Source organism: Sphaeramia orbicularis, chromosome 1, assembly GCF_902148855.1.
Source record: "Sphaeramia orbicularis chromosome 1, fSphaOr1.1, whole genome shotgun sequence".
Taxonomy (NCBI): domain Eukaryota; kingdom Metazoa; phylum Chordata; class Actinopteri; order Kurtiformes; family Apogonidae; genus Sphaeramia; species Sphaeramia orbicularis.
The window spans coordinates 31990096-32273021 of NC_043957.1; the positions used below are offsets into that span (position 1 = coordinate 31990096).

The 282926-nt window shown below is 38.9% G+C and overlaps 2 protein-coding genes and 1 pseudogene across 10 annotated transcripts; 2 read left to right on the forward strand and 1 right to left on the reverse strand.

The window, feature by feature from the left end:
- Positions 1-9771: 9771 nt before the first annotated feature.
- add3a (adducin 3 (gamma) a) lies at positions 9772-130048 on the forward strand. Of its 7 annotated transcripts, XM_030135759.1 has the most exons (17): positions 9772-9965; positions 33199-33236; positions 87123-87367; positions 99905-100043; positions 101048-101199; positions 101415-101495; positions 109732-109881; positions 110721-110864; positions 111726-111824; positions 113082-113258; positions 118248-118505; positions 119445-119549; positions 119794-119880; positions 120830-120853; positions 121559-121682; positions 124724-124816; positions 128225-128472. In XM_030135759.1, exons 3-17 carry the CDS (start codon positions 87173-87175, stop codon positions 128470-128472), a joined length of 2076 nt encoding a protein of 691 aa, XP_029991619.1. In that variant the 5' UTR covers positions 9772-9965; positions 33199-33236; positions 87123-87172. The 7 variants fall into 7 exon arrangements, with proteins under 7 accessions (XP_029991619.1, XP_029991630.1, XP_029991611.1 ...); XM_030135770.1 differs by lacking the exons at positions 9772-9965; positions 33199-33236 and adding an exon at positions 46959-47274; XM_030135751.1 differs by lacking the exons at positions 9772-9965; positions 33199-33236 and adding an exon at positions 80594-81010 and having other exon boundaries at positions 128225-130048.
- Positions 130049-166706: 36658 nt separating this feature from the next.
- On the reverse strand, positions 166707-166871 carry LOC115430107 (uncharacterized; annotated as a pseudogene).
- A 7640-nt stretch (positions 166872-174511) lies between these two features.
- mxi1 (max interactor 1, dimerization protein) lies at positions 174512-205746 on the forward strand. Of its 3 annotated transcripts, XR_003935554.1 has the most exons (7): positions 174512-174871; positions 177515-177617; positions 181523-181552; positions 199233-199347; positions 200579-200777; positions 201713-202399; positions 202440-205746. XR_003935554.1 is itself a non-coding variant. In XM_030135858.1 (6 exons), exons 1-6 carry the CDS (start codon positions 174643-174645, stop codon positions 201874-201876), a joined length of 840 nt encoding a protein of 279 aa, XP_029991718.1. In that variant the 5' UTR covers positions 174512-174642; the 3' UTR covers positions 201877-205746. The 3 variants fall into 3 exon arrangements, 2 of the variants coding, with proteins under 2 accessions (XP_029991718.1, XP_029991734.1); XM_030135858.1 differs by having other exon boundaries at positions 201713-205746; XM_030135874.1 differs by lacking the exon at positions 174512-174871 and adding an exon at positions 176768-177269 and having other exon boundaries at positions 201713-205746.
- Positions 205747-282926: the final 77180 nt, after the last annotated feature.

Sequence of the window (282926 nt, forward strand, 5' to 3'; positions counted from 1 at the left end):
AAGAAATGTTTAGCATTCACACTGATGGAAATACGTGGGCTAAATAAACAGACATAAATTGTGTCACTTAATATCTATGCTATCCTATTTCTTTCCACTTAGATGTGTAAACCCATGTCTGAGCATGTAATGTGTAATACAATATGCTACAGTAATGTCGTGTCATGTTATTTTGTGAATAATATGATGTAATCTGCAAGATCACAGTTGGCAGGCCACAAAGAACCATATAACTTTATTTCTGCCTTGACATACAAGCAACATATAACAATTAGTTTAATTTTGAGACATTTAGATCAGAAAACAAATGCACTCAAACAAAAACACAGAGTATTATATAACATGTGAGTTAACAGTAGAAACGCTTCTTCATACCATCTCAGAGATATGGTATTCAGGCTTCTGAATGAAAAGAAAATATGTCTTATATCAGGAGTGTCTACCAAGGAATCAGATGTCCTGAAAAGATAACGTGTAAGTGTCCTCAAAACACCAGCAAAACAAGAAACCATGCAATCTAAAATTCTCTATATGCTACACAACACCAAGGTTAGTATTAATGGTTACTTATAATGTTAATTTCATGATTACATACATTGATTGGTTTAGATTGAAAAGTAAATTTTATATTATGGAAAAATACTTTGATATTAGACCTTCAGTTGCTTCATAAAAGATGAGGAGCCTGTCCAGCACCTACCAGGGCACTTTGGCATTTACTGGAAATCTGATGTGACATTGTGTGCACCTTCATTTGGGTGCCACCTGTACTATGTAAAGGGTAAAGAGGACTTCAAGGCCTCCAATTATTTCCGCCTTCATTACCGTTATTGTCTTTTCATGAGACCTGATGAATTCTAGTGAGCTCTTCCTGCAATTAACAACAACATTCTTATTGTTAACCGTAACAGTCCTCAGTTCCTGGTACAACACCCTAACCAAACTATGCTTGACATTTTAAAGATGACAGAAATAACAATGAGAAAATTATTTTTGGCAAAGAATTTTTTCTTGGGTAGTCCCGGTTGGGTGTCGCAATAACGCACGTGGAACTGCTGTTTAACTCATAAAGACCCAAACATTCACCGTCAACCTAAACCATCTACTGATCTAAACTGTTTAATACCTATTGATCCACTAATCCTATCAATACATATAAATAATTGGTGTAAAACACAGTTTTTCATCTTTTCATGGTCATCAGACATGACCCATTTGGACATTCAGAGGCTTTGTAGTTACCGTGGAAACTACAAAGCCCCCCCCAAACAAAAAATAACTAAATAAATAAAATAAAATAATGGGCCAAGATTTAAATAATGTTGTTCAGTGTGTTCCAGTTCACAATTCATGTTCAACATCCTAAATCTCTTATTGATGTACATTCTGAGTGTCTTATTTAGTAAAAACTTGTCAAACTTCAATTCCTGTCCTTGTCATTTTCTGTTATTCCACCTTGTTTTGACTCTAAAACACACAGTAAAACAAAACCATTGAAGAAAAGGGAGACAAGCACATACTCACAGCAGCTTTCATGACACTGAAACAGACGCAAATTCACAGCAGCACATTTACCTGGAATAATGTCTCAAGGGTTAAAGGGTTAAAACATGTCAAAATGTATGCACAGAATCTCAATCTTTCCTGTTAAGGATTTCAGAAATGCTTACATTTATTTTATTTATTTATTTTTTTGATAATGACGTGTCTGTAGTTGCTTCGCAGTGATTTGTTGGTTGATTTATGTGAATAATTGAATATAGCTACAACCATCCATAGCTTCATGTGTGACTGTAATCAGTAAAGAGAGTTTGGATTGCGTAGAGAGTTGAGTACTACACAGGTGTATTAAACCAAAAGTGGCAGTTTGCCAACATGCAACTGAGTGTCAGGTACACTCTGACCTGTTGGCAATATCCCAAAGCATTAATCTGTATCTGTCACCACAACAAGATATAATAAAAGGAAACATAAAAAAGCTGTGTTCTTTCCTGATGAACAAACAATTACAGTATGTTTTACTGACAATTGAATGCGTGCGACCTGTCCAGATTTTGTTCAGATATGGCAATGATGCATGATAAAAACCAAATCTGACGGAAACTTCCGTCTTCTAACAGATGCAAACCTTGTTTTGGCCACATATACCAAAGAAATCACAACCACAACCTTCTACTAAATATAAAAATATAGAATTAGCTATAGAGCACTTTTGTTCTGGCCTCCTGAAAAAGACCATTAAACTGCTGCAGTTCAGTCAGTTCTGCAGCCAGACTTTGAGCAGAGTACATTAATCCAGTTCTTAAATCTTCACATAGGCTTCCCATTTGTTGCAGAATAGATTTTAAAGTGCTTGTACTGGTCTATAAATCACTTAATGGTTTAGTCCATCAGATATGCTTAAAAAATACTGACGGGCGTCTCTTAAATCTATTGACCCAAGTCACGGCATATGGAGCTCATTCATTCATTCTGACCTGATTAATCCTCTGGAGGGTTGTGGTGGGACTGGAGTCTACCCCACCTACCACATGGTGAAGGTACCCCCTGGAATGTTCATTGCAAAGCTGTCATATAAAGACAAACAACCATTCAATCTCATATTCACACCTACTGGTGATTAAGGTGCATGTCTTTGACAAAACGTGTGCTGACACTGGATTCCATCCCAGGGTGTTCTTAATGTGAGGTGACATTTTAAAATCCAGGAAGCATATTCCTAAAACTTCCGAGAATCCTTTCACTGAAGCTAAAACCTCCACACATGGAGTCCTGAGGAAACTGAACAACTGTAAGCAAGCAAAAGACAGCAAATGTAATTTTGGTGAGGAGATAAGTTTGACCTGTTGCTAAGTGTGATATGAAAAAAAGCCCTCAAGTTATGAAAGACACTGAAATACTTCGACTAGTCATAGACAGTGTACTATTTAATGTAATGAACATTTCTGCAATAATTAAAATTATAGCTGATATAGTCATTATAGCAGAATTCTTCATTGTTTTTAATATTTCAGTCTGATTTTGATTTCATTTTGTTTTATTTAGTTTTACAAGTAAATGAGTAGTTTTATTCTTTTATCTATTTTTGTTTGAGTTGAGTCTGGAATTTTTTTTTTTTTTCTTTTTGTAAACTTATTAACAATAGTCTTTGCCATGACACTCAAAATGGAGGTCAGGTGCATGCTGTTTTCATTAACCATGCTTCAGATTTTTCCATAACCTGACAGGAGTCCACTTGTGGTCAATTCCACTGATTAGACATGATTTGGAAAGACACAAACACCTGTCTATACAAGGTCCGATAGTTGACAGTGCATGTCAGAGCACAAACCAAGTCCTGAAGTCCAAGGAAATGACAGGAATGAATTGAGGCACAGATCTGAGGAAGGCCCTTGAAGGTCCCAAAGGCTGCCCAACAATCTGAGAAATGGTGGTGGAAGGGCCTTAGTCAGGGAGGTGACCAAAAACCCGATGGTGACTTTGACGAAGCTCCAGTGTTGCTATGTGGAGAGAGGAGAACCTTCCAGAAGGACAAACATTTCTGCAGAACTCCACCAATCAGAGTGTCCAGATGGAAGCGCCTCCCCAGTAAAAGGCACATGACAGCCCACATACAGAAGGCATTTGAAGGACTCTCAGACCATGAGAAACAAGATTCTTTGGTTAGATGAAACAAAGATTAAACTCTTTGGCCTGAATGCCAAGTTTCATGCCTGGAGGAAACCACTGCCTGCTCAGTACCATCCTTACAGTGAAGCATGGTCGTCCCCAGGCTGAAAAACATGCCAAACACATCAGACTGTGGGGATGTGTTTAACAGCAGGAACTGGGAGACTAGTCAGGGTCAAGGGAAAAATGAATACAGAGACATCCTTGATGATAACCTGCTCTGGACTTCAGACTGGGGAAGACTCATCTATCAACAGGACAACAACCCTAAGCACGCAGCCAAGATAACAAACCAGTGGGTTTCGGTCAGCTCCGCCTATGTCGTTGAGTGACCTGTCCAGAGCCCAGACTGGAACCCGACTGAACATCTCTGGAGAAGTCAGAAAATGGCTGTGCGCCGCTGGTCCCCATCCAACCTGATGGAGCTTGAGAGCTTCTGCAAAAAGAAGAATGGGGAGAAACTGCCCAACAATGGGTGTTGTGAGATTGTAGCATCATACTAAAACAGATTTTTTTCATCTTATATTTTCCAGCTTTTTCAAGTGAAAGCTTTCACCATAATACTTGAAAAACTCAAACCAATACTGAAAGCTAAGTCAGTTTCCCAAAAAAAACAAAACTATAACCACTCACGCTCTTGCAAAATAAACTTGTGTCATAACTCAGGCATGGGGAATGATGTAAAACAGCATCATGTTGAAGTAGAAACTAAATTCTGTGATAAGTCCTTTTGATTTCACTGTCCATTCTCTGCTCTGTATCAAATGAGGGCATTTTGTGACTTTTTAGATTTTAACCAATCACATCTGTCTGAAAATTTAGTATACTTTTTTATACCACATTAATCATTATCTCATTATACGTTGTTATTCTATGTATTTTACACCTTGTTTTAATTATATGCTGTACATGTTTTTATCTCCTTTTATTTGTAAAGCACTTTGGTTTTACTTTCCTTTTGCTTATGTAGCTAACAGCACACTGTATTCCTGTTGAGCCTTAAATGCTCTATATAAATATAGCTACCTTGTCTGTCACTACTTAAATATTTGTGTGTTTAATGCATGTGTCCTTGTGATACCCTGAGATATAATGATAGAATAATCTGTTACTGTCACTGACAATGACAACCTTGCCTATGCTCAAAATTTGTAAGGCCAGGTGTAAAACCCATTTATGTTATCAACTGAAAGAACTAGATTCGAGTTAGCTGATATTTATTGGGGCATCCATGCCTCTAGACGTTTGGAGAAGCAGCTTGTGACAAGTTGTATCCAGCAGTGAAATTGTTGGCTGATGTGCCCTTGAGCAAAGCACTTGCTTGTTCTCCCTAACTTAGCAGCTTACAGTGTGTGGTACACTGTAAGACCGGATAGTTGAGTTTACTTAAAAATCTCAGGTAACTTGTTGCCTTAAAAACTTTAAGTAATGTATAATGAAAACTTGAGTGTATTAAACTTAAAGGCTTGACTTGAATTGAATTGCTATTTTAAGTACAACACACTAAATGCCAAGTTAGTTTAACTTAAAATTTGCTGCAATGGCAATCGCTTTGTATAATCATTAGACTTAATTTCTTCAGTTCATTTTACTCAATTCCGAGTTGATTTAAATTAAAATCTTTAGCGATAAGAAGTGTTTTGTATAAACACTAAATTTAAAATATTGCGGCATAAATGGATAATAACTCATTTTCATTTGTCAACACAGGAATTGCTCTTAATTTGACAAGACTGTAAGAATTTAATTGTATGAAGCCAACAGCAGATGAACAGGAAACCTATTGTTCTTCCTATGGCTCTGACTCATGGTGCAGCTCTACAAAAATACAAAAAACAAACACAAAAAGGCCAATAAACATTGCTAGACACACATTCAGTCAAAATTCACACTAACACCACAACCCTGCTGAACCCCTGCACATAAATATAACACATTTTCAACAACATGCCCAATACCCACAATGCAATGCAGAGATTATAAGGTGTGGTCGTGACTAAAAGTTAGTGATTTAAATCCATTCAACTTAAACTTTTTCGTACTTTCAACTATGTCTACAAATTAATAGAATATACTTAACATTTTATAGTAATGTCATAAAACTTAAATCATTTAAGTACATTGTAATTAAAGCATTTTAGTAAATACAACTTCCGGGCTTACAGTGTATGTTCCTGCATGTTCAGCATATTGATGGGTTAGTTGCAGAGGGTCAATTTAGGTGTGTGTTGTATGTATGCATGTATAATATACTGGTAAATGAAGGTTCATAATGTAACCCATAAAGACCCAGTGCTACTTTTGTGGCACTTCTCAAAAAAATTGTTCTCTCTATTTAACCTTTATCGTTATTTATCACCATTTATTATAATATTATCATCTGTATTTTGTGGTTTTTTTTCAGTGATCATTTATTTTTTTATTTTAAAATTTCCTGATCATGTAGATGTTCATAAAAGCTCAAGTTAAAGTTGAGGTTTGTTATATCAGAAACAGAGAAGACTGAAGAAAAAGTGACTTTTTCAACAAATCTGTCATTAACTGAACATAAACCAAATGTCTCCATCCACTGTCATTTATCAAACTCCGTGGGTTTTACTGGTGAGTCAATGTTGTAGAAGATGACAGTGTTTCTACGGTAACTACGGAGCCTCTGAACATTCAAATGTCATATCTGATGACCATGAAAAGATGAAAAACTGTATTTTACACCAATCATTTACATACATGGATAGGATTAGTGGATCAACAGGTATTGAACTAGGAAGGCCAGAAGACCCACTTTGTGCGGGACAGTCCCACATTTTTATCATTTTTTTACACGTCCCACAAATTGAGTTGCTGTCCTGCATTGTTATTAACAGTCAGGCTACAGTTTGGAAATGCGTGTTTTATTATCTGACATTTATCAGTTGCTTGTGTTGACAGAGCAGCAACAGTGAGAGCTGTCATCAGGGTGCAGGGGGCGGGGCGGACTGTGGGATGGTGTCAATTGAACTGTGACAGGGAATTCCGCAGGTTAAGGGTACAATCACAAAAAACAAACTACCAGTATACAAAACAGCAAAACATGGAGAAAAGGGAGGAAACAGCGAGCTGTATTATGGCCAAGAAAAGGAAATGCAGCTAGAATAAAGACACAGTGCACAATTAATCAAAACTATTAAGCTTATTATTTTGTTTGTTATAGGTTTGTGATCCCTCCAGACCAGTTTGATTTGTATTTCTTGTTTTATTGGTTTAATAGTTTTAGGTAGTGCCTACTTTTATACCCAGTGCTGCTTTTACTACTTCACTGTAGCATTTTCAGTAATTACAGATGCATTTCAAGTGTATTTATTATGTGGAGTTAATGTGATTCTGAGCTGTGTGACATGGGTTTTTATTACAGCTAATGTTTTGTTCAGATAATCAGTCACTTACTACAAGGCATCTACTTCAGTTCTACTCTAATAAGTGGTTCAGTATATGGTTTCTAGTTCAGTTCTACTCTAATAAGTGGTTCAGTATATGGTTTCTACTTCAGTTCTACTCTAATAAGTGGTTCAGTGTATGGTTTCTAGTTCAGTTCTACTCTAATATGTGGTTCAGTATATGGTTTCTACTTCAGTTCTACTCTAATATGTGGTTCAGTATATGGTTTCTAGTTCAGTTCTACTCTAATATGTGGTTCAGTATATGGTTTCTAGTTCAGTTCTACTCTAATATGTACTTCAGTATATGATTACTACTTCAGTTCTACTCTAATATGTGGTTCAGTATATGGTTTGGACTGGAGTTGTGCAAGGGCTGTGTTGTTTCAATCTGTTGTTGGAGAAAATTCAGGTAAGCCATGCTCCTTTAAAGCATTTTAAAGTACTAAGGTTATACTTCAAAGATCAATGGTAGCATTGACTGAATATTAAGGTTGACTGTACACTGTCAAGTATGTTTATAAGAGGAACTGTAAAATAGCATGAAAGCTTCCTGCCACTGTGTTTTCTTATGTGAGCAAACTTAGGAAAAATGCATTTGAATAAAATATATTAAAGTATATTATAGTTTTCATTTTCATAGTCGTTAATGTGCTACTGAATCAACTAGATGTCAAAGCATAATAATGTTATAAGCTAAGGGGCAAAATTTATTATTTATTTTTTCCTTAAGTTACCTTAGACTATTTCCATGCATTGGTGTCCCACATTGTCCCACACGAACATAGTCTTTGTCCCTCATCTGGTGAGTTGGGATCTGGTCACCCCAAATTAAACAGTTTGCATCCATATATTGTTTAGGTCCATGGTGGCTGTTTGGGTCTTTATGGGTTAAGCTCAACTTGTTGTAGGTTTATGATCTGTGATATAGTATATGCACCTTGTCCACATCTGTAGTACTGTAGATTGCTTGTACATTGAGCTTGAGCTGCTTTTTATACATACTAGAGCCAGAGCAGAGTTGGGTAAGACTACATTTCAGTATGCTGCCCCCTCTGCATGGAATGCCCTGCAAAACAACCTACATCTATCTGAACTTGTTACTATAGGTGAATTTAAAGTTATTTTAAAGGAGTGTGAAATCTATGAGCTTGGTCAACGTAACTGTTTTTAAACTTGCACAGATGATTGTTTTGTCACTATAAATTGTAAGTTTTTTATTTATTTATTTATTTATTTTTTATTATGTATTGATTATGTCTTGTCTTGTCAGAAACTGTGTGTTATACTGCTTTTCTTGGCCAGGTCACTGTTGAAAAAGAGATTTGCAGTCTCAATGATACGGTGGCCCAGAGGTGCAACAGCCCAAAAAAATTATCTATATAAGAAAAAAAACAGAGAACAGCCCAAAAAATTATCCACTATTAGAAAAAAAGAAAGCAGCCCAAATAATTATCCATTATAAGAACAAAAAAGAGAACAGCCCAAAAAAGTATCCACTATTTGAAAAAAAAAAAGAAAGCAGCCCAAATAATTATCCTTTTTAAGAAAAAAAAAAAAAAGAGAAGAGCCCAAAAAATTATCCACTGTAAGAAAAAAAGAGAACAGCCCAAAAAATTATCCACTAGTCCAAAAAAATGATCCGCTATAAGAAAAAAAAGAGAACAGCCCAAAAAATGATCCACTATAAGAAAAAAAAAAAAAAAAAACATCATCCACCTTTTCAATTAAGGGCTGAAGGCCTTAAAATTTTTCAGCCTATGCTTTTATTTTTTTTGTAGTGGCCTTAATTTTAAAGCAAGAGCCCTTTTGGGTAAACAGTGCCCCCTGAATTGAAAAGGTGGATGATGGTTTTTCTTGTCTTTTAATGGATGATTTTTTTGGGCTGTTCTCTTTTTTTTCTTATAGTGGATAATTTTTTGGGCTAGTGGATAATTTTTTTGGCTGTTGCACCTCTGGGCCACTGTACAATGAGGCTTTTTTTTTTTTTTTTTTTAATTTTTTAATTAATTAATTTATTTATTGATTTTTTTTTACCTGGTTAAATAAAGGATATATATATCCATTTTCATACATGTTTTTTATCTTGTGTGCTGCGGGATTATTTTACTGTTGGCTGCTGATAGAAAAAACATTTTACTGTGCATTGCACTATGTATAACTGTGCATGTGACAAATAACATATCTTATCTTGTTTATTGCCACTAGATGGAGGCAACCCACCATTTTTAAATGAGTGTTTTTGGACTATGAGTACCTTTGTCGCAGATATAAAACGCACACATTGGACTGTGTTGAATAAATCATACCATATATAAACCCTCTTTTGGGCATAATGATGGGCCTATATGAAATATATTTGCGTATTCGTTGTACGTGATGTGTCCAACAAGCAGCACAACTGCGTTGTTTTTTGTTTGTTTGTTTGTTGTTGTTTTTTTTTTGTTTTGTTTTTTTTTTGTGATCGCGAATCCATTATGTCAGAGATAATATTTTTGTCTGAAATAGGACACACATAAATAATAAATACCGGCTTGAATCACATCACGTGCGCTCCTTCTCAAGCAATGGATCTGCGAAAAAGTGCGTCACCCGTGCACGTGAACGCAGCTTGACTTCCTGCAACATAATGAGCCGGTGTTTCCGCTCGTGAGCCGGCGGAGGGAGCAGAAGTACGGCATGTGAAGTGGCAGGTGGTCCGTGGGGAGTGGGTGAATGAGCGGCCTAAATGAGCGGACAGCGGTGGGACAGCCCGGACACAGGCCCTGGTTATGGTTGGATGAATTTACAGTAACAGGCGAGTCGGAATCAGAAAAGGTCCGAGGATACTTCAGTGTCTGCAGGGCGACTGACAACGTCCAGCCTGGTATCTTCAAACTGCAGGTAAATAAATACACAGTCATTCACGGTTTGACCACAGGTTTACTGCAGTTCACCTGTGTTAGGTATGAGGGCCACTGTTTTGTAACTGCAACACACACATTAAAAGGCTATTTGTGCTCTCATGTCATTTATTAACCCATAAAGACCCAGAACTATTTTTTGTGTTGACTTCTAAAAGAATTTCCCGTACACATTTAACCATTACTGAGACATTTGTCACCATTTATTCTACTATTATCTTTTGCATTTTTTTCCAGTGAAAATCAGTTATTTTCCTATATCGTAATTTCACATAATTTTCTGACAACGTAGGAGTTAATACAAGCTTAGTAAATTCAAAGGTTATTATATCACAACAGAAAAAAAAAATGGACGAAATATCTACTTTTTTTTTTTTTTTAGCAAATATATCAGTAGTTCTACATAATAAGCATGTACAACAACTACTTGGATTTTTATTGGTAAATCAATGTTGCAGAAGATGACAGTGTTTGCATCTTCATACAGCGCCTTTGGCTGCATCTGAAAAAGAAATCTGACTTACAAAAAAAAACCTCACAAACTGTATTTTACCTGAATTATTTCTCTGTATTGATATAATTAGGGATTCAACAGTGATTAAACGTTTTAGATCAGTAGATACCTTTGGATCACTGAGAGTTGGTGAATTTACATGCTGTGTGGTTTATTTCGGTACCATATACACTGTTCTGTTTTATTAATGAGCCAAACAAGTAGTGCAGCTACATAAGTTACATGATAGAGGGAAAACACAGCTATCCCCAGGGTGTGCAGTGGCCTACTTGGCAAAAGAGGTCAAAGGTCAGCACCAGCTTATTCAGTTGACTTCATTTGATTTGTATATGATTTAAATTTTTTTTTTATTCTAGTGATTTATTCCAAACATGCAATGAAGCTTAACATATATGTGAACAAGTAAAACATAGATAACAAAAATTAACAATCAAGACAATCTTAGACAGAAGAACAGCACAATAGTTTCATTTACTTGCCTGAAAAGGGGTGGAAAGAAGTACAACTTATTTAAACCCACCCCCTTCTTCATAAAATATTAATATTTATCTCCCTCATCCTTTTACATTACTCCTTTGTATTTCTATATATTCTCACACACACACACACACACACACGTAATCTTTTACCTATGCATTTCTTAATTGTGCTGGCAAAGCATACATAAACAAGAAAAGCACTCGGAGAGCGCAGACCTCCGCCAAGACAGATCTGTTGCCCCCCCCGATCACCACCAAAATGTAATCATTTCTTCCTTGTGCCAGTATCAACATTTCCTTAAAATTTCCTGAAAATCCATCCATAACTTTTTGAGTTATCCTGCTAACAAACAAACACACAAACACGCAAAGCAAAGCTATCACAATACCTCCTGCCGGAGGTAATGATAAATAACTCAGAGAAAGAAAAAAATGTATACGTAAACAACAGTGAACATATGGGGACAATTAATAACCCTCTTCCCTATATTTTGTGAAAAAACATTTTCTTGTAAGTGTTTTTGAATTGGTTTATGTTTGAACATTTCTTGCACTCCTCCCTCTGTCTATTCCATATTATAACCCCACATACAGATGTACTAAAACATCCTCTAGTAGTGCACACTTATCAAGGCTCCCATTCTCAGATTTAATTAGTAAATTATATAAAATATATTCCACATTATATATTTGTCGGGCTATACAATGCTGATCGTCCTTATTGGGATATATTCATATATTGTGACATTTATATTACATAAATATTCATCTGTTTTCAATGTTCCACTGTTTCAGAATTGTTGTTTTCTGAAATTTTACTCTTGTGTGATATGTTAGATGTTGATCAAACATTTTAGTGTTGTAATAGCTGTGAGTGTTTTAAATTTGTGACGTGTTCTGGTGTTCAAGTGTGTGAGTTTAAAACCACAAATAATGGTCAGCAGTCACATTTTCATCTTGATGAATAAGAAATCAAATTCTGGTTCATTTTATTTAATTTTATGGCATGAAAGCCAGTGTTACGTTAAAAAATAAGGGACTACAGCTGCGTTTTGGACTTAATACATCTTTTACTAGCAATTTAAAACTGCACTTCCTTCATAATATAAGCGAGTTTGTCTCGTTTAATATTATATGATCCATTAGGAGGTACATTAAATTGTCAGGGACACTTTTAGGTTTGGTGTACAGTATATCAATAAAAAAAAAGCAATAAACAAAATGTAGTCATCTTGTTATTATATAGTGCTTGCTATAACAGTAATAATATTGTCATTTGATTCTAATTATATGTTCTTGTATTGAAGTATTATTCCACTTATTTAATCCTTTTTGGACTGTTTCCACTGTTACTACACTTGTTGGCTTTGTTAACTCTTTTATTCAAGGTAACACTGAATCACACTTAATGCAAAGGTGCATGGTACACTGACATCCACTTGGTTACCTACTGCATGCATCTAATCCCCCCCCCCCCCCCCCCCCCCCCCCCCCCCCCCCCCAGGCTGGGTCTTTATTTTCCTTGTGCCGTGCCCTCAGGTTTGACAGATCAAAAGGCAGACAGACTTCTTTTCCCCTCTCAAATCGTATGTTACCAGCAAGTACCCCCTCAGCACCTCTGCCTCTTGGATATTTCTCAACCTGTAATGACTCTCTGAGGATATCCATTTCCACACCAGAGCCGGGCTGTCTGAACTTAAAAAGGACCCAGACAAATATGATAATTGTCTCCAAAAGGCCTGTACTCTGACATGCTTGATTTTTCATTTCTGTTTCTTTTTTCCCCTCCTTTATTTTGTTCTCTTTCAAACTGAGAATGTTCACCATATGGAGCTGAAATCCAAACCTGAATTCCCCTCATTCTCTGATTTACTCGGATGGAGGGCCCCTCATTCACAGCCCTTCAGGGATGTTCTCTGAGAGACACATTTAACCCAGAGCGCAGTGACTGAAGGGATGAAAAATGCAAACACTATTTTTTTTCCTCCATCTCCAAGCATCCTCTGATGAAAACACCATTTTTTTCCTGAGTGATTCGTGTAGACCTTGTGAATATTGCATTTGTTTGGGACTTCAGGGAGATGAGGCTTGTAGCTCCTCTGACCGGAAGGAATATTGACAGATATAACAAGGTTGTGGATTGTAAGATGGTTAAAAAAAAAAGATTTATTTTGAATGACAGAGGGTAAATTAGAATAACAAAATAACACCCCAGCAAATCAGCATTAATTGAAGCATTGTCCAAGGTAATTGTAAGCGGCCTAGTGTTGACCTTTGCAGAATAACCTTTAGCTAATCAGAAGGGATCCTTGCATCTCAACTCATCTCCTGCAGTCTCTCAATCTGAGCGCTGCCCTTTTGTTTATTTTCCCTCCCGTAATGAATGCTTTCTAATAACCATAGGGACAGTGTAGCTCAGCTATTAAACAGATTAATACAGAGGCACAGGAAATGCAGTGTCCACTAATGTAGGACTTCAGAATGATCTTGAAACTGGTGTTAAGACCACTTTTTGAAAGTCTTCATCTCTTTTTGAAGTTGACAGTATTTGTACTTGGCCTCAGTTTTGTCTTACTCATTAAAGGACTTATAGAGGTTTAAGGATTTTATTTCACAACTGGTCAAGCTCCCAACTTTAAGGATATCACTTAAGTGCCAGTGCAGTGTCTGGTGTTATTTTTGAGCATCATTATATCATTGCAACAGCACTGAGTGTAAAACCTTCATTCCCTTCTTATAATAAGTTTTGGGGACAAAGCCACCGTATTAGCCACATTTACTGAATGTTTCAGTTGATTGTCAGCTGTTTGTCACATTGCTACATATGCACACTACTTAATTCAGGTTTTGTATATCAATGGATGCAGCTAACAGGAACTTTGATAGAGATTAAGGGGGCAGGACATGTGGTGACAAATATTTGTTCTTACATTTTTGTTTGTGTCAAACAAATGATGCAGACAGGCCACTGACAGATGTGCAGTATATGCTAGTTATGTATAAAGCTAACTTACATCAACGTTATACATTGCTAATATCAATTATGGCACACTCAGTCATTCCCATACCGCGTGTTAAATGCTCAAAAGAAAAATACATATTTACCCTTTTTTTATGAAGGTTTACTTGCATTCTTATATTTCAGTGTAATGATAAAATTCACTAGATCCATCATTTTCTTGTGAAACTATTCAAAAACTCAGGTGCCCTAAAGTCCTTCTGTTTATTTGGCATGGCCTTGGTCTTGACCTTGTCCTGTTCTTCTTGACTTGGTTTCAGTACACCCTGGTGCTTGTATTGACTTGGTCTCTTGGTGTCAAAGTTGTCCAATGTGATGTAGTTTAGGTATTGACTGAAACTGTAACCATAATATATTGGTGTTGACTGGCTTAGTAGGTGAACTTCTCAGAAGCAGTTCAGTTTATGCTTATTTTGGAATGTTGTGTGGAAAACAGAAGTAAATAAAATATTTGGAACAAATTTTGAACCTTTTTTATCTTTAAACAAAGTGACAAAGAAGAATAAGAGGTTCTTGCAGCTCCTCACTTATTTTCTGGTCTTGACTTGTTGCAAAACTAAATAAAATGTTTTGGTGAAGTCATTCTGTACTGTGTAGGACACCACCAAAATGGAAATGCATGTGTTAGTGAGTCTGAAGCTATTTAAAATGCACACGGCTCAGTGAATTTGAACCTGTCCAGAGGACAGAGATGACTTCATCATTACCTCACCCCGCTCTGCTAGAGGACTTATCAAAAACATGTGGCTTTACTCTCTCTACACACTGCAAATTGATTGAGTTTTGGACTGCAGTGTTTTTCCTTTGTTAGAGGACATGTGTGTCTGTGCACAAGCAGGCTTCATTTTATTATCTTGGATTTTCTTGCCTCTCTCTGGATTTTGAGTTCATGTGTCATTCATTTGGCTTGCTCCAGCCTGCAGCTCTGGGTTTGGTCAAACAGTCCTGAGGCTGGCTGTGTTGGACAGGATTGTACACCGTGCCTGAGTGTTTGAGCCTGTTTCAGTTGCGCCCAATGAAGTCAGATGAAAAACATATTGGGGATAACATTTTGTTTATCTTATTATAACATGACTGCAAGCTGCAGTGCTTTAGAGCACACTGGAATTTCAAGGTTTACAGGCTCCTCTTGGGGCATCGAGTTATTTTTATCAGGAAAGTAGAGCTCATAATAATTAACCTGAAATACTGATCATTTCTGGTTTGAGGAATGAGGCCACGTACAGCTGTGTGAAAAAACCACAGCCATTCATTCATTTGAAGCCAAGGTGCTATGTTGGCCTATCAGATACCAACTCACATTCTTTGTAGATTAATTTGTAACTTGAGCATTGTAGTTCACATCTACAACTTTAAAGCTGCTGTTATTGCATCAAAGGCGAACATTTCTGGATGTGTCAGATGTCAGTGTTGCCTGAAATGTTTCACCCTCACCATCAGACTCAAAACAGGTGAATCAGGTCTGCTCTCCACCAACTTGAGTTGTTTTTTTTTGTTTTTTTGTTTTTTTTGAGTTCTAATAATAGGAGGTAGAGAGTAAAATAACAGGTAAGCCAAATTGGGGAATATTTGTCAACAATGCAGATGTATGGATTCACCCGACTATATATAGTGTTATGAAATAGTATTTTCCATGAAGACTCCCAACAAAGCAGGAAGGGGGCACAACATGTGGACGGGAAAACCCCTGACAACACAGCTCTTCTGTATGTTTAACTTTACTATTCACCTGTTACACACTTATTTGCTTAGTTGAGTATATCTGTTCTGGTTGGGTGGGCACTGATACATTGTCAAAGAATGAATGATCTTGAATAAAGTTGTATTTAGCTGCTGATCTCCAGCTTTAGTGTTTTACTTTTATGTACTGATTCCTCTGACCTAAAAGAAGTCAGGCAAAGCTGAACTGTCTCTTCTCTCATACTATTATCTATCCATGCTCATGGTGCTGTTTGATGTGATACATGTGTGGGCTCACTGTTTAGATTCAGAGTTGTTTGGTTGCCAGAACCAAATGTCCCAGCGGGGTGGGGTTAGAATAACCTTATTATACACTTGTGGGTGGAGAGCATCCGGCCTGAATACAGCTGACTTCTGTCCAACTTGGAGATGTGTGTTCATCCATACCGCCATCCTTATGCTATCATTGAAGATGTTCATCCTGTATGTAAATGTGTTGACATGCGTGAGTACGTTTTTACGGAGTTCATCATATGTTTGTGGTTGCACAGGCTTTTCTCTGTTTGTGTGAGAGGGGGCAGTCCCTGGCAGCCGGTAGTGGGTCTTCCCATGCAAGAGGGAAGGCGTTTGCATAGATATTAGGGTGAAGTTACCATAGAAACGGCGTCTGCCTCTGACCATGGGACAGGGAAAGGTGCCAAGTTTTAGGCCAAATGAGCTTTGGAATCAGACAGGCCTCTTTTGATCCCAGATGCCGTCGCCTTATTAAAATATCTCTGTGGGGGTTAAAAAATAAAAAAAATCAGTCAAAAGATCAGTTTGGGTGTCCCTCTATCACATTTAATCATATGGAGAGCAATGACTTTTGCAATTTTTAATTAATCACTGGTGAACTTTAACTATTGTGATCAAAGTAAAGAGTTCATGTACTTATGTAACCCTTAAAAATGAAGAATTCTATCATGTGGAAATAGTTTTGAAATGATCATTTGACATCAGGTGGTTATGATTATATATAATATATTACAATAAGCTGTCATTTATTAAAAAAAAAAATAATGTGGAGCCGACTGTGCTGTTCTTTTTTGTCTGGGTCGATGGCCAGTAAGAGTGAGTACACAACCTCTGTTTGTGGAGAAGGGGGGTGGCACCTCGTTTCTGTGCCCCGAGAGTCTGCATCAATATGCAGATTAGATTAGAAATCTTCCGGGTCACCTAATCTGTCAAATGAATCTACTGTCATCTTCAGTGTACAAGCAGAGGGAAAAATCCTAGCATGTGATGTACAACCATTGGGACTTGTGTTTATTACCCAATGTCAATCCATTCCTCACAGTGTTCATGTGAGGTTCATTTTGTGCATTTATAGCTTGAAGCGGCGTGTGTGTGTGTGTGTCTGGCCACGTGAGTAGATTCTATGGATGCTTTCATTACTGGTGTTGATCCCTTCGCTGTTTTGGGATAGGGGAAGGATGCACTGTCAAATGACCTGAGAGTGATGGAAAGTTCACATTACGTCGTTCATTTGATGTCTAAATCCATGGAATTCCCCTTGTGTGTTCTCAATGGGTGCAAGAGCTGACAACAGTGTATCTTGAAATGTACTGCAGAATTCTAAAAATGGGCAACAGACTGGGGTGCTTGTAAAATTAAAATTCAGTATTAATTTCAATATTCCCCAATTTCTGTTTGAGATTGTTAAGTTGATATTAAAATAAAGGCTGATATCTAGGTTGATTTTGATAATTGAGGTAACACGTTACTCATTAGTATGGTTGGGATGGCCTATTACACTGTAGTTTATTTCACCACAGTTCCACATATGTTTACACTTCTCATCATAAAATAAAATCTGTCTAATGTGCTTTGGACATTGGTTTGGTAGAGCATCTGTGTAGGCTTACTGTATGGTCGGATGTGTGCAACCACTAGAAGCTGAACACGATCTGAATTTGTTTTCATCATCATGACTGGATTTAATCCGCAGCAGAAACACATATCGTATAATCTCCAGTGTCCTAACCAAACACTTACAAATCCTAAAGAATCATTATTGCAAGCCTTGCAACATTTATGCTAACAAACCACCCATATTAAAACATGCTCTGTAAAATCCTGTAATTACATTGGCAGTCAGCCCGTGTAAAATAAATATTAGTGGAGAAGGAACATTTGGACAATACTCTTGTTTGTTTTCACAGCTCTTCTGAAAAGCCAGTCTGCCAAATTAAGATCATTCATGACATATGACTGTCTGGCTCTTCTATCCTCTGTTGAGACACATTTCTTTGCCTTTTTTGTGTCTGTACCATAAAAGTCCTACAAAAACACAGTGATCTTCAGACACATAAACAATAGATGTGTTTCCATCAACTTATTTAATCTGCATTTTGAAGTGTTGCACCAGAAAATGTTTATGGAAACAACAGAAAAAAAAAACAAAACATAATTGTTATGCTCACTTGAGCTGGATTTTTTATGTGTTTAATAGAATAAACACTTTTTAAAAAAAAAATATTTCTTTCACTTTCACTTCAAAATGAAAATGCACATAATACACATTTTCTTTTTTGCAAACTTTTCAAAACCTCACTGTAAATTTGCCTGTAATAAAAGGATACACAGCTAATGTGATGGTAGCACATGCATTGTAGAGTAGGTTTGCAGTTGTATATAACTTCTTAGAGACAGAGTTTTGTGGCTGAATATTAAAAAAAAAGAATGCCAAACATTGAATTAGTTGAAAACCTCTGAACAAAAGATGGACTTACTGGGGGGACCTCTCCTTCTATCGTTTAGTTACATACAGAGGTAATGAAGTATAAGTACTTTGTTACTGTACTTAAGTAGATTTTTTAGGTATCTGTACTTTACTTCAGTGTTTATTTTTCTGGCAACTTTGTACTTTTACTCCCTACATTTTTGTATAAATATCTGTACTTTATACTCCTTACATCCTCAGAATAGGCTCGTTACTTTTTCAAACTAAATGGATGTGACAGTATAGAAAGTACGACACTTCAGAAGGAAAATCAGTGTGGAGGAGAGAAGGAGCACAGGCTGTGACCAGGGCCAGAACCAGAGTCCTGGACAGGGTCAGTACCAGAGTCCTGCATGGGTCCACTTTTACCAAACTTTTCCACCCGTATCCTCAAAGCTGAGTATCGTGACCCGGCCCCTGATTAAACACATTGTCTACACAGTAACTCACTTTTAAGGGCTTTATTTTTGGCTAAAACGCACACCATCCATAAATCTCTAATATGTGCTGCTCAGTGACGTCTTTAACCAGATATAAACAGAGATGAAGCTCACTTCCAAATAAAACAAACCGGCACTGGATCAACCACTGTGCAATTAGATGATCATCATCATTAAATGTCCTGAAAATTATTTTCATCCATGAATCTTTTTTATATTTTTTCACTTCCATGCCTGCTACCCGCCCTCTCTTTGTGATTTTGACTGGTTAAATAAGTATTATTTCATTCATAGCAAAAAATGCTGTTTTACTTTTTACTATTACTATACTTTTTACTATTGTTTTACTTTTCACTAAGTTGTACTTTTTTACTTTTACTTAAGTAAAGGAGTTGAATCAGTACTTCTACTTTAACGAGAGTATTTTTGTCATACAAGTAGCTGTACTTTTACTTCAGTACAGAATGTGAGCACTTTTGCCACTTCTGGTTACGTACATATGAAGTGAAGAATGAGTCACATTATAACTTAAGATAAAGCTCCTGCAAATTTGCATGTTGTGGAATACTCACATAGTATTATTTTAGTTAAGGATTTTAGTGGAAATGGTAAAAAACAATGAAAATGTTGTGGGTAATGTGTACATTTGTGTGTGTACAAGCTTTCATTGGCCTTTTGCGTCCAGGAAACACACTTTATTGCCTCTCTGACCAAACCTCTACATTTACCACATCATCTGCCACTGTACAGCAGGCACACCCATGCTTCGGTTCCTGTTTGGACACACACACACCGTGCTGTATCACACACCCAGCAACAAATCACTTCTGGCAGCTCTGAGCCTAACTGGCTGCTGAGTCCTGGTCCTGGTGTGGGTATGTACTATGTTGTGTGTCTTTGTTGTCTGGACCAGCTTGTGAACTAAACTCAGCTAAAATGCTGTGTCAGCAATGAAAAGCTTGGCCTTATCCATTTGTATTGTGTGGTAGTAATTAATTGCTCTTACTCAAGCCTTAAATTGATTTTCAGTGTTTAATGTGATTGTATAACATGGATGGCTGTAACAAGATGGGACCTGAAGTGGCATGCCTTCTTATAATACTGTATTGAAATTTAATCTCAGTTGTGGCTTTGTGATATTTCTACGGTTTCCCAGGGTTAATCTTAAATCAGTTTTGTGTTGGTCGTGTGTGTTTGAGCCACATGTAGTGAGGCAGCTACAGTGTATTTAAAGGCTATGGTGGAGTGTGAACTATGTGTATGGTGACATTAGATCCTGAGGACCACCTCTGTGCTAATCCATGGTTCATTTACTTTTCTCCTGTTGGATCACAAACGGTCATGTTGCCCTTGGATGTGTTTACTGAGTTACATTTGCTAAAATGACCCCGTATCCTTTGAAAACTAAAAATACTGCTCTTGACACGAGCTTGGCATGCATCTTGGTATTGCATTCCAGAAGAAGTCATGTCATTTACAAAATATGTTTATGTTAAATGTAAAGTCAAGAGGACTATTGCATATCAAAGCTGCACACTTCAGAAAAAGAGGATTTTGATTTCAGTCTATGTGCTTGATAATTGTTGAAAAAACATTTAAACACATTTCTAGTAGCCTATTTGCAATTTGATTAATTCTACAGACCTATTGGATATTACAAATGTATATTACATGTAGAGTAGTAAATGGTTGTCACGTTCCAAGAACAGCTGATGATTGTGTTTTCACTGCAGTCAGGTTACAGCAGTAATATACAGTAGGAGTGTACACCAGACAGGGCCACTTTTAGATCACTGTTGGGTGTGGTTACAGGTGCAACAGAACAACCAACATCTCATCCATCTGTAACGCTGGGTGTGGTTAGAATCCAACCAGAGAAACTGCTTTTTGACCTTTTACAGTTTTAATGTTTGTTTAGATGCGTCTTGACAGTGAGTATAAGGTTCTCCCTTTGGTTTTCAGAGCTGCTCTCTTGGGTTGGAGCATTTTCCATATGATTGTGAAGTACTTTGTGCCTGGTTGTGACGTCTGGAGTCTCCAGAGAAAATGTGTTTTTCTTGTGACTTAAAAAAAAAAGAAAAAATATTGCACTCTTTAGATACGAGAAAAATGAAGTCAGTTTTCATGTTCTCCATATATCGATTTTACAAGAATTTACTTTGGGTGGTGCTCTAAATAGCTTGGATACTGTGCTTAAGCTTTCTAATTGTAGGGAAAACCATGTGAACGATTAAAAACCATATAGTGTTTGAAACCTTAAGACATTTCTTATGTTGCATAGACAGTTTAACCTAGAGATAAATAACATATAAAACTGTGACCTCACATTAGTGTGTTATTGAGGTCAGCGGTTATGTAACACAACCCTTTCTACTGTCTGCAGTGGAGCAGTTTGTCTTGACACTGCTGTTGCTGATGTTGCTATGTGTCTCCTCTGCTGGTGGGCCTATGGGTGCCGTTAATGACGCATGTTGCTTTGTGCTCAGAAGCCTCCTGGGCAGCAGCCTGTGTGTCTGTGTTTTCTGCAGAATACAACTGTTTTTATGTTCACAGTAAACATATTATATTGTGTGGAATATATAGTCTACATATACTACACTACATACCCTCCATTGCTCAGTTTTATACTGCTGGTGCTTTTTAGAATCAAGAGTTAAGTTTTTAATGCAGTTCTTATAAAGGGATAGAGGAAAATATCAATACAGGAATGTGCTTTGTTGCTTCATTTTAGTGATACTTTATTGACACTGGTGCTATTGATGTTTTTATTACAACATACGGCTGCACTGAACAGATTCACTTGTTAACATGACTTGACAATAGTCTCTGTTTTGGAATAGTACACTGGAACCTGTGACATGGAGGCTGTTCTTGTGTAAACTAAGACTATGTAGTTTTTGTACTTTGTTTTTATCTCAGGTGTCAAAGTTCCTACTCTTTAGTTTTTTTCTCTTTAAAATAATCAGACATTGTGAATGTTTCAAGTACTGCTGATAACAATGGTATCATGGTATTGTCATTACTATGGCCAGTGTGTTGTGATAGTATTGTATTTTATTTAGTTTTATCATTTAAGAACCCCTAACATCTCTCGGTTAATCTATTTTTTCTGCAGGGTGTTTTGTCAAAAGGATAAAAATATCTCATTTAATTAAATGTCTCTTCAAAAATACTTCAGCAAGCAAACATGATGGCGTATGCCTCGCCATCTGCCTGTTTTCCCACTGGCTGTCACTCATGGTCCTCCGCTCGGTCGTCATATTTGTGTCTGGAGGAGAACCTGCTGGGGCTGAACACATGAACAAGCTGCTCGTTAGAGGAAAGCAGATTGCTGAGTGTCACACCCAGTGTTCCCTGTGTGTTACCAGTTTCTGTTACTCAAGGAGCGATGTTGCATTACATCCTGTGCTTTGAGACTGAAAAACAAGCCTTACTTTAAAGGAGCAAAGCACAAGCAATTGTTCAGCATGTTGTATTGCTTGATGTATTTTCTTCTCAACTTTTTCAGTTGTTGGACATATCAGAACCTGCAGTGAATTTCTACTTGAAACTACAGTCAGAGTAAAAGAAGATAAAATGAGGTTAAAACCCTGCATTATTCATTTCAGTGTAGGAACTCACTAACTGGGTATTACAGTTCTTTAAGCTAAAACAAGTGATTCCCATGACAAACACATTGTCTTCCTTATCGTTTTCCCCTTCTGATAGGAGACCCACACACATACGCTCACAGTTTCCACTGAGGATGTATCTGGTCAGAGAAAGAGAGATACCCCGTCAGATGTGTATGTCATGTCAGATGGCTCTGACTCGTGGTGCAGGATGGAGAGTATGGGAAAGATCGATTTCCTTTTCCTCAGTGGAGCTTCTTTTGTTTTGTCCTTCCAGGACAGTCACTGATATGCTGCGGGTGGGAAGTTGGACAAACAGAGACTGTAGCACGTGGCTATGTCGTATCCCTCACACCAGGCTTCTGTGGCCTTTATGAGCTGATGAAGTTTCAAGAACAACTTGGCTGAGTGATGTCATTCATCTTGTGGTCAAAAGGAAATCAGTGGTGTCCCCTAAAGCTGATGTCATCAGTTTCAGCCTCATTTTAATATTTTTGTGTCCTGCAAAAGTCTGTTTCACAGCCTCTGGAACACGAGAACAGAGGGAAAAGATGGCAATTAGGATTGTCATGTTTATTAAAGTACAGTCAATCCAAAATGTCCCCAGCATGGCTCTCAAAGAAGTCATAGAAGAAGTTGTATTAGTCATTAATACTTCGAACTGAACATTTGAAAGGACACACATTTGCCAAAAGAAGAGAGAGATTCTGAATCAACTTCTCTTTTAATTTGTCTGAATTCATTTATTTCATTTGAGTCAGATACAAATAATGTGATTTTGTAAAAATGCTGACTATTGTATCCAGGAGTCTGAATCCTCTTGTTATTCTACAAATTAGAGCAAAGCACTGAACGATTTCACAACCATTTGCAGAAGGAAATCATAATTGCATCTGAATTTCACAGGCCGTTGTAGGGTGTGTGTACATTATTGCATGAGAGGGTGTGTTTGTGCAATAATACTAATCTTTGTGAGGGTATTTGCTTATCTTTAAGAGAACATAAAATTGGTCGACTGATAAGGTTTTAGGACTGAATATGACTATTAGCAAGCCAGGACACAAATTATGATGTCATTATTTGTATTATTTGGAGCAAGAGCTGCTTTGGAGCTGATATTTTATGAGTCCTTCTACGGAATATGAAATGTTACTTACAACCCATAGAATCATAATTTTACCATTTTCATTTTTTTCCTATATGGCTTTTTAAATTACTCTGTATTATGTTCTTTTACTGAGATGATGAATTCAGACCAGCTCTAAAGACCTTGACCCTGACCCTCTGAAGAACAGATTGGCCCTATTGGGATTTAGAGTGTATCACATTGTTCAAGCTGTTATATTTATTAATAAAGCAAATTCAAACAAAGCTGAGCGTTTAATGGGCCTGTATCCTGAGGAGTTGTGTCGTGCACTTTTCCTGAACCCATCTTTCAGCAGGACTCTCTTCCTGTTAGTACAGCTGTCAGGGTGATATGTTCAGAAAGGCTTTGTAGAGCGTGGCGCGCTGCCAGGACTGTACGCACATCAACCTGAGAGAGAAAGTACAGGCTAAGAACATACACGGTGACGAACAATAGACAATATGTAAACAGTTCCACACAGACACGCATCTTTATCTGTATTGAGTAGTATTTCATGCCTGTCTGATTAATTTAAATACATGGCTCAGTAATGGATGTAGTGATTATTCTTCATACATGTGTTTATTTGTAAGGTTTTGATTTATTTTTTTTATTGGGGTTTTTCAAATACAAGTTAATTTCTAACAAGGTACAATGAGATGGATATGTATATACTATAAGTTCCCAAAAGAAGAAATGGATGATGAGTGAATAAATGAATATGCACAAAACATATGCACCAAACAAAACAAGACAAAACCAAGTAACAACAGGAGAGAAAAAAAAAACACACACAGAGGATGTCATATACTCTTTTTTTTTTAACCTATTTATGATGGGTTATTTTTAATATAATAGTCAGTGAACGGTTGCCATGTTGAATAAAAAATGCTTACTTTGTCCTTTAGGGAGTATCATATTTTGAAGTTTTACATTTTTGTGTGTTTTTAGTTCAAATCAAGTATTAAACTAAACTGATGTGGTTTTACAGAGATGCGCATATAAAATCAAAGTAACATCTGTTTTGTCTACGCTGCCTCTATACCAGAGTTTCCCCACAACAGATAGTGATGTTTTTTCCACATTGTTTATCCACAATGGATTATTGTGTGTTTGGTCTGAGATGAACAGACTCCCGCTGGGCTGGGATTTAGTGAGTGTGTGAACTGATGCATATGTCACTTAAAGACCTCGAAATCCCAACGCTCCCAGTAGAAAATCTCTACAACTAAACAGCAAATCTGCTATAATCATTTGAAATTAGTACTCTGATCTCAGGAAATGTGTTTTCTGTTTTTTAATCTAGTTTCTGCTTTTGGTTTATGTTTGACAATATGGGACTGAAAGTTTCCATGTATAAGGCAAATCTCTGAGGCTTTGTATGTGTAAACTCTAATGTTGAACAGTGGAAAATATCTGGTTGTAGTCTGCTGTACTTTAAGAGGCATTATGTGTTTACGGGTGGGGTTCACCTCATAAAAAGTGTTGGGTAGCAGCATGAAGTGAACACAGCTCATTTTGGGATGGAGTAAGGATTAAGGGACCTTTTTGAAGGGGGGTGAATCATTACTTGCACTGCAGTATGAGGAGCTAGTAGGGAAAAGAGGAAGACATTTAAGACGAGAAGTTGCTGTGATTTTATAGTGTGTATTAGTTAGGGCTGGGTATCATGACCAGTTGCCTTAATCGATTCGGTTTTGATTCGTAAGGTTCTGAATCGATTAATCACGATTTGATTCGATTTTGATTTGATTCAGAATTAACTGATTGATTCAGATTCATTTAGTGATACCAAAGTTCAATTTTGAGCTGTAACCTGATTATTTGACTACCGCAGCCATGCAACACAGAATCAATATTGACATCACTGGTCTACAGTTTTTTAGAAATGATTTGCTTCAGAGATTAAATGTGCTAAATGTTACGTATTTTAATAAGAGTAATTGGAAAATAAATGACAAAAGTGCCGGTTTGCTGATGTTTTGAAGGTATATGATTAAGTGTTATTACTCATATATATTGGTTTATGTACATTTATATAATAGTTTTTTTAAATCTTCCACTAAATAGAACCTGTAAAGTGAATGTATTCTAATGTGCAGACAGTGTTTTGAAGTAGATCTTGTAGCTCTGAGACAAATATTCCTTTTGAGTCAAACCCATTCTCTCGTTAATTCTTGAATTTCACATTTTGACCCAAGGCTGTATCTTGGAAAGTTTAGCCAACCAGCATTTTTTACTTGATTTTTCTTTATCAGTGACTCTCATGTGGTAAAATTTCATTACTTTTATTCTGGAAGCATTTTCCTTGTAGACCAGTGCATTGGAAAGGAAATAAATACGACATATCAGCAGTAAATAGCTGAATCTGCTCTTAAATATGAAACATTGCTCAGAACAGATTTCTTCGTCGTCTTTATTCTGTTTTATGGCTGGAGGCTTCTAGTGTTAAGGCACATTACTATCACCCTGGGACACCGCTACCAATTTAGCTCCCCTGAAACAATTATGTTGGACCCCTGGTACAAGAAACTCACGTCAGTGGTATCCGGGTATTTTCTCACAGTTCTGCTCTAAAAAAATCGATCTCATCCACTATTAATCGATTACACAAAATGAAATCGATTCAAAATTGATCAAATCGATTTTTTTTACCCAGCCCTAGTATTAGTAGCATGTGAGTATTAGTGTGGATGCAAGTCCTTTATAAATGTCAGGCTAGTTTAGCCATGGTCAAACACATGTAGTATGAGGCAAAGTTGACAATTGGATTACAGACTAGGACCATAACACAGGTAGTTGTGCTGTTGCTATCAGGTGGAAATTCTGCTTTTTGTTGCAAAGTGCTCTTTAGTATCAGGTCTTGGTCCAGGGCAGGTAACAGGTCTTAGTCTTAAAAAGTGAAGCTAAAAGTAGAGTCAAATTTAATTTAAAATCTAAGTCCTAGTTTTTCCAGGTCAGTCTAAACTTACAGACATTGCAATATAACAGAGACTGAAAATGATCCAGTACAGCTATATTTTAGTATTTTAATATTTATCTTTGCTTCAATATGTATTTTGCTTTTCTTTTGGGTGTTACGTTGATTTTATATTATGTAAAAACACTTAGAGATTTTCCCATGTTTCTGTAGTTTTAGTTGATTTCATTATTTTGATGATAACAAATGGCATAAATTTTTCTTATATTTTGTTAGTTTGAGCAAAATCTTTCTGTAGGCTTTCTTCATCTGACTGTATATTTGAACTGAATTATCTTGAATGTTCTACCTTTAGATTTCTGCACTGTTTCATTGGTAAAATAGTTCACAAAAAAAAATAGAGTTTGGAACCACAAAGAACCACCTTAATTTTCCACCTAGGAGCCTAATCAATCCTAAATGATGACTATTGATATTAACATTTTTAGTCCTATTTAAACTTACTTGTCTACCTATTCATCTTTCCTTAGCTCCAGTTCCTTTCAATATTGAAGGTGATGTCTTGTGATATATTTTATAGTAGAGATAAAATGTGGTGGACTTAAAACAACCAACCAGACTCATTAACCCATAACAGCCACTGGAAACCCAAATCACCTACCGATCTAAAATGTTTAATAACCCCTCATCCCATAAACCTATCAATACATGTGAATAATTAGTGTAAAATGCAGCTTGTCATCTTTTCATGGTCATCAGATATGACCCATTTGGATGTTCAGAAGCTCCATAGTGACTGTGGAAACACTGTCATCTTCTACAACACTGATTCACCAATAAAACCCATGGAGTTGGATCAATGACAGTTGGAATGCAGATGCTTGTTTTATGTTCAGTTAATGATATATTTGCTGAGAAGGTCCATTTTCCTTCAGTATTCTCTCCTTCTGATATAAAAGCCCTCAACTTTAATCTGAGCTTTTATGAACATCTACATGATCAGTAGATTAAATATAGGAAAATACCTAATTTTCACTTAAAAACACAAAATGCAGAGGATAATATATACAGTAAATGAGGATAAAACGCTTAAGAAATATTAAACAGAGACAAAAAATATAAAAGTAACACTGGGTCTTTATCGGTTAATATATCTTAATGTGTTATCACAATTTGCCCATGTGTGGTTTCCATCATAAATGGGTTAATTTTTACAGTTGGATAATGCTAAAAATATGTCAACAGATGTTTTCTGGTGAATGAGCACAGTGTGTGACAGACTGTCTTATCTGCTTTCAGTTCTGAGGCTGATGGTGCAGATAAATAAACTGATGATGCACACGCCCAGTTTTGTGTTCAACCAAATAGTTTTACTTCTCCATCTTAAGTTTGACCTGTTGTCTGATATCTCTTCACCCGTGTGTCTCTAGTCGTCCACTCGTCGCCCACTCAGACACTCACTTACACTTAAATCATGTCAACAAGGGAGTCGGCAATAAGAGCATCACCTGTCAGCTTCTCACTCCTTCAACTGAATTGTCCAGTCAGCAGGCTTTCACAAAATGACCAGGCCACACAGACTGGACACTGCAGCTCTCACAGTCTCACTAAACCATTCTGACTGAATCAGATTAATGAGCTGTTTGGGTTGTTGTATAACTGGGTAAAACTAAACTAACAGGACTGGCCTCTCATCACATCCCCAATGACCCCAAGCTTAGGTCACACACATGGAGTCAAAGGTTCAGCATCTGGATGTGGTCAATTAGAAGCGGCCTTTCCTCTCCATAATAATCCTAATGCAACATTTATTCACAAACACGGCTGCAAATCAGTCTGGATTTTTATGTAATGAGGCTGAAGGGGCCATCACAAAAAAGGGTCTGGACAGTCACATCCATTAAATCAGAGGCCATCCCAGCGGTCAGCAGGAAACATTGTTATGTAACTGTGCTGGTTATTCTTGTCTCTCCTCATGTCACCCAAGAAAAAATGATTAGTATGTGAGGTTTAGTGCCTGGCCTAACCTGTCTCCACTTTGTTTACAATGTGTTAAGCAATCACATACATGCACGCATACATTCCTGGTAGATACTGTAACTTTATAACATGCACAGTGTATTTCTGTGGTTCAGCAACAAAAGATTTGATAAGATAAAATCATTACAATGGTGATGACTTGTTTTTGTACAATGCATTACATTTTTGCATTGACAGGTTGCTTCACTATGCCACAACCAGCATGTAATTGATCCTCGTATAATGAGCTGTCTACTTGCTGATGGCTTTTAATGCACTAATTAATACAGACAGAAAATAATATGCCTTTTAGTTTGAGCTAAATATGCAGATTTGTAGATCAAAGTCATTCCCAGTCTCCAGCTCCATTGTCTTCGAGCTCCAACAGTATTAAACAGTGTCTGCATTTTAGAATCAGAATACCAATGAGGGGGCAAACCTGCCAAAATGGGACAATATAGTGAGTCGTGTTGGGTGAAACAGTTCTGCATGGTATCTCTGACCCAGTACAAACCCAGTTTAATCTATTATATTTAGCGGGAAATAGTGGTCAATATGTCCTTCCTTTTTTTTTTATTATTTTCCCTCAAACTTGCTGCTATTTATCAGGAATGTGTTGAAGTTGTTCCTTTTGCTATTCAGTTGGTTACCCAAACAAATGGTTCTAGTCCATGGAGGGGGATCCTGTTGTTGCTACTTTCAACAAATTTTTCTGACAGTACTCAGATCCTCTGCTGTCAATGTTCTACATCAATGAAACTAAACTACCATCAGTAACTAGTAGGCCTACCACTTTGGGGCCGGGGGCATATTCCATGCTCTTTTGATCCATATGAAACCATCTTCAACATCCCTGGCACCATCCTCAACTGGTTCAGTTCATACCTCTTAGATAGACTCCTGTTCATCTCCATTAATAATTACAAATCCCCTACTCCTGCTGCTCTCCCACAAGGTGCTCCCAAAGGTTCACTACTGGACCCTTTCCTCCTTATACTGCACATATTCACCCTTTATATCGTCATCATTGTCACCATTGTCGCCATCGTCGTCTTTCCATATCAGCTCACTTAGGCCTCCCAGTTCCCAGTAAAAAATTAAGTTCTTTTTTTCTGTAAAATTCATAATTGAGCTGGAATATGTTTTTTTTTGTTTGTTTTTGTTTGTTTTTACAACCATGTAATCCATATAGTGTATAGTTATTTATGTGAAACAAGGGCTTAGTGGAGTTCCTTCAGTTAAATGTTAATTTTAAGAATTAGTGTGTTCAAGATTCAAGAACTTTCGACTGTTAATTCTCCAGATGCACAGGACATACTGAGAATTGAGATGCTGTTTCTCTTTATGAATACAAACTTACTGTCCCGCTTCATAGACTTTTCATTGTCAACACCTGAGAACCTGAAGATGGAAAATTCTTCACTTCACTAACCTGGAAAAAATGGGAAAACCAATTTAGCAGGTGTTTCCAATTCTTCTCCATTCAACCAGCCTGGACCAGAGCGTGTTTCCACAAGTGCAGGATTTTCAGATTTCAGGTGTCTTTCATCCAGCAGTTACAGTTATTGTCTGTTACATAATTTCCAGCTGTTGACCTCTTGCTTCATTCAGACTAATGGCCTCTGTGGATTTATAGTTTCAGACACAAATTCAGAATGTTTTATGGTCTGTTTTGGGGCCAATCCCTAAATTCTCCATAGCCACTTATCATTCCAGAGGTATGCAGGCTCTCAGCAAAAACACATCTCACATGCTATCAATAGCCCCCATGTTCTCCGATGGTGAGCTGTGCTCCCACTGTTGACACAGTTGGCGTTTGTGCAGATGACATAGTTGATGGTTATCAAGGGCAGACCGAGTCCCTTAGGCGGCCTGCAACTTGGTGAAGCCTCAGGTCCGGTACAGAGGAGCAGCCCGCTCTAGATTAGGCAGAAACACTGACCACAGTGACCGGGATCACACATCATGAGGCCTGGAGTCTCATGAGAATTGATATCCTTATGCACACACAAGTACTAATGCGGTCTTTTATATGAGAAATTGTAAAGGTTTCAGAGCAGAATGAAACCTAGAGGAGCACACTGAGAATGCAGATCTGCTCCAAGGCTATTAGTCTGCTCTTGTTCGTGTTCCACAATTTTGTTAAAGCACAAACAAACTGCAAGTTATGATGTTTTCCTCCTTTTTGTCAGTTGGTTTCACTACTTAGTTTGGCTGACTGTTACCCTGTTGACAAAGTTCGAATTCATGTGTTTTTGACACTAAAGGCCATCACACTCTTGGGGTGGGGGGTGTTTTTCATGTGATCAGTTTGCATGTCAATATTTTTTTATGAGTACTTTTGAAGATAACAGGAAGTAATTTCTTTCAGAGATTTTGTACCATGACGAAAGGCATCAAAGAAAACAAACTCAAGTACAAAGTGTGGAACAGCATCACTGAACTTGTAATGAATAACACATTAGTCATATTAATCAACTAGAGAAAGCACTGCACCTAGAACAGAGAACACCAGTGCGGATGTACTGCCTGCACTTTATGTTACAGCTCATCTTTATATGGAATTCATCATTTTTATTGAAAAATTAGTTGCTGTGCATCTATTCAGTCCTTTGATTGAGCACGTATTACAGCTAACCCAATTATAAATAGTGAGTGAGGTGAGTGGTGTTTTCTTCTTGAATCAGTTCATGTGAAATGACACCTCTTTAGTGACCATCTCTGATTGGCTTCATACTTTCATAAAAAAAAAAAAAAAAAAAAAATTCTATATATATTAGTCCCAGTAAACACTACACCAAAAATTCAAACAACATATATATTACTTTCTTATGTTGAACATTTTCTGAAATCTGGTGATTTGGGAGTCTGTTAATGTTTTGTTTATATGTCATGTTCTAAGTTCGACTATGGCCCGTCACTGTTAAAGAAAGTGAAAAACACCTTCAGATTCTACCCCTTACTTGGTACATCCTTGGTTCATACCTTACCCAGTCACTAAGTTTCATGAAAGCTAATGCAGTGCTTTTATTTTTTCCCACAATCCTGCTGACAGACATGTGAACAAATGAGGGTGCACAACCTTTTTGGCAGTGATAGTGGATTTAACACATTTTCATTCATCCCTACTGGGTCTTCTAACAGAGAAATAACTCCTGAGGAAGGAAGAAAAAATTTTTTTTTCCTCAAAATTCTTTTTTTTGCATTTAATAGTTGTAGTGGAGTGAGACAGGAAAGGTGGTGGAGACAAAGGCTGGACATACAGCGTATAGGGCTTTGGGTGGATTTGACCCTGGGCTGCTGTGTGAAGGACACGCCTGCATTAGTATTTTCACTGTAAGGATGGTGTTAAATTTAAGGTCTGCCAGTTAGAGTGGTTTGTGATTTTATTTAATAGAGCATTTGATGCAAGAGTAACATTAGTCTTTGGGAGGAATGTGTTGAGATTACAGGTGTAAAATGACATTTAATCTGTTCTTTTTGATTAGATTAGCACAGTTTTCACATGCACTCTGCTTTCTTTGAGTATTCAGAGATTTAGAGGGTAATCAGAGGTTTCTGGTTTCTCTTTTAAATTGAACAGATAGACTTTGACATCATTGTATCAGCTTTTATCCTTTTGATCTAGTTTATTTGAGTGATTCCTGGCAAAGGTGATTTTAACCCTTTCGTGTATGAATTATGAGAACCTTAGACAATATTTTTTTCCCGATTGTTTTTATTCCTCTTTAGGCATAAAAAAAATGTGATTGAAATTTTTTTAAATTAACCTATTTTTCATGGAGTTACTAAAACATCCGCTCAGCTGGACACCGTGCGTTTCATTTTTGAAGCAAAGAATGTATTTAAAACACATCACCAGAAAGTGATATACTGCGTGACAACTATAAAATAAAAACATTTTTAATCCAGCTAATCTGATGTTTTCTCATATTTTAACATGCTCTAATACTAGCTATAACTCACTTAATGGAGTTAATATGCAAAAAACCCCAAAAAACTTTTTGTTTAAGAAAACTGTTGATTGCAGTCTAATAACGATTGGCTACTGATTTGCACTAAAGCATGTCACTGCAGATCGGGTTTATCAAGAACAGCAAAGTTACATTAATGGTATGAATGTCAGTGTATGTGATGATGCATAAGTGTCCACTGTGTTGGATGATATGGAACGAAAACAACAAAACCCATGAATATACAAGAGAATAGATGTAGAATAGCTGTCCACTGTAGTGACCAGTATGCATTAAATGGTTAAGGCCAGTGTTACAGACTTTAAAAAGCGCACACTCAGTGAAAAATATTCAAAGCTAATGCATGTGCACCTGTTCTTGCCCTTTTAACACTTCTGCAATGTGAACATTTTGTTTCTGTTTTTATATTTTAACTTGTTTTATTTATCTATTTTTATATGATTTTAATGTTTTATTTTAACACTTTTATTAATTTTTATTGTGCTTTGAGTCTTCTGTACAGTACTTTGGTCCACTGTGGTTGTTTTAAAGTGCTTTATAAATAAAGTTGGATGGGATTGGATGTGTCTGCTGCTTGTTGTGAATGGACACACAGGGCTCATGCTTCTACTTTCCCTTCAAGGCCTGGATGCATAAAGTAATAATGTGTTTGTGTCTGTTTTTGTCTTAGTTGGTGAGACATCGTTAACTCAAGTAGACCCCTGAGAGGTAAGAATTTCTCCATCAACATGCACCATTTCCTCCTGCTCAAGCTTTTGAAACACCTGTTGATTACATCAACAGCACAGCGCTGTTATGAGTATTATTTTACACCATAACACTCAAAGCTGATGGGAAAATGAAATGGAAAAAGTCTTAAATGTAGTGTTGAGTGGAGTGGAAAGTTTGGGTCTGTTGTCCAAACGCCTCCACCCTCCTCTGGTTTGCACAAGGACACAGAGAGTAAATGGAGAGTAATACTGAGCACTTTTTGGAGAGCCTTGAAGAAATGACACGGCTTCGGTCAGTGGTAAGCTTATAAACTGCTTCTGGCCAGACGTTTTACTGTGCTGCAAAGGAACCAGGGACAGGCCTCCCTCTTTTTCATCTCTTTTTATGTACTAGCCTATATATTTCTTCTTTTACCGCTTGTGGTCAGGAAAACAAACCATGATCATCTTGTCAAATGATGATTTAAAAGTCATTTATTTAGAGGTTGACTGACTCATTTAATCCTCTGCAATAGTAACCTACTGTGTTTTTCCTTTATGTACCTGATGGTTGTTGATTATCCATGCTACTCATGCGTTTGGAAAGTTTGCCATCTGTCAAAAGTTTGTGGAAAAAACGATTAATAAGATCTGAGCCATGTTATTTGAGAGGGAAAATATAGGAAAGAATTTGTTTTGGTGGATTTAGTGGCTTTGTTATATTATTTTATGGCATTTTGACACAAATTATATTTTGCCCCTGTTTGCCATTTTAGAATTCTGTGTATCTGTGTATTGGCCGTAATCAATTTATATAATCATGATACAGGGATTCTTTATATCTACTGAAGCCACCATAAGATTTGTTTGCTTTTGTTGTTTTGTTTTTTTTGGCAGAAGTTACTTGAGAATTTCTAAGTATTTGCATCAATATATCAACTGGAAGAAATACAATACCTAAACATCCTAAAAGATATTTATGTTATGAGTTATATGGGATCATCCGGACAGAGACAATTTTAAAAGAAAGTGTAAAGAAAAACAAAAAACAAAACTCTGCATGAGTCTTGCTTTAATATACTAACAAATTATTTAAGAAAACTTCCCCACAGTCAACTCAAGAGTTTAACCCATAAAGATCCAGAGCTAATTTTGTGTCAGTTCCTAAATTATTTTTTTTCTCTATTTAGCCTTTCTTAAGTGTTTTATTACCATTTATTCTAATTTTTACCCCTGTATTTTGCATTTTCACTTTAAATCATGTATTTTCCTATATTTAATTTCCCATATTTTATTTAGATATTCATGAAAACTTAGAGTAAATGCAATATTATTACTGGTGAATCAATGTTATACAAGATCACGGTGTTTCAATGTTCACTATGAAGCCTCTGAACGTCCAAATGGGTCATGTCTGATGACCATGAAAAGACGACAAACTGCATTTTACTCCAATTATTTACATGAATTGATAGCATTAGTGGATCAACAGGTATGAAACATTTTACATTAGGAAATATTTTTGGTTGCCAGTGGGTCTTTATGGGTTTAGTAAAATGGAGATCACATTAAATATTGACTTTTACACTGTAGAAGTAATTAAGTTCTGATTTACATAGTGCTTTAATACTGTGCACATATTTCCTACATTATCTTATTATGTCTAAATAAAGGGATAATAAAGGGTAAATGTGCATGTTCATTACAACTCTGCAAAACCAACAATGTCTAGTAGCGGCTGCTCAGTCTTTCCACTGCGCTGTGTTAATCTCATTTGTTACAGCACTACCTGCAACAAATGAGATTATACGGCTGGTGTTTAAATAACATCTGTTTTATTTGCATCTTTCTTATTCTTTCTTTTTCCCATGTTTTTTGTCTCATTGTGTCACTGCAGTGCAATATTCTGTAGACATTTCTCTCTGTGTTTCTGCAATCTGTATTTTATAGATACAACCTTTTCTGTGTCTGTGCAGATTAAAACAATGTATTACTGAATGGAAAAACAGTTACATGGTTGTTACTACTCCTTTCCTTCAGGATGTATGTCAGGCCCAAGAAAACGATATTCATCCATATGAAGAACTTTTAACATGTCCTGTCTCACTGTCTCCATCTGACAGCCATATCTTTTCCTGCCACTCTGTTTAGTTTTTTTTTTTAGTTTTTAAGCACCGCACTTGTTGTTCTGGTCCCAGTTTGGTAGATCCGTCAGGTCCAGGGCTTGTGGGGTCAGCGGAAAAAAAAACCCCATGCAGCTCTGGGAGGTATGTGATGCATTATGAGACATGTCAGCAAGCCCAGTCTTTTACAGTCCATGCGGCAGCTGTCTTCATATCTGGATGCTTTAACCCTGTATGGGGCCATTTGAGGTCGTGTCACATGTCCTTGTTGACGACTGTAGTTGTGTTCCAGATTTACGGTATATTTGAGTACTTATCTGCGTGTATGCCTCTGATTACTGCTGTAGCTCATGCTGGTTGTTATTGCTGTTTCATTCTATTTACCTGCACCTAATTCCAGTGCAAAAATGTGTAAATTATCATTTTACTGAACTTGGCACTGTATAATAATGCAAAGAAAATGTGTTTATTGCAACCATAGTGCACTACAAGCAGCACTACAGCATGAAATATAAGACGTGCTAGTAGGTCTGCCATGAATATCAGCCATTTAATTTTATATTGCAGAACTTAACTTTTTATTAGAGGTTTGTTTTGGTTATATTGTAGGGGTGCAATGGTACATAGGTTACAATCGTACTGCTCGGTACGCCCCTCATGGTTCTGTATGAGCATGTACCATGGTACGGCTCATTTGTCATTTTCAAATGATGTTCCTGACAACTTGCGTTTATATTAGAGCTTTGCAAGATGACTGACTTACAGAATTCTACTGTCATTGGTTGGAGCCAGACGTGCAGCCTGGCTAGAGCATTACATGTGGAGCCGGACACAGTGAGCCCTGGCCCCAGCTGCATGGTGGACCCTGGGCCAGGCCGAAAGCGACACGAGCCAGATGTAGCACGAACCGTGAGCCGGAAGTGGAGGACCCCAGCTCGAGTCAGACGCAGCGCACAGCCCTTCTACTTCCAACTACCCTTCTCAGTATTAACATTAGTATCCACATTAGTAAAACCTCTTCTGTTGTCGCCATGTTTGTTATTTTTGACTTTCTTATTCTTCCTCTTCTCCACAAACTTTACTCTCCTTCATGGTATTCGGCCAGTATGGTAGTTAAGAGTGGCAACCTCTGGTGGATTGATTGAGAAACGCTCATTCCAACGTACAGAACGCATGGAAGTATGAAGGCAGTGATGCGTGACAATGTTAGAAATTCACAAACCTATTTACATACGTAAAGGAACATAAATGAGCCTTAAGGCTCTCCATCAGCTCCCAGTTATGTTTCAGTGCACAGCCGGGCTCTGCGTCTGAACCGTACCAAACTGTGAACCATGACTCAAGAACACAATACATACCGAACCGTGGATAACCTGTATCATTGCATCCCTATTATATTGTCAAATAAAACCCAACATATGTCATTGTTGTGTTATTTTGTTTGGCTAACTTACTTTTCTCCCACATATTCTACAAAAATCTACCCAAATTTAGAGTCACAACAATCTTCAGCTTACATGTAAATCAGCCTGGACACGCACACACGCACGCACACACACATACACACACACACACACACACACACACACACACACACACACACACACACACACAAAGGACACTTAGCATTCATAAAATAGATAACAACTACATTATTTTAGTTTCTTTTTCACCTCACACCCAAAAAAATAACATTTTCATTGTGATGTGGACATGCTCAATAAACACATTGTAAAACACAGCCTGAAATGAATAAGAAAGTTAGTTTTATTTACACACACTCTACATTTACCCTCAGCATGTGCACATTTGGTCTTACAGATCAGGAGACATGGGTCATACAGTCTCACCATTTGTCAAATAATGAAGCTCCTGAGGCTGTTTCTTCAATGCTGCGACAATGATACGACAGTAATAAATAAACAATATTGTCGTAATCAGCATCTACGGAAACGCAATCAAATTAGGAGGCAGGTACTGTGTCATCCCTGCTCAGTGAGAGACATTTTAATCCCATTTAATATTGTTATAGTGTTCTCCAGCAAGTTTTTTCAGTTTAATTATTAGAAGGGACTCCACCACAGGATTCCCACTGTAGGTGACAGCTTTGTGAAGTGGACACGTTTGCCATTTACTGTGCAAACGACAGCTAAGCCATCTGTGTAAGCTCCTAACATTCCATTTATGAATTACAGGACAATAGTAAGTGGATTAACAGATATTGATGTGATCCCTTAATGAGTATCAGAGCACCTTTTATGATGTATTTGGATTACACTGATAGTAGTCTGTTCTAAAATGAATAATTTGTCATTTTCAGGTTCATGCAGTAAGAATCATCACGAAGTCCCATTTGTCTTTTTTTTTTTTTTTTGCTAAAAAAACACACACACACACACACACACACACACACACAAAAAAAAAAACCTCAGACCCACTGTCTTTCTTCTGTCCAGATCACCAACCTATCTCATTCCTGTGAGGCAGTCTAATGTGACTAATGTCTGTGAGGTAGAGCAGTAAATGTAACCAGGTAACAACAACACAACCAGGGATCGGAAAAATGACAGGCATGCATTCCTGGAAGTATTGAGGAAGTTGAAAAGATGAGCTGATGGCACGGCAGAAAAAAAAGAAACAATGAAAGAGAAAAGAGTTATAAAAAAAAAATAAAACCACAGCTGCTCAGTCGTTTAACTGGAGGACAGAAATTTCACTAAAGTCAAAACTTTCCACTGGTCATTTTCTTTCTGAACGTAGTGTTTTTCTGTTCTCCTTTAACCCCTTATTTGTCTTTTGTTTTCAGTCTTAATAAATAAATAAATAAATAAATAAATATACACACACATTTACTTTGTCATCTGTTCTTCTGTTCTCATCTTTCCCATTTCTCTTCTCTCTTGCACCTCCTTCAGTAAGACAAGCTGTCCTCTACACAGCAGACCAATACGGAGACGTCAGCATGTCCCACTGCAGGTCTTAGGGTTTTCACATATTAGCATGCATCCCAGCTCTGGCTTTTTTGTGAGTTTGTGAGCACAGTTTTGCACAGCACATACGAATATTTGAGCTAATGCGATAATTTTTTTCATTCAGCTGTTTAAAATTCCATGTTTTTTCACTATTTCTAAATCTCTTTGCAGAACAGATTTATTGAAAGTCCAAATACACTTTGATACTTGTTAATGATTTTTTTTTTTTAATCTATTTGCGGCATTTCAGTTATGACACAGTGAAATCACACCAACTCCATCAGTTAAAGACAAACTCAACCACGTGATGTTCAGGGTTCCTGCGGGGTCTTAAAAAGTCTTGAATTTACAATTATGCATTTAATACCTTAAAAAAGTCTTTAAAAGGTGTTCAAAAAATTTGTTGTGACGTGCATTGTGGGAAGCAGAGCTCCATGCAGCTGCATTATGGCTGCAGTGGCAACAAACATGGAAATAGCTTCATTGCCTCTTAGTACTGCAGCTGCGTGGAGCTCCGCTCCCCACAAAGCACGTTATGACAAATTTCTGAAAATGCCCGAGTGACCTTCCGGCTTTGTTTGTAAACAAATGGATTGTTTATGGTGGAGTACACTTCAAAATTGTTGACCGTGAGGGAAGAGATTCAGGTCCTTATTCATGGAAAGACTTACGGATTTGTGATACTTAGGCTTTGACTTGGGTTTTACAGATTGGATGAAAAATTGGTAACGAAAGTCATATACAGCTTTAAAAAGTCTTAAATGTAACTTTTCGAAACCTGTAGGAACCCTGGTTATTGGAACCAGTATATTATCCTCTGCAGGACCTGCAGGGCAGCAGAGGTCTTCAGTGGTGCAACAATTTACTGCAGTGATGGGCAGCTGTTGTTGGGCACAGACAGTGATACAGAGCCAATAAAAGACTGTAGGCAGTCATCCAGGCTGATGGATTTCCTACAGGGTGTAAACCATAAAAGGCGTGCACCACTTGGACTGTAAGGGAGTCTCTTTGGTGGAAATCATAAAAGACTGGGCATGTCTGCATCTCACAATGGGGTAATAATGTTCAGCCCAGCCCTACTGCATAACTGGGGTTGAGCTTATGACAAGTATATTCTTGTCATCTGTGTCAAACAATTTTGGTTTTAAATTCTGAACATCTAATGTGTCGATGTCCAAGTAACGTTTTGAGCTGAGATGTTTGTATGAAGAAGTCAGTAACAAGAATCGTTCCTATATCATTCTGAGAAAGGTCAAGTTCACTGACCGACAGACTGAAGGCCCAAGAGACACAGACAGTTGGCTTTGATTTGTGGTCACAGTGCACTTCTATATGAATCAAATGGACTGTTTCCAGGGACAGAACGACCACACTGATTTGTAGTGACACACTGTTTTAATTATAATCAGAATGGGTGTTTCCCTGATAAATAACAGTGAATCACAAGTTTTGACAGCAGCTGGAGGAGGAGTTTGGCTGGTGTGTACTTTGGTGTGTTTGTTACACTCATATGTGTGTGATTTGTTGTTGCTCTGTTTGTAGTTGTGACAAGTTCGTAGAAAGAGTTCTGATCTTGTTACAGCGGTTGTATATCTTTAGCTTTATGGTTGTCTGTCTGTGTGCCATGGTTTTGCGGTTGAGTGTGTGTTTGACTCTGTTCTTGGTCACATGGTGCGTCTTGTAATCATTAGGCGCATCCCAGTGAAATGCAGTGTGGTTGCATTTGGCCACATCTTGACCACATAAACAAACAAACAAACAAACGTGTGCACACATATAGAAAGGCTGCAGTTTTTTTTTTGTTCTTGTTATTTTGTTCTTAAACATATGGAGTATACTGTATGTGCATTCAGTTAAGTGTGTGGAAACACAGGCATATATATGTGCATATACATATGTACGAACAGTCAAAAACTCACACAGATTCACTTTCAGCTCTGGTGGCCTGTGAGGCTTTTGTAGTGCTGAGAGGCCACAAACGATAGCTTTGTGCTCAGGGAGGCTGGGAAAGTTGGACGGCAACGCTCGCACACAGACACACACTTACTTTGGCAGTGTCAAACCAATGCACAGTTCTGCCTAACTCAATGGGCTGATTCATTAGAGCCTCCTCATGACACTAAAGGAGAAAATGGACATGTAGTAATGGGAGGACGGGAAGACTCGGCACTCTGTTGAGCTGTAACACTCCTGACATGTCCTGCCTACTGTCGGGTCACTTTAACAGAAAAAGACACTACAAAATATTTGGATGTTGGATACTAAAAATAGCATATCTTTATCACATTACTTTATGGGTAGAAACATTAGTGAAATTAGTGTAAATTGATTTATTTGGGTCAGGCACACCATCTGCCCAGTCCATTATGGGCTTATAAGACACTATTTAATCAGTAAAGAAAAGCAAAACCAGAACAACATAAACCACATAGAATCCTAAACAAACAGACCTTACTAATTTTTTCTCCAAGCTTTAGAAACACTCCTCATCGCTGCACAGAAAAACTCTGGATTATGGAGAAATATTTCATAAAATAAATATATTCTTAACTTGTCATCTTAAGGGCTATGCAGTGGATAATGGTTTTTACAAAGGTCAACTTGTAAGGCCAGAGGAAGGGGTCCAATCAGCGGCACTGCTACCAATTGTGAGCCCCATAAAAGGTAAATGTTGTGAGCCCTTTCATAAAATTCAGTATCTTGTTGATCTGTGTTAGTGGGGAGGGGGGCGATCCATACATAATGTCACTTACGCTAGCAGGAAAAAAAAACTGAAACTGAACATGCTTTCAACATCCGACTCCCGACTTCTACGCCTCTCTTATACAGCAGATCTTGCACGAAATTTTCAGAACTTCTAACCCGTATCCACTAGACCCCCTCCACTGCTCTATGGGCCCCCCAACAAATGCTGAGCCCCATGAATTTGTCATGTCATGCCGCGTCTTCCATCTTCGGGTTGGTTCTGCTGCCTGTCACTACCAGATCAACTGCCCATTTGCGCATGCGTGACAGGAACTCTACTTGGACAAACTGCTCCAAATGCATTGCCAGAGACATTCAGAGTCATTCTGCGCTCCATATGGGTTAATTGCTTTAAAATTTTTAATCAGATTAATCAGGATGATGGATTAATCTGCGCTAACATGTTAATTTTGACAGCCCTAATATCAATATAAATTCTCATGGATATTGTTGCACTTTATTCAAACACTGTTATTTAAGGAATACAAATACTGTCTCTGTTTATCCTTGTGTCTTTGGTGTCTTTGTCTCTGCTCTTTTGAGTCTTGAAGGTGTGTTGTTGGTTTTTTATTTGTACTGTTAATGCATCCTGTCTGATTGACCCCACTATTGTGAAGTATTGTACATGTATTTGAATAATATTTTCCTGTTAGATACCCAAAACGCTCAGATTTGTTCTCTAAATTAGAACACACACCTCCAGTCTGATGCACAATATTTGCTTTTGTTGTGGATAATTTCTTTACTGTAGTGTCATTATAACTAACATTAAATTGCTTCATCCAGACATCATTCTATCATATTTTAGTAGCTGGTTTATCCAAAACCCCTAATTTAAAGGGTAATGACAACCACTATTCATTATTCACAAAGTAGCAGATGAAAATTAAATTAATTCATTTTCTTTGAGAGGATTTATTTTTTCAAAGGCTGCTTTATCATTACTCTGTCTGGCAGCCAGCAGTGGAAATGAGCTGTGGAGTGGTGTGGGTGTTGTAAGTAACGATACTTGGCAGCGAGCTGTGTTTGTCTGGATCTCTCCCTTTCTGTCTCCGTTGGAGTCAAGCGGACTTAAAGCTTAGGGCTCATGTTGACGAGGGGCCCTCGCAGCACAAACACCCCCCCCCCCCCCCCATACTTTTGATATGTATGAGTGTCAGAGTTTGATTTCTTGTCTTAACCTCTCCCTCTGGACGGCGTGGAAGATTAGGTGGGATCTTTACTTTTACGGCCTTTTGTACATAGATGACTTTTATGACTTTGCCAAATCTGACATCATTATTTCGAGGCTAACAGTGTGTATACTGTTGAGGTTTCAGGCATATACACTACAAACAAAAAGTTAAGGATATTTTTAATTTTTGGGCTATTTTTTTTTCAGTTGGGATTCTTGCACAGCGCTTTTTACTTTTTGTTAGTGAATTGAATTGAAACACATTGTTTTAATGACCAGACAGTTTTATTTACAAATGGCAAAAATGACCAAAAAAAAAGGAAATATCCTTAACTTTTTGTTTGTAGTGTAGTTGCTGTAAAACTAATGTGTCACTCTTTCACACAACAGGCTCTCATTTAAAAAAATTGAGATTATCGAATTTCATGTCTTAAAGCCCTGCAAAACATGCTCTAAATATCACATGGTTGCAATGCATTTTGACCATAATGAGCTCCCCCTGACTTTGTGCCAGACGTGGACTCATTAGCTGAAACACTATGTCTACCTCTGTCATATGGTGTTACAGTCAATATGGGAATTAAGAGACCCCTCCCCCTAACACCAAATGGGTCAAGCATCTCGACGTGCCACAATATGAAGTAAAGGCTGCCTCAGGACATAGTTCAACCCCAAACAAAGAAACATAAATCCTGTTGATTAAAAAAAAAAAAAAATCTTGGGGCAATTTATTTGTGCATTGTCGGGTTCAGTTACTACAGAATATGACATGCTCATGAATAATTATAATGATGATTGCCAGCATCTATAACTATGAAATAAGAAACTTCATAAAGCCAAACCTCATGAACATATACTGATTCACTGTGATACCGGGCTTCCTGCATCACTGCAGCTCTACCACACACACACACACACACACACATACACACACATACACACACACACCCACACCCACACACACACACACACACACACTGCTGGACTAAGGCCAGTATAGGCCACTGCAGGTAAATCCTAACACTTCCTTTTTTTTCCTCTTTCAGGGGATTTTCATTAACATCAGTGGTTAATGTTCCTTGTAGTACTCAGGCCTTTGTAGGGAGAACAATTCTTTCTAAATGGCAAATAAAAACACCCCTCCTTTTATTATTACTGTATTCTCATTGATGTTGCAGTATGTGGGTTTGTCTTTTTCTGCAGCTCTTGGCAGTGACACAGTTTGTTTTTCATCGGAAAAACTCTTCAAATTTTTCCCACAACGAACTGTCAGCAACATTATTGTTCATGCTGACTGTAGATTGGACAAAATTGAATAACATCATAAACATGGCCAAATGAAAATAATAAAATAAAGAGTAATGCGATTAATCAGATCGAATACACAGAATTGCTGGTTTGATGGAGTAAACAGCGTAGCAGAAATTGGCTGTTTTGATATTCTGATTTAGGGCTTTTTCCATATGGAGTGACTAAGACTGGACATATGCCCCTATTATTCTGGTTTTATGAGCATTCGTTGAACATGTATACAGCACATTCAGAATATGCATCTCATACTCTAGGTCGCAACACATGTTCCCTGTTCATTCAGCTGGAATAGAGGCTAAGGTCCCCTATAGTAGAAATGCACAGGGAAAAGTCCTGTTTGGAAGTAGAAACGCATCTACTGTTAAACATATTGTTGGAGGCTATCAACAACTTTATGGATATGAGCAAATATTGAAAATAGTGGCTTGTGATTTTTCAAGAGGGTCAGAGATGGCTGTGTTTGCATAGTGGAATACCTGCCATCAGTGGAGACTTTCTTTGTAAATAGGAATACTGGAAAAATCTCCACTTTCCTGAGCAATTTAAACAACATGTTTAGATTTTGTCCATTTTGTGCAATGTAAACATAGTGATGAAGTGTGTTTTCAGAAATATATTTAATATAAAGTTTATCATTGGAAAATGTGAAATACAAAAAAACAAAAAAACAAAAAAAAAACACGTCCTAAATTAAGTAAAGTAAGTTTTTTCACTAATCTGAGATAGTTTTAGCCTTTCACAAAAATGTATAAATCTATAGTAGGGAAAATGGAAATGCGTTTTTGTAGCATGTAAAGTCATGTGATTGATCAGGTGACCAATTAGCTGTTTGCTGCATATTTTCATATATCGCAATAGGCAAGGCAAGGCAGATTTATTTGTATAGCACAATTCATACACAGGGCAATTCACAGTACTTTGCAAAAATGTGAACTGATGATACAATGAAATTATCCACTTAATTTCTCTAAAACTCTTTATGAAAATGCATATAATTAGCATTTTTCTTTTTATGACTTTTAACCTGAAAATCACTTAATGCTTTGTGGAAAGGCATTCACTGTCTACTTGTTGAGTATCAGAGCTGAATAATATAAAATAAGTTTTTGTGAATGAAGAGACACTGTCAGACAAACATTTTATCATTACATGATTTACAGTAAATTAATGTTACTATCATATGCGTAGATCATATGGATTAGTGCGGTAGGTGTATGCACACATATAATTACATACAGAGCAGATTTATATCCTTCCAGTGAATTTAGAGCTATCTCTACATGAACTATATAATTACCTCCAAATGTGGGTGCTTAGTAAGGTATAGTTTAAAAGCACCATCTGCCATTTTCACTGTGTTCTTCTTCATCCTTGTCTTTCCACACCTTAAAAAAGTTATTGTAGAAAGTTACAACTAGAAATCCATCTCATAAATAATCTAGATGTGCATCCTTTTTTAACCCATCCAAAGTGCTGGGCCCCTGCACATTTCACTCAAATATGTGCTAATGTTAGACCAGGCATCCAGCTACAGCTATGCTGCAGGAGGCCAGAGGGTGAGGTTTATTCTGGGACAGGTATGCACTGTCTGAGAGAGCTGGAAGAAGGACATGGGAGTGGATGTAGTACCACTTCACAAGTGTAATATATGTGTAATATCCTCTATAGGAAATGCATTTGTTTGTGTTTTTATCTGAAGAGTCCAGGAGGAGTTATATTACTGAGGATCATTCTTTTTCATATATTAACTGAGTTTCTCCCGGTTCAGCTGGAATGCACCACTACAAAATATTTTCCATTGTAGGAAGTTTACTGCTTTCAGACCTGATTAACGATTGATCCTCTCTTCACAGATGTAGTGTGACAAACATAAAACAACACACACCAGCCAGATTAGCAAAGTAAGTAGGGAATCCCTGCTATTTACAGACTGACATCTGGGTATACAGTAGCTTAGCTGGACTGTGTCTCTCCTTAACTCCCTCTCTATTTCTCTTCCTACTTGAATAATTGATTCTGAATTGATTTAGGCTCAGCTGGCTTACTCGTTTTTTCTGCAGGGCTTGGAAAGGAGTTGTATTTTTGCTTCCTATAATTATTGTCTGCCTCCTTTCTGTACTAGTCAGCAATAAAGCCTGTTTTACCCTCCAAATGGAAGCTTTTCCAAGGAAACTGCAATTAAAAATTCATTTGAGATTTGTTTGTCGCTCTGTCTGCCCATAAATTACACACACCGACAATTTGCATTTACATGAGGGAGTGTAAATGTCAAAGGGGCTGAGGACCTGTGGAAAATGATTCAAGCTTCTTACAAGCTATTGGAAGTTGAAATGAAGCGTCTAAAAATGTCATCACAGACTTTATTTAGTCTGGTTAGAGGAGAAAAGTTTGGAGAAAAGGGGGAAGAATGTAACCATAACTCCTCAGTTAAACGAAGCATGGACGGTCGGTGTGAAGTCAGTGGGTAAGCCTTTCACACGCTAATTTAATGTCATTCCCGTGTCGTCTTTTTTTATCACCTCAGTTAACAAATTGACCTAACCACAATGACGTGACAAAACTAAAGAGAATGAACAATCCACGTCCTGTGTAAGTTATTTGAAATACAGCTTATATACTTATTTTCTTACAATGACAAGGCACATAGCAGCAATGTTTATTATAATCTAAATGCTTAGTGTATGAAGAATTCTATGAAAATTCACCAGTATCCAAAGAGCAGAGTCACTATGGCTTTCTTTCTTTTATTGTTTTGGTCAAATCCCTCTTCTGTTTTTGTTTTTACACAGGGAGATTCCTTGCTTTTGAAAGTTGTTAAGCTGCAATAAGGTGAAGTGTTGGGTGTCTTTGGAGGAGTGAAAGGGAGGGAAACAGAGGGAGGGAACAGCTCTCTTTCAGACCTGGCTGAAAGCAGCTGTGGCATTTTTGTATGCCGCTCATAGACTTCTGACTATGTAGCTGAGGTGATTGAACACTAAGAAAAGAAATGTGGAGATTGGAGCTGATGAATGACAAGTTTATGGAAGCAAACGGAGGAAGAAAGGAAAGAGAAAGCAGAGAGATGAGGGGAAAATCCGATAAGTGTTTGCATTTTAGAGGACTTTTACTTTTCATTTCAGCCTGATCCTGCCTCTCACATCCCTTAAGTCTAGAACTGGATACTTTATCAGAAATGAAGACGACTGAAGAAAAGGAAGAAGAGATGATGGCAAAAAAACACCCCTGAATGCTTTGAGTTTTTTTCCACAAAGGATCACTGAAGCCCCCTGAGGGGATGGGACCCTGTCACCCTGGATGTTGTGTGCGAATTCAAATCAGGTTTGCCCCTCCCCCTTCCCCCTCTGCAACCCCCGCCACCATCAGTACCCTCTGAATTCCCCTCTGCATACTTGTTAGTCAGATGCAGCCCCTGCAGCAGATAAGTTGTGTTTTCTATCAGTGTTGCAGTCCACACAAAACCAGATAAAGCAGACCGGCTCCTGCTTTAGTGAGGAAGGAAGAGCACTGAATTAAAAAAAAAAAAAAAAAGCAGGTGGGCGGAGCTTTGGGGAAAGAGGGCAGCCGGAGCAACAGTTTTGCACTGCGTTTGGCTACAATGGGAGAGGCGTGTTAGAAAGAGAGAGAGCACAGCAGTTCAGGCACAAGAGTCGCTGCAGTGCAGGTGGATCGCAGCCGACTGCTGAAGAGGAAGATCCGGTGGGAGCAGCATAACTCTAATTGGCTGTCCAGCAGGTTTGTGTTTCAGCTTCTTTGCAGTATTAGCTGATTATTTCGAGGTTTGTGCTTGTAAAGACAGACTTTTGTGTGACTGATATAAAGGATGCAGTGTTCTCCACCATCAGGGCTGCTGTCTCTGCTGTCCACTCTGCAGTTGTTCCAGCACCAAGCAAAATGTCACATGCATTCAGCTTTTCATTACTGAAGCATGGGTGGGTTTTTCTTTTTGCTGAGGTGTAAAAGTTCAAGCTACACAAGAAAGTTTTAAGCGGGCAGGAGAAATGAACCTTTAAGCTCCGGTTGCTTCAGTGGGTCCATTGCAGGATGAAATCACAGAGGCCCTCTTCCCTCCTTTTAGATTGAGAGTCCTTTTACTGTGGAGAAGAATAGAGCTGGAGCTGTGAATGGGCCTGAGATAGCTTTTCTGTGTGTATAAGAGAGGTGCCGCCCTCTCAAGTGTCAGCATGCTTTAGTTGGTGGGTGGTGGGGGGTAGATTCATGTGCTTGTAGTTTGCTGAGGGGGCTGGGGTTTGAGCATTTGGATTCTGTTGATAAAGAGAAGAATCATTACCTGTATCTGGTCCTTCACTTTTACAAAATGACTTATTAGAAAAAAAAAAAAAAGTTCTGAATCTCTGTCCCATTTCTCTCATTTTTGCCTCCTGAGGGAAAAGAGCGATACAGTAACATTCTCTACTCGATCTGTCTTTTCATAGGTGTCTGTTTACTATTGACCGAGCAGTGATAAGTAGCTTGTTTCTATTTTTGGCTGTTGTTTTCCGGGTGCTCCCATGAAAAGCCTTCTTTCATACTGGATAACTGAGCAACTGACGGGAAACTTTGCGGTTCGGTTGATCTTTGTTCATGTTGTTACTTGTTTTGCAGCCCCTGTATTTGCTGCTCACCCTGGCAGCAGTTTATTTCGATTTTACTTTGCTGGAGGTGTTTTGCATGATGGAGGAGCTGCATTCCAAACCTGAAGGTTATAAAACATTTCTTGGAAAATTTCAAAACAAGAAGAGAAAATCTGTGTCGGATTTTGGCTCAATCCACAACATAACACATACAGTAGTTGCTTAAGTTTCCTCCCTGGTGTGTATTTCATCTGACAGCAGGCTGCAGTCGCCCACAGGAACATAGAGTGAATGAAATATGAAGGAGATGTATGGCTGAGATGAATCTTGCTTGTGCTGCATTTGTTTATGAGGTGGAGTAATATTTCAACATGGATTTGTTTTCTATACAACTAGCCCACGCATCCTGGAGTGCAGTAAAACACATCTCTGTATGACTGTATTAAGACAGTAGAAATATTATGCAGTGATGTATAAATATTTATTATGTTAAAGTGAAAGTGTGCTCATAGCAATTCTTGACTTGTGACGCTCACAGCTGAAGTGTTTTCATCCTCTGGCAAATCAACCCTGACGTGCTGTCATGATTTGGCATTTCATTGTTGCAGTAACAAAGTCTGATGGCTTCACATCAGAATCACAGACACCTGCGTCCATCTCCTCACGTGGTGATCACATGCACATACGTTCATTTGTCCTAATTTTCTCACCTATGGTCTTTACAGCTTCAACTAGTGATCCCAGTTTTGTTTTTTAAAAATATAGTGTTTATGTGGAGGATTTTTGATGAGCTGTTTCATGAATAATCTGCCAAAAACTGTTACATTTATACATTTTTATTCCATTAATAACCAAAAGCCTGAACAGATTAAGGATTTTCTTGATGTCATACAGTAAAAATGTAAGTTTTACAGATACTGTAACATGCAAAGTTTTAGCATTAGCTTTAAAAATAGATAAAGCTGATTGATTATCAAAATAGACGACAGTTAATTGACTAATCATTGGATATTAATTTTATCTTCTGTTGGCGGCACAAGTCATATCCCAAACAACAGATGAGAATGGAGATGATCTTCATGATTATGTAAAATAATTGTGGCTCACATAGCCAAGATGCTATGAAGATGTTATGTAATAATTGTGACCAGTGTAAAATTCAGCATGTCTTTTTTTGTTTGCTTCAAATCAGAGTTCTGAGTATACAGTGTTGGTTACAACAGCAACCTAATGTGACAATGTAAGACTAAAAAGTGTAATTACTTAAGTTTAAATGTTTTACTTGAGCTATTACATCATATTGCATCCTATAGTTTGGTGTGGGCCTTCCTGATCCATTCATGAAAGATATGGGAATTTGTTGATAAATTCTTATTTTCCTGAGCATTTTCACAGGTGTTACTTAAAATATTATTTGAAATCGACTCTGTTTGTAGTTATAAAATAAGTCTGCATGCACATCCGGCTTCCATGGCTTTAGCTGCCATGGCGATGGCTTCAAATACTAAAATGTCTCCTCAAATATTTGCCCAGAGAGGCAATAAAACTGGACCGTTGCAGCAGGCTTTGTTCGGTCCTCATCATTTGGCCGTTTTTTGCAAGTTTTCTCATTGTTTTAGGAATGCATTTGTGTGCAGCACCGATGAAGAAAATATTGCTTGCTTCAGGCTGGATGATTTGCAGTCCTGTTGGCCTTGATTTCCTCTCCTGAGGCAAATGTGTATCTATCTGAATTCAACACCACATGCTTGCTCTCTGGTCAAGGTTTGGGAGATTTATCTTCTTGCAAATTAAGACAGGCTTCCCAGAGTTCCAGCTGACTTATTGCACTTTCACCCTAGACATATACTTTGATAAGATTTTAACAGAAGTTACATCTCCCCATGCTGAGGCTGTGTAGGTGAACACACAGCTCTGCCACGGTGAAGTATTGTCCTGGTGTCTAAATCAACCCCGCTGACCCAGCACCTCTCCAGTTTCTCTCCTTATGTTTCCACTCGAGGAGCGACAATAGATCATGATTGTGTGAGTCTGTGCATGCATGTGTGTGTGTGTACTTGTCTGACTATCTTTGTAGGAACCATTGTAAGGTTTTAAACTTTTGAAGTTACATTCTGATCTTCTGATCAAAGTAAGCACATTTTAACTGGTCCTCACTTTGATGTGCATCTATTAAAGGTGTATTCAGACTTTGGTGTTGTGGTTAGGGTTTGGATAAGGCAGTTTTGATTACACGAAGGGATGCATTATGTCAAAGAGTGTCCCCACCAAGCTGTTTTTGTACATTGTGTGTGTAAAATAGCTTGGCTAGCCTGTGTGCAGTTATGTCATACAGCATGGTTTCCAGCTGTCCAAGTCAGCTGCACTTAATTTTGCCTTTAAGAAAGTCATCCAGTCACATTTTGTGTGTGTTGCCATTGTTTACCGAAGGGTTGTGAGTAGATATGTGCACTTTATATTTTAGTACCTTTTTAAATTTGTACTAAATTGTTTGTAAAGAGGTGTACGCTCTGTAAACTCCACTGGGTGTCATCTGTTGGCCTGCTGAGTAAAATAATCGCTGCTGTCAGATTCTGGCCTTTTCTGTTCTTTTTTTTTTCACTGATTGTGATTTGGGTCTGATTGAACATTGTACTCCAGCTCTAAGTTAAACCAAATGTTTCTGGGCAGGGTCCCTCAGAGGGGCTTAGATGTGAGATTTGACAAAAAGGACTGCACATACTTTAACTTTAACACAGGTGTACACATATGGGCCAACTTGTACTTTGATTTGTTCCTTGCAGAAACATGACATGTCTTTAGAATGAGCAGATTTTTTTTTTTTTTTTTTAACTTTTTTATAGTCAGAGTATTTTTTACTGAATACTAAGTTTGGTGGAATTAGATGCCAGCAAACATATCCTCAATTTCTAACTGCTTTCTTTCAGATCAGTATTTTGTTGACATTAGTTTGTTGACTGAATTGTTCTCTCCCACACTTAGTGCAGTCATCAGATTCCAGGAAAGCTCCAAAAAAAAGAAGGAAAAGAGTAATGCAGTTTAATTTACTGAGAACATCCATCCTGGTGCAGTTAATATTAGATTAATGTCAGACGGTGTTAAAACAGGTTGCGTGAAGAAAGAGTAATTGTATTAATTATATGTTCTGTTGGTTAATAATAAATTAGCAAAACAGCTACATGTCAGAGGAAATGTCTCTTTCCTCAGCAGTGGGTAGACCTGGTTTCCGACCTCAGATTCCCTGTTGGCCTTGGCTGCCTTGAACCAGGGCTTGTAGGGTAAAACCAATAAGGTTTTACAGTTTTCTCAACAATATTTATAGACTTGCTCCAGCCGGGTCAGAGTTCATGGGAAAGCACTGCTGAACCTGTCCTCGCTACATGGCTGACAGTGCTGACATGTGTCTCTTGAATTCGGTTCTTATGGTTACATGTTTTTAAAAAAGCATGAACCCTAAAGTCATACACACCTGTTGGACATATAGAAGGTGCTTAACCTTCAAAGACCTAAATGCCCACCAGCAACCACAAGCATCTACTGATATGAAATGTTTAATAATTTCTGAAGCACTAATCCTAGCAATACATGTAAATAATGCAGGTCAAAGGCTCAACTGTTAATGGTCATCACATATGACCCAATTGGAGACTCCGTGGTGAATGTGGAAACACCATCATCTGTGACATTGATTCACCAGTAAAACCCAAATAACAACTGATAGCAAATGATAGTGATTATAGATGCTTGTTTTGATGTTCAGTTAATAAAATGTTTTCTTACAAAGGACACATTCTTGAGTTTCATCTGTTTTGATATAATAGCATTTGAATTTACTCTGAACTTCCACCAACATCTACATGACCAATAAGTTAAATATAGGATAATACCTAATTTTCACTGAAAAATGCAAAGTACAAAAGACAATTTACAAACAGAAGTGGATAAATCACTTGGAAATGGTTAAATGTAGGGAAAAAATAATTTGGAAGTTGCCACAAAAATATTTCTAGGTATTCAAGGGTTAATAAATGGTGACTCACCACTTTTGTAGTCTGGGGTAGAGAAGCTCTATCTGGTCTTAAAGAACTGTGAATAAAAGTCATATTTACAACATGTCACAACAGCTTGTTGCTTTTGTGAGGTCTAATCACAAGATTCTTGACACCCATGCTTCAAATGATGTGCCTCAGTCACAAAAAAGGAAAAAAGACTTAAATAGATATTTATGAGCTACATTAGCTTCATGTCTATTGAAAAAGAGACATAAAATCATCTCTGTGACAAAAAGAGATGGGATTTCCATATCACATAAACTCTCTCCAGCCTTTGATTGTAACTCTCTACAATGCCAGATCTGACATTTTGCTGCACCTCAAAATGTAAAAAAAGAATGCACAAAAAATTTACAAAATATTGAGCCTTCAATGGGAAATATTTAGATAATGATAACTTACAGCATAACCAAAAGACCAACAGCTCAATCAATCCAAACCTGTTGTAAAAACGGGGAATGGATCTAACATATGTAACACGTGAGGGGTTTATGAGGATAAATAGACTTAAACTGGATGCAATTACTAAATGCTCCAAGATGTTATGAGTAAAAGTTTCCACCAAATGAAATATTGGGCAATATTCACCAAACCACCAAATGACTCAGACCTCGGGGACACGATGCAACAGGACATTTCTCCCCAACAGCTATGACCAAATGCAACTTTCCATTATGTTTCCTCAGCTGAGTTCCTTTTGGCCTTCTGTCATTCACTTAACACTTAACATCTGCAAATATGACTAATTTATTGAGCCTGCTCTCTGTCTGTTAGACTTGAATTAATTGTTTACCTTTTAAGATACAAACCTGACACCTACTCATGTTTGCAAATGTGGCAACATGCTATATGTACTATCTAGAGTTTGCAATTGGAGTCCCTTTAGTCAAAAACAGTGCACCCCCATCTCAGCAGTGATAAGACCAGAGACTGCTGCTGTGTCACCAGGACGATCATATGTCTTACGCAGTGTTTCCCATAGACATTTTTGTAGCAGCAGTGCTGTGTTGGTAACCTAGCAACACTAGGGGGGTCTGGAAAATTTTGCAAAATAACCCTTTAAGTAGTGACTTCTGGTGAGTTTTGTGGAAAGAAATTGACAAACTGCCACTTACCAATCACCAGATTCAAGTTATCTTGAACTAGTTACCTCATTTAAGTACAATCAAAACCAGTTACCTCAGAATAAAAGTTGACAGCTAGACGTTCTTTAGCTGTTTTCAGATTGGCCAGCCCAGCATCGGAACCGGTTCCCACACCAGTTACACTGTGAACCAAAATGCTTACCTGTAAATGGCCTGCGTTCATTGCTACTGTTTTGTCCCTTGACGCTTACTGTAGATGGAGTAAGACTGGATATGATGGGATAAGTTGTAGGAGAAAAATTGCATGTCTGGAAGTGAATGAACGAGCAGCAATAAAGATGACACAGAACTCTAAAAAGATGGTTTTTATTTAATGCCACACAGAACATTACAACTCAGTTTCACTTTTCACGGTGAACACGTCGGCCGGTTCAAGATTTGGTGCAGGAACCGGCACCGGCACGGTTCTCTGTTGATCTGAAAGCTCAGCGACAGTATACAATGTTTCTTTTCCATTCTATATGCATTCCAGATTGTTTGCTTCAGTAACATAGGCAGAGAGGGTAGGGAGAGAGGAGGTTGCGTTATGACAACTAAAGCAATAGTCAAGTTGGTTAACTAGGGGCTAACCATTTGTAATAAAATTTAGCACATCACGTTACTTCAAAGTCAGTGTTTTGTTCGTGTTTTTTTGCAGAGGTGCTGAGAATGTATATAGGGGAAACCCTGGTCTTACGCCGGCTCAGCTTTTTTTGTTCTTTTGTTGGTGTAAAACTGGCACCAGTCTTTTATGCGCACTATTTAGCTTTGCCAGTTAAGATAGGTGAGTGAGAAACCACCAGTTTGAGCTGAAGCCAGTCCTGGGCCTGAGTACGACTGATTTGAGAACAGTCTGAAAGGTGTTTTATTAGCTTTTTTATTGTAATTCTTTCAGCCACATTGATTTAACTATAATTGCTGCCCATTTACCAATATGAAGTGCTAATTCATCCCTTGGTATAAACTTTTTTTAAACTAAATGGCAGTACTATAGACCAATAAAGAGTGTTTTCATTGGCTTTTTTTATAGAAACATGCACAACAAATAGATCACAGAGGACTGTTCTCTTTCCACAGATTACTTGATGTGAGTTTGATACCGACTGTGAGGTTTTAGTCAATTTATTGGCAGTCAATTTGCCATTGCACCATTGACCAAAGTTATTGCACATCACAGATTTTCCTCATGTCTTGTATGCCTAGTTTAACTCTGGACAGGAAGTGGGAATTTTTGAACAAAACCTACAGGAGAAAGCTGTTGACTGATAATGTATTTTCTTCCAGAGGTGAGAGTTTGTAGAGTCATGCCAACCAAACATGTGTCCAAGCAAACACGAAGAAGGCAGTATATCCTTGCATACATGAAACAACCCCACACAACCAAAAACAATGACTTCATCATTTAATGTGAAATCTCTTTCATCTGGCAAATGTGGACTCTGGTGTTCGGGAGGCTGAACATAGACCCTTCCAATTTCCCCTTTAAAGCTTTCTCTTCCTTTTTGTCTTTCTCTCCTCCTTTCATTTTTTTCTCCCCTACTAAAACCTGGAAGTAATTTACGAAGGATGGGATTTCTGCCGTCCTAGGGTTGTTATGCGAGTAGACCTCAGCGACTAGGGATTCCAGTTTGACGTCCCACACCTCCCATCAAGGGAATTGCATCAGAGTTGAGCTGAAGACCTCAGATCTGGAACCAGCTGTGGGTCCCGGTTTGGCTTCACCAAATCCAGTTGCTAAAGCAGAGATTGTGTTTATCTCAGTCAGAATCATTTTAGCAATCAGAGACTCCACTGAATTTCAAAGTACACCACAGGTGCTGGAATATGCGTCAGTGTGTTGGCTCAGTGACAGCGCACAAGATTAGACACGATTAAGTCGTAACAGAGCGGAAATTTGGAATTTATTGGCAGTTAGTTTAATGATACTTTTTGTGTAATATAATGAAACTGAATGTGGTACACAAGTGTTTATCTCTAAATGGTGTTGTAAAGTGACTGTGGAAATACATTTTTCTTGTTGGTTTGGAGCATCTGTAGACTTATGTTACACTGAATGTTACATTACATACATCAACTGAAGCTGAGGGATCATTGTTGCATGTTTTACCCCATCCATGTCATTGTTTTGCCATCAAAGTAAGCCACAATATCCATAAACTATATACTTTAAATTCAATATGGTAAATATGGAATTTCTCTGATAAGTCAGTGTGAGCACAAAATGATAGTTTAAGTAATCTATTGACGTATATTGAGAGTTTAGCTTGGTTAGTATTTCGCTACCTTGTGGTGACTGTCACACCAAAAAAAAAAAAAAAAAAAGTGATGAAACAAATATGAAAAATGTATCAAATCAACCCAAAATTTCCAGATCTGTATATCCTTGAGTTTGCGTGTGGTAAATATTATAGTTTTAGGAGAAGTTCATGCTCCTCCTTATTTTATCGTCTGGATAGAGCTCAAAGAAAGAGGTTATTGAGCCTTTTATGTCATTAGGAAATTATTTACAGCAAGGGCAGGAGAATTTCTCAGAACGGCCCAGTTTCAGGTCTATTCTCCACAAATCCAGTTAACCTTGTATTTGTGTCAATTTGTGCATCTTTTTGCCGTACACATGAGATACAACCTAGAAAAAGGCCTTTTTGTTCTGTTTTGCCCACATTCATCCTGGGATTCCTAATTCAATTTTTTGGGAAAAAAACAAAAACAAAAGTTGTCAAAAGTGGATCTGGGTTTGTGCTTCTTTTCCATCACTGTTAGACATTCAGAGCAAATACAGAAAATTTAAATATGAGGGAAAAGAAAAATGTACAGTGAAGAATTTTGATTATGGAGTGAATTGAATGTTAAATGTTCCAGGTGATAAAGGGATGCAGAGAATGTTTATGATGAAGACAGTCTTGAGGTCAGGAAATCTGGCTGATACCGCTCATATATGTCACATGCTAAATTTACACATAAAAAACACAGAGAAGCATCAAATCTTTTGATTGGGAGTTTTCCACATTCCAACTCCACTAATATTGGGAAACACAGCCCAGATTCCTTGTACATGAGAGAAGAAAAAGACCAAAGAGGCAATCATAAGGGAAGAAACTGAATCTACACATGTGCGAATCTCTTGAGTATGTGCGCGACAGGGTGACGTATCAATTTCACGGGTCAAGGGTCACAGCCCTGCAGATGAAAAGACTCGAGGTGCAGATTGAGAAGTGGGGTGGAAGGTCAAAGAAGCCACATGGACAGAAAAAGAGCAGTGTGGGATACATAAAGGTGAAATGAGCAAGTGGGAGAGGGAGCATGGGTAGGTTGGAGGTTGTTATTAATCTCTGTTGTTTTCCCCTTGTATTGTCATTTCCGTGGCAGCTGGTCTCGGGTTGAAACGGAAAGAATAACATTTCTGAGGAGATCAGAAATCTAAACAGTGGTCCTGCCAGTGGGCTGGGTGTTCCCTACTGCTGACACATCTGTAATAAAACACATTGTGTGATTCCATAATGTGCTGCTAATGAAGGTGAAGAGAAAGCCAGGCAGGAGAAAAATGTGCAGATGTAAAGCAGCCCTAATGTTAAGTTGCATCTCCACCCAAAGTACCCAGAACTTTTAGTCCCAGGAACTAAAAGGTTCTCTCAGACTGATGGTTGCATGCATTTCCACAGCAGTCTAAAGAAACATGAACATACAGCAAACCCGTCTGTTGAGGTTTTAAAAAAGTCAGCATTTTTACACATCATTTCCCCACAAAACTATAACAAAGTGTATCAATTCTTAATAAGGCTCGGACTTCATTGTCAGTCCATCTGTTACATGCTTCTATGATGCCATGTTAATATGTTAAAGCACAGTAAAAATCTTGGATATATATATTTATAGCTCAAACTTTTAGAAATGGTGACAAAAAATTATGAGTATAAGTCAACAGTTTTAATAGTGGCATCAATACAGATTACATCAATAAATTCAGTTAATTACATTACACATTATTGAACAGTCTTTTTAAAAATGTTTTCCCTTTTTATAAACTCAAAGCACTTTCACAATTAAGAAAGGAAAAAAAATATAACTCAACTACAAGTTGTTGTATGTTGTAAAAATGTACTGAAACAGTGCATACATAGCACTAATGAGATTTGTCAAATGAATCATCTTTCTATAGTCAATAATGTGAAAGTTTGCTTCCCAGCCTTTGTGCGTACTAACCCGTCAGAAATGTTCAGCACTCTAATCCCAGTCAATCGGAAAGTACTCCACTTCTTCAGATTAAAATCCCAAAACTGAATTGAAATGCTTTCCCACCAAGAAACTCATATTCACCAGATGCTCCTATTTTCTCATCAGAGTTCCAGTGACAGCTTTACAAAATATCTGCCTCGAACCAGGAATTGTTTAATTAATAGTTGGTGAATCAGGAATTTGATGGTATAAAGTATTTCCCTCTGAGGTAACAAAAGCAATATTTCTCTTTTGTTTCTGCTCTCTTAAGTAGGTGTTAGTCTGACAGGAATGGTTTCACAGATTTATTGGTGTGCTATTTGAAAAAGATCTCCATCGGGTCAGGTCATAGTAGTACGACCTGACAGTCTGCGAGGTCATGGCCCCTTTAAAATATACTTCGCAACAAGGTTTGGAGAAGTTTCCCACCGACATTTGGCCTCTCCTGGAACTCAGTCACTGCCGATTGGAGGTTGCACCAGTGGTGGGTCTTAATATTCGTATGGGTAGTTATTAACTGTTTTAATATTGTGTTTTTCATATTTTTGGTAAAACCCATGGTTCAGGTTGTCACAAAAGTTGCAGTCCTTCAACCCAAGCTGAGATTCTACACTCTTATTCATATTGTTTCATCTCATTGGCTTAATTCTAACAAACTGACACCACAATGCAGTTAACAGCCATGCATTTCTTGACTTTTCCCTTTTTTACCCTCCAGTCTCCAGTTACATAGACATCACAGATGGCAGTCACTTAAAACAAACTGCAATATAGGCTTACCACACATTATATTATACATGCAAGAGGTCAGTGTTTGTTTTAGCATTAAGTAGAACCAAACATTTGTATTAGCAATATATAATAATAAGGGCACCAATTACCCCGCAGCTACTGTGCAGAAGAGCAGAAGACAACGTAATCAAAGGGCGACTTCAGTGTTTTCTGTTCACTGTACTGATGCAGCTTCAGAGACAGAGACCGTGACCGTTTGGACATGCTTCCAAGTAGGACTATAGTATCATAAATTTGTGTAATGGCTCTTCAGTTGAGGAAAAGTATCTCCGTCTTTCAAGCTCCTCAGTGCTACAAAGGATGTGACTTGGCTCGGTCACAAAGCATTCGTCATCAGTGCCGCTAAAATTACTCGTCCCGGGCCCTGCGCTCCCCTCATGCTGCCTGGAGTTTGGCAGGTAAAGACGCCAGAATTATGGAAGTCATTAAAATTCCTCGGCAACATGTGGACGCGTGTTTATTTTTCCGCCCAGGCTGCAAGGGTGGAGAGCTGCCAGGACGCCGCACTGTCCTTCAGTCAGTTAAGAAAGAGAGTGGACAGAGAGTGAGTCAAGGTGAACCTGGTGAAGGATATGGGAGATGAAAGTTGTGTGTGTGTGTGGGGGGGGGGTCGATGAGTGGAGCAGAGGATGGAGTAATGAAGGGAGGGTGGAAGTGATTGAAAGAGGGGAAATGGGGGGATGAAGGGATGAATGGAGGGTCAGAGAGAGGAGGTGGAGAGACAGACACCCTTTACTGGACACCAAACAAAGAGTCAGACAAATGAACGCTGAGGTTTCAGCGAGCCGTACATGAAGAGGATTAGAGATGGATGGATTCACACACAGGCTGGAGGCAAGAGAAGAGTGGAGGGAGAAAGGCGCACAGTAGGACAGAGATATATAATAGCGACATTTATTTTATCTGTCAACCCATGACATTTATAAAGTTTTTTGGATGCTAGAATAAATGCCATAGTTATTGCACAAAGTTCAAGCACCTGGCAAGTCTATAGTGTTTTTCAGAAAACCTGTGCAAATATATATTAAAATGAAGTTTGAAAACCAAAGGAGAGACAGAGATACTCAGGCATAAGTCACGAAAAAGAGGGACTATGATCTTGCGTTCGTTACTACAAATGCTATATTCATGCTAAAACTCGCCTACAGTGCAGCCATAAATCTTCCTTCCTTCATATTAAATGTGGAAAGATCCCTTCATACTCCTCTTAAAATACCAGATCCAAGACCTGCCTGCTGTGATAGTGGGTGTTTTTCTGATTGGTTAAACAGGAGGACTTGAAAGGGATAATCGTGCAAAGTCTTACCCAGGGGAACCGATACTATAAAATACTACTGTGCATGTGTGAGTGTGACCGGTCTGTCTGTTCCATCAGACACCTTGTAAACTGAGTCAGGCTTTCCTTTTTCTTGTCCAGTGACAAAAAAACCTTCAGTGAGGCTAACTGCTGCGCTGTACCTCTCATTCATTCAATCCCTTCATCTTCCTGTCTGTTTTTATCTAAGACCCCCGATAATGGATGAGGAGATCATAAGGACAAAAGAAGGAGGAGGGTATAAGCGATGACGAAGGAGGAGGATGAAGAGAGAAAGGGAGTCGTGGAATCTACGGTATCAACTTGCACAGCTGAAAAATGTATTAGTGATATTTCTCACTGCTAATACTCCCCTCACAATGGTGTAGAAGACGAATTTTGCAGCAGCAGGCCCTTAAGGGGGTCACTTTCCTTCTTCATCTCTGTATTTCCCAGTGTTTGATCAGTCTAATCTAAGATGACACTGCTATGTGTAGCCTGCGGGTGATCCTTTACGTCCCTCGACAACAAATCGGTGGCTAATTGAGACGTAATATGAGAACCTGCGTTCCCCTGCTGCCTAAATGTTCACTACCACATGCCAGTGGCCTTTGACATACATGCAAGTATCAGTTACATTACTGCAATGGCAGTTTAAATCATTACTTTGACTGTCATGATAGCAGGGTCTTAGGTCAGCTGTAATCCTCTTGACTCAAGGAATGAATAGAAAGAAGTGGAAATTACAAAATATAGATTATTTATAACTGCACATAATAGTACCATCAGTTTTTTTTCACTAGTAAGACTTTGAAACCTTAAAATCAGCTGTGCATCTTGTTAAATGGCAGAATTGTCTGAAATAAATGAAAGTGCTTACCACTGCAGTAAGCCATGTGTGCACAGGTGTGAAAGAAGGAATGGTTTCAGTTTTTCCCATGAGCACTCATACATTCATCCCAAAGCTCTTGTTACTTTCAAAGGTAAACCACACAGATAACTGTGAGCTGTACATGTGCAGCTGCTTTCAGTTGAAGTTTTGCCCAAGAAAAAAGAATACTTTTGTCACACAACGAGGCTCATAACTTATCACAGTTTTTGGAAATTTGTGGACAAATGAGCTGAGCCAGCTAAGCTGAAGCTGATGCACAGTGACACGCCGTAGTTCTCAGAAACCATTATCCTTTGAAAGTTTTTGTCTTGAATTATCAGTGATCCCTTTCCCCAGAGGGAGAATGATCAGACATTTCAGCTTCAAGGTTGAGAAGATAACCCCTTGTACTTTATGATTCTCCATCAGTTGTGTAATCCTTCCTTTGCTGCTTTGCTCTCTGTCTTTTTGAAGGTCCTCAGTGGTTTTAAGATGTCTGTCATGAGATCCCTTGGTATGTTCCTCCATTTGTCTCATGTTGACAGTGACACATGTGAAGGTGACACAGGCATGATGCTAGCTGACTTGAGAGGATGTAAAACTCCTTCTGTCAAGGTACCACTTATATACACAAGCATTTCAGACAAACATACAAGATGAAAACAGTGAGTAACCACTGATGTTTTTAAACTTTTTGCTGAAAAGTTGGCATTGGACAAGGAAGCAGCAGGCTTGCTTGCTTTGTGAAGCTGAGGTGATACTCAGTCACGCAAACACCAAGCTCTAAAATCTTCAGAATCAAACAATATGTTAACATTACGTAAAATTATTTAAGCGAATGGGTCTTTTTAATGGCAGAACCAACCTTCAGCAGACCATGGGTGGCAGTTTATAGCTGCTTTGAGTCCAGCATCCATCTTTAGTGGTCACTTGGTTCATCCATGCCTCAAAGATTTCCTTCCTGATTGCATCACTGACTTGTGGTCTCCGAGGCAACTGTGAGTCATATAGCACACTGGTTGTCAGGAACAATGAGTTGCCATAATAGTCCACTGCTTCTCTTTGGATGCCCTCATAGCTCTTCCTGTGCGGGAAGGATGGTAGTTTGTGTACGCACTGGTGTGTATAAGTGGGGATTTGTAGGGCGTATGAGGAAACAGCTGGACCCACTTGTGCAAACACATACAGAACCGCTCATTCACATCCAAACATTTAGCAACAAATTGGACATAAACTTTTGGCTTGTTTTTTAAAATGGTACTTTGAGTATAGATTGACGTGTTTCAGTTGTAGCCACTGCTTAATTCTACAGTATTTCTTGACATACAGTAGTTTAATATGTGTTCCTGTCAGGGTACACTTGTTTCTTTTATGTTTAAGAGCAGAAGTGGATGGAAGTGGTGAAGAAGTGATTGGAGAGATGAATGGAGAGATTAAAGAGGGGCATCTGTGAGGCCTATGCTCTGGAGCATTTTCTCCTTCCTGGTGGTCCAATTAAGTAGAATCCATATAGACCCGTAAAGCCTTCTTGTACATTGTGGTGCATGAGAGACAGTGATAACTGGCCTTATTCAGGTTCATGTAGAGCTCTGTTATGTAGGAGTTTATGAATGGAATCTCCGCTGCACTATGAGTGTGAAATGTCTTTGATGTTAGAGAAAAATTTCCCTACAGTTGATGAAATAACTCCTCTGAAATGAAGTATGCACACTCAGTGGTCAGAGCAATCACGACACGGGCAATTGCACTTGAATGCATGCACCAAAAGGACACACACAAACACACACTACTAACACACACACCACACACAACCTTCAATATGCTTGGTTCCAACAGAAAGTTGTGACTTCTGGCATCGTGCCACTGTCCCCCTGCTGGACCCCACATCCTGTCAGGAAGCTTGTCCTTCCTTCACACACACACACATAAGTGTATTTGTGACTGTCAAAGAGAGAGAGAGAATGGCTGTAAAACACCACAGGCTATAAGAAGAAGAAAGAGGATGAATTGAATTAATTTCACTGACCACAACTGGGGGAAATGATGCCCAAATTACACCATTTAACAAGCTTTAACCTCATCAAGTTCAGCGTAAGGGTTTAAAATTAACGTATTTGGCTAATTAAGGTCTTAAGTCAAAGTCTTGACAACTTTATCATAGCACTAAGATTTTTTTGTTTTGATTTTAATTAATAGTTTACATACAAAAGTTTGTCAGAATTTTTTGTTTCGTCTTGTGTTTAATCCTTAACTGAAAATCTACAAGTGTGATCCTCTTTTCGTTAGCCTCGTATCATAATTGCCAAAGTCATATTTTTGGCCAAATTGTGATATCTGTGTACCTTCACTCTCCTTACGCTGCTGATTAATTTTTCATCATTGAGATGATTGAAAAAAATATGACTTAGGTAATAAGGCTCACGATTATTACTCTTCAATTCCAATGTATCAACATAAACTGAGAGAAAAAGGAGGTGGCGGTAGTGGTTGTTTTCCTGAAATTAATTTAACCTAAAATAACTGAATTCCAATATATCACTTTGTTTACTGTATTGCAATATATCGCATCATGCTGGAAGATAAATGCTGTGTCATCGTTGTCATTAATACAGCTCTTTGAATCTAATGATCCTGCTGCATCATTATAAAACACATTTTAATGCAAGCATCAGGCTGTAAATGCTTGTCCTTCATGTTGAGAGCTGAAGTTCTTTGGTCGTTTTTCATCCTCACAGAATGAGGAAGGACCCCGAGGTCTATGTAACAAGATGGCTGACCTTCTGGATGCCATCAGCCCCAGTTGCTGCCACTTTCCTTTCCATGATAGATGCTTTGTATGGATTTGTGTCGCAGCCCCAGAGGCTCGAGCCTGACAGGGCCGGAAACGATGGAGACTCGGCGAAAACGCATACATACACACTGAGAGTGTCTCTTTCCCCTGCGCTCTGACAGCATGGCATTGAACGGTCAGATGGGAGAGACAGGGTCAAAGCACAGTGCAGTGACAGTGACTCACTGTGAAGAACTCTGCTTGTCTCCTTTCCTGTTGTGGTAAGGACATGCTGAGATTTTCTTTCAAATCAAACACGAGCTCATCAAAGGCCCTTGGCCCGGGCCCAGTGTGGTGAGACCACCCATTTGATCCCCTCGCCATGTGGTTGCACAAAGTTTTGCACTGAAAGCAGCTGTTGGGATTTGATCTTTCATTTAACTTTCACAATCTCAAGGTTGGTTTACTACTTTTCTGTCATGAGCTGAGTGACAAGACATATTTATTAGACACTTTAGTGGCAAATTAGCTTTTGGCTAGTGTTCATCATGTCTTCTCTGATACACTTCCCAGCTACAGAAGTATTATTTGAGTGTTTTAATCAATAGGAAATCTCTTTCTATCTGTATTCTGTACACCACCACTGATTGGCCTTGGCAGATGGGGGTAATAATCTGGTTAGATATTTCATCAGTGTATCAAATCCTGCAAGGATTTTGCAATTAACCTTGACGAAGCTTCATGTGCAGCTATGAATGAAACCCTTTAAAAGTCTGTGATCCCTCATAAACAGACAGTATTCCTGTACATGATGGCAGCCTGCCTGAAAGTGATGTTAACCCGCCTACTAACTGAGGGAGGAGTAGACTATAACAAATTGTAAATGTCTGAAGCCATAAACATGTAGTATCTTTACGAGTTATGCAACTGAAAGCTGTTGACCACTTTTGATTTAGAGATGAATCCCTGACTTAATCCTGCTTAAATCATCCAGACTTGGTGATCAGGTTGGGATGGGTATGTCTCATCTGTCATTTCTGCTTTGTTTATTCAGTGAAAACATACATTTTGGCCTAAGCCTAGTTTCCGTAAATTCCTATAATCTTTCACAGATAATATCAGGGTCATACATTTCATCCTAGCAGGATAGACTGTACAAGATGCTATAGATGCCATGTGGTCAGAGGTCTCTTCAACTAACAGAACTTCTAAATGCCAGTGTCCTTTTAATCTGTGGATGTGGGCGTTTTCAACCTTGATCATCCTCAGTAGCTGCTCAACCTCAATGACCAGCCGTCACTTTGATACAAAGCTGCCTGCACATTGTTCCCTTTTCTGAGTCTGCAGTGCTAAGATCAGTGAATAGACCTTTTGGGGGAGCTGATCTATGTAGTCAGTTGTGTTCAGGCTCAACCTGTGTGGTAGAACAGCTGAAGAGGCCTGTGGGACACTGGTGGAATGAGATTATTTCACAATCGCTGTGTCTCCTTTGGAAATCAAGACTCTCCAAATCACAAAACAAAAACTTTTAGGAGTGTTACCAAAGTTTAGACCATTTCAACAAACATATTCAATTCAGCTTGGGATCTTTATGAGAAGTGGTAAATGCTTACATATGGTAAATGTTTTCTGTGATGTTTGTCCATGAATAAGACACGGAGCATATGAAACGGAGCATATGTTGCCACAGAACCCCATGTGATGTCCCATACTCCATCGCTCATCTCTGCTCTCACTTTCTATCGTACTTTTATGTTTGTTTTTGCCTCTCGGTCTCAGTTTCTTCCCTTTTTTCTGTTGGGGTGGGGTCACCACATGCACAGATTGTTTGTTTGAAGTTGCCATGGAGACTCATGTGAGTGTGTGACTGTTGTGTAAGCTCTCTGTGTCTTAACTCCATGCGTGTGTGTGTGTGTGAGTGTGATGGGCTGCAGCCCTTCTTCATGACCTCATCCAGACTCAGACCCCGACATAGCAAATCTGTCTGCTTCCTCGGATTGTGTAATGGATAGTCCCCACATACACAGCCGCTCTCTGACCAACGCCCCCTAACTGTTTTACCTCAGTGCTTGACCGTCCTCCTAGTCATGGGGCCTTTATGCTCAGCAACACATTGCCATTGGACAGGAACAATGCAAGATTGCCTGATAATTTGATTTTTATATTGGGCGTAAATGTGGAATTAGATTTATTTGAATGGAATTCTGGTATGAGACATCTCAAAAAGGGGAAAGAGAGTTCATGAACTGACAATGAACCCTTGTCTTTTAGCACTCCTCATCAGCTATATATGCTGTATATCATGTTGTTACAAAACTGTTCCTACTCCCACCTTATCACCCAAGCTCAAACACTTGACGTTCCTCAGCTGCTAATCTAGGATAGTGTGAAAATGTGGAATACAGCCCATCTGTTGATGTGCATTTATTACAGCCGACAGGAAAGTCAGTGGTTAGAGATCCATTCCGCGTGGAAAATAATGCTTCCTTCTATGCAAGGAAAAATTATTTTTCACTTGACAAGAGTTTCTACAAGATCCATTTCCCCCCAAAGCATAAATGCACATGATTATTAAAGGTCTCATTATTGATTTAACATGTGATCACAGCCTTCCACAATAACATTGTAGTCACTGTATTCAGGAACACTACTGCAGTGCATGCTGAGATGATTGATGTTTGCTGCTGGATTTAATTTGGCCTTGGATGATGCTGAAGCTGTGATTAATAGAGCAGACATCAGTTAGATCTGAATAAGCATTTCCAATTGATCAAATTACTTGCAACTTTATCTCTACATGTCGGATTTTAAAAGAAGATCATCTTGTATTCATACTAAATAAATAAAAATAGGACCAAGGGTCCTGTGGTCCAACGGCATATTTAAAGACATTAATTGACATTCATTTGACCTTTCAAGGTCACTGGTCATGGCACCAAATGAAAGGCCATATGTAACTTCCTGTCTATTGGCAATAGTAGTTACAGTATATAAGTGTCTTCAACTGTTTTGAAGTTAGAGTACACAATTTTCCCCATTACAAACCAATGGGGATTTTGGAAATTTCAAAAACTTTACAAAAAAGTTCAAAAATCAATATTTCTCAATTCTCTGAACAAACTTGGTACACCTTACCTCCAAAGATGTTCAACAACAAATATCAAGTCATTCTTACTGATGGTCTCGGAGAAGAAGATTCTTGAAAAATTGTTTACAGGTGGACGATGACCGACAACTCATACCAATAGTCCATCAAACCTTTGGGCCGTTGGATTAAAAACCAGCCAGACTGGATAGCCGTTCAAATTAGTCCCATATAAAAGGTTATTACAGGGAGTCAGAGATATTAACAGGCATCAACAAAGCACAGAGGGAGCTAAGACGAAAGGTGAAGCTCTTGATTTACCAGTCGATCTACATTCCAACTCTCACCTATGGTCATGAGCTCTGGGTAATGACCATGAGTAGAGTCGCTGCTTCTCCATGTCGAGAGGAGCCAGTTGAGGTGGTTTGGGCATCTAGTGAGGATGCTTCCTGGATGCCTCCCTGGGGAGGTGTTTTGGGCAAGTCTGCCTGGGAGGAGACCTCGGGGCCGGCCCAGGACACATTGGAGTTATTATATCTCACGGCTGTCTGGGAACACCTCGGGATTCTCCCGGAAGAGCTGGTGGAAGTGGCTGGGGAGAGGGCTGTCTGGGCTTCTTTGCTGAGGCTGCTGCCCCCACAACCTGGACCCCGATAAGTGGATGAAGATGGACAGATGGAACATAGCGCAGAAATCTGTTGGAACCTTCTGTTCTGTTAAATAGGTCGTTTGCATATTGATTGCCAGTTCATGCAAAGTGTGTGTTCACCTGCAGCAGTCAGTCTCAGATTGGCATGGAAACCATTTGCCTTGGAAATGAAGCACTGAAGTTGCTGCAGCCTGCCTACCTTGTTTTTAGTTGGCCAACTTTAAAAGCTATTTACCTTTAATTACTCTTTTCTTCTGAAAGGCTAAATTTACACAACAATATAAATGGAAAAAAATGTTTTAACTTTGCAACTTTTGCTTCTGAGACTGTAATGGCAGAAAATAACTAGAGCAGCAGCATGAAAGGCTCTCTTTGGATCCTGTTTATCAAAGTTCCTCCGGATGACATTTGTCCTTTTAGACTGTCCAGGAACACAGTTTTTGTTCATGGACTGGATCTTCATTTCCAAGCATCATGTCACTTGCATTTTGTACTATATTTATTCACCATAAAGTAGTCATACCCTCTGTGCTCATGCATATCAGTTTGGCAAATGTCTGAATGTAAACTCTGTGGGATGAGTGGTGTCAAGTCCGATCTCTTTTATTGGCTGAGTAACATGGGAGAAGGTCAACATGTACTGCTGTCTGTTGTGTGCAGCTGAAATCCTGCAGTGCTTCTAACCAACAGATTTCAGCAGAATAAAGATGAACCATACATTGTTGATCCATGGTTCGTACTGGGGAGAGGGTTTGAAATGTAGTACTGTACTTTCCGGACTATAAGCCGCTACTTTTTTCTCGTTTTGAACCCTGCGGCTTATACAGCGATGCAGCTCGAGTATAGATTTATACGGGCTAACGGCCACCAGAGGGCGCTCTAGCAGGAAGCGCAAAAGTGAGACAGACAGGTAGAAGAGGTGATGCGAATAGGAGAAGTTTTAATCTTAACTTTGAACAATCCTTTTGCGTGTCATGCACAAACCCTCATCATGGAAAATACACGAAGAAATGCATATTTTGCAGCTTTTAAGTTAAAAGCAATTGATGTGTCTGTCCAAGAAGGAAATAGCGCTGCAGCACAGAAGTGCCTTTGAGCAACAACGGAAGAGAGACTAGGAAGGTGAAGGTGTGTGACGGAGCCTTTGAGGCTGTTCAACTCCGACACTGAAGAAGATGACTTCAGTGGTTTCAATGAGCAAAAGGAAGATGAAGATAGTGATCAATGACTTTTCTGGGCTTTTTAATCAGCCGTGTTCCTGCCGTTTTACTGCTGTGTTACAGGCACTGTTTGGAAAAAAGCAGTTAAGGTATGGAAATAAATATTTAAATAATCTTTCTGTTTACCATCTTTCTGTGTAAATATCTCATGTCACAACGTGGACACCTGCGGCTTATAGTCAGGTGTGACTTAAAGTCAGCCGTGGCTTATATTCAGGTGCGCCTTATAGTCCGGAAAGTATGGTAGGTTAGAGATTACTAGTTACCCTGTTAAAATGTCATAAGTCTCCATTTTAGTGACTTCATTAGAATAATGTAATGATTAATAATTTTCTTTTGTAACGTGTTTCAAATTAGATCATAAAGCTTAAAAATCCTAAAACATACCTTTAAACCAACACTTTACATTAACATTAATGTCCTTTTCTGATTTCCAAGGGAAAATATTGTATTCAGTTTCCAGCACTAAAAGACATTCCTCTTCAGTGACATGACCACCGGCTTTACATTAGTTAGTTATATTCTACACAATAAGCTTCAGTGAGAAAAAATATAGAGGTAACCCCTTTATCATCCTAATCTCATATATTAATTAGCACCTGTAGTTTAAGTACATGCTTTTTCTCAGTAACTGAATGTAGACTTGCAGTCTACTTGTCCAGCCTTTTTTAATAACATGACACCATTACATGTAATGTGGAGTTTCAGCTCAGTGTTGGTATTCAATGATGCTGTGATAGAGCTGTGAATGTGTGTTTTACAGACTTACTGACACTATAGTTGTGATTAGAATCTCGAAAAGGTACCATGAAAACCTTTTTTAAGTGTTTTGCTTGCGCACTACATCAGACTGTAATTAAAGAGGAAAGCAGTGGAGTCCACTCAAAAGAATCTCTGTCTCTCACAGCCAGGCATTGATGTCAAAAGGAGTTTTGAGAAAATGTCACGTAATTCACACCAAAGTTAATTCAGCCCCCAGTTCTGCTGTGAAAGTATATTGTGTTATGTAGCCGTGGAGCAGCCTAGGCTGGTCCACTGCTCAACCTCTGTCCGACTATAAAGCCAGTATCTGGTTGTGAGGACATACGGTAGCAGTTAACAACTGCGACACCAGGGGATGGATTGTTTTTGTTTGTGTGGTTAAAACAACTGAGGCCTGTTAAAGTCAGTCTATGGCTCTGTCATTACCGGCAGTAATTACAGTGATTAGAGGTCGGTAATATGTCTATGTCAGAATGTATTTGTTGATGTTCGCTTTGGTTTATTTGTATAATCTTGTTTAAACTGTCCTAAATTGGTCCAGCTATAGAATAATTAAGCCTAATTAACTTAAATGATACAATAATATATTACTTTGTCCTACTGACACTGGATAATATGTCAGTAGCATTTATTATCACAGTACATATTGTTGCTTGGCCCTGCTCAGTATAACTGATATAATATGATTCTTCTATGAAGACTAAACCAATTGCTTAGTAAATTTAATGCTTGTACTAGTAACCTCAGTACCACCACTTGTAGAGATGAACAATTAAAATATCAAAATTGAAGTCAAGGGCCATTTCCGAATTGCAACCAAGCTTTAATTTGTTGATAGAGGAACACAGAGGTACCGCAATATAGCACAAAAAAGGAAGCATTAGTGTTCTGCACAGACGTCCCAGCCTACAAACTATGTTTGCCTGTATTGTGACTCATATTATAGTCACACAATAAACATAAAGTAAAAATCACTATATTTTGTGTTTATTTCTTTTATTGCCCACTCTGAGTATAAATGCACAGAAAAAACGCTGGTTTTGATCTCCTCCTCTTATGGCTGTGTTTTAGATGAAATCATTTGTTGGATGTGAAGCTGCAAAGCTGTGATATCATATAAGAAACTTTTGCTGCCTGAGTGTGGACTTAGTGATAATCTTTGTGAAAATCATCTTGCTTTGCACATCACAGGTTTCAGCAAACAGCCAACAACCCCAGACTAACTGTACAGTAGTAACTCTGGTCCTACTGTATATGCATCCAACTTATTTCTATTTCTTTTATTTCTTTATAATTCTTCATAATAAACTTAGTCCTGTAGACCAAACTGTACAAGAACTGTCATTCTCTGGAGTTATCCCTCTTTTTTTATTTCTTACAAAGGAAATTAAACATATTAATAGATCTTGAACACTGAAATATGAAAACTCTTGCTAGAGGAAGTTTTTTTTTTCTTTTGCAAACTTTTGTCCTGCTTTTGTGTTTAACTAGGGTGTGTGTTGCATTTTGTTCTTAACAGTGAGTATAGAAGGTGTATGTGTGTGGTTATCTGATCCGCGGGCAAACAGGAGGATTGCTCTGTAGCAGTGATTGCATTGACCAGGGACGCTCGATGTTAACAATGGATATATGGCCTCCTTATGTGATGCACAGCACAGATAATGGCGTTGCAAAGCACCTGATTGAAACCTGACCTCTGTACTTCATAACAGGCATTGTTCCAAACCCTGACACCGTATGTCATTGTTGGGTCTGAAAAGATTTGATATGTCAAAAGATAATTAATATTTTGATGTGAATCGTACAGTACCTACTTCCCTTGAGATGTTCTAAGGCATCAAAGTGTATTGCACTTGAAGCAAAGTTGCACACAGTTAGGAGCAAGCAAAGCTAACGCAAATAAAGCACTCACTGATTTATCCTGTCCGTTTTTTGACACAGCTCAATTATCCTTTCATGGGATTATGAACAGAAGCTTGTCTCAGTCCGTTTAATGACACAGTTTAAACAAGAAACACAGAAAAAAGACAAGCTTTATTCATTGGTTGTGTTAGCAGCTCTGTCTCTACACATTCCTAGTTCTTAAAATGTCACATGCAGTTAAGGAACATGATGAATAAAATGTCAGTAGCTGCTTTGCCTTGTGGTTCATCAGAGAAACTTGACCTGAAATAACACATTTGACCGAGGTGAGAATTGGGCGGTGATTTCCTATTGTCCTTTTCAGGCCTCGTTTCATGTGCATCGACAAAGGAAATGAAGGAGTAACAAGGGCTCTCTTAACACACACACAATTACTCGGATGCTCTGTTTCCCTGCTCACTCTACCTGAGCTTTAAAGGAGGAATAGACTTCCCTGTTCACTCCAGAGGGCATGTAATGGTGTGTGTCATCACCATCTATGTGCTTCTTCTCTTTGCTAAATAACACTGCTGCTCAGACAGTGACAGTATTGTTCCCACAGAGCTCTGCAGGAAGTGAATCTGAACGCGTCTCAGTGCGTTAAACATTAGCCCCTCTAAATGACTCTACTCCTCAAACATGGATTAGTGCCTCCTTAGGATCACTCCCATGCAAGTGTAAAACTAGACAGGCCATTAAGAGCAAGATAGCGGAGGAGTGACAGCTTTACATGTCGTCTCTGTGTGGGTGTGCACGTCATTGTGTTTTTAGTGTACACAGCAGGTGACGCAACACTAGACTTTTCAGGCCTGCAAGGTTAAGAAATGATCAGAGAATTCCACTCACAACACCTACTGCCATGATGATCATAATGCTTAAAACTGCTCTGTTTTGCCATCTGGTACCTATGAACTTAGAAGTACTATTTGATCTATTATCTTTTAGTGTGCTTAGGTACCATTGGTTGTCATCAAATATTAGCTGCTGTTGCATTTGCGTTGCTCTAGATACACAGGTAATGCATTTAAAATTAAGCTTAATCCTTCCCATCATACCTTGTACATTTGGAGATTATGTATTAATTGATTAAGGAAAAAGATTGATTGAAATTCCTCATCTTCATTTCCTCATTAATCTATAGGATGAAGATCTTCATCTGTTAGGGTTGGCAATTTGACTTGATTTCAGTCTCAATTTGGATTTACATTTTCTGTTCAGAATCCTCCAATCCAGCAGATGCATTTACAGAAATGGTTTTTATGCACATTTTGATGTTTTGCATTTTAAGTAGGATAAATATAAGTTCAGGCAAAGTGACTGACATAGGTGAGTGTAGTGGGAAGTGTGGGCTGAGAAGATTTTTCCTTGGTCTTATCATGGATATTTGATAAAACATCACAGCCATTTAAGATGGAGACCACTAGCAAAATGTTTTACATCTTTTCTGCCAATAATATCTGATGAGTTTATTTACCTCAGATTCATGTGTGTAATTAGCATTTTCTTTTTTGTTGCATTTTTGTGCAGCTTTTCTCCTTTCCTCAAATTTGCTTCAGATTTTATGGAAACACAGGCAGTGGGCTCCAGCCAATGTCTTTATACAGTGCACGTGATGCTAACACTCCTTCATGACAGTCATTGTCAGAAGAAAACAACATATGTGAATATGCAGCTTTTTTGACGAGTTTATAACAACTATTTCACTTGGAAGGTACTGTTAGTTTGACATTGATGAGGTACAAAGTATTCACATTAGTACCTCATTAAAACCAACAGGTCTAACACTTTCAGAACTCTTAGTTCTGCCAGTTATGTTTTATTTATTTATTTTTTTTTATGGTTTGTAAACTGATGCGCACAAGAATTATGATTCTAACCTAAATCAGTTGTCTACTCTTAGAGACATTGCACTGTGCGGTCCAAATGTAATTGTCCTTCTGATAACTTTCCATGAAACCTTTGCATCTGTTGGTCAAAGGGAAGTTTCTTCCATTGTATTTCTTTTATAGCCTGCCCAGAACCAGACATTGCCCTTTTTTCATTCTACTCTATATCTGTTAATGTGGGTTCAAAGCCCTCTGGTAAAAGGTGAAAAACTACAAACTGCACCAAATGCTCAGTTGTCTTAAATCATTTGTCTTATGCAATCACATTAGGGTCTGACAGGCTATTACCAAGAGTTATTTAAGAAGCTGTTGTGTGGCGTTATACTGTCCTCTGGGGTCCAACTTCCATGAGAGCTAATGTCATTTGAAGTATAAGTAGTCCAAACAAACTCAGTGAAAAAATGCTTTTCTTATGTCAGTGGGGTTGCCCAACAACCATTAGCTAACTGAGTTTTATTTTCTTAAGCATTACCACATCTGTCAGTTTCCCACCATGAGGTCTACACCGGTTGTCCATTTTTCGTTTCTTGGGGGGGGGGGGCTCAGTGGTCTCAGTAATGAGCTCAAGTGTTTGTGCATTCCTGAACAGTTAGCATCAGTGAACGTGCTCCCCCTTACCGCCTGGCGTTTGGTGGGAAACACTGACTGAACGCTGATAGTAGGGCTTTGGCAGTAAATGGATACCAGCATGGGCTTAACCCAGAAGATGTTCATGTCTTTGTTTCGCAATGTTGTTTTTGTGCATAGCTTATCACAGTGGTCAAGGAAGGGATGACTTAAACAGAAATATGGGATTACTTAATAGTGCTGTGGTGTGCAAAGGCCTCATTAATCATCAGACTTGATAACAGTAGCGTAGAGACGACAGAACATCACGCCTGTATTTGATTGTCTGGCTTTACTCAAACCTTGTCTGTAACGTGTCACGTTGAGGCGACCTCAAGCAACAACAGTAATTTAGTTTTCCACACAGTCATGATTAGCAATGATTACGACACAAGCCTATACTTACTGACTAGTGTTTGGACACTCCACTAACACAGTCATCATTTCATGGCCAGATTTGGTTTTAATCTTTGGCAAATAAAATAACAATAACCTTTTGACAGCAGAACCTGGTGAAAACCAGAGGTTGCAATCTCTACGTGTTTAACAACCCCAACGTTTTACTAAATTTAATTTGACATGTATGTCATTGTAGACAGTATAAAGACAAGGTAATGAATGTTTTCTTTGGCCAGCTTTAGTTTTTTTTGTAATTATACACCCATTCCTGGAATCAAGGCTTGCAACATATTCCAAGAAAGGTTGAATTGGCAACAATTCAGGACTAGTAATAAGTTTAACTCTGAATAATGATGTGATTGGATTTGACCGATGTCAGTTGGTGATTGGAATCACGATTTGGTGCTGAAACAGCATCCAGGAAAGGAGCGAAGATGAGCCAAGGTTCGTCAATTTACTCTGTTTGAGGGACACTGATGATGATTTCCTCACATATTTCAAAGGGAGATATTTTCCTCTTTACAATGCAGACCATTATTAAAAGATTCAAGACATTTGGTGTGTGTAGAAAAGGCACAGGCATGAATCTAAACAGAATACCCGTGATCACCGCTCAGTCAGATGGCACTGAATCATTTATCTGAAACTTACAGATAAGTGATTATTCTTGCTTTAACTTGTCAATGGGTACAGTTGCATGATGTTTTTTTAAATCCAATTTATTTTTCCAGAAGAAATTAATCCGGAACTAAAGTACTTTTTCTTCTGTTTACATGGAAATGTTAAACCCGAATAAAGGTTTACACGAGAAATGTTTATTTGGTTCTCGCAGCCCTTCTATTAGCTTAGCTTAGCATAGTCACTGCATTTCCATGGTCACATGTAGCCAGTTTTTTAAAGGTGATTTGTTGTCTTTTGTAAGTGATTTTGTGAAATCCGATTCACCCTAATTATGTCTTTAGATCCACGACTTACTGCACTCATACAGTCTTGGGACTGTTGTGTTGATGGAAGTTGGAAAATCTTTTTGTTGGAAGGGATGCATGCACTAAATTAGCTTTGCTTTACCATTTTAGCTTTGCATTAGTTTTTATTTGCCAAGATTTTATTACAGCAGTAAGTCACACTGCCATGATTTGAGCCTCAATTTGTGATCATATTGACCCCACCGGACTAAAGTAATGATTAGGGAGAATTGAATTTCACAAAATCACTCATAAAATACTACAAATCACCTATAAAAGCCTGGCTACGTCTGACCATAGGAATGAAGCGATTATGCTAAACTAGGCTAAGCTAAGCTAACAGAAGGGCTGCGCGAACAAGGCAATCAGTGCACTGCAGTGCAAACTGATTTGTCCACTTATCAAACTCATTAGTGCATGACGAATGAATTAATAAAAAACAAGTGGTGAACTCATCCTTCAGGGTTTTCGAGGCTGTTAGATCCCATCAGAATAGCCCACTGGAATGGTTTGGTTTGGGTTGACTAGACTGCGTCGCATATTCTTCCGCCAGTGCAGAATGTGTGCGTCATCGCGACAGGACAAGACAGTGAGCATGTGCAGAATGGAAGGAATAAAGTCCAAACGGAATAAAGGGTTTACATGTCCGAGGAATAATTTAGACCGGAGTCAAAAGTGGATTAAACCAGTGACTTTAATTGGGTTTAAATTTAATCCGAACTTTTCCTTTTCAACGGGAATAAGGTGTTTAGATGGGCATCTGAAATAGGATCTAACCTTTAATCAGTTTAAACCAGGAATAAAAGTTGTCATGTAAACGCACGGAATGTCATGTCACGTACTAAATAATATGAAGCCGAACAGTCAAAACATTAACTATCTTGTAAATTCAGAAAACACTGCTTGTTATTTTTATGTGCATCTTCTGTACAATTACAGCTTTTTCTGATTTGGTTTATAGTTTGCAGTCTTGCCTCTTAAAATATCCTGTTTGCGTATTTTTGTGGTCTAACCCCAAACAAACCCTTTTGTAATAATGTAATGCATTTGCAGTGGGCACTTGCACACAGTCCAACACGGTGTCTTCATACAATGACCTGTGTTTGTAATGTGTTTAGAAATGGCATTATTCAGCATTGTGCAGGAGTATGGGCAGCAGTGTTTCCCTGAGTCAGGCCTGGCACTGACAGTAAGGGGCGTGTGTTTGCAGAGAGGAGAGTTGGGCATAAACTGCTGAGTGATGCACCAGCAACCAGACGGAGGGGAGAGGAGGCAGCGCTGTTTCTATGCCTGTCTGTTTAAGTGTGGTCACTGCACTGCAGGAGTAATGTGGGAATACTCTGTACACATAGGATGGAACAATGTGGATCAATCACATTTTACATTTCACAATTATTACATAATTGCCTCATCTGAATTATTTCAGCTAAACAGTATTATTTTACATAATCATGGTAATTACCTCCATTGATTTAAATAAAAACCGTAATAACAAAAACAAAATTAACATTGACATTATTTCTATGTCATGTCAATGCTTCTGCTCTGAGTTCAGTGGAAAAGTAGGTATACTTACTGTACCAGTAGAGTACATTTAATTAAACTGTTATTCAAGTACACTGGTGATAAAGTCAACCAAACAGTCGAAAATACCATTAGTAGCAATAATTTGCATGATATTTAATTGTGGAATGAAGTTGAATGACATCATTGTAGAACTAGTTTTATCAGTATTAAAGAATGTCAACATTTGGTATTTGGTCTCAGTGCTGAATGCAGTTGTTTAACAGTAGGTGTCATGTCAGATCTGTAGTTTTTTAGTAAAACCAATCACTGCTACAGTTTTTTACAAGCTGTTTTATCCTCAGGACACAAAACCATAATTGCTCTGACAGAAACTGGTTGAACCAAAAACATACAAACCTTACTGATTGTGTTTTTGTTCTACAGTGTTCATTTTCTTCTTTGTCACCAAATACTCACAGTTCTATTGAACATATGGAAGATGATTTATTTATAAAAGTTGATTCTCGACCTGACAAGAACAACACCCCAAGCAGTTTCCCATGCAGCACCTGTGGTTTATAATGTGATTTCATAGAAACATTAATGCTAAGAGGGCTTTGTTGTTTACGTGGAGAAAGATATATTTTGTGAAGACAGTCAGTCATATGTTGACTGCAGAATCATAGCTCTTCTTTGTTGGTATAAACAAGCTGCAGCCCCATGAGCAAACCCTCTACTGATGTCTTCCACATGCATGTGATGCCACTTAGAAAAATAGCCTGTTTTACATGGCCAGCAGCAGCCAGCAAATATTTGCAGATGGCAAAACACTGTGTATGTTTGAATGTTAAGTTAAATTATCTTAATACATGCACGACATCAATCAAAAGTAATTAAAAAAAACAAACTGTTGTAGAACCTAGCTTAAAGGAGGGAGGGTTACTTCAGTCATCTTTCAAAATGTCATCATAATCCCTCACAATGATCTGCGTGTAGAGAATAAATCATAATTAATAGTTGGCACAGTTTCCACCTCTTGCCTGAACATGTGTCGCCCCTTGTTAACCTAAAGCAGTATTAACTTTGACAACTTTGGTTTGCTATGTGATTTTATTTCATAGGGATAATCAACAGTGAGCCAGTGCTGCTTATCAAGTCATCATTTGCGCAAATAGTGTTAAAAGATAAACCAATAGTAGACTGGTTTGATATGATAACAGTCATTTTCTCCTTCTCATTCTGGATATCTTTTTATCTGGGGTTTCATCTTGGCAGACTTCCAGATCTGCAGATAGGTTTGGCGTCTATTCCTGTTGTGTTATTACAGTTTCTTTTTGTAGGAGCCTAAACAAAAACCTGTTATCACACACGTTATCAGATGATGCCAGTCAACATGTATTACAGCCTTTTTTATTATCCAGTCTTCCAGCCAAAAACCTTTGGTGTTGGAAGCTGCAACTACTTTTTATGGCAGTGCTCTGTTCCAACTTGAGATAGTGACATACTTTTACAAGACAGTTCAAAGATTAACGGTAAAACAAAGGAAGTCTTGCACTAAAGTCTGACTCACATCTGTTCACACACTGGGACTAGATCTACCTGTGGACCTGTGTTGATCAGTAATAACTGCGGAAGTCATATGTGATTTTAATCCCATGCAAATGACCTGCTCTATTTCAGCAAACACTGTCGTCCTGTGATAATGTTAGTCCTTTGTGAATCAGTATGTCTGTGATTTTGTGTGATTTGCAAAATGTTTTGTTGTTTTGCACAGTTATTCAGTGTCTTTCATTATCAAGGACTGTGGAGAATGTGCTGGTGATGATAAATAAAAGTTTTAGAATTGATGCAATTTTAGGAGGTTTATGCTGCGATTTAACAGAGGTATTCATTGAAAGAGCAAATGTAAATCCTTGATTAGACCAACATCTCAAAAAGATAAAGAAATGATGATATTGATTTCAATGTTTATCATTTAACACCTGCAAATGCATTACACCTTTAAGGAAAAATCTCTACATATCATTACATAAATGGAAACCTGATTTTTAGATGTTGTGTGGAATAGTTCCATATCATACTTGTTGTGAAATTTAAAACTGAAAATGAATCATTATTTATGACTTGGCTGACAGGTTCTTGACATCTCCTCTGGTGACCTGCATTATTTGTTTTTCTTCTGCATGTGTAACTTTTGGGACAGTGCCCAAATAGTACAAAAGAAAATGTGTGCCGCTCTGTGGTGCTTCAGTAATCTGCAACACAGCTTCTTCTCACTGAGTTGGTTCATTGTGGTCTTTGTTTTGTACTCTTAGGGCCTGATTTACTAAAGGTTTGCGCGTGTAAAAACATGCGCAAACTTAACTGTACATGCAAAAACACGTTGAAGCTTGTCTACTAACTGGACGCACCTAGGGTTGTGTCTCAAAAGGGTAGAATAGCTCGCGGAACTGATTTAGCGTGTTTGCTTTGATGAATATGCAATATGGGTGTTTCTGCCAGAACATGCAAAATTATTAGGAGGAGTAGATGCAAATATATAGTTAGCGTGCAAAATGGGATTTACCTAACTTGAAACTGATTGCAGTGGCTGATTTTGCATCTATATTTAGCAGGTCTGAAAGGCAGGTTTTAACTGGCACAGCTTCACGCAAAAATGGCTGCAGTTGTTGTGGCAAGGAGGCGGCATATGCCCAACCAAAGGCAACTCAGAGAACCAATCTGTTCTGCTCATGTCAACATTTTTGGAATGACGGAAGAAAAAATAATTGAAGCATATCACCTACCCAGCAACGCCATTTTAGAACTTCTAGATGAACTAGGGGATGATTTGGGACCAGTCACAAGAAGGAGTCATGTAGTACCTTCTATGACTAAACTCCTTGCCACGCTACATTTCCTTGCGTCTGGATCATTCCAGCACACTGTTGCCATTAGTACTGGTGTATCCCAGAGCAGTTTTTCCAGCGTACTGTCTCCATGACGACAACCAGTAGTGCACACAAAATCATCACTTAAATAGGGCGGTCTCCAAGACTTTGCACCTGTTGTCATTAGCGCAGGCACCCGTGACACCTAAATCAATAGCATGTGCATTTTTTTGTGCGAGCAAACAAATTTGCACCTGTTATTTGCGATCTTAGTAAATAAGGCCTTTACATGGTTGGTTATATTGGTATCTTGGCTCAGAAGATGCGACACCTTTACTTAACCAGAAGGCTCAGGTGCAAATCTTAGTCATCCTGATGACTAGTATGGACCATTAAATCACATGTTCATCATCACTCTTATTAACACACATCATAAACACAATGCAGAGGCTAATTTAATTATGCTGTGTAGTCATACTGCAGACATGCTGTTAAAATCCAGTGATTTTCTGCATTTTTGCTATTACATCCATATCTGCATAACTGAATTTATCAACTAATCGTTTAGTTGTCAACTATGAAATTAATCAATAGCCATTTTGATCATCTATAGTAGGTTTTAGTCTAATATATGGTTTGAGTATTCAGCCTGGATTCATCCAAAAAATAGTGATATTCCCCATTAAAAAAAAAACAAACAAACCTCTAGTGGTATAGAACGTCTGAATTATAGGATGTCAACCTCATGTGGTCAGGTTTAAAATGCTGCTCAACAATGTCACTTAGATTCATTTGTTTTTTGGAGTTTTGGGCAATTTAATGTTCTCTTTCTCTCACTATTAGACTATGAGTGAAACTGAAATAAAACATCGATGTTGAAACTGTTTTAGTTTTGCTTTAGGCAAGACATTAAAGCACTAGCAGCTGTGATGTGGCCAACCCTGACCTTTGACATTGAAGGCAGTGAGGGGTAATTAATTTGTGGTGTCTTTTCTGTCCAATTTTTTAAGCATTTCTTGTTGCATTTCACCCCCGATTCTAATTATATTAATTGTAAGAAGCTGAAGTGACAAAGCAGTCTGGACTTTCCACTGCAGCAGGTTGTGTGGCTGTTAAAATGCTGCTAGACAAACGTATAAACACTGACCTTTAGTACAGTCGCCTGAGGGGGTGGAGGGGCAGCAGGGGGGTGTGAACGAGAGGAATAAAGAGGAGGACAGAGGAAGAGGAATGTGGGAGAGAAACCAGAAAGTGAATGGATCAAAGAAAATAAAAGACACCAAGAAAAAAAAACTAGACTAGACAGTAAGAAAGAGAGAGAGAGAGAGAGAGAGAGAGAGAGACGAGGAGGAGGGGTGATTAGTGTGTGAGACTGAGCTCTGATTGGTCCAGCAGTCTGTATGTGTGTTTGCCTGAATCTGTGTGTGTGCATTTCTAGCCAGTGGGCGGGGGATTAAGCCTGGATCACGTGGTCCCTTTAGCTTCTTTTCCACACAAACACACACCCGCATTCGCAGAGGGCACACAGACGCACACACACACACACACACACACACACACATACACACAGATATCCTCTCACACATACACTCACAGCTGTTGATTCTTCTCTCTCTGATGAACACCGAGGAGCAGAGCCCACAGGAATCTGGGAGAAAGCAAATCTGCTGTCCACCGGCAGCTCCCTCCAAAAAGCATCTTTATGGGAAATCTTGACGGACAAGTGGACTGACTAGTTTTCTGAACACCACCCGGCTTTCCCTGCAGCTCGTATTCTACTATTTCTCTCTCTCTCCCTCGTCAATCCCGGCTTCTCTCAGTGTTGGAATTTGAGCGCGAGCAGCAGAGAAAAATAGAGACATGTGTTTTGCCTCAGCTGCCTACTACTACTGCCTGTTGTCTCCCATTCACTGACCAAGGAGGAAGTACAAGGTTGGTTGGACTTGTTTGTGGACAGGTTTCTTATGTGTCAGCAGTTTGATTTCCCTCAATAGTACTTTTTTTTTATTGTTTAAGGACAGTCAGTCATCTCTAATTAGATCACAGCTTGTTTGCTTTTTTTTTGTCTTCGTACCAACTGCCAGAGTGTGATAAAAAGATCACTGTTCCAAAACCTGGGTTGTAATTTAAGGGGGAATTCCAGAGTAATATGGTTGTTGGACACATGCACACAGAGACACACACACTGCACCATAAACACACTTGGCAGTCGCTGTGCAGTGTATGTGAGCACCAGAGAAGAGATTAGCTCTTGTTATCTCTAATGTGAACAACAAGAGTGCATGTCCTGTATGTTGTATGTGACAGAAGACACAGTTCAGTGTTTTAGGGTCAAAACACCTTTGGGAACAGTACATTGGTCAGGCTTCACCATGTATTTTGCTCAAAAGTACAGTTTTATTATTGAAAAGACATGTCTTTAGAAATATATTTGTTTTTGCACCAAAATCAAACTAAACATCAAAATAAAGTTGCATCAAAAAATGTGAAAAACTATCACTAACAACTGTGATTAGTTATAGAAGATTTACACACTCGCACAAAGTTTCTTTTTTTAAAAAGTGCTGTAGAAGCTGCTCATCTTACTGTCACATACTGTCCTTTTCAATTTGCTAGAGGCTCTTTCAGAAAATGAACACACCCACCCCACTGTTTATACCTCTATGTGTTGCTTTTAATGGGTTCACTCTGTGTGTGTGCAGACTTGCACATGCATGTGTGTGTGTGATCATGGTGCCATTTACAGTGTGTGAGTGTAGATATAATTAGCTAATGTACAGATTCTTTCCTGGTATTGTTGCTGTTGCAGTTGTAACACAACCCAAAAGGCTGTTTGTCTATTTTTAGGGGTGGCAGCTCAAAGGGACACAAGCAGCCACACTTTGAAGCTTCCCCTAGGCATGATAAAGATATGTGGAGTGTGAGTGAGTGAGTGAGTGAGTGAGTGGGTGTGTGAGGTATTCAGTCAGTGGTGTGTGTCGAGTGTGTTTGTTTATGCATGTGTATGTCTTTTCTAGTAATCAGCCCTCTGTAACTGCCCCCTCTGCTCTTTTATTAGGTATTCTAGTTTTTATGTAGGGAAAATAAGAAGGCAACTAAGAAAGAAATAAGACAAAATACAAAGTTAGAAAAAAAAAAAAAGTAATGGATAGACATAAAGAGATGAACTGAACCAGAGAGAGGCCAGACAGAGAGACTGAGCCACAGATACAGAGGTAGACACCCCGGGTTCCAGATTAACTGGCTGTTATCAAATGAAGATGGAGAGTTGTGTGTTGTCCGAGCACTGGCTCTTATCCAGCTCTTAATGTCAGAGGAGGACTGAGGCATTATGGGATGACTGCTGTCTGAAATATATATGTACGGTCCCATTAAGGGATTGCAAGAATGGTCTAATAAATGTAGATAATAGGCTAGAATTATCCAACAAACTAAACAAAAGCAAAAATAGACACATTTTAATGACTTGAGGAACTTATTGATGTTTTTTTTTTTTTTTTTCATTTTCTGCATCTATCCACAGACAGAATGATGAAGAGCATAATCCCGCAGCCCTCTTGTAGTCTTAAAAAGTTAAAATGAGTGTAAATATTGCAACTCTTAAAAACCAGAAACATGTTAAATAGTATGTGGTTTATAGATAGATAGATAGATAGATAGATAGATAGATAGATAGATGGATAGATAGATAGATAGATAGATAGATAGATAGATAGATAGATAGATAGATGGATAGATACAGGGGTTGGACAAAATAATGGAAACACCTTCACCTCAAGATGATAATGCCCCAATCCATACAGCTAGAATTGTTAAAGAATGGCATGAGGAACATTCTAATGAAGTTGAGCATCTCGTATGGCCGGCACAGTCCCCAGACCTCAACATTATTGAGCATTTATGGTCAGTTTTAGAGATTCAAGTAAGACGTCGATTTCCACCGCCATCGTCTCTAAAAGAGTTGGAGGGTATTCTAACTGAAGAATGGCTTAAAATTCCTTTGGAAACAATTCACAAGTTGTATGAATCAATACCTTGGAGAATTGAGGCTGTAATTGCCGCAAAAGGCGGACCTACACCATATTAAATTATATTTTGTTGATTTTTTAAGGTGTTTCCATTATTTTGTCCAACCCCTGTAGATAGATAGATAGATAGATAGATAGATAGATAGATAGACAAACAATTAAAAGACAATAACACAGTGACTTGTAATAAATATCTAAAAACTATTACTTTTTTATACATAGAAAAGTTTTAATAGACTCCTCTCCCCCAGTATAGACAGCTTGTATCTGTGGAGCACCAGAAAAAGAGCCACAGGGTGGGAAGGTCACTAAAGGTCATGGGGTTGGAGGTCATGGTTACCTTGCCTCGGGCCACAGTCACAGTCTAGTGCCCTTTGGTAAACACTGGCTGCCAGTCTATCTGCCACTGACTATTGGAGCTTCAATCTATTAATGTCCTCTGGTGCCATTTCTTTAAAGGGCAAAGGCGCTCCAATTCCAGTCAATCACCCAAATCGGTCCAAACTTTGGTTGTTATTGTATTTCAATGTGTCTAATTCAACAAGTGTTTGGATTAATCACAACAAAGCATCTGCTGCCAGGAATGAAATCTGAATAATAATCATTGTTATAATGGGATTTCATTGTTGATTATTATTTGTGCACTCTCACGCAACCACAGCCACCACTACCCCCCCACTAATCCCACTCTCTCAAACTCAACCGTCGATCTCTCTGGATGCAGCCACAGCAGAGGGTTCGGGATGAGGACAATGATCTATTTACAAAGATAGAGGACACGGGTGGGGGGGGGGGGGGGGGGTCATGCTGGGGACTGCTGGAGTTGTGTGTCTTGTGACAGAGCATGGATAGGATGGTGTACGTGTGTGTGTGTGTGTGTGTGTGTGTGTGTGTGTGCATGGAGGTCAGTGGGAGGTGGGTTTTAGGACTCTGAAGGGGGTGTGTAGCTTTATTTTGGTGAAGCTACAGCTGTTGGATTCAGATGCACAGAATTCCACTCATTCTGCAGATTACAGCTGTCAATCACACCTTCTGAGATCCATTTTTATTTGTTCCTTCTCTACATTTCTTACTTTTGAAGTGTTTGCCACTTTATCTTGGCAGCCTTCACAATACTACGCCCCTCAGGAACTCGTCATTTTGTGGTTTGCCTCTGATTTTTAGTTTAGTCCAGTCTTTCCTCTGCTAAGCACAACAGTACAAGCAGGCAGGAGGATAAATTCAATATCAGGTTACATAACTCTGCTCTGTCCAGCTGCCTTCAATTAAAGAGGATTTTTTTTGGGGGGGGGGTTGACTTTTATCCGTTTTCATAGTATAAATCACAGCTTTAGTCGAGGGATCAGGTGGAGAGCGAAGGATATTTACAGTGACTCTATAGACTTTCCCATTAGCAGATGACACCATATAGGAAACGGCAGTTGCATATGTTAAAAGTATTGTCAGTGTTACCACATTACATGTACAAACTTATTCACCTTAAATTTTTTTTTTGACATTATTCCTTAAAGCTGGTGTGAGAAAAGATGTTGCTCAATTACCCTCCACCACTAAAGTGCCCAAAGCAAAGGGCAAAGGCCTCAGTTCTAAAATGAAGTCAATGTAGCAGTAGTTTTAAGTTGTAAAACCAATGATAGCTGCTAGAGTTGACTCCAAAATGTCCAGGCTCCCATAGACTTGTATTAAACTTTTCTTTAAAAAGAAAAGGCCATTATTGTTTTTTTTTTTCAGCCCTCATTCAGGTTTCCTTCATTTTTTTTTTTTTGGAATCTTGAAAAAGTGATCTGTGAATCCTTAAACTATTCTTCCTTTTAATTAGATCTAAGGGCAAACAGAATGATTTGTTGTCTGCTGTGTTAAGCTTTTGTTGACAAGCTGCAACGCATCTTTTTCTATCAGACAACTCCACTATAGTTGTAGTCACTAAGCTACACTAACAAGCCAAACAGTGCAATATTAAATGTATCCCTTAATAGTAGCTCACCCATGACCTCTTATGCAGCTCCTCCCCTTTTGTCCAATTATGGTCATTTCTGGCTTCAAGAAGTGCAAACTACTATCTTCAAATCAGCAGTTCACAAATGTCACAGTTCCTCCATCCATCAATTCCAGATTTTATGGTCCTTGCACAAGGCAGTCAACACTTAACCAGTATTCCCATTTCCAATTGCCCATACTTCTGATTGCGATTACACTTAATATCACATTTTTCACGGTAGTCTCATAATGAACCAAAAAATATTTTTCTCATAATAAAATTAAAGGTCTGTAACATTGCTTGATTTCATAGCATTGAACGGTAGAGAAATCAACAACAGTCTTTTTTTTTTTTTTTAGGAATTAGCCACATAATATCTCCCACTGTGATATTTCACCATAGAAACATCTAATATGTAAACTGATTTGATTATATCGAATATTTGCAATCAGTGACAGTCATGTGTCTGTCTCATTGTTAATAACTATAGTTTTAATATATAACTCAGTGCAGTAGAGTCAAACTTCAACACAATGGTTTTCTGTAGGTTCATGTGTGAACATATGGTTGCAAAAGAAAATCCCATCAATTCACACCATACCATGGTACACATTCACCCACTATGAAGGGTTTCTCATAAATTCCTGTTTGTTTTGGTCACACTTCAACTGTCACACACTGTGCTGTGTGTTGCTCTACTAATCTCAACCATCATTTTAAGTGGCAACTGACCTTAGTGAGTAGCTTAACGGCATGTGTCAGACCCAATCACCTCTCTGATCTCCTCCCTGCTTCCCATCATTGAGAGTTAACCAAGAGAAAGGTTAAAGCAGGAGAAGGAGTCGTTTCTGGCAGGGGAACCCTAATTTCGACTGGCCTGCTGTCAAATGACCGCTGGGCCTTTAAAGAGGGAACGCAGCAGGGTCCCTTTCTTACAGTCTTTCTCGCTCTCTCTCCCCTTCCTCTACTTTCCAAAGCCAAGACGCCATCTGGAGCTCTCTTAAGCCCCACCCCTCTCTAATGTGACCTCAGCTTATCTTCTGCTACTATAGTTTGGGCTGCAAGAGATCCTGGACAATGCAGTTTTACATGTTTAGTCTCATCCCTGCTTCCCCCTGTGTCACTGTGGGAAAGATATTTGTCTTCCACATTGCATGGCATATTAAACACCATGATGCAGGATTTATTGGACCATTTTGTCATTACTGCTTATTGTTTGTAACATGAATATGATGAGGCATAATTGTCAATATTTGTAACAAAATGACACATTATTTTCACAGTTATTCCTGTTAGCCTTTATTGGCTGTTCATCTTTCACACGTTGGCCTTGAGAAGCTCAATTGTACTTGTTGTGCTTACTGTGGCAATTCCTGTGTTCTATGGAGTGTTTGTTGTCATGCCAACTGACCTAAGTCTGAATGGTAACAGTAAACCACCTTGCCAGTCACGGTCAAACAAACCTGTCCTCATTTTAAAACTTTGGCTGGGTGGTGTGTCAGTGCTTCTTGCTAAATGCAGTTGTACATACACAGTCTGTGTTTATGGAAAACAGTCCAGCTACAGGAACCTAGAACTCGCGTCACAACAGTGAGGAGCTCCACCAAAAACATAACTATCTGTCTTTTTCCTGTTTGACAAACATAGACCATGACACTGTGGGCAGTCACTGTTGAATTTATCTGATCAGTAATTTGATTTCCCCTTATTTTTTGTTATGATAAAGTAATTATGTAATTTATTCCTTCACAAACTTTATAGAACAGTAAAACAATTTAAGACAGAGCATCATGAGTTGTGTATTTATTGGTGATGGTGTTAAGATAAATAAGAATCAGACTATGATACTTCATTTGCCTTCTGCCTCCACACAAATCTTTTTAGTGTCTAAATGATGCATTGGCTATCTGATATTGAATAAATTAAATCTTAACTATGGCATGAGCTTGTCTTTTGTACTTGCAAACACTACTTTTCTTTCAAATGTGACTTGTCTTCTAACTTGTCCACCTCCTTTTTTTCTTCTTCTTCTTCTCAGGTGATAGTCAAACCGGCTGCTATAGAGTGATCGAGTGGGGTGAAGCAGGTATGAGTGCGGACAGCCATCAGGCGGTGGTGACGACCCCGCCCCTGCCAGGTGGAGGAACCAAGGAACGCTACTTTGACCGGGTAAACGTTAACGATCCGGAGTACCTCAGGACCAGGAACATGTCGCCTGACCTCCGCCAGGATTTCAACGTCTTGGAACAAAAGAAGCGGGTTACACAAATCCTACAGAGCCCAGTAAGTTAAAGGAGGGAAATGAGAATATATCATGCAGAGAATATTCATTAGTGCTCATGTCATGAATATGAGGCTGAATTCACATGGTGAGACTTTGTCAAAATCTAGCATAACACGATTTGACAGTTTTTCTTTGAAATCATGCTGCTAGTTTGACACATACACAGCATAAGTCCTCAAACCAGACTGGAAGGTTCCCAGTTTGTTGATTTCACAATTTAAGATGTGAAACTTTAGTAAATTTAGATAAATTAGGTGCATAAAACAAGACAAGGTCAGTTAGATTTCTACTTACTACACCCTGAAGAGCTTAATGCAAGTGTTGAACTTTTCACCCAATTTATTGTGTAATCTGTGTTGTCTTCTTTTGCTGTCATTTCTTAGTCATTCTCTAACAATGTAACTTCAGTGTCTGCATCATTTGAGTGTTTTTGCTTGTCCCCACTGTTGCTGATGTGACTCTGGTCACAGAATTACAACAGTAAGCGACCTTGTAAAACCTTAATATAACCACCAGCTACCACACCCTTTTCTCAGACTTACTGCTGGAGCTCCTCGTGTGCCCTCTAGGCCAGTGGCTCTCATGCTGGGTCAGGTTTTGCTGAAGCAAACAAGCTCAGTAAGCCCAGGGCATATTTCAGCCAAACATATTTTCTATCGCCTGGAGGTCTGGATTCCTCAAAATGAGTGTTTGTTTAAGCAGCCCTGCTTCATTAAAGCATTGGCGGTAGAATAGTCTTATATACAACGTTCAGTCACCTGCAGACAAAGTCATTCTAATAAGTTCATGAAAAAGACCATTGTTGTCTTATCCTTCTGTTGCAGCAGTGCACTTTGAACTGTTACATCAACTTGTGTGTAAATTTTACAACATTACCCCCCTGCTTTTTAGAGCAGCATACGCAGAATTTGGAATATTTGCTTTGCACTGTTGACTCAAGGCTGGTCTCTGACTGAAGTACTCTACACTGTTTACAATGGTGTCTTAAATGTGCAGATATAAGGTGTGTGTGTTTGTATGCACTTTGAAATGTGGACCACATTGTTATTTAAGAGACAGCATGAATAGATTTATGGTGCTGTTGGGTAAGAGTATGTGTTGTTTATAGGTAATAAGTGTCATGAATGAATATCCTTCAGTAGTAGAGTATGTCTTTGTGCATGATTGATACTGGATAGTGCCTGCTGGGTTTGGTCTGGTCTTTTTTAAGCTTTAAATGTGATCTGCATTCTGCACATGCCCAGTGTGGTTTACTTGGCATGCTGCATTTTGTGCCAGATGTCTGGCAGAGCAGTAGCGTGGTGCTGCTGATGTAGGTTTCCACATGATACTTAATGCATGGGTATGTGTGCAACTTAAGACAAGTACAGATGGGAAGAGTAAAGGAGTTAGTGCTCATTAAAGTGTGTTCAGCACTAAGCAGACAGTCGATGCAGTAGTGAGCCACTGGTGCCTCGATCAATTATTATTGGTGGTGATTTCAGTGATTTAGTTTCTATACAATACTTCTTTGATTAGCAACTGTTCCTTTTTTGTTTAATATATAATTACCATCAGATTTTTCTCTCATAACTGTCATTGCAGTTAATAGGGAGTTCAAGCAGACACTGATAAATGTGGTGTGAGTGGCTCAAACAGAGACTTTTACGGTGACACCAAAAAACAGCAGTGAGCTTAGATTACTTAGAACATACAGTTTTGGAAAAAAAGTTTTCGGACACCCTTAATATTTTACACATCTCAAATATTATCATGACGTATCTGCAGAAATTTTTTTTTTGTGTGTTTTCAAAAAGTGTGGCTGCATCACACAAACAAATGTAAATGATTTTTTAATTTTTTTTTTTTTAATTATTATTAAAGGGTACCTGTAGGGAATTTTCATTGCTAGCTATCTCAAAAGATCACGTATCATGCTACCAGTTCCGTCCGGTGACTTAAGTTATAGCCACTTGTCAAGTACGCGCAAGTACCAAGTCACCGCTACGTCAGTCAGACATGGTCAGTGACATGTTCCCTCCACGGGCTGTTCCAGCACCGGCACTGACGAAAGCTCATAATATTGTCTGATTACCTGGGCTGTGATGAACTGGTCACTGAGCCCGTGCAGTAGACACCAGTCTAAGATGACACATTGTCGGCCAGTGCTGGGTCGCGTCTCTAGGACAATGGCAGAATGCTAAGCTTACGGCTGCACAGACATCAAGCGTGAACGCGTACTTACCTCTTAATCTCCTCACTGACTGCTACTTGTTTACTTGCACTCGATCACCCAGAATCAACGACAGGTATGTTACTTACGGCCTGCAATGGCTGCTCCCAGATGTTCTCCCCACACACATAATTCATATTGTAAAAAGATCATATGTGGTGCATTTATGGCGATTTTTTTTTGTTTTGTTACCTCCGCCAAGGAGGTTATGTTTTTGCCAGGGTTTGTTTGTCTGTTTGTTTGTCTGTCCGTTAGTGTGCAACATAACTCAAAAAGTTATGGACAGATTTTGATGAAATTTTCAGGGTTTGTTGGAAATGGGATAAGGAAGAAATGATTAACTTTTGGGGGTGATCGGGGGTGGGGGGGGCCACGGGGGGGCCCACTGATCAGCCTTGGCAGAGGTCTGCGCTCTCCGAGTGCTTCTAGTTTTGTTTTGTTTTTTGTTTTTACTGAATTTTCAACTCTCTTGCTTATAAGTGATGCTCAAAACACAATTAATGCTGTAAACATGACCAGTACAGGTACACTTTAACAAGAAAAAATAGCAAAACTAAATTATTGACAATTTCAACATGTCATGCCCTGGGTGTGTTTCATTACTCTACTGAAATGTCCAGTTTTGACCTCGATGGAACAGAGCATGTGCAGAAGGGAGCAAATGGGTTTGGAGAATGGAACAATACTTGTCTGAGTTCAATGACTTAAGAGGGATTCTTAATGCAACATACTACAAATGCATGGGGCATCCATAAATGTTTTTCTACTATTGTACAAGTATTGCTAAGAGGTTAAAATTTCCCACTAGTAAACAATCTTCTGAATTACCCGACACACCAAGTGATTTAATGACAAAAACATGTGCTCCTGGCCATTACAAAACAATTCATTTACTGATGCTTTTTAAGTATCTTTTAATAGAAGATATGTGTACATCCAACCTCTTCATGTCTGTTGCATTGGAATGAAGATCCTGCTCAGTGTTAACATATGCTAACATTCAACCCCTCAGGTCATTGTCCATAGCACTGGGAAAAATTATCTCATATACACAATGCTCTGCCTTTCTTATGTACAGGTGTGGGACAATTATTAACCCGAGGGAAAACACGGGTAAAAATCATCTTGTGATTAAAGGAAATGGATGTTTTCTGAAGTTGAGCTACAGGGCATGGCAGGTGTTCAAACCAACACATATGCAAAAGAGCCGAGATCTAATTCTAGTCACCATAGTGGTCCTTAAAAACCGCCGCCCCTAACTGCCTAATGGGTAACCGACTGCTGTTATTTACCACGACGTCAAACGGCGTGCTCGTCTGCCTGTGTGTTACACTTCTGGTATGTATATTACTCCTGCTTAATGTGGTTTTGAACGTGAGCCAACCAGCTCTCAGTCACAGCAGTAACAGGTGGCTCCCTGCAGGCCACAGAGGGTTTGTGGCCCTTACATCAGCACAGTTGGTCTCTGGGCTTTACTCATATTCAACTACAACAACAACAATAACAAGTGTGCGTTGCCAGCTGGACGTACGCACATGTGTTGGTTTGTCGATCCCTCTATCCCCAAACTATCATCTCTATTTCCATCTTTCTCAGTCTGTTGCGCTCGCTCTCCTTCAGCTACAACAACATTCATGTCACCATCTGGGTTCCTGTACATGTGCGCCTCTGCCCTCCTGTTTTTGTCCCACTACCTCTTTTTTTTCTTTCCTTCCTTTTCTCCTTCGTCTTTTCATTCTGTTTGTTTTGATTCTAGTGTTATGGGACCGTCAGTGGCTTAAAATTGCATGTTCCAAGTGCTCAGATGGCAGGTTGTATTTAAAGTAAAGACCAATATAGTCCAGGCTGGACTGAATCCACTCAGCTGATTTCATACACCCAGCTCATTCATGCAACCATGTCCAAGTCTTGAACTTTCAGCCCTTTCAATTCCTTTTTATACATCTGGTCACAGTAAGTTCACGAGTTTAAATGTTACGCTTGTATGCAGCTACAACATGCAATACAACCAATAGAGACACAAGAAACCGATGCAGATATAAAACTAGGAAAGCACTTGGAGAGCACAGACCTCCACCAAGGCAGATCAGCCCCCCCCCCCATCACCACCAAATTTTAATAATTTCTTTCTTGTGCCAGTATCAACATTTCCTGAAAATTTCATCAAATCCTTCCTTAACTTGCTAACAGGCAAACAGACAAACCATGATGAAAACATAATGACGTCTCCAGACATTCGAGGCATGTAACATACATATTGTTCACAATTACACAATGCTTTTTATGTAAGAGACACCACTGACACGCTGTAAGCTGATAGTGTGTTTATGTCGTCTGTAGAAAGTATCAACAAAATCAACAGTTTGAACTTGTAAATGTCAGAAAAGTACTGATGTAAATTATTACATTTGTATAAAGGAACAACTTTCTTGAGGCTGTGAAGTAACAGGAGAACATTTTTTCCTCATCACATTTCTTCTGTTTTTTTATGTAACTGATCATTTAAGGTCATATGAGATGGGAAGAAAGAAAAGGCAGCATTTTTCAGTAGCTTTATGGCGGTGATGTCAGATAAAGATAAAGAGTGTTTTGTATGACGTGCTGGGATAGGAACTTGCCTTGAGGTAGTTTATGGGGCACTCAGAGGTGGTTTTGTGTGGATGTTTATGTGCAGCAAAGAGCCTGGATACAGATTTTGGCTGCAAAACCAAGTCTCATGATGTCACGGTTGGTAAATAATGGTATTAATTTGTTCTTAAACTCTGTGGTTATGGCTCTCTCTGATCTCTGTCTTTCTCAGTGGCTGATGGGAACTGGGTTGATGTGAGTGTTTGCAACCCAATGAGTCAAAAGGTCAAAAGACTTCAGATGCACATGATTAAATCAAATGAAACTGAATTTGGCTCATATATCCTCTCCTCTCCTCTCTACCTTATTTGCACTAGTTCTGTGGTTTTTAAAGGAAGTGCACGTTTTCCCCTCTTCCTCCTCCCACTATTCGCCAGAAAACACAAGTGGATAATTTACGGTGCTTCGATGGATTCTGACGAGAACCCCCTCATGTGCAGCAAATGTCATGGCAGCTCTGTATTATGTTTTTCCTTCTTCTTTTTAAGGTCCTGAAGGTCTCATTTGATAGAACATTAGTGGTTGAACTAACTCCAGAGACTCTTTTTAAAAACCACCGCCTTTCCTCCTCTGAGCTCGCCAGCTGGGTTTCACATTGGCATTGCACAGCATCTCTTGAGTGCTTGGAAAAGTCTCCAGCAGTGGCTAACATGTTTAATGTTAAACCCAGTTGCTTTTAAGGATGTTACAGGCGAACGCTGCAGCAGTATGAAATGGTCCTTCTCAGCTCCATCCAGCTGATGATTGGCTGTGCAATGTAATGTTATACAGTGTATATTTACCTCAGTATCTATGGGCTTTCCATTACAGCTTCAAGTCACCTGTTGCCAAGAAATGAGGCATTATTCTGAGCTCTTATGCTGATGAAATCTGAGGTGACGCCTCTAAACAATGAACTGCTTCAAGAATAGATGGGAGAAATTGTTGACTGTCTTGTTTGTGGTCTTTCATCGGCATTAGTAATTGTAAGTGGCTCATTTTCACTATCCTCATCCATATTCTATGACATAAAAAATCATTTCCAGCAACAAAAAGGACTGAAAAGCTGAAGTACAGAAGGTCGTTACTATGGGAACTATAGGTTGTCTTATCTAGTTGTGTTGGTGTAATCTGAAGTTGCAGACTGGCGCACTATGTCAGATGTGAATTTCAACTTGTGTCTTTGTAAATCTTTAGACTGAACAGGTCTTTATGAAATCTATTCAAGCCATGTGTATCCTCAATTCAGTGTAATTACTGTGGTGCTGATGTTTTTCAACCAAAATTGACATTTAATATAAGAGCTAGTTTTGTGTGAATCAAAACAAAATACAGATGAGTGTATCTCTCTAGTTGAAGTTAATGCATAACCACATCCACAGTTGCTTTATTGTATGTACTGGCAAATGATCCACCCTTTTACATTTTCTGACACTTTCTGTTGAAGTGAACAAGTCCAAGGGCACAGAGTTTATTTAGAGAAGCGACACAGTGCAGGCGAGTCAGGGACTAATTTCACTGATGCACACATTTAGGTTAGATGTGGAAATCAATAGAGCTGTACACAGTCACTGTGCTACTTTGGAGCAGTGTTGTGCTAGAGGCTTGAAAGAACAGCTTTGTGCTGACATAACGGCTTGGTTGTCTGAGTGCACGGCTGAAATTACAGGCCTCACCTGGTCTGTAAGCTTTTGCTTGTATTTGCCTTTTAACTATCTTTATGTTGTATTTTTTATCACTGTGACAACTGAAATGCAGGCCACCGTTTTATCCAGATGAACTGTGATGCACAGAGAGGTAACCCTAACCTGCTAAGGGAAATGACCCAAAAACAGAGCATTCACAAGTACAGAAAAGCAGTCAGTGACATTTAATATCCAGCAGTTTAAACCTAGTTTACTTTGTGACCAACAAGCTGCTGGTGAGCTCCTGTGACTGTTGTTTTTAAGGTTTTGTCGTGTGAACCTAAACTACCTGATTTCATGAGTCACATTTGATTAAATTCTGCAGTGAGACAAAACAAGACAGAGGAGTTTTATTTCACAAGGACACACAGTGTGAGACAATGCTGGGACCATTCAGTGTGACATACATCTCCATAATCAGGCCACAAGCACAAACTTGCAAGATCGGCTTTGCTCCAACAAAGTTGTAAAGAGTCCTGCCTTCCTCTCCCACAGGATGACATATAACAGTTATGTGTCACCTGTATCTACAACAATAACAGCAGCTGAAACAAGGGAATCACAACAAAAGGAGACTTCTGTGGATGTTTGACAACATAGACATTTGGGAGGCCAGAAACTTCCTGTAAGAATTCGAAGAAAATTTTCTATTTTTTCTCTTAAGAATCATCCACTAGACCATTAACTGAGCATAAAAAGCTCTTTTCAGGAAGCACCTGCCCTCATATAATGTCCTTGAGTTCATTCTGTTTGACTTAAAGGGTCATTAAAGAGCTTTTTTCTGGTTGGGTTGGTACATATAAAGATATGTTCTTTTTTAATCGCACCAAAATGAAATGGGCCAAGAAAACATATGCTCACCAGCAGTTCATCACAACCATAACATGTTACATTTACAGTCAAAACTACATTTATGTTGGGTTATGTAAGTGGGCATGTTTTACTGGCCTCTTCTCTCTTCCGCTTTGGCTCCTCCTCTGAAAACTTGGAAATGCGCCCATCCATACGCTGACTTAATGCTCTGAAGCCTGCAGCTTCATTCTGACAGATTAGCTTTTGCCATTTTGAAGCAGTCACGGAAACACTTCCTCATTTCTCTGATTGGATCATATATTTTCCTTCAGTAAGTAGAAAGATCCGCTAAGCTAAGGCTGGTTGTTAGTGATTTTAATCTGGCAAGATACAAGATGAATATTTATATTATTTTTGAGTCTAGAGATGGATATGCTGTAACAGTAATGATGTAATGCCATATTGAAAACTTACCTGACTGACTGACTTCCTGTTGGCACACAACAGGAGCACAAAATACACACGTCACTAGTGATATTATTTTTATTGCTGCAGATGTGGGGGTTTTGCCGAAATATTAATGATAGTATCCACTTTAGGCCCCAGGATTAATCTGTTTAGATGATGGGAATCAAATCCCTGTTGTCATAATCTTCTTGGGAATGCACATCCACAAATTGTAGAGCAGATGCCTGGTTGTGTGTATTTTTAAAGGGTTTCATATCAAAATGCTTAGACTCCCCCTGCCAGGAGTCTATTCCAATATTCTGGGACTTTAACCTGTTTTGGGTGTTATCAATATTTCTTATAAATTGTGATTGACCCAGAGATACATATCACTAAAATGTTCTTAATCACTGTGGAGAATGTAGTTTTTTAGTTATATTTGTAGTTTTGACAGGTTGCTTTTCTTAACTCAACAACATTTAAGTCCACTGTAAGTTTGTAATTTCCCTGCATCTGATGGCAGACACACAATAGGGCGTTTCCATAAATGTAGCTAGTTTATGTACATTTTGAAGGTTCTCACTAGACAATGCTAACCTATAAAGACCCAAACATCCACCATCGACCAAAAGTCCTATCAATACATGTAAATAATTGGTGTAAAATGCAGTTTGTCATCTTTTCACGGTCATCAGATATGACCCATTTGGACATTCAGAGGCTCCATAGTTACCATGGAAACACAGTCATCTTCTACAACATTGATTCACCAGTAAAACCCGTGGAGTTGAGTCAATGACAGTGAATGGACACACTGAGTTTATGTTCAGTTTATGATATATTTACTGAAAAAGTCAATTTGTCTTCAGTTTTCTCTTGTTTTGATATAATAACCTTTGAATTTACTCTGAGTTTTCATGAATGTCTACATTTAATATAGGAAATTAAATATAGGAAAATACACAATTTACATTGAAAAATGCAAAATGCAGAGGATAATATAGTAGTAAATTGTGATAAATCACTTAAGAAAGGTTAAACAGAGACAAAAATTCATTTGGGAATTGCGACAAAAGTAGCACTGGGTCTTTATGGGTTAATTGAAATTTTAAAAAAAATGTGTTAAATAAACGCATGTTTTTGCCTTGTTGATGTTAATTACAGTTAATACATCTAATGAGAAATGGTATTACCTTGTTCAATACATTCTGGTGCAACAGACATTTAACTCACATGATCTAAACCTGGCATCTTGCTGGATAAGCAATACTCTTTTTCTTCGTCTACTTACTTATTTAGTCATGTGTGACATAGCCTATATTGCCACCTTCTGAGAACATGCCATAGCCAAATTTAGTGGCTCAAGACCACTTTATGGGAAACAAATGGATAACAGAAATAGCCTTTTCTGTATCACAGCACTCTGAAAGTTAGCTGGGAAATATAGAGAGTTTAGTAGCCAGAACACTGGATGTATGTCTTGGAAGTTGGTGTAGATGAAAAAATATTTATTCAGAAAAAAAAAAAACATGACTTGGGTATTCGCTCCAACATACAGAAAGTTTAAGAAAACTGCTGTTTCCTGTCAGTTTAAAATGTAATAATGTCTCATTGTTCTGTTTACAGTTTCTTCTTATTCTTTTTTATGTTAATTCTCACTCAATACTATCACCTGATTTGTTTTTTGTCATGCGCTTTTTTTCTGTATGAGCAACCATCGGACTGAAAGCTGTGAGAAATCTCCAGCAAACACCCAAAACTTGCATCTTTAGTGGAGTCAAGAAACAGAATGTGAACAGTTGACATGTGTCTGTGTTGTGGCTCCAGTAAACTGTGCCTTCAGCACCGCGGCTTCAATGTCAAACTGATGGCATAACAGTGTCTGAAGCAGAAATACCCAGAACATCAACCACTGAACAACAAAACAAAATCAAAACTAGGGAGGAAAAAAAAATTAAACTCTGACCCACCACTGTCAGACATCCGTAACAGGCCGGTTGCCATGGTTACCCCACCACCAGGGACAGAGGAATGTCTGGCCGGGGTTCAGACCCAGCGGTACTCCGGTCTGTATGTGTCCTAACGGGGAGTTTTTCCACAAACACCCTCACAGTGCCATTAAACCATTGGCCCCAAAATCTATTCACATGACACTAATGGACCGTCCCATGAGGGGGTATGAGGAGACATGGGGAAGTGAAGTGTCTGTTGTGTTAGGGCATAAACACAGCTTTATTGGGATTGTGCTTATTGCTGCATAAGCAGTGAGATGAAAGAAAGGCATGAATATTGAATATTCCCCTGCTGGAGGAGAGTCATCACATGGAAATGGTGTCATGGCCTATTTTCTCTGCACACTGTGCTGATTGTGCCCTGTTTGCTGCTTAAGAAATAAATTCTACCTTTTTTCGATGTCAAGTTAGACTAAAGATCCATCGAAAAAAACAAAATAAAAAACTTACAACCAAAAACACAGTGTATGCATCCATGAAACAAGAAATACATAGACCCAGTGCTATTACAGTCATTAAAGCAAGATTAAAAAAATAAAAATAAAAAATAGGTGTACCAGATGGAGAAAAATATGCAAATGTTCAGAACCATTGGAAAAGTTGAGTCATCACCTAACCATCACAGAGAAAGTGATGGTATTAAATGCTTATACACCAGATTAGATGTTTATTGCTAATGTGCCATATTTTTAAGGCTCCATATGCGCAAAATTCTTGTTTTTGAGTTTTTAAACTTAAAGGTTTTATCCTCCACATGTACTACAGCACAGAGATCTAAGACGGTAAAAGACACAAATGTGTATTTTCAGTTCTGTGACTTTTATTACCGTGTAACTGCTGCATGCATCTCAGCCTGTGAATCTGAAATGTGCACATACATTAGCCGCTCTATAGTCCATATCCTGAAATTCATCTGTGAGATTGATCAAGTGAGTGTAGGTTAACAACCTTATGAAGATTACCAGCAGCTGTACATACAGTATTACCTCCTGTGTTGTGATCCGCTGCAGCCTGGTGTTGACTGGAATTGCTTGTGTTTGCAGTTTACCTGGAATAATCCTATTTACCTGTTTAAAATGACACTTTCTGTTGCAGTTTTCAAGTAAACTGAGGAGACTTGTGATTTTTGTTTCAAAATTTCATTTGTGAGCTGTTGTGAGAATTTGTTTTTAGGAGAAAGTGAAAGCATACAATCATACAGGACATGATGTGATGTAATCAAGCCAGCTGTGTGTGTGTTTGTGTGCGTCTGGTCTTGCATAAGAGCATGTTATCATATACTGTTTTGTGGCCGTGGATTCCACAGAGGGCCATAGTCTGGACGTGAGGATTACCCACAAACACGCTCTCTCTGTCAGTTGCAGCCAATCACAGTGCTGCATGAAAGCTAGTTCATCAGCCAATCCAGATTCAGGATGTTGGGTAGCTAGCCAATCCTAATAAAGATTCATTGAGTTCTTTTAGGCTTATTCGGACTGACACCCAAGCAGTTCATCTAATCTGTGATTAACACATCTCCCTCTTTCCCTGTCCCTCATTCCTTTCCTGTCGGTGTTCCCACAGCGCTTTACCCTTTTATCCCTTTATCGATTCTGTCTCCACTCTACTGTAATCTATGAAACCATCATCTCTAACTGTCTTTTCATCAAGATTTATGGATAAAAAAAACCCAGTGTGAATTTGAGGCTGCATCTGCAAAGTGAAATAAATTAATTTAGGTGCACAGTTTAGATTGGATGGATTAGAGTAAATATGAATCCACATTATGGAACAGGTTTGTCACAGCATTTAAAGGAGTGATATTTTGCTTTTTTAAGTTGAATTATGCATTTTAAAACATTTCCCTGTGGTCTACATAAACTGTAAATGCTATGCTTGAGTCTGAATTCTTCATTAATTCAACTCCACAGGTCCATCTTCAACCCTATTTCTGAGTAATGACCCCAGAAAGGTCGCTTTGAGAGCTTGCCCTTTAGATGCAAATGCCCCACCCCCTCCAGGTTGTTGGCTGTGCTGCTCTGTCCTGTTCAGCCACTTGAGTTCATTACTACAACCAACAACTGAACATTTTAAGTAATCGGCTCAAAATTTGGACATATTTTCAGTATGGACTACAACCACTGCTGCTGATAAACAATTATGTCGTACTCGGACAAATATTCGTTGAAAGTCTTGACCTTATATGTGCAAATGTCGTGACATAACTAGTTATAAAATGTAACAAATTAAGAAGGAATTAAAACGGGTTGTAGAAATCCACTCGAATTTTGCCGGAATGAATATAAAGATAGCTTTGTAGCACCTGGAGGGTTCAAATTCAAACTTTATGAACTGTTAGGGTCCAAATACATGAATAAATGTACCAAAGACTAATAAAAGTGGGTTTAGCAAAATATGACCCCTTTAAGCAAATCTGGTTACATTTCTCTCTCTATCTATCTATTTATGATCTCCATCTCTCTGTCTTTTCATTTATTTTTTATTTTTATTTTTCATCCATTTTTATAGACAGTAGGGAATCAGTGTGAACCTAAAGCTGTGTGAAATTAGTTTTATTACCATCATGGCCAGAAACATTTGTGTATTTTTGTTGCTGAGGTATCAAATAGTTAGATCCCAGTCTGTTTATCTAAGATGTGTACACAAGAGTTGACTTAGATACATAGAATCAAAACTAAGTCTATTGCAAACTATAAAATGTCTTTTTCTGAAAGAAATCTGAAGGAAATATCGTGCACATTCGTTTCATTTACCAACTTTCTGTTGCCTCTTTTCCCTCAGGCCTTCAAAGAGGAGTTGGAGAGTCTAATCCAAGAGCAGCAGCGGAAGGGGAACAACCCCACCGGCCTGCTGGCGCTGCGACAGATCGCTGACTTCTTCATGGCCAGCTCAGTGGCCGGTTTCAGCACCTCCCCCCTCAGTAAGTACTCCGGACGCCGCAGCCTGTTACCCCGGGCAACGACATGCTAGCATTTAGCCGCACATGCCACCTTTGGCCAGAGTGGAACTACATTCAGAAACAAAGCACTGCACCAACATTCGTATTTGAAGACACTAGACCCACAGGTAAACCTGAGCTCTGTGGGCTAAAGGGCATGAATACCCAAAGACGACCCAACCCCAGACTCCGGAAGAGCCGCGCATTTTTCCCCCAGGTTTTGATCATGCATTTCTGTCCATGAGTCCATATGTGAAGTCTGCTTTTAATCACAGTCTTGGAATGCACAACTAATGCTGAATTACACGTCAAAGGCAATACGGCAGTTCTGTCTGGCTTGTACTTAAAATATACATGTAATGAGGAGGTTCAACGAGGCAGCAGCTGTAAACAATGTCTTAAAGGTTGGAATGTTGTTTACATCATCTCAGTGCAAAAATGAGGACTTTGTTTCATGAGCCAGATACATCATTAAATGAAAACACAGGTGTTGGATGGTGATGGTGAAGGTGATGGTGATGTGACGTTGCTGAGGGGATGAAAGTGTTCACATACTAGACTATGACTTCTAACACAGTAGAAGTACAATTAATATTTGTAAAATCTGCACACCTTGAAAAAGTTTAATCTGAATCTTAGGTCTGAAAATGTTTGAGTACAGTTTTACTTGAGCATTGATTGATTTAGTGCTGAGTTTAACCTTTTGGAAACAGCAGGCCTAGCTGAATCCTGTGTAAGAAAATTGGTCATATTAAGAACATAAAACATAAACCTGGCACAAAAACCAACTGCGAATTTCTGCCATCACCAAATATCGTTCTGAGCAAAATCAGCTTCATCAAATGTAACCAAAAGTAATTGCACTGAAACCTTTAGTTCTATTTTAATCCACTTATACCATTAAATTAGCAAACACTCAACAGCAATTTTTGCAAGCAGGGTTTTTTTTTCCTCAACTGAACTTCTTTTCTGTATATTTTCTTTAGGCTTGGGTATGGTCACCCCCATCAATGACATGTACGGAGTGGAATCATCCACAATGGTGAAGGGCGAGAAGCTGACGCGCTGTAAAGTGGCTAGCCTCTACAGACTGGTGGACCTGTTCAGCTGGGCCCATTTCGCCAACTCCTACATCACAGTAAGGCTTAGATGGATTCAGAGCTGCACTGGGAGCTCTCACAACTATTGGCAGCTCTGATTTATAAAGGGTGGATGCAGAATATGCTGAATTGTCCGTTATTGTGGAGGATTTTTACCCTGCATTTGTCTTCACTGACACCTGAGTTTAACCATGTTGTCTTTAGGGTTTTAAGTGTTTATATTTAATTCTTTTTTTTTTCTTCTTTTTTTTAGGGCCGTGTCAGTAAAGAACAAGACCACATCCTCATCATACCTAGAGGACTGTCATTTGCTGAGGCATCTGCATCAAACCTGGTAAGAAACACGAGCTATTGTACAGAAACAACATGGTTATTGAATTATATCAATAATTAAAGCAGGTACTTTGTGTATATATACTCAATTATTCCTTTTGATTTTGAATACATAAAATTTGCCCTGCATGAAAACAGTATAGTTTTTTCTTTGTATTTTATTATTCTAAATTGAGATTTTTAAATATTTGTGTTGACCTTCTCAAAAAACAAATGGATTTTGGCTCAGCTTTGTCTTATGTAATCCTTTATTTGGACTGAAACAACCAACACAGGCTGTGTTTAAGCCAACAGACCTCTGGTTATTACCAAAATGTTTGGCCTCCTCTGGACACGTCTAATGTGTCTCCACTTTGCTTAATCAGCCATTAACTTCCTTCAAATACTTCCTGGAATTGTATAGAGGGAAAAATATTCAAAGCTACATGACAGACGGTGCTGCTTTCATTGTGTTTGTTCACTTGTGTTTTTCATTCTATGTGTCATCCGTTCCTCTAATATTGACTTTGTTCTGACAAATATTGAAGTTGTTGTGCCTGTGCAGGTTTGATGTAAATAGGGGGCATGTTGTTGCAGCATGTTGGCCATGTCGTGTCAATAGAAGTGTAATAATCTGTTGGCAACCCAGTTTCCTCCTGCCTTACATTTTAACTCCCTGTAATTCAGTTTCTATTTCTGTCCATTTCTGTGTGTTTTCCTCGTCAGCCTTCATTTTTATTTCTTTTATCTTTGTGTTTTGTGTCTGTTCAATGTAACATCAAGTTTATAAAACTGTGTAAAAGAGCAAAACACAAACACAATTAAGCTTCATTTATGCTCACTGTGATCCATTCAATGCATGTTAGAAAGGTTTGCAAAAAAGTTATTCTTTACCCAACTTCCTGCTTCATTGGGCTTTTCCCTCACTTTATTTGAACCACCTGTACAAACATGCACACCTGAGTTATGTGAGTGCAGGTGAGGGCTGACAGCTGGATGTTGTAGTCGTACTGCTGACAAGGCAGATTACTTTGTTTGACCTGCCTGGCAGGTAGTGATATGAAGGAAAACCTCAGCTCATGTTCAGCGACTCACTCACTGACTGGGTTTGTTATTACTTAAAAGTACAATGGAAGAGTTCATATGATGGGAAATACCTTTTATTATACTTTTACTTTAGTGTTTTTGCCACGTCATTAATCAAACGTAGTTTAAACTACCCACCCTGTGTTCCACACAGAAATAACACACTTGCATGATACAGTGACAAAGCAGTATTTAGATCTAGTAGAATATTTTAAAGGGGTCATATTTTGCTAAACCCACTTTTATCAATCTTTGGTAGATTTATTTCTGCATTTGGACCCTAATAGTTCAACAAGTTTGAATTTGAACCCTCCAGGTGCTGCACAACTATCTTTATATCTCTGATTTGAATTGATAAAGCACTTTGTGACTCTGTCTGTGAAAAGTGCTCTATAAATAAAATTTACTTTACTTACTTTACTTACTTTATTTTCATTTTGACAAGAATCGAATGGATTTCTACAACCTGTTTAAATTCCTGCTTAATTCGTTACGTCTATAACTAGTTACGCTACAACATTTGCACATATAAGGTCAAGATTTCCAACGAACATTTCTCGGAGTATGACATAATTGTTTGTCAGCAGCAGCGGTTGCAGTAAAAACTGAAAATATGTCCAAACTTCGAGCCCATTACCTAAAATGTTCAGTTGTTGGTTGTATTAATGAACATAAGTGTCTGAACGGGACAGAAAGCACAGCCAACAACCTGGAGGGGGTGGGGCATGAAGTGGCTCATTTGCATTTAAAGGGCCAGTGCTCAAACCGTCCTTTCTCGTGTCATTACTCAGAAATAGGGTTGACGTAATGACCAGCGTCCCCTCCCCATTTCGCCATTTTGAACTTAAAGGCACTAACAGTCCCATAACAGTGCGTTCATTGTTTTTGTAAATTGTCTGTGAAATCCGTCTAAGCGAAGATGCCTGGGAGACACTGCTGCATTTAAAACTGTTCCAGTTACTCCTGTGATTGACACAGCAAATGTAGAGACCCGGAGGTACGTTATTTTGGGTTTCGGACTAGTTTAATTCATGTGCAATTCCCACACACTAACCCACCAACACACTAACCAGACCAAGACTAAACTAGATTCGAACCCCAGTCACTTCACAGATACATGGAACAAGAATGTAGAGAGGAAACAGTAAAAACAAACGATGCTGTTTATTGACTATGAAATAAAGTTGATAGCATTTCACCATTACTGTCCCCTTGATTACAACATGTAAACATTGCATTATCCACGGGCTGACCTTTGACCCCACCACAGTGTTTTCAGTCATCAGGCTTATAGATCTCCAAACCTTGAACCCAGCCACAACAAAAATGTTCATAGCTGTGAAGGGACTTAAGGCTTTTGAATTCATCCGTTGTGTGGTAACTTGTGCTGAAAACAAGATAGTTAACTAACTGCATGTAGGTACAGGGTGGCAGAGTCCAGATCCCTGCACCAGTCAAACACCGGTAGCTCGTAGGGGTCTATATCCTTCATATCTCTGATCCTCTCCAAATACCTTTGCTTAGCAGTCGTGTTGAGCTTCTCCCATAGACACTCCTTGCTTTCGCCGCTGCCTTATTCATTTTTTTTTCTTAAATCTTGATTCATACAGCTCTTTCCTGCACATCTGTGCTATGCTGTTGCCCATAGCAACCGATAGCTTGTCAGTTCAAAATGACGCAGCCTCCGAGATATGTCACATGATATGATGTATGTCCTCATTTCTAATAGGGTTGAAGATGGACCTGAGGAGTTTCATGAATGAAGAATTCAGACCCAAGCATAGCATTTACAGTTTACCGTACTTTCTGGACTATAAGCCACACCTGAATATAAGCCGCACCCACCAAATTTTAAAAGAAAAAAATATTTGTACATTTATAGGCCGCACCTGACTATAAGCTGCAGATGTCCATGTTGTAACATGAGATATTTAAACAGAAAGATGGTAAACAAAAGATTATTTAAATTTTTATTTCCATACCTTAACTGCTTTTTTCCAAACAGTGCCTGTAACACGGCAGTAAAACGGCAGGAACATGGCTGGTTAAAAAACCCAGAAAAGTCATTGATCGCTATCTTCATCTTCCTTCTGCTCATTGAAACCACTGCAGTTGTCTTCTTCAGTGTTGGAGTTGAACAGCCTCAGAAAGGCTCCGTCACACACCTTCTCAGTCTCTCTTCCGTTGTCGCTCTCAATGGCACTTGCATGCAGCAGTTCTATTTCCTTCTTGGACAGACACATCGATTGCTTTTAACTTAAAAGCTGCATCATATGCATTTCTTTGTGTGCTTTCCATGATGAGGGTTTGTGCATGACACACAAAATGATTGTTAAAAGTTAAGATTAAAACTTTTCCTCTTGGCATCACCTCTTGCACCTGTCTGTCTCACTTTTGTGCTTCCTGCTAGAGCGCCCCCTGGAGGCCGGTAGCCCGTAAAAATCTATACTCGAGCCGCATTGTTGTATAAGCCGCAGGGTTCAAAGCGTGAGAAAAAAGTAGCGGCTTATAGTCCGGAAAGTATGGTATGTAGACCACAGGGAAATGTTTTAAAATGCATAATTCCATTTTAAAAAAGCAAAATATCAGTCCTTTAAATCAGAATTTATATTATTCACCAAATACTGTATTATCTAAAATAATAACTGATCATCGTGTGGTCCTGTCTGATGTCTGAGTGACTCAATAATTGACTTAATTACTAAAAACACACTCTGCGTATGTTATCAGAAGCACCATTATGCTATTACCAAGCACACAGAGACATTAAGTTTAATGGTTCATAGTAAAACATTGTGCTGCTTAAAGTACAAACCCTAAGAAGACAGCAGAGTAAAATATAGAGTCAGCCTTAGAAATGAGAGGCAGCATCAGTTAACATGGAGTATTTTTAGTTTGTGTGTCTGGACCACATCCATCTTTGCTGTGGTTATGTGGTGAAGTACGTATGACATCGAACAAAATTATGCAGTCATTATGTAGTCTGCAACTTTCACATGTCTGCATCTGCTTTTGTCTATGTGTGTGTCCATCGCAGCTGTTTTTTTTTTGTTTTTGTTTTTTTTTTTAAATCATCTCCTCCCCTTTGTTTTCAGCTTGTTTTGATCCTGTGATGCCCATACTCATGCAGCTGAGTCAGACTTTAGAGATACAAGAGACTGAGTGAAAGAAATGCACCCAGAATCAGGAGTGTGAGGGGTCATTTTGGGGTCACTGTGTAGAGGATCCAGACAGGCTTCAGTCAGTTTCCATCTGCCACACCTTCTTAGTCTCTGTGTTTGCTCCAAGGTGAGGATAGGCTCTGTTAATCCTTAGGGGTCTGAGCCTGTTTTGGCCATTTTTGAGTACTTTTGATTTTGCCTTTATATACTATATAAAGACATGTTTACTATACCCATGTTTGGTATCTTTTTTTCAGCACAGTTTCATCTATTTCATCTGCCTATTATTTTTTTCACTTTAACCTACTACATGAACACAAAAGGACAAAAAACACACGAAAAATATAAAATCTGATTTGAAAAATGTATATAATTTATTGCATAAATAACACAAAGATGCTTAACGAACTTTTTCAAAGACTTTAAAAGTGAATATTGGTTCCAAATATTAGGTATATAAAATTAAACTTGTAATAAATTAAAACTATATGCAAATATTTGACCTAAAAGCATAGCTTTATATTGGCATTTTGTCACCCCCCACTCCCAGTCCTCCCGGGTTCCGCATCTGGTCCAGGTGGGGTTATACTCACCCTTACACGTAATGCTAATGCAGTCTGTGGACTCGAATCCGCAGATTTGGCCAGTTTCTTCCATTTTGAAAAAGGACAAAAAATGACAAAGATATGGTTAGAAACATATTGCCCACCCTCTTTTTCATACTTTTACTCACGTTAGTTTGCTCCAAGTTCAAGCTGTCATATGTTCGGTTGTATTTGCTGACTGTTTCAATTCCGCACTTTCAAATGCAGTGGTCCCCAGTGGTTTACGTGACTAACTTCCGACGCTATGATGTGTTGAAAATGTCATGTGATTCAATCATGGGGCCGTGACCGTGGACCCCTAAGGGTTAAGATCATAGACACAGTCACATTTCCAAAGGCTTGGAACATGGAAAAGACTGACTTTACATTAGAGGGTTAGCCTAAAGTTAAGCTGTTGTAAATTTCCACTGTCTGATATGTCTTCTCACGCCCCCTCAGTCCTCCAGTGACTCCAGTGGACCTTCCATAAAATCTCTTATCACCTACTTAGTAAAAAGAGTCGTGTTTCAGATTCTTTCTGACACATCTTTGGCATCTTTTTATAATTAGAAGTGCTGTGTTTGTCAGACGGGCCTCTTGGCTGCAGGGTTCTTTGACAGGCAGCTGCAGACTGAAGGGGACAGGGTGAACTGATACTGCACTGGACATGTAACACAATCAATATTCAATCGTCTGACAGCTGTGTGTGTGTGTGTGTGTGTGTGTGTGTGTGTGTGTGTGTGTGTGTGTGTGTGTGTGTGTGTGTGTGTGTGTGTGTGTGTGTGTAGGTGTGCGTGCATGCATGCATCTGTGCGTGTGTGTGTGTGTGTGTGTCGATAAAGATGAGGCCTGTTAGTTACGCCCGGCTGGTGCCATTCATTTTCCTCTGCTGGGTGTCAGATCAATAGACAGCTGTCCATCCAAACCTCTGTGTAGCTCCACTCAGGATTTTCAGACCAAGCTAAACTTCAGCGACTCCACCCTTATGGTTTCTATTTTAATCACTTTTCAGTACTTTCCAATACAGCACATGATTTTCCAAACATGGTATAAATTCACCATCTTATTTTATGTAACCAAAACAAACCAAAAGTGACCACTCCTTGTATTTATCCTGAGATATTTCATGATGTCATAAGATATCACGCTTAAAGTATGGATGATGAAAACCTCATGAAAAATATATGTCAGATCTGGTAATGATAAGAAAAAATTACTTCAGTGTTTCTTTATGCTCTTTATTAGGCAAATAATCACTATTAAATAAACATCAGTAGTGTCATGACTACATGACTGCCCTGATCCAAAATAAAACCAACTGAACAGATTAAAACTATTAAGTAGAAAAACTTTTTTACCATATTTATTCATGAAACTCACTTCTAATATTTTTGATTTCCTGTTCTTAAATTGTAGATCTTTTTCCTTATCCCATAAAGACCCAGTGCTACTTTTGTGGCAGTTCCCAGAAAAATGTTTCTCTCTTTCACCTTTCTTAAGTGATTTATCACCATTTATTATAATATTTTTCTCTATATTTAGCACTTTTCACTGTAAATTATGTATTTTCCTATACTTAATTTTCAATATGTGATTCAGATGGTCATGAAAACTCAGAGTTAATTCAAAGGCTATTATATCAAAACAGAAAAAATTGAAGAAAAAATCATTTTTCAGCAAATCTATCATTAACTGAACATAAACCGTGTGTCTCCAACCACTGTCATTGATCCAACTCCATGGGTTTTACGAATCAATGTTGTAGAAGTTGATGTGTTTCCATGGTAACTACAGAGTCCCTGAACGTCCAAATGGGTCATATCTGATGACCATGAAAAGATGACAAACTGCATTTTACACCAATTATTTACATGTATTGATAGGATTAGTGGATGAACAGGTATTAAACAGTTTATATCAGTAGATGCTGTTGGTCACCTGTGGATGTTTGGGTCTTCATGGGTTAAATGATGCATCTACAGTATTGTGCAATGTGTGCATACCTGTTGAGTGTCATACACATTTTAAGTACTGTTCAGTGCCTCCTTCATTTGTTAATACCTTCTTTATAAAGTTACTTATGTAAGGCACAATTCTCTCAAGACAGAAAGTGAAACAGGAGTGGAGCACATCCATAGAAAATAAAGTTCAGCCATATTCTGCAGGCTCCAGCTGGACTCTGTGTATTTCATTTGCCTCTGTCTGGATGATGGATGCCCCTTCCTGTTGTGATACGCTCTAACTTCATATTGTGAAAGAGAAAATTGCACTCAGGTTCTGGGTTATATCTTAGAACAACATGTGGTTACTGTGACGACAATTTTGTACAAAGTCTGCAGGCAAAGCTGTGTTTTCTGGTTGTTATTAGGCTTTACTGTTAGAACTGACATCTGCACTTCGTTTTGTCACTGTTCTCCTTCAATTTTTATGCCTCTGTCAAGTATTCTGTCTTAATTCTCTCTTTTTCTTTACTTCTTTTCCCTCCACACCTCCTCCTCCACTATTCCCTCCATCGCTCCTCCGTCCGGCCCTGTAATCTAATAACTGCAATCAGCTGGGTAATGAAGATGTCATAGTAAAGGACGTCATGTCCATCCACTGACTATATTATGTTTCCTGGTAACAATCCAATTCATTTCCGGGAGCAGAGCGGTCAGAGCAGAGGAATCATTGTTAATGTGATTTCTGTCATCACACTCATTGATTTTGACTTGTGTTTGTATTGTCTTAGTTAATATTTCAGGGTTATCAGCTGTGTTTGTGTGTGACCGGCAGGATGTGGTTATGTGTTCAGCTCTGGATGTGCTTCAGTGTCTGACCTTATTTAATTTTCCTTATCTTTACATGGATAGTTGTATAGTGAGCCTCCTGTTGCGCTCCGGCTGCCTCGTCGTATTCCCCCGGCTCTCAGGGGAGTCGTCCACATGATGCCGCCGTCAGGGATTAAAGAATATTGTTTGTGTCAAAGTGTATTTGCAAGATTTAGAAGGCAGAGAAAAAGACTAAAACTAAAAGTAGAAGTGAAAAAAATGTTCATTTGACCGAAATACAAATAAAAGAATGGCAGCTTTGTATTAGTTTTATTGTTTTTTTCTTGTAAATTACTGAGCTCTGCTGAAGGTTAAGCAAAGTAGATGCTTTGTGATATTCGAGAATAAAAAGTCTTTGCACAATATTGGACTTTTCTTATTTATTATCATGCATTCTGTCCATCCCACCTCTTCAGATTCTTTCAATCAAACTACATGAGAAATTCAACTCTGCAATAGAATGAGATAAAAACCAAGCAAATGCTAGAATTTAAAGACCTTATGCTGTTACAGCTAAATGAAAACCAAAGTGAAAGACTAAATAATAATAGATACTAATGAAAACTGCAAAGCCAATTCTCAGTTTGATCAACCAGCTCCTCCGTTGTTCTCCACAGGTGAAGGTCAACATCATCGGGGATGTGATCGAGCAGGGCTCCACCAACCTGCGGATCGACCCTGCCGGATTCAGCCCCCATGCCGCCATCTACTCCATGCGTCCAGACATCCGCTGTGTCATACACGTGCACACTCCTGCCACAGCTGCTGTAAGTTCACTTTACAACTGGACACCATTTTCATCACAGACCACCAGAGGTCTCCACTCAGATGAACTTGCTGAACTCTGATTTAAATATTGTTGTAAATAAAACTGGAAGCTGCTATGACATATCCTGTGGAATAGTAATGGTTACCTTTTCAAGAAGCAACAAGCAGTGTCAGGCACAACAAACCCCGCCCCTCATATGTAATGTAGCTTATTTTGGCATCAATCCAGCTGATGTCATCATGTCTATGTGTGTGCTGATGTGACAAGTTTGAAGTAAATTGAAACAAAATTGATGTTTTTATAGACGTGAAGTTTTGTGCATTATAAGTAAATGGGAGAAGAAAAAAGATTTTAAAAATTCCTAAAAAATTTTAATTTTGACCTACTTCTCCCAAAATGTAACCACATCTATTTTGCATCATTGGCAATCTATAAACCGAATTTGGTATAAATTCACCCTATAGTTTTGCTGCTACAGATGTTTGAAATTTCAGCAATAATAAGTAAATGGGGAAGAAAAATGTTTTTAAAATTCCTAAAAAATCTGAACTTTGACCCACTTTACCCAAAATTTAACGAGCTCTATACTGGGTCACTGGCAATCTGTGAACCAAATTTGGTATGAATTCAACCAATAGTTTTGCTGCTAGAGTGTTAACAAACAAACAAACATACAAACTAAACCAAAAACAATACCTCTTGCCTCCCCAATATAGTTAGGTAGAATATTTATGTAAAAAAAAAAAAGATATGAAAAAGTATTCTATACTCAGGAGCATCTACAACAAATGGATGAAATGGTGAAAATAGTTGGTTTACTCCTCTCTCCTCCTATAGGTATCATCAATGAAGTGCGGCATCCTGCCAATTTCCCAGGAGGCTTTGATTTTGGGAGATATTGCCTACTACAACTACCAGGGCAGCCTGGACGACCAGGAGGAGCGCATAGAACTCCAGAAGGCCCTGGGCCCGACTGCAAAGGTATATGAACTTTAACAAAATAGGTTCTCTGTGATGATATCTTTAAAGTTATTTTAAAAATTCTGAAGGAAGGGCGTTTTAAACCTTGTCCTTGTAGTTAACAAAGGGAAATGAGCTGATTATCAGGGTGTGGTGTATCCCTAATAGAAAACAATAGTCTGAGACAGTCGAAGCAGAGCATCCTGTTAAAATGACAGCTGCATCAGGGTTAGCTTTTCCTAGGTTAACTCTTAAATAAGTTGTTTTTTACTTAATTCATGTCGTGCTTTCACGACAGCATGAGCGAAACTGACATCACATCAACACAAAAGAACAAATACACGGATGAAATAATAACCATTCTTACATTGTTCATACAAATATATTTTAATTCCACATTCATTAAGTCATTGTAACTAATATAAATATTATTTTTTGTTCTCTGACACTCAGGAGGTGCTTAAAGATAAACTTCACCATAACAAAAACATCATGAGCGATTTCCAGGCTGTTTCTGTTTTATTTGAGATCAGAGTTTATAAAGGTTTCACTGAATTTAGGGGAATTTCCACTGCTGTTACTCAGTCCCTTCCGTCATCATTTGGGGCCCAGCCCTTGTTGATTCATGGACTTAGAAATATTTTAGTGGTTACTTATTAGCCAACATGTGCTTCAACTAATAATACAGCTGCAACTAAAGGTTACACTTTTCTACTCTTGTAAATATTTAGGAAGGGGTAAGAGTTTAACAACCGATTGGCTTTAAACTCTTTATGCAGCAGTGTTTTCTGCTCTGTTTTGGAACTGTGCTAACCTGCATCATCCATATTAAATACTTGAATTTATATCCTCATTCTTCATTTGTGTCTGTGTGTGTTGCAGCTTCTGGTACTAAGGAATCACGGTGTGGTTGCTCTTGGGGAGACCATCGAAGAGGCCTTTCACTACATCTACAATGCCCATTATGCCTGCGAGATCCAGGTACCCACCAAAATATTCAAGCACTAATCTGGTTTAGACCAACAAACAGGGTGGGAGGTTTTACATAATAAAAACACTCTTTTAGTCAGAAATTCCTGCCTTTTAGAAAACAGACTCAAACACCATAATGATGATGGTGATGGAAGGATTAAGCCAGTGTGTTGTTGTTGATTCTGGTCCAAAAGGGCATTTAGAGAAGGGTGTTTCTTCTTTTTTCCTCCTTTTTTGATGTAGTTTGTGTGAAGGGTATAGTTAGTGTGAAGTAAGATTATCTAAGAACAAAGACTTATTTTTGCCGTTATTTTCTTTATTTACATCAGGACCTCTTGTAGTTGTACTTTCTTAGTTCACTTATTACCCCGCCCCCCCGAAGGGAAGGCAAGGGGTATTGTTTTTGGTTCAGTTTGTTACTTTCTTTGTTTGTTAACACTCTAGCAGCAAAAGTATTGGTTGAATTCATACCAAATATAGTTTATAGATTGCCAGTGACCCAGAATAGATCTGATTACATTTTGGGAAAAGTAACTCGAAGTTTCACTTTTTTATGAATTTCTAAATCTTTTTTTTTTTTTTTTCCCCATTTACTGTTAATGGGCGAAATTTCAAATGTTTGTAGCAGCAAAACTATTGGTTGAATTCATACCAAGCAAGGAAAAGTAGGTCAAAGTTCAAATTTATTTTGAATTTTTAAAATCTTCCCATTTACTTATAATGGGTGAAATGCGTGTGAGGGGCAGGGTTTGTTGTGCCTGGCACCACTTGTTATAAATTGTGTGTCCTGACTTAAGTTGTTTTATGATAACATAAAATTAGAATTAAAGAATTAAAATATGCATGACAACAGAGTTTGTGTGGATTTCCCTGGTGTTTTACTGTTACAATCATGTGTCTTTTACATGACAGATACCTAGTGATATTAGAAAACAAGGGGGTTGCAGGTTCATTTGAGTCTTTGTGGATGTGGGAGGGGGTTTAGAGATGCTGTTGTATCCTCCGCCGTCACAGGCATAGCAAATCTCCTGATTGACTCCCCTTAGTCGAGCAAAAGAAAACATTAATCCACCCTGCAAAGCCCAGCTTAATTTCTATAAATAAATCCTCCATCCGTGTTTGCTTTATGCTTGTATTATATTAAAATATATTTGTTGGTGTTGAAGCGTTAGATTTGGTGGGATCTTATTTTTCTGTCTTTTGTGTGACAGATGTTTAATAGAGGTTTGTGCTAAATGAGGCTCTCATTCTCCTCCCTCACTGTAGGTGAATGCCATCTCATGTGCTGGTGGTGTTGATAACCTGATAGTGCTGGACCAGGAGAAGTATAAGTCACGGGTTCATGACGTCGCATCAGCGGCTGCTGTCAACATGGGCAGTCCATACAAGTGGAAGACTGGCGAGCTGGAGTTTGAATCTGTGATGAGGATGCTTGATAACCTGGTGAGTTCATAGACAGCAAAATGAAAGCAAATATTTGGTGTGACAACAAGAATTCTGCATAATAAACACCGTATAAGCCCATTTTAGCAATATTAATGATTACAATTACATTACAGAATACAACAATTAGTGACTAGTCACTTTCTCTAGATGTTTCTCTAAATGTACATCAAATCCTTATATTCAGGCCTGCAACATATTAAAAAATAGTTGAGATGGGGGCAGCTGAGGAGGACAGAAAGGTGGTTTTCTGTCTGTGCTGTGCTAACACTGGTGATAGGTCTGGCATGCACCACTGTCATCCTGTATAAGTAAAGCATCAGTGGGTTGTCTGGTTAGTTCTTTAAATGAACCACATTTTCCTAAGTAGTGTTGGAAATGAAGTTGTTTTGGTGGATCGTGGAACTAATGCTGGCTTCATGTGCTATGGGAATTATGGTAAATATTATTTACAAACTCAAAAATTGCACATGACCGCCCCCTTGTGTTGTATTTTCCACTGGGGTGCTGGGAAAAAATTTTGATAAACGAGTTGCCGAGGTGAAAATAAGTAACCTTTGAACTGTTCAACATGGCAGACAGCAATGACGGATTAATCGCAAATGATAAACACTGCTTTTATTAACATTTGGCTGCTGTTAACTGATGATTTTGTACATTTATAGTCTACACAATTTGCAAAAAAATTTTTACAAAAAAAAAAAAGCTGTCCATGTGTGTATGGGTTCTCTCTGAGTACTCTGGCTTCTAAAGACGTGCATTAATAGGTGAATTGGTTAAAGTAAATTGCCCTTAGGAGTGAATGTGAGGGTTATTCATCTCTATCCATGTCAGTGTATACATGTCCCTGCGACACGAGACTCGAGAATAAAGATCAGAAGATGAAGGAATGAAAAAAAAAAAAAAATGCTGTTGCAGATGAAATAACACATCCAAAACTGTTTTACCCATGTAGCAGGTCACAATAAATTGCGTGTCAGCCATTTTTCATTTCGCTACGACATCAAAAGCACTTGAACACAACGCACAAGTGGAAAGGTTAATCTTCCCGATAGCATGTGAAGGCAGCATAAATCCCTACAAAAGAAATGGACGAGTATCATCGTCAAAACTTGCTGTTTTCATGAAGTTGTGGCTCAGATTATAGGGACTTTCATGGTAATAACACACAGATAGTGGAAGGAAGGCACAACCTCACAACAGCCAAGTACATTCTGTGATCCTGACCAGTAAAGAGGCACTAAAACTGAATATCGATGTAATCTGAAACAGCTGATGTCAGCAGGTGACGGCAGTCATGGTTTGATACAAATGCAGCAAGCAGGAAATGTCTCTAGCCCCCAGGATCAAGTACAGACTCAGGATTTACAATCAAATACATGAGAAAATCATTAAAAGGTTTAAAAATGCCGGAAGAGGTTTGGATGTTTCACCCTCTATGGTGTGGAACATCATTAAAAGATTCATGGAATCCGCAGGAATTTCTGTGTATGAAGGGAAAGGGCATGAACTGAAACTCAATCTCTGTGATCTCTCTCACTCAGACATTGTTGGATAAAGAGCCATCATTTAGCTATAGCTGATAAAACAACAGGGGCTCAGATTTACTTTGGCAAACCTTTGAAGTACAACAACGTATAGTTACATCCACAAATGCCTATTAGGTTTTCACTGTACAGAAAGGAAACCTCATCTTCTCCAGGCTCAGCGGCATCTAAGGTGGACCACAATACATGTTCAAATTTAGAAATAATTGTCCTATTTATATGTTTTTTCTATAATATTTGAACTTTTGCTGCTTAGGGTTTTTATCAACAGTTCAGTTTTACTTTTAATCTTTTTTTTTTCTTTGTAAAAATAACTTCAAATCCACATTACATTCACATATTTGTCTTTTATCTTTGTTAAGGTCTGGTTCCGTTGAGTAATAATATATGCTGTGTTTAGACGATTAGTTCTTTAAATGTTTTCATGAGCAAATGTAGTAACTATAGCCGAACTGATATGAAAAAGAACAATAAAAAATAATAGTGTGATGTTGCCGAAGAGTCAAACAGTCTTTTGGAAGAACAATGAAGCAAAAAATATTTTGTGAGGGATTAATATTGAAGGACACAATGCTACATTTTTGGAAAACGGTGAGAGAAACGCTTCGTAGGGATGCATGGAGGGATGATTTTTTTTGTTTGTTTGTTTGTTTTTGGGTCACCATGTGCAGCAGTCAGCCTGAGCCCTTCTGCTTTTATTCCATCCTTCTTTTACAGTCTGTTTTTGTTTGTCTTTGCGTAGTTGTTTCTGTCTGACATCCTCCAATCTGTGCTTTAGTCTTTCTCGACGTTGCCCTCTATGTCTTCTCTCTTTTTCCAGTCCCTCGGCTCTTGGTGACTCATCACCTTTCAGCCCATCGTGCAATTGAGCAGCTCATCTCCATCTGTCCTCTCCTCTGTCACATCTCTCTCTCACACCTCATAAACCAAATGTTTGCATCAGATAAGCTATCTGTTTCAGATGTTTTGCAAACCCAAGGAACAGGGATGAGGTTAAGGGGAAGAAAAAGCACACTGAACAAAATATAAATACAACACTTTTGTTTTTGCTCCCATTTTACATGAGCTGAACTCAAAGGTCTAAAACTTTTCTATGGACACAAACGGCCTATTCCTGTCAAATATTGTTCACAAATCTGTCTAAATCTGTGTTAGTGAACACTTCTCCTTTGCCGAGATAATCCATCCACCTCACAGGTGTGGCATATCAAGATGCTGATTAGACAGCATGATTATCACACAGGTGTGCCTTAGGCTGGCCACAATAAAAGGCCACTCTAAAATGTGCAGTTTTAACACACAGTACAATACCACATATGTTGCAAGTTTTGAGGGACCGCGCAATTGGCATGCTGACTGCAGGACTGTCCACCAGAGCTGCTGCCCATGAATTGAATGTTCATTTCTCTACCATAAGCTGTCTTCAAAGGCGTTTCAGAGAATTTGGCAGTACATTCAACCAGCCTCACTACCGCAGACCACGTGTAACCACACCAGCCCAGGACCTCCACATCCAGCATCTTCTCCACCTCGTCTGAGACCACCCACCCAGACAGCTGCTGCAACAATGGGTTTGCATAACCAAAGAATTTCTGCACAAACTGTCAGAAACCATCTCAGGGAGGCTCATCTGCATGCTCGTCGTCCTCATCAGGGTCTTTACTTGACTGCAGTTTGTCATCGTAACCAACTTGAGTGGGCAAATGTTCACATTCGATGGCATCTGGCACGTTGGAGAGGTGTTCTCTGCATGGATGAATCCCAGTTTTCACTGTCCAGGGCAGATGGCAGACAGCATGTATGACATCATGTGGGTGAGTGGTTTGCTGATGTCAGTGCTATGAATCAAGTGGCCCATGGTGGTGGGGTTATGATATGGGCAGGCATGTGTCATGGACAGCAAACACAGGTGCATTTTATTGACGGCATTTTGAATGCACAGAGATATCATGACCAGATCCTGAGGTCCAGTGCTCATCCACCATTCATCCACCACCATCACCTCATGTTAACCATGATAATGCACGGCCCCATGTTGAAGGATCTGGACACAGTTCCTGAAAGCTGAAAACATCCCAGTTTTTGCATGGCCAGCATATTCACCAGACATGTCACCCATTGAGCATGTTTGGGATGCTCTGGATCAGCATATACGACAGCATGTTCCAGTTTTTGCAAATATCCAGCAACAGCCATTGAAGAGGAGTGGACCAACATTCCACAGGCCACAATCAACAACCTGATCAGCTCTATGCCAGGGTGACATGTTGCACTGCGTGACACAAATGGTGGTCACACTAGATACTGACTGGTTTCCTGACCCCCCTGAACCCCCCAATACAGTAAAACTGCACATTTTAAAGTGGCCTTTTATTGTGGCCAGCCTATGGCACACACCTGTGAACTAATCCTGCTGTCTAATCAGCATCTTGATCTGCCGCCTGTGAGGTGGATGGATTATCTCTGCAAAGGAGAAGTGTTCGTTAACACAGATTTAGACAGATTTGTGAACAGTATTTGAGAGAAATAGACCTTCTGTGGATATAGAAAATGTCTTGGATCTTTGAGTTCAGCTCGTGTAAAATGGGAGCAAAAACGAAAGCGTTGCGTTTATGTTTTTGTTCAGTGAAGTTACCCCCTCTTCACTCTGGCAGCTAGAACAGAAATATAAGGAGCTGTCTGTTTTCAACTTCATGTGAAGTGAAAAGCAGCATTTGTGCATTTGACAGTTGCTGCATTTAAAAGAAAAAAGGGAAAAAAGCAGGATCAAGTTAAGTTGAAAGGTCAGCTTTGACCATGGCAAAACAAAAGGACAAAACAGAAAAGAGCGGAACATAACTGTCAAGGGCAGTGTGGAAAAATGTCTGGAAAACAGTGGGACTCTGTGAGAGGACAGCGACAAAAGAAGTGGAAATGAGTGGAGAGGAGGATAAATGAGAGAAGGGAAGAGAGGCATGGAGGGGTGAGGGGACGGGTCAGACAGGAAATCTCTGATTCTGTCCTCAGAGCTGCCAGAAACCCTGCGGTCACATCACTGTTGTCTTTTTTTTCTTTGATTTTTCTCACAAACTGTGAAACTGACTGCTCACATTGCAAAAAGAAAAGATACATAGAGAGATAATATTAAAATATATGCACTGTGGTGTGGTATGTGGTGCCATGTTTAAATGTCTTAATATTTAATTTTAATTCAAATTCTATATTTATATAAATTCCAAATTTGTTATTTTTTGCTTTATATTTCATTTTTCAGTCATTTGTGGTTTTACCTGTCTTTTTCTTGGCACTTGGTTGTTGTATGTCGCTGCTGTTAACAATGAAATATATCTTATCTTATCTTATCTTATCTTATCTTACGTGTTTAAATTATTTATTGTAACAGAAAGACTTTCACCACTTTCCACTGAACAAACTGTTGCTGTCGTCTTGTCTCTTGCTGCAGGGCTACAGGACAGGTTATGCCTACAGGCACCCAATCGTACGGGAGAAGCCGAGGCACAAGAGTGATGTGGAGATCCCCGCCACAGTCACAGCATTCATGTTCGAGGAGGACGGGGACAGCGCCGCCACACGGCTGCCCTTCAAGTTCCTGCAGCAGCGGCAGCAGAGGGAGAAGACACGCTGGCTGAACTCACCGAATAGCTACACCAAGGTCAGCGTGGAGGGAGGAGAGGAGCGCTACAACCACCGGACGACCACGGTAAGAGGAGTCACAGTCACACAGAAGGACTGAGGAGTCCAGCTCTACAAATGTAAAGTTTTTTTATAAGTTATAGTGGGCACACTTTTGCGCCATCTTTTAACTGGTTGAATGTGTTTGTGTAGAAATAAAAATAAATGCAAACATGACATGATGAAGTCTTCATGGTCTGTAATGGGATTCAGATCAAAACCAGTGAGAGCTGAGTGGACATCAGTGTTTAAACCTAATACTACAACGCCATCTGTCGGCTGAACAGAGTATAACATTTATTTACTCTTTATTAATTCATCTTTAACTGACTTTAAAACTTCAGAAAATTATTCCCATTTTCTAAATTTGTAGATGCTGCTTTTTCTCAGAATTTTTTGTACAAACTAAACATGAGACATCTCCATGTTTTTATTATAATAGTTTTTTTTTTTTTTTTTTTTTTTTCGTGGACACAGTACACAGTCCTGATGGGCTTAGAAAACACTAAGAATATAGTTGCATTTCCTTACAAGGTTACGAGCTGTTTTTCTGATTGGTCTTAAAATATTTGCCACGTCTCCATGATGAGCCTGTTTGACCTTCAGTCCAACCCTATTATGTTAGAAATGTAAAATGTCAAGAAAAGCTTTGTACTCAAAAATATTTTGACCAAAAAATAAAGGTCAGTCTTGCTCATTAAATAAAGCTAATGGTAGTTGAACTAAAAAGTCTTTTACAGCGTAGTTAGCCATTAACTGAAAAAAGAGATTATGTTACAAGGGCAGTTGACACATCTGATCAGAGCACAGTACATGTTTACAATCATTTGTCCAAAAAAAACATTTTAGATATGGTATGTGGTTGTTTTCCATCAGTTGGTTTTAACACACATTTCTAGTGCCACTACAGCTGCTGCTCTGATGTTCAAATCAGTTTGATCTCATCTGTTTTCTGTTGCTTTTCTAGTGGATGAAGGCAGATGAGACGGGAACCCCGATCCGCATTGAGGACCCCAATCAGTTTGTCCCCCTCAACACAAACCCCAATGAGGTGCTGGAGAAGAGGAACAAGGTGAATGTTTGTTCTCCATCAGAATGAGGGATTCAGACTTAGAATGTTCATTGCCATTAGTTTTTTTGTTTTATTTTTCTGAGAAATTCTCAGCTGAGTAGTGGAATAATCATCACATGCTGATGTGTGGAATCAGAAATAAACTCAGAGTTGCAAGTTTAATATTTGCATTAAAATGCTGTGAGTTTTTATCATTTAAAATCATGTCCAGTTCAATAACAATGTTATGTGTGTGTTGCTACAGATAAGAGAGCAGAACCGGTTTGATGTGATGACGTCAGGGCCGCGTTCTCAGCACCTTGCAGGCATCCCTGTGGATGAACCCCGACGGGTAAGAATCAGCTTCTGCAATACTCACACCTGTAGAGTAACTCCAAATCCACTCAGCTTTCTGCAGATTCACTTTTTTCCTCAAACACTTGTGCCACATAGTGAATACAGGAAGAGTGTCTGTTTTTAACATTTGTAGAGTTAATTACTATTAAAGAAGAAATGTGAAAAATAAACAACATTAGGAACTCTACAGCTACAGTCAGTATCCTTCCTTTAAAGAGCTCAGAGATTATAACTACATGTGAAGAGTCTTTAGTTTGCACCTGGCACAAACTGTCATACAGGTACTGTTATTCAGTTTTGACCCCAGTACGCGCAAAAAAAAAAATCATGTTTAATGTCATATGAAATCTAAGTTTCTATTAACTCTGTCTCTCTGTGGATGAAAGGATGGCATGGCAGTATCCCAATATGGAAAACTGAGGGTGTTTAAGGATAAAACATATGATGAAATTAACTTTTCAGACTTTTGACTAAGTTCACTAAGTTAGTTACCTGTCTGCAAAAATGCTTTGCACTCAAAATATTGCTCCATCATCAAGGCGCATAATAGGATGGTTGTTATTGGACACATGAAAACACATATCATCTACCTTAATTTAAATGTGTAATTCTGGCTGACTTGACATTTGTTCAGGTTGCATCGCAATTTGGTGGAGCTGTACTGAACTTCATGAACTAGTAAGAAAGATAAAGATGTACGCTGCTGTAAGAACTGCAATGAGGAGACTAATGGGTTAAATAAGTGGAAACACCACTGAGTGTGGATGTCCTCATGGCTTCAGAAATGAAACATTTAATGAGAGGTTTGTCCACTAGGGGGAGACAACTGAACACATTATGCAGAACAAACCAGCATGGTGACAGTTTTCCTGTACAAAATAATTTCCCTCACAATAAAAACATTTTGGTGCTGATTTATTCACGATTGGTGTTTTGTCTTAAAGGATATGGTGCAGATCAAAGTTCTGGTAAATATGCATAAGCGATTTTTTTTTTTCTTTCTGTTTCAGTTTGCAGTGTTTTTTTTTTTTTTTTTCAGTTTAATTCACCACCCTGAATTATGTAGAATTTTGTTTTAGACACTTTTTATGCCCACTCAGAACAGAAAATGGCGCATGTTAAATTGAGTTGTGTAATGAAGTACAGAATTACATTTATTTTTATATTGTTTTCTTCCTTCAGACATTTCACATTTTTAGTGTTTTGTTGGTGCATGACAGCCTTCAGATACATTTCACATAAACCAAAACGGACATTTTGTTGTATTTGTGTCATTTGTGCATGTGTGCTCAACTCAGTTTGTTGGTACAGTGGTGCGCCTGATATAAATTGCATTAACACTTGTCTTGTAGTGTTAATTTTCGACAGTCTGTTATAAAGATGTTGTGGTTTACAATCTAATCAGTTGAGAATTTCTGTGAAGTGTTTATTTGATCAGTTGAGTCTGTGTGATGTGGTTGATGATGTGGTTTTATTAGTTTAAGCTATGCTCCAGTGAGTGTTGTACATGTGTAAGTGGAAGACAGAGTTGTTTTATATGTTTGCATGCACTTATGCATTGGCACGTACATCTGTGTGTGTTTTTATGGACTTTAGCTTTATGCACTTCTGTGTGTATTTGTGCATTTGTGTGTGAGTTACTATGCTCACCCGTGTTCCCGTCTCCTCCCTAGCCATACGTGCCCACAGAGGAGGAGCAGATGGCTCCCCTGCCTCCCAACCCTTTCAGTGAGCTGTCGGAGAAGGAGCTGGAGGAGTACCGTAAGAACATAGAGAGAAGACAACTGGGCCTCAGCGGTACGACACACACCAAAACTAACAAAGACACACACTCCCTAGTTCACGAATTCATGAATGTGCATTCGTTTGTGGATGTGATCTGTGTAAGCTCGAAATGCAAACAGCATCAGAGCCAAATCACACTGAGAGACATATGGACTCAACACGCACACACACACACATGCACACAGGACATGAGCTCTGAGCCACATCCTGTCCTTACTGTCAACCCTTCAGCATTTCGTTTAACAACAAAATTATTAAGCAGGCATGTGTAAGCCACAGATCATCTGTAAACCGCGGTTTGAGATTAGTTTGAGGCAGCGAGAGGAACTGTGTCATTCCATTTGAGTGAGCAGTAGGACTGCTGTCTAAGCTGCACACTGTCAGTTCATAGTTAAAACTAAAAGAACTTGCAGTTCAATAACATTTAGCAGAACATGTTCTGTACATTATTATCAGTAGTTGTATTAGTTGTATTAAGTAAGATTGAAATCATCACTGAAAATTAACAAATATTCAAAGCCTCATATTGAACAGCCAAATCTAATCTGACTGACAAGATTGTGGTTCCAGTACAGCCATACCTAGTATACAAGGTTTACTTTTCTTGTCTTTATTGATATCTATTAATATTTATTTCAGAAATGGTGAATGCCTCTCCTAGTTTATATTCCTCCCATGCTCCGATAGTACAATGAATGGTCAACTGAATTGGAAAATGATTAAATTTCAACTCCTGCTTGCTTCTGTCAGGCTACTGTTAACTGTGCTCCATCAGATCTGACTTTCAGCTATAAGATAGCAATCCAAAAAGACAGATTGTGGGTTCAGGGTCATGCCCTGTTTAACTGTTATTTCAGTACAAGCAGATTTCTATCAGGATTTACCTTATTGTGCAGTTACATTTGTGCTCTTGCTCCTCGTGCAGTCACTTGTTGATGGATGACTGAATTTGTACTGTGATCTCTCTGCAGTTTTGTTGTTACTCGACATCTGCAGTGCACAAACCATTGTCTATATCACTCTCTTGTTAGCACCCGTCCCATTGGACACAGTGATATCCTAACACACTAACTTGGGTATACCATCAAGACACACATATACCTTTTAACATGAGGGTTTGTCCCCATGGGCTCTACTAGTGTCTTTATCTGCGCTAACCTTGTGTCTGCGCAGACACACTCACACAAAGGGTAGTCGATGCTAATCATATTAGCCCTCTGCTCTGCTGCCTTTCAGAGAAACAGGGGAAAATCAATAGTGAACAGACAATAAAGGGGGTTGTCCATCAGTCTCCTTGTGCACAGGCTGAGGCAAATTATTAGCCTGTTTATGCACATGTAGCTATAGATATTAGTATGCACATGTGTTCATGCATGTTTATGAAAATGTTCAACTGTATATGAAGTGGTGTGTGTGTGTGTGTGTGTGTGTGTGTGTGTGTGTGTGTGTGTGTGTGTGTGTGTGTGTGTGCGTGCACATGTGTGAGAAGCCAGAATGACTAAGATGGCAGACTGAACAGACAGCAGGTCTTCACACCCGCCACATGAACGGAGCTTGTTGCTATGACACTGTTGCCCCCACAGCCCCATGAATCCCCGGTGGCCAATCTGGATGCAAGCTGGGGGCTGTCTGGAATGGCCTGATACATGCTGCACGCACGCACACACACACACACACACACATACACACAAACAAAAGACACATACGTAGGTTTTTATCTTGTGTGAATAGCATCCATGGGTTTATAGTAACAATGTAAATCAGATGTAGAAAATGAAACATAAATACAGTTGAAACCCATTTTAACTTTTTTGTTTAATGTAGTTGACTTCCAACTAGACCCCACACTCAACTTTTTGCACGTAACCATTTTTGTGCACTTTCACTACACAGACCAGACTGTTATGCAATCACATCGCATAGACAGCGCATGAATGAGTTGTGAATGGCACGACAGCCAACTGAATGTGTAACCCTGAATGTGCTAATGAACATGCTAATAAATTGATTTGCGAATGTCAATTCATTCACTGTTTAAAACTAATGAAGCTGCTGATGCTGAGCTGAACTGTAACATTTACTGTCCTCAAAAGAGTTGTTTTAAAAGCTGCTGCAGACAGTCACTGTTAAAAAAAAAAAAAAAAAATCACACGCAAGTGAACATTAAAATAATGATGACTGACTGAGAAACTGAAATGCTCGTTCGACTCTGCACAGGCAAGGTCAGTAAGAGTATTAAAAGCCCTTCATTTTGAGCCTGATATCAATACTGTAATGTTAAAAGGGTGGGGTTTTTGCATAATGGTATAGGTTTCAAGTGTTATGCTCCAGACATTTTGTGCAAAATAGTATTGCAATCATATCTGTACTGTGTAGGCTGGTGCACCCTCTCAGACAGCTACATATATGTAATAATATCTAGTGCATCAGTATTCTGTTTAACATTACAACTCTACTGAAAGTTGACATACAATAATATTACCCTGGATTGATGTGATAATCTTTCCCTGCACTACGTAACATACTGTGCATTTCATTCCCTTCCTGCCACCCGACTTTACTATCTATTTGAAAAACTATGAATAAGAGCTTATAAGTTGGCCTCTTTTCAGCAGGTTGGTTTAGTTGGAACAGTATGTTACCCAAGATAAACTGGCTTATCTGGGACTGCAGCCCCCGGCCTTTAAGTTACTGTCCAGTCTGTCACCTTAATATGACGGCACAACTAAATGTTTCAGGGAATGCTCGGCATCCACGAGAAACAGATAACACATGAGTGATCATACTCTGACAACCTGATTTTGGAAATGTTGTGGAAAAGCAGCTGTGCATGGCCTTATTCTAACATGTGTGTGTTACCACTAATCTCTCCCACTTCCTCACCCCCCACCCCCCTTCCGACCCTTCATCCCAAATCCCTTCACCCCCACCCAAACCTCTCATCCCACTCACCCCTGCTGTTGTCCCACTACTTCAATCCCCTACACCACCCCGCAATCCTCTCATCCACCCCCCACCTCCCTTCCCCCGACCTCCTCCCACCCAAACTGCAGATGGCGAGCACGAGCTAACCTCTGATGACGGCTCTACTCTCTCTCAGTCTCTGTCTCTCACCCAGTCCCCGCAAAGCACTCCAGCTAAAGAAGGTATCACTCACACACAGAGAGAGACAGAGATTTTTTTTCTGGATAATAATTCACTGCCTTGCTGTGTGTCTTAAAATGAAATGTTTGTATGTGTGCACGAAAACGCAAAGTTAACTGAGGAATTTAATACGCTGTGCTTAATCTCTGTAAGTTTTTTCTGCACTAATGATGTTTGATGTGAAAACTCACTCAAATTCAATTTCACTACAACATTTTTTGATTTTGATAGCGTTCTGGTGATGAAGCAGAATTTTAAAGCGCTGTGGAGACACAGATTAAAGCTGTACACACTTGACTTTGTCTCATTTCGTAACTTTCATGGTATGGGGTTTTTAACAACGCTGAAATGTATGAGATTTCAAAACTTCCTTCCTGTGACAAAAGAGCTAATTCTTATAACATGTAAACCTTTGCCTTTGGGAAAAGTGCATATTTTGGTTCTTAGCTTACACTAGGTAGCAGCCACCGGGTTGAAGTTCTATATCTAAGGCCATTTTCGTCTAAGCCTCATTTGATATTTGATATTTATTTGTTTGCATGTATGAAAACCAAGCAGCAGAGGCAAAACAGAAAGGAATGCGATGCACAGGTGATATTAAAGTACTTACATAAGGAATCTCACCTCAGTAAGCATAAACAAATGGTATATAATCCTCAAAAGGGAACGAATAGGCAAACATGAGGTAAAACAACATAAATAAAGAGCAAACACGTCTGTGCATAGTGTCTGCTTTTGCTCAAGAGAATGTTTTATTTTAAGTTTGCTGGAAACCTAGACCATCCCTAAAACCTCACAGACCTGCAGAGGTGCTGTCGTATCCTATCATATAAACTTGTGATGTGAAAGTTGCGCCTCTTCCTGATCATTAAAGCTAGTTTCCTATTGCAGCTTTAAACAAGTATCTAGTAACACTGAAATTCTTGTGTGACATCTGAAGGGAGCTGGTGTTCATCCAAGAAAGACAAAGATCATAGTGGCCCCTTTTACAAGTGTGAGTAATGACACACAGGGATTGACTTCCTGTCAGTTTCCCCTCCAGCGCAAACACGCAAAACCACACAATAAGTAACAATTAACCCACGACAGCATATTGGCTCAGGGGACCCATATTTTTCTGACGCCACCACTGTGAGGTCAGCTGGCAGTTATGCACTGAAACCAGGTCGACTGTTATACCAAAACCTTTTTAATGTTGCTGTTTTTTTGTGTGGCGGTGAATATAACCTGAGAAGTCATAAGTGTTTTTTGTGTTGTAGTAGAAGTAACGTGACACCGCTGGCCTACATTCTTTAACCTGTATTTGCAACTGAGGGAAAACGGGATGTGACACCAGCAGGACTGTTACGTGAACTCTCATTAAGGGAGTGGGTGTAGTCCGCTGCTCAAAGCCCTATTTTTAAGGTGAAAGGAGGACACACTCTCTGGGCTATCAGGTCACTGGGGTTTTATGCAGGGATATTATGAAATATGTAGAACACAAGGACAGCATGTCTCTGAGCGAGGAGGGGAAGTTCAACACACAGTTCTGATGTGTGTTCAGATGTGGATACAAGGAATTTGCCAGTAGATGTCATCTCTGTTGTAAATTATAAATACAAGATGTAATAAAAATGTACAGAAAGTAAAATAAGAAAAAAAGAAACTTATATACAGTTCTAGTACAATTTCGTGCAAAGGAATGGTCATTCACATACCTTTTTTATTTTTACTAGGGCTGTCAAAATGAACATGCTAACTCTGATAAATCCAACATCATGATTAACCTGATAAGAAAATATCACGGTTAACCCATCTGCAGTGCAGAATGACTCTGAACGTCTCTGGCAACGCATTAGGGCGTTTGTCCAAGTAGAGCTACTGCCGTGCATGAACAAATGGGCAGTTGATCCGTTAGTGACAGGCAGCAGAACCAGCCCATAAAGATGGAAGACACTAAACAGCATGTTGACTCTCTGGATGGAAACGTGAAAAAAATATAAACAAGATGGAACAGTTGTTTCAAGTTGTTTTGTTTCAAGTTATTTTGTTGAAACTGTTAAAGGTGTTTAACACATTAAAGCTGCGACAGACTTGTCACCAATTTTTCATCAAATCTGTAAAACCCCAGTCATAGCCTAAATATCACAAATCTGTAAGTCTTTCCGTGATTACTCACCTGAATCTCTTCCCTCATGGTGAACAATTTTGAAGTGTACTCCACCATAAACAATCCATTTGTTTACAAACAGAGCTAGTAGGTCAGCCAGGCATTTTTGGAAATTTGTTGCGACGTGCATTGTGGGAAGCGGAACTACGAGCAGCCACAGTAGCAAGAGGCACTGATGCGATTTCAGATGCTGCAGCCATACTGTGCACTATGACCACAGCATCAACAAACACGGAAACAGCTTCATTGCAGCTTTAAGTGCATATATATTCCCTTCTTTCTTGAGTGTTTGCTCATGCAAAATGAAATATGATTAATGCAGATTAAAAATTAATGATATTTAATCGTAATTAATCAATATTGATCCACAGCAACCCTGTGATTAATCTGAGTAAGAATTTTAATCATTTGACAGCACTAATTTTAGCCTTTCATTATTGCAGCAACAACTATTTGCACAAATGCATGTTACAAATTATCCTTCAACCCAGTCCAATGAAATGTAAACAATTTGAGACTTGAAATGCACATCAACAAGCAACAAATTTAGCTCAGAGGGATGAATTACTTTAAAACACATTTGAAGTAGAGCCTTTAGAGATTATACAAACATCAACTTAATCAATGTTTTCACATGATTTATTTGTGGAAGAGTCATGACATAAACTGTGAGAGCTGGGTAACTGGTTTGGACTGACCACAGTAAATTTTATGGATGGGTAAAAATGCAGCTGGAGTTGGTTATATATCAGCAAAAAAAGAAACAAGAAAGACTTATAAGTATTTGTGCACTTAATATTCTGTTAAATTGTTGATGTATTGGGTGTGCGTTATGTGGTTTTATATTAGCTGGTAGTTGGACAAACTATTGATATAGGAATATATTGTGTTACTTCCTCTTGCAATACATTATCAATACAGTGGCGCCAAATATCAATAAGAGTCATGGCAGACAGTGACGTAGAATTTGTATGTTCAAGACACTAAGCTAAGACATGATGCACTCTTTTGTTCACCTTTAGCCTCAACTCTTCTGTACATTATTTCATCTCACATTGAATTCTGAGAAAGTAGCATCACGATGCAGTATCATTCCTGCTTTGTGCCTTTAGGTGGATCTGTTCTTCTCTAGTAACACATGATGATGCTTCATAGACACTTACCGTACAGTGTATCATCTGTGTACTATGATGTTTTTTAGTTTATCTTGGATCATCTTCTCCTCTTCTTCTCCTAACTGGTGTTTCTCCTCCTCCTCCAGAGAACCACACGGGCCTGATGAACGGTAAAGACAACCACGATGTGGACGAGGACTTGTCCAAGCGCGTCAGCCAGCTGACGACCAGCGTGGAGAGTGTGGAGATCACAGTGCGACCTGGTGAGAAAATAGAGGAGGCACTGTCCCCCGAGAGCTCGCCCTCCAAGTCGCCCAACACCAAGAAGAAGAAAAAGTTCCGCACCCCATCCTTCCTCAAGAAGAACAAAAAGAAAGAGAAGACGGAGGCCTGAGAGCAAACATGCCAGCGAGGGGAGGCAAGCAGGAAGACCACCTGCTGAGGAGAAGAAAAGGGCGGCAGCAGTCACCTTTTCTGTTCAGTGTCTGTGTCTCAGTTTTCAATGTCCTTCTGTTTTTAATGTTATTTGATTTTTTTTTTTTTTTTTTTTTTTTTACACAAAAGATTTTATGTGCTAAAAGCAGAAGAAAAAAAGAAAAATTTACAGAAAAAAATGAATTTGGTGTGTTACAAAAAGGTCTCCTGACAAGAGACGGGAATGTTTTGAAAATTTCGGGGTGGGTTCACTGTATGTGGGTTCTCGAATTTAAGCTGCAGTAGATGCAAGGTGACGTGGGTAGTTTTGGGTGTCTACACACCTGAACTGACTTATGCAGTACTCTCAGAGGGCTCGCTGTTAGCCGTAAAGTATCATTTGAGGCCATTTAAATCCTGAGTAACTGGTTCCTCCTGTGTTGTTTCCCAGCCTGTAAACAGACCTTGAAAACAACCACGAGTTTTATGGGTTTTTTTGCTTAAAAATCCAATATTTTGAAATGACTGGATTGCATCGTGAGTCATGTAAAGCTGCACAAATATATATTTTTCCCCTTTTGACACCTGTTTTCTACAGTTTTGTTTTTACGTTCTCATCACCTGCCTGACGCTGCATAGGGAACTGAGAAGCCACAAGAAATTTAAGTCACACTGGAAAACTGTTTTCAGAAAAATAGCCACAGGGTTTGTGTGATTTATTCACTGTGGGAGAAGTTTTCTGTCCATCTCACTGTCTCACGCTCTTCAGGCTGTTGAGACAAATATGTCTTCGGCTGATTGTGGTTAAACTACAGCAGCTCAGATGAGTTCAAGGGTTACTAGACTGGACTGGATAGTGAGGAGAGAAAAGCTGGCGCTCTGTCACGACTTCATTGACATTATCTCAAAGAGCCGCTTAATATTTATGTAGCATTTTCATATCTTCTCCTCTTCATCTCTTTCTTTTTTTTTTTGCCAAACAAAATGGAAGAAATGACAAAACAATCTCATTTTAGTGAAGCATTGCTGTCTCTGTCTAGTTTGTCATCTCATCAAATCAGATTTTTTTTTTTTTATTGAACTGAAATTTGGTATTCGTCCACTCTGTTTTGTACTCAATTCCTAAGGTTTTCCAGAGAATCCAGGTGTTAAGCATGTCTCCTCTTTTTTGCAAGAACTGAATTTATATGGCTGACTATGTTCTGTAGTAATGCCTGATTGCTCAAATTATATTCTAATCCTCAGAGTACACAAATTTACTATATAACACAGATATATGAAAACTGGATATGTTGGCTATAGATTTTTTAACTATATATTTTTATTTTATTGTGCTGCACTTTTCTTGTGGTATATAACACATTTTAGTTGCAGGTGGTTTCACCAGTGAAGGAGATTGTGAAGTATTTGGTAAAAGTTGTGCACGTAGCAAGAAAAGCATGGTGTTGGAAAAAAAAAAGGTCAGAGCATAGAAAGTTAGTTGTATGAAGAAGAAAAAGTCTTTCATTGGTGCCACACATGAGAATAATGTCTACTTCTCAACAAAAGTAAAAAAACTTAGGAAGTGCGGTGGCAAAATACTACATGAAACTAGCTGCAGTCACCAGCTGGAAATGGGAATCATGGGTCTTGAAGTGCGGACATCTTTGTTTGGTGTGTTTGTGTGTGCATTTTTCGAAGCCATATTGTAATTTTTACTCCATTATTTTGATGACGAGACAAGGGTTACGATTCTGCCTGCTCGGGCGTCTACGACCCAAATAAGACCTCTATTAAATCAACCCCAATGACTGCATCAATTCCCCTCAGGCTCCCCAAAACCTGTTATTTTCACTAGACACATGCAAAGCAGCTACACTTCCTTGCTTTATTTGTCAGTAATTTTCTTCCTTAAACTGGAAAATGAGATCGTACGGGCGTTTTATTTTTATTCGATCACGCTGCGAACCCAGTCGCCGTTTCAGTCTCTAAGCTCCCTCGTGTTATTTCTCTTGTAAACAACAATCGTGTTGTAATTGTCAGATGACCCACAGTTGAACTCTGCAAAACCAAAGTGTAATGGGTTGCCACATATCCCCCCCCTCCTCCTCCCCCCAAATCCCCCCTCCTCCCCCTACAGTTTAACCAGATGTACCAATATCCCAGCTAGCAATGTGAAGTATTGGACTGGAGGGAGGGAGGGCTTCGGACACATCTATGGCTGTGTTAAACAATGGAGACGGGAGGTGTGAGATTAAAAATGGAAGTGCATATGTGTAGAGTAGAGAGGACAGGGGGTAAGGACAACACTAACGCACCATGTTTTTATCACTCAGACTGTCTTTTTCTTTCATACCATTTCTCCTACTGGAAAGTTTCTTTTTTTTTTCATCCTCCATTTTTATTGCAGTATGCTTTTTTTCTCTTAGTTTGCAGAGAGCACTAGGCTTTTTTTATTAACCATTTTATGAGCATAAATTGCTCCTGAATGAACTGAATGTGCATTGTATCCTTTTTATTTTCCTCTTCTGTTTCCAACTGTTTGCACCTTGCTTTACTAATGCCTCTTTATCCACCTTTTTTTTTTTTCCTGTTTTTAAAAAGAACAAGTTTTTTTTTGTTTGTTTTTTTTTGCTTTGGCATGCCAGAATGAGCCAAGCTATTTTGTGACCTGTGAAAATCCTATATAAATGGTTATCTAATGGAGTTGCTTTTAGATGTATTGCTAATCAGTGTAAATTCACAAATAAAACTGTATTTTAAGAAATGGAAGCTCATTTTTCATGTTTGTGCATCACATTGCTCATTTATCTATTATCACCTCATACTCTACATCGTTTTTCATTTCAGCATAATCCATACAAATTTATTTTACTTTATACCATTACCATCAGGAAAATCTTCATAGGTTACTGAAGCTAAATGTTTCAAATAGAGAGTCCTACGCTAACGCACTTTATTACTAAATGCACAGCAAAGCATGTAACTGGTGCCTTTGTCATATCTATGTTTATGGTGTTGGAAAATGAGAATATAAGCAGTTTGTCACAATGTGGCACATGATTTAGTATGAGTGATAGTGAATGTGAAAGCTTTATCATCATCATAAAAGCACCCTGTGGACAGTGAGCACACCGACTTGACCTCTGACACAGCACGTAATGCACTGCTCTGAGTTCATACCAATGACCAGAAGAAGAGGCTTATATTTGCAGGATCTTCCTCAAAGTTGCTGTACATTGATGTGCATACGTTTGTCTTTATTCTTTACTGCACAGGTGTCAAACATGTGGCCCGGGGGCCAAATCTGGTCCACCAAAGGTTCCAATCTGGTCTGCGGGATGAAAGTGCAAAAATTAACCTGAACAGTCAAGGTTGTCCAAATCCTTTTGGTTCAGGTTCCACATACAGACCAATGTGATCTACAGTAAAAATAACTACACAATAATCCATAAATAATAACAATGACAAATTTTCTTTGGGAAAAAATATGTGGAAAAAATTTAAGAGAAAAAAATAACATTACACGGTGAAAATATTTACATTTACAAAACTATTCTTTCACAATAAAATGCAAATAAATACATAAATATAAGTAAGTTGAACAACCTGAAATGTGCAATTTGAACAATATTCTGCCTGTTAGTAAATGTTTTGTGCATTTATGGATCCACTGTGATCTGTAGCTGCGCTAATACTAATAAGAGATGTAATATTGTTGAAATTTTTCAAATTTTAGTTCCAAACTCTAAAGTTTAACAATATTCTGCCTGTTACCAAATGTTTATGTAACATTGTGTGTAATTTCCATGTATAAATAATAAGTCGAGGCATAATATTGTTAAAATTGCACTAATTTTTCAAATGAAATTTCTGTTTTTTCAGGTTATTCACATCTTTTTTGTGAAATATAAATATTTTCATAATTTAATTGTTGTTGTTTTTTGGGGGGGGTTTTTTGCACTAAAACAAAAAGAAAAACTTGGATTTGTCATTATTTATAGGTCATTAAGCCATTATTTTACTGGTCTGGCTTGCTTGAGACCAAATTGGGCTAAATATGGTCCCTGAACCAAAATGAGTTTGACACCTGTGCTTTAATGTATTAGATGAGAAAAGTGCTGCTTTTGTCGTATCCATACCTCACAGTATCTGTTAATAAGTTTTTTTTTTAATGTCTTTATATCCAAATCAACTTATGGCCCGTGTTAGTACAAGCCCCTCGTTGCACAGCGAGCACAGTCTGTCCAGCAGAGCATCCAGAAGAGCAGCCAATGTGCCTTGACTGCATTTATATCCTCATGCAAAACAAAAATATGCAAAACCTACATTGTGATATCAATCATCTGCTGACTGTCTCTCTCTGTCTGGACATTCAGGATCTGCCAAATGACTGAATATTTACATCATGATGTAGCAGCAGCATCAGTTTTACACTTGTCTTTTGCAGGGATGGTAAAATAATTTGATTTTCTTTTTTCTTTTTCTTTCAGCTTGATGACGTCATGCTGCTACACACACTTATGATGTCTGTTTGTAGTTAAGGCAGAAAAAATACAACTAGGATGATGCATTTTCATACCTGAGATTTTACATTTTTATCAAAACCTGATTTTTTCCCCCATTCCACCACTAATGTTTAACAATTATGTTTATTAAGCTGAAGATATAACTGCTGCACACATAGAACTTTTAAGGAAAATCATTCTATATCCCAAGCAGGTTAACACTAGGATACCAGGCCCCTCTCAGCTGAGGCCACACGCCCCACACCACATCAGGGCTGAACATTTTGTACGTGCAAATATTTAAAAAAAATCTGAAACTGGAAAAAAAAATGATTTAAAAGTGAAAAAAAAAAAAAGAAAGCAAAATAAAGATCTGAACGTGAAAAAATAAGATTTGAATTTGGAAAGCTTAAACATGTAACTGAAAAAAAAAATCAAATATCAAATATATAAGAAAGTGAAAAATTAAAATAAATAATTTATTCAAAAGAATCACTGAAGTGAATAAAAATTATATTTCATCTGAAAAAACTTTTCATACACTTATTTTTAATTTGATTCCATAGTATTTTTCAAAATTCAAGATCAAAACTTGAGATTTCATTTTCAAATTTTATTATTTCATGTCCACTGAATGAACTTTCGGCCCCAGAATAACTCCACACTAACACTGATCATTCCTACAGATGATACTATTTGAATATGTGTCAGATCAGAGACCTGGTAGGGAGTGTTAGACAGAAACCGGACCAGCCCATCTTCATCTTCACAGTGAATCATTTACGTTCCCATACATAGTATAGCTTCCACATTTACAGCACTATAATCCTGTCCTGGTGTCAGTGAATGTCATATCAGTATACAGTACTTTATTTGGCAACGTTCTTGAAGTGAACAATAAAAGTGTATGAGCGATCTTGTGACTCGTATTGTGTTGTGTCTCGTGACTGTGGAGAGATGAAGGCTGTTTGATCAGGGGGTATATGGATATTTACTGGTCTACTAGTTGAACTGGGGTCATTTAACGATGGTGGTAATTTGATTTAATAATGTTCTTTCTCTAATGTTGCTGTATGTGATGACAAATAATAATAGAAGGGATGAAATTATTGATTCCTTTGGGGAAATTACACTGGAGATCAATAAGGCTTCAACTCTCATTATGTATTACTCCTCGTATGCAGAATATATGGGGGAAAAATTAACACAATATAAGGAGATGCATTCATTAGGTTGGTCCAAAATCTGACTTTATACGATCTATAAAAACAGTAAAAATGTACTAATAATTCAGTCCGCAGACAAACAGATATATTATGTAAACAAGTGGTGCTAGGCACAACATACCCCACCCCTCGCATGTATTGTTGCTTATTTTGGCATCGATCCAGCTGATGTCATCATGTCTATGCATGTGCTGATGTCAGCATATCAGTTGCCTCTATATCTGTGCCAAGTTTAAAGTAAATTGAAACAAAATTTATGTTTTTATAGACATTTGAAATTTTGTCCCATTAAAAGAAAATGGGAGAAAAAAAAAAAAAAGATTTAAAAATTCATAAAAAAAATTTTAACCTTGGCCTTCTTTTCCCAAAATGTAACCAAATCTATCCTGGGTCATTAGCAATCTATAAACCCAATTTGGTATGAATTCAACTGGTTTTGCTGCTAGAGTGTTAACAAACAAACAAACAAACAAACAAACAAACAAACACAAAACCAAACCAAAAACAATACCCCCAGTGTTATAACAAGCAGTAAATTGTAAATGACTGCCAGATTTTGAAAGATCTCAAAAAAAAAAAAAAAAAAAGTGCTCTGGAAAAATGGGCAAACGGATTTACTCATAGCATATTTTGTAACATTTTATTTAGTCAAAATAAGAAAAAAAGTCCAGGCGGACCATTTTAGGCTTAGGGCTTAAAACAGGGGTGCCATTTTAGTTCAGGGGCCATATTGAGCCAAATTTGAACTGAAGTGGGCCGGACCAGTGAAATAATACAGAATAATGTCAATGTCAAACAAACAAACTGAACCAAAAACAATACCCCTTGCCTCACCTTCAGGGGGCGGGATAAATATGTCTTCCAATGACGATGAAGGCATGTGAGAAGAGGGAGCACAGCAGCAGGTCCAGAGGTGATCCAGGGAAAACCTGTGAGGACATAAAGCACAGAGACTCCAGGGAAAAAGGAGAGTCAGTAACATGGATGTGCTTGGGCAAAAATAGAGGAGAAAATTAGGAGAGAGAAGGTCTGAGAAGAGGAGGAGCAGAGGGGAGGTCAGAGAGGAGGAGGAGCAGAGAGGAGGTCACAGAGGAGGAGGAGCAGAGGGGAGGTCAGAGAGGAGGAGGATCAGAGAGGAGGTCACAGAGGAGGAGGAGCAGAGGGGAGGTCAGAGAGGAGGAGGATCAGAGTGGAGGTCACAGAGGAGGAGGAGCAGAGGGGAGGTCAGAGAGGAGGAGGATCAGAGTGGAGGTCACAGAGGAGGAGGAGCAGAGAGGAGGTCAGAGACAAGGAGGAGCAGAGAGGAGGTCACAGAGGAGGAGGAGCAGAGGGGAGGTCAGAGACAAGGAGGAGCAGAGAGGAGGTCAGAGACAAGGAGGAGCAGAGAGGAGGTCACAGAGGAGGAGGAGCAGAGGGGAGGCCAGAGACAAGGAGGAGCAGAGAGGAGGAGCAGAGAGGAGATCAGAGACAAGGAGGAGCAGAGAGGAGGTCACAGAGGAGGAGGAGCAAAGAGGAGGTCAGAGAGAAGGAGGACCAGAGAGAGGAGCAGAGAGGAGATCAGAGACAAGGAGGAGCAGAGAGGAGGTCAGACAGGAGCAGCAGAGAGGAGGTCACAGAGGAGGAGGAGGAGCACAGAGGAGGTCACAGAGAAGGAGGAGGAGCACAGAGGAGGTCAGAGAGGAAAAGGAGCAGAGAGGAGGTCAGAGAGGAGGAGGTGAAAAGCAGAGATCAGACAGGAGGAGGAGCAGAGCAGCTCAGTGGATCATGCTGAGTCTCCCATCAGTTGAAGCCTATAGCAAGTGTCAAAACAATGAACCTACTTGTGTCCAGATGGATGCTCTGCTTGGGGAGGGTAGGAATCATGATAGGCCTTTTTTGGGACAAGTCCCTCCCCCTCCCCCTATGCACACGCACACACACACACACACACACACACACACACACACACACACACACACACACACACACACACACACACACACACACACACATAAACCCCCATCCCACCCCACTGTACCCACCCAGACACCATACCACTCCCATCTTCACAGCTATCATTGACGGCTCTGATGCCCAGATGCCACTGGGATGAATTAGGAACTGATAAACAACATAAGGGGTCAGTTAAGTGTGAGCCTGAATGCACACCCAGTGGGACCACCCACCCACACACACATACACACCCACACACACACACCTACACACACACACACACACACACACACACCTACACACACACACACACACACACACCCACACACAGAGTCATGCAACAAGCTGGCAGTCCGTTTCCCCATCCCAGAGGCCTTCTGTGTGTGACAGAAAACAGAATGAATCCAACAGGGCTGGACCTCACTAGATGACAGGCCTTAAACCTCCCCAGACGCTCATCAAAAACATTAGTCTTCATTCGTTTCAATGCATGTTTCTCCTGATGTTTCCCATATTGAAAGCTGTTTGATATGGATGATTTTATGCAACAAGCATTACAAGATATATGAAACAACCTTGATCCATATTCTAAACTAGATTATCCCTTTGGCTGTGGATGCCTGTCATACCACTAAATTAACAAATAAATGATAGCAGCAGTGTTAATGCTTTCAGTGTCCTGTAGCAGAGTTAGCGAGGCCAAATATTCACAGCACAGGCGAGTTAATTAAAGCTCCAGCAAAAACGTCTTGAGAGTGCAATGTAATTTACTGTGATTGTAATACTGCTGTATAATTGGCTAAGTTGACTCACATAATGTCCTGCTCATAGCGCTGTCTTTCATCAGTGACCAGATGAAAAGTGTAAGTCAGTGGGAGTTTGTAGGGGGTGATTATTTTGTAGTCGCTGTTATTGATAAACTGCTCCATCAAATCCACTGTGATATATTATGTTCATTTTGTTCCATGGAGCTGTAAGGATCTCACTTATTGGCCCTTAATCTTAAATTCACTGAAGGCCGTTAGACTGAGATTATAAATGTTGATTGTGAAACAAAGACAAAGAAATCTGCTGAACTGCAGTATCTTGGTGTTTTATCATTCTTATCCCAACAGCCAACCCAGTGCCCATTTTTTCACTTTGTCACTCAAGGGCAGCGGGCACAATGTGTCCTCAACACTGGCCTGATAGTTAGAGAAACAAGTCTGTGATTGATATGTTCCTGGTCTGCATTAGCTGGCAAAGTGGGACTGTGTTCAGCAAAAAGTTGTGACAGTTTTTTTTTCATGCAAATCATGCATTATAGACAAACACATTGTATATATTTAATGTAAAATATTATTTTCCTAATTAGTGGTATTTAGTTAGTATTCAAAAGAACAATTTTTGCTCTGAAAGACAGCTCGACTGTAGTTATGGCTAATAGCTTCTTCTAACAAATCTGTAAAATGACTTTGTTACATGTTGCTTGATTTGCTAGTCACTTTTCCATTGGAGATATGCACAAAAAACAGAAGCGCAATATCATGTTGATCTACAGATATATTCATTATTATTATATAATACCCCTCTATCCCATACTAAATTAAAAACTGATTCAGTTTCCTGGTGTGTCCACACATACCACGCCATGTTTCTTTTAAAACTCCTCTTCTTTGCTTGTTGTAAAGTCCGTCAGCATGTGTTTTTTTTTTATTCACTTGACTCTAGTTGCAAAAAAAGGCCTTTCCATTGCAGTATTGCATGATGTGCCAATTGTGCTATGCCCAAAAAAACACCTCTTGCCAGAGCAAAAACTTTTAATTGAAAGACCAGAGTTTTGGCTAAGTTGTTGAGGGTCAAAGGAAAACCGACTACTGTTTTGCTAAGTCGGTAAACTATTGCTTAGCATTAGCTCACCTCTGACTCCTCGGGCTTTCTAATATGGTCACCTCTGGCTCCAAAAAGCCAACATGACGGTGCCCAAATCACAAACCACTGGCATTAAAGTGGTAGTTCAGATTCACCAAATATATGCAGACAGAGGTACTGCTCATATTAAACCAACCCATTGTCAATGCGATGCATGGAACCTGTGGAGACCGTTCTTCTTTCTAGGGACACTTAGGTTATATGTATTTTTGAGTGCAAAGATGACACTATTAGTAATGTTAACAAGCTATCTAACCTACCTTTCTGGGATGGGTTTCTGTAGAAGCGCAACTTGAGTTCTTTTTTGTCAGCATACGCAGCTGTCCTACAAATACCTGGAAAAATAAAAAAACTGACATTAAAATAAAGCCTTATTTGACTGTACACATGATATTATTCTGCAGAAAATCAAAATGCTTTATATGACCAAAAACTACAAAGCATTAAAAGTACAAAAAACTGCAATAAACAGAAGTGTACCATCAGTGAGGGTTGTTAGCTATGACTAACCAGGAAGAATGGGTATGATGTACACCACAAAAAAAAAAAAAAAAAACAGGCAGGAGGACGAAGGACTGCAGCTCTGGGACTAGATGGAAACCTAGTTTTTATTGTCTTACAATTAAGAGATCCATGTGACAAATGCCGAAACTGCAGAGAGGAATTGGTACCATGGATTGCCTTTAGCCACAGTATCATTTGTTCTTCTAGGTATTGACTCCCTGCTATGGGATATATATAGGCCACTCTGTCACATACTCCTTCCATTGTACAATGAGACCTGTATCCTATTTTCTATTGGAAATCTAATCCCGCATCATGGATCAATAGCGTCCTATTTCCTCTTCACTTGTCAAGTGTTCAATAGACAACTGAGCTTGACAGGACATTTAAAAGTTCAGGATTTATTCGATTGCAAACTTTATACGACATATATACTGTACTTTTTTTTTTTTTTTTTTTTTTTACAGATTCTTTGTGTATTATGAGAAAATAGCATGTCATACGCAGAACTATATAACCTTAAACAATATTTAAAGGTTATTTATTAATTTAGCTACCCACTGTTTTAAGCATCAGTGTTGTTTTGCAAAGAGAAGGAGTGTTTGTGCATCTTCAGCAGAAAAGACATGAACTATGGCTACTCACTAGTGATCTATAGCCCTGTGTCAGCCCCTTCACACGCATCCGTGCCCTTTAACCTTCTTATCGCTAGTTACCAGAGATCCAGGAAGGAAGACTCGCTGAAGTGTCTGGCTTGTGCTGATCTCAGCTGGGATTGCCGAGGCTTTCCTTGTTTTATCGCATAGGTTAATTTAACGAAATGAAGTAGCATAGGCTAAAGTGTGCCTGGTTTTATTGCCCCTGAGCATGACTCCGCTCCATAAAACTGAGCTGAAGAGGATTTAATTAGACTAGTGGAGTAAAAATGAAACTGAAAAGGGTAGGGTTTTACTGGACATTAATGTTTTAAAGAGTTTATGTGAGATTATTTGTGTTGTAATTCAGACTGGATTCATTTTCTTTCAGCAGAGCAACAGCTGAAGGTCAAGTCCAGAAACTGTTGTGACTGTTGTTCATAGACTTTTTCCAGTTAAAGCGTTACAGGCCCTTCTGTAGTAAACACTGCAGATACACTGAGGTTAGTTCCACAAACGTCCTTCACAGTGTTTTAATTGAGCTGACACTTTTCCCCTAATGTTATTTTTCCTGATGTTATTTCTGACCTCTTCCTTCACTGCATTGTAAAATATCACTTAGAGGATGTAAACCTCAGATCTTCAGTAGCCACTCTGTCCTCAACAAAGTAACTTTGTGTACACACACGAGACCAGAAATGGCACACAGTTATTGTAAGATCAGATGTTCTAACCAGTGGGGTGGCAGGATCTACCAGATTTGACTTATGTGTTGTTTTGGTCTAAGTTTTGTCAGCCATTCCCATTTAAGAATGCTTTGGCCTGGGTCATGATTCCAACCAACACTTGCAAAAAAGCAGGAAGTATTTGCATTTTTAGCTTTGTATTTCATTAACAGACCAGTGCTTGGTGATCGTAATGCAGAACAGATTAATAATCAATCCGTATGCTGTCCATGCAACAATACGTATACCAACAAATAGAAAAAATAAAGTATAGTTAACTCTTTCAAACCAGACGTGTCATCGCTGACACACACTGTGCAGTTTAGATGGCTGTAACTCTTTCACTCTTTGTGCAGTTAGAAAAATTCCAATGGTTTCTGAAACCTGAGACTTTATAGACTTTATTGGGTCATTACTTTAATTTCACTCATGCCTGTATTAGAGGTTGGAGTAGCTATTTTAGCAATGTTATAACATGCAATAAATTGTAAATGACTGCCAGATTTTGAAAGATCTTGAGAAAAAAAGTGCTCTGGAAAAATGAGCAAACTGACTTACTCACAGCATATTTTCTCACTTTTTTATTTAGTCAAAGTAAGAAAAAAAGTCCAGACAGACCATTTAGGCTTAAGGCTTAAAGCAGTGGTGCCATTTTAGTTCAGGGGCCATATTTAGCCAAATTTGAACTGAAGTGGGCCAGACCAGTGAAATAATGACATAATAATATGTAAACAATATCAACTCCAAACTGTCCTCTATGTTTTAGAGTGAAAAAAGTAAAATTATGGAATGAAAATGTTTACATCAACCAACTATCCTTTAAAACAATGTGAATAACATGAACAAACTGAAATTTCTTAACAAAACTAAGTGGAATTTTAACAATATTACGTCTCAGTTTATCATTTACATGTGTAAATTACAACTTATAGATCACAGCAGATCTACAAATACACAAAACATTTAATAACAGGCAGAATATTGGTAAACTTGCACTTCAGACATTTCAAAATGTTCATATTTGTTCGGGTTATTTGCATTTTTGTGAAATTATAGTTTGTCTTTGTGTAAATACAGTAAAATTACATAAAAATGTTTACATTTACAAAGAGAAAAATTTGGAGTTATGAGTATTTATAGGTTATTATGATAGTACTTTACTGATCACTTGAGTTTAAATTGGTCTGTATGTGGAACCTAAACTAAAATGATTAATATCTTCTGTGTAATTTTTGCATTTCACAAATTCATCCCACGGGCCGGGCTGGACCCTTTGGCGGGTTGGATTTGGCCCCCAGGCTGCATGTTTGAGACCTCTGGTTTAATGGGTTAATGCATTGTCAAGCCTGTATCCTGCTTTTTGACTGAATAATTGAACAAAAACACCAACTATTCCACAATAGTCAACCTAATATTAACACGTAGAAAAAAAAATAGAATGGTATCAAGAAGTTTCCTTTGAATGAGCATTTAACTTTTCTCCACATGTTCTGCAGTAAAAGGTCACATCATTTTAGTCCCCACAGAATCGCTTTGTAAATACTGATTACTCTTTTGACATGACATACAATAACAGTATTTTATAGTATTTTAAGTATTTTAGAGTCATTTCAAACTTTATATAAAAACAAAAAACCGTCATCTCAAAGATCAATTTATTTTTTCTTGTTATGGTAAATACTGCTTTGTGGCTGACTATAAAGCCATGGTTCATGTTTTTGGGTCAAAACACAGTAACGTCCCATCAGAGAGCGAACTTTAATTGACTGCCATTCCAACATTTATTTCAATATAAAGTAGCTCCTTGTTTTGGATTTATCCTTTATATCCTTTATGGTCCAACAAAAGGAAAAATTAATTTAACAGTAAAAATGTGGGTCATTTAGCAACACTAATCTGTCATATTGTCTCTAAAATGTCCTGTCAGAGAGATTTCAAATACTGTGTTTTGACCCTTTGGTAAAATCACTATCTGACCCATTCTCCATTCTTATCCTGACCTCCAGGCACCGCCGTAATTCTCCGACCCCTGCTAGATAAATAATGCATGTATGTGGTGTGTGTTTGTGTGTTGCCTGGTCACATATCACCCCAGTGTTACATACCAGAGTCACAAGGCCTCCTGAAAAGAGGGTGATGTACATGTTTGTTCGACAATGCCTTAATAGACACTGCAGCTTCTTCCCCCTCCACCACCCTCGTTCTCCCACTCTTGCTTTCTTGTTTCTTCCTTTTCTGTCTCTCTTTCACTGTCCACCACACCCCATTGTAGTGAGGGGAGTGGGGGAGGAGAGGAAGGCGGCCAAGACAGACGCCTATCTCCTTTACAAAACGGGTGCCTCAGCCATAAAGCGGGTCAATAAGGTACAACCAGGCTACTGTGAGCCGCGTCTCGTGGGCTGATCCTCCTCTTTTGTGTCAGCTACTATCTCTACAATGGAACGCTAATGTGAGGCTTTGCTTTCCTTAAGTGACGCTGATAAATGGCTGAGAATGAAGGCAGATCCTTCTCCTTCTTATCAGGAAGAGGACATACTTATCAAGGCTGGAAGTTGAAAGTGAAGTGTGTCTTAAAGTTTGAACTCTTTGGACCTTGATTTAGATGACTCTCAACTACCGGAGGAATGCCTTTACATTTTAGATGCATTAAGTGGTGTTTGTAATGTTTAGCCCATTAATAAGATAATTTAAAAAAAAAAAAATCATTACATTTACATTTATGCATTTGGCAGACGCTTTTTTCCAAAGTGACTTACTGGGGAAAAACCAAAATAAAAGAATAAAATACAAGAATAGATTAAAGACATAAAGCAGCTGTACAATTAAAAACAGTGTCATACAGAAGGAAAAAAAAGCAAGATGATAGACTAAAGTACAAGAATAGATTAAGATTTAGATTTTGATTAAAATTCATAAGTTGTGTGAATTGATTTTTTGTTTCTCACAGCCACCAAAGATGAAATGTGATTTACTGTATATGTATGACCTCATGACGTTGCAGCAGAAATGTAAAGCTAGATTTTTTACTTAAGGCGACATCTGCTGAACAGTGTACTGACTTACTACACTGTGTTTACATTTTTGCAATGCCAGTAATGAGCAGATCTTCTTTTTCACCAGCAACTTTTGTGACAACAAATTAATCATTCTTATCCTTAAACACAGTAAACACAGTGTGTGAGAAAAACACTGGCACTTTAAACATGCAGCAAACAACCAAGTCAGTTGATGAATTTTCTCTTTTCAGCTCTAATTTGGTCTCCTCCAACAATATACTACCCTTTAGCTTCAAAAAAAATTTGTTTTTCTTTTTAAAATCTGCTATTTGATACAGGCAGTGTACATTATTGTGCAGTGTTAACACCTTAACTCTACAAACCTTTCACCAAACTGCAATTCAAGTGGGCTTCTGCATCTACTCTGCCTGTTTTCAGACTAGAGAAAATCTACCCTGTAACGCCTCGGTTTTGTCTGGTCAGAACTGTTTTCAGACAGGTACATGGGTTGAATACATGACTGACAGCTATAATTTATTACTGAACACTGATCAGATTATGTCAGATGTGACCTGGATGTCACTCTGTTGTGTCTCAATATAGAAGCTTGGAACAGTAGCTTCATTTTCCATAATGGTATGAAACATCAGCTTCATCTATATTTGTATTTAGTCTTTTGATTTGGACCCAGAGGAGAGAGCTGCAGAGGAAATTCTGCCATTTTTCTTCTTGATTCCAGCTCCTGCAGCTTCAAAGTCTGTGAACACAACCCTAGTTTTCCAAAACATGTCCACACTACAACACTGTATTTGATGTTTCATGGGCAGGTTCACCACAGAAAAACAAAAATACACAAGCACATATTGTTAAAAAAAAATAAATAAATAAATAAATAATAATAATAATAATAATAATAATAATAATAATAATAATAATAAAAATGACACATGTAAAATATATTGGTTTGTTTTTACCCTTGGCCACACTGGCCACAGGGTATTGTCATCAGTTGGTTATCCGTCCGTCTGTACAAAATCTTTCCCATGCACTGATAAGTCAGACCACTGGTTGGCAGTAGTGTGCCTTATATGTCAGGCCGAGGGTTTTCAATTGCGTGCATGATATGTTTTTTAATGTCTTCATTTTCCTTGTCCACATGGCTACACAAAGCAGAGATTTTAAAACCTTCATGTCAGTCAGCATTTTGCATGTGGACCAGAGCCCTAACTGCAAATATGAGCATTATTGTGGATGAGGCATTAAATGAAGCTTTTACTACCTGAAAAATGTAGCAGGTTAGGCGTCAGTAGTGTGGAAGAAATAAGTGTATGACATAAAAATAAACTTTTTAATAATTTATATTAAATCAGTGCTCAGCGATCAGTAGAACTCACTTATATATTCACCTCAAGTGTTATTTAACAACAATAACTTCTCTGTCTAATTGTTGTCTCTAGATTCCACTCTCCTTTTAGTCAAATCTATGTATTTTTTATTCATTTTTTCAGCCTTAAAGTGTATTACACAATATGAGTGTAAGCGGTTACTACTATCTAATTAAACAAGTTATTTTGCCAGTTACAGTAGTGGTTTTTCCATTGGACATCTGTGCAAAACTTTACTGATATTTACTAAATGTCGAAAAAACAGAAGTGCTTAATGTCAGTCTTCCCATTAAATCACAAATGCTATGATTTGTTTATTTATTATTGTAAGATGACACAAGAAGTCATTCCATAAACATGGTGATGAACATAAATATCACAGTGATTTTCAGATATATTCATTATTATTATTATATATTATCCCTCTATCCCGTACTAAAGTAAAAAATTATTAGTTTCCTGGTGTGTCCACACATACTGCACCATGTTTCTTTTAAAACTCTTTTTCTTTGCTTGTTGTAACATTCGTCAACATCCAGTTTTTTTTTTGTTCATGTGACTCTAGTTGTGGAAAAAGGTCTTTCCATTGCAGTTTTGCATGATATATCAATTACGCTACACCCAAAAAAAACACCTCTTGCCAGAGCAAAAACTTTTCATCGAAAAATGAGAGTTTTGGCAAAATTGTTCTTTTTTGTTATTAGGTACATTTTTACGTGCAAGTTATATTCGTGCAATTTGAGGGTCAATGGAAAAGTGACTAGTGATGCTCCTGCTCGTCACAGGTTGTGTTACAATGGGTTTTGCAAACTGGATTTTTTCTTAAATCAGTTTTCCTTCAGCTTCCTTCAGCTGTGTGCCAAAACTAAAACAATGAGCTAAAAGGGGCTAAAACGCCCCACAGAGCTGAAGGTGATTGGGTCAAGTGGGTATTCTTCACATCATCTAATTCAACCCAAAAATAGTTCATCTTTGTAATGCTAGTAATACTATAATCACTTTAGTGACTATATATTCCTGCCTCTTGAGGAAAGTCCTCAGTAATTAAAATTGTAAGCTTTCCCCCATAGATTCTTTCAGCTTGTTATAAAATGTCTTTGTACATATTGGAACCAAAGCTTCTATGAAGGAGCTTTCTACATGTAACAATGGGGGGATCTTGGATAAGAGAGAACTTCCATGTTATACGTTTCAGGGCAGCTAAGACGTACTGTGTTAGTTTCATAACGCTATTCATTTCCACCACTTGAGATGTGTGTTATGTACACACAGACACCGTATCGTCCCCCTGGGAGCCGCCAATCGTTTTGTCTGGCCCGGATCCGTCTTTTGTCTCTTTCCTTCTCTCTCTCTCTGCCTGCTCCTGCTTTCTTATCCTCTCCCACCCCCTTGTCCCAAACCTGATATTAAAAACGGATTACTGAAAAACAACATGGGTAATTTCCTGCCGTCCTGAGAACTATCCTCCTGTTGAGAAGACTGGCAGGCCTCTTCCTCTTTAATTCTTACCATCACTATATGATCTGCTTCTATCTTTCTGTAGCCTGATATCAGAGATTTGGAGGGATGACAACAATAACACTAACAAAAACATCGGTGGGGGGATGGTGAGGTGCGTGAGGAGTCTATCTCCCATTCTGCCAACGGTTTGCCGGTCCAGATATGGAGGGCAACAACAACAACAGGAGTGGGGGATTTTGAAGTGGGGGAGACAGAAGTGTGAGTCCCCAGTGACCATCCCTCTGCTGAGGCGAGAAAAGGAGGGAAAGGTGAATGGAGGAGATGAAGGGCACAGGGGAGATAAGGTGTAGAGATAGAGATGAGCACTGTGGGGCAGAACAGGGAGAATGAGGATCAGTAGGAACTTCCCGCTAAGTTACGTCTTAATACTATTGAGGAATTTGAGCTGCTGCCTGTCAGGGGACAAAACATCGGGAGGAGGGAGAAGACAAGTTAAGAAAGAAGGATGAAGTCATGTCACTTTTATTTATGTAGCCCATAATTTAGCCTCCAGAGCTTTGGAAATATACTGTGATGGATTCACACCGCTTGAAAGTTCATATAGCCATGAGCTTTAAATGGAAGGTTCATGTGATATTTCCATCATGAGCAAAATGGGTTAGCAAATGACTGTGACATCAGATCACTTAAATATGAATGTTAAAATAAATATTAATGCAGTGGAGTGAAAATGTGCCCAGTACATTTGCATGAAGGGTGTTACCTGACAGTGAGCATCACGACACTCATAAAGTAAGAAGTATAAAGACGATAAAATTAACATTCATCGTCAATTGCATAAGAATGAAATATGTTAATCCCATTTTCATACTTCCCACAAGGGAAATCATTTTCATCTGATGAGACAAATACCTCTTTCACACAAAAGCACAGTGTTTGATGTGGGATAATGAACAAGCTTTCAGCCCACATCTGCTCCCTCTTCTATACCAGACACAGTTTGCGACCCACATTACTCACACAGGTGTGGAGCAGGGTCAGGAGTCAGTCCACTGTTCAGACAGACTTCAAATATGCTGGGTCACTGCTCCGGCCTCAAACCTGGATCTCAGTTTGGAAGTTTCAGGTCCTTGTTGACACGTGCTGCTCCTGGAATGTCTGTCTTGTGAAAAAAAAAAAAAAAAGAACTTCAGTGAAATTATTACCAGCAAGTTAATGACGGATACTGACCAAGAATGATTAATTTACATATTAGAGGCATTAAGTCAGCGGTTCCCAACCTTTTTTGGCTCATGACTCCATTTTAATATCACAAATTTCTGGCAACCCCAGACATCCAAAATGGAGCATTTTTTTTTTTTTTTTTGTGGCTAAAATGAACTTGTTTTTGATCGTGTAATAGTTACATACTACAATGCTGCAAATAAACATTAATTTTAGATGACATTTAGTCTCTATAATGTATATCATTCTGGACAGAGGCAGAAAAGCCAGGTGTAGATTACTGCACAATGTGACAATGTTATTTTCCTTGGTCAGGATATGTACAGTCAGTCCAGCTTGTAGTTACAAGGCTGACAATTAATACTGAACAAACAAGAACTCAAACTATGAATTATGAAAGAGCTGCAGCATCTGAAACCGACCACAATGAACATTTGACAGATAAACAGTACCACAGTGCTTCAGTTTCAGCTTCACAGTTTGTCATGTCTTTTATGGATATGGATTGTCTCTGTCAACTCACCATATATTTTTTACTGGTAAGTTTTTATTTTTATCAATTACTAGAAATTTCAGGTGACCCCATTTGGATTCTAGGAGACCTCATGTGGGGTTTCAACCTCAAGGTTTTAAAACACTGCATTAAGTGGTGTTTTTGATGACACTGATAAATGACTGAGAGTGAAGACAGATCCTTTTCCCTCTTATCAGAAAGAGAACAAACTTATCAAGGTTTGAAGTTAAAAGTGAAGTGTGTCTTGAAGTTTGGACTGTCTGGACGTTGGTTTAGATGTCTCTCAACTACTGAAGGAATGTCTTTACATGTTGGAAGCGTTAAGTAATATTTTTGATGCTTAACCTGAAAATCATAATCTGCATTAACTGATCCTTAGTGTCTCGCAGCCACTAAAGATGTCGTGTGATTTACTGTGTATGTATCACCTAATGAGGTGTTGCAACAAAAATGTAAAGCTACATCAGAAAGTTAATGACACTGATAATGAAGATATTTTACACTATTTGATTTGCTTCATATTCATAGTTTATTTAAAGGGGTCATATTTTGCTGAACTCACTTTTATTAGTCTTTGGTTCATTTATTTGTGTATTTGGACCCAAATAGTTCATAAAGTTTCAATTTGAACCCTCCAGATGCTGCAAAGCTATCTTTATATTCTTTTTTTTTTCAAAAATTTAGTGGATTTTTACAGCCTATTTCAATTCCTTCTGAATTTGTTACATTTTATAAATAGTTACATCACAACATTTGCACATATAAGGTCAAGACTTCCAACAAACATTTCTCCGAATACGCCATAACTGTTTCTCAGCAGCAGCGGTTGTAGTAAAAACTGAAAATATGTCCAAACTTTGAACCGATTACCTAAAATGTTCAGTTGTTGGTTGTATTGACGAACACAAGTGGCTGAACAAGACAGAGCAGCACAGTCAACAACCTGAAGGGGGTGGGGTGTGAAGTGGCTCATTTGGACTTAAAGGGCCGGCCCTCAAAATGACCTTTCTGGTGTCATTACTGAGAAATATTGTTGAAGATGGACCTGTGGAGTTTAATTTGTAAATTATTGTATGTTGTAACTGTATGATGTAACTGTATGTTGTAACTATGTGTTGTGCTGCCTCTTGGCTAGGACTCCCTTGGAAAAGAGGTTCTTAATCTCAATGGGATTTTCTTCCTGGTTAAATAAAGGTTAGATAAAATTAAAAAAAAAAAAAAAAAAATTAATGAAGAATTCAGACCAAAGCATAACATTTACAGTTCATGTAGACCACAGGGAAATGTTTTAAAATGCATAATTCTATTTAAAAATAAAAAAAAGCAAAATATCACTCCTTCAGGTAGCAAATATTTCATGTAAGTGATCACTAGAATGATATGTCACCATTTGAATGTAATTTATTATCCAAAGATGTGATCATTTTTGCTTTTGTTCAATTGTTCAAGTCACAGGAGGTGGTTGGAGTGGATTGTAGATAAAATCCAGAGAGTGATTGCTATAAATTTTTAGGTTTGAGTAATGAAACTGAAAAACTGAATAGAATAGAATAGAATAGAATAGAATAGAATAGAATAGAATAGAATAGAATAGAATATTTTTTGCCATTGTATATTGTACAACAAATATTGCTGAATATACAGAGTAATTCTTTTTATTACATGCCTGACTATAATAGACCAGGATCTGGTGTGTTTCCCAAATCCCTGTTGAGTGTTACAGGCTCTCAAACCTAACCATGTGAAGCTGGATAATGCTGTTAGTTTGCGAGAGACATGGTTTTTGTTCAGTTCCCTCAAAACGCCATAAATATTATAAAGTTAATGTCTACAAATGTTGATATGAAACGCAGCTGAATGGATTGTAGTTTTACTTTTCAAAACATGATGGTAATTGAGAGAAAAAAAAAGGAGAAGAGAGTAAAAAGGGGGAAGGGAGAGGATAGGGGGATGATGAGTTACAAAGAGAGGGAGGACTAGCTGTTGATTCATCCTCTGTCATGTTTTCCTCCGTCCTCCCTCCTCTATTCAGAAGTCACACTGACCTCCATTCACCGGCTACTAACAAGGGCTCCACCCCTGCTCACTGTAATGCTACACTCTGGAACACTACACACACTCACTCACTCACTGTACAACCACAACACAAAACCTTTTCTTCTGCACTTCTGCTCTCTCATTCCAATTACGCACAATGTTTTCATGCACACAGCATTGGAAACAATCCATCCTCTCTTCTTCTCACACTACCAATCCACATACGCAGGCACACATCCATACACAAGTGTACTTATACTGTATGGTACATACTCTGCATGGTAAGTTGTTTGCATCAGAGAGCACATATGCATCAATGTTTAATATGTATGTGCATGTCCTCTCTTCTCGCCTCAGCAGGAACCGGTTTAAACAAGCTTCAAACACACATGCACACACTTTCCATGTGCACACTTAAGCTTTTAGACATGTTCTCAGAAAATACATGATGCACTCATGTACACTTAAGACTCAAAGCCTTTTTTAGTGATCTATTTTTCCCATATAGACCACACATTTACACAGATGCCCACAGGCACAAAACCTACACTATACATACTACACAAAACATGCCCCCTTTTGACTAACAAACAATGTTTTCTCCTGCCTTTTCTGTCTTTATCACACACACACTTAGACTTGCAAACAGTCCTCCCTCCCTTTCTTGCTCCATGAACAAGACACACACAGCTACTATACTTTCTGTACAGTGCATGGGACAGCTGCCAGAGCGCCTACATACATCCCACTGCCCATTATAATGCACATATTGTGGTCAAATCCCCCTGGATCAGGAGTGGGCTGACAAGCGCCTCACTGTGCCTGAGGTCCCTCTAGATAAGCCATTGTAAGCCTTTCAGTATCACAATATATGCTCCCCCTTCTGCAAGACAGGATATGGGTCATTGGGTCAAAGGGACTAAGTGCTGTGTATTACATAGGAATTATGAATGTTCACCCCTCTCTTCTTTCCTATCTACCACAGATAATCACCTGCAGATTATCCCTCATCGACTGCTGCCCTTAATCAAACTCTGCTTAGGGGAAAGTAGACAATGTATGTTGTCATACGTCGGTGCAGCCTAAACATGTCTGTGATCAGCTCACCGCTAATCAACCATATTGAAGCAGTTTGACCTTGTTATCCAAGCAGACCTGGGAGATCTTCCAAAACAAGAACACACTGTCTGATGTGGGTTAAATTAACCAAAACAAGGCGACTAAGTACTCTGGGTCAAGTTTGGGAGGGATGATAGCACCACAGAGGTTTTACTCTGTGACCACATACAGTCCACCTTCTCTCAGTAAAGCATACTTTCTTCTTCATTATCTTTCTTCAGTGTCTTTGTATACCAGTGGTCACTTCTTCCCTCTGTTTGATTTTGCATGTGGAGTAGATTACCATAATTTATCAGACACTCATCTTGGAAAAATAAATAATTTGCTGTTTCTAAATAGAGCACCTGCAATTTGGTGACAGGGTATTAATTATCTTTGGCACTTCTCTCAGATTTGCAAATTCACATATAACACAAGTGAGCAACTCTTTGATGAGATGAACCTTGCTGTATGTTTTATTCAATGTGTCAGGTTTAAATGTCTCAGCAGTATTTTCAGCCTGTGTTGACACAGTGAATGCAATCTGAACTCTTGCTAGTTCAAAAAACAACTTTTTTTATGATTAGCTTCTCCTCCATGTCTTCATGTCTCTCATTTTCTTGGCATTCCTCCCACCTTCTCAACTGTGCATGTGACCCGGTGAGGACCAAGGGGTCATGGGCCAGTGGTGAGGAGACGTTGGGCTGTTGGGGGTGAGTTCACAGTCTCTAAGCCCTTCTTGTTATAAGCAGGGCCCCCCTGTCTGCCGGCTCTTTCAGTAGGGAACTGAAATGAACTCCATGGGAGGGCACGGCGCTCCCTCGCAGACGTCTGCTTGTACCCCACCCCAAAGCTGAGTAGGGCTGGCCATCTGCGCCCTTTGTCTGAGGAGGGGGATAGCTACCCTTTTCTGCACTACACACAGACATACACAAGCACAAAAACAGCAACACACATGAGAGAAAATGACATATTCTTGAGAATGTAGGTGATCTCTTGAAAGAAAGAAAGAAAGAAAGAAAGAAAGAAAGAAAGAAAGAAAGAAAGAAAGAAAGAAAGAAAGAAAGAAACATTGTTCTGTTTAGCCCTTTCCTATTACTCTCTCAGTATGAAATGTCAACTTTTCCCTTGTCTTTCTTCTTGTCGGTGTCTACTATCTCCTTGGCACACAAAGAGAGGCTGTATTTGGCTGGGAGTTGCCGATTGACTCGCCCAAATTGTTCACATAGCTCATTGTCTCTGCCCAGACTTTTTTTTTTTTTTTGGGGGGGGGGGGGGGGGGGGGGGGGGGAGGCCAGACATCCCCCCTAAAAGATCATGTCTGAATAATTCAACAGAGTAATAACTTCTCACCAAAGTCGTTTTCAACAACCAGTGGATTAAGATTCGGACAACTGCATATTATACATGATTCAAAAAGGGAAAAAAGAAGAGCAGGACGTCCTTCTACATACAGCTGCAGCTTAAGCCATAACTCATTTTAATGTTCAGTGCAAAGCAGAATAGGAGGAGAAGGAGAAAGACTCACATTAGACATGTAATCAACCATGGAAATGCGGTACTAAAGGCCCATTTCACTTTTTTAAAAACCTCCCTGGGAGTAAAATATCACAGAGTAGGGTTCATGACCAGAAGGCTTAACAATACACACCAAATCACCATTCAGGAGCTATAAGAGTGGGAGATGAATAGACGAGAGCTGTTTGCTTTTGATGAAGCACAGATGTTCAATAGGAAGACATATTTGGATTGTGGAGGACCTAGAACCGGGTTGCAATGCTTTACTATAGAGGCTCCTTCTGTCTGTTGTTGCGTATGATTGTGCGTATAAGTCACGTATAGAGGTGTTGCCAGCAGGCGATGAAGTATACACGTGCACACACACACACACACACACACACACACACACACAACTTAAACCTTTGAGCTCGCCTGGCACCAACCACTCAACAGCCTCAAACTCCTCACTCGCTCATTCAAACACTCGTTCACCCCCATTCTACCCCATTGTCTCTGGAGGATGAATGGAAGACCTAGTTTAGGCTGTAGAGGTTGGAGGAGTCTCTCCACCACGTTTTCCCCTTGCGGCTCTAATTGTTTGGCTGAGTCTCCACCTCGCTGGAGGCCCATACCCTGGACCTATTTACCCAGAAACCACTATGGTCATCCAATATGTACTGTAGGTGAAGTGCAGATAAAATAGTATCTGAGGGTATCACTCAGCACTTTGATTTAGTAGTCTATGTTTAATTGGCATGAAATAGCAGTACAGATCAGAAATATACTTCAATTGTGACGCTATTTAATTATTTTATCTAGAACTATGTAGGTTTTGATGTCATTGGGCAAAAACGTTAAAAAAAACTCGCCTGTGATAGACATTTGAAGACCCTGGTGCTAAAAGTACCAAAAAAAAGTCTGTTTAAAATATTTACAGGGTGGACTTAGCTAAATGCTCAACTTCAATTGTCCAAAAATGTGACCAGGGTCTTCAAATATCTATCACAGGTGAGGTTTGTTTTTTTTTTTTTTTTTTTTTTTTTTTTTTTACATTTTTGCCCAGTGACATCAAAACCTACTTAGTTCTGGTTAAGATAACTAAATTTTGACCAATTTTGACCAATCACTTGAATTTTCAGTGAAGAAGAAGATAAAAACAGACAACTGACAGCTGTAATAAATCTCAACTGTGCATACTGTTGCAAAAAAGCCCAACATAGTAGCTCCACCAACCAAGATATATGAACTTTACTTTTACATAACAGCATGAAATAGATTTGTGTGTTCCATAGAGACACAAACTGCAGGAGGAAGGTGTGTGTGAATGTAAGTGTATAAATAGGTCTGTAAATGCAAGACTGATTTATACTTAATTTACACAGCAGCAGAATAGTTTTCATTTAGAACACATGGAGTGTACACTGCTTTAACTTCTAATTTCTTTATTTTGATTCTGAAAATATTTGGAGCTTTACATCTGTATTGTGATTACAGTTTACAGGTCTTTCTATAGCAATGTATGTTTTCCAGGAATGCACTACTAGGCTGAGCAAACCTGATGTGGATGATGTATGGTATTACATGTCATATCAGTACTTGGACTCTTGTATGTTTTGTCTGTCTTGTGTGTCATTTCCTGTTTTATTTTGTTAATCCTCCTCTTGTGTCATGTCTGGTGTCTTTGCTTCCTCTCCCTGATTGTTTCACCTGTGTTGATTACCTGTCTCCGCCCTGATTTGTTCCACCTGTGTCTCATTGTCTTCCCTCCCTTCTGTGTATATAAGCCCTGTGTTTTCCCCTGTCCTGTGCCAGTTCGTATTCCTTCCTTGTGTTGTGTATACTTACCAGCGATTCTCTGAACCTGTTCGTCTGCCTGTCTGTTCGTTCCTGACCCGGTTTGTTCCTCGTCTTCTGAGCCTGCCTGATCCCTGTCTGTACCTCTGCCTGATTCTGCCTCACTGGTTTTCGACTTTTGCCTGGACTCACGGTTAGTGCTTTGCTTTATCCCCATGTACCATTGCCTGTTTTCTGGATCCTCTGTGTATGACCTGGTCTGTCCCCTGACTCTCCTCTGTTTCCTCCTAGTCGGGTTACCCTCGTGTGCTCCCGACCCGGGCAGAGAGTTTCCCTTGCTAGTCTCGGACGCCGTGACGAATTCACACAGTCTGACCTGCGAAGACTCCTTAACGAAACCTTTTTGTGAACTGTTAATTTTGTCCGTGTTTAATAAACACTCTTTAACTTTATTCCTGTCTGTTGGTTGTGCATTTGGGTCCAAGTCTTGTGTCACTGGTTCTAACAGTACGAACTGGCCAAGCATGGACCCAGCCAACCTAGACCAGGTCAGAGAGGCTATCCGTTCGCAGGGGCAACGGTTGGGGGGGCACGAGCAAGTGCTACACTCTCTCATGGACAAAATGAATCAATTATCGGTCCAGATGTCCCAGATTTCTAACACTCGGTCTCCTGAACCTAGTTCCCCTGTCGAACCAGTGGAGGTGGTGTCTAAAGTTCGTTCCGCCGACGAACCTAACATTCCTCCGCCTAACAAGTATGCTGGAGATCCTGACACTTGTAGAAACTTTTTTACCCAGCTCCAGCTGATTTTTGAGGCTCAGCCTCGCCGTTTTTCTGGTGATGCAGCTAAGATTGCTTATGTTGCTAGTTTACTGGAGGGTCCCCCGTTAAGCTATTTTAACGCTCTTTTTGAGAGTGGTTCACCGGTCACACACTCTTTTGACAGTTTATGTTTGGAATTAAAGCGTGTGTACGATCACCCTGTACGGGGGCAGCAGGCGGGGCAACAGCTCATGAGGTTAAGACAAGGGAGTTTGTCTATCCGGCAATACGTAAGCCGGTTCCGTTCGCTGTCTGTCGAGGCAGGTTGGAACGAACTGTCTCTAATTAGTGCTTTTCAGTCTGGTCTCAATTGCACCATCGGTCGGGAGATGGCTCTCCGGCGGGAGCTGCAGACGCTGGAGGAGGTCATCGCGGCGGCCATCCACACCTCGGACCAGATGTCTGTTTGGCAGGCTGAACCAGCAGACGAACGATCGGCTGCCAGTCCCTCACCTTCCCATCTCCCTTCACTGGCGGCCGAGGCCGGTGACGATGTTAAAGGAGAGGACATGCAGTTAGGTCGCACCAGGCTTTCGGCGGAGGAACATCGGCGCCGACTGGCGGCGGGTCTCTGCCTTTACTGTGGTCAGGAGGGCCACCGGGTGAGAACATGCCCTAACAAGAAAGGGTCCTCTCCAGGTGAGGATACATTGCTCAGTCGGACTCTGTGTATGTCAAGTCTGTCCCGTCAGCTTCCCCTGGTCTGCCTCTGTTCTGAATCTCTGTCGTTACAGCACCCGGTTCTGATAGACTCCGGCTCGGACGCCAATCTAATGGACGACCAACTCGCCCTTAAGCTGGGTCTTTCCCTATCTTCTCTCGAGCGACCACTAGAGGCACGAGCGTTGGATGACCACATCATCTGCAGGATTACCCATCAGACCCAGCCTGTGACTGTCCGTTTTGCTGACGGACACACGGAGTCCCTCTCCTTCCATGTTTATCACTCTACGGCTCACCCGCTCATCCTGGGTTTCCCTTGGCTCCAGCGGCACAATCCCCAGCTGGACTGGAGTACGGGGGAGGTCCGGTCCTGGGGTAAAGACTGTTTTTCTTGTGGAATAGTACACAATGACTCTGACTTTTTGTCCCCAGCTGAGTCTGTTTCGGTGGCTCCGGTCCAGGTGGCCTCTGAAGAAATGACGGATTTTCCAGCGCTGAATAAGGTGCCCATACAATATCATGACCTTAAACAGGTTTTCAGTAAGTCCCGAGCCACCTCTTTACCTCCGCACAGGCCATATGATTGTGCTATAGACCTTCGCCCTGGCTCCTGTCCCCCTAGGGGGAGGTTATATTCTCTGTCTGGTCCTGAGACTGCTGCTATGCAGAAATACATAGACGAGTCATTAGCAGCAGGTCTGATTCGGCCCTCCTCGTCCCCGGCGGGGGCGGGGTTCTTTTTTGTGGATAAGAAAGACAAGACCCTGAGACCCTGTATTGACTATAGAGGACTCAATGATATTACTATTCGTAACCGTTATCCACTTCCTCTGATGTCATCAGCATTCAAGCTTTTACATGGCGCTCGAATCTTCACCAAATTAGACCTCAGAAACGCTTATCACCTGGTTAGAATAAGGGAGGGGGATGAGTGGAAGACCGCTTTTAATACTCCTAGTGGTCACTATGAGTATTTGGTGATGCCTTTTGGCCTGACTAACGCTCCAGCTGTTTTTCAGGCTTTGGTCAACGATGTCCTTCGGGACATGTTGAACCAGTTTGTTTTTGTCTATCTGGACGATATTTTGATCTTCTCCCCAGATGAAGAGACACATGTCCTACACGTTCGACAGGTCCTACAAAGACTCCTGCAAAACCAGCTTTATGTCAAAGCTGAGAAGTGCGAGTTCCACCAAGCATCAGTGTCTTTCCTAGGCTTCATTATCAGTGAAGGAAACGTCCAGATGGACCCGGATAAGATCAGTGCGGTGAGGGATTGGCCGACCCCTGCTTCTCGTAAGGAGGTACAAAGATTCCTAGGTTTCGCTAATTTTTACCGCAAGTTTATTCGGGGTTTCAGCAATGTGGCTGCCCCTTTACATGCCCTCACCTCTCCTAAGACTACTTTCAGGTGGAGCTCTGAGGCGGAAGCGGCGTTTGCCCGTCTTAAGAGGGCTTTCACCACGGCTCCCATCCTGTCCGTTCCTGACCCTGCTTTGCAGTTTGTGGTTGAGGTTGATGCTTCTGATGTGGGAGTGGGAGCCGTCATTTCCCAGAGATCCCCGAGTGATGGCAGACTTCATCCTTGTGCCTTCCTGTCGCGGAGGTTATCTAAACCGGAGAGGAATTATGACATCGGTAACCGGGAGTTGCTGGCCATTAAGGTGGCGCTGGAGGAGTGGAGGCATTGGCTGGAGGGTACGGAGATTCCTTTTTTGGTCTGGACCGACCACAAGAACTTGGAGTATCTGCGGTCTGCAAAGCGGCTGAACTCTCGTCAGGCCAGGTGGGCTCTTTTTTTTACCCGGTTTAATTTTTCCCTTTCCTATCGGCCGGGTTCTAAGAACGGTAAACCGGACGCTCTGTCCAGAAGATTTTCCCCCACTAAATCTGTCTCTGAACCTGTCACCATTTTACCTGATTCCTGTGTGGTGGGGGCTTTTCACTGGTCTATCGAGAAGACGGTTATTGAAGCTCTTGAGGACTGTGATGTGCCGGTGGGGGTACCTCCTGGTCGGTTGTTTGTCCCTGTGTGTGTCCGTCCTCAGGTGATTCACTGGGCTCATACCTCCAAGTTGTCGTGCCACCCAGGGGTTCAGCGCACCATGTTTGTCATAAGGCAACGTTTCTGGTGGCCTAATATGGAGAAGGAGGTTTCGGAATACGTGGCAGCATGTCCCACCTGTGCAAGACATCGCATTCGGCACCTGCGGGCCTGTTACGGCCTTTACCGGTCCCCAAGAGACCCTGGTCGGCCATCTCCTTGGACTTTGTAACTGGTCTCCCATCTTCTGATGGTTACAATACGGTACTCACTATTGTAGATAGATTCTCTAAAATGGCCCATTTTGTGGCTATGCCCAAACTCCCCTCCGCTAAAGAGACAGCGGAGGCGGTCCTGTTTAATGTCTGTAGAATCCATGGTTTTCCCAGAGACGTGGTTTCTGATAGGGGACCTCAGTTTGTGGCCCGTTTCTGGCGAGCCTTTTGCGCCCTCATTGGGGCATCTGTTAGTCTGTCTTCTGGTTATCATCCCCAGACCAACAGCCAGACGGAGCGGGTCAACCAGGTGCTGGAGTCCGGCCTGCGGATTTTGGCCACTCACAGCCCAGCGTCCTGGAGTCGTCAGCTCATGTGGGTGGAGGTCGCACACAATTCCCTTCCCTGCGCCTCCTCAGGACTCTCCCCGTTCCATGTGGTCTACGGATATCAGCCACCCCTGTTGTCCGCTTCTGAGAAGGAGGTCAGCGTTCCCTCGGCCCAAGCCCTTATCCGCCGCTGTAGGAGGACCTGGTTACAGGCCAGACGGGCTTTGTTAAAATCAACCGGCTACTACAAGATCATGGCCGACCGTCACAGAACTCCGGCACCGTCCTACCAGCGGGACCAGCGGGTGTGGCTTTCCACGCGCCATCTGCCTCTGAGGGTGGAAAGCCGTAAGCTGGCTCCCAGGTTTGTTGGACCTTTTCCTGTCTCTAAAGTGATTAACCCTGTGTCTGTCCGCCTACGGCTACCTAGGACCATGAAGATCCACCCCACGTTCCACGTCAGCCAGGTCAAGCCTTGTAAGGAGAGCCGACTGGTACCCCCCACCCAGCCCCCACCACCACCCCGGATCGTGGATGGAGGACCAGCATATGCTGTGCGTCGTCTTCTGGCGGCCCGTCGCCGTGGCCGTGGTTTTCAGTATCTGGTGGACTGGGAGGGCTACGGGCCGGAGGAAAGGTCCTGGGTACCGGCGTCCTTCATTCTGGACCCGGACCTCATCAGGGACTTCCATCAGCGCCATCCTGAGGTCCCTGGGCCGTCTGGAGCCGTCCCCTAGGGGGGGGGTACTGTCATATCAGTACTTGGACTCTTGTATGTTTTGTCTGTCTTGTGTGTCATTTCCTGTTTTATTTTGTTAATCCTCCTCTTGTGTCATGTCTGGTGTCTTTGCTTCCTCTCCCTGATTGTTTCACCTGTGTTGATTACCTGTCTCCGCCCTGATTTGTTCCACCTGTGTCTCATTGTCTTCCCTCCCTTCTGTGTATATAAGCCCTGTGTTTTCCCCTGTCCTGTGCCAGTTCGTATTCCTTCCTTGTGTTGTGTCTACTTACCAGCGATTCTCTGAACCTGTTCGTCTGCCTGTCTGTTCGTTCCTGACCCGGTTTGTTCCTTGTCTTCTGAGCCTGCCTGATCCCTGTCTGTACCTCTGCCTGATTCTGCCTCACTGGTTTTCGACTTTTGCCTGGACTCACGGTTAGTGCTTTGCTTTATCCCCATGTACCATTGCCTGTTTTCTGGATCCTCTGTGTATGACCTGGTCTGTCCCCTGACTCTCCTCTGTTTCCTCCTAGTCGGGTTACCCTCGTGTGCTCCCGACCCGGGCAGAGAGTTTCCCTTGCTGGTCTCGGACGCCGTGACGAATTCACACAGTCTGACCTGCGAAGACTCCTTAACGAAACCTTTTTGTGAACAGTTAATTTTGTCCGTGTTTAATAAACACTCTTTAACTTTATTCCTGTCTGTTGGTTGTGCATTTGGGTCCAAGTCTTGTGTCACTGGTTCTAACATTACATTGTTTCTTCAGCTTTGAATAGTTGAGTAGCATCTGTGACAGAACAACGGCAAATCAATTTCTTCCCTGCTATCATGAGAGAATTTCAGTATTTTCAAAGAGCCATCTTTTTAAATTCATTCTAGCTAACTTAGCTCCTTGAGTAAATCTGGATGACCCAAGGACTGTTGGGATCCAACATAATGTGAATCAAAGGTCTTAAAAAAACTAAGAGTGAACATTTACTTAACCTTCTCAACTGTCTGTAAAAGAAGTGACACAAAGAAGTCACTTTTCCATTGACCCTCATATTGCGCAAATATAACTTGCGCATAAAAATTTACCTAATGGAAAAACGCCAATTTCACCAAAAGTCTCATTTATCGAGACTTACAAAAGTTTTTGCACTGGCAAGAGGTGGTTTTTTGGGCGTAGCGCAAATGGTATATCACGCAAAACTGCAATGGAAAGATGTTTTTTCGCAACTAGAGTCAGGTGAATTAAGGAACCGGATGTTGATGTATGTTACAATGAGCAAAGAAAAAGAAGAGATATGTCGCAGTATGTGTGGACACACCAGGAAGCTAAATCATTTTTTCATTTAGTACGAGATAGAGGGCTAATATATTATAATGATGAATATATCTGTAAATCAACACCATATTTACGTTTGTCACCATGTTTATGGAATGACTTCTTGTGTCATCTTGCGATAATAAATAAAGAAATCATTGCAATTGTGATTTAATGCAAAAAACGATATTACGCACTTCTGTTTTTTTGACATTTAGTTAATATCGGTAAAGTTTTGCGCAGATGTCCTATGGAAAAGCAACTAGAGACTGAGGAAAAGCAAGAAAAGCCAAAAATTCAGGATGAGATGCTGTCAATTTTTTTTTGAACAGGGATTTTTATCAGTATTTTGTTGTTTGTATTTCATGTAAAACTATTGCTTATGGTTACGAGGATATAGAAAATGAACGCTGGTCTGCATAAGTATGTGCAGTCTGTTCAATGGTTTGCATGTACGTGCATGTACTGATGAAACTTGATCTTAATCTCTGTATTTACTGGGAGGATAACAAACATTTCATTCAATCTAATTTCACTAAGGCCCTTTCATCCACATGCTACTTCTTCATTCTTCTCTGCACTGTACATATATCAGAACTGGTCAACCCTTGCGTGACCCAGACCCATATAATACCAATTTTTCATGGCTGGGGTCAGTTATATTGCTGACAGCAACACTGAAGCATTAGACTTATGGGATTTAGTCACTGCAGTCATGAGTTTTGGGGGCAGGGTTCTATCTGTGGCAACGTCCAGAATATTATCTGTAAATGTATTTAGATGCTGGTGTGTAGATGGCAGTGTAGGTTTTGTGTCTACATTCACACGCAGGCAAAGGCATCCAAACACTGGGTGCTAAATGGGGCATTGAAGCTGTCAGGGTGATGACTGCGCGACGGGACTTCTGCTCTATATGATGAGGTTGTAAGGAGGCCTGTGAGGTTTACACCCCCTCGGTTTCATGATGATTCATTGGCTGTGATGCTCCTCTGCTTCCCCTGATCTGCCTTGGAGACACAAGTAGCCAAAGTATGAGCCTGTAAATGACAGGGAAGAGTAAGGGAATTGATGTTATTTGTCTGAAAGATGCCATAAACTTTGCCCCATTCCTGCCTTATAAACCAGCTCGGAGAGATTTCCTTTATTTGAATCTTAGATATAAAAACTTTATGATTAAATGTCAAGAGACAACATGCAGCGAGGAAGTACAGGCTGAAACAAAGATAAGGAATGACCTGTAAAACTAAGTACAAAGCACATTTTTATTATTATCAATGACTGTTAGCCTCCATTAGAAGATACATACGAAAGCACATGTCCTTATTAACAGTTCATTTGTAATAGGATTACATATATACGTAAGTTTTCACATATAGTGAGATCACAATCCTTGATTATGAGATGACTAACACTATGACTGAAGAGCTAAGAATGCACACTATAACCATTCATATTATCCAATTAACCTACATTTCTTTCTGCTGAAGATATATGCCCAGATATATGTGAAATGCTTGGGTCTCGTTTTTATTGTCATCTGAGTAAGGTCCATGGCTGAAATATTACATTTTAGCAGCACATTTTCTGTAGAAAAAATGTGCTGTCATCTTTACTACTCTTTCAGTACTTATTTTCTGTGTACCCTATGGAGAGTCTCTGGCAGAGATGAACAAACTGGCGTTGCTGTGATATAGACTGTACCAAACATCAAGTCTTCCTGCCGCCACTGAGACAGACCTGCAGTGATTCATGGACAACCTCTAATGGAAAGCACACTCTACACCGGCTCCTGAAGGGATTTGTCAGAGAAACGGGTTACCCGAGAGGTGGTAGGAGTTAAATAGACTTGCATTCTTGGTATTATCTTTAAAATGATGGAACATTACCCAAAGGTCTAATTTAGCCTATGCTTCTGCAGCCTATGCTTCTCCTCACTTACATCCTGTCTAGGTGGGAGTGTGGACGCTGGTACAAGGTGCTCTGGGTGATATAGGGTTTTAATATATGAGCATGTGTTCCATCTGTAGTCAGTGAAAAAGGACACAGAGTAAGATATAGACTTTATTTAATTTGGACAGTGTGTAATCTCTCTAGCTAAGAGCTGACTTCTTCTTGGTCTTTCCCCCTTTATTCTGTTTTTGTGGCAGTGAAATCCAGCACCAAAGTACAACACCTATGTTCAGCTATTACTCTGCCCGCTGAAGGAGAGGCAAGGGGTTCTGTTTTTGGTGTGGTTTGTTCATTTGTTTATTTGTCTGTCAACACGCTAGCAGCAAAACTATTGCTTGAATTCATACCAAATTGGGTTTATAGATTGCCAGTGACCCAGAATAGATCTGATTATATTTTGGGAAAAGTAGGTCAAAGTTTGAATTTTTTATGAATTTTTAAATCTTTTTTTTCCCCATTTACTTATAATGGATGAAATTTCAAATGTCTGTAGCAGCAAAACTATTGGTTGAATTCATACCAAACTAGAAAAGCACTCGGAGAGCGCAGACCTCCACCAAGGCAGATCAGTACCCCCGATCACTACCAAAATTTAAGCATTTGTTCCTTGTGCCAATATCAACATTTCCTGAAAATTTCATCAAAATCCATCCATAACTTTTTGAGTAATCTTGCTAACAGACAAATAAACTGACAAACCCTAATGAAAACATAATCTCCTTGGTGGAGGTAATTAGGTTTATAGATTTCCAGTGATTACAATTTGGAAAAAGTAGGTCAAAGTAAAATTTTTTAAAATCTTTTTTTAATCATTTTTTTCCCATCCCATTTACTTATAATGGGTGACATTTCACATGTCTATAAAAACATCTTTTTTTTTCAGGTTACTTCAAATTTGGCACATATATGGAGGCAACTGATATGTTGAAATCAGCACAAGTATAGACATATGATATCAGCTGGATTGATGCCAAAATAAACTACAATACGTGCGAGGGGCGGGGTTTGTTGTGCCTGGCACCACTTGTTGTAAATGAGTGTGGACCAGAGGTAATATTCCCTTAACTTAAAACTCCAGAACAGGACAGTCATTGACTCTAATGGGGGACTTCTGTGGATTCTTTTGGGTGCCTTAGAGGAAGTTGCAAAGGGATATGCACTTGATTGCCGACTGTAACTTCACCCCTATCTGACACTAAATATCAAACGCTGAACCTTTAAGTGCGTGTACAGTCAATTTCTCATTTTTACACAAGCTGTCTATTGGTAGCTTTTTCAAAAAAGGTTTGTTCCATATGACTGAACAAAGAAAACATGTTAGCTAACTTCCAAATGAATTTTTCCATACATTTATCCTTTCTTAAGTGATTTATCATCATTTTGTCTAATATTATCCTTTGTATACTGCATTCTTGTATGAAAATTAGGTATTTCCCTATATTCAATTTACTGTTTACACGTAAATGTTCATAAAAGCTCAGAGTAAATTCAAAGGTTCTAATATCAAATCAGAGAAAACTGATAATGCAGAAAACAGCTAATATTTAACATTAAGTGAACATAAAAACAAGCATCCACAACCACTGTCATTTGTCAAGCTACATGGGTTTTATTAATAAATGAGTGTCGCAGAAGATGACAGTATTCCCACGTTCTCTAGGGCGTGTCTGAACATCCAAATGGGTCACATCTGATGCTGAAAAGCTGAGAAATGGCACTTTACATGAATTATTTAGGATTAGTGGTTCAGAAGTTATCAAACATTTTAAACCAGCAGATTATTTTGGTCGCTGGTGGCTGTTTATGTCTATGTGGGTTAATATTTCAGCTTTCTTCAGTCATCTGAAACAATTTAATTGCCGTGTGACAAAGCATGTACGCAGAAAGAGCCAAGAGACAAGGGTTTCAGTGTCAGAGGAGCAGTGCTGGGAGTCTCATTTGCACTGTGTGAGAGTGCTCAAGTAAGACTGAAGATGTAAAGTGATGTGATTTATTTACTTACGTGCAAATGAAAAGGAGACTGTACTTTTCTACCTGTTTGTTATTGAGTGGATGTCAACTGACTTTATACACATGTATCATCCTGTTGCTTAACTCAACTGACACTCAGGTTCATTATTTTAATGAATAATATGAACAGAAAAGTTGTCAAGTTTCAGGCAAGTATCAAAACTGAGATATTTGCGATATAAACATCCAGATAATCTCAGTAAATGCAATCCTGCTTAACTTTGGTCTTTTATCCTGTGGGACACTCATGCACACACCCATCAACCCCAGGCAGCGCGCCCTCTCCTGCTGGGCCCTGTCTTATCCTAATGGGATTGCCACGGTGGAAGTCTCCCAATAATGAAAATAATGAAATCAGCAAGGACCCAAAGAAAGGTTACTGCTCCACTTGCAGGCAGCATCCACCAACCAGACTGCACATCCCCCATCATCCACACCCCAGCTCAAAAAACAGACAGAAACCACAGAGGGACGGTGAGAGGAGGGGGAGGAGGACATTTGTAGACAGGGCCAGGGGGAGGAAGTTGAAGGAGTGTGAAAGGAAGAAGTAACTAGAAAAACAAAGCAGAAAAAGGGTGGGTGGGCGGAGGTATAGGCAGGTGGAGAGAGGATCAGTTAGAGGAAGAGTGAGGGGATGTGTGGGATTCAGTGTGGTGACCTTGTCATTTGTTCCTGAGTGGTCACACCAAGGGCTAGTTCAGATTTTTGAAGTGGGGTTACATGAAGTACTTATCCGCATGCATATTTGCTTCAGTCAGCACAGCACCAGCCAAAAACTCATCATACAGGTTTTATCTGGATGAGACAATTACAACATGCAAATACACACACCTTAACGCGGTCATAACAAAAGTATGTCACTGTGAAACTTATACATGCCTTATAAGCGAAAAATTACAATAAAGTTACTTGTACTTTATTTCTCAGTCAGGCATGATATTATACTCTAGCATTGTTCCAGTGTTTGCACGTTTCAAATATCTAATTTCCCTTCATATAGGCTAACTATATTTGGAATCTAGACTGTAATTAACATGATTTACTGGTTCCACAGTGAGAAGCATTTATCCTAAAATCTCTGCATTGTTTTACCTGCTTTGTGTCCTAGATTACAACCAATTGAGTCCTTTTACCAGTTCAGATATACAGTAGTTAACGCTTTAAAACTGTTTGGAATCTGTCTGTTTTTGGATGAGACTCACCTCTTAGCACAACACCTGTATTTCTGTGTACTTCTCCAAAATGGATACTGACCAGAGCAGTGGTTCCCAACCTTGTTTGGCTTGTGACCCCATTTTAACACCACAAATGACTTTTACAAGAGACTTTTTTTTTTTTTTTTGCTAAAATTAATTTGTTTTGGATCATGTAATAGTTTGCTACATGCAATATGCTATATACATTTGCTATGTTGCAAATAAACATTAATTTTAGACAACATTTAGTCTATAAAATGTATATTATCATGGACGGAGGCAGAAAAGCCAGGTGTAGATTACTGCACAAAGTGAGAATTTTATTTTCCTTGGTCAGGATATGTACAGTCAGTCCAGCTTGGATTTACAAGGCTGACAATTAATACTGAACAAACAATAACTCAAACTATGAATTATGAAAGAGCTGCAGCATCTGAAACCAACCACAATGAACATTTGAAAGATAAACAGTACCACAGTGCTTCAGTTTCAGCTTCACACTTTGTCATGTCTTTTTGGTATTGTGATTGTTTCTCTCAACTCACCATATATTTTTTTATTAGAAAGTTTTAATTTGTATTTTTATCAATTACTAGAAGTTTCAGGTGATCCCATTAGAATTCCAGGTGACCCCACATGGGCTCCCAACCCAAAGGTTGAAAAACACAGGACTAGAGTGTCCAGGGCTAGGTATGTCATACAACTTATCAACTCAACACATCACTTATTAGACTGGTAAACATGGGGGGGGGGGTGTTAAACAAAAGAATGATCTGTTTTGATATGCCTCTTGGGGTCAACATCCCTCAAAACAAAGAAGCACAGATTCACTTATTTCTACGCACCACAACATGATGTAAGATAAATATATTTAAAAGAGCAGGCAGTGATATATTCACAAAGAAAGATATGAATTGTGTTGTGCAAGCAGAAGAACAGAGGGGCTCCTGTGAGACAGGAAACCGGAGCAGTGACAACAGGAAGCAAGTATGAAGACAACGGCGGGAGGGAAGGAGGGAGGGAGGATTCCCACAGCATCTCTCCTCCTGTCTTCTCCTCTCTGCTATTTCCTTGTTGCTATTTCCCTCTACTTAGACATTCTTCTCACCTCCCCTCTTAGCTTCTCCAAGTGCACACAATCATCACACCATGGTGTCTCCAGAGGTCTGAGGCTACTCATCTACAGCTACAAGAAAGATGGAAGCAGAGTGTTGTCTTGTGTGGAAGTCCTGGCGAGCAGAGCATTGTTGTGTGTTGTTTTCTGAGTATCAATTGATGTTGGCTGTTTTTTTAAACCCTCACCTGAGGAAACAATGGTGAAAATGAAGAACAGAATCAGAATCATCTTTATTCACCACATACGTAAACACATATAAGGAATTCTTTGCCGGCAGATGTTGTCTCTCCAGTAAATTACAAATGCAAGATATAATTTAAAAAAGTGTCAGAAAAGTAAAATAAGAAAAAAGAAATTCTACATACTCAACTTCTGTACAGTTTAGTGCACTTTTTTGTGCAATTGTGATCTCGGGGGGTGTACCGTTACTGGAGGTATTGCAATACCAAGCCCTTATACCATCTTCCTGTTCCAAAAGTCAATTCATTATATGGTTCCCAGGTTCGAAACATAGTGGATATTAAACTGATAAGAACACATACTACGCTTGATGTTAGCCAAAACACCAAGAGGGGATGCCACATTATGCTTATACGTACCTTTAAACAAACTATGGTGACTTACTGTCTCACCACCATATTTCCTTCAACATACAACACAGATGAGGTCATGTCTCTTGTTTTGTCCCATTTCTTCATGTCTCTGCTCATTTCCCTTTACACCACTCCTATTACTGCTCTCCTTCTGTGCAGGTCATCAGCTCTTTGAACCTGCAGTCTCTCTCTCCCTCCCTCCCCTGTTCTTCCTCTCTCTGTCCCATGCACACCCTCTCTCTTTGGTCTTCCTCTCCCCTCTCTTCTCTCTAATTTGCAGAGGAGACACACTGCCCCAAGGCCCTCTCGGCTAATTTGGCAGCATCCCACATCAGAGAGGCGCAGGGCAGGGAGGCGGGTGTTTGGAAGTGGGGTTTGTTTTAATGTTTTAGGGGAGTGTGGTGCCACACCTTCAGTGGAGCTCCAGGACATAGAGACAGCAGTCTGAGACCCCCATGGCTAAATGACGGGTTAGCAGGAGACATGAAGCAAACAAAATTCTGTCTGATGTGTTGTTTCGAGCTCCAATGACATTTGAAAAAATGGCATGAACATGTGCCTGTATGACTCTCACATAAACAGGAACACAATGCGTCTGATCACTTGAACTGATTTATGCGATGCTTGTCTTAGTTTGTAAGTTCCCCTGTTTGAGCCATCCTGTTTCTTGCTACTCCCATTCCTAGAGAAGGGTTTGTATAATCATGTGCAAATGCAAGTGTGTTTATTTGCATTATCCTTCTGTTTTGGTTCAACTTTTGCCTTTGAGTCCATCTCTGTGTTCTTATTTAGGTATCCTCCTGATGTACGTGCCTGTATTTGGCATGTGTGCTATTACTTAGTTTTTACCCTTTGTTTCTGCTCTGTATGCACCCAAGTTTGCTTTTTCCTGTGTGACTATGATTGTATGCATCCATGTGTGCACTCGCAAGCTCTCTTTCCTCTTTCCCGCCGTGGCCATTGTCACCAGATGACAGCGCCTGGGAACAGAGGCAAACAATGGTCCCTATGAGCCAAAGGGCAAACGCCCGGGGAGGGGTGTCATCAGTCTGTCGTCTAACAGGTTTATGTTTCGCCCACCCTGTCATCTCATCAGTGAGTTTGTAATTCTGTGACTGAGTGGGTGCTGTGAATGTTTTTTTTTTTTTTTTTGGTGTTTAAGTGTGCGACACACCAAAGAGAATTGAAAAAAATGTTGCAAATAACAAGTAGGGACAGTGCTATGACAGGAAGTGAGAATTGAGATTGAGAGGTGCAGTAGTAGTCGCATCAGCAGTGGTGATTTGAGGAACAAGGCGTGGCGTAGCTGTATAATGTGTTGTTTTGATACTGTATCACAAGGAAGGGCTGTGAATATCCTGAAATGGAGATAATACCCAGGAAGCCTTTCCCCAGTGGCTGCACAGTTCAAGCCAAACAAAAGAAAAGCCTGACTGCAATCTTGATGGAAGACAGATTAGTATCTTGGTTGAAAAACCCTGACAAAGCAGAGAACTGAGCAGCTCAGGGCCCTTGGGAAAATAAGCACACTCACAGTAGCATAGTCGGTGGTGTCAACACGAGGTCAGTTGAAGAGGCTCCCATGAAAAAACGCTTTGTCACTCTCACCCTGCAATTACGCACAGACACCTGTACTAGCATGCATAGGATCCTTTGTAAATAAGATATAACTAAAACACAGTCAGCGCTATTTGTTGTGTAGATAGGACTGCTAAACCTAGGATTTGCAAATCTGCGTTCAAATATAAGCTTAGGAGTTACAGGAATTGATCAAGTGGAGAAGGAAAAACAGCAGGTGGACATGCATTCAGTGTTTGTGTGATTAGGTCTGACCTCCCATGGAGAACAAATACCTATTGTAACAGATGAGGATGAGGACATAAAGGTTAAGGATGAGCTTCTTTTACATAGGCCTTGTTAAACACAGCAACAGACAGGGGTCCAAAACAAAAGAAGACGGTTGATTTAGGGTTGTGCAACTCTGCAGCCGACACTCACATATTCTTTCACTCTTTGGTAATAATGTTTTTTTTTTTTTTTTGGTCAATATTCCTAATTCAATGCATCTATTCATGTGAGATGCTAAAACTATTTTACTTTTTTAGGGATTTTTAGGCAGGTGGGTTTTTAAACCTCTAATTCACTTTGTTACAATTAAGGGCTGATACTTTGTGGAAACAGCATACACAAGGTCAAAAGGCCAGCTGGGTGAATGGGAAACAGAAGGGTGCTTTTGGTGGTTTGGGAAGCTAAACAGTCAGAAATACAAAGCTATAAAAGGTCAGCTGAATGAATGGTCACTCTTCAAATCCCAATGCCGAGCTGCCAGAACAAAGGTGTCACTCTGAAAGGCTGTTCATGTTTATTGTAAAGAGAATTCATGATATTCTCTCTCATTCCATTTCTCCATCTTTATATCACTTCCATTTGTTTTTTTCTCTGCTGTCCACCTGCTCTATCTCCCTAAGTGCGGAACTGCACGTGGTGAGCATTGCCTAATTACCCAAGAACACCACCAGTTGAAGTGTTCCTCTGAGAAATAATGTAAATCGGTGACATTTACAAAAATGTCAGTGAGTTTTCACAGGAAGCAATAACCGAACAGAAAGACCTATTATAGCTGAGAGTTTTTATTGCGTCAATGTGTCTCCCGTCTGTATGCTGTTGCTTTCAGAAGATTTGAGAGTTTCATTATGCTGGGTTGTCTAACATATCCTCAATCCACTGAGGCTGAAGAGCAGATTCAGGGATGATGCAGAATGTGTCATGGAAAAACAAACTCTGCAATCTCCCAGGCATAATATAATTACATAAGGTGAATTAAAAGCTTTAAGTAGTATCGTCATCATTGCCACATTTTCTTTATTAGCAGTAACATAGCTGTATCTGTTTCTAGCTGTCTCAATACTCAAAAAAAGCTTTTAGTTGTGCTAAATGTATGAAATTTGTGAGAATAAAGTAGCCATTGCAGTAACTTAAAACTAAATGCTCATAAACTGTTGCTCATAAAATTTGAATATAATATTTTTTACCTCTTCGCATGAAATGATTGTGACAATGTGATTTATTGTTGATGTATGTATTATGTGTTGTTATATGTTGTATGTATATGTATGTATATGTATATATTTGTTTATATGTTGATTATTGTAACTGGGACTCAGTACGTAATCATTGCATCGGGTCAAAGGAAATAACGGATGTGTATAAATGGGAATAAAAAGAGGAATGTGTCTGAAAACAAAATTATTCCAACGTTATGGGTTGTAGTTTCAGATGAAATAAAAAAAAAAAAAGAAAGAAAGAAAAGAAAAGCCAGAGTGGGTATTCAGGGATAAAAACAATAAATGCAATAGTGACAGTGGGCTCAGATTATTAACTGATTCTTAAAGATGAATGAATAAAATGGAATTCATAGTTACAGGCCATCACTTCATTTCCATTGGATAGATTGCAGCATTAGTTCTGCAGTTTAGAGTCTTTCTCCCCTTGCACTTATGGATGAATCTGTGGTTTTTGTAATCGCGCTTAAGGCTTGGAAAATGAGCTTGTCTTTTGGAAAATATTTGAACTCTGCCCCCTTCTCTTCTCTGGAAGTCTACATGTCTTTCTTTGGCTTAAGCTTGTACCCTCGTTTTGACATGGGTGTTCCCGTTGAATTAAAAGAGCACCAGGTCTCCTTTAATCATTGTTATAGTGTAAAGAGGGATGACTTGATCTGTCTGTGCAGGGTGAGGTTACGAACACTGTGTCTGTAGGACGTCCATACCCCTGAGCTCTAAGTGGTCCTTAAGTCTTTACTTTTATACAGTTGCCTGCTGTGAAGCAAGACTCCCTCTTCCTTTGCAGGATTTATTTATTTCTTATTTTTTTAATTTTACCTTTATCTAACCAGGTAAGTTAGTTGAGAACTGATTCTCATTTTCAATAATGACCTGGACATATATAGAGACGAACAACCAATCACTCACACATTCACACCTAAGAGCAATTTAGATCAACTAATTAACCTGCTAGTGCATGTCTTTGGATGGTGGCAGAATAGAATAGAATAGAATAGAATAGAATAGAATAGAATAGAATAGAATAGAATAGAATAGGCTTTATTGTCATTACATCAGTTGTGCAACTAAGTTGCAGGTGGTCTCTGCCAGCAACAGTGCACTTACATCTGAATAACAACACAATAAGACAATATAAAGAATACAGACATATCTTTAAAAAGCATAAAATACAGAAAGTGTGCAACTGAAAAATATGGCTAAGATTTAAAAATGTTAAAAAAAAAAGTAGTATAAAAACGTGCAAATGTAAAGAATATAAACACACATGTAACAGTGAAGACAATATAACATATGTGAACAGACATGTACCAATGTAAGCAGTTGTAAATAGTGCCGGGGGGGTGGAGGACCCACACAAACATGCAAACTCCACACAGAAAGGTTTCTAGCATTTGAATCAAACTCAGGATCTTCTTGCTGTGAGGCGACAGTGCTAACCACAGCCCCACCACACTGCCATGGATTCCATGATTTCCTCGGTGGAACATGAGACCAGACTGGTGCAGTAATGACTTCTACACTGTTGTGTATTGGACCCCTGGTGACCCCTCCTGAAGTTAGAAACACTTTGAGTTAAGTCCCTACATGACACACACACAGAGAGAGAGAGAGAGAGAGAGAGTTTCACAGAGCAAAATTTGCCGTCAGGCTTTGCACAGCAAGAGGTGAATGTACCTAGAAAGTGCAGTCTACAAACACCCACTAACCTAAAATGGGACGACCGGCCTAAAAATCTAAATCCAACCAAAGCACTCACACTCATTGTGTCAGTGCACTGGCGGTGGCACCTTTGAAACTCCCAAACATGACCGCGCTCAAATGGGTTTCCTTCCTCTATAGCAGCTCCTCACTGGGGCTGGAGAGGTGGAGCGGGGACCTTCACAGATTCCCCTGTGTGTTGGACTTGAAAGTTTGTGTCTCTGTGAACTTTACATCAAACAGCCATGGGCTGCTGCTGGCTCTTTGAAGTGGCAGAGGAGAATATCACAGCCGAGTACAGGCCTGTGCCTTGACATGTTCCGGTTCAGAACAAACTCTGCTGCAGTTTAAACACAGCACTGCTAAAGGTCTACTGAAAATGGCATGTGCTAGAGATCTGCGCCAAATCCACAATGATTGAGCAACATGCATCTCATCTATACAAAACCTAGAGCACAAGTGTCAAACATGCAGCCCGGGGGCCAAATCCAGCCCGCGGGATGAATTTGTGAAAAACTAAAAAATTACACTGAAGATATTAATAATCAGTGGTGTCAAAATCATTTTCATTCCAGTTCTACATACAGTTCAATTAGAGTTTAAGTGGGTCAGACCAGTAAAATATTATCATAATAACCTATGAATAATGACAACCCCAAAATTTTCTCTTTGTTTTTTGGTGTAAAAAAGTAAAATTACATGAAAATGTTTACATTACCAAAATATACAGGGTGGGGAAGCAAAATTTACAATATTTTGAGGCAGGGATTGAAAGACAGTGTATGACCAATTAGTTTATTGAAAGTCATGAGAATTTATTTGCCAGAAGAAAATTGACGTAATAGAAAATGTTTTTATTCTATGTGTCCTCCTTCTTTCTCAATAACTGCCTTCACACGCTTCCTGAAACTTGTGCAAGTGTTCCTCAAATATTCGGGTGACAACTTCTCCCATTCTTCTTTAATAGTATCTTCCAGACTTTCTCGTAATAGTTTTGCTCATAGTCATTCTCTTCTTTACATTATAAACAGTCTTTATGGACACTCCAACTATTTTTGAAATCTCCTTTGGTGTGACGAGTGCATTCAGCAAATCACACACTCTTTGACGTTTGCTTTCCTGATTACTCATATGGGCAAAAGTTTCTGAAAAGGTATGGATAATAGTGTTAGGTATGATTATGACATCAATATATGTTTGGTTTCAAAACAATTGACGTAGTGCCTGCTGAGAAAAAACAACTAAATGTTCATTGTAAGTTTTGCTTCCCCACCCTGTATGTTTACAAAAATGTGAATAACCTGAACAAATATGAACAAACAGAAATGTCTTAAGAAAAGTAAATGCAATTTAACCAGTATTCTGCCTGTTACTAAATGTTTTGTGCAATTGTAATGCACACATGTAAATGATAAACTGATAAACCGAGGCAGAATATTGTTAAAATTGCACTTGTTTTTCTTAAGACAATTCAAGTTGTTTATGTTATTCAGATTTTTATGGAAACTTTGAAGATGTAAACCTGATTATAATATAATTTTACTTTTTTTACTGTTATCATTTTACTGGTCCGGCCCACTGGAGATCAAATCGGGCTGAATGTGGCCCCTGAACTAAAATGAGTTTGACACCCCTGACCTAGAGCGTGCAAAAAGTATGCCATGTACAAAATTGAAACGTTGTCCATTGCCGTGCCAGTTTACCTCTGGGCTGATGACTTGGTAGCTCACTGTTGACTATTACTATGGTCTTTCACAGTGTAAGTCAACAAGCTGAAAGGGTGCATATCACCACCCATCGTAGCAGAGGTGATATGATTTCAATAATAAATCGATTACACTCTTGTGCATGTGGACTGGGACAAACACAACAATCCAAATAAAACCTGGGCCATTTGTTTTCAGTGGGAATCATGCCAATGCAAGCAATGGATTAGCCAATAGCAGAAGTGTCATTCATGTAAACCAAGTTATGATCAGAAAACAGCAAAGGTAAAAAGTAATTTATGGTCACTGCTTCAAAACCTTTATTTTTGCTCTTCTTTGTCTCATTCTGTGAGTTTTAGCAGAAGAGAAATAATACTTGTACTGTTGGATCTGCTTAGTGTTAGCTTAGCGCAGCAAAGTTTGTTTCAGTTTGTCTGTTATTTAATGTAATTATTAATGATGTGCTGGTCTCAGATTGTTAGCATCTTGAATTTTTTCTTTCTGTCTTTTTTTTTTTTTTTTGTCTATTTAAATGCATGTTATTAGGACTCTGACAATTAGTTTTGTTGACTTTTTTGCAGATGTTCTTCTATTCATGAGGATGTATAGAATGTGTGTATTTCTACAAGCATTGCATAGCAACACCATGGCAACACAGATGCAACAGTGGTTGGTACCGGGGGTAACCCAGTTTTAGAGGGTCCACACACACAACCTGAATGATTCGACTGAGATGTGCATGTAAATATACTGACAGAAATATAATTATTTGGCTGGCAAGCTGTCACCTCTGTAAAGTTCCATACCTCTGAAACTCTTATCTGAATTCTGCACAGTCATCCTGAAGTCATTAAAACTTTATTATACTTGTTATTTATTACAGTGTTATCACAGTCTTGCCAACAAGGAAGTGAAGTCTGAAAAGAGCATATCATTCCTGACATCAGAAAAGAACAGCCTTATTTATTGTTAGTATTCACTGTAATTAGGATGTAAATTTGCCATATAAAAACGCGTGTTTATTTGCTCTCCTCCAGTCTAAAGTGCTGAACAGACAGGCATAGGGACCATGCGGAGCTCCTCAGACACAGAGGGGCCGGACTCATTTTCCCATGCACCACCATCTACTGACATTGGCCGGCGCTCCACATTAGGCACTCCGCATTCATAAAAAAAAGGAAAAAAGAAAAGGGGAACCATCTGACAAGAGCAGCGTCCACTGGTAGCTGCTTCACTGCTATTGCGCTCAGCATTCTCACCAGAAGCCACACAAACTAAGAGGAAAAATGGCCAAAAGTGAAAGGCAAAGAAGAAGTTTGAAGAGTGAGGAATTCTTTTTTGATTCCGATGCGTCTCTGTTGGATCAGCAAGATTTCGAGATGTCTAGTTGCCCTTTCAGTGACGTCTTCAACTCCAAAGACTCCCACATGGAGCAGATCAACACTTTTCTGAAAAATGTACAAGTTTTGCTGGAAGCTGCGAGGTTTCTTGAAAGCGCCGAGAGGAAGGACGGAAGTGAGTTTATTTTGCGCTGCATTTGACCCTTTTCATTTGCCTCTGAATTTCAGGAAAACAAGACTTCATTGTCAACAGACTCAGACAACAAAGGGCTGAGTTCATTCAACTAAGCACCAGTGCCTTCTATAATCACAGCCTAGGCCTGCACACAAGAATAACATATTCTTCTACTCAATGCAATTATAGGAGTGCGAAAAACATACACGCTTTCATTATGTCTTGCACTATTTTTATCTGCATTAAATGTACGTTGGATACTGTGCATCGCCTTGCACTTGTGCAACTCTCAAGCAGAAATCTGTTATTTTTTTCTACCTAGATACTGATGTAAAGCATATCTTTGTGTTTGGATTTGTGTGTGCATCCTGGCTACTGCTCCGATATGATAAATTTATCCACATTGCAGCGCCCTCCAACTCCGTTTAGGATGATGTCATTGTGCCCCCGCAGACTCGAGCGAAAAAAAACTCAAACTTGATACATTGCTGTGCACAGAAGTGGAGGATTTTCGGATATTTAACACAAAATATGTTTATTTGATGTTATATTATTTGTAGTCTGTACATCCGAAAGAGTATTCGATTATGTTGATCCTGGAAAGAAAGATGTCTCAGATTGCATGCCCCGTCCTTCGTCTTATCGCTACTGGTAGATATTTTTAATGTAAGAAATATAACATTTATAATTAACTTATAATGGTACTGATTATTTCTTTAAACAAGACTATTTTCCTCTTTTTTTTTTAATTATGTAATTTCGCATGTGCCTCTCTGTTTTGCGCTAAAAAAGGGGCAAGTAGTCCTATTAAGGCCACACGTTGCAAAATGTTCTTTCAGTAATATCACCAATTATAATGCAACGTGGGAATTTTTGCAGCAGTGCATCGCATCGGCTTCATCGCTCTCCTCCCGATTGTTTGCTTCCTGCTATTTGTGGGCGTGGCGCAATGATTTCCACATGGCGCAGACCTCCGGCCCGATTGGTCAGATGCGTGCTCAACCCCCGACGCATGTCAAACCCCTCAGCCAAGCAGAGGCCTGCTTGGTTGTGACGTCACGTGTTGCTGGGCCTGGCTTCAGCCGGCATGTACACCCCCACAGCCCTAGTGAACCATGGGATTTGTAGGTCTTTATCAGGAGAGGCGACGGTTGCGGCAAGTCTAACTGTAATGTGCAATGAGCAGACGCGTTCTAAGACTAAATTATGCATGTTTTTGGCAAATAACAAATATATTAAATAGTTTCATCCCTGCAGCCTCTACTGGTTTAAATGCCACCGTTGTTTTGCTCGTTTTAGATATAAAAACAAGTACTCTACATAGTTGACCATACATTGGCTGTAGGAATATATTAAATAATGTTAAAAACATCTTGATTTTGAACCTTTTGAGTTCCCCATGGTTAGAAGCACAAACACATAGGATTGAATGAAAATGAAATGCAACCTACAGTAGCTTTCAATTCAATTCAGTTCCTGTTAAAGCTAATGTAAATCATATATGGACAAAGAAGCATCAGAATACTTTATTATCTTTCATGATGGAAAATCATCTTCAGCAGTATAACTATAAAAACAGTAAAATATTGATTTATGAATTAAACTATTAATTAGCATAAAACCAGCATCAACTACAAAACAAATGATTGAGTAGATAATTAAAATAAAACACGAAATTACATAAATTTTACAAAGTACTTGTCGTTTTCTTCAAAAATCCCAGACACTCGTGCTTGTTAATCTGAGTTAAAACAACCAGAGTCGTTAAAATAGTGAAGAGTGCGCGTGAGATGTTATTTTGAAATGGATCGGAGGACTCTGTCTCCCAGAATGCACCGCGTTCAGACCGGCCTCTCCTCCTCCACGGCCCGCCTCTCAGCTGGGCAGCTAGGTAAACAAACTGGAGAGGAGAGGATACGAGCAGCAGCAGGCACTTTGATGGCTCTGCGCTCCCTCGGGGAAATTTTATAGTATTTATATAAATTTTTATAAAATTATTTACTATCACGTTTCCTAAAAACTTTTAATATTTTGATACTCCGGTTTTAAGGTTTTCTAACAACGAAACCTAGCACGGACTGGCTGTAGCTAGTTAGCTCAGAGCTGTTTTTTTTCTCCTGTCGACAAAGGCTGTTGAAGAGCCAGCGTAGATTCTGAACGGCGTTACAATTTGACGTTTCCTAAGTGTAATTTAATGTAGTCATTCATCGATGCACTGTCCTCCCCGTGTTTAAAAGCGACGATTCGTTGCTGCCATTTGCAACGGTAACGTCAAACGCTGAATAAAGCGTAGGTAGCGTTGACGGAAGCCAAAGCTCAAAGAGAATGACGGCTGTCCAGCTGATAAACATCCAAATGTTATTGGAAGCTGCGGAATATCTAGAGAGGAGAGAAAGAGGTACTGCTTTTTCTTGAAACTGGTCAAACTGGGAAATTTGACCTTGTGTGTGGACTGGTTAACAAATATATTCTTTGTTAAATGCTGGTCTAAGTATAAGAACAGACCACAGAAGTAGACTTCAGACACATGACAGTGTTTTCTGAATGTGTTTCCTTTATGTTCACGTTAAGTGTTTATGTCAGTGTGGTTCAACAATAACTCGCCCATTGCTAAATGTTAATCTCTAATTCTTCTTTCAACAGAGTGTGAACACGGTTATGCCTCGACATTTCCATCAAATCAGAACACAAACTTCCAGAGGCAACGAAAATTCCGAAATAAGAAGTTCAGCAGTAACCATAATAGGTAAGAAATGATGTGTTAAGGCTATTGTTAACATTCTGCATGCTAGTGTTAATACTACACAGCGGCAGTTGAGTTGTATCGTTCCATGCAGAGGACTGAGATGATGAATGTGTTGCATGCAGATTGATTGTTCGCTTGCTGTAAATGCTGTTCCATCAAACACCTGGTTAAAAAGAACAGACTTTTAAGCATGACTGTACATGCTGGCAATGTTTAAAGGTTCGAGACAAAAAGACGATTCTGGGCTTAAGAAAAAAAGATACTAGTCAGATACTACTACTACTACTAGTACTACTACTACTACTACTACTACTACTACTACTAATAATAATAATAATAATTTCATACACAGGTGGACGCATGACACATGACGTCCACACTCTTGTGTTGCTGGCTTGGGGGAGGGGGAGCACCAACGGCCTGTTTAGCTCTTCATCAGCTGATTGTCAAAGGACTGCAGTGGCTGAGGTTAGGGATCATGGTGAAAGTGACAGCTTTACAACGAAAACTGCCTTTGAGATATTGTGTAGATTTGGTTGTATTGGAGATCAGTTTATTCCACTTTGCTGATTTTAATTTTTTTATTTAGTATTTTTTTGATAGTGTAGAGCAGGATAGCTTGTTATGTGAATATTCTTTGCACAAATGCATTGACTGTGCTCCTTGTTTTCCTAGTATTTTATTATGCATCAGTTTAGTTATGTTGATCTGTGTTACACATGCTCAACAATATCTTCTACTGTGTTGAGTGATGTAACTCAACATCATCTCATAGTTTGCTACAACAAAGACTAAGATCCTTGGTGACCAAAATGCTTTCTATAAAGACAGAAATGTGCATAAAGTGATAGAAGGAGGAGGTGAAAATCTGCCAAGTTAAGCACCATTGACATTGTGTTTTCTCTTGACAATAGACTGCTTACATTAATCTGTCCATTGACAGTTGTAGATCAAATGCATGCTTCACACTCTGAGCCTTTTAATATTAATGTAAGCACAGGCCACAAACAGGAACTGTGCATTACTCATCATGAGCGCGGAATGCTGCCTAGATCTGCATGGCAACAGTCATGATCAGATATAGGTTTGTGGATGTGTTCATAAAAAGCCAGTCCTAAAAGGGAAATCTGATTAATGACACAATAGTGTTGTTTTAAGTGAATGCTCTCTATACATGTCAAGGGTTTTTCAAAAGTGTGTTTGACTTTAACAGAGATTCTAACGTGAACCACTGTGTGAGCAGGGGACTTTTGGAAATAATTTCATATGCAAGGGAGGAAATGGTAGCAAAAGTGCAGCAACATGCAATACTACTGATAAGATTGTGCAGGAGGTGCATTAGGTGTCTTGTCTTGCTCAGAAAAACTGCCAAATTGTATTTAGCACCATTTCTCAGCCTCATACTGTGATGCAATTTATTTCCTCCCCTCTGGACTTGCACAGACCACAAACCAGCAAATCTGTATTATTTGGACATCCCCAGAGCTGTCAGTCAGGGTCACTCATGGGTCACGAGTTATTGGTAGTCTACTTTGATTTTACACCCCTATTTATTTCCTGTCCAGCTTTATCAGTGTTTCCTGTATGGCAAAAGAGACAAAGTGAGAATTTGTTATTGAGTGATTGTTCCTCCATTGGTTCACATGCAAACACACTCACACACACTAAACTTTGTTCTTTTATTTAATTTAAAGATTCAGTACATTTTATTTTACCGTAGATTGTTTTTGCTTTCTGGCGCTAGCTTGCTGCATCCCCTTTCTGTGTAGCATGTTGAGGCTTAAAGTGATGGGCTTATCTTACTTTGTCCTGTCTTGCTTGCTGTTTATAGGAAGGTTGCTTTATCTCATTGACCCACTCTGTGTGCATGTATGCATACACACACATAGGCCTGTAGACCCAAGGGAGCATGCTGCTGTTTTGTGTGGCCTTGAGCCAGTTTCTATTCTGTATCACATTGTTGTTGAGCTCCAGACGTGCAGATATCTGATTCAGAAGGCTCGGATGTTATAAGCAGTAGATGATGAAAGCCTATAGGCTGATGCAGATTGGTCTCTGTGAATAGGTGGCTTTATAGTGCACGACTATATGTGTTACTTGATTGTAGAGGAATTGGACCATGGTTGAACTGTGGCCTCTTTCATCTTCAGAGTGCCAGGAAAACTCTGCACAGAAAAGACATCAATTCTAAAGTTATTTATGGAAAATAAACTGTTTTCAAATTCCCTGTCTGTGTTTTCACTTCAATCATTTGGTTATCCAAAATGCAATCATTTTGAAGTTAAAGCTGTTATTACAGCCTCAGGCAAAACATACTTCTCATCATTCTTAAAGAGTTCTAAATAATCAGCCAAGAGAAGTGACATAATTATACATTATAGCACGCAACACAATCAGATTGTGATAACACGTACATAGTTTGGAAAACATTAGAAATTTGGATGAGGGTTACTAAGCAACAGGACTACTAGGTGTTATAGTAGATGATGCACATTAAACAAACACATAATCATTGCTATTGTTAGTTTTGTAAATGGTTTTAAAGTGTTTGTCCATATGTTGATAACACCATTTATGATGATAGTAGTAACTAAACAGCAGGGAGTAAAGGTAGGAGTGTTCTCCTTAAAGTAATGCTGGATGAGATTGATCTGGGCATTTTATGCATGTGGCTGGATTGCTGATGCAAGCCACAGTCATACATGATGGCCTGCATGGTTGTAGAATATGTAAGTTAAAACCATCATAACCACATGTGTGGACACTTAGCTCTGACTCTTGTATGTTTTCATGAAATGGCCCAAGCCAAGTTACATTTGAACTATGTTTGCTGTGGTAACGGGTACATGTCCTAGCCATGGACCTTTCATGTTAAATCAAATATACTGCCTCAGCTGACTTGACATTTAGTCTTGCATAGTAAACTACTTGAGCAGTAATGTATTTTACTGGATCTCTGTGGTGTTTAATGGGTCTAAATAATTCCATTTTTCCATAAAAAAATAAAAGGAAAAATAAACCTCTTATCGTGCAGTGTGAATTCTTTTGACCTGATTGTATCCTTGGGAAAACAGTGATTTTTCTCACTTTTCCCCATTGTTACTTGTTTATATTCCTCCTTTTAAACCATTAAAATGGCTTTAAACCAGTTTACCAGTTGAGCTAAATATTTCCATAATTACAAGAGGGACAAAAAATTGCAGTATTGATGACCCACAAACTAGAAGATTGCTGACTCCATGACTCAAGACAGGTCATGTCTGTCATCCTCCCCTAAAACTTGTGCCCCCTGAGGTTTGGTGGAGTGCAGTGTGTGTGTAGAAGAACTTGGCCATTTAAGCATCAGGAGGAGGGCTTGTCTCCTTTCAGTTTGTTGCCATACAAAGGCACTCTTAGAGACCAGCTGATTCACTTTACATTATTAACAGAGCACTGAACTCTAGCTTCTACATGCTGTGTGTGTGTATGTGTGTGTGTGTGTGCGCACGCACGCTCTCATACTTACCAAGTAGCCATTACTCACTCTCCTTCATCCACAATGTGAACTTTCATGAGTGTGCATGACTGCATTTTCACATGCATCTTCCTAGAGCTCTGCTGTGTATTATCGAGGAAGGGAATATAAAATGCTGTCCTATCTGCCGGTGGTTGTTGGTGTGAGTGGTCCACCACACCAAACCTTGCTTTGGTCTTAATTAATGATCTTGTAATTGTTCCTACAGTGATTTTAATTAATAAAGCCACAAAACATGTTCTTGTTGCATGTTCTTATTATGTTCATTTTAAACGTGTTCCTTGTATGTAATTTGACATTTGTACCTTTTCGATAGTATGCCTCTACCCTGTAAAGCAGAATTCTTCCTTTACTTTTTAGATGATGACTTGTGTTTTTTCTGTGTTTGCAGGTCAACACATAATGAGCTGGAGAAGAATAGGTGAGTTGGCACTGGATTTTAAAAACATTTCAGCTTTAAATTATAGAGTATAGCCTGCAGGGGTATGCATGCCCTGCCTTGATATGTGAATAAATCCATCATGTCCTACTTTTATTTAGCCCTGCAAGGCTTTCTCCCTTTGTCGAGCAAGCATTTCCTCTTCAACAGGTCCTCGAAACCTATATCAAGAGATGACCCAGTTGTGTTAAGGACATCCCCTCCTCTCTATTCCACCTGTTTACCCCCCTCCGATACACACCCGTTTAGAGTTATGCAACCGTTTGGTTGCTAAGGGCTTTGAGTTACACGGGCAGACAAGAATGTATGCAGGTAGAACTGCAGCTGAAGTCAAAAGTTCAGTGTTTTGTTTTTGATGCAAAATGTTTTGTAGTTTGTGTTGAAGCAGGATGAAAGTCAATTGTATGGCTGCACACAGAGTTCTATCAGTTGTTTTGTAGCCTGACTAGCATCATACAGTGAAGTTATATCAGTACATTCAAGATAGTATCTACAGTGGAAGAAATGTGGAGTATTCAGGGAGACCTTAGTGTGTGATGGTGTACCACACATCTTCTTAAGAGACCGAACACTGGTTTCTTGGAAGCCCTTATCTGATTGAGTTCACCACCCACATGTGGTGCTTGCTGGTGTTTATGCTCTGTGACTTTGCGGTCTTCACGAGTCAAGCTTTAAAGGGTTTTCTTCAACACCATAAATAAGAGTGGCTAGACTTACAGGATTTATGGTAAATAGAAAAAAGCTTGCTTTCCATTTCATTATCTCTGAGGGTGTGGGTACAATGAAAGGATGTGGGAGGTTGGATCCGTTCAGTGTAATTACATATCACCTCGGCCTGTTTTTCTCACCATTCTCCCTGGCAGCCTATTCTAAAAGGATAGGAACATTGGAAGGAGAGACATCCATTGAGTTAAATATAGACAAGAGTTGATGTGTCATCTTAGTGTTCGTACGTGATGCCACACAAGGCCAGCCGGTCAGCTGATTGGTCTCGGCAGATTGTGGCACCCATAAAGGCTTGTTAGTTATCCACCCACACAAATATATTTTTAAAAAACCTACTCAGTTGTTTATTCCTACAGCATAGTGTGAAGCTGGTTCTCGTCACTTCTTTTTCATCCAAGCAGCATTTCCCTGCAGCTTTGGGTTTTCCTATGGCCATTTATGGGCTAAAATCATCTCTGTTCAACCAGTCAATTGTAAAGCCAGCGGTTGGCATAAGAGAGGAAATCTGTTCCAACGTGTTTCTAGATGGTACATTAGTAAGAACTTTAGATGGATAAATGAAGCAATGAAATTAAACTGTATGTGTTGATTGATATTGATATAGCCAAAAAAACCCAACTTCTATTGAAACCTGCATCATCTGCTTCCTTTTTTTCCTGTCTCCACTTTCCTGTTCCTTATTGCCATGCAAACTCAGAAATAGACAGACATAACAGGCTGTCCACTGACAATACTGTACCAAAGCCCCATGCACTGACATCGTGTTTTTCTCCACTTTTGTCTTTTTTTCACTGGATGTAGGGAGCTTGGTGCTGTTGCTTTGCACTTGAAAAGTACGTGACTAATTTTTTATTCCATTTGAAAAGAACGAGGGTGAAAATTGAAATGGTAATCCATCTTTTTAGAAGTACACTTAAAGTCAGAATCATTTTTAATCCTCTGTTTTTTTTTTGCCAGTAGTTAATCCAATTCCATTTAAGCGCATGCCCCACTGTAAGCTATATGTATCAGGCATAGTTGTTCACCCAAGTGTGCCAGGCTTATACCATGATTCTACAAAAGCAGCAGCAGCTTTTGTTCCATTTCAACACACTTCCAGGTCTGTAAATTGGAGGCAGCTCCTTTCTAGCCCAGCCTGACTGGGGTCTTTTTTAAACACTTATCAAGCCTGTATATCTGATGCCGCCGAGATGTTTTGCCTTGCATGACTAGAACAGGTCTTGATAACCCCAATGACAAGTAGACTCATTGTGACAGTGGAGACCACAGGATGTGGATAAAAGGCCCCAGAAAACCCACATTCCAGAAGCTCACACAGTGCAGCAGGACCAGATAATGTGCTGGCTGTGCTGCTTTGATCATGTACCTTCTAATAGCCCTGTTTCACATCCACACGTCACCACTGAATTACACTGACTTAGTGGCGTTTAACATTTAAAAGCTTGTATGCCTGAACATGACAGTCTCACAACTTTGATATCACAGCCGTGCACCTATTTGTTTTTTAAAAATACATATTAATAACAAATTCCCCTGCATAGATCAGGTTAGTTCTTTATTTGTCCCCGTTTTAATATAGAGCACTGACTCCCAACCGGGGGTACATGTTTCCCAAAGTGTATTTCTGCAGTTGCTTGGGGGTATTTTGATGAAAATGTAACTTATTATACATACTAATTTACCTATTACATATGTACTTGTGTCCCTAATTTTATTGCACATGATTGTGTAATGACAATAAAATCTATTCTGTTTTGTTTTATAGTCTATGTTTTCTAAGGATATGTAGTACGTTGTAATACAAACTAATGATATGCAAATTTTTAGTGTAGTGTCAAGAAAATAATAATGCCATATGTTTTATTGGGAAATGAGTAAAAACTACTACAATGACCAGCTAAAGTCTATCATATAGCTTTCTAAATACTGTGGAACATAATAGCCAACACTGATTAAATGAATGAAGTGTTAAAATAAGAAATAATTCCTGTAGTATGAATAAACAGCTGAAATAGTAGGCTAACATTGGAAACTATACTAGTGTAATGGATGTGTTTTTAAGGAGACTCTTTGTAAATTATTACATTGTTAAGTATTCCATGGCACAAAGTTTAACCATTATTGTCTCATTTTAAATATGACTCTTTTATGGATAATCAGTACTAAATGTTTTTACTACAATAAATCCAGAGGCTTAGCGATTAATCATTTAGTTTTCTTATCCATCACAACCTCTCCAATTTTCACTGTTTATCTGGGCCAGGGTTATAATACACACAGCAAATTAAAGTCCCCAGCACTGAAGCAGTGGAGGCAATATTAGCTTTTCCGTGTGATTCTTTATGAGGGGAGTTGGGCAAACACTGTATTTAGCACCTTTTACTGTGTGCCTGTCGAATATTAAAAAGGCTTACTCATGCCCATTAGAGTTGGGAGCTTGTTGTCCTTGGGTGGTATGTAAGGTGCATCTGTGAGGTCTGCCCTCGTGGGCTCACTTATATGACAAAATGGAATGGTAATGATAGTTAGACTTCATTTATGATCAACTTTAGATAGGTTTGGTGTTGTGGACTTGATGATTTTATTCAATACTCTAGTCTCTCCAATCTAAGCAGTTAGCACTCCTTCTATTGATTCTAACTAGACAAGGTGTCAACATCTTTCCTATGGTACATATATGCTCCAGGGTAGAAGACCTTTATGTCTTTTCTTTCTTTCCAAACAATCAGCTTCATACTTAGCACTGTACTTTGAGCCTTGGGCTTGAATGAGCAGTCAAACATGAATAAGCCCGGGTTACATTTTCTCTGCCTCTGTTGATGCTCTCTAAAGAAAGCCAAACTGCTGTGCCGGTCTTTCTGTTGTGTGCCCGCTGAGTGCAGCCTATTCTCTGGGTTTGCTGCAGGGCTCCAAACAGCAAACTGGGACCATTTGTTCTGACCAACGTGACGACTTGTAAGCTTTTCTTGGCTCAGAAAAGCAGCTTACGGAACTTGATCTTTGGTCTGGTGAGCCCAGCTAGAGCACGTGCTGAGGCCCATCTCACAGGCCACCCAGTGCTAGTCCTGAATAGCCTAGCTTGGCTTTAGCTTAGCTAACGATAGTATGAGAGCACAAGGAAGTAATTGACAGGCTGATGGGATGAGGAACAGGATTCAGACCTGACTCAGGGAAGCATTGAGCAGCACGCAAATCTGATCTACCGTCTTACTGTGTCAGTGGGCATAGTTGGCGGCTGTACCCTGTAATTACCACCGCCTGCATCAGGTGGGACATTTTCACCAGTAACTTTGAACAGTTACACAGTAATAAAGTCTGGCTGTGACCTGTCTGCCTCCTCCTCCAACCCATGTGGTATGTTCTCAGTTGTAAATAAGAGGGGCCATGTTGTTTTAGACACTGAAATTAAACTATGAAGCTACCCTTTTAAATAATGTATTTTGGCGCTGCTCAAGTGCTGCTGCACAACAGAAATATGTCTGTTTATTACAACCAAGCAAAGTAAATAAGATCCTTACATTTTCTCATCTGGCATGTGAGCATGTAGATCTGAGCTATTGTTGAGGTGTAGTGAATTATCATTCACTCATTTACTCTTCAATCGCACTTACCTACGGGACTGCCAGGTTAATAACAGTAGAAGGTTTTTTTTGATTTGGCACCCTGAGTGGGTCAGTCATATTCTTGTTCATATTGAGACAATGGAAAATCACCAATACCTGAAGTGAAATGGTGAGGACCAACTAGACTTTCATCATCTGTTTTATTCAATATATCTGCCTGATATTTTTATTTCATATTATTTTAGTTTTAAATGCTTTATTGTGACAAGCAGTATCTTTGGTATCCAGACTAATATTAGCTGCTTGAGATGTGGCTGGTCTAACACAAGATTAGACTCAAATCTGATTGTATGTCACTGTCAGATTGTTAAAAATCAGAGGTCGCCATTGTAATGCTCCAGAATCTGTTCCTCCACCGATGATCTGTAGACAGGCATAAAAACAGACCTACCTAGGGGACTGGCTTTTGGCACTTGAAGGCTCACCCATCACTCAAATCTTGTTTTTTCCTCTGACCCCTGATTTATCTTATGCTGGCACCTTCTTGTTGTGCCCTTACACTGCAAAAGTGCATCAACACAGTGCTCTGTGGAAGGACAATGTAACCAAATGGAACAAGGCCAGACAGGTATATGGGCTTAGTCAGCAAATGTACTCCAACCGGTCGAGGCAGATGGCTGCCCACCCTGAGACTGGTTCTGTCTGAGGTTTCTTCCTGTTAAAATGGAGTTTTTCCTCTGCACTGTCTCAAGTGTTTGTTTTGGGGGTGTATTGATGAGTTTATTCTATAATGCTGTAAATATTAGGGGTGCAACAGTACATGTTACACCGTTGTACCGATCGGTATGCCCCTAGCGGTTCAATACAAGCATTAATTGCAGTATGGCTCATTTGTCATTTTCAAATGACATTTCCAGACAACTTGCTTTAATATTAGAGCTTTGTAAGACTACTGACCAAAAGAATTCTACTGTCATTGGTTGGAGCTGGATGCGGAGGCCAACTGTGTGCTGAGCAGAGCCTTGGTTGTGCGTTGCATCCAGCCCATTTGACTTAAATGGAACTTGGATCCGGTTCCGAGTAAGGCTCTCCATGAGTTCCCGGTTACGTTTAAGCTGCTTTAAGTGGCTCCAGCCGGCCTCTGCATCCGAACTGTGCTGTGAACCGTGACTCAAGAACTGCAGTATGTACCAAACCGTGGATAACCTGTACCGTTGCATCCCTAGTAAATACTGTGAATTTAACTAAGGTACAAGCTAAAAAACTTGTCTGACTCTGATCTTGCCTTTGTAAATTTTGGTGCACATCTTGTTGTAAGGACTGAAATAAGAACATTATCAGTGAAGTTACTGTCTGTTTCGGCTGTTGACCAGTATTCTGTGTTCAGTTCCTCCCACACAATGTGTTGTTCCACCTGTGCCATTAACTGCATTGTGGCAAGACTTTTATTAAGCACAGTTTGGACCAAATGGATGAGGTTTCTTTTACAACGTGTTCCAGGAAGAAATTAACGTGTTTTCCTTCCTCCTTCCTGGTGCAACTTGTCATGATAACAACCACTCTAACTTAATCTGTACTATATGGAGACAGAGAGAGGAGAGGCTGAGAGAGAGACAAAGATAGAAAGTAGAGAAAATAGGATGTTTGTTGAAGACACAAGACAGACTCAATTAGGCTAAATCAGACTACGGTTTCTATTTTTAGCATACATCTGGGGAAAAGGGGAAACACCACAGCCTTCTGTCCAATCATAGAGGTTAGATTTTGACCAATGAGAGCAGTAAGATAAAGAAGCAGCCAGAGGTCCCACCCCTTACTCCTCCCACAGCCACAACTCCGCTTTTCTCTTCATCAACCTCGACTAAATATCATTATTTGTGTAAAGTACTGAAATCAAAGCCCAGTAGAGCAATATATATGCCATGTGGAATAAGCAACTTACTGAGCCACATAAGTAGTGAATTGAGTCTAGGTGAAATTAACATGTGTTTTAACTCATGATAGGGGATTTAAGCTGTAATATTTAGCATGTTTCCATGCCTGCCCCCACCCTCTCTTGAATGTATTAAAATACATCCACAGCTGTAAAAGGGATATGTCCTGACAATATAACCCCCTCCTTTACACATCTGCCCCCACCCTGCCCCCAGAGCCAACATCTGGATAAGCCAGGTATATTTTAGAAGCCAGGCCATATTGGAGTTTTAATCCTAAGCTTGAGCCTTTGCCCTGCGAGTTAACCAGGGATAAAGGGGTAGTATTGAGTTGTGGTTGGGACTGAGAGGTTGTTTTTTGTTTGCAGTTTGTTTTAGGAAGAGGGAAGTAGCATGGACGGAAAGTTGCAAAGACCTGGTGAACTAGGGGTGAAAGATCCTGAACAAGTGGTTGCATTATTCCCAAGGAACCTTTTTTAATGTAATTCTGGAAAAAATGGCAAGTAAAGATGTGGACAGAAGGATGGTGTTGTGGGTAATTTGTCTTGACACATGACACACACACATCTGCACGTCTATAAGGAGGCTTTAGTTTTAAGTGATTATACAGATTCTATAAAGGCATCTCCCGCCGCTTTTCCTTAAATAGCTCCTTAACTAAACCTGTCCCTCTTTCTGTCCACATCTTGGTTCAATGTTAACGGTCATCGTTCTTTAACTCCACTTCCTTGTCTTTTGCCTTTTTCCTTTATTTCTCCCCGTTCCAACCTCTGTCAGTGGAGCAGATTAAAAGGCAGTGTGCACGTGTGAACTAATCCATCCGTTAGTGATGGGTTTCAGCCCTACAGTCTCCTGACCCTGCTGCACAACTAGTGCATCCCCCCTGCTCTCTCTACTCCACTGAACTCTGCACGTGTATGTGTGTATTTGTGTGTAAGCACGTGTTCATATTAAGTGGGCACATTTCTGCACTAGCCACTATCCTCCTAGTTCGTTTTCTTTAAAATCCACCAGTTTTTTTTGCTTAATGTATTGATCTTCTGTTTCTAGCAGCCAGTTTGTACTGAGTCCCTCTTGTGTATTGTTGCTATGCCTTATGATGTTGTTTCTGTCTTGGAATAGCCTCAGCAGCATAGCGTGACAACAACATTGGTCTGCCCAGTAATCAGTTACGTTTCCCTTTATTTACTACTTGTGGCCATGGGATTGGTTAAGCCGAAGTGGGGTAGATCCCTGCAAATCCACACAGATTTTTTTTTTTTTTAACCGCTATATGCAGAGTTTCCAGTCTAGTTTCAGCCCTAAATCCATATGCATTTTTACAGTGAGAAACATCCTCCTCTCTTCCACATTGAATCCCTTTTTTGGGATTGAGGTCACAACTGCCTGAATGATCAGAAATATCAAAGTCCTCTTCCCTCCCACCCACATCCAGCAATCAACCCCCTGCATTTCTTTTTGTTCTCTGTCATCTGACCAGAATATGGGTCATCATTCAGCAGAGTTTCCATGGAATCCCTAGACCAAGTTAATGATTATGTAGTCCCTTAGACAAGTATGGGTTTGCTGCATGTGGGAGAGATGATTTCTGTAATTTCTCTGCTCTTTTTTGTCAAATTTAACAAATTGCTGTCAGTTTGGCAGTATAGCATACCCTCTGTCAATGAGTGACCTGGTAAAATGTGAGGAAAATGAGTACAGAAGGTGAAATGGCTTCAAGACTATTTTTTGTTGTGTTACTACTCATGTACAGATACCAATTACTTGGCTTTGACATATTTTCCTAAAATAGGCTATTTATTTTTTCCTGTACTTTCCATTTTAGTAGAAATCAAATTAACTTTGCATGTTGCAGTACATGTTAAGAATTATTTTTCACCTTCTCTGAATTTTATTCACTCAAAGCAGGTTTACAATATAAAAATGTAAATATGTGTATTTCAGTGTGATTTAAATTGTTTTATTCAACTCTTTAAATTTAGCAATCTACTATTTTAAGCTTTTGGAAGCTACTACTGGTACCTCCATCACCATAATTATTCAGGGTTACAAGTCAAGTTTCCATGGATCCATATACTAGTTATGTATGGTCAAATACTTCAGATGAATGTGCTCAACTCACTGCTTCCACAACGTTCATGAAACAAACATAATAGCAGTTAGGCATTGACATTGCTATGCACAATGGAAGTCCTGGCTCTCATCTGTGCCCATGGCTCGTTTCTGGGCAGATTACACAGAGAGAACACCCCCCCTCCTCCCCCACTCTCTATATCATTCACCCTCTCTATCTTGCTTCGACTCTGCATCTATCCCATCTGTCCGTGTTTCATAAAAGAGATGAGGAAAGCCTCGGTCTGTCAGAAAAAGACCGACTACAGATGCTGTAGGGCAAAGATTGCTCTAACCTGGTTTGTGGATGTGCATGTGGATGCAGAAACGTGACGGACACATTGACGCATTAGCTGTGGACAAAATATGAACTTTTCACAGAAGTCATAATAAATACATTTCGTACTTTATGTATTTTTGTTCTGTGGATATTGATGATATTATGCACAAATTCCACATCATGTGCCATGCTTCTACTAATCCTAAAAGCAAACTTTCTAATGGAAGATAAATTCAGAATAATGATTTTAACACGGGTATCCTGAGCTTGTCTCCATCTGCATTTGTCATTTCCTGTACTTGCCATTTATAGTTAAGAAAATGAAGCTTTAGTTGGCTCGTGCCCATACGGCTGGGTCCACTTCTGCAGATAGTTTTTTTTTTTTTTTTTTTTTTTTTTTATGACTGTTCCAGCAGTCAACTGAGTGAGCAGCAGTTTCCTCTGTTAAAAACCTATTTGGTCAGGTGCCACTGTCTGTATGGGTAAGCATGTGACTTTGGCTACAAGTCGACAGTCATGTGAGATGGCTGCTCCCCTCCATATGATACAGAGAATGAGTGAAAGACAGAGTGCACATAAAAGGCAGAGAAGTCTAGAAGAGGCATCCTAAGCTTTACAAAAACCCTACTCTTTGTGTTAAACCAGTGCCGCTGTAAACAAAGGTTGTGAACAGGCAGTTAAACATTGTTTCCTGTGGCTGTGTATGTTCTGAACAGAAAAGCTGTATATGGGCTCCAGTTGTAAATGCTTAAAGGGTTGTGATTCTTTTTATTATGTATTTAATTACCTGTGAGTTGAAGTCAGTCCAGACCAAAGATATCCCACATACAGCAAATTGATATCCTTTTTTACTGACTGACTAAACAATTGGGTATTTTTTGCTCTACTTATTTGGCCCTGTGACGTCAAAAGTGGTTCCTAGTAAGAGAGCGTTGTGGGGTACAAATGCACGAGCAGCCATGTGGGTTAAACTTCGCCCCTCTCCATTTATATTGTATGTCACCATCTGCAGAGTATGGTTCAGTGTGCCACATGTTCACATGTTCTCTCAGTATGATGTGTGATCTGTGTGCTTGGAGCAGCATCTTTCTGGATGATTTTCTAGACGACTGATGGACCATTTAAGCGACCAGCATCTCATGCTTTCTATTTTTATCCATACAGTAATGGATATGGAATGTTTGAGAAAATAATGCTCAAAGCAGTCAGATTTTCAGTTTTTTGATTTGACTACCGTCCTCCACACAGGGAGATAATTTGCTGTTAATATGATGTAGAGCTTAATGGACATGACTTAAGTCTATTTTCAATGAGGCTTTGCATAACAAAATGCTTGAATAATCTCTCAAATAAACTTTAAGATCAATGTGAGTCATGATTTGCAGCTATCTTAGAAGACCCTTGACACTGGAAATGGAGTAAGACAGAAAAGTAACAATAATATTCCCTTAAAGTCCTTTTTTTTTCTTCCTAAGAGAGCTTGTGTGTAATGACATCTTAATTTAGCTTCTGCATGTCAGTTTATTAGATTTACCACTGAGACGTTCATTTGTGAAGTGTAATTAGTGTAATAAGTGGGTGAAGGGTCAGCTTTCCTCTCCCACTGCATGTGTTAGAAGTAGGTCATATTTTGTGTGTGTGTGTGTGTGTGTGTGTTAAATGGGTTTGAGAGAGTGGGGGATTTGCCAAAGAGAAGTGTATTGACTGGTATCTGGCCTGGAAATCTAACCCTTCCCTTTAAGAGCACGTCCAGTAATTATGTCAGACATCTTGGATGGCTTGAGAAGTTATCTATTATTTAACGTATTCACAAGTTTGGAATCTAGGGCAGCCATTTTTTTGTGCTTTGACTAACAGCGTTGGTTCCAGGGGACTTTGAATGAAAAATAAGGCGAAGCTCGGTTTGCTTTGTCACTGCTGCTTTCAGCTGCTCTTGTTTTCTGAAAAGAATTAAAAATACTATTCTGTCTGTCTCAGCCTTATTCCCTCTTCATGCCCAGGTGTTCTTTTATTTCCATCTGTTTCATTTAGACAAAGAATGGCTAGATGAATATGCATTTCTTGTCCTTCTGTTAATGCGCTCTTCTAAGTGGGGACTGTCCAAAAACAAATTTAGGCCTCAGAGGTGCACAAATTTACAAGATAGCAATAGACTTCTCTCCCCTGAAATGAGCAAAGCTTTGTGTTTAGGTGACAGACTCATGAGGGAATAGTTTTCTGGAGAAGTGTTTACAGAGTCATAACGTCTTGTAAAAATGATGCACCCAAGTAAATGTAACTCTGAAGATGTATGTTTTTGTACATTTGCTGTATTAGTGACAATGAATTAACTGATGGGAATCACAGCTTGTTGCTATCATTACATTTGATTTATGTCATAGTGACCAAAATGTAAAGAGATATTTGTCTTTGTGTGTGTGTGAATGGTACGCGGAGGAGGGAGGCGAGTGCAGAGCTGTTAGTCGCTACACTGACAAGAGATGTACATATGATGTGCGTAGGTTCTGTAACAGCTGTGGTGGGCAGCTCTCCCAAACCAACAGGGAAAGCTTCAAAGTGCTTCTTAAAAAAGACTCCACTTGAAATACATTGGAGGCAGTTTGACGCATTTTACATACAAGAGAAGATGCACCAACAGGAAGAGGGAATGCACTGCTGAAATGACACCAGATTGGATTATATTAATGTATTGCCAATCTGAATTTTAGTTGGTCCATCAGTTTTCCTTGTGTCTATGGGTATAAGCCTGGAATTTGTAGGATTTTAGAGGGAAAAAAAAGCAGGTTGGGCATGTGATCCTCAAGGACTGGGGAGGGAGAGGGTTGGATGGGGAGGAAAGGTGTGGTGCGGTGACCCGGGGCTGGCTGGCTGCTCACTCACATGTCAAAGCCAAAAGGCAGAACTGCCTGCCTGCGAACCCATCTGGGGCCCATCAGGAACACAAGCTACAGGAGCACACACACACACACTAGCATGAAGACACACATACTGGTCAAGTGGAAGCGGCTCATTGTCTCAGGAGGAAAGGAAAGTGAGGCTGTACGTTGTGCTTTTGGGATGCAGCCGTGAAATGTATGCACTTTTTTTAAGTGTATGTATTATGGTGAGAATGTAAGAAAAACAGATGGCTTTGTTTTGTTTTGTTTTTTTCTAGAAATAGACAAATAGGATACTTTACAAACTACTAGTATTGGCTCCTCCACAGGAATTACAGATTTGTCTAAGGGATATAATAGTTAAAAAGCAAAAACTACCCCCTTTGAGCCAGATCAGCCTTCCATATTGTTCCATAATTTTGCAATATCGATCTTTAAAATCTGTTACTGTATAATATAATGATACTGGTAATTTTAATGTTCAAATGCACCGAGACCATCATTTAGGTTTAATTTTTTGGTTGATCATCACCCATAAATATGAGACAGATCAAAGCTAAAAGCTACCATCTCTCAGAACTTTCAGTAAAAACTTTAGATGTGGTTGCTCCTGAAAATTAAAAAAAAACCAGTAAATAAATGAAATCAGTCAGCAGTAAGACCAGAGTTCACGGAGGCTCACTACCACAGTAGCAGAGAGAGAGCGGGATTTTCAAAGCAGCTATTTGCTCAGGTACTGTACCGCCAGGATGGCAAAAAAAATACATGGAATACAAGGGGAAACAAGACTGGTCTCTCTGTGTTGTCTTATTGTCAGTGAGGGATTTGATGTCCCTGCTGTGCGTGACAGTTTGGAGCACAGGTCCTGGTAGCAACTGGCCACGTGTTATGTAATCCGTCACAGATGGAGAGATGCCCATTCAGCTTGCCATGCCATTCATTAGACACTGGAAATACAAAGTGATCTCAGTACCCTTCAGTGCTATTAATCTTTATGATTAATGGCAGTTTAATGCTTGATAGATTTTTGTTCGATTCAACTGTTCTATCCCTTGCTACCTCACAGATCTTTAAACCAATTTGCAATGTGTCATGTGGATCTCCATATTTATTAATATGTTGAAAGACTGAAATTATCTCAGACACCGCTGTTTAACCCTTTACCCTTAAGGAACAGAACCACTTGACTAACTGACATTATCCATTGAGCTTGTGACATCACAGTGTAACTAAATTTACTTAACCACTCCATAGTTTAGGAGCTGAGGACATGAAATTATGCACAGTAAATCCACAGTTGTTTATGTAACCAGCAGTACTCTTTTCTAAGAACTTCTGAAACGGTAAGCTCAGTTACTAGTGGCCCTGTTACATGGTTACAAGGGGGCGGAGCCACGGGAACTTCTGGCTGCAGCATGCACGGTATTAGGTCACAAGCTACCACTCATATTGTAAGCTGCAAATGGCTTAAGATCTTTGGCTGTGGGTGTACATGATAAACAGGCCTTTTCAGGGATTAGGATCTGTCTTTAGGCCATCACCTGGAACCAGGAGTGTACGAACTTTAACCTCTTAGAAATAGTAACATGATAATCCTGACACTTCCACTGTCTTTAGTTTCCTATGGATTTAGAGAAATAAAATAACTTGTAAAATGTTCAGAAAGCCTGCTCAGGAGTTTCTTTTTCCATTAAATACAGGGTTTGCACGGGTGCTTGAAATCCTTGAAAATGCTTGAATTTCAGTGTTGTGTTTTCAAGGTCTGAAAAGTGCTCGAATTTCAGTTTAAGTGCCTGAAAGTGTTTGCAATTCTAACTGTGATGTGATTTTTGAAATTTATTTGTAGTATTAACTCGACCAGGTTAGATGCCAAGCCAAAGCTACTTACAGAGAGGTGATACATTTGGAAAAATAAAAGTTTGTCAAAATTTAAAATTAGCAGGTGCTGTCAGGTCGACTCCAGGTACATTTTTATCTTAATCTTTGTCTCAGTGTGTGTCTGAAGAACACCAAGTGGCTTCCCTTTTTTTGATAAAACTTTGTCTTCTCCTTTAATTTCTAAACTTTTTGCTATTATGAAACATAATTTTAGATGTTTATAGCATAATACAATGTACATCATTGTGATAAAAAGTGAAAATCATCATCATGAGTGTATGTATTCCTGTAGATATGTATTTCACTCCAGAGATTAGGAGCTGTGTTGGAAAAATTTAAAAATGACCCTTAAAGTGTTTGAAAAGGGCTTGAATTTGACCTTGAAAAATGTGTACGAACCATGTAAATACCATTTCCGTCTAATGACAAACAATTAAACCATAGCACACAATCTTTCCCTGTCTTGTCTCACACAGTTACACACTGTTCCTCCCCCTCCTTGTTAGAGTTTTTGGGGCTTTTTTGCCATCTGTAGTTATCAGTATTCCATAGAAGAGTGCCTCATGCAACTTGCGATTAGAACAAATGGTAGGCAGACGTCTCACAGCAAGTCTGTCGGTAAGAGGCACAGTGAGGGAGATTGAACATTGCTAACCTGTAGCTTATGTCACTTTACAAAGAGATCAGCATTCATGAAGTAGCGGTGAAAAAGACAGACCCAGGGTCTTCAGTAACAGCATGGCTCTCTCACTCTCCTCCTTGTCTTATTCATCTCGGGGGCGTGGAGAACTGTTTGTGGTTTTTGTGTTGGCTTGGTGGAAAGTAGTGATTCAGCAGCCCAACAAGTGACTCCTCATGCCACACTCACTAATAGAAGTCTTAGTGCTAAACACCATAATGAGATATTTTGGTCACAGCCGCTGCTAGAAATGTGGTGATAAACTGCGGAGCCTGCGTACCCCTGCTTTCTCCTCACATTTGTCATGTCAGCGCCAGAGAGAAGGGAGGGTAGAAGGAGGACAGGAGTGAGTGTAAGTGGGGTTATCTGAGGTTGTCTGCCGAGATGGTCCTTTTAATCTCATCGAGGGAAGAGGAGGAGGAGGAGGTGACAGTGAAGAAGGAGAAGATTTTAGACTCCAGTGTGTGGAGTTCATCACGTCGACGCCTGACGGACTCACACATGACTAGTGTGTCCTGCTCTGTCCTCCCAGCCGCATTTTATCCTTGTGACTCAGAAGGAACTGATTGTGTGTGCTTGCAGAAGAGCAAAATGTCCAAAGAATGTACATATGTGAGTGCTGAACAAGATATCGGAGTGAAAATCAAATGTTCCTGAACAAATGTGTGCTACCTCTTGTACTTAATGTGTCAGCCCTTTAGCTACAGCAATACAATAAATAATTTACTGTCTTATCAGCAGTGTTATATCCTGTGTATAGTACGTGGCCCGCTTAATCTGAAAATAGTTGTAGATCAGACACAGCTATTTGCAGTCGCATAGGTGTAGTTTCTTTTTTTTTTTTCTTCTAGTAATTAAGTAAAAATCCAAAAAAAAAAAACAACAGTTCTAACTAAGCAACATACCCAGAAGTGGAATCTGCCATGCTGTCCTCTCTTTAGTGTGTCCCAGACATCTCCCAAGAGGAGCTGTGTTTATCCCCTCAGGCTGCAGTGAAACAGTAGAATGTGATTAATCATGGGCTGATATCTATGTGTGTGTGTGTGTGTGTGTGTGTGCCAGAGGAAGATAGCAATGTTGAGGGTCACATTAGACAGACATACAAAGAGATAAAAAGCAGAGGTAGACCGTGTTCGGCCCCTGTGAATAGAAGCGATTACACAGACTGATGGCCTGAGCCAGACTGATAGTCATCATGCAAACTCCCAGACTGTTAATGCATGTGTGTGTGTTTTGACTTCAGAAAGTACAGACTGAATGAGGGCACCTCCTCCTGAGTTCTACAGTCATTAGCCGCGTACAACTGCTTGTAGGCAGAGGTGGCGAAAGTAGACTCTTTCTTTTGGCACATCGGCCTATGAAGTACAGATACTAAGACTGGCAAAAATAGAAGTACTGCAGCAACTTCTTTACTGAAAAAACATAGTAAAATGCAAGGGTGTTAGAAAATATCGGTTCTGCAATATATTGCGATATTTCATTTCACAATACTGTATCGATATTTTTAGGTATTTATTCAAATGCAGATATGGCGGAGGTTCATTTTTGTTTTTTGTTTTTCTTTATTGTTTATATCTTATTTATTATTATTTAACACTGTTATATTAAATAATGGTTATTTGAAGCATCCTAAAAGCACTTTTTACTGTCTTGAGAGAGGCAGATGTTAGTTCCTTTGTTGGGATTGCACAAAAATAATGTTATGATGTTACTTATGAAGTAATAGAATATGAAAATTTGAGCAGGATCTGAAACTGTAATGTCTGTAAAATATAATTTAAGTTTTAACACAGGAACATTTTGTGATATAGCATTAGATCCTGTTGTGATCCAATAAAAATGTGTTTGTGCATATTTCTGGTGTAATTCAATTCTTCCAGGAAATAATCATTTTAGAAAAAGAAACAAACAAAAAAAAATGCCTTTTTAACAGTATCATGATATATCGTGATATATCATATCGTGATCCTAGTATTGTGATTTGTATTGTATCGCCAGATTCTTGCCAATACACACCCCTAGTAAAAAGTAGCCATGCCTGTTCTGTCTTATACTTTGTTTTGTTTTGTTTGGATTACACGTATTGTCTTTCTTTACTTTGGTTTAATCTTATAAAACCCAGCGTGCACAGAATTGTGTTGAATCATCAATTGTCAACCTCTTTCAAATAATTTTTGTCATCAGTTTTGTCTTTGTGGTTTTTCTGTCCCTTTCATTCTGTTGCATCTTCTACACCATTTTCATCTAGTTAAATTTTTTTGATGTTATTTTTGACTTATGTTTGTCATGTGTGATATGCACCTATGGATACACATCAGTTTTGTCTTTTCTATGACTTCTTGTCCTATCTGTTTAGGCTGATGTCACTCCTGTTGTACAGAAGGTGCTCAGTGATGCAAAAATTAACATAAATAATAATTCTCTTCAAAGCAGCAAAACCCAAGTAACAAGGAGTAGAAAGTGCAGATAGTGAAAGAATGAAAGTATCGATACCTGAAAACTCTACTTAAGTATAGTAGTTAGGTACTTTGTTGCTTCTCATATCTGTTCATCGTTTTTACCCACGCTCTTACAGTCTGGACTGGTGTAATGGCTCGCTCTCACATTCTTATCAGCACCATCCATGCATAGCTTCACCTCCCCTCTGCATAGACATGAACACAGACAGATCCACCCCAGCCAGCACTCATGTCTCCACCAGTCTTAGAGCAGCAGAGCATAGCAGACAGCAGTCTAGCCTGGTGAAGTCAGTGTAGTGTATTCCTGCTCAGCTCCCCTGGGTTCTCCCTCTGGCCTCCCCCAGAGATAGTTCCGGAGTCTGGGTCGCTCCGCCGAGTCCACTGACTCTTAATGCCTCTCTACCTTTCCCTTCAGGCGAGCTGAAAGGGCAGCTCCTGCTAATGGAGCGCTGATTGTGTTATAGCCTCAATTATCTCTCTTTACCTCTCAACTCTGGGCCATTAGCAGGATAGATAGTACCGGGGGTCTGTCTGCAGTCACAGAATAAGGGACTGTCAGGATGATGGAGCGTATGAGCTGAGCAGGGTCCAGGAAATGCCATTACACCTTCTTTCCCTGCCCCCCACCCCCTCCTCCACCTTAGCTGAAACCTGTTGTTTTTAATGCTTGTAATATTTGTAAGCAAGAAGGTAACTAAAGCTGGGCAGAGTTAGGAAAATACCAGGAGAGAAAAGGAAAGATACTACCTTAAGACTCAATACATGCATTATGTAACATGACATGGTATTTTGAACTGTGAAATCAGATTTCTCAACTTACGGATTCTCACAGAATGCTGATATATGTGTGATTTAGTGAGCATTTGTTCCTACTGTTCCCATTCTCTTACTATGTTAGACTGATGACAAACCATCAAATCAGAAGATAAGAAGTCACATATGATTTGTTTGACTTTAATTGAAACCCATATTGTGTATTTACAGTAATGTAGTGCTGCTAAAATGCCACACCAGTCTGGAAAACCCCTATTTGCCAAACAAATGTTCAGTTTCTATGCAGCAAGGTGCTTCATACCTGCATACATTTTACTGTCTCGACTGTAGCCCTGCCCTGTTGTACATGCCCTAATAAATCTCCTTCTCTTTCCTGTGCAGACGAGCTCACCTGCGGCTGTGTCTAGAGCGGTTGAAGGCCCTCATACCTCTTGGACCCGACTGCAACCGCCACACCACACTGGGCCTGCTCAACAAAGCCAAAGCACATATAAAGGTAACACTGCAGCCACCCAACCTGCTGCTCAAGCTCATCCTGGTCATGTGTCTCTGGCATTCCCGCTTTATAATTTTATTGTGATTACAGACAAAGACACAGCAGGGAGTGCCTGAGTTGTACATAGTATGCACTGTGCAAGCTAAGCTGCCACTTACATGTAATTTAACACAAACATCAACTTCACAGGGTTAACAATGACAGTGCAGAAGGGCAAGATGAAGGGCATCTGAAATCCACTACACCCCTAAGAAATGAAAATATAAATAAAATACAAAAATCGCTGATGGTGTATAAGGCTAAAAACTGAATCTCAGTTCCTGTTTGTTCTGTCTGCATGAATTCAGCAAAAACAATAACAAAGAAGTAGCCCCAGCAAAGGTGTCAGTGTGCATTATTTGATGAAAAAAAAAGAATAATTGTAAATAAAGTAAAGCACCACTGATACACTGTGACTGAGAAAAAAACAGGTTATTTTTTGCACAAGAAAGGCCTCCAGGTGCAGCACTAATTTTGACTTTAAGGATTTAAAGATTCACCAGATTAATTATATATATTGCACATGATGATGCCCATTTTCTCTCTGATAACCCATCTTGTAACATGTTAGGATACCCTGCATCCCCCCCCCCAATCCACTTTAAAAGCAGGCATGTGACTGCCCGAGACTGAGCAGTGAAAAGCCCGGCGTAGCATGCATTCACCAAATCAAGAGGACAGCCACAAAGCTGATATTGTTGTCATTACCCCCCCCCACCCCTACACACACACACACACACACACACACACATACACACACAAACGCACTACTCCCGACACCACTCTACACGTCTGCTGTCAGCTTGAGTCTCTCTATTGCCTATTGATGGCTATTGTTTTGGTCTGTCACTGGGAGTCACGCTCGTCACTGTCAGCCGCCGTGACATAAGGCTAGTGCACAACACGCTGGTGTCAGTCCCCACCGTGGCCTTCATTTAAATTGTAACACTGCACAGCGCGACCAAGCAGATGTATTGAGTCAAGAAGTTGGCACGGTGTGAACAGGGCAGGTAGGGCAAATCATTTAGGTGTTTAAGGCTGAAATTCTCACTGTTGTTTATTCAATATCTTGCCCCCAATCCTCCCATTTATCACTCCACCACCTACTATTCTTCAATTTCTATTCACTCTCCATTCTACTCTGCTAAGCTCTACCAATTGAAGCATAATTATGATCTTTTCTACTGAACAGAAACTTGAAGAGGCGGACAGGAAGAGCCAGTACCAGCTGGAGTCTCTGGAGCGTGAACAAAGGCACCTCCAGCGCCAACTGGAGCTACTGAGAGGAGGCAGCGGTACCGGAGCCCAAAGCAGCCCCGGAGAGGGCGAGAGGATACGCATGGACAGCGTGGGCTCCACCCTCTGCTCTGACCGCTCTGATTCTGACCAAGGTGAGCAAGGCCACAGTCTTTCATTTAAGGTCTCCGAGGCCGTCCAACCCTCCAGTCATTCTCTGGCTGAGTGTATGACATTGCCGTTGTACTGGTCACGTCCCCATTGAGGCTGAATGTAACCTTAGACATTCCTCAAAGTGATGAGCTCACAATTCCTGGAAAAATGCAAGACTTGTACATAAATTCTACCTGACTGTATTTAAACCAAGTAAAGATTCAAAACACGTAAACCCATTGTAAGACATTGGACATTGAAAGGAAAAGTTGAAGCAGTGTGAATTGACCCTTTATCACCAGTGGCTGAATAACGCATGTGGTATTATATAGGTTATTTTTTGGTCATATACTAATGGGCTCTAATTCACTAATCAGCTGCTCCCTTGGTGAATCTCCATGATTAGTGTTATCTCTGTTTATTAGAGGTGACACCAGTTCATCTAAATGACAGAAATGCTCTGGGAATAGATGTGATGCTTTCATCATCTCATCAGTGCATCTATAGCAAGTAACTCACCATCACTGGACATACTGAAAATAATCATTCAAACATTAAAATCATTTCCACTTTTGGTTAGTTTTGTTCTAGAGTTATATAATAAATTGCCTTCTTTCATGTTGATTGATCAATGAAATAATGGTGGTAATAATAATAAACACAAATATTGTTAATTTCCATCACTATACTTTTTCAGCTTTTTCCTGCTTCAGAATGTCATTATCATATCAGTTTTTAGAGAGTCATCACCATGCAAACAATAAACTGCTTTGTTTGGTCTCATTGATATAAAAATATAAGATAGAGTTTCAACTCTTCTCTTGGTCAGTCTTTGCTGCTGATCTGAGTAGCTTTTTCCTTGTGAGACTTTGGATTTTATTGAATTGCTTATGTGTCTTTTCTCCCTTCTCTGCGACGTCTCCACCCTCGGCTGCAGAGGAGATTGAGGTGGATGTGGAAAGCACGGAGTTCTCCCATGGAGAGCTGGACAGTGTGAGCACAGCCAGCACCAGCGACCTGGACGACCACAGCAGCCTGCAGAGCATGGCCAGCGACGAGGGCTACTCCTCCTGCAGTGTCAAACTTGCCTTCTCGTCCTAGAGCCCCACACCACCTCCCTGCCAAACCCACCTGCCCTCCCATCTGTTTTTCCATCCAGCCTTGCCTGCATCCATACACTCAGTCGCCTCAGGGGACGGCCATGCCTCCAGCTAACAGTGCACTGGTCGCTCCTGCCTCTCAGCAGCGCCCCCTCTCACTCCTAGCTTTTAGTTGGAACATCCCCCTCTTGTGCTGCTGACCCCACCTTTGGAGAAGCTCCTCTCAGAGCTCCCACTCAGCTTTTAGTAGAAGTTTGAGCTGCCCTGACCAACGCTGACACCAGTGACCAAACACAGAGCCAGCTCTAATGATGTCGATGTGAGACTGCCACTTAATCTTCTTTTAAAGGGAGATATGACAAGTGTTGATTTTTAAACCCACGCTACTGAAATGAATGATTTTTCTTTTATTTCCTTGAAAATTTGATTTGATCCAAAATGCACTTAAATTCATATAATTGTAAAATAATCTGAAATTTCTGTTCAGGTCTTTCTTCTGTTTGTGTGAGTCTGGAAGTGGTCCTGTGCATCCCCTCTTAACGTGCTAGTTTTGGGTCTGGGTAGACAGGAGCACATATAATCTGGACTGGAACGAACACTGTGGGTGAATTTACCATATCAACACAGCGTGGCCCGAATAAACATCCCCTCTGCCCTGAATGAAATCCTTATCTAATTGTTTTATTTAGTTGTTTTTGTTTTTTTTTTTTCATTACCCGTGCTTGACACCGCAGAAGCTTGGACACTCAAATTGGTGCTATTGTGAAACAAACCAATGGGGAAGCAGATCTAATCCACCACCAAGCTTTCAGAGCAAACAAAGCGTGTCTGCTGTGATTGTTTCCAACCTGGTACGGAGGAAAACGACCACAAAAATGGAGGAAAAAGGAAGCATTCCTGTCGAATGTGGGTGCTCAGTGCATTTTCAATGAGTGGAAATAGTAATGTGTGTGTGTTTTGTTTTGGTTTCTTTCCCCTCTACAAGCAGCTACAAAAAGCTATCCTGCACTTGCCTACTTTAGAGCTGTCTATAGAAACGGCACAAACCGAGAAATTACAAAAAAAAAAACAAAAAAAAACTTACAAAAAAAAAACAACAGCAATGCTGAAAATGTCCAAACTTTGGGATAGATGTCCATCCTCTTTCCAGCAGTAACAAGCAATATCTCATCATCGTCTTTTTTTGTCATGTCAGTTGGAACTCCTTCTGTAAGTTTTTTGTCTTCTCCCTAAAGACACATTTGTGACCGTCCAAAAAAAGGCAAATTCAAGTTTGCTTGTTTTTGTACATACAAATAGCATAATAAATAAATTAAAAGAAAAGGAGGTTTAAAAAAGGTAGAGCTCATGGATAGATCTATTGCCTCTGTTGCTGTTTGACCTGTGTTTATTGTGCATTTTAAATTACATTTTTGGAAAGATTTTATCTTCTTCAGAGTGGCATGGACACTATCACTTTATTCAGTTTCCTAATTGAAACATTGAAAAGTTATGAATGGTGTTGCTGCCCTGAAAAGGAAAGAAAAGTTACTTAAAGACAACAAAACCAACAGTAACTTTCCATCCATTTACAAGAAAGTGACCCAGTAGGACTTCTGTTGGAGGATGCTGAGATTGTGTGGCACTCTTATTTATAAGACATTTATTTTTTCTTGTTTATAATGTTCATGAATGGGGAGGAAAAGCTATATGTGGCATTCCAGTAGTGGTCAGATGATCTGTGGGTGGAACGTTTGAAGTGTGGGGAGAAGAAACGGGTTGTACAATGTTGAACGGCTGTGCCGACGATACTCACCACCCCAGTTCCACTGGCATTAAGAATTGCACTTCAACCACAGTTTTCTCTATTTTTTTTTTCCCGCTGTCATTTTCAGCTCTCATGAATCCTTTTGTGTATGAAAGGAAAACAAACACCATTCTTTTAAATATTTATTTGTCGATCCCTCAAAATACACAGGCAATGGGGAAAAGAGTTAACTTATTTTGGTTCTGTCTTATTTTACTCCTTTTTGATGCGTATTCCTCATTCCTTATTTTAAGAAATGTATATTTTATGGGTTATTGTTATTTTTCTGTGGGGAGGGTGGGAAGTGGATATGAAAATGTAGCCATTTTGTTTTCATTTTTTCTGATGTTTTATTCAATGGACACTTGAAATGTAATTGGCCCCTAAGCTGCTCCTAGTGCTGAGCCTCGCCTGTTTAGAGTCACCAGCCTTGTCCAGAGCTGACCCCCCACTCCCACGATGCCCAGATGATGATGATGATGATACAGATGTGAAAGAAGTGATTCGACTGAGATGCTAATTGACACAAGGCAAGGTGCTCTCTCTTCAGTCGTTTCAAACATTTCAGCCTCAGACCCTGAGCTGAGGTGAGCTGAGGTCAGGAGTGGGGGGTTACGTCCACACAGGGCTAATCAATAGCCAAGACTTTACTGGCAAATATTGAGCCAGCTACTACACAATAACAGGGGTCTAAAAACTCCACTTTCCTCTATTAGGAGGATTGTAGTCTCTACTAGACTTGTTTCAGTTGACAAAATGTGTCTTACCTTATGTAAAGGCCTCTGACTGAGGATTTAAAGAAACAACAAAAGAACAAATTCTCTCTGAAGGACATCTTTTAGGTGTAGAGTTTGAAATTAAAGCTCTTTTCAGAGCTCTGTTGAGGTTACAAGACATGGCAGTGAATCAGAAAGTCACCGCTTTGGTGCTCAATTATAAAACCTGAAATGCCAAAACAACCTCAGAACACCTCAGTGTCCTCTCATTGTCTTTCTGTTTTTCTCTCTCTCTTTCTCTTTGAGGGACAGTTTACATTTATTCTGCCCCCTTTATTAAGTTATTAACCCTCATCTTCTTGTTTTTATTTTTCTTCTTTATCTGGGTAACCTGCTCTGCTGACAGGATAAAAGGTCCCACTATGACAACAAATGAATTCCACTTGTAACCATGTCCAGACCTGAGTCAGACCCTCATGGTGTTGTTAACCTGCTCACAGTACAAATGTGTTCTACAGCACTGGGACATTTCAAAGGCTATGAGCCATCAGTTGGTCCAAAAATGACTGTCTTCATTCTGCAAAATGTCTCTGCCACTGTAATATCTCCTGTGGAAAATGACACTGGTTTCATTTTCCACAGCAGGATAAAACAAATGATAAGGAGTGCTTGTACCATTACCAAGTCTCTGACATGTGAGTGTACGATGTGCGTGTCAGTATGTGTGTACTCCATGTTCTTACTAAGGCTGTGCTGTAGAGAAGCATGACTAGTCTGCACAGATCCCTGTCGGGCTGTTAACTACCCATTTACTCAGCAAATATCTGACTACCGAGGAGAATTTGTTGGTGAAACACATTTGTATCCAACTGTGAAAAAAAGCTCCTACCAGTACATTTTTTCCATTTTGCACATTTGGTAACTGGTGTGTTAAATGTGCCATCTGATCGCAGGTCAGCTGAGAGGTCTGATGAAGGGTTTCTGGCTATGCTGCAAATTTGACAAACATTAGCATATCTCCATAAGCCGGTTATCACAAAGCTATATTTTTACCTCTGTTTATGGGTAGGTTTAGACATGAGTGCTTGATTAAGGTTAAAGTTTAGGGTTAACTCTCCAGGAGCAAACCAACCAGTGTGTCTGCATTGTGTTTGGTAAACCACACTGGCTTCTGGAGAACCAGACCTGGGCAAACGAAACGGGTCAAGCTAGACTAAGCAAATACACAGTCCTATGGTATAGGGAGTCCTCCTGTTGTTTTAAACCTGTGGCCATCCTTTGTAAAACATGCACTCTGATGATGATTCTAGCTGTGTAAGTTGAAGATGCAATACTTACAATAAAAACACCAAGATTTTCAAAACCTGAATGATTAATGTGGCCTCTTTTTACCCTGCAGTGTGTTTAGTGTCGAAGTAGATCACACAGATGAAGAAAAAATACTGATGACCCACACACAAAGTCTTCATCCAATCACTATGGTTTTATTTTCACATTTTAATTTCCAAAACAATGGATCTTTATTTAAAAAAAAAAAAAAGAAATCTTCACATTACATCACATTCATTATCATTACATGTGAAAGTACACTGCAATGAAAAGCAATTAGCATCCCTCCAGAGGTGCAATGAGCAGCAAAAAATGTGGTTGGGAATTTTAGACAAAGATTTAAGCACTATTTTTTCCATTTTCCACTTTGATTTAAGTTCCGTGACACTGCATATCAGAGGAAATATGTAACTTTTTACAAAAATTAGCTCCACATTGACCACCCACCAGATAAAAGTTCTCTTATATCTATTGATTAGTGATAAAACCAGTTATGCAACGCTTTCTAATACTGTAGCACTGTGTTAGAAGTTGAAATTTATTTATTTATTTTTGCACAAAAATAAATCAAACATTATGACAAACAAAGAAACAAATTGTGCAGGTGAGATCAGAAAACCCTGTGGGGCTTATGAAATTAACCTTACCTCATTACAGCATTAGCTTAAAGAAAGACAATAGGAATAAACCAACAATATACAAAGTACAACAAAAATATAAACAGAATAAAAGAAAAAGAGTATGTGTAAGGGTGGGAGAGGGTGTGTATGAGGAATATTTAAACTTGTTGAATCAGATATGTCCTAAGCCTGAACTTAGACTAAAGTGAAGTAGACAGAGATGCGATTTGAATAGAACTTTTCCTTAGCTGAGCCCCTGCCCCCGAACCTCAGAGAGAACTGACCACGTCCAGTACGGACCATTGGCACATGCAACCAATTGGCATGTCTTGTTTTTAACAGATGTTTTGTACATCTCTATTAAACTGGAAGAAGGCTTTATAAGGCAAAGAATGTGTAGCAGGCTTTACAAGATTTTGTAAAGAAATATACAGAAAAGGTATTTATTTAAAGTAAAAACTGAGAGGATATTGGGCTGTTTGAAAATAGGGGCTGACTGAGCAGCTGAGTCACTAAATGTAACCATCCTGCAGAATTTTGTCACAAATTTGCTGATAATTCCTCTGGAGCGGGGGTGTCAAACTCATTTTAGTTCAGGGGCCACATTCAGCCCAATATGATCTCAAGTGGGCCGGACCAGGAAAATAATAACAGTGAAAAAAGTAAAATTATGTTATGATCAGCTTTGTATCTACAAAGTTTCCTTAAAAATCTGAATAACATAAACAACTTGAATTGTCTTAAGAAAAACAAGTGCAATTTTAACAATATTCTGCCTTGGTTTATCAGTTTATCGTTTACACATGTGCATTACAATCGCACAAAACATGTAGTAACAGGCAGAATATTGGTAAAATTGCATTTACCGTTCTTAAGACATTTCCTTTTGTTCATATTTGTTCAGGTTATTCACATGTTTTTGTAAAAGTATACTTTGGTAACGTAAACATTTTCATATAATTTTACTTTTTTACACCAGAAAAAACAAAGAGAAAATTTGGGGTTGTCACTATTTCTAGGTTATTATGATAATATTTTACTGGTTCTGACCCACTTAAAATCTAATTGGACTGTATGTGTCTGTATGTGGAACCTGAATTAAAATGATTTTGACACCATTGCTTGTTAATATCTTCAGTGTAATTTTTGCATTTTTGCATTTTGGTGGGCCGGATTTGGCCCCTGGGCCACATGTTTGACACCTGTGCTCTAGAGAATAGAATAATAGAGTAAATCTTTACTGTCACTATTACAGAAACAATGAAAATCAGCTTAGCAGCTCTGTTCTGTTTAGCAGCAGATTCTTAAAGTGTAAAAATATAAAAACATAAAATTACACAAAAAATGTACACTGAAAAATACTGACAACATGCAAAAATACAAAGAAATATACAAATACAGAGCTCCAGCTATGTGGTATCACTTGTTTTGTTTATAATATGTCAGAAACTTGTGAAAAGTATTTCCCCGAAGCCCAAGATTGTGTCCGTAAATGTCTTGTTTTACTCCAAAACCCAAAATATTCAATTTACTGCCTAATGAGAACAAAGAAAATTGAAAGAAATGCATATTAGAGAGGTTGGAATCAGTGAATTTTTTCCTAAAAATGACTCAAAATGCTTTTCAACCATTCATTTAAAAGTCAAGAAGTTATCAGTTAGTCATAGCAGATTGAAATAAGTTTGTAGAAGAAACCCTTGTGTCCAGACCTGTTTATCATAGAATGTTATTTAAAAGACAGATGTTTATTATTATTTTCAAGTTAAAATCAGCTTTATTGTCAGTTTTGCCACATGTACAGCACATACAGAAGACTTAAATGGACCATAGGAACATTGTAAATATAGAATATAGCTATAAACAACAAGGGGTTGAGGAGGTAAATAAATAAAACGGAACTTCAGCCACCTAACAGAATAAAGTTACAGAATTAAGTGAGAACAGTAAAGCGACAACTTTGTGAAAAATTTCAAAAAAACGTGTTATTTTTTCCTGATAATGTAGATGCAAATGTCACATTCATCAACTGACAAAAAAACACAAACAAAAAAAACCTCCTTCTGCTGCTTTTCCAGTTTTTAGTTCGAGGCACCAGCAGTTTACGGAAGCACACGAAAGGTGCCACAAACAGATTTGTGAAGTGCATGTTCAAGTCATTACAGCGAACACGCGCTGTAAATCTGTTTATGATCACATGATGTCTGAATGATCAAAGAGGTCATGTGGGGAGAGTTAGTTTTTTTTTTTCTTCTTCTTCTCTAAACAACCACATGTAATGTTTTTCTCAACAGATCACAGCTTGTAAAGAATGGTTTAGAGGCACGACCTCCCACGTTGAACAAAACCACTGTGTTAAAACACTTCACAGTAAGAAGCGTGTCTCTGAGTGCAGATAGTCTTGGAACTGGCAGTCACATTCTAGCAAATGAAACGCCTCACAAAGCAAAGACACAAAAGCATGCAATGGCTGAAAACAGCATGTAATTTTAGTCTCAGCCTTAACCTTTCAGCATTTACAGCAGCAGGAAAACAGTATCTGCTCCATGAGAGGATTAACCCATAGAGACCCAAACATCCACCAGTGAACAAAATATAACAAGTTAAATACCTGATGAGCCACTGTTCCTATCAATCCATGTAAATAATTGGTGTAAAATACAGTTATTCATCTTTTCATGGTCATCAGATATGACCCATTTGGACATGCAGAGGCTCCGTAGTTACCGTGGAAACACCATCATCTTCTACAACGGGGGTGTCAAACTCATTTTCTTTCAGGGGCCACATTCAGCCCAGTTTGATCTCCAGAGGGCCGGACCAGTCAAATAATGGCATAGTAGCCTATAAATAATGACAACTCCAAATTGTTTTTATGCAAAAATAACAAAGTATGAAAAACATTTTCGTTTTACAAACTATCCAAACAAAAAAGGATGTGGATTACCTGAGAAAAACTGACATTTCTGAAGAAAAATAAGAGGAAATAATAATAAGAAAAATCTGATCAATATTATGCCTCAGCTTATGATTTCTACATGTGCATTACAGATCAGATCTACCAAGACACAAAACAGGCAGAATATTGTTAAAACTGCACTTATTTTTCTTTAGACATTTCAGGTTGTTCATATTTGTTCAGGTTATTGACATTTTATTATCAAAGGATATCAGAATTTAATGTTCTTTGTAATAAATCAAAGAGAAAAAAACTGGTGTTGCCATTATTTATAGGTGTAATGTCATATTATTTTTTCACATTAAACCAAGAGGAAAATTTGGAGTCATTACTTCGAGGTTATTGCTATTATTTTTGAGTTCAACGCCCTTGACTGTTAATATCTTCTGCACTTTGCAAATTCATCCTGCAGGCTGGATTGGAACCTTTAGCGGGCTGGTTTTGGCCCCCGGGCCACATGTTTGACACCTGTGTGTACAACATTGATTCACCAGTAAAACCCATGGAGTTGGATCAATGACAGTGGATGGAGACACTTGTTTATGTGTTCAGTTGTTGATATTTTGCAGAAAGAGTCACTTTTTCCTCAGTTGTGTTTTGTGTTGTGTTTCTGATATAATAACCCTCATCTTTCATTTGAGCTGTTATTAACACCTACAGTAAATGAAATATTGGAAAATACCAGATTTTCATAAAAAAAAAAAAAAAAGAAAAAAAAAGAAAAACACAGAGGGTAATATTTCAATAATGATGATAAATCACTTCAGAAAGGTTAAATATAGAGAAAAAAATCATTTGGGAACTACCACAAAAGTAGCACTGGGTCTTTATGGGCTAAAATTATTTTTTGCCCAAGTAAAGGCCTGAGACCCACTGAAAATGGGTTTGCGAACCACTTTTGGGTCACGACCCACCAATTGAGAACAAAGCTGCAACCGATAAATCGACTCAAAGTGATCCAAAAAAATCATTCAGCCACAAATTTCCTGAATCAAAGCTTTGTTTCCTTCATTTCTCTGCTGTTAAACATTGGTTCCACTGTTGTGTTTCACACGGATGCTTATTGTGACGCACAAAGAAGCTTCAATTCAGGAAAACTGCGATAGACTATTTCCCTTTAATCAATTCGATTTGATTAATCGAATCATGAATTTTTGCATTGGCTTCAAGCACCTAATCGATTATCGGTTGCAGCTCTAGTTGAGAATCACTGCTCTAAATGACAGTGCTTTTGAACCTTTCTTAGGTTATTTATTACCATTTATCATCATGTTATCCTCTCCATTTTGCATTTTTTCAGTGAACATCAGGTATTTTCCTTTATCTATTTAACTGATCATATACTTTGAGCATCATGCTGAGATTACATTTGAGGGTTATCATACCAAAAACAGAGAAAACTGTGGAAAAAGTGACTTTTTTCAGTGAAGTATATAATTAACTGAATATAAACCAAGTGTCTCCATCCACTGTCACTGATCCAACTCCATGGGTTTTACTGGTGAATAAGATGATGGTGTTTCCACCTTCACTACAGAGCCTCTGAACGTCCAAATGGGTCATATCTGATGACCGTGAAAAGATGATTAACTGTATTTTTCACTAATTATTTACATGTATCAGTAAGATTAGTGGCTCTAAAGTTATTAAACGTTTTAGATCAATAGATGCTTTTGGTCACTGGTGTTTATTTGGGTCTTTATGGGTTAAGAAACAAATCCAGTGCTTTATGTTTTTTTTGTTTTTTTTTTGGAGCTGAGTGCCACCCATTCACAGTCCCCAACAGTAGGTGGCAGTAATGCACTGTAATCCTAATTAGCACCAGACATTATAAGATAAGCATAAAAGAAGACCAACATTTTCTGTTCAAATCTTGGTGGATCTCAGGTCACAGACTTCAACAGATATAGTTTTACCTATGGTGTGGACAAAAACCTCAGTGTGTTTAATTCTTGAATCAGTGACTGAATGCACTTTTAATTTTTAACTGAGTGCACACCTTTGGTTTTGGTAAAAATTGACCTAATTTAGTGTTAAAGAGAATATTTCCATATCCTCCTCAGACCCAGTAAGTAAACATTTTCACCATTTTACATTAAATAATTGCCTTAATTGGAAACAGCATGATGCAACCATTTTTTCAGACACATTTTTTTTTTTTGTCCTTTCAGTGGAGTCTTTTTTTTTTAGTCAAGCTGTGAAACTCTTGTCCACTACAGAGGACTTAAATGCATTGCTGGGTCTCAGGAGGATATTTAGCAGTGGTTCTCAATCTTTTTCTGTCCGGCCCCCCTTTGGGGGACGAAAAATCTCCAGGCCCCCCCCAACCCCAACAACATTGTAACAGTGGTGCAATTATAACTTTTATTGAAAGAAACGTCAATATTGTAACAATACTTTTTGCTTTTCCTTGAATAATTTGTTGCTCAAATTAAAAAATAACTTAGATTTTTGCTTGAACAATGCAAATAAACTCAACAAGACTGTTCCGAGACAATATTTTTCAAAATAAAAATTGGAAATGCGCAATTATCTTACAACTATGACAATAAAGTTACTTTTTTAGAACAACAAACAAATTTTGGTAACAAATATTAACATTTTGACAGCATCAGTGGCTGTAATGAGCCTGTTTCCATTGCACATCTCAGAACCTTAAAGTGCAAACTGTACAAACTGTGCAAAAACAGAAACATTCCACATTTTTCTTTTCCAGTCCAGTCCTTGTCCGTTGTCCAAACCTAAACTCCTGGTCTAGTCTAGTGACAGATGACCATGGCAGTAGATTTGTTTGTTGTACGTCCCTAAAATGAGTCTAGGGTGTTCCAACACTAAAATACTAGTTCCACCTGCTACATGTTCTAACCTGAAGGAGAAAAAAAAAAAAAAAAAACACCCAGGAGAGATCCCATGCCCCCCCTGGCACACCTTCACACCCCCCCTGGGGGGCCCGCCCCACACTTTGAGAAACACTGATATTTAGCATCATCACCTAATGGTCAGTTTGGTTTATCATTAAACTTGTCATCTGTGTTTTCATACTGTGATATTCTGTATTATCCTCCTGAGACCCACGAAAGTACAAGTTTTGGCTTTTTTATGTTATGTAATTGCCTTTTTTTGATACAGTACAATGCAACAGTTTTTTTCAGATGCATTTTAAAAAAAATGTATGAACTGTCCTTTGCCTTGGATAATGTTTTTTTGTTTTTTTGGGGTTTTTTTGGGCAATAAAGCTGCCAAACTCTTGTCCCCTACAGAGGACAAAAATGCATTGCTGGGTCTCAGGAGGTTATCTCAGATTCAAAACACACAATCTATTCACTGAATACATTTGAGAAATTGAACTGTTTTCAATTTGGGTCATGGCTAGGGCTGTGTATTGGCAACAATCTAGCAATATGATACAGATCACAATACTAGGGTTGCGATACGATATATCACAATCTATCACAATACTGTTAACAAGGCGATATTTATTGTTTTGTTTCTTTTTTAAAAGATTATTTCCTGGAAAAACTTATAGTTCAGCATTTGGATAAATAAAGTTTCAACACGCGGCTTTAACCAGTACAAAAAACAAACAAACAAATAAATAATGTTTTACAGACATTACAGTTTTAGATCCTGCTTAAATGTTCGTATTCTATTGCGAAAACAATACATAGTGTTCAGTCCCTGAATCATCCAACATCAGAACATTATTTTTGTGCATTCCCAATTAAAAAAAACAAACATTTGCCTCTTTCAGACAGTAAACAGTGTTTTTAGGATCCTTGAAATAATCGTTATCAATTTCAAAAAACTACATGTATGACCTGCAGTATCACAATACTACTGTTGTAGTAAACAAACAACAGAGTAAAATACCCATGTGAATATAAAAATAAAAGAGCATGATAAACAAAAAAGAAAAACCAAGAACTAAAACGAATCTCCGCCATGTCTGCATTTGAATAAATACTTTAAAATATCGATACAGTACTTTTTAAGATCGATACAGTATCACAAAGTGAAATATCGCGATATATTGCGGAACCAATATTTTCTTACACCCCTGGTTATGGCTTGTCATTGAGCGGTGATAGTGGGTCCCAAAGCCAGACCAGTTCAGAACCACTGATCTGGAGGGCATAGAGTCTCCTGTTCCTGCTGGTCAAAAGAGCTCTTCATGATCTTGGACATTTTCCTGAAACACTTTGGCAAATTTGACTACTATGCATTTGTACCAAAATAAATAAATAAATAAATAAATATCCAGGATCATTTATGTACATTAAAAAAAAATATATTAATATTAAATTTAAAAATAATTACTCCAAGACTACACTACCATAAAAAACAATTCAGATCAAGCCACTAGGGGGAGTAAGAGACCTGGAAATGAGTACTAACAAACTAGCACTTCCACAGCTCCCACTGTCTGTGATGTCATGTGTCTGCATCATTTCTGCAAACATCCGATGAATCGCATGTGTATAATGATATGATTAAGCCCACCTATGAACCAGTGACGCCTCAGTGTGGTTTTACACTGCTGTGCATCTGATGTCTGGAGCTGCTTTGAGTAATGGAGTAATTGAGTCATATCAGCTATGAAGGCCTTGTGTTTACACTGTAAATATAAGTGTCATGCAGGAGGGTGGATAATTCCAACTAATTCTATTCTTTCTCTATTTTTTTCTTTCTTCTCTTTGCATTTATGTTTTTACTTTTTTGGTTTGTAATCTTTACAACAGAATTAAGTGTTATGATGTGCTCTTGAAGATGAGGCGTCACCTTATGCTACATTTTCCTGCACCACTAGGCTGCACAAAAGCACCGTGGATCTGAACGCCACTAGTGAACCATGTCTCCTCTAGTTTGTTTGGGATCCAAAAATATCAACTTTGAGTGTTTTCTGTGATAACATATGGATATACTATGACGTTAACTAAGTCATCTGCATCTGCGGGTAACTCAGTCATCCTTTTCCCTTTTCCATGGGGAACCACCATTCCATAAAATACAAAATAGGGCAGCTTTCTTCATTCGAAATGAAACTAGTAGTCTTGTGTTATGCAATACAGAACGCACCAGAGGAATCCCAACGAGCCAAGTCTACATTTTATCATCTCTCAGCCTACGCAAGGCTTTCAGAGAAAAAGCTTTTGAGAACTGTGAAAAAAAATCGTTTCACTGGAAAGTAACAGACACTTTTCCTGAGAAGCTCATTCCTAATAAACTCACTTACACCATTGCCCATTAAGTTGGAATAACTTTGTTTTCAGACATATTTCTCTTTTTATTCCTATTTATACACATCAATAATCACCTTTTGGCAATGATTACATACTGAGTGTCAGTTACAGTTTATCTATCAAGAATAAATCACATCACAATCATTTCATTAGAAGAGATACAAATGTCAGGTTTTTTTTAAAAATTTTCCAATGTTTTTAATTTGCTTAAAAACACTTCTAAATAGCCCCAAAGGCATCACATTAGCCATATGTGAGGTATTTCAGACTATTTAAAACCATTTTTGAGGGGTGGTCATCATGGACCACCGCTGCTATAAATCATAAGGGGGTGGTGTGTGTGTGTGTGTGTGTGTGTGTGTGTGTGTGTGTGTGTGGGGGGGGGGGGGGGGTCTGAACAAAAAAACAAGATTTTGGTCCAACATTTTTAATTTGCTTTAAAACACTTCTAAATAACCCCAAAGGCATCAATTAAAGGCATCAATATGTGAGGTATTTCAGACTATTTAAAATCATTTTTGAAGGGTGATCATCATGGACCACCAGTGCGATAAAACGTTGACAAAAATCACCACAGAGGAACTAGATCACAGCTCGACAATCACTGAAGTTGGATATATTGAAATGTATGACTGGTAATAAGAAACAGGAAACTCGTAATGTTAAATCAGTGAATAATTACATGTTGTATCAGTGCTTTTTGCATAAGCGTTGACTTGCATTTTTTAATGCAGGTTTTCAGACTTAATTGACCCCCATCTTTACAGGACTTGACCATAAAAGCTACAGTTTGTCAAATCCAGGTGCCAATGACTTGTTAACACTAACCTTTAACTCCTTATGCTATAAAACGAACACCTTCCTTGATTTCTCTGTGGTTTACACATATAACAGCCTGTGTACTCATGTCTGTGTAGAGACAATAGGTCAGATTTTTGGAGACAATCAATGTGACATTAATGTTTTGTTCCTAAGTGTCTCAGTGCCACTCTGCTGATCCTCTACAGTAGGGTCCGATCAAGTGAAAGTGAACATTGACATGAAAAAATAAACTTTGCACGCATCATTTATCAAGTGGACTCATTTTTTAGCTAAAGATCTCCATTTTATGGAACTGTTATCCTTTTTAAAATACCACTTGTAGAAAAACAAGTTATAACTGATTTTAGCGATTGTACTTTTTACACTGCAGCCATGCCTCAGACATAAAAATATAGCTTGAATATGACGCTAAAAATCTGAAAAAAATTTGAAAATGTATTCAGTCTGTTGATTATATAGATGATTGTAAAGTTTCAAGTATTAGATTTTCATTATTTTGTTAATATTATTGATATTTATGAGTTTGAACATTTGTGAGTTGCTTAAAAGGCCCTGTCCATGTGTTAGTATTAAATACATTAAATACAGCATTGTGATTACATCTGGTTTGTTGTTTTAAAAATTAAGTCAACATTTTGGGTGATGCATAGGATGATAAAGAGTCGTCCACATGTTACTATGGCAACCTGTCCACTTATTACCACATTCTCATGTCAATAAAACAGAGACGTTTTAATATTTTACTCCAAAATGTACTTTCAGCATAGTTGACCATAATCTCTAAAAGGTTTTGTCCTACTTGATATCAACTTCTGTCGGGAATCGCATGTTTTGAATGTTTGCGTAAAGCTTAAAAAATTGATGTCTGTTTCAAGTCCACATGTTACCAAGCAGTAATTTACCATTTTTCATCTAAAAATTTTATCTCCCCAAATTTTTGTAATACATAATGTTAAAGTGCTTATAAATACCTACTCAAATATGTATAATACATGCGTATAAGTTACTCTGCTTACATGACAGAGACTGTTGAACATGAAATGTGTCCACATGTTATGGCTTGATTGGACCCAGTAGCAAAAGTGCACTGTAAAAAATGTCATCACATTTTTTTATGATTGCTGAGCAGAGTGAAAGTTTGAAAGCAACTTAAGAAGTATTTTAACCATATATACCCCCAAAAAGTTTAGATTTAATACATATTTCATAAAAGATTATTTAGATTTACCACATTTCTATCTTTATTAACTGTTTAAGTAAAAGTAAGGTACATTGGCCTCAATAATTGTATTCATTTTTCAAAAAATTCAAAACTATTAAGCAGCTTTTTAGTTAATGTAATACCATTAAACTAAGCAAATCAAGTCTTGTAAAAATAGTTAGGTGGATATAAAATCATTCTTTCATTGTATCCTCAGACTGTTTTTTTTTTTGTTTGTTTTTTACTTAAATGAGTCTAAATTTAATGAATAAATGACTTATATATGTTTAACCATATTTGCTAAAACTACCTTTAGCCTATGTTTGGATAAATGTTTTATATACTAAGTAATAATTAACGCAGTTTCAGTTTTTACAGTCTACCGTATAATCAGTTCAACCTTAGCAAATAAAAAGTGACGTGAAAATTCTTTCACATTGTTACACATTACACCTTTAAGTTTCATTATCGAGACTGTTCAGGTAGAAAAAACAAACATCCAATGAGATAAGACAACAGGTGAAGGTAAACACCATCTGTTTCCTTGTCTGATGCTAGTTGTGGTTACATGTGCAGTAAATATGCAGCACACCATGGTTTTACTGCCAAATTTGTTGCACATCAGTCAAGGTGACCTTCAGATCTGTCACTACATGAGCAGCGCGGTGAATCCTGCAGACAAGTTGACATATTAAAAAAATGGCGAATTTGTTGAGGTGTCTAAAAATACAAAAGCTGCTCTTGTCACAGGAGGAGCCCTGCTCTGCTTTCACTCCCATCATGACTCATAACTCCTCATCTCCATAGCTGTTGTTGTTTATCAGCCTCCCTTTACTTCACTATGTTTTCCATCACCGAGAGAAAAAAAAAAAAAAAGACCACGCAACCAATTACTGCGCTGACTGTCCAGCAGTGAGCGTCCATGGGGGAATATGAGAAGGTGAAATGAAGCAGGCCAGTGGGGCTGAGGGAGTGGGGATAGGGATGGGAGGGGGAGGGGCGGGGGGGTTCCTCATATGACGCGCATGAGTCATCATCCCCACGGCGACTGGGCTTCTGACATCAGAGTGGCCTTATCAGAGGAGGAAAGCAATTCCCCACAAATGTCCTTCACTGCTGATGGACTGGAGGAGGGCAGTGGGGGATACAGAGCACAGCATCACACATCCCTTCTCTGCATGTCGTCAGGACCTGAGGTGTGTTATAATGTAAATGAGGAGGCAGGTGTTTGTGTGCATGCCGTTGCATAGCAGTGTGGACACATTCTGCTGTTTATCTATGCTTGGGAGGACAGTTTAGCTAGACCAGTGGTTCCCAAGCTTTTTTGGCTCGTGACCCCATTTTAACCCTTTCATGCATGAATTATGAGAGTCTTAATCAAGATTTTTTTTCCTGAGTGTTTCTATTCCTCTAGGCATTAAAAAAAAAACAGCGCAATTGGAAAATGTTTTCTGAATCCATTTTTCATGGAGTTGCAAAAATGTTCACTCACCTGGACACCATGAATTTAACTTTAGAAGCAAAGAAACGTATTTACCTGATACACTGTGAGAAAACTATTAAATAAAAATGCAGCTAATATGATGTTTTCTCACATTTTAACATACTCTAATATTAGTCATTACTCACTTCATGGAGATAATATGCAAAAAAACAACTTTTAGTAAAAAAAAAAAAAAAAAAAAAAAAAAAAAGACACCCTGTTAATTACAATTTAATAATAACAAGCAACTGATTTACACTCAAGCATGGTATGAATTTCAGTGTATGGAATGATGTATGAGCGTTCACTGTGTTGGCTGATATGGAACGAAAACAACAAAACCCATGAATATACAAGAGAACAGCTGTAGAATAACTGTCCACTGTAGTGACCACTTTGCATGAAAGGGTTAACATCACAAATTTCTGGCGACCCCAGACATTCAAAACAGATTTGTTTTTGATCATGTAATAGTTTGCTATACTATGTTGCAAATAAACGTTAATTTTAGACAACATTTAGTCTATATAATGTGTATTACTCTGGACGGAGGCAGAAAAGCCAGGTGTAGATTACTGCACAAAGTGAGAATTTTATTTTCCTTGGTTAGGATATGTACAGTCAGTCCAGCTTGTATTTGCAAGGCTGACAATGAATCACCGAACAATTAAGGAATTTTGAATCAATAAGTACATACTGGCCACAATGAACATATGAAAGATAAACAGTACCACAGTGCTTCAGCTTCAGAGTTTGTCATGTCTTTTATGTATTGTGATTGTCTCTGTCAACTCAACATATATTTTATTAGTAAGGTTTTTTTTTTTTTTTTGTATTTTTATCAATTACTAGAAATTTCAGGCGACCCCATGTGGGGTCCCGACCCCAAGGTTGAAAAACACTGGGGCAGACGGTTCTCACATTTAGACCTTTAGTATTTCTCAGCGTGCCCACTGTGACGTCCTCCGAAAAAAACAAAGGAACATAACATGAACGTGAATAACAACTATAGGCTTAATTCTTATATTGTTATCTGTGAAAATGGGCAGCCGACACGCAGAATAAAAATGTGTCTAAATATTTATCTCAGGGAATGACAAATTTTCCCCAAGTTCAGTAGCATAAACTGAATTAGCATTTTCTACATAGTTAGTCTGTCTACAAATTCCAGTGGAGGGGGTGGTGGTGGTCTCCATATCATGTTAATTCATGGTTCTAGAACCAGGGTCACAGGGTTTGCATGAGACCATGTCTGCTTTGATGTTTTGCAGTAATAATAATAATAATAATAATAATGATAATAATAATAATAATAATAATAATAATAATAATAATAATAACAATGATAATAATAATAATAATAATAATAATAATGATAATAATAATAATAATAATAATAATAATAATAATAATAATAATAATAATAATGATAATAATAGCATAGTAATAAAATCAAATCATCATCAAATATAGTCTTTTTCCTGGTTCAAGAGGTTACTTTTTTGGTTCTCACTCAGTAAGTCACAGATCTGCAAACACCAACTGGGATTAAAGCTTCTATAGTGCTTCTGGCTCCTACCTGTTCAATATGTAACAAATGTGCAGATATTTATATGTGCTGTCACCTTCATCACCTATCTACCTCCAATGTGTGAACAGAATGTGGTGAACCTTAAAAAAGAAGCCTCATCCCTGACTGTTTTGATCACCTACATCCATGACAGAGAGGATGTGAGGAAGACTTCCTTTGAAAATTCAGCGGCAGTGTGCTACAACCAAAACTCCATGCAGCAATTCATGCAAATGTTACAAAATGCATCTTTAAAAGCTTCTTTTTCCCTTCGGTTCTAACCCAGTGAGCTACTTATGAGCCACAGCCCTGTATGTTAATGTGCGTTAATTGTACGGAGCAAAGATTAACCAGGGTGAAATAAAGATGATCCAAGGAAAAACAGGTTGTGTAACATCCTCACAAGCCAGAGGATGTGCAGTGTGTGTTGTTGTGTCTGTGTGTATCAGTGTGACAGACACTGAGAGTAATTGTAGTAGCGAGGAGGAGGACTGGTTTGGAGGCTGGTCGACGTCATGGCCTGACCAGGCTCCGGGGCACCCAATCATAGCGAACCTTGTATCTGAGCCTCTCTGTGCCGATGGGGGGGATGTGGGGGGGGTTAGTCATGTTGTCAGGGGGAGCAGACCCAAAAGGCAGGTACTGTAGGTCTCCCCCCTCACCTCACATTGTCCAGCCTTTTCAGTCGAACATAAATATGAAAAGCCTGAATTGAAGTGTGGTACTTTGTGAACAGTGACTCATCCAGACGTGGGGCGTCATGCACTGCTCTTGTTAACGGTCTTTTTTCCCTGGTTACGTTCAAGTAGCTAATCCAGTGGAATAACAAAGACAATTTAAGCTATTTTTTTCGTGCAGGCCAAAAAATTGCACATCGTTAGCCTCATAGCATAATTCCCTAAGTCATACACTATATTGACAAAAGTATTGGGACACGTAGAATTCAGGTGTTTTTTTTTCTAACAGGGGTCTGGGATAGAAAATAATAATGATAAATGTCATAATATAGTTTTATGTTGTAATAAATATCATTGCATTGCACTGGTTAATTTTGTTTAAATTGTTATCTTTGCTTCCAAAATGCCTGAAAGATGGTTTTTACTTAATTCATTTCTCTCAACATTGATTTTGTTTTTGTTTTTTTTTTCATCCATGACCATGATCTGAAATGTTCCACATCTACATTTCTAAACTATTTTTCATACTGTGACTGTAAATAATGATTTTCTATCACAACTAACCATCTACTTTCTTTACATCTCACTTAGGAAGAAAATTTTCCAATTAAACTTTAAGGAATTATTAATGTTTATAAACTATATGGACAAAAATACTGGGACACATCATGACTACAACTTGTAAGATGTCCTGTTTATGCCAATTTGAGATGTAAACATCAATATTGGTAATCAATATGACATTTATCACAATATGAACCTATATTATGACATTTGTCATTATTGTTTTGTGGCCCAGACCCCTGTTTGAAAAAAAACCCACCTGAATTCAACATGTCCCAATACTTTTGTACATATAGTTTATGACCTACGCAATTAATCTATGAGGCTAACGACATATTTGCGTCAATGCTTTTATGCGTTGTAATATTTTGGCAAGTATCTTCCATTCCAATGAATAAATACATCTTGAATAACTAAAAAAAAATAAAAAATTCTGTAATCTGAGCCTCAGATGGGGTGTGAAGGAAGATGTAGAGCAGTTTAATAACACAACAACTGCTCCCTGTATATTCACACTCCCATAAATATATTTCCTGTTCAGCAGGTGGAGAAGCCTGAGAAGACTGAAAGCAGGTGGACTGTTAGCGTGGCAAGCTGTTGTAACACTTTGAGATGTCCCGAGCCTTCGCCCGTGAAATGACTCACATCTGAAGCACATTTTCACCTGTACAAAAGCACCAGATTCAATATTTACTACAATCGCAAACATTCCAGGACAAATCCATTTTACAGAATATTTGTATGTCTATAATCCCCATATTTTCGATCTGCTTCACTTCATTTTCTTTGTTGTTATGTGAGACGAAAACAAGGCTGACGTCGTAATTTCAGCCCCTTTTCCCCAGTGAATCACCTGGTAATTCAGAAACTGTCAGGCCAGTCTTGCAGGCGTACGTGGAAAACTAGAAGTGACAGCTGCTTCGAGGTTATCTGATAAGGCATCAATGAAAAACCATCTGAAGCTCATTTATACTTGAACTGAGTCTGGTGGAAAAAATTAGATCAGGCATCAATTTAATACTCCAGCAGAGAAGATCATACATCACTATCTGACATGCAGTCCTTCTTTATCAAGAATTGTACGCAGATCCCTCTCATTTTCCGCTGAAATTGTAATAGAGAATGATTTTGTTGACAAAAGGTGGAAAAAAATACTCTGAGATGCTCTCCGTATTTTCAGTTGTGTGATATTCCTTTAAGCATACCTCTTGAGAATTAAATTAAATCCCATTTTTTATCAGTTCACATGCTGCTTATAACCACAAAACTATTTCTTTCTGAATATTATACTGAAGCCTTTAACACATCTGATCATTTTGCATTTCTACATCATTGTGAGGATCATCTTAACAAGAAAACCTGAGCTGTGGTGTAAAGCTTTGTAACATTAAAATTACAAAATAAATCAGCAGGATTATCGAACTGAACCTGTAGTGGCAGGAAATTGTGTTTTCAGAGATATTCAAGGATACAAACCATATTATGTTCCAGTGGAGGAGAATTCTAACAATAGTAATGTTGAAAATATGATAAGAAGTACAAACATGAACATCAGCTTCAGACCGTCTGTTTATCCAGTGACACATATAAGGGAACCTCGATCAAAGGAGGAGATTAGCACTAATGGTAGGAGATTTTGTTTGCTTTTCCGAAAATGTTTTTGACCGTACTCAATATTGTTCTTATTGTACAGGGTGGGGAAGCAAAATGTACAATATTTTGAGGCAGGGATTGAAAGACAGTGTATGACCAATTAGTTTATTGAAAGTCATGAGAATTTATTTGCCACAAGAAAATTGACATAAAAGAAAATGTTTTTATTCTATGTGTCCTCCTTCTTTCTCAATAACTGCCTTCACACGCTTCCTGAAACTTGCGCAAGTGTTCCTCAAATACAACTTCTCCCATTCTTCTTTAATAGTATCTTCCAGACTTTGTCGTAATAGTTTTGCTCATAGTCATTCTCTTCTTTACATTATAAACAGTCTTTATGGACACTCCAACTATTTTTGAAATCTCCTTTGGTGTGACGAGTGCATTCAGCAAATCACACACTCTTTGACGTTTGCTTTCCTGATTACTCATATGGGCAAAAGTTTCTGAAAAGGTATGGATAATAGTGTTAGGTATGATTATGACATCAATATATGTTTGGTTTCAAAACAATTGACGTAGTGCCTGCTGAGAAAAAACAACTAAATGTTCATTGTAAATTTTGCTTCCCCACCCTGTATATGAAAGGCTAATGTCTCACTGATGAGAACCCATTAAAAGTACTTGTTTTATTTCACGCATAAATTATTTAACCCTCAAAGACCCAAAAGCATCTGCCGATCTGAATGTTTTATAACTTCTGATCCATTGATCTTGTCAATGCAGTGAAATAATTCAGGTAAAATTCAGTTTCTTAACTTTTCAGCAGCATCAAATGTCTTTTTCAAATACATCCATAGTCTCTGTTTTGAACATGGAAACTCCATTATCTTATGCAACACTGGTTCAACAATATAACCCATACAGTTTGACAAATAACACTCCTTATAGACACCTGTTCTCATTTAGAATTAATGATATCTTTTGCTGAAAATGTCACACTTGATATAATAACTTCTGAATTTACTCTGAGCTTTTATGAACATCTACATGGTCAGTAAATTAAATATAGGAAAATATATGATTTACACTGCAAAATTGCTACTATAACATATGATGATAAATCACAAGGTAATGGTTAAAAGTAGAAAAGAAATACACTTGAAAGTCACGACAAAAAAATACTTCCGCGTTTTTATGGGTTAAAGTCGATATTTTTTTACTGATGAGAACGAAAATAATAATTGCCTGCTACATCTGCACAAATGTGTTTGTTTGTTCTTGCTTAAAAATGTTTGTCATGAATGTGTTTTTCATTGCACATTTATGTGAAAAGTAACATTCATCAATTCATTTAGGAAAAAACCTATTGTAAACTGAGTCAAGATAGTATTTTTCTTAGGTTGGGAAACACTGGTGTGTTATATAATATTGCTGTATGATTTTGACTCATACATCCTACAGGTGGGCAGAATGGGTAAAAAAACAAAACAAAACATGAACATGAACAGACAAAACATTACTAAAAATACTCTTTCTTCACCAAAGCTGTATTCCACATATGACTGGAGAAACAGATTCACATTCAATATATTACAAGAAGCAAACAGGTGGCATTTGGAATTTATGGTGAGCAAGAAAGCGCTCCAGAGGAATATTCTTAATTTTTTGATTTTGGAATTTTTCACAATCTTCAGAGCGCAAAACCTCAACCAATTAAGTTTCTTATTCTACATCCCTGCTCTGTTATGTCCTGTATTTTACATGTTAGTGTCAGTGTTTGATTAGCTGCTGCTTCCATAAAGCTTTAGTAATAAATCCTGTTTTCATTGTTTATCCAACTGTCTGTCTGTATACACCACACCCACTGCACTCTGTCCATCTCGAAGGAGGGATTCATTCTCTGTGGCTTTTTTTTCCCTTTAACCTCCTAGGACCCATCTATGGTGTGTTTGTTTTTTTTGTCCATGGGTTTGTTGTTAGTGGACAACAGTTTCACAGTTTCATTTAAAAACTTTGTGGCTTATGTATCTGAGAAAAATGTTATATCCTTCTGTTTTCAAATTTTTTCTCTTAAATAGCAGAAACTTGTACCTTATCCGAGGTCTCAGGAGATTAAGTGGAGTTTTTTATCACTAAAAAGCACAAGACAAAAAGCCAATTCCTCCTGTGTGTCACATGAATTGTATAATAATGCACAGAAATGTAAGGCAGACAGCAGCAGTATGTTGAGGTCATTCATGTTAAAAGCAGAGACAAACCAGAGATTTATATGAATGACTCACGACCGGCGTTCGCTACCTTCCTGCCATGACAGATAGGCAGCCATGATCAATCTCGTCTCCTGTGTGGTTAAGTAGAAACGTCTTTGTCTGAAGCACCGCCCTCCCCCTCATCCCCCTCCTCACCCAAACTCTTCACGTCCTCCTTGTTTTGCTGAGCGCTGTCCCTTTAGACGCGATTGTTACAAAATGGGAAGTAGCACTTTGCTGATATGCATGATGTGTCATTTCCACTGTCCTGCCCCCCACACACACACTCATACATACAAAGAGACACTGACACATGTAGGTGACACTCAACATTTCCGTTGGCTGACTTGGTCACTTATCACACATTCAGCCTGACCTTGCTCAAGTGCTCAAGGATAGGCTTGTGTGTTTTGTTTTTCCAGGCGACAGTTGTTGTAATATAAAAACCACTTCTCTCCCTTGGGCCCTCCTCCTGTCATCTGACTCTGTTTCTTCCCTCTTTAACCATCATCTTCCACACTGCCTCACGACTTCCTCCTCTCCGGTCACATCTCTGTCACTGCCTCTGTGCCATTCAGTGTGATTCATCATTGCTCTACAGCCTTCAGGCAGTGTTGGGGAAGCTGCTTTGCAAGTGTGGCTTGTAAAACTACAAGTAGTTCAGCATGGCAGTAGTTCAAACAAACTACATTTCTACCCCTGAAGAAATGTAGTTTGTAAAACGACAGCTAGAAAAAATGGTTTCAGCAAGTACTTTTTATTTTCAGTGTTAAATTGAGGATGTACATGTGGTGTATATGAAACAAAATATGGTCATGGTTGGGGCGGCACGATGCTATTGGAGGGTTGTCCATGGTAGTGACGACTATGCAACGTAAGTAATGATCAAATAAAAAATAAAGAAAAATAAATAAATAAATAAATTAATTAATTAAATAAAAATACATTAAAAAAATAATAAATAAAATAAAAAATAAATAAAAAATAATAAAATAATTTTTAAAAAAAAGTAATGATCAAACATCTGCGAGGAATTCAAGTGCTGTCAGGGTAAGCCAATCAGAGGCAGCGTTGGCTGTGATGTCATGACATGATCATGTCTTCAAAGTAATTCAGGATGAAAGAAAAAGGAACTGTCTCTCATTCAATGGTGAAATACAATTTATATTACAAAAATCAATTTAAAACAACCCTTTAATTTTATATTGTTTCCAAAAGTTGTAGTTTTCAAATTGAAAAAATTACCCAAAAGTACTTGAACTACTTGACACAGCACAAAATATGAATGTAGTTTAATTATCAGCAAGTTACAACAAAATGTAGTTTAACTACGCAGTTCAAGTACATGTAGCTTAAAGCTGCAGGAGACTTTCGTCACCAATTTTTCATCAAATCTGTAAAACCCCAGTCATAGCCTAAGTATCACAAATCTGTAAGTCTTTCTGTGATTACTCACCGTGAGGGAAGAGATTCAGATGTGTAATCACAGAAAGACTTACAGATTCATGATACTGAGGATATGACTGGGGTTTTACAGATTTGATGAAAAATTGGTGATGAAAGTTTCCTGCACCTTTAAGTCTCCCCAACGCTGGCTTCAGAGAGGTGATAACCACACATCTTTTGGGAGATGGCCACAGGGACTCATCCTCCCTGCTTCACTTCTTCACAAATGCATCTCATTTCCTAGTTGCTCTATCAGTCTGCATCCACTGTAGGTGAATCTGTGACGCTGAAGCAGAATAGTGAGGACGCCTCATTTGTGCATCAGTAAATACAAACACAAATAAAGAGAGTCCTGGTATCTGAGCAGGTCATCAGTCTTCTTCAGATGAGGAGACATTGCAGAAACTATTGGCCTTTCCTCTGTTTTCGTTTGACAAACACACTACAACTGATATTAGATGATTTTACTTAAAGTCTGGCTCTAAAAGGGGAGGTGGTGCTCAGAGTTACTGCAGGGATACCAGATTATTGTACAGTAATATCAAGTATTTTATTCTTCAGAAATGCAAATACATCTGAAAAAACACATGCATCCCTGAAGATAATTTCATATGAATGTGACCATCTTTGTGGCCTTTGTTTTCTAAATTATTTATACTTTCCATAAAATTCCCATGTCTTTAAATCTGCTATAGACTAAATATAATCTCATATTTTGTCCTTGTGGAATAAATAATATAAATATGATATGGACTCTTGTAGAGGCTGCAGATAGTGAAGAACCCACTGACCTCAGCTCAGCTCTGTGGAGTGTTTCAGGTCTTTGTGCTCATTGTTACTATTATTACTCTGCCATCGGGTCCATCTGTCTGTCTGTCTGTTTGTACCTGGAACTGAAAAACTACATACATACACATACAGATCAGGACCAGTGTCCAGATGAGCACTGATAGAACGCTTTTTGACACTTAAGTACAGTTATTATATTGACTAACATTATCAATTTGTGTGTGAGGACAAACTTGGCATATTTTCATTTCACTCCTAAATCGGCCATATTTGATGAGGGTTCCCACACTGCAAGCCCAAATTGTCTATATACTTTTTTTTTTTTGTTAATTATTAGAATGCACTTAAAAATATAAGTTTGATGACATTACTAAAAAAATATTAAGTACAGTCAACTCATTTGTAGATATGGTCAAATGTGTGAATAAACTGAGGTTGAATGGATTTAAATTTGTAAGTTTTAGTTACTTTTTCCTTCAGTTTTCAACTGCTCACATATATATGTGCATATGTGTATCTGGACATGCCAGTCTCAGCACTTTCGGTCAAAGAGTAGGAGTTTTGGTGCTTATTATAAAAGATACAACTCAAAAAGTTCTAAGTGGCTGTAGGCTATCGATGATTGTTTGTTTTAACTGTGAGGACTGTTTTGTTTTATTGTCATCCAGTTTCATCGACCTGTTCCACAGACATTTCCTCTTAGCTAGGTGTCCGCTATCTGACTGGTAAGCCCAGATAAGTTGAGTTTACTTGAAAAAAAAATTGAGGAAAGTAGTTGCCTTAAAAAAAAAAAAAGTAATGATTAATGATCTTTTTAAGTACATTTAACTTAAAATCTTAGTTAAATGTATTTAAGAAGTTCATTAATCATTACTTAATTTTTTTAAGGCAACCACTTTTCAACTCAACTTATCTGGGCTTACAGTGTAACTTCAGTTTTTCTCTCTGTATTTTTGGTATTGTCTGCCTGTGTGTCTGTGTCCATCATTGTCAATGTGTTTACTCTTCACCAAATTATCCAATCTCCATCATTTTGGTTTATCCTCCTGAGACCCAGCAATGGAATGTCCTCTGTAGGGGACGAGAGTTTTACAGCTTTTTTTTTTTTTTTAAATTAAAAACAAACAAACAAAATGCTGTCCACTGCAAAGAACATTGCATAAAAAAAATGAAAATGCATCTGAAAAACAGTTGCATCATGTTGCATCCAATCAAGACAATTATTTAATGTAAAAAAAAGCCAACACTTTTCAATTCCTGGGTCTCAGGAGGATATAAGTGCAATTTTGGAAGCTCTTGGACGAGTTCTTCGAACATTGACCTTGACTTTAATTTTCAAGGTCGAATTGGGGTTGACCGTACAGATTTGGATGGCAATGCTAACCTACATTTCCGGGTGCTTTGGGGTCACTGTGTGGTCCTGGGGGCAGATAGGAGAAGCCGATGCAGATGAGGTGAGGGGGTAGTGGTACTGGGAGGGGAGCAGGGAGCAGCTGGGGTAAAGGTGCAGCCCTCACAGTTATAACAGGTGGACAAGGGGTCACTACAGTGTTACAATTATAAATTCTTACTCAGTCAGGAATCACATCAACTTCCACCACAAGTAAGAAGTGATGATGGAAACAAGAATCCACACATTTTTAAGGTCAAGGAATTAATTTTGATTATACACTTGTGGAAAAAAATTATTAGCCCTGTTATGACCCTGTGTCATGTCGGCTCCCAGACTGTGTCTGGATTTCTGTCTTGTCTGTCTTTTATGTTGTCTGTCATTTCCTGTTTTAGTTTGTTAAGTTTCCCTCATGTGTCGTGTCTGGTGTCTTTACTTCCCTTCCTTGATTGTTTCACCTGCTCCTGATTACCTGACTCCACCCTGATGTGTTCCACCTGTGTCTAATTGTCTTCCCGCCCTCTTGTGTATTTAAACCCTGTGTCTTCCCCTGTTTCTTTGCTACACTTGTTGTGCTTACTCACCAGCGTTTTTGGATCCTGTCAGTCTGCCTGCCCTTTGTGACCTGTTTTGTCTACCGACCACTGATTCTGCCTGTTCCTGTCTGCCTGCACGTCTGTTTGGGACCTGTTTCATTCATCTGACTTCCAATTCTGCCTTTTCCCCTGGTTACCTCAGCCTCCGATGATTACCTGTGTGTTTTGACCTTCGCCTGGATTTTGACCTTGAGTAAGCCTGTCCCTCATGTCCCGTTGCCTTCTGTTTTGCTCTCCCGTGTATGACCTGGCCTGTTTTTTGACATCCCTCTGTTCTGCCCTAGTCGGGTTGCTGTCGAGATTACTCCGGCTCGGCTGTGCTGACCACCCGCCGACCCCGCTCACAGCCTGGACGTCAAGTCCAGATACCCACGCCTTAACAGACATGTTAACCATTCTGTGTTGTTTTTTCCCCGGTGATTGTGTTTAATAAACAGTCTCAACTTTACATCTGTTTGCTGGTCTTGCATTTGGGTTGAGGCTTTGTACTCAGTCTGTCACACCCTGGGTCATAATTTGGCTATTAGTGTTTATGTATGTTTGTTTGAGGTGTGTGTTCTCCCCTGTCCTGTAGGTGTGCTGTGCCCTTTTTGTGTCTGTTTGGTTTGCAGGAAGCTGATTGGCGGAGTGGGATGGCCCAGCCCCTTTAAAAATGGCCCTGGATCTCTCTCTGTCTCTGTGTGTCTCTCTCTCTGTGTCTCTGTGTGTATTCGAGATTCTCTATAGCTGTAAATATGATCCTTTTTCTGGCAGGGGAGGTTGGCGCTTTCATTTTCACCTTTTCTCCTGTTTTTGGTTAGGGAGTTTAGGTTAGTTTTCTGTATTTTATTTCTTGAATTTATTTTGGATTAGGTAATTTAGTTTTGAACTGTGAAGTAGATGATTTGTTTTTAGCCACGCCCTCCCCTAACCCTCCTTTAGTTTTAAAAAATAAATACTGTGAACTTCAGTTTTTTGACTGATGTGTGTGCTTGGAGCTGGGAGGGGACAAAGTAGAGCATATTATGTTCACCCTGGTAAACCCCTAGGCCGGGGTGTGACAGACCACCATTGTTTTCTTCAATTTCTTGTTCATTTTAATGCCTGGTACAACTAAAGGTCCACTTGTTTGGACAAATGACGGCGACAAAAATAGCTCATAGTAGTTTAATTTAAGAGCTGATATCTAAACATTTTCCAAGTTTTATTGATAACCAAAATCACGTCAGTTCTTACATCAGTATCTATGGCATTGTACTGCCAAAAACAATGCTTTTAGGCATTCCATGTTTTCTTTTGTCTGTTTTAGTCACATGATAGACACAGGCGTTAGTACTTGATTGCATAACCCTTGTTTATGATGACTTTTGATGGTCTAATTTTTTTTTTTTTTTTTTTTGCAACTGTATGTTTGTTTTTGCATATTCATAGCAGAGTGCAGTGTTTCTCAAACTGTGGGGCAGGTCCCCTAGGAGGGGTGTGAAGGCATGGGATCACTCCTGGGTGTTTCTTTTTTTCAGGTTAGAACATGTGACAGGTGGAACATGTTTTAGCGTTGGAGCACCCTAAACTCATTTTAGGGATGCAAACAAATCTACTGCCATGGTGATCTGTCACTAAACTAGACAAAGATTTTAGGTTTGAAGAATGGACAAGGATTGGACTGGAAAAGAGAAATGTGCAATGTTTCTGTTTTTGTACAGTTTGTACTTAAATGTTCTGAGATGTGCAAGGTAAACAGGCTCATTGCAGCCACTGATATTGTTAAAATGTTCATCTTTGTTTCTAAAATTTGTTTGTTCCAAAAAATAACTTTATTGTCATAGTTGTAAGATAATTGGACATTTCTTATTTTTATTTGGAAAAATATTGGTTCAGGGAGAGGTCTTTTTATGTTCATTTGTGTTGTTCAAACAAAAATCAAAGTTAAAAATTCATGAGAAGGAATGCTTCCAGGACCAAAAAAGAGTTTGTTCAAGGTGCTCTTTGGAAAAAAAGGATTCATAAAGTAGATGCCAAACTGGAAGAAAAACTCCAAGGCACTCTCTTTTAAACATTAAAATGCCTCTATTACCATGGCATGGTCATATCTAGACCTAAAATAAAAATAGGTCTACATATGACCATGCCATGGTAATAAAGGCATTTTAATGTTTAAAGAGAGTGCCTTAGAGTTTTTCTTCCAGTTTGGTATCGAAAAATCAGTTATTTTTCATTTGCACAACGAATTATTCAAGGAAACGCAAAAATTGTTACAATATTGATTTTTCTTTCAAAAAAAGTTATAATTGCACAACTGTTACAGTGTTATCTGGGTTGAGGGGGCCCTGGAGATTTTTTGTCCTCTAAAGGGGGGCCCAACAGAAAAAGACTGAGACCCACTGGCATTGTGGAAACAGTCAGTATGGTGGATATCTTTAGTCCTACGTCTGAAAATATGTTAAATTTTGTCTATTCTGTGATATACTAGTTTGAAGCTATAGCAGACAGGTTTTAAAGTGAAAACCCACAATGTGTCAGCGGCCAACACTAATGCACAGAGACAGTCCTATCTGAACAAAGTGAAGCATGGGGGTTAAACAGAAGTAAAATAAGAGTAAATGCTACGCCACATTGAACTGTCCAGTCGTGATATTTATTTAATTTTTTTTTCTTGCCTTTTTATTTATTTCAAGATTTAACCTTTATCCCTCTTATAAGACAAACATAACCAGACTGTTTATCATATCTCAGGTTTATCATATCTCAGGTCCATCTCTGTCCACAGCTCTTTTGTGTATGAATTTCAATGTAGGGATATCCTCTAACATGTGCTTCATGTGCATTACAATAATAGAAATCTCACTTCCTCTCTCTGTTTGTTTTTCTTTTTGTGTGTATTTATGTAAGTGTGCAGGAGTCTTGCATTTTTAAAGGGCATGGCAGGCGGAGGGGACTGAGCCAGTTGCAGCAGCTGCCCTGGAGATGTCTCAGATGATAATCATCCACCGTCGTGTTGTTGACTCAGACTTTCGGGGCTTGGCAGGTGATGTGTACAACCGCAAGCCTGTACAGAGAGCGCTGTCAAAGCCATCACATCATATAGCGTCTAATCACTCAGAAAAAACATGAGCATGTAATTTGTTTCGGTGTTTTTTTTTTTCTTGTTTTCCGAAGAACTAGATCTTCAACCTATGAGAGACTTTACACTTTAAAAATGACAGCAGCATTTATATAAATTAACATGGAAATGAACAGCGACAGAAAACAGCCTCACACCTGGTTATGCTGAGCCTGATTCACCGGAAGTGCACCTGGTTTGTTTTCATGAAAGCAGATTTATGAATGTAGCTCAGTGTTTGAGAGCACAACGCTCTGATTACAACAGCAAATATCCAGACAGACCAGAACACATCACGGAAAGCGTCAAAGCATATCGCCCACGAGCTACTGAATCTATGTCTGTGATGGTGTATATTTGTGTATGTGTGTGCATGTACGGTTGGATATCACAGAAAGCACAGCCACAGTAAAGAGAAGACCAGTGAGTCATCATCCCTGTTGTTGGTATGGATGACACAGAATCAGCCCCATCATGTCTCCACTATCCTGTCGCCTTCTCTCAGTACAGATCCAACACGTGATATGACAGACCACCAAACCCCGGGACATGTGATCGTATTATGTGTCTCTTTTCACAGCAGATGCGAATCATAACAGAGCGCATCTACTTATCATAGACAGAAGGTGACATGAGAGTGAATATAAGTGTACAGACTGGTGACAAAAACAACAACCTGAAGGGAGGGGCCACATCTTAGGACAAAGCTTCCATCAACAGGATGCTGAGTGGTTTGATGACATTAAACCACATTTGCTAAGGCCTTCACAAGTTGCTTTTCCATTGGACATCTTTACAAAACTTTATCGATATTTACTAAATGTTGAAAAATCAGAAGTACGTAACATTAAATCATAAATGCGATGATTTGTTTATAATCGCAAGATGACATGAGAAGTCATTCCATAAATGTGGCAACGAACATAAATATGGTGTTGATTTACAGATATATTCATTATTATTATATATTACCCCTCTATCTTGTCCTAAATTTAAAAAATGATTGGGTTTCCTGGTGTGTCCGCACATACCGCGACATGTTTCTTCTTCTTCTTTGCTTGTTGCAACGTCTGCCATCATCCACTTTTTTAATTTACCTGACTCTAGTTTTGAAAAAAAGTCTTTCCATTGCAGTTTTGCGTGATATACCATACCCAAAAAATCATATCTTGCCGGCGCGAAAACTTGTAATCAAAAAATGAGACTTTTGGCGAAATTTTTCCTTTCCAAATTTTTATGTGCAAGTTATATTTGCACAATTTGAGGGTCAATGGAAAAGCAACTACAGACACCATACTCAACATCAAATGAAGGAACTCACATTATATAGATTTAATGTCAAGGTTCATCAAAGCTGCTCTAGTAGTTCATTACCCCTTTAGCCCTATCGGCCCACCAGCAGGCCTAAAAAATTTGGTTAATGTTCATCTACTATAAAAATATAATAAATCAGGACAATGGATGTTCTTTTCAACTTTTGCTCAAAGTTTAGACCCTAATGTTAATAAAAGTACATCAAAAGTGTATTTTAGTGCAAACTTTAATATTCAAACATGATTTTTAATCTTTGTGGGGTGAAATATACGCTATTAAAAATCTTCGACACGAACAATTAATTTATGCATATCGTCAATCCAGCTGAAAAAAAACAGACGAGGATAAAAAATTCTAATTTCTCTTTTAGTTTGTTACAGTTTACTCAGGCATAGTAACAGATACAATATTTTAGACAATGGGAATAGATTCTGTGAGGTCTCTAAATGTCCATAGACACCAAGAACATCCATATGAACCTTATTATTGTGAAGCAATTCTTCATTTACTTAGGGTATGTCTTTTTAGGTGTTTTTCCCCTGAAAATATGGTCAGGGTTAAACAGGTTAAACAGACTCTCATGTAATTTTTCCTTTAATTTGTCTGTAATGATGCAATGTAATGAAATAGCTCAAGCCACACTTTATGCCCAGTGCCTTGGTGGACAATGAAAGTTACTGTTAAGGTTTGGGAATCATTGTAATCCATTTTCAAATGCTTTATTATTGAATAAAAAGCATTATTTTGGCTCTCCTGGGTTTCTGTAGTAGATCTGATTGAATAACAACGCAGGTGTTATTACAGGTCTTATTCAGAGCCTGACCTCTTTCACAGTATAATTATTCACACATAGAAAGCAGAACTCTGTGAGAATTCACCTCCTGTGGAAGCACTTAAAAAATTGTTATCCATCGTCGACTTCTTAATTTACATATCTACACAGCAGATGACTGGGATGATGATAGAGATGACGTACATGCAAGGATAATGACTAACTCCTCTTCTTCTGTGCTTTTTATCTTCTCGGATTGGCTGTAACACTGAAGCATGAGAATTGCTACGTCAACGCCGGCAGTAGCACCCGCTCCTTTTTTTTTTACAGTAGAAGATGAAAACCCTGTGTGAGTGGAATTTAGATTCAGTGTGGTATCTCTGTGCTCCGCATGAAAAAGAGATCACAGAGTGAGTCTGTGGGTGTGAGCATGTTGTGTTTGTATCTGGGTTATTAGAGTTAACTAAAGCTAGAATACTACACAGAAATGGAAATTACTGGAAAGAAACAAGGATTGCATCTAAAATCTGTTTAATGCCCCCCCCCCCCCCCCCCCCCCCCCCCACACACACACACACACACACACACACACACACAGTGTTAATGGTTCATGATTTATAAGAACAAGTGTTTTCCACAACATGGAACCTTTAATGATAGTGGATTTTTGAATCATATTTGATTTCATGCTCTATTTTCTTATTATTTTTTTGGTTGAAAAAACACACATTAAAACTAAGCCTAAAACAAAACTAAATTACTTGGTTAAACTACGGTAACTAAAACCAAACTGAAATGCTAAACTGTTAAGAATTTCAAGGCGATATGTGAGCATGTGTAAATCATAGCCACAGATATATTTGCATCTACTCTTGCTTATTTTTGAGAGAGTAAGCTATTGCATTTCCTCTATTTTAACCCGTTAAAACTGAGGGTTAAGTCATATTTTGGTTGGGTTTAAAGGTCAGGTAAACTGCAGACATGGTGCATTTAAGATGAATCTTGAGGTCAGTCTGCAAGAAATGAATAGAATTCAATGTGTAAAGCCCTATAAATGCATAATGTGTGTGTCCTGGTGGGACCTTCATGTCCACCCATGACTGTCATGAGGACTTGGCTTAAGGTTAGATATTAGTGATGATTATTGTTATGACTGGCACATTGACCTGTGGAGGACCACGAGTTCTAGATCCTCTGATCCAGTTCATTCCTTTACTTTCTTGGTAAATTCCACTGGCATTTTCAGTTGAATAACTTCTCAGCGGGCATGTCTGTTTCTGCACATGAAATTTGACTCCATGGCAACGTGGCCCTATTGTTTATCTGTTGCTAGGTAGCCCACTTCAATGAGGATTCTATAATTCTGGGCATAGCAATGGGATTGGCCATTGGGAGGCTGTTGTGTTCCAGAATTACTAATATCTCCCAAAATATTGGTCCTATTTACTTACTGTTTTCGCTAGTCTCTTCCTTGACCAAAAATACATGAATATGCCAAACTGCAGCAGTCAGCTCTATCCAGATTTTGTGTGATGCCTGAGACACACAGACAAAGTCCACTTCCCTTCTATTATATAGGATGGAGATGAAATGAAGGAGAAAGGGAAGGCATTATGTCAAAGCGTGTCCTTAGCAGGACATTGAAACAAACATGTTTCTCATCTGCTCTATCTGAGTCTGATCTGCAGTGTTCTGTTCTCTGTCCGCCTTGAATCATGTGGCACTTTGAGTCTCCCTGGATGTGGTCAACAGGAAATGAGAAGGGGGTGAATCACAGTGGGAACACTGCACTGTCATCACCGTATGTCTTAATAAAGCCTTTGCGACAGGACTACTGTAGTTGTGTTTTCTATGAAGGCTCCAGAACTCCATATTAAATACAATGGAGATTTGGGAGGACCCGCATCTCTATCTGTTCGCTTTATGCTGTCTGTTGGTGCAATTTCACACTAAATTGGTTGGTATAGAGAGTAGCTGGAGCAGGATAAAAGATATTCAGTCTGACTCTGCTATCATTATCATAAATGCTCACTGTGCATAATCGACTCACATTATATGTCATCTATACACAATTAAGAGCAGACAGTATCCTCAAAACACTCTTAGTCACAAGGTATCACACACTAGACACAAAACAGATTCACTCTGCATACGTCAGGATGAATATGATTGTGTTCATTGTATTCACCATGTGTATCTTCATCATATGTATAACCACTAGTGGTGTGCGATACTGCATATTTTTGTATTGATACCAAGTAAATACAGGGCCAGTGTTGCCGATATCAGTACTGATACGTTTCAGTAATTAAGGTGGATGCATAATCGAATTGCTAAATCTCAATTAATTCTCATGACCTTAAAGTGTTTTGTGATGTTTCCTTTTTGATTATTAAATAGTTAAAACCCAGGACAGAATTAGGGCAAAGTTTATCAGTAAATAGAAAATACTTTATTATCCAAATAACTTTTTTCAGAAACATTAGAACAGTAAGAAAACAGTTTGTTTCCATACATCGTCATGTCTGGAATTCTTTTCTTAAATTAACAAAGTGCACAAAATGATCAACGGAAAGCAAATTAAATAAATTTTTTCAGGTTGTCTTCAGAAACTGCAATGCAAAAGTGTTATCAAATTTAACACAAACGCCCACCACTAATGACCACAAAGAATGAACATAGTAGTTTAATGGTAAATGCATACTGAACAACAGCAACAGTGAAACACAGAATGAGCTACTGTTCACTTCCTCTCAAGTGCTGCGTCGGTGTCTGTGCATCTGCGTCTTGTGCTAAGTAATTCAATTCAGTCAGACAAATTAGAGTACTGGAGTATTTTGTTTTGACACCTGGTTTGTCATTTATCCTGGAAGGATCTACTGAAACCACACTCATTACCTCCCGTCACATTTTCTATTTATGACGCAGGTAATTACAACCTGACTTACAAATCCCACTGGTTACTCAAACACCTCTTGCTTTGTTTACAAGTTGTTATTCATCCAAAAAGGAACTAGAAACCAATTGTGTGTCTCATTCTACCTTAGTGACCAATCACTGGGCTCTGCGCCACACCTCATCACACACATCGTATCCCACGCAAAACCTGAAACACAGGTGAAACAATTTCTTACCAAGGTCTTGTGTGTGTTTTGTGGGTGAACATTCAGAGGATGGCTGTGACTGTGGCTGTGTAGGTGGAGTGGGTCACACCCCATTACAGTGGGACAGATTGAGGTGGTGTTGGGTCACTGTGCCATCTTGGTCCATAATGACCCGTCTGTTTTATCTGCTGTTTATAAAGAACTGGAGCAAAGAACGCTTTGTGTTTGGGTGTTCGTGTGTGTTCACCCTTGTATGTGAGTGTTTTGACAAAAGGGTATGAGTCATCACTTGATCACATATTAACACTCCGTCTTTGTGTGATCGGCTTCTCCCTCTTCTTCTGCTCCCCCCTGCTTAGTGTTCTTCCAATAGACTCTCTCCCTCTTTCATCATTGGCTTATGCTCCCTCTATTTTCCCTCTTTTTCTTTTCCTTCCTTGATTTGTCTCACTCCACTTAATTCTCAGATGATGTGTGTTTTTATGCTGAAAGTCTGTCTTCGTCCTATGCCCATGGGACTGTGTGTCTGTCAGTTGTGTCATGAATGGGAGATGGAGCACAAACCATAATAACATATTTCACTTCACCACGTACTAGACCTTTTATAGTACATACTATAGAGGCACAGAGGCAAAACTCGGAGGTGTATGTCTCCTGCTATACACTCCATCAAGTAAAAATGCATATGTTGCTTGACAGACTGTAGATGGAGAGGAACAAGATTAAACTTGAGAACTGCTTTCAGTCCATAAAGGCAGAAAAGTAGCTCTGTTGCAATGGAACTACATGTCAGCTGTCAGATCTTTGCAATATTTCTTTTGTTATGGCAGTCATTATTAAAAGTCATATTCCAAAAATGATGAATACCACATTTAAAAGTGTAATTAAAGCACTTATTGTCTGCTCATGTTTTCCTATGACCATTATTTATGTCATTTATTTCTTCTTGTGTAAATGTAACCACATCTTGTACTCGCTTCTAATTCAATGTGATATGCAGCCCGACCACATGCTTCCAAATCACAGACGTAAACAGGCATCGACTACCGTCATGCTGCCTGACACTGATAGTCAGCCAAGACGTTCTGAGGCAGCCACTCTCAGGCTAAAATGCCTCTGGAATGAAATTAAGAGGCGGGGCTTTGACGCCTCACTGGACTTGTCATTCCACTTGTTAGTATTAAGCGTGACGCCAGCAGGCAGGCAGGTGTCCTATAGTGATGTCAGTGATGACTTTGAGTTGAGCAAAGTGAGGCAGACAAAAGAGGAGGCTGTGGTGTCTGACGTTGGACACCGGTGACTGGCTGCCGCCGCTGTGCTGTAGTTTGACTTCTTGAATAATTCACCGTGATGACTCTTAACTGTGATGTAATGTGTGTTTTCTCTGCTGCATAAAAACATCCATCTTGGTCGAACAGACGTTTTCTATTACAAAAATTAATCTCAAGAAGTCCCCTTTGAAGGTATTATTGTAACAATTCATTTTTACATGTCAGATGTTTTTAAAGAATCTGTCATTTCAGTCTATTTCATTTGGCCACCTGTCAGTGCTGTCAGATATTTAATTTATTTCCTTTGCATTAGAAAGAAATGAACATCTCTGATTGATTTATGTCAGATAGATTTGCATTGATTGCGGTGGTAAAAACAGCACCACATCCCACACTACCTCACCATGTCATCAAACTAACTAGATATTTTAACTTTGTTTGGACCTAGAGACTAGCAAGAAACACTACATACCTCCTCCCCTTATGTCCTCCCCTCCTCAGGCTCTGTGTGCTGCCCCCCCATAGCCATATTAATTTAAATTAATTCATATAAACTCAAAACGGATAGTAACTGATACAAATACATTATTACAAATATTAAATTATTTAAGTCATTGTTGTATTGTGGCTGCCTCCGCCGCTACCACCCGCCACAACAATACTAGCAAATTAGGCTACTGGTATTATTATTACATATTTTTGTATTATTACAACAATTATTATTTTCCCCCTCACTCCCCCGTCTTTCTTTCTCACTTTCATTCACACTCACCTCTTCCCCTTTTCCTTATCACCCCTAACCAAGCTATATTGTTTAGTTGCTCTTTACCTTTACTACCTTTTTCATTGTAATATGATGTTGTCGTTTTTGTTATTTGTTATTGCTCTGCTGTTGTTGTTGTTTTTTGGTTTGTTTACTTGTTTGATTTTCCCTTTGTTTATGTGTTGTTTTTGTTTTCTCTGTCCACAATGTCTTGTTAACTGTCACTAATACAAACAAACAAACAAAAAAAGAAACACTCCATACTCTCAGATTCTGTCCAAAAAAATCTCAAATGCAAAAATGTTCCTGTATTTTTACATTTCAGTATTTATGATGGACAGCTTCCACTCTTCAAATGCATGAGAAAAAATAATGTATAGGCATAGGTTAAATTAGGCCGGAGAGCAGCAGAGTTCAGCTCCACCTCTTTAGGTCCACAACAAACATGCTTCACGTGCTTCAGTTCCACCTACAGAGGAACCTTATGGAGTGAACATTTCCATGAACAACGGCAAATGCATTCTGTGTCTACCATAATATAAGTCTCCTCTATGTAGACGTAAAACTGAGTTTAAAAAAAAGAATAGAAACTATGGGCAATTTAGATTCACCAACTAACATACTAGTTGTACATAATGGAGGAAGAAAATAGTCTGAAATGTTCCTGGTCCTTTCTCAGATTAACAGTTGATCGAAACCAGAGACACTTTGACAGTTCATGACAGGGTTTTCTATGTAGACATTCACCACCTGTCTTCTATCTGTACTTGGAAGTCCATTTGATGCACAATTTACAAGATGCTCAGAAAATGTCAGATACTAATGGAGTTCATTCAACACATAATCGGGATTAATTTTCCAGCAGCTCCAGATGGAGAACAAAAGACATACCTATGCCTTTTTGTTATTTCCTGTGACATATTTCACCAGTTGATTGGTTTGTGATTCATGTGCTTTCAAATGTCATCGAACAAAAACACCCAAGTCCTATATTCTCACCTATGCAGCTTCCATTTTCAAACAGCCACTGAAGGAGTACATAATGGAGAGAAAAGTAGTCTGAAATGCTTGATTATTATTATTATTATTATTATTATTATTATTATTATTATTATTATTATTATTATTATTATTATTCATTCATTCATCTTCATCTTCTGAAGATATCCAGTGTTGATTTGATGTGTCAACAAGGTGGCTAACTTTAATTTATTGCCCTGTTGTCCATGACTTTGTTTTTTTGTTCAAATTAATTAATGTTTCTTTTCAATGTTTTTTTTTTCACTTGTTAGGTTTCCTCAAAGATTGCACACAATAAAAGCTCAATAAGTAGCCATTAATTTGTCAGTGGCAGGTATTATGAACTCTTTACGTACCTTGTGAAGGTTTTGCTGTGGCAATTCTGGAGGTTTTTTTTTACTCGTTTTTCAAATGTCAGTCATCGAACAAAAACACCCAAGTCCGATTTTCCAAACCTATGCAGTTTTCACTGTCAATCAGCAACTAAAGTAGTACATAATGGAGGAAATGCTTGGTTTGTCATTATTATTGTTATTCATTCATCTTCTGAACCTGCTTTGTCCTTGAGTGGGTCGTGGGGGGTGCTGGAGCCACCACTGGGCAGTTACCATTGGATGGAGGCGGGGAACATCCTGGATGTGTTGTCAGTTCCTCACAGGGTTGACCTATAGAGACGAACAACCAATCAGTCTCACATTCACACCTAAGGGCAATTTAGATTAATCAATTAACCTATTGGTGCATGTGTTTGGATGCTGGGAGGAAGCTGGAGTACCCAGAGAGAACCCACGCAAACTCTGGAATATAGGAGAGCAGTTTATGTTGTAAATCATCATGTCTGAAGAGGTCACAGAGACTCCTTGGGAACCATGTAGCACCTGTAGAGATGTGCGTCATCCAAGGATCCTTTAAAGACTCATGCTGTCCATTGCATTGATTAAGGGCACTCACATGCACAGAAACATACACAAAAACGTTCCCCTCTTCCTATCCCTCCTGCTCTTATTCTTCACTCTCCCTTCTGCATGCAACGTTCTTACTCACGAATACAATTTATTACTTATTCTCCAGAAACAGAATGATGCCACACAGTTGAGCAGACAGATATTCCAACTGTATTATAGGCAGTGTTGTGCAAGTTGCTTCCAAACCGTAATCCTTTACAGATTACTTGTTACTATTATTTAAAAGTAATTCCTTACCTTACAATATTACTGTCTCAGAATTATAATGCGTTACATGATTCCTGTATTACTTTAGAGTTGCATACGGACTTTCATCATAAATGGCACATAGGAGAGCCTTGGAACGCATACATTTGCACCCCAAAGTACATGTGGACAGATAGCTCCGTAAATAATGTTATGGTTTATAATGTTTGAATCCCAGCAGGAACGCTTGCATTTTTTTTTTCAAAATTTTACATGTTCAAACAAGAAAAGCAATCGGAGAGCACAGACCTCCACCAAGACAGATCTGCCACACACACACACACACACACACACACACACACACACACACACACACACACACACACACACACCCCATCACCAACAAAATTTAATCATTTGTTCCTTGTCCCTGTATCAACATTTCCTGAAAATTTCATGAAAATCCGTCCATAACTTTTTGAGTTATCTTGCTAACAAATGCTAACAAACAAACAAACAAGCAAACACACAAAGCAAAGTGATCACAACACCTCCTGGCGGAGGTAACAAGGGGTGCGGCACTGAGAACACCAGTAGATAAATCCGCAATCGATGAAGAATTCTAACTAGTCATAAACATTAGCTTACCTTGTCATTGCTGATCACAGGGATCATGCTAACATGCTAGCTTCTGTAAAGCAGGGTTAGGGTTAGTAATGAGCATAAGTCCATGTGGACAATGGACTGTCTTCTGCCGTCTTCACCCATTGGCTGAACACCAACAGGAAATAGAACTTTCCTCCTACATTTTTGGTTCCTTAAGATCTCACTGTCTTGCTGTTTTTTTTGCTTTGTTTTTTTCATTAGAGCAATTATGGGTGAAAATTTTGTTGTAACGCAAGTGAACATGTACTGAGTAAAATATTACTGAAAATTGATTAGTAATGCCTTACACTACTGAGCTACAGCAAAAAGTAATCTATTATTGTAATGCATTACTTTTGTAATGTGTTATCCCCAACACTGATTAGAGGCATGGGGGATTCAAGGTTTGGCAACCATTCCAAAACTACTTTTAAAATGTCAGATCCAGATTATTCCGAGGTAATAAAAAATCCCACACATATGTATATGTAGCAGTTCCAACCACATGTAAAGAACAGATCATCTTAGTGATTTATGATTCACTGTTTGAATACAACCTCTTGTCCACATCTTGGTGCAATTCACACCGCCAACATAATGATACAGCTCAGTACGCAAGCAAGGAGCTCAAAATAACACCCAGCCCGAGTTCTCAAAGTCCCCTTCTTCCGATCATAGGCTTGTGGGAGGTTGTAGTGCCTGTGGGCTTAAGCAGCCTACTCCGAGGAAAGGCTGACATAGCAAAACCACCTCCCCCAAATTGTTGATCACTGAAGTCATTAGCCACATTTACCAATGTGATATCATGAACTACATACAGAAAACATGCCACTTATCTGTGCGCATTATAAGGTTTCCGCATGTATGTTCACGACTCATAAAATACCACACGATTAGCGGTTAGGGTTAGGTTTAGGGTTAGTGGTTACGAATATGTAAACCAGAGATCTTGGTGTAAATTGACATGCAAAAGGATGAAAATGCATACGTATAGCACGGAAAATGCCATAAGAACTGGCATGACATACAACGCGATTTCATGAGATCAGTTTTAGTTTTTAGTGTTGATATGTTTGTTTACCGTACATGACCCGCGCTCATTTTTAAATCACCACGGTGTAGGGGTCGCACACGCAATACGTCATCAAAACGTCACACTTCAGTAGCAGAATGAGAGGAGTTCCTGTTACATAGCATTCTGGGATCACGAGTCTACCTTAATCACAACTCTGTTACTACCTCTAGAGGTGTTGCAAAGCCCCGATAAAGGTGGGACCAAATAATCCCACCATTTTGTTTACACAGACGCTGTTCTGGAATCAAGGTGAAATATTCCCAGAACAGAAGTGTTGTGTAAAAGGGGCTACAGGAAGGCCCGAGGGAAATGGTGTCAAAGCAGGTCGATGCCGAAAGCAGCAAAGAATACAAATCAGAGTCTGAGGGTGAGCAACTGACACAATATAACTGGATGCTTTGGTTATGATCCTATTGTTTGGGTGTAGACGTTATAAACCTGTTAGTTTCTATGCAATTTCTGCACATGGAGATCAGGAAACTGAGATTTATCTAAAAAGCTTAGTAAAGGACAGAAAAAAGTTATCAAAATACAACTCTATTTTAGACTAAGTGTACATTAAATTATCTATTGTATTTAGCCAAACTGAAGTTTTTATGTGCAATGTATGACTTTCTACTGTCTCCACCTTCTTCTTATGATCAGGAGCCACTTCTTCTGTGGTGTTTAGCATAAACGTGACTTGTAACACACAACCTGGCCAAAAATAAGTCCCGCATTCTAACGTGTTGATGAACTATCTTTGGCTTTGCCGACAGTATGCATTCGCCATGGCATTGTTTTCATAAACCTTTAGCTTACCGGCCGACAGGCCGTAAGCTATTGTCGTCATGCGGCGTCCAGCATCGTTATCGTCTGTTGTCGTCGTCTGTCGTCCGTTACAAAAATTTCAATCGTCTTCTTCTCCGAAACTACAATTCCCATTGACTTCAAACTTGGTATACAGCTTCTTTATGATGATGTCAACAAAAGTTAGTGAAATTTTTTGGATCCGGATCTGATTCTGGATTTGGTGCGACTTTGAAAAATTTCCCCATTATAAGAGATAGGAAGTGGATCGATGCAATAACTCAGTAAATATAAATGATACCAAGTGTAAATTTCTACAGTACAGCCCTGATGGGGAGATGACCAAAACATAATGTCCACATGCTGATCTGGATCTTCTTCTGGATCTGGGAACTTACGGAAAATTTAACATGGGCTCTTATGGGGAAAAAATTTCAGTCGTCTTTTTCTCCCAAACTACAGTTCTGATTGACTTCAGACTTGGTACACAGCTTCTTTATGATGATGTCAACACAAGGTATTGCGATTATTTTGATCCGGATCTCATTCTGGATTTGGTGCCACTTATCCCATTATAACAGATAGGAAGTGGATTGATCCAATAAATCAGTAAGTATCAATGATATCAAGTTGGAATTTGAATTTTTTACAGATCTGATTGGAATATGACCAAAACATGGGCTATTTCTGTAATACAATAAATACACATAACTAGGTGATAATAAATGGCATCTGGAAACATTTCCCAAAGCTTTTAATTTGGCCGGTAAGCTACAGGGCCATTGGTCCTATTTTTTTGCAATGTCACAATTTGTCACAAAATCTGTTGTCCATAAATTTTTAGACACATAATGTTTCTGAACCTTGACCTGACCTATTGAATCAACCTCAGATCATAACACTGCCCCCACAGGCTTGTATTGTAAGTACTAAGCATCATGGGTAATAATTTCATCCACCTCTCTTCTCACCCTGATGCGCCCATTACTCTAGAACAGGGTCAATTACGACTCACCAGACCATGTAAACTTTTTCTATCAAAACACAGCCCAGTCTTTATGCGCTCTATCAAACTGATGATTGTTGAAGAAATGAGAAGCTACTCATAGAACTCAAACATGTAATGCAGGGGTCACCAACCCTGGTCCTCACACCTGACGGTTGTAATCAGGCAACTGCTGAACTTGATGATAGGCCAATCATTTGAATCAGGTGTATTGGAAGAGGGCTACATCTAAAACATGCAGGATAGTAGCTCTCGAGGACCAGGGTTGGTGACCCCTAATATAATGAATGGATCTGACCTGGGTTAAATCCATGTGGGAACTATTTTTTTTCTGTGTTGTGTATGTCCATGAGCGATTGTCAAAGCCAGCTTTTGATTAGAATTAGTATGTAATTCCATGTGCGCTGAGGACATCCTTCAGTGACACATCCACTTTCATACTTCTAAAATACACAGGTGAGATCACCTCCTAATCTGCCGTGAATGATCTAATTTCAGTGGATCATTAGTGCACCTGTACTTAAAGCTATCCACTTGTCTGCTAACAATGCATGTTATTATCAGGTCTGAAAGGACAAGACAGACATGCTGAATGTGTACATGCAAGGTGTTTTGTATAAATAACACACTTTGAATTTAAAGCAAACTGAAAAGTGAGTTGTTAGCTTACCGGCCGACAAGCTGTAAGCTATTGTCGACATGTGGCATCCAGCGGCGGCGACGTCTGTCGTCCGTTACAAAAATTTCAATCGTCTTCTTCTCCGAAACTACAATTCCAACTGACTTCAAACTTGGTATACAGCTTCTGTATGATAATGTCAACAAAAGTTAGAGAAATTATTTGGATTCGCATCTGATTCTGGATTTGGTGCGACTTTGAAAAATTTCCCCATTATAAGAGATAGGAAGTGGATGGATGCAATAACTCAGTAAATAGAAATGATATCAAGTTGAAATTTCTACAGTACAGCCCTGATGGGGAGATGACCAAAACATAATGGCCACATGCTGATCAGGATCTTCTTCTGGATCCGGGAACTTATGCAAAATTTAACATGGGCTCTTATAGGGAAAAAATTCAATTTCAATTTCTTTTTCTCCCAAACTACAGTTCTGATTGACTTCAAACTTGGTATACAGCTTCTTTATGATGATGTCAACACAAAGTATTGAAATTATTTCAATCCGGATCTGATTCTGGATTTGGTGCGACTTTGACAAATTGTCCCATTATAACAGACAGGAAGTGGATTGATACAATAAATCATTAAGTATCAATGATATCAAGTTGGAATTTGAATTTTTTACACATCTGATTGGAATATGACCAAAACATGGGCTATTTCTGTAATATAATAAATATACATAACTGGGTGATAATAAATGGCATCTGGATACATTTCCCAAAGCTTTTCATTTGGCCGGTAAGCTACAGGGCCATCGGTCCTATTTTTTTTACTATCTCAAGAGGAGAAGTTTACCTGGTCTTCATAACTAGTTAGAGCTGATCTAAGACTGATCTGTCTGACCAGAACATCCACACTTAGGTACTTCTGTCACAGTCAATTACAGACAAAACAAGTGGCCCCTTGCAAGTATTGTATCTTATTTTGGCATCAATCCGCCTGATGTCATCATGTTTATGCGTGTGATGTCAGCATATCAATTGTCGCTATATATGTGCCAAGTTTTAAGTAAATTGAAACAAAATTGATGTTTTTATAGACATTTGAAATCTCGCCCATTATAAGTAAATGGGAGAAGAAAAAAAATTTTTTTTAATCATAAAAAATTTTAACTTTGAATTACTTTTCCCAAAATGTAACCACATCTATTCTGGGTCACTGGCAATCTATAAACCCAATTTTGTATGACTTCAAACCATAGTTTGGCTGTTACAGAAGTAAAAATTTTGCCCATTAAACATAAATTAAAAAAAAAAAAAAGATTTTAAAAATTCTTTAAAAAATTTGAACTTTGACCTACTTTTCCCAAAATGTAACCACATCTATTCTGGGTCACTGGCAATCTATAAAACAAATTTAGTATGAATTCAACCAATAGTTTTGCTGCTAGAGTGTTAACAAAGAAACAAACAACAAAAAAAAAACGAACCAAAAACAATACCCCTTGCCTCCCCTTCGGGGGTTGGGATACTGACACAATGAAAACAAAAGTTGACAATACTGGATAACTCAGTGGAACAACCATGGGGAAGTGAAAGAACTTGTAGGAGTCTTGTTAATGGGGCAGAGTTGTTAAGTCTGAGTCAGATCTCAGCCTTGGCCTCTGAGCAGCACTCCCTGTGTTGTTAATGAAGGTGTGATCGTTGCTGCCTGCAGGGTATGAAAGTGAATGTGTTGTGTGAAACTAAGTCAAATGCATACTTGAGTCTTTCGTGTTTGTCCAACACACCCTCTTTTTCACATGCTACCGCCCCCCATTCACACCAAATTTTCTCAAATGAGCTAAAGAAGTAGCTGCTAATTACAAGCTGTAGTGCTAAATCTCAACCACATGATATAATTGGGTTTTTTACCTCCGCCAAGGAGGTTATGTTTTTGTCGGCTTTGGTTTGTCTGTCTGTCTGTATGCAAGATAACTCAAAAAGTTATGGATGGATTCGGATGAAATTTTCAGGAAATGTTGATACTGGCACAAGGAAGAAATGATTAAATTTTGGTGGTGATTGGTGGTGGGGGGGTGGGAGGGCCACTGATCTGCCTTGGTGGAGGTCTGCGCTCTACAAGTGCTTTTCTAGAAAAGACAGCACAGACCTCTGCCAATGAACCAATATTTCCTGAAATTTTCATCCAAATCTGGGGCACTGATCTGCCGTGGTGGAGGTCTGCACTCTCCGAGTGTTTCTAGTTGGGTCTTTTTTTTTTTTATCATTTAACTTCTTGGACTTTTTTTTTTTTTTTTTACAACTGACACTACGAGCCGAATCCAGAGAAGGGGCAGAAAATAAATACAGGAATGGGGACTGAAGGTGCTTTCCATTGTACTTGCACTATTTCATCTTCCTCTCTTCTCACTTTGCAAAGTTGAAACCACTCTTTGCGTGAAGGGCAGTGTGCTTGTTTCAGAATCATATGAGACTGATCACACCTGTTCACTGCCACAGTATAACAACATCCCCTGTTATTGTGGTCCACGTTGCTGTTTAGAGCAGGTTCGTGTTTCTTCTGCAGTCGCAAACCCCAAAAAAACAGTTCAAGTTTCAGGATGATTCATGACAGAAAAACCTGTTCAGAGTAAAGGTGTCTCTCCAGTGGAACATCAGGCAGCAGCTCTGACCACTGGGCTCATCTCCACAGACAGGATCTCATTGCTACTGTATATCAGCACTGTGTTTGCCTTCGTCATCATCCTCATCCTCACTGTCACTGTCACCTTTTTCATCATCCTCTCAGATCAGTTTAACAGCCAGGTTGGAGCTGAGTGTACACACAGAGTGCCGTCCTCCCTCCTGGCGGCTTTGCATGACGTGCGTTGAGCTCTTGGCTGCAGGCTGCAGGCCTGCTGGGAGGAAGCAGAAGCCAGAGGAGTGCAGGAACAGATTGGGCAAGATTACTCACTGTTGTCTGACTCTGAGGCAGGGCTGTTTGTGCAGGATGTTGGTGGGTAAACAGAGAGAGAATCAGGGACCCAGATACCCCTCGCCCCGCCTGCTTCCTTCCCCCCAGGATCCAGACAATCTGATGGGAGTGTTCACTGTGACATGGAGGACAAAGTCAAGCCAGTAAAAGAAAGAAAAGCAAAACAGAAAATGACACTGGCTGCACATGTATAAGACTAATGATCTAAAAAAAAAAAAAAAAAAAAACATTTGATAGACTAATCAAAACACATATTAAAAGTAACTACGACTAGAAATGTTATTTTCTTAGACAAACATAATAAGGAACTTTAACAAATCCATAAAACCATAACAAAAGGTCAAAATAAACACTTATGCAACATGTTTGCCAAGGTGAATTGTTGGCATTTGATACAACACAGGGATTTATTTTTCCTTGTTTCCTGTTCTTTTTTTTTTTTTTTTAATGTAACACTGAATCAACATGTTTGGAGCCACAATTACAGAAGCAACAATTTGAAGCAAAAGTGAGCTGGATTTTTGTCAAATCAGATGTTTACTTCAGCTGCAGAAATCACCCAGACATTTGAGTTGGATCTCAAAAAGTGTGTATCATGATAGAAGAAACATGACCCTGTGTCTGAATGCCATATTTTTTAGTCTTTACAATTACTATTTGCCAGTGGTGGAGAATCTCAGCTCCTTAAACTAAAAGTCCTGCCATGTATTTGTTCAACCATTCACTGAACCAGCCTATTTTGATGAGCACAACTCCTCATCCAAGCAGCTGGGATCAGTGGAATCAACTGTGTTAAGTGAACAGGGGGAACTAATGCATGGCAGGACTTTTACTTTATAGAGCTGGGATTCTCCACCACTGCTATTTGCATTTTAAAACTGGTTTCACCGTCATCCGTGAATAAGAAAACATGGAACAGAAAATTATATTTCCAGTGAAAAAACAACAATAGTTCATCAACAAAGACATGTTTGTCTTTCACTACAGCTAAGTGTGAGTGTGATTCATTCAAAGAAACATACTGTACACAAAAAGCTGTAAACTGACACAACTTTGCAGTAATGGTCTTCTTATGACTGAAGTTTCCTACTTTCAAAACATCTTTCATACATGAGGCTACATCCGCTTGCACTTTGTCATCTGTGCCTCCTGAACTTTGTCTGAGTCTGTTTCATTGCACGCACACACACACACACACACACACACACAAAAAAAAAACTAGATTACTTCTTGGTAATAACAGGGAAACATGAGGTAATAATTTATTTATTTAGAACATGCAAAGAAACAAAATAAAACAAAACGAAGCAAATGAAGACAAAAACAATATAACATTTTAATGAACAGAATCTATCTTCAAGTACGTGAAAGTCTGAATTTTGCATGGTCAAAAATTTAATAACAGGCATGTAATAATTAAATAATACCAATAAATCACCAAAGTAATAACCTAGTAACAGATTGGTGTTTAGGAATAGGTAGCGTTAGACTGAATTTTGTGCAATAAGGTAATATGGGTCCAAGCACAAATAATAATAAAGGAGACACATACATAAAGAAAGAAATGAAGAAAAAAAGTAGTATGGTATATAATTCTGTCTTAATATACAGGGTGTCCAGAAAAAAATTATGTCATTTCAGATGTTCATATCGGAGTGACTACATGGTCAGGAGAAATGATACTCAGTAGGATTTATTTTGGACATAAAATGTTTTATTCTACAAATTTCAAATGAAAAATTCTGGGGGATGGTAATTTTACAATGTTCCAAAGTTATTAAAAATGTTCAATGTGTATGACGCAGCACGCATGAAGTTGGAAGTGGAGTCCTTTTTTCTGACACAAACAGCCTTTGTCTTGAAACTTCTTATGCCACGTCCAAATCTGCTTTCCTGTTGGTGCTTGTTTATGAAATTTTCAAACAAATTCACATTGCGCATTCACATTTGAGGGAGTTTAGGCGTACTTCAGTACACAGAACGCCTTTTCTGTTGCAGTACATGGCATGTCTGTTCCTGAAAGCAGAACAATAAAAATTATTCCACTTTTTTGAGGAAAAAGAGGAAACAAATTTTAAACAAATTATTATGTGATGAAATAATGTCAAATTTTGTGGGACACCCTGTATTTTTGATGATGACATTATCCCTTTAAACAAGAGCAATCTCTGTGGCGCTGCATTTCGCACTTTACAGCTTTCAAATGACTGTAACTCCTGAACCGTTTGTGCTATCTACAAAATTCAACTGGCATCGGAAAGCTGAGATCCTGAGCTTTGCAACACCATATAACACTTTATGGCAGCAATGTAGGACTCTATTACACATAGAAAGAAACTGTTTCAGAGAGTTCCACACAGGCTACAAAACACCTGGAAATAACAACAAATATAAAGCCATAATATGGATACTGAATGTCCAAGACCAAAAAGCATGTTTGAGCAGACGTAAAATAGTTGAAAGTTTCTTTCTGTAATCTCACAAAGTTTCATTGTGGACATTTACAGTTGTGTCTGATAATATAAATATGCTAAAAACTTAAATTTGTTTTTTTTTTTTTACTAAAACACACTGTTTTAAGCATTTATTATTTATAACAAGAGGTGCCAGGCATAACAAACCTCATCCCTTGCACATATTTCGCCCATTGTAAGCAAATGGGAAGGTTTTTAAAAATCATACAGAATTTTAACTTTGACCTACCTTTCTCAAAATGTAATATTCTGGATCACTGGCAATCTATAAACCCAGTTTGGCATGAATTGAATCAATAGTTTTGTTGCTAAAGTGTTCACAAACAAACCCAACTAAAAACAACACCCTTTGCCTTTCCCTTCGGGGAGCCAAAGAATTGCCCGAAAGATATTTTCTGACACTTTTATTGCAAAGAAAACATGAAGACACCTAGGAGGCCTGTTATAATGGCAGTCTTAAAAGGGTAATACGATGATAATAATGAAGTAATACAGGTTGATGTATTCACAATAATAGGATAATGACATGAAAATCACATTAAATATCCTAAATGTTAAATTTGGTAAATAATGTTGGACTCATTCTACCATACATATCATGTTGTCACTGAACTGTGATGTGCCTCCAACAGTACATGTTTGTACTTACTGTCACTTTGTCCTCGTAAAGCAGCTGAGCATCAGATTACATGCTTGAGAGTTTAAACCAGATGTTTACTTAGAAGAAACATGGCTGAAATGTTACAAAGGAGGCAGTACAATAAGAAATTCTCTGAAACCCGCCTGTGCCCCTGGCAAACGCGGGTTCATTTCCTGTTGTAAAGGAAATACATCCCTCGTTGTGTGTTACTTGCCAGAGCAGGAAGAATTCTCTGGCCAACAGGAAACCAGTCCCCTCAGTGTGCTAACATTGTCCAAAGTGATGTTTGGACGACCTTTCTAATCTGTAATGTTTGTGCTGAATCCACACTTTTTCAGAAACATAAGTGCTTGCAGAAGTTGTTAGTCCTGTTGTGTCAAACTAAAGTGCTGAGTCTCATCTATTCACTTACTTTAATCATGTGCTTATGTTTCTACATCCTGTCATCTTACAGAAATGTGTTTATCACAAACAAAGTAAATACTATGAAGCTCCAGTGCCACTTTTGTTGTATTTTACAACAGTTTAAACTAGGGCTGTTGAATTTAACATGTTCATGCAGATTAATCCATCATCATAATTAATCTGATAAAAAATATTTTTTTGATGCAATTAACCCATTTACAGCACAGAATGAACGTTTCTGCCAACGCATTTGGGGCAGTTTGTCCAAGAAGAGTTAGCATGCGCAAAAGGGCAGTTAATTTGGTAGTGACAGACAGCAGGACCAACCCATAAAGGTGGAAGACGCTAAACAGCACGTTGGCCCTCTGGATGGAAATATGAGTGTAAAAAAAACAAAAAAACAAGACAGAACAGTCAACTGACATAAAGTATTATATACACTCTGCAGGAAGGAGTTTTCTTTTCACCAAAGCACTTCCATCTTAAAATATCACATTACAGGTGGGGTAGGAGATGTTTTCCTGGAGCACTTTTTACTATATTGCTTAAAATCCCCTTCACACCCCAATTACAACCAATTAATTAAAGGTTCTAACACTAAAATCAAAAAATTTAGTCACCTATGGAACGGCCAGGACTGAAAAAACACCATCCAATCATTTTAACCGGCCCATCGAAATGATTGAACGGTGATATGTCTATCAACTGCCATTTATCCCTCCCCCCTCTGCACATAACCCTCTTTGTGCGTGAATCGTGCGTTCTCAGAGGTTTGGAGCACTGGTACAGGAAATGAAGCCAGAGCTTGGCTATGTTTGCTACATTAGGATGGAAAGTTCACCGCCAAACTGTTTTGTCACTAACATAAATCACTAGGAAATGTAACGTCAGTCAGATAGGTACGAACTGGGGCTGTTCTGTAAGAGTGAAGGTGTTGGAGGAGACTGAATGAGGTATGAATGGATCCGTGAGCTGGAGCCGGGGCCAGACGAATTGTTGCTGTACAGCGCTTGTGAACCCTCAAGAACAAGCATTGCATGTGCCAGTACTCTGGAGGCGTTGCTTCAGGTGAAGTCTGAAGAAAGGGGTTTGGACTTTTGAATTGAGTATTTTCAAAATGTAGTTTGCTCGGACCGTTTTTCCAAGTCTCCTACCCCACCTTTAATGTGAAGCATACGTTAGTCGGGGATTCTGCTAGCACTTTGGCTAACGTATTGCCCAGCTTGTGACTGTGAGTGGAGTGGACTCAAATGCTCAGTGCTGAAGGGAGAAAAGCGGATTTATTATCATAGAAAACAACTTAAACAAGGAAACAAGGAATTAACAAAACCTGAGTCAGAGTCCGAGTGGGTAAATGTCCAGGTTATGGATCGGGTGGGAATGATGTGATGGTCCAGCGTCACGCAGCTGCAGCACCAAGCCTTAAATAGACTCCCTGGTGATGTGCTGCAGCCGCGCAACGCTCAACAGGTGAGTCAGATCATGGGTGATGAGGTGATGATGTGGAGAATGAGGAGCCAGCGGCACAAACCGTGACAGCAACAAACATGTACAGTGCATATATATTCCCTTCTTTCTTGAGTCTGTTTGCTCATGCAAAATGAAACGCGATTGATATAGATAAACAATGAATGATATTTAATTGTGATTAATCGAAATCAATCCACAGCAACCCTGTGATAAATCTGATTTAAATTTTTAATCATTTGTCAGTACTAGTCAAACATTATTTTCCTATCAAAAACAGATCACACAGAATGTCTTTAGAGTCCAAAAGTAAAAAGAATTCTTATGTGTTTTATGAACAAAATTTTAAAAGCATTGTAATTCAATTATTTTAGATAAATGAATTAACTGTTTTACCTAATTTCATCCCCTTGTAAAAACATAACATTGCTTGACATTACATCTGTTTTTTTTTTCAGGGGAATTCACCATCAAAACAGAAACTACAGTGAATTTTAAGGGGAAGTACAGTAAACCACAGTACAAAGGTCTACTGTACTTCTCATAACGCTGTAACAATATGAAGACGTAGTGAACCATATCTGAGCTTTCATGTTCTGGTTCTTTGTGAATTTAATCATGTTCACTCTCACATATGGTGCACTTAAAATTCTTACTAATTTTCTGGAGTAAAACCAGAAAGATCAGTCATGTTATTAGGGATGGGAATCAAGAGCTGGTTCTTTTTGAGAACCGGATCCCAGTAGCTCGATTCCTTGGAATCGTTTGCCTGCCTGCATAACAATTCTGCTTATCAATTCCGCCTTCGTTGTGCATGCGCGATGACGTCACGCATACGCTGCATTGTTTTGGTCAGAACGTAGCCAACATGGCGTTGAGGCAGAAACGGTCTAAAAAGACGACACCCAGGTCCACTGGAACACTATCAAAGCTTCCATTTCTTCAAAACAGTGTAATCCCTCCAATCTGCTCAAACATTTGTCCACACAGCAGATTCTCATTGGGTGAGGGAATAAAAGAGTACAAACAGGTATGCTTGCATTAACTGTCTTTTATATTTCCATCTCTGCAAAGAAAATATAACATATACAGGATGCACAAATAATAAGAACAGATGACGCCAGGCCTGGTTTGGGGGGGGGGGCAGTGAAAGTGAAACTTAAGATGCTTTACTAATTCCTCTGTGTCTCCCGTTATTGTGCACCTCATTTCCTTTCCCCTAGCTTTGGAAACTTTTATTTGAGGGGACAGGACATTTGGTTGTGCACCGGAACCGCTCTGGTGTTCACTCTGCCAGTAGATTCAGAAGAGTCGCTAAGTAGTCTATCAAATATGTGACATTCCTGTCAATGAATCACATGCTGTGTAGACAAATGTTTGAGCATACTGGAGGGATTTCACCCTTTTGAAGAAATGGAAGCTTTGACAGTGTTACAAGTGTCCCTGGTGTCGTCTTTTAGGAGCGTTTCTGCCTCAACGCCATGTTGGCTACATTCTGACCAGAGCAATGCAGCATGTGTGTGACGTCATCATGCATGTGCCAGGAAGGCAGAATCAGTAAGCAGAATTATTAAAGCAAGCAGGAAAACGACTCCAATTGAGCTACTGGGAACCAGTTCTCAGAAAGAACCGGTTCTCGATTCCCATCCCTACTAATAAAATACATTGCAAAGCAGCATGGGAGATGTTGTTTTCATGCATTAGGCAGGTTTACAGATTATGTAATGCATTAAAGTTTAACTCATGTTCAGTTTAGTTACGTATATTCATGTTATGTCACCCCACTGTGGGTGGTGTGGCGATGCAGTGGTTAGCACTGCCACCCCACAGCAAGTTCTGACTTCAGCTCGCAGTTGGACCACATCCTTTCTGTGTGGAGTTTACATGTTCTTCTTGTAGTTCTGTAAGTTTCCTTCGGACCCCGCAGTTTCTTCCTCTATAAAAACACATGTATGCTAGATTAGTTCTCCTGTCAGTGACCAAGGTACTGGTTTAGATCTGGAGTTGGTCATCATCTTGAGATGCCTCTTAAAAATGTCCACTGAGGCTGCTGCTCGTAGCTCAGGTGGAAGGGCATTCCACCATCTGGGAGCCACTGCTAAAAAAACACTTTCCCCTTTGGTTTTGAGCCTTATAAATAAACATGTAAGTCTACTGAATAACGCAGACCTCATTATTTTTAGGTAATTATGTGTCAAATCTTATACTTCTGTACAACATCAGACTATTTGTTTTTAGAGATAGATATTGTTTTACAAGATGAACCGGTGTATCCTTCTCCATTTCATTTTATATGTTTGCAGGCTGTCAGTGTGTCATCACATTCTCACACAGCCCGACAATGAAATCACACTAAAAACACAGCAATCAGCTCAGTGGAATCTGACCTCAGACAGTCATCGCCACTGAGGTCAGCAGCATCATCACCACGCAGACGATGGCAGCCGCTAATAAGAGTGTGAACACATGCGGACGGCAGCAGCGGTGACTCACTGGGCGATGTCTGGCCTCCACAACTGCACAAAATGGACGCTGCAGCTAAATGAAAGCTCTGTATCTATGGATGGTGGGGGTTGTTTACATGAGTACAGTCGCAGCAGAGAGAGAGAGCGATGTAATTAACTTCAGTGTTTTTGACATCAGGTGTAATTGGCAAGCTCACTGAGAAGAATACACAGCAGGTAAAGCTAACTTTGGAGGACTAGGGGTGGGGGGTGGGGGGGTCAGGAGTGAGGAGAGAAAGCAATTTGAGATGACATTTATCAGGTTTTCAGCAGGTGCAATGGGTGAAACAAAGTGCAAGTTGAAAGGATGAGTAAAGAGCCAAGGTAATTGCCATCAAATGGACTAAAATAAGCTTTTAAAGCATTAGCCGTCACTGGCATGAGTGTTGGTGTGATGGGGGTGGTCACTTCTCTGACTCATTCATTTTGTTCATAAAGGTCTCTTATCCATGCTGGTTTTGTTTCTTTTCATATACACAGCCTCTTTCTTTTAATCACCTCCTTCACATACAGTATTAGTCAACCTGAGCGTCACACCAGGTGTGTGTGGTGGGGGTTTTAGCTAATGAATGAATTCAGTGAAAATCACATAAGTTGGGAGCAGTACATGGCTTTTACATTGTAAGGTTTGATTGGTCTGCCTATGTCATACAGGTTTTCATTTTTCCACTTTCCCTGCAGTTGAAACATGTACACTAGTTTATTTCTCAGTTCCTTTGACCAGAATTTAGATCTAGAAGTCTCCAGGTACCATTCAGTGACACACCACTGCTCATATTAGTATATTAGGATGGATATTTTAAATCTTAGTTTACTGATGTATACTTAATTTATCATATTTTACAGCTATTTATTTTACCTAGTTTTAATACACTGAGTAGCTGAACAACTATATTTCCTTGTGGATCAAGTATCTATCTATCTATCTATCTATCTATCTATCTATCTATCTATCTATCTATCTATCTATCTATCTATCTATCTATCTATCTATCTATCTATCTATCTATCTATCTATCTATCTATCTATCTATCGTAACAACAGTTATAATTTCAATCCAATATTCTTAAACAGTGGTTTGTCAGTGTTTGCAGGAGGATGCAGCAGTTATTTTGCAAAGCAGAGGTGACAGATTTATTTCTTTTTTTTTTTAATGTATGGGAACTTTGAAATGATGCACATGGAAGGTGACCATTTGTAATCAAAGTAATTAGGCTACACTTGTTCATTTTCTGTCAGCGTCAGCCAAGAGAAAAGGACTGTTTATCACATGATTGCTCGTGTTCAGATTGATTGTAGTTACTCTGAGAAAGGTCAAAGTTATTTCATCAGAAAAGGGTCAGATTATTGGGTTTGTCTTGCTAAGAAAAGAAAAATCTTTTAAGAACAAGTACTGCAGCAATACTGACTGTTGTGATTGCAGGATAAAGGTATTTGCTTCTTTTTCAGGTGTTGACATGATTTCACCAAAACAATTACCACATCCTGTATTAACAATGTATTTTCCTGTTACATCTTTGTTGGAAAGCCATAGAGCCATGTTAGCGTTTACACAGTGATCAAATGCATCCCAGACTAATTTAGCAAGTGATCAAATGTACTGACTCTTAAAAATAGCTGTTCAGGAAATGTGATATGATTTAGTCACATCCATTTAGAGAAATCTTTTTACCTTCACCACAGCTCTTACCTATTGATTCCTGTTGGTCTTTCTGCATAAAATCTATTGCACTGATTTTTATGAAACTTGGTGGAAGGGAAGTGCGTGAGCCAAGGACGAACCTTTTGAATTTATAAGTAGATCCATGGTAAAAAGGCAGAAATGGAAGAATGTTTTTTTTTTTTTACTTTCTTTAACACTAGAGAGCCCTGAGCTATACTGGAATTTGAACAGTCTGTTAAATGAACTCAAAAAGACCCAGTGCTACTTTTGTGGCATTTCCAAAATATTTTTTTCTCAATATTTAACTTTTCTTAAGTGATTTTTCACAATTTATTATGACATGATCCTCTGTATGTTGTGATTTCAGTGAACATCAGGCATTTTCATATATTTATTTGACTGATCATGTAGATGTTCATAAAAGCTCAGATTAAAGTTGATGGTTATTATATATCGAAAACAGAGAAAACTGAAGAAAAAGTGACTTTTTTTTTTTTTTTTAGCAAAATACGTCATTGACTGAACATAATCCAAGTGTCTCCATCCATTGTCATTACTAAACTCTACGGGTTTTACTGGTGAATTAATGGTGTAGAACAGTGTTTTTCAACCATGGGGTCGGGACCCCATTTGGGGTCGCCTCGAATCAAATGGGGTCACCTGAAATTTCTAGTAATTGGTAAAAAAATAAAATAAAATAAAAAATTTAGTAATAAAAAATATATGGTGAGTTGACAGAGACAATCCTAATACATAAAAGACATGACAGACTGTGAAGCTGAAACTGAAGCACTGTGGTACTGTTTATCTTTCAAATGTTCATAGTGGTCAGTTTCAGATGCTGCAGCTCTTTCATAATTCACTGTTTGAGTTCTTGTTTGTTCAGTATTAATTCACAGCCTTGTAAATCCAAGCTGGACTGACTGTACATATCCTGACCAAGGAAAATAAAATCCTCACTTTGTGCAGTAATCTACACCTGGCTTTTCTGCCTCCATCCATAATAATATACATTATATAGACTAAATGTCACCTAAAATTAACGTTTATTTGCAACATAGTATAGCAAACTATTACACGATCAAAAAGAAATACCTTTTAGTGAAAAAGTGTCTCTGTTTTGAGCGTCTGGGGTCGCCAGAACTTTGTGATGTTAAAATGGGGTAATGAGCCAAAAAAGGTTGGGAACCAATGTTGAAGAAGATGATGGTGTTTCTATGTTCACTATAGAGCCTCTGAACGTCCAAATGGGTCATATCTGATGACCATGAAAAGATGACAAACTGCATTTTACACCAATTATTTACATGTATTGATAGGATTAGTGATTCTGAATTCATTAAACATTTTACATCAGTAGATGGTTTTGGTCGCCAGCGGTTGTTTGGGTCTTTATGGGTTAAAAATAAAGAAAATCAACAAGTGATAACATTCAACAAAAAAAAAGAAAAGTTTCTGTGGAACAAGAAGAAGATGGGTTATTGTCCGTGGAAGAAGTCTGTGCTCTCTGAATATGTGTATTATTTCCCTCAAAAAGTATCCTTCAAGTGGTAAATATGACGAGCAAATGTTTCGGTGATTATCAGCTCATGCCTGGGGTCTGGTTTTGTGGCTGCCACTTAGATCATAACGGCTTTATCTCTTTCAGGAGCTGTAACCCTCAAGGCTCATCACAGTTACTCTGATGGTTGTCTCAGTGAGACTGCAGGGAGATTACCAGATTACCATGGGGAATTTACACCATCAGAGGATAGATTATATTTCTAGACTGGCGTCAGATTTCACAAAACTCGCATAAAAACATAAAATCTATCAGTTTTCTGCCTCTAGGAACTTTACTCTGAGGGGAAATGCCTCAGTAGCATCCAGCCCCACCCGGCTCCTCTTAGCTGGGAGACGTCTGCCTGCCCACTCCCCTTTCATCAGTGCCAGAGCTATTTCATGATAACAGGCTCGAGGGCCGTCACTGATTGAATTCAGGTAAAAGGGCTCATTTCCAGGGCATTGATTGCTTCCTTAATGAACAGACACTATGGAGCCTTTCATATCAAGACTCCTAAGTTTATATTTATAGAGGTAAAACTCAGACAAACAAAGGGCAGAGATAACTTGGAGTACATCTACCTCCTTAAATATCAGGGGATGAATCGTACAAAAGGCTCCATCAGTAGAAGAGGTAGATTAAAAGGTCATTAGCTTGCGTCACTGGCTTGACTTTCAGGAGACAGGAAATTACCTTTTCATCGTGTACCTTTTTACAAGCCAAATTGATTTTTTACTGCATTAAAACAAACACAAGATGATGATTGGCTAGCTGTGTGAATGGCTGGTAGAGAAGAAAAATTAATTATCCCTGAACCAATTTAGCAACGATTCATGCATTACAGCTGACCCGTCACTACTCTGTTGATGCTACAATTTCCACGTAGATACTTTTCTGTGGTACAGCCAACAGTACATGACTTAGAATTACACTCTGAAATGCATTTATTTACACCTTAATATAATGTCGTTTTTTGTGTGTGATTGGGAGATAATTTGATAAACAAAAGCACTGAGAACAAACAAATCCTTGGCTCTTCTCACATAAGCTTTGTACCAGAAAGTTGTGTCATAACACGCTTGAGTTTCTTTTTCCATTGTATCTACTTTGCTTCAACCTGCATCATGTTTTATATTTCCATTAGTCACTTCTGCAGAATGACCAGAAACGAAGGGCATGTCTGAACTTGTTCATCTGTGTAGGTGGAAATGCAAATGGTTATTTTTTCAGAAGATTCTTTAGAACTACTGAGGGCTCACTGCTGATCAGTGAAAATCACACTTGAGTAGAAGTGCAGGCACCAAAAAAAAAAAAAAAAAAAAAGACTGATCTCATGAAATCGCGTTGTACACTACCAGTTAAAAGTTTGGACTCACCTGATTTTTCTTTATTTTCATGACTATTTACATTGTAGATTCTCACTGAAGGCATCAAAACGATGAATGAACACAAATGGAATTATGTAATTAAAAAAGTGTGACATAACTCAAAACATGTTTTATATTTTAGATTCTTCAAAATAGCCACATTTTGCTTTTATTACTGCTTTGCACATTCTTCGTATTCACTCGATGAGCTTCATTAGGTAGTCACCTGAAATGTTTTCCAACAGTCTTGAAGGAGTTCCCAGTGATGCTGAGCACTGCAGTCCATCTCATGTCATTTAAATGAGAAGGTGAGTCCAGACTTTTGACTGGTAGTGTATATGACACCAGTTTATTGCATTTAGTGTGCTATATGTACGCATTCACATCCTTTCGCGTGTTATTTAACGCCATTTGATGGTGTGTAAATGCGCTAGCTACTAATCACTAAACCTAAACGTAAACCTAACCTGTAGGTGCCATATGCTAATTTTGGTTCTGTTATTAATTACTGATTAGTAATTTTATAATTTAATTTCATTTAAAAAGCTGTAGAACGATTTTATTTTAACATTTGCATTATTATTATTTGCATAGATATGGTGTTTTGGTTGTTGTGTGTGTCAATGGGCGGAGCTTGGGGTGTGCGACAGGTCAGGAGAATTTACGGCAGTAGGGCCGAGGGGAGCTGACAGTTTTTCTGACCGTGTTGGGACCGTGTTCTGATTGTTGTGGACATTTTGTATGTATTTTCGCCATGTTTTGGACAGAGTAACGTATACAGTGGAATTTTGTATGTATGTGCCTTTTGTTTTTTCATATTTTTGTTCAATAAATCTAAGAAGATGAACTTTTGTGGAGGACACACTTTTTTAACATGAGTCAGCCATAAGCTCCAGTTCTATTAATGCAGCAGTTTAGAACAATTACTAACCCTAACAGCTAATCGTGCTAGCTGCTAATTGCGTTAATGGCATGTTATTTTTCTCGGTGTAAATATACACACTGAAAGTTGATAATGTGTACAGATAACACGCTAATTAAAAGTGTTATCTGTACGCAATTCATGATATCACACTGTTTTGGTAGACATTCAAGTCACCAACTGAAATGCCACTCAAGTTCCTTGTGTTATCCTTGGGGTCAATTTGACCCCATTCTGCTGCCTTCATCTTGTGGATGTGGAAGGCAGCGAAGGGGTGAAGTATCTAGTATTTACTGTACTTAAGTATATCAAGTAGTCTACAATTAAATGTACTCAAGTAATGAAATAAAAGTACAAGTAAATATTAATAACAATCAAAGGCAGTCAGAATTTTCAATATTACACTGCTGCTCACATCAACAGACAGGTTGAGTGTGGACTGTAATTCACACCAATGACAAATCAGCTTCCTGACTTTGTTGCAGTCACCAGTAATCTCAGTGGTGAAAACACCAAATTTCCTTTAATTTCTATTTTGTAACGAGTAACGATGATGCTGTGCATTAAACATGTATCAAAGTAGAAGTATGTTAGAAAATGTATTGAAGTAAAAGTGAAAGTAAACAGAATAAAAAATACTCAGTAAAGTACACAGTCTCCCAAAACATACTTGGGTACAGTAGTGAAGTATTATTACTTTGTTACTATACAACACTACTACTGATGCCTGTGACAGTTATTGACCCTGTCTAATTTCCTATTTTTGTGTTTTGACAACTACTGAAAATTAAATGTACAAAGCCCGTAAGTTTATTAAGCTTTGTCCAAATGCACTGAGACAGGTTCAATCTGATAACACCTACAGTATTTGTGTTTATGGGATGTTTGTGTTGGAGTGTGTTTTCCTAGTGGGAGCCATTCGTTTGTTGATGTTAGCTTCTTCCATTTCTTACCTAAACCCACCTTAACAGCCTGTGCATGGAGTTCTATGTAGAGGACTCAGGTCAGTTTTGTTCAAATCTGCCTCTGCGTCTCCTCTGCTCATCTACAGTGACAACATTGTCATCTCGGTCTTGACTCAGACAAAGAGGGACGCTGGATTTCACTTGAAGACCAGTTCAGATCACATCAGCAGGGATATCTGGTGCTTTTTCTGATTTATTTGATAATATAATAATCCAGGTGTAAAACTTCTTTCTTGCCATTGCTTTATTTGGCTTTCCACTGGCACTGGAATCATCTCATTCCTCATACCATATCCATCTATAATATCATCACTTTCCTACAATTATTTCCTGGGTCATTTTTTGACAAAAGTACTCTGGTAATTTGTGGTTAAGTTTTTTTGTATTTCCTAAACAATCTGAAAAAAAATTACTTAGGGCAATTATTTTAGGAAGGTGACGATATGTGAAAAAACATGTTGGTCTCACTTTGGACTCAACCCCTCAAGGTCTTGGTCTTGTTACATGTTTATCTTGTATAGGTATCAGATTACAACACTAATTATACTGTAGCTACTGTTAGAGTAGAAATGGATTTGGTTAATGACATAGAACAGAATACAACACAAACTTCACCTCTTAGACCACAAATACATGTAAGTCTGACCCTTTAGTACTGACATTAATTTAAATTGAACTTTCACTTCCTTTCATTTATTTACTCGATACTGATAACACATGACTTGCTTTCCATTTGAGACAGAAATGACTATGAAGGAATTCCCATGAAATATAGTGTGATTCTCTCCTCAGCTGAGTATATTTCTGTGTGTGTGTTTGTGTGTGTGTGTGTGTGTGTGTGTGTGTGTGTGTGTGTGCGCACGCGTTTGTCATTGCTATCTTTTGCTGTACTAATGATATCTTGCTGCTCATCTTTTTTCTGAGTGATTCAGAAAAGAGACTTTATCAGGTTGAGTCATTCAGAATGTTTTGGGGGTTTTTTGTAAACTAGTACAAAAACTGTCATTAAGATTTATTCGGAAGAAAAGGAGCATTCATTCAAACCAACACACACTAAATTTTTTGTGTTCAGCCTCTTACGCAAAAAAAGTCAGTCGGAATTTGGTGTTTTTTTTCCTCTGATAATGTCTTTGTCATTATGCATCACACTTGCACCTCTCAATATGATTACTAAGGTTTATAGTTACATTTTTAATATGTTCATATATATATATATATATATATATATATATATATATATATATATATATATATATATATATATTTTTTTTTTTTTTTTTTTACATTTATTTATTTATTTACTTTATTGCACTACTTGACTTAAATGTTTCTACATTTTTTGTACAAAAGTTTTTTTTACTTATTTAGACTATGTTTTAGTTGTGTTTTCTTAGTGCTTATTCATTTTGTTGTACAGAGAGAGCATAGTTTAAAAAAAAAACTGAGTAAAATTCCTTGTATTCTTTTGAAGATACTTGGCGAATAAACATGATTCTGATTCTGAAGTAGTAAACTGTAAACTGTCAGAGTAAAATATCTCATTAAATTAAAACATTAACACTCATGGAATTTTTTTTTGTATAAATACTATAAAATTGGACACTAATAAAAATGTAAAAATGATATTGTTTTTATAGTAGACTGTGTATCCCAAGTGTGATAAACTGGCTTAGTGTCTATTGTTTATCATATTTCAACCCACTGACCCAGATTTATGACTGATTCTGCAGCCCCCCCCCAACTAACAACATAATTAATGTTAGCCTCTGTGAACACATCTTAACCTTCTGTTGTCATAACTGAATGCACACAGCTGTACACACACACACACACACACACGCGCACAAACACACACACACACACACACACACACACACACACTGTCCCTTTGTCAGCAGGTTGATTGAGCCCATGAGTCACAACTGGTCGACTTTAATCAGCACAAATCAAGCATTTTTACTTGGTGGCTACACTTGTCTTGTAGAATTACACAGTAAACTGCTCCAAAAAAACCTTTTTCCTGTAAAGAAAACATTTTAAAATCGCAAAAATCAAGGGAATGAACATGCCAAACAACCCTTCATACAGTATTTTCAGTGCCTCGGCTGATTGAATATGTAAAAATAACTTTGCCGTTTCGCAGAAGTATGACATGTCTGCGTGGGAAGGCAACAGGAAGCCAGCTGGGTCTGTTATGGGAAGTCATTTATGCTCTTAACTGTAGAAAGCCCACAAACTGTCTTCCCATGTATGCACCCACTCTGCAATGAATGGGTTGCAACCATGCAGTAACGTATGTAGCTCACCTAATATCAATCAATCAATCAAATTTAATTTATATGGCGCCAAATCATAACAAAAGTTATCTCATGACAAAGTCATCTCACTTTACATATCAAGCCGGTCGAAACCAGGCTCTCAAGTCACTATGCACGGTAAGGAGTTCCTTGAAGTTTCCTGAAAGTTTCCCCGTGCTGCCTCGTGCTCTACCTCAACCACTTACCTATGCAAAGATTTTGGATGGATTAAAGTGGCTTTTAAAAACCCACCTTTATCATCAAGCATGTCCATAGTTCAGAAATATGCAATGTGTGCATATGATATGTGTAAATGGGCATATATGTTTGTATGTGTATGTCTATTGGTGTGTATTCTTTGTCATTGTATGTTGTAATGTTTTATCATCTTTGCCTGATCAGTCAATTGTTACTCTTCTGTTTTGTCTTTTCCTTTATGTCACATAACTCCTGCTTGTTAATCTGATCCCGAATCTGACTTGCTCTGCCTGCCTGCTGCCCAGTTTTCTGCCTGCCTCTTTCCCTGACCACATCTCTCCGTCTGCCGCCTGGTAACTTACCTGCCCTCTGTTTCTGACCATGTCTCTCTGCTTGCCTCCCAGTAAACCTACCTGCCTTCTGTCCCCAACTACGACCTCAGTCTTTGTTCTTATGGTTTCTTCTCCTGGTTTCAGACCCTTCGCCTATTCTTTGACTCACCTGCTGCCTGTTCCCTCATTGGCTGTTCAACTTTAGCAGTCGACTCTCAGTCTCCGGTGGATTCATCGCGTTCCTCCCCACCACGGTGAGCTACCAGCCCACGGTTCTGAAGAGGCTAACTAGACCTGAACTGTTTTCTGGGCTCTTGGAACTCTTTTTGAATCCTGTGTTTAAACCAGTGAATAAAGACTGTTCTAAACTAAGTACGTTGTCCGTGGTTCTGCATTTGGGTTTTGATTGTATTCGTCGCACTTTATGTGTATGCTATACACAAAGTTTCATCTATTAGCCTACTGAAGCTCAATGTGTTCTGTCACTATCTGTGCATTATAGTCTATTCATGCAGTTCAGTTATGACAATGTTGACCTTTGACCCTTGGCTACTGAAACCTAATCAGGTCATACATGAGTCCAAGTGGCAAAATAGGACAAAAATCCACCAACAGTTGGAACACTGTAAAATGTAGATAAATACAGAATGCTGTAGTTAGGAAATCCATTAAGGTGTTCCTGAGATGTCATATTCATAAGAATGGATAACTAAGAGGGCACAGTGACCTTTGACACAAAGATCTGGCAGTTCATCCTTGAGTCCAAATGAAGTTTTCATTGCATTTTACAAAACTGTTCCTGAGATATTGTGTTTTAGATGTAATGGAAGCAATGTTAATTTCTTTAGAGATGCACCATGATAATCTAAAAAAGCATTATGTGAAAAGCAGATCTGGACTTAATTAACCAGCTTTTTAAATGCTACAATAAATAGCAAATGAAGGATACATTTAACGAAAAGCGAAAACAGACTGGGCACTGTGACTCAACATTTCCTCATTCTGAAATTTCAAAATTCACCCACTGGATGATACAGGAGCAAGAGCAGCTGTCTTGAAAGGTAAGCAAGACGGGGTTGAGATCAGCCATGTTGTATGGGTTAGAGACAGTGGTACTGAGGAAAAGACAGGAGGCAGAGCTGGAGGTAGAAGAGGTTAACCTTTACTGGGCAAGTGACTATTTTTGGTAATATCAGCACACATTACAAGACAGTGACAGCACCAGTTCCAGTGAGGACAGTGAGGCAGCAATCTGAGGTCCAATGTGGTCTACAGGGTCTGTAAGATCCACCTCTGCATGAACAGTGAGTGTACCTGCTTTGTTAACTACCATGAAGTAATGGTACTAATGTAAGGAATGATGGTCAAAGGGAGAATGTGGATGTGGACAGGTGTCTGGGTCAGCACTTATGACGTAATGCTCTAAAAGTGATGTTCTTTTCACCTCATATGTGTTTTTCTTGTATTATTCATATTTACTTCATGGATTTTTTTTTTTTTTTTTTTTTTTTTTTTGCCACTTACAGGTAAGGAACCAAATATAGTAACTTCACTGACCTTGATTTTCTACATATTAATAAAAAAAGTTTGATCAATTTCACAAAAGTAATAAAGTCTTGTTAGGTCTTCCAATATCACACTAAAGTTTTGAATTTCAGAGTATTTCTATGAGTGCCTTTTAAAGGGTTAAGATGCTGTGGTTTTCTTTGGGAGTGACCAGGATGGATTGGAACAGGAGTGAGTACATCAGAGGAACAGCATATGTTAGGTGTTTTGGAGAAAAAATCAGAGAGGCCAGACTAAGATGGTTTGGACATATACAGAGGAGAGATAGTGAATATATTGGTAGAAGGATGATGAGGTTGGAACTGCCAGGCAGGAGGTTTAGAGGAAGACCAAGACAGATTTATGGATGTAGTAAAAGAGGACGTGAAGGTAGTTAGTGTGAAAGAAGAGGACACAGAGAATAGGGTTGAATGGAGGAAGATGATCCAGGTAAACGTCCCACCAAATCTGCTTTTCAGATATTTTTAATATATACCACCCCAATTTAAGTGAGAACATTTGAGTTAAAATGATAGCCTAATCGTTCATTTGAAGTGTCAATAATTCATTATACCGATTTTTAATGTTTTTGCTGTTTAATTCATCAAAATATGTCAAAAATCTGGCATGGGCTTAAAGGGTACTTAATGTACCCTTTAAGCCCATGGGTGTTCCAAATAAGCCCACTTCATAATGATAAATTGATAATTTTTTAATCAATCAATCAATCAATCAATCAATCAATCAATCCTAACAATCCAAACTTGATCTATTAAAATCTGTAATCTCTTAGCTCTCAGCTGGTATTTTCATTTTCTCTCTGCTCCTCTCCTCTGGCCTGTAAATGGCCTTTGAATCAGGCCTGATCAGCCGTTTTACTACGGTGTCAACACAGAAAAAGCTACAGGGTGGGGAAGCAAAATTTACAATGAACATTTAGTTGTTTTTTCTCAGCAGGCACAACGTCAATTGTTTTGAAACCAAATATATATTGATGTCATAATCATACCTAACACTATTATCCATACCTTTTCAGAAACTTTTGCCCATATGAGTAATCAGGAAAGCAAACGTCAAAGAGTGTGTGATTTGCTGAATGCACTCGTCACACCAAAGGAGATTTCAAAAATAGTTGGAGTGTCCATAAAGACTGTTTATAATGTAAAGGAGAGAATGACTATGAGCAAAACTATTATGAGAAAGTCTGGAAATGGAGGAAGCAACAAAAAACGTACCAAAGCTTTTATTAAAGCTCTCAAATCCAAAATCCTAAAGGATCCAACCAAATCCATGAGAAAAATGGCAATTGAACTTGAGGTAGACAAAAAGACTGTTACAAATGCAGTAAAATATGATTTGAAGTTAAAATCTTACACAAGAACACCAAAACACTTGTTGACAACAGCAACAAATCCAACTTTAGCAATTTTTGGGAATCATGTTTATGGCCGCCTTCTAGCCCAGATCTAAACCCTCTGGATTATGCTTTTTGGGGCGTTTTAGAACATGCTACCAATAGAACATCACACAGCAATGTCGACTTTCTTAAGGATACTATTAAAGAAGAATGGGAGAAGTTGTCACCCGAATATTTTAGGAACACTTGCGCAAGTTTCAGGAAGCGTGTGAAGGCAGTTATTGAGAAAGAAGGAGGACACAGAATAAAAACATTTTCTATTATGTACATTTTCTTGTAGCAAATAAATTCTCATGACTTTCAATAAACTAATTGGTCATACACTGTCTTTCAATCCCTGCCTCAAAATGTTGTAAATTTTGCTTCCCCACCCTGTAAACTTACAACATGTCTTTTTTGGAATTTAGAAAGAAAACTATTCATGAACAAAATCAAAATTATAATGGAAACGACCCTTCAATACTTCATTGTCCAATATGTGTTGTCATTTTGTCTGTATCTCTGTTCTACATTGTACTGTTCATCTGATACTTCTCTGGCCATACTCAGTTCATTCAATTAAAAACATTTACATCCCACCTATCCCCCCCTCTCGTCTGGTATTCCCCAAAGCTCTGTTCTTGGGCCCCTTTTATTTATCATCTATCTCATCCCACCTTGGTCAAATATTTCATAAGTACAATATTCATTTCCATTGTTATGCAGATGACACCCAGTTCTACCTGTCCACCAATCCCAACTCCACCCTTCCACCCACTTACCTCTCTGACTGTCTACAGGAAATCAGAGCTTGGTTCTCCATCAACTTCCTCAAACTTAACAGTAACAAAACAGAAATTCTTCTCATTGGCACTAAATCCACCCTATCTAAAATAAACAACTTTTCCATCCAGATTGACAATTCCCCAGTTTCTCCCTCCCCCCAGGTTAAGAGTCTGGGTGTCATCCTTGATAACACTCTGTCATTCCAATCTCATATTAATAATATCACCTGTTTAGCCTATTTCCACCTGCGCAATATCTCCCGTATCCACCCATCCTTCTTCCCCAACAATACTGCAATTCTGGTCCATAGCCTGGTCACATCCCACCTAGATTACTGCAACTCCCTTTTATTTGGTTTACCAGACAAATCTCCTCATAAACTGCAACTGGTTCAAAACTCATCACCAGAACCCCTTCCATGAGTCACATAACACCTGTTCTTCAACAACTCCACTGGCTTCCTGTTAAATTTCGCATCATATATAAAATTCTACTTCTCACCTTCAAAGCCATAAACCACCTCGCCCGTCAGTACCTCAGTAACCTCCTCCGTATAAACATTCCCACCCGCAGTCTCAGGTCATCTTCATCTGTCCAACTCACCCTCCCACCTACCCGCTTGACTACCATGGGGTCCAGAGCTTTCAGCCGCTCAGCCCCCCGACTCTGGAATGCCCTCCCAGAACACATAAAAAACTCTGACTCTATCACCACCGTCAAATCCCAGCTTGAGACTTATTTATTCAGACAGGCCCACTCAATTCCATAATTTCACTTTTATCTACTGCCATTTTATGTACCTATGTGTTTTATATATGCATATGTGTAATTTTAATTGTGTTTTATTTAATTTTAACAACTTGGTACGGTGACCTTGAGTGTCCTGAAAGGCGCCTATAAATAAAATGTGTTATTATTATTATTATTATTATTATTACTGTTAGCATTTACAATTGGCCTAACTTCTCCTGAGAGCAGCAGGCACATGTCACACATATGCTTTGATAACTCAACATTGACAAATCTAATTGTCATACAGTAATAAGTATGATTTATGTAACAAGCGGCTTCATTAGAAGAAACTTGAACCTGCAAAAATGGTGATGTGTTTTTTTTTTTTTTAATTTGACTTAGAAGTCACAAATGGTCTTATATGGTATGTGGGCTTGATAGGGACGTTTACCCTCACTGTGGTGACCCCAGAAGGGAACAGCTGAAAGGAAAATAAGAAGATGACATAAGAACAAAAACCCATCCCACTGATATTATTTTTTAGATATTCCCAACACCAATGTTATCACTGTACACAGTGTGTCATTGAGATCACCAAGTTCAGAACTCTTGCTGGAGTTTATTTCTAATAAACGAACCCTCGCATTACGTATCTGGGCAGACTCTGTGGGCTTAATATCAAAGTTGTGACAGATGTGTGATTTAGCAGAAGCATTGTCTACTGCTCATATAACTCACTCCATCACCTGTGACTCAGAATTAGTGTTGTGTGCATCTGTTCATTTTACACCACTCTGTTCAAGGTTTTATATGAAGAGAATAAATATTCAAGTAAACACAAGAAGAGTAACTGAGTCATATTAGACTACATACTAGTGACTAGTGGTCTACAACATTATCTTTGTCACATGTAGCAATGTTGACCTCATTTTGTGTATTTTGGGGTTTCCTTTTGCTTAATGTGTTTTCTGTCACAGTATCAGGATATGATTGGAGATTAATACTCCTTATGACCCACTAACATCTTGCATTTGTCTTCAAAGTGAAAGTGCACAACTGGCAATAATCTGCATTCATTCCTGAGTCAGATGAGTCTGCTGTATTCGTGGGTATTTAAGGACTCCAACTCTAATTGGCAGTAATGGAAAAAACAACACACCGATGAAACTGTTATTTCTCACTCCATTTCTGGCCTGATGTTATGACTTGTGTTGAAATTCAGATATAAATAACCGGACAGGAAGGTGTTTTTGGTTCAGTTTGTTTGTTGGTTTGATTCTTTATTTGTTATCACTCTAGCAGCAAAACTATTGGTTGAATTCTTACCAAATCGGGTTTATAGATTGCCAGTGACCCAGAATAGATGTGATTACATTTTGGGAAATGTAGATCAAAGTTCAAATTTTTTCTGAATTTTTAATATCTTTTTTTTTCTTCCCATTTAGTTATAATGGCCAAAATTTGTCTATGGTGTCTATGTCTATGCTGACATCAGCACACGCATTGACACGATTACATCAGCTGGCTCGATGCCAAAATAAGCTACAATACGTGCAAGGGGCGGGGTTTGTTGTGCCTGGCACCACTTGTTGTTTTTGGAACAATGTGCAACATCATATTTTGCAAAGAGACGCAAAGTTGGCAGAATACAATCATCTATTCCTGATTCAAAGGGTAATTCATTGACAGTCTTCTGTTTCGCATTTTCTGGCAAGTTAATGACACTAAACGTGGCAAAGAACATAAAAGCAGCCTCATCTTTTCACAATGTGAAATGATTAATTCACCTGTTTTTAGCAGGTTTATCTCGATTGCAACGTGATATCAGGAATTGCTTACAGATAACACAACACTTCTAATTGGCGTGCTATCTGTACACATTATAAGCTTTCTGCATGTATGTTCACAACGCGTCAAATACCACGCGATTAGAGGGTATAGGTTAGGGTTAGGTTTAGGGTTAGGTTTAGCAGTTACAAATATGTAAACCGGAGATCTTGGCGTACATTGAATCACAATCGAATGCCGTTGAATAACATCCAAAAGGATGAAAATGCGCATGTATAGCATGCCAAATGCCATAAGAACTGGTGTGACATACAACATGATCTCATTAGATCAGTCTGCTCAACTGACAAATGTGACATATGTGCTCTAATTTTTGGCTTAAAAACAGTAAAATGTGGAAACCTTCAGCTAAGGTGGGATGCTTCATCGACGACTGAAAAATAAAGTCTGTTTCATCTATATTGAGCGGACAGAAGTAGCAACACTCACATCTGACCCATGCCAAATTGATCATCTTCTGTCAGATGCTGCCACTTGAGCACAGCTGGGATTCTAGGTTCATCCATTGTCTGCTACATCCATCTCTTTCCTCCTCCTGCTCTTCCCTGCATCCCACCGCCCATCCCACCCATAGACCTTATCAAGAAACAGTTCCTTGTTATCAAGCCTTTCCAGATAAAATTAGTCTCTCATTGTATCGGATTGCTCTGTGAGAAGGAAGGAAGAGGTAAAGAGAGAGGGGGAGGAACGCCTGCAGCAATGAGGAATGTGCAACCTGTGCATCCTTTCTAAAATCCTTGGCCACACTCTTCCCTCAGGTCGCTTGGGGAGCCTGGGGACTCAAAGCCAGCATGAGGAGAAAAAAAAAACAGAAACTGAGAGTCATACCTCCCACATCCTCCCCTACCTCCATCACTGATTGGGGGAAGTAACAGGGAGACAGACAACGTATGAGTCATCAGCCTGGCCCCTATCTCAACTCCTTTGAGAGGTTGTTAAAAGACAGTATAGAAAAAGGAAATGCCAAAACCCAGCGGACTGTCTGGGTGTCTGCTAAATTCACATGCATTTTCAGCATAATTTCTTCACACATCCATCATGATTATATTCTTTAATCATGGAAATAGCCTGCCTAATACACAGTAAATGTGTGAGTGTAGGTTGTGAATGGTGCGTATATTTTAATTATGAAATCATGCAGTGCTTGCCACTCCCCCATGATGCACAAGTGTGTATTATACAACATAAGAAAACAGTCCATAAACACTTGGTGAAAGTGGTGTCTTCCTTTCAAATGAAAAAGCACTATGTTAATATATTACTGTATATTATAATTACATTATTACTATATTTCTTGCATAATGTTTAACTTTCCCACCAAGGTTATAACAGTTTGGGATTTTTCATTATTGTGTAGTTTTATTTAATTTTGAGTTTTTTTCCTCTAAATCAGTTAGATTGAGTTAGTTTTTAAAGCCGGTTTGCTAGTTTTTATTAGTTTTCTTTTTTCTAAATACTTAGTTTTAGTTTTGTTTTAGTATTAGTTTTAGTTTTTTCCATATCTTTTATCTTCCTCGCCATCGTATTCAAATAAATCCCATACAGGACTCTGCTGTTTTCTCCCAACTTTAGTCTCCATGTTGTCAGGTAGAGTGGGGATGAGAAGACGACTCTAAACGGCAAATAACAAGAAGTGCCGTAGCTAAAATTGCTCGAGCTAAATAATTGAATTTTATATCAATCCAACAATGACAAAGACAAAAATGAAAGGAATTTTATCCATAATTTTTATATGTTTTAGTTAGTTTTGTAAACACACAATACAGTTTCAGTTATCATTTTTTCTTTTTATTATAGTTTTTATTTATTTCAGTTAATGAAAATGTTTTTTAAATTCTAGTTTTCATCATTTCATTAGTTTTTGTTAACAGTAATACCCTTGGTGCCCATACCAAAACAGACTAAATATTCTCAGTTCCCATGTTATATATTTTTTTGTTGACTTGTGTACTTACATGATGTTAAATATTTCTAACAATGTTCAGATTTTGAAGAATACAGAGCGATTTTTAAAATCTACATAAAAACAGAATATAGTAGTGTGCAAATCTCATAAACCCATGTTTTTCAAAATAGAGGATGGAAAACATTTTGATTGTGTAAATTGAGAAAATGCACCACGTTAAGAGAAAAATAAGGTATTTTGAATATGCAGCAGTGTCTCCAAAAGGTTATGAGGGGTCAACACAGCATCTCTGATGGTATGGGGGTGCACTAATGCCAATGGAATGGGCTATGTACACATCTGGAAAGGCACTATCGAGGCTGAAAGGTATACAGGTTCCCATCATGAAAGGCTTTGTATATTTAAGCAAGTCAGTGCTACACTGTGTACTGCATCTATTACAACATGGCTCTAAGTAGGAACTTGCAAGTATCATTTGGCTTTTTGATAGCATCTTTAGGATTTAGGAAAGGAAAAATAGGTACAGCAGAGGAAGAGAAGAAGAGAGGGATGAGTAACCTGTAAACAACACAAATATTTGGAGACAGAAGATGTCTTTAGTCTATGTATTATTGGCCAACACTGGGTTAGCTATCCTTATTTGTGTGACTATAACTCAATATACTTGTGTGCTTTCTCTGTGAGTTGCGTCAGATCACAGTTTCATCACAAGTGAAAACAACAACTCCCATGATCACACATTGACATCAAAGTATGATTTTTATTATTGATTATATGGATAGACCCTGAGAAACAGAATTTACTGGGATTTTAAATGATGAGAGAGATGCATGTATTATTTGAGAAGGCCACCCTATTACTGACATGGTCTTAAAACAATCTTTACCATTTTTCACCCTGAAAGAATCTCCACCTTTAAGGCGTTTTGTTGTTATTGAATTCATCACATAACTAGAAAAACACTTGGGAGAGCGCAGATCTCCGCCAAGGCAGATCAGTCCCCCCCCATCACCAAAATTTAATCATTTGTTCCTTGTGCCAGTATCAACATTTCTTTAAAGTTTCATCGAAATCCGTCCATAACTTTTTGAGTTATCTTGCTATCAGACAAACAAACAAACAGACAATCCCCGATGAAAACATAACTTCTGCTGTTCCTTGGCAGGGGTAATTACAGATAAACTACAAATGCCTGTGTAAAAGCACATGCTTTCTTTGCATTTACATGATTTGATAAGTAAATACATATAGCTTGCTGCTGGACATAAAATAACTGCAGTATAGCGATCAAAGTGTCATTAGAGACACAGCTGCCATCTTTTTGTGCGTGTTGTCACTGCATATTCAGAATGACTACAAGCCCTGCTATTAATATTATTCTCCATTTCACTGCCACAATGACACCTGCTCCTCATGACGAAAATCTATGTACACGTGTGTATGTTCACTGTACATGCCGCGTATGTTCAGTGTATGTGTGACATTTATGCCTACATGTACTTACTCTGACGTGAGCACTCCCCAGTCCCCACCCACTCCTGGGGCTCCATATCTATTATATGTTTCCAGCCCTGCCTCTGCTTTTCCATCAGCTGAGTGGGACAGCGTCTGTTGTCAGTGTGCGACCATTTGTATTTATATGCAGCTGTGTTTGTGTCTTATTTAAAATGTAGTGGTGAAAACTGTAGCTTTAATTTCAAGTCTCAGTGAGTTTAATTCCAAATGAGCGCATTTGGCTTGGTGCTGCCTGCACAGGTGATAAGTGGGGAAGAGGGGGGTGTGACAGGACACCAGGGGATGATAAAAAAAAGATGGGGATGGGGGTTAAAAGAGAAGGAGACAGAGGGGTAAAGACAGTGGGAGGGGTAAGGGTGACTTTTGAGTAACTGTCTCAAATTTGAGAGAAAAACAAAAAAAAGAATCGTTATTACAGTGCATCTGTGTGGGGAGGATTTCTGATACGAAGGTCATACACTCTTTGTTTCCATGATGAACCATTCTCCTACTGCCAACTCTTTTGTGTTTTCGATTGTGAGGTAAAATTGCAGTGATTAAAACCCCAGCTGCACATTTACATGTCTGGACTTTTGTCAAAGTTTCCCATTGCCAACTCAAGTGCTAAATTAGAATTTATTGCTCAGACCTGTTGTCTTCTTTTTCATATCAGTTTCGTTTTATTAAGCTGATGTGCAGCAGAATCCAGCAATTTTGTGAGAACAGGATAACAAGGTTGAGGAGACAGAGCAACTAATTATTTCACAGCAATAGAAAACCGTGGTGGATGTCGGTCTAAAGCAGGTGTGCCAGATATGTTGATCATGATTGACTAGTAGATCGCAATAGTAGTGCAGGCAGATAGTGTGCCATTCAAAAACATCTTTTGGATGTGAGTTCATGTCATCTCTCCACTTGACTGACATTCAAGGTGTCCAGTCTGAGGTCTGTTCTCTTCTAATAAAGGGTCACCATGCACGTGTGGTCAAACATGAGGTCAACTGGAAAAGCTGCTGCAAAGGTCCTCCAATTTTTATCAACCAAGGACGAGCTATAAAAGTGGGAGAACTAGCCTAAGTAATAAACCAAAATCTTACCAACTCCAGCTGGATGGGAGGAAGAATTTTTTTTTCCTCATGTCATATTCAAAGCACATCTGTCTGATCTAACAATCTATCATTGCTATTCCACAGGGAGAATATGTGGAGAGGCCCTTTTGGAACTGTTTATAAAAACTATGACTCTGACCTTCTTTCAAAAAGCGAGCTGAGAAAGACAAATCTGAGGGAACTAAAATTACAGTTAATAGGACAGAAGTAATTTTTCCTACATAAAGATTAAGTCCAAATACTGTTCCACCATGAACGATAAAGGTTTACTCGCTTTATTATCCCTGTAGGGGAGATTCAGTCTGTGCATTCTTCCCATCCTAACACACACACAGTACCTAGCATTAGCATTAGCGATAAGTATCAGTACTAGAGCTGCACAAAATAATAATAATAATAATAATAATAATAATAATAATAATAATAATAATAAATTTTATTAGTAATGCACTTTACATTTTTATCTAAAAACCTCAGAGTGCTGCAGGCAGGATACAATAAATATAATTAAAAGGGAAGTCAGAGAATAAAAATAGAAAGTAAGACAGATAAAAACAGTTTTTAAAAAAAGCATCCTTTGAGCATTATCATCGCAATATACGTGTGCGCAATAGTCACATTGCAGGTCCTGTGATGTAGGAGGCAAATGAACAGAAACTGTTCTCACGTAATTTCAAGGGTACCTGACACACACTGCACACAGCGATCCACTAATCACAATCGCTCTTAATCAGTTTGCCAAAGCAGACCACGCCCCTGCACATGGAGTGAGTCGCTGGTAACATTGAAAAATGAGCAATGAACAAGAGAATATCACTGAAAACGAAGGCTTGCTGCCAAAAAGAAAAGCAACGTCAGTTATCTGGAATTATTTAAACTACAAGAAGGATGACTGAAACACATTTTCTTTGTAGACAGTGTCTTGCACCTGTTGACACAAGACGTAACACAACTAATTTGTTTGACCATTTATGTTTGTACCACACAGCTATTATATCCTCTTGAGTATTTTTTCATGTTGGAATACATATCGCAGCATTTAAAAAAATTGCAATATCAGTTTTTTCCAATATCGAGCAGCTCTAATCAGCACATAGCACACACAGTTAGATGACACTGATGGGTACTGTGGTCAGGGCCACTATGTAACTGTTTTTAATGGCATGGGAAACCCAGATGAACTCAGCACAGAAAGGGTCTGGTCCGACTCAGAATTGCACCTTCTTACTGCATAAGTGCTAATCACTACACCACCGCCCCACCCAGTAAAGCAATGTTAATCATTTGGAAGTCTGCTCGAGGCATGCAGTTATGCAAGATACACTTATTATATTGTACGTATACTCAATATATATTTAGCATTTTTTGGTTTAGGTACATGTAGATCATTTTACTTGGTCATTTTAAAAGTGTCCAAGCCAAAAAAGTATGGACACCGCTGGTCTGGAAGGATAATTAATAATAGTAAAGTCACATAAATTCAGATACAACTGTTCAGACAGAGGCGGCAGAGCATCTTTCATTTTTTCTGATTCATTCTTATATTATTTATTCTTACATTAATACTTCAGCACTACATTTGTCTGGTGTTTTACGTTGTCTTGTGTGGTGGAAGGCTTTAAACACTGAGAGGCCACATGGTTGATGAATGTTACCGATACAAACTTTCAGTCTTGTTTACTGTAAACTGTCATTAAGCCATGACATGGAGCTGACATTTATTGTACTGTACATGCTGAGTCAGGTTCTTTTATTCATTGTACAAACCACACAATGTTTTGTCATTAACTTTTATCACTTTCACCTTTGAGACATATACACAGCTGCAAATACAAGCATTTGTTTGTCTGCAGGGATGTTTTGACCATGCAAGAGAGTGTACTTCCTTGAACAACAAAAGACGCTTTGCAAGGAATCAGAAACCACAGAGACTTAAAGCTGTTTCAACTGTAAATCAGGTTGAAATTTCTTGATGCTTGTCAAGTGACATCAAAGCAAAAGATGAGAAAGGGGGTGGGGGGGGAATCACACCAAAACACTGACTAGTGTTCTTAAAAAAATTTCACAGCTCCACATGAGCAGCTTATTCTGTTTCCTGTTTGCTATATTAGTATAACTGTGTGTCCCAGCCCATTTCATAACACATGGATTATTTTGTACACAAGCATATAAAGTGCATAGTGGGATTTATTCTGCGGGTCGTTCAAGTTGATGATCCCACAGCTGACTCACTGCCAAAGGCTTGAAGTGATATTTATTGCCTCCTCAGAGAAACACCCACAGAGACAGAAGTAAATACTATATGTGATCAGTTCTGCCTCCATGTTTATTTACCTCATGGCTTCTTCTCATCTTCTTCTGTGACCCAGTGTCCTCAGTAGATGTGAAAATGGATAACAACATACTGACATGCACTATATGTACAGTGTATTTATAGGCACTAGCTGGAGATGCAGGCACAGCTTTCCAGCTCTGCATATAATGCTGAGGACACATTCTAATAGTGCCGAGCAGGCAGACAAAGCTTTCTAAAAGCCATCCGCTTGAATTCATACTTGATTAATTACTGAGAACATGAGGCTGTGTTGTAGTTGCATTTCTCAGAGCTTTTAGCCCAGATTTAGGTCAGAGGAGAGGCAGATATGAGCAGGAGTGTGCAGCAAAACTAAGCATTTGGTTTTTATTATTCTGTTAAAAGAAAAGGCAAACATCTTTCTATCACAGCTGATTTTGGATACAGACAGGTGTCAAATTAAGGGGTAAACCTGGGCTTCTACCATCACCTGAGCACCTGTGATGATACATATATAGCACTCATTAGTGAAATAACAAAAAATAAATAATAATAATAATAATAATAATAATAATAATAATAATAATAATAATAATTGTGAGGAATAGTTAGAATTTTGGACCCAAAATGCAAAACTCGGCACAACAGCTGGTTGAGAAACAAGAAAAAACTTTATTTAGATGTGAGGGAAAAGGGGAGATGGAGAGGAATAGGTAGTACTTGACTTGAACGTGGCATGATGTAGCGTAACTTGGCTTGATCTAATGTTGCAGGTACATGGTGTGGTGTGGCACATCCTCCCCGGATGTGGACCAGATGGTAGGTGATCCTAAGATCTAGCTTAGAAAGAATGGTTGCATCATGAAGGGGGGCGAAAGCAGAATCCATTAGAGGAAGCGGGTACTTATTTTTCACTGTGATCTGATTAAGGCCACAGTAATCTATGCAGGGGCGGAATGTCTTGTCTTTCTTTTTAACAAAAAAGAATCCAGCACATATAGGGGATGAAGAGGCGCAAATATGACCAGACACAAATGAGTAGTGAATGTACTTCTCAATGGCTTTCCCTTTCAGTTCGAGATAGATTGTACAATCGACTTATACGGCCAGTGAGGAGGTAGCCAGTGGGTGTGGGCCTTGCTGAAAACCTCTGTCAGATCATGATATTCAGAGGGAACCTTGGACACGTCCGGAGGAAGATGATGGGAGACGCAGCATGAATGGGACGTTGGTGCAGAACGTCGGCAATTGGAGTGGCAGAAAACACTCCAATTAGCAATGGTGCAAGTAGGCTAATCAATGGAAGGATTATGAGTAATGAGCCGAGGTATCCCCAGCACTATTTGGGCCAAAGGTGGGGTCAGGATGAACAGACGGATCCTCTCTTCTCTGTGGTTACCAGAGACTGTTAGGGTTAATGGGAGGGTAAGATGGGTTACCTTGGCCACCAGGTGTCCGTTGAAAGCTCTAACCAGCTTTGGAGGAATGATGGGTTAAGTAAGAAGTTGGTGACCAGCCTTTCATCTATGAAGTTTTCATCGGCTCCGGAGTCAATAAGAGATGAGGTGGAATCAATTTGCCCTCTATGGAGTGAAAGGAATCAAACCGACAGTGTGGAGGAGAATTATCATGGGAGGAGGTTTGGCTCACCGGCACCCCCCCATTTACTGATGAGCCAGGTCTTTTGGCTGCTGATTAAAGGTGGGGTCTGAGATCTTGGAAAAACAGTTCGAGCAAGCTACATTTTGAAAATACTCAGTTCAAAAGTCCAAACCCCTTTCTTCAGATGTCCTTCTGAAGCCACGCCTCCAGAGTGGTGGTACGCGCAATGCTTGTTCCCGAGGGTTCACGAGCACTGCACAGCAACAGTTCGCCGGCTCTGCTGTGCTCCGTACCCAGGTTGGGCTCCAACGCCGTCTACGGTCCGGTCCGGCCAAACCGTCTCCGACACCAGCTGAGGCTCCGTTCCCTGCTCCGGTCCCGTACGCCTCGGGCTCCTACCCCGACTACGGCCCCGGCTGAGGCTCTGGCTCTTGTATCCATGCATAGCTCATTCAGTTTCTTCTAACACCCCCGCTCTTCCAGAACAGCCCCAGTTCAGACCTATGTGACTAATGTTACATTTCCTAGTGGTTTATGTTAGTGACAAAACAGTTTGCAAGTGAACTTTCCATCCTAATATAACTAATATAGCCAAGCTCTGGCTACGCTTCCTGTACAAGGCTCCAGCCTCTGGGAACCAAGGTTATATTAGTTTTGGATTTTTAATTATAGTTTAGTTTTAATTAGTTTTGACTTTTTTTCTCTAATTCAGTTAGTTTTAATTGGTTTTTAGAGCAGGTTTGCTAGTTTTTATTAGTTATCGTTTTTTTTCTGAATGCTTAGTTTAGTTTAGTTTAGTTTAGTTTAGTTTTAGTATTAGTTTTAGTTATTTCATATATTTTATCTTTCTCACCATCCTGTTCAAAGAAATTAGTGAGGTGCAAATCAGCGGGTTACTCTGAACACTTTATGTGGGGGTCGGGTTAGGGCGGCTCATTGACTGAGCAGAGACACAAACACATGTACAGTACGATGTATATATTCCCTATAGCAGGTTCGGGGGGGGGGGGGGGGGGGGGGGGGGTGATCCATACACAACATCACTTACGTGAAAACAATGTGAAGATGTGCAAAGTGTGAGAGGAGATGCACAAAGCAGCCAGCAGTTTAACCAGATAGAAACATATATAAACCAGCTAACCAGCGATAAACCAGATAGAAACATATATAAACCACTTATAAACATATATAACCCAGTTCAGCAGCAGTAAACCACACCTTAGCAGATATCTCATATCTTAATCATCTCCAGTTCCATTATTAGCCAACTTTGCTTCAGTTCAGTTCAGCTAGCTGTAGCTAGTAACATCAAATGTTTTTTTAACATTCTAACAGGTTCCATACCTCTGTAATTGGATTACTTTTCATCCTCTTCTTTTCTCCTCTTCTAAACTGTGCAGTTAAGGCCTTGGAAGGCCTTTTCATGGTGATAAACTCTCCAGTTTTTACCTGGATGATAGTCCTGTCTGATGCTGTCATTTAGCTCCGCTCTGTCTCTGTCACTCACACACACGGTGCGCAAAAAAAAAAAAAAAAAAAAAAAAAAAAAAAAATGACCCACTCATCACTAAAGTAAATCCCAGACAGGACTGTGCTGCTTTGTCCCAGCTTTAGTCTGTATGTTCCAGGTAGAGTGGGGACCAGAAGACGACTGGAAACCACCAGTGACCAGACATGACAGACTGTGTAGTGTCGTATGGTGCTGCTAGCTAAAATTGCTGGAGCGAAATAAATCAATTTGATATCAATCCGACATTGACAAAGACGAAAACGAAGGGAATTTTATCCATAATTTTTATATGTTTTAGTTAGTTTTGTAAGCTCACAATACAGTTTCAGTTAGTTATCATTTTTTTCTTTTAATTAGAGTTTTTATTTATTTCAGTTAACGAAAATGTCTTTTCAATTTTAGTTTTCGTCATTTCGTTCGTTTTCGTTAACGATAATAACCTTGCTGGGAATGCGAAGAGGGGTACGCGCAGAGGGGGGAAGGGAGGAGGGGTGAATGGCAGTTGAGTTTGATAGACATATCACCATTCAATCATTTCCAGTGGGCGCTCAAAATGATTGGATGGTGTTTTTTCAGTCCTGCCCATTCCACAGGTGACTGATTTTTTTTATTTTTGTGTTAGAGCATTTAATTAATTAGTTGTAATTGGGGTGAGAAGGAGATTTTAAGGAATATAATAAAAAATGCTACAGAAAAACATCTCAGGCCCCACCTTTAAGTTGCCTCAAGAAGGGATGCAGGGGCAGACTGGGGTAAAAAAGTGGCCTGGGAATTTGTACCTGACCAACCTACTCAAAACTAAAGTTATCTGGGCTGTCACTCATGAAACTAGTGTAGCATATGTGTTATTACTAAGGCTAATATGTATTGTGTGACTACTATTATAGGCCCATGTAATGTTGTAACACAGTAACTATATGGTAATAGGCTAGTGAGCAGAAGACTAGGATCAGCTCTAGGGGAGAGGCAGAGACTGAAAGTTTGCTTTTAAATTGGTACCATATATTGAAAGTAAGACAACCAATAACATGTAACAAACAGTGCACCAATGAATGGCCATTCAAAACAGTGGTTCAGAAATTCTGTTGAACACAGAATTCAACACAATATTCCAATTTGTATTCAATAACCAGTTTGACAAAACAAAGAGGATCGAGGTTCACACGGTTCACACAGGTGCTCTTTGACACGACTCGGGTCACAGACACAGCTCCTAAGCTTCACAAAATATACATTGAGTATCAACTCAAAGAAAGGTGTAAAAGAGCAAAAAAAGAAGTTACTTTTCAACCAACCTGCAGTGTGCTTCTCCTCCAGCGTCCCCCCTACATCTGTACAAACAGCTCCATAGATTTAAAGCCACTATGGGGTAGGGTGAGGCAAGGGGTATTCAGTTAGTTCTAATTTGTACCTAGGGTTATAACTTGATTT

What these genes read in the sequence shown, in the direction of transcription:
- add3a (XM_030135759.1), top strand. Translation starts at nt 87,173, where the DNA reads ATGAGTGCGGACAGCCATCAGGCGGTGGTGACGACCCCGCCCCTGCCA. An exon ending in CACAAATCCTACAGAGCCCA is followed by an intron (nt 87,368 to 99,904) that starts GTAAGTTAAAGG and finishes CTTTTCCCTCAG; the next exon opens with GCCTTCAAAGAGGAGTTGGA. An exon ending in TCGCCAACTCCTACATCACA is followed by an intron (nt 101,200 to 101,414) that starts GTAAGGCTTAGA and finishes TCTTTTTTTTAG; the next exon opens with GGCCGTGTCAGTAAAGAACA.
- mxi1 (XM_030135858.1), top strand. Translation starts at nt 174,643, where the DNA reads ATGGCCAAAAGTGAAAGGCAAAGAAGAAGTTTGAAGAGTGAGGAATTC. An exon ending in TTCAGCAGTAACCATAATAG is followed by an intron (nt 177,618 to 181,522) that starts GTAAGAAATGAT and finishes CTGTGTTTGCAG; the next exon opens with GTCAACACATAATGAGCTGG. An exon ending in AAGCCAAAGCACATATAAAG is followed by an intron (nt 199,348 to 200,578) that starts GTAACACTGCAG and finishes TCTACTGAACAG; the next exon opens with AAACTTGAAGAGGCGGACAG.